Genomic DNA, 265658 nt, shown 5'->3' on the forward strand with positions numbered 1-265658 from the left:
ATCTCTCCCAGGGAAAAAAGTAGCTATTCTGAATCGAAATAAAGGGAGAATGAGACGATAAAATTTGGGAAAAATTCCCCTAAACAAATGGAAGGGAGTTAGTATAAACCAGTAAGGAAGGGCCAAAAGTCGGGCGGTGTCGACTGTATAATACACTACACCTACCCTATAAGTACAATGTGGTAGCTATATCCAATTCTGAACCACTTTTGATGGACCTCGGCGAGCAAAAATATGTTCATACTGTAATAACTACGGTTGACAAATGACAGCATTATTGCGAATTACCCAAAATCTGACGAATTATATAACTAATACTAGACCGATTTCCATGAAATTCACCAGTAATGTAATTCATCAGTAATTACAATAGGCTTTGTCTCTAGGCCGAAAAATACGCCCATACCAAATTTGAACACGATCGGATGAAAATTGCGACCTGTAGTTTGTACACACAAAAACATGGACAGGCGGGCAGACGGACAGACAGACAATTTTGTTAAGTTCTCCAGCGTAAATGTCATGTACCCACCATAGAAGGTTTGCATAAGTTTTTCAGATTTATTGACAATAAAAGGCGAAAATTCTAGAATTGATAAATGAATATACATTTGTAAGTTGTTGTGTTGTAGCAGTGTGTTGTAGACCGAGGCGACAGCCCTTGCCCATGAAGGACTTCATCGGGTCAATCCGGCTGCCACGGGATATACATAGGTATCAAAATATGTGACTCATATTTAAATATCCTTAGACCCATATGTGTATGTTGTAAAGTGATTGGAAAAAGAGGTCCCTTATTATTGAGCTTAAAGAAGCATCCGGCAGCACTTATTGATATGCAAGAAGTCTTCTGCCTGTTTATTACACTTTAGACCATCAGTTACTAAAGAATACTGCCACATTTGGCAACGTTCGCGCCACAGGGATATATTGGGTTTCCCAAAAAGTAATTGCGGATTTTTCATATAGTCGGCGTTGACAAATTTTTTCACAGCTTGTGACTCTGTAATTGCATTCTTTCTTCTGTCAGTTATCAGCTGTTACTTTTAGCTTGCTTTAGAAAAAAAGTGTAAAAGAAGTATATTTGATTAAAGTTCATTCTAAGTTTTATTAAAAATGCATTTACTTTCTTTTAAAAAATCCGCAATTACTTTTTGTGCAACCCAATAAATAAATCCATAGTCCAAGAGCCGACCGACGCCCGGAATGTCGATTATATATTCAAGTTCTAGCTGCATAAATGTAGGTCTTTAGATAAAACAGCGTATCAGGCAGATCACCACAACGTTTATGTCGAAGCAAACCTATATATTACTCACTTCAGTAGTTCTGCCCAAGAACGATCCGGTAGATTTAGCTACCTAAACTCCTTTTGGCAAGGGAATTCGCCAACATCCACCAGAACACTCTGGAAGCATCTCATTTTAGCCAACGATTGTTGGATGAGGACGATCAAGAATATATATACTTTATAGGGTCGGAAATGGATTTTTTCGATGTGCTGCAAACGGTGTGACAAAATGAATATACCCCCATCCTTCGGTAGTGGGTATAAAAAGTTAAACAAACATTTAGAGTTCTTTTTTCCAAAAAAATTATAGTAAAATTTTTAGCCAAAGTAAAACAGCTAAAGCAAAAAACCTGTTTTCGAAAATTCGAAATTACCTCCCAAATTTTTCCTCTACCCATTCAATCAGAATAATAGGATTTTATTCAAGGGAGAAATTAATTCCCTGGGAGTTTATTTTCGAATCAGCTATCCGAAATAGGTACTTCAAGACTCAACTCAAAGATTCAACGCAAAGATTCACCCAATCGGACACAGCCATCACTCTATATAAAAATTTATAATTTGTATCAAATACTGTTAACATGCAATTACTACCGCCGGTTGTTCGTACCGGATTGACCCGATGGATTCCTTCATCTGCAAAGGCTGCCGCCTCAGTGTACAACACTGCTACAACAACAACCATTAAAATCCACATTCTAAAATTATAAGATTAAAATTCAAACAAATCGAACCTAGACATCACATTTTTGAATAGACGCGCTTCGTGGGTGGCAATCCTGTCTTAATGAATCAACATCCATCCGCCTTTTTGCAGACAGAAAACTTTCGATACGAAATTTTATTCGATAAAGCTTGCGGCAATTGAGCCCCATTACAGAATATCTTTTGTCCAACTTCGGAGAAAACTACCGCTTAAAATGGTTTCGATGTTATCGCTAGGATTAGAATCCAAGCGTTCAGCGTCATAGGGGGACTTTCTAACCTTTGCGCTCCGGTTTCTTCTCGAAGATGGGCTACATCGAAATGTATCTATGTATATATTTCTCGTATACATACCGATTCCTATACGAGTTCTTGGAACTATTTCAACAGTACATTATATTCGTATTAGATATATGCTATGTATGCCGATTATATTTCCAGAAGGTCCAGATTATTTGCCTTGCTTAAAAATGTACCTGTAACAAGCAATGATAGCAAAAAACGGACAGTGTCGACAATATTATACCCTATGGCATATACATATCTATCTTCAAATTACTATACATCACATGCAAAATGTTAAAAGAATCGGAATACAATGGTGGCTAGTTCAACACTAGATGTGTATATTGCTTGTTTGAATATTGATTGCAAACCAAAACCTGAATCCGGAAAAAACGAATCCGTCCTACTCCTAGAACCGCCGAAGGCTTTTGGCGGAAGGGAATGGGTTCGAATCCAACACTTACATTTTTGTGGAAAATAGAAAGTGCAATGAAGCAGCAGGAATTGGGTTGTGGCAGCCAAACTTAAAATTCAATATGCCATTTCCATTTGGATTTAAATTTGACGCTGCAAATTATCAAGCTAGGCCCGACCCGGCCGGGGAGGTAAGAGGGCAACACTACGGTCGGGAGAAAGCACGTCATGCTAGCAACGTCTACCGAAGGCGTGTTGTCTGTGATCAAATCCATCTGTTGTCTGGCAATTTCTTTTCAGTAATCAATTAAAATCCTTCAATTTCTGGTGATGTTCATTCTCATGGTCATTAGCTCGACTCACTCCCTTTTGGGTGAAATAATGTAAAATGTGTTTCGATTTGTTAGTTTGTTTGTTCCGTATAAACTCAAAAACGGCTGAACCGATTTTAATGAAATTCCAGAGAATGTGAAATGATTATCTCCCTTACTATAATTTGCAAAAAAGCAGGATCTCCTAGATGGTTGCTGCGATTTAAGCGAAATTTTGTGTGCACCCTTACCCAAAAACAAGAAATGGGTATACAACTTAGAGGTCAAATAACTTGGAAAACGTCCCACCCCAAATCCACCCAAAAGGAAATTTTAAGCGATTGGGACAAAATGGGATCGCATGAAAATGTGGTTAAAGGTTTTTAGGAGTAGAGTACGAATTTGATTAATAATTTTTGCCCAAGGTCTCTGGGGACGTCCCATCCCCCAAAAACCTGGCATGTTTGTCCAAAGTTATAAAATGAGTTTCCAATGAAGTTCTTGAGGGGTATGAATCTGGTATAAATATTTTGGACCAAGTGTCTGGTAGCCGCACCACCCCCACAATCCCCGCAACATTGCATATTGGCCATTCGGGACAATATGGGATTTCCGTATATGGGGTTTGACACACACACCACAACCAAAACACCCTTCAACTCAACACGTTGACTCAAATTAAATGTTTTTGACAGTAGGGCACAATTGTGATATTATTATGAAGGACTAAATGTCTGGAGGACAAATTTTGGAACCAAGGTCTCTAGGGACGTCGCACACCCAAAAAAAATGGCATATACAAATTGATACAAATTGAGCCTCCAATGAAAAGTCTTAAGGGGTAGACTACGAATCTGGCATAAATATTTTGGACCAAGTGTCTGGTAGCCTCCCCACCCCCAAAAACCCCGCAACATTACATATTGGCCGTTTGGGACAATATGGGACTTCAGTGAATGGTGTTTAATAGTAGAGTACTAGTCTTATATTAATATTAGGGACGAAGCCTCTGGTTACCGCTCCACACTCAAAACATCCTTCAACTCGACAATTTGACTTAAATTAAATGTCTTTGACAATAAATGTCTAGAGGACAGACCCCTTCCCCAACCGGAAAAAAATACCAAACGGACATCTACGCCTTTCGGGACTTTATAGAACCACAATGAAAGGCCTATTACTGTGTCTTAAGCAATGGAAGTCTAGGTAATCTTATAAAATATAGGACATGTGGTAAAAATCAAAAACTCCCGACACGGTATGGATGTGAGTACCACACAGGCTGGAACGATATATGTGTGTGGTGTTCATCGCCGTCATAAGAAGCTTAGCTGCGGGCTACCGGGCGCGTTCACACGTTACCACAAAATTTAAGAAAATTCCTACCAAATGTTCTACAAATCAAAACTGCAGTATATGCATTTTGCCATTTTGCCGATCTCCCGATAAGAAATCTTAAGTTCATAAAGTCATCATTTTGCCCCGATTTCAATTAACAACCGTGCCGAGTTTGGACAAAGCGATAAGCCGATTAAAGTGTTTGAGCCTAGAAATGAGCTTTACTAACCATTTTCGCGGTTGCAGTGATCATTGATCCTTTGAGCTGTGAGTATAGAACAGATCTGACCAAAGGCAAAGAACGCACAAAAGCCGTATGAAATTTGTACTAACACTAAATTTCCCATGAACATTCCATTAAGGGACAGGGAATACTTCTCTCATATAAATGAGTGCAGTCCGATTAAAGTTTAAGCTCAATGATCCGAACGGCGTGACGCATAACGACACCTTTTGGTAGAGAAGTTTTAACATGGCAGGCTACCTTAAAAATGAAGCCAGCATTAAAAAGGGGATAACGACCGCTGAAATTTTTGTTGATGTTCACTCCGAGATTTGAACCCAGGCGTTCGGCGTCATAGGTGGACATGCTAACCTCGGTCCTCCGAAATTTGTAAGAGCTTCCTTAATACCTGCACCTGTTATAGTCAATATCGGAACTTACGCCCTTTTCACTAAAAATTGAAGCAATGAGACCCCTAGTAATAGTATTTGGACCCTTGACATCCATAGTTTTATTCTGCACTCTTGAAGAATACACAGAAACGACAAGAAGTGAATTAATTTTGAGTTATCCCCGGCGATTTTTTCAGTGATTACATTGGTATTTATAAAGGGTGATTTTTTTGAGGTTAGGATTTTCATGCATTAGTATTTGACAGATCACGTGGGATTTCAGACATGGTGTCAAAGAGAAAGATGCTCAGTATGCTTTGACATTCCATCATGAATAGACTTACTAACGAGCAACGCTTGCAAATCATTGAATTTTATTACCAAAATCAGTGTTCGGTTCGAAATGTGTTCAAATTTTGACAAATTTTGTTCAGCGATGAGGCTCATTTCTGGTTGAATGGCTACGTAAATAAGCAAAATTGTCGCATTTGGAGTGAAGAGCAACCAGAAGCCGTTCAAGAACTGCCCATGCATCCCGAAAAATGCACTGTTTGGTGTGGTTTGTACGCTGGTGGAATCATTGGACCGTATTTTTTCAAAGATGCTGTTGGACGCAACGTTACGGTGAATGAACACATTTCGAACCGAACACTGATTTTGGTAATAAAATTCAATGATTTGCAAGCGTTGCTCGTTAGTAAGTCTATTCATGATGAAATGTCAAAGCATACTGAGCATCTTTCTCTTTGACACCATGTCTGAAATCCCACGTGATCTGTCAAATAGTAATGCATGAAAATCCTAACCTCAAAAAAATCACCCTTTATGTTGGAAAAACCTACCAAAATCTGAGGTCAGCCTACCGGCCTACCAAGAGATTAAAAACCTTCCAAATTTGGTAGGAACCTACCAAAAACGGCAACACTGGTTGCGGATATTGAAATATTCCAAACGGAGTAGCTGTTGCAGCGGGTAAATTTTGTTCAGTGTGACAGTCGTGACAGACGCGGCTGCTGCACGGTTTGTAAACCGCTAACCAATGACCGTGTGAACAGGTTCAGGATTTAATAGACAAGGACAAGCTGGTGGCCACACATATTCCCATTCGGAATCGTGTTTGCCAGGCTAACACCTCTACGGCCAGATAGAATAATGCCAACGAGAATCGCTAGAAGAACTTGGTGTGTGGTGTGGTTTGGTGTGTCCTTATGCCATAGTTGTCTTCTCTTGCCTTTTGGGCTAATCAGCTGGAATAAATTTCACTGCACTCGCCAGAGCAGGCATCTTAAAGTTGACTATCATTCGTTAGGAAAAATCTTGGTGGGTTTATGATTGTTGCAAAATCTACCGTTAAAATGCATTTTTTAAACTTCGCGTTTATGTAGCTTTAGACAGTCATTTGGCCATCGCACACATTCAGCGGTATCGAGTGAAGAGTCTCAGTGAGAGATTCGGCGACACCGGCTCTTGCGTAAATACTGAGTGCCTAGATGCACGATATAACAAGGCGAGTTATTGGCGCCTTGAAATTACCAATGGCCATGTTCCCGCAACGATTTGCCCTTTGGACCGGAACGAGCTTGCTCACCTACAGGAGAACATCAAAGAAAACCCACAAAAAAGTGACAATTTTTAAATATTTTATGATTCGGTTTAGCGTACCAGTATTAAAAATAACCATAAATAAAGTTCAGTTTGTAAGGTAAGTATGGCAGCAAAGAGCAGTCCCAAACGTACAAAAAAAGGCAAAAAATTAAAAAAAAATTGGGAGCAGCAGGCATTCCGAGAAAGCAACCGACATTTGGGCAATGGACCTGTCCATGCACAATTGTCAATTCAAAATAAACTTAGCATTTTTGTTTGTTTCTCTTTCGAGACGAGTTCAATGATCGGGAATTTTCTGTGCAAATGGAAACGGAAAGCCAGAGATGGAAAGCGTTTCGTCTTTGGTTAGAAGGCTGAATGATCTTCGCTAACAGGTAAAAAACTTGAAAATAATATTAGCATTCTTTTTACATATTTAATATATTTTCAATTATTAGACAAAACTCCAGAAATAAATTTGAACAAACTAATCATTTTAATTTTTTATTTTTCCGAGGTTAAGGGCGGTATGCTCTTCAAACGAAATTTTTGTTCTAAGAAATGCATTGACATATCCTTAGCGAAATTTTCGTTTTGATTTGTGTTACAATGTGTCATTGAAAGCATTGGATATTGTTTTTGATTTCATTGCAAGAAAACTATTGCTTTGATAATTTTTTGCGCCACAATGGATTTATTTGTGTGGCAAATAGACAAACGAATAATTTTTTGTCACCATGTGTTTCCTACTGAAAATTTCGATTGAGGTGCATACTGGACCTTAAACTAAATTACATCGACTTCGGGCAAATTGTATGTCTCTGGCTCCCAAGTCTTCGACTCCCCAGCTGTGGTTTAGGTCAACTAAAAACTGGCAGCAAGATTGAAATATTTGAATAATGAATTATAAAACATTGCGTGTTTTTTTAATTTGAACACATTTTATAACAAAATATTTTACAAAACAAAATTACAATTCCATTGATCAATCAATAAAATATTTTTTTTTTTATTAAAATCATTAACTTTTGAGCATTCATGTTTTTATCTTTGTGACACGCATACATCTCTCTCGAGAAAAGTCCTAATTAAATTTAAAATACTTAATATTCGAAAATGTGTTGGTAATATTTGTTTTTTTTTTTTGTATTGATCTAATATGGCTATTTAGGTACATCAAATGTTGCATTCTATTTTATTTGCAATAAATGGAGGGCGGGTTTTATAATTTCGTAAAGATTTCGTTGCCAAATAATTTTTCGGTGAAAAAATATGTTCGTACGTAATATAACGTATGCTTGCTTTCTTGTTTTCTTCTTCTTTTTTATGTGAATAAATATGAAATACCTTTTGTTTTATTTTGCTATTTGTAAATAGTTTTAAATATACATAAATATATGTATGTATATATGCGGCATTATCCTTTTTTGTATATATATTTTCTAATTTGTTTTTTTTTTTAGCAAAAGTGTAATCATATGCCATAACAACATGCCTAGCTTATAGGCATGTTGTTATAGTACTTATTTCTGCTTTGAGTTATAGCTTGTGACTACATAAATGAAAAGATTTGGTTTACAGAAATTCAAATAGTTCCAATCTATTTCAATTCAAAATTTAACAAATTTTCTTTACTTTTCCTATTGAAATAAATTTTTACGGAATTTTTCAACAACACACAAACAGAGGGAATTTTTTAACATTAAAAAAAGTAAAAGTGTGCTAAGTTCGGCCGGGCCGAATCTTATATACCCTCCACCATGGATCGAATTTGTCGAGCTCTTGCCACGGTATCTCTTTCTAGGCCAACAAAGGATAAAAGAAAAGAATTGCTATGTTATTGGAACAATATCAAGTTATGGTTTATTTCGGACCATAATTGAACTGAATATTGGAGACCATGGTAGAAGTCATTGTGTAGAATTTCAGCCAAATCTAGGAAGAATTGCGAACTTTAGGGGCTGAAGAAGTAATATAGGGTTTATAGGCAAGCTGTATTAGGCTATAAACCGATTCATGAGATATTCGACACGTATGTTAAAGATCATGAGAGAAGCCGTTGTGCAAAATTTCAGCCAAATCGGATAATACTTGCGCCCTTTAGAAGCTTAAGAAGTCAAGATCCCATATGGCAGCTATATAAGTCCTGGACCGATTTGAACTATTCTTGGAACAGTTGTTGAAAGTTATAACAAACCACCTCATGCAAAATTTCAGCTACATCGGATAATAATTGCGCCCTCTAGTGGCTCAAGAAATCAAGACCCCAGATCGGTTTATATGGCGGCTATATCAGGTTATGGACCGATTTGAACCTCTCTTAATATAGTTGTTGGAAGTCATAACAAAACACGTCTTGCAATATCTTAGCCAAATCGGATAGGAATTGCTACCTGTAGAGGCTCAAGAAGTCTAGACCCCAGATAGGTTTATATGGCAGCTATATCAGGTTATGGACCAATTTGAACTATTGTTAGCACAGTTGTTGAAAGTCACAACAAAACACCTCATGCAAAATTTCATCCAAATTGGATAATAATTGCGTCCTCTAGTGGCTCAAGATGTCAAGACCCCAGATCGGTTTATATGGCAGCTATATCAGGTTATGGACCGATTTGAACTATTCTTAACACAGTTGTTGGAAGTCATAACAAAACATGTCGTGCAAAATTTCAGCCAAATCGGATAGGAATTGTGCACTCTACACGCTCAAGAAGTCAAGACCCCAGATAGGTTTATATGGCAGCTATATCAGGTTATGGACCGATGTCAACCATACTCAGCACAGTTGTTGTTGGCACCAAAACACCGCATGCAAATTTTCATCCAAATCGGATAAGAATTGTGCCCTCTAGCGGCTCAAGAAGTCAAGATCCCAGATCGGTTTATATGGCAGCTATATCAAAACGTGGACCGATATAGCCCATTTACAATCCCAACCGACCTACACTAATAAGAAGTATTTGAACAAAATTTTAAGCGTCTAGTTTTACTCCTTCGAACTTAGAGTGCAGACGACAGATGGACGGACATGGCTAGTTCGACTTAAAATGTGATGACGATCAAGAATATATATACTTTATGGGGTCTTAGACGAATATTTCGAGGAGTTATATGTTAATACGCTGACAAAGGCTCTTAAAGTAAAAATCAGGAGATACATATTTATGGGAACTATATCTAAGTCTGAACCGATTTCTTTGAAATTTAACAACATTTTACATTTCTAATCGTTGTTCGTGGTTGCCATTTTTTTGAGAGTGAGAGAGAATTAATCTATAGGAAATCTATTGTCTTTGTCTAATTCCTAGTTAACAGTAATCGTTTTTTGTTATGGTTGCCCATTATGGCTTGGTCATAGATTTCATATACATATGTTTATTCAGTAATCTCCCAAAGGGGAGATATAAGGACTGTTGACCATGAGAATTAATATCACAAGAAAGAAAGGATTTTTCTTGATAACCAAAAAAAAAGTTGCCAAGCTGACAGGTGAAACGGACACAGACAAACACACCATTGGCGGACGTTTCGGGTGCTTGGTTAGAGCCACATCTTCAGTGCCATCGTGTTCACTGCCGGCCCACAGTTCCCAGTCTGCTTATCTCTGGTCTGGTATGTGAGCTCTGTTCTGAGCTCACATACCAGACAATTTTTTTCTCGCGACGCACAGTATCTGTCAACGGGTTTTGGTTGTGTGTGTGTATTATAGTTAGGAACGAACACACACACCAACAACGAAAAATGGCGCGAAATAGTAACATACACAAAATCAGAATGGTACTTAACACTGATTTTGACAGATAGTGCACTCAGTATCTTGTTGTTGTTTTGTTTTGTTTGAGATTTCCTATGCAATCTAAGTATACCACAACAAACTGACAAGTACTGCCTGCTGTACAACATCTCCTCGTGTCAATTCCTTCATCTAGTGACCTTCAAGCTATTTTTGACTGAGCTAGTGTCTTGCTAGAATCAATTTGATTGGCTCATTTCCACCACAATGCTGGTGGACATCGAAACCAGTTTTTCTATTACATCGTTGTTGTTGTCTTTAACATTTACACCAGAGCCCACGTTTACACTAGACCCAAATCCACTTGATTTGAGAAATCTCCAAAGCCTATTTAAACCTCGTTTACACCGCCCTTTAAATCCGGATTTAATGGATCGATCATCTATTTTCCCTTTATAAAATCTGCTGACGAGAGCCTTAAATCCGGATTTAATGAGCAGTGTAAATGGGTTTTAACACTCCGATTCAAGTGATTTGTATTTGTGAGCAGGGATGTTTTTGACAGCATTTTTATTGTGATCAGTATTTTTAGATTGGTGAAGAGATGTTATTAAATTTGACTACAACATTTAATAATTTCAATAAAAAATTGTCAGATGTTGAGAAAAAATGCTGCCAAAAATAACCCTTTAAGTATGTTTATATTGACCACGAAATCCGGATTTAAAGTCATTTCGAGATTTAAGTGCTAAATCCTGTTTTTGATGGGTTTTACCACACAAAAATAAATCCTATTTTTGAAGGATTTATTTTTAAATGCCAAATAAACCCGATTTCATGGATGAATGATCGATAAAAGTACCAAAATATGCAACTGTTTTGAAGAATTGTGTATGGATGTGTGTGATATGCACATTCATGTATACACATGTACGCTTGTGTATGTCACTTAAATCCCCAAAAAACGCAGTGTTAACAGACAGGATTTTTTTTGGATTTAGTCATAAAAATTTTATTGCAAAAGTGCTATTAATGACCAGTATTCAATGCCAACGCAGTGTTGCATTTGAATTTCGAAGGAGATTTGCTGCAAATCTTCTCAAATAAGTAGATTTTCTTACACTGAAAATGTATGGGAAACCTCGTTGCAAAACACGAGATTTCCGAAATCTTGTCGCAAATCTAGATTTGCTCCAAGTGTTAACATATGGAGGATACTAACTTAAGCCTCAGTAGTTTGGTGCACTACAATGGAAAAAAAATGCAACGTTAGGACCATATAACAAGTTCAGAGAACATATTGTCTTGGCATAGGCAGAGCTATGACGACCACGTCCACTAGGCACTGGAAACTATTCTAGATATCCGACCTTTTGAAAAACAGATTAAATGTGAGGCAGCCACTGCGGCTATGAGACTTAAGGCGATGGGAGAATGGATTGAGAATGGGAGCAGCTCTTACCATCGCGGTATAATCGTGGCGACGATAGGAAACCCGGAAAGAAGGGAAGAGATTTCCGATCGGATACCTGAGACGACACTGGAGGTCGAGTACAGGGCACTGCTCCCAGCAGCACTGTCTTGGATAGACGGAACCCTAGTATTGCCGTCTGGAAGATCATGTTACACGGATGGATCAAAGCTAGGAGACAGAGTGGGATTGGGGGTCTACATTGAGAACCCAGGAACTGAGATCTGTTTTAGGTTGCCTGACCATAATATGGAATGCATGAGGAGGTGTGGTACTAACGCGAGGACCTGGAGTGTAAACAACTTTACGGACAGTAAAATGGCCATGAGGGCAATAACAACTAGGACGGTAAGGTCACGTACAATCTCGCAGTGGAAGAAGGAGATTAACGCCTTCTCTGGGAATGGAAAAATACCCATCGTTTGGATGCCGGGCCATAACGGAGTAAGGGGAATAAAAGGGCAGACGATTTGGCAGTGAAGGCCAGAGAACTGCTGTCGGTAAACTTTGTTAACCCAAAGCCTTAAGGGTCGACGCAGTCCGATTTAATGGGGTGGGCGACAAACGCCCATTAAAACGCGTAACAGTCGGTAGGACGGCGAAAATCCTATGGGGTGATCCGGATCGTGAGAGGACAAGGCTATTACTGAAAGGAAATAAGAAGGAGGTCAATACTGATTTTGGTATCATAACGGGACACATAGGACTACAAGCTAACTTATGCAAAATCGGTGCGGCAAATGATGGCATGTGAAGAAGATGGTGAGACGCTTGAGCATTTCCTATATCATGTTGTCGTTATTTATGTTTTGTTTCTATTAAGACAAAGATTAGAGTCCGTCGGATTTCGCAATAATTTAATGGGCATTTTTGATGCACTGAATTTAATGCTTCATCTTATGCCTCTGGACATTGTGGCTACCCAAAATGCGGCGACCACTGCCGTGAGGTCATATGGCGGCTACGGACACTGTGTTATCCTTGATACAATATCCGATGTTCCAGGCAGTGTTGATTACACCCTACCTGAGCCGCTTTTTGATAAAAATTACTGTACCACTGTTCCTGATAGAACCGATTGGACCTACGATATCCCTGGTAACGGAAGTTACATAGACTTGTATACGGATGGTTCCAAACTAAACGACCAGGTGAGCTTTGGTGTGTACTCTAAAGATCGAGAACTAGTCATATCGAAAAGGTTACCCGACCACTGCAGTGTGTATCAAGCAGAGATCTTGCAATTAGGGAAGTGTGAGATGGCTAAGATATAATATCATTACGACGATTGGTATAAATATCTTCTCAGACAGCCAGGCAGCCATTAAATCCTTGGAGAACGTATTTCTGAACACAAAAACCGCTGCAGATCTCTCAGCGAGATGGCTGATCAGTTCAAAATTCACCTGTTCTGAGTGCCGGGCCACAGAGATATCCCAGGGAATTGTAAAGCGGATGAGCTTGCGAGACAAGGAACTACCCTACTCATTCCAGGGATACTGGAATCTATGGGTATGCCTCTAGCGACATGTAAGCTAAAATTTCAGGATCAGGCCCGAACGATAGATGGTCACAAAGAGGGGTCTGTGAGCATTCCAAAACTAGGTGGCCTAATCTAGACTTGAAGAGGTCTACCGCTTTGCTATCATTGGCAGACGTCTCAGTCATTGTGTCCGTCATGGCAGGTCACTGTCTAATCGGAAAACATGCTGACAGACTGAAGGTTGCCAGCAACGACTTTTGCAGAAGCTGTAGGGACATCGAAGAAGAAGAGACTAGAGAACATCTTATGTGTGTGTGTCCCATACTAGCAGTAAAAAATGAGTTATTGGGGTTTTTAAAGCGATCTGGATGGTTCAACGGTAGGAACTAGAAGACATCTTCCTTCTTCTGTTCCTGTGGTATCACAATGGACGAAAACGTCTAAGTGAGTTGGATGGCAGACTGCCACTTAAACCTAACCTATTGGGCTTTTGTATTTGTATTTTATTATGATAAAATCCATACAAAAGACAATGTCAACAAGTTTTCATTTCAAGAGAACAATAATTGGAAAAAAAAAATTAACAATTTAAGCAAAGTTACTGATACAATATACAAAAAAAGGTTAAAAAAAATAAAAAAGAAGAAAAAGAAACCTTAAAGAAAAAAAAAATTAACAATTTAATCAAAGTTACTGATAAAATAAATAATAAACAGTTATAAAAAAACAAAACCAATAATTAATTAAAATGATTATAAATCAAAGATTTGAACTGTCGTTCATTACTTATAATTTGAATACTATTGGGAAGTTTATTCCAGAGACGTATAGCATTAACAAATTAACGTATTTGTATTACTTGTTTACCTCTTCATTCATTGGTATAAATTATCTTGTGGATCATTTGCAACAAGCGTATCTTAAGGAACGAGTTAAAAGAGACACCATATACTTGTCTGGCAAAGTCAGATACCCGGTCTCTTCTACGCAAACCAAAAATGTATCTAACGACATCGTTAAAGACCACGTGCAATTTATTCCTATGAGTTACATCACAACCGTAAAAAACCTCGCAAGAGTATAATAGTTTCGGCAGAATAAATGTCCTAGCCAAAAGCATTGTTATTGACAAAGGGGTATACTGTCGACTCATATATAAGTTTCGTAAAACGCCGTAGGTCCTGCCCACTGTCATACTGACATGATTCTTCCATGAAAGTCTATCATCAAACTCCAAACCAAGGTTTCTTGCAGATGAAACAATCTCAATTGGGGCTCCAGCAATTGCCACATCAAGATTGGGCGGCATTGTCACCCGATTCCTACCAATTACAAGGCACTTTGACTTTATTGGATTTAAAAGTAGTCCGTTGGCGTTTGCCCATGTGTTTATCCTATCCAAGTCATTATTTAGTCGAAGTACGCCATCGATCAACCTCCCCGGCGAGGAGCTCATATACAGCTGTACGTCGTCGGCATACATATGAATACCACAGTTGCGCCACTGTCCAGGAAGGTCATTGCTATATAAGGAAAAAAGGAGTGGGCCCAATACAGACCCCTGTGGAACACCTCTTGAGACTGGAAAATAACTAGAACAGCGGCTATTAACACATACCGATTGGCTTCTATTCGTAAGATAGGAATATATAAGATCCGTTGTTCTTTCAGGAAATTTAAATAAATGTTTCAGTTTTAGGCAAAGTATATTGGGATCAACGGAATCAAATGCCTTCGAATGATCTAAAAGAACAAGAAAGGTAACTCACTATCAATATCACTTCTTACATATTCAACTACTTTCAAAAGTGTAGTAGTGCAACTGTGCTTTGGTCGGAAATTTAAAATCTGTTCGCAGCGAATTATTCGCAATATATACTGATATTTTCCGTTCGACTAGAGTCTCAAATATCTTAGAGACGTATGGAAGTATTGTTATTGGCCTACATTCCTGGTCATACTTTGTTATTGGGACTATCCTTGCCCGTTTCCAAGACTGTGGATAGCAACTCCTTAAAATAATATTGTTAAAAAGATGGCACATATACGGAAGAATAAAGGATAGAATTACCCTAAAAAATCTCGGGTCAATACCATCAGCGCTAACGATATCGCTCTACAGCGCTAACAATATCGATTTGTTCAAAACGCTCAAGATCACAACGTAGGTCTGGTGAGGTGTTGTTACTACTATGGTTTACGTTACATATTTTCTCTGCGAATAAAGTCAGTACTAGGGTTAAGCAAATTAACGGGAAATACAAATAGACAGACAAATCTAGAATCAAAAAATGATTTTTAGTTGCTCCGTATGCTTATCAAAGGGTCTATCTCTCTTCCTTCTGGATGCTACAACAATTCCACTTAATTATAATACCCTATACCACAGTAATGGTGTAGAGTATAAAATATAGGATATTTATTGATTCACTGATGTTGCTGAACAAAAAATTCAAGTTTTTTCCAATAACAGCCCAGTGTTAAAAGTTTTGCTGGGTTTACAAGATAATTGGCAATGGTCAGGGATATTTTAAGGGTTACCACTTTTTAGTAGTATTCTTAAGGATTTGGTATCAAGATCGCTCAACAGCATCTGGATAATGATTTCACCCATCCAACGAACACCCATAGCATTAAACGAAGGGAACTTCTTACAAGAATCAGACAAGTTTTTGTAATAGGTTGTAATTTGTGCTGAAGGGCTTGCCTTTAATAGACTTTAAAAATGAAAGTGCGCATCAAGAGAAGTATCCTCGCTGAATTTTCTTCGTTAACTTGGCAGTTGAGCAAATTCATTTTACACTTTGTAGGGACGAAAAACTGTTTTCTATTCTGTAAACCAAACTTTTATCATTTTTTGCCCAAAAAATTCATTGTGTAAAAATTCAATGTAATGTTGTTTATAGTTTCGTTTCATTTTCATAAAAATATATATATTTATATATTATACAATACAATAGTAATACATCATCAATATATCATAGTAAGCATTTATAAATACACACATACATATATACCACTTTCATTGTAAGTAGGTTGTTGTACAATAAAATAGTAGTTGAATATATATTTTATTTTGGAAATTAGTTGCAGAGTTTTTTTATATGCTCTCTTTCGTTCTTTAGTTTTAAGTTTTCTTTTAAAATATATACCTATTATGTGTTCTGTTTTCAATTATTTTGTGTATATATTTGTGTGTGTGTGTGTGTGTGTTTCGGTGTTTATGTATATGCATGCGTTCATATACATATATTTATAATCTACTCAATTCTTAAAAAGTCTAATTACTAATTATGTATATATTTTGTAATAGATTAAAGCTGCACATATGTTTCATATTTTTCGTTATTTTTTTCCTTAATACATTCACAAAAATATATATGTATATAGTATATTTATTTTATTTGTAAGTTCTATTTAGTATATAACTATTCAGCAAATTCTTTTCCCAAAGAAAACATGTTAACGAACAAAACAAAAATTCTTAATAAAGCCATTCTAAACTTATATATCTTTTGGAAAAGAACAAAAAAGAAAAACGAAACAAAGACTACTGTTTTAGGGTCGTATTCACAAAACTTAATGAAACCTTCAAACAGGTTAATTTGTCAGTTCTGAGAAGGAAATCAGTCAAATAAACCTATTTTAAATCAACATGAGATTTTGTGAACACCGGTGTTAAAATATATATAATAAATGTATTATGCTTGTATGCATAATGTATATTGGCACTTTTTTCTAACAAATTAAATAAACAATATAACAATGTGACTTGAAGTTTTAACAAAATATAATGTATGTTTGTATTTATAATATGTACCTTTTCTGCTTGAAGCAAACGAATCAAAATTGTATTCTTTTTTTATTGAATAATATTTTATTTTTAATTATTTTTCAATGTCGAGGTAGAATTTATGTATCTTTGAGTCTGTTCGAAAAAGAAATTTCTAAATTGTATGACCTTTTCCTCTATAAAAATAACTTTTAAAATATTTAATAAAATTTTGAAAGATAACCAATGAGGTCAGGCTCATCCTTATTTTTGATATCCTTTATGGTCTATGACATTAGAGTTCGAATCTAATGTTGATAAAAGAAAATTCAAGTATCCGGGTCACGTCCTGCCTTTCAGCCGGACATGTAGATCGCCTTTTGGGTCTTAGCGTCGAGGACACCGATCCTTTCCTACTAATAACAACAACACCAAAGTGTCATGTAGGACGACGGAGAATATATTGTTTACAAATGGAAGGACGTGTCAGAGGTTCAATTGCCCTTCCATCCTACCCAGAAAAAAGGAATTGAAAACAAGTAAAAGCGTGCTATGTTCTGCCGGACCGAATCTTATATACCCTCCACCATGGATCGCATTTGTCGAGTTCTGATCCCGGCATCTCTTCTTAGGATAAAAGAAACGATTTGTTCTGCTATTAGAGCGATATCAAGTGATGATCCGATTCGGACCATAATAATGTTATATGTTGGAGACCTGTGTAAAATTTCAGCAAATTCGAATAAGAATTGCACCCTTTGGGGGCTCAAGAAGTAAAATAAAGACATCGGTTTATAGAGGAGCTGTATCAGGTTATAGACCGATTCAGACCATAATAAACACATATTTCAGACAAATCGGATTATAATTGCGATTTCTAGAGGCTCAAGAAGTCAAGATCCCAGATCAGTTTATATGGCAGCTATATCAGGTTATGGACCGATTTGAACCATACTTAGCATACTTGTTGAAAATCATGACAAAACACGTTATGCAAAATTTCAGCCAAATCGGATAAGAATTGCGCGCTCTAGTGGCTCAAGAACTCAATACTCAAGATCGGTTTATATGGCAGCTATATCAGGTTATGGACCGATTTAAACCTTACTTAGCACACTTGTTGGAAGTCATTGCAAAAAACACGACGTGCAAAATAATAAACACCTATGTTGATGGTCATGAGAGGATCCGTCGTACAAAATTTCAGCCAAATCGGATAGAAATTGCGCCCTCTAGGAGCTCAAGAAGACAAAACGCCAGATCGGTTCATATGACAGCTATATCAGGTTATGGACCGATTTAAACCATATTTAGCACAGTTGTTGAAAGTCATGACAAAACACGTTATGCAAAATTTCAGGCAAATCGGATAAGAATTGCGCCCTCTAGTGGCTCAAGAAGTCAAGATCCATGATCGGTTTATATGGCAGCTATATCAGGTTATGGACCGATTTGAATCTTACTTAGCACACTTATTGGAAGTCATTGCAAAACATGTCGTGCAAAATAATAAACACGTATGTTGATGGTCATGAGAGGACCCGTCTTACAAAATTTCAGCGATATCCGATAGAAATTGCGCCCTCCAGAAGCTCAAGAAGACAAGACCCCAGATCGGTTTATATGGGAGCTATATCAGGTTATGGACCGATTTAAACCATATTTAGCACAGTTGTTGGAATTCATAACAAAACACGTCGTGCAAAATAATAAACACGTATGTTGATGGTCATGAGAGGATCCGTCGCACAAAATTTCAGCGATATCGGATAGAAATTGCGCCCTCTAGAAGCTCATGAAGACAAGACCCCAGATCGGTTTATATGGGAGCTATATCAGGTTATGGACCGATTTAAACCATATTGAGCACAGTTGTTGGAATTCATAACAAAACACGTCATGCAAAATTTCAGGCAAATCGGATAAGAATTGCGCCCTCTAGTGGCTCAAGAAGTCAAGATCCAAGATCGGTTTATATGACAGCTATATCAAAACGTGGACCGATATGGCCCATTTAAAATCCCAACCGACCTACACTAACAAGAAGAATTTGTGCAAAATTTTAAGCGGCTAGCTTTACTCCTTCGACGGACGGACAGACAGACGGACGGACAGACAGACGGACGGACAGACATCCAATGGTAGAGGGTATAATAATAAATGAAGGCTGATCAGGATAGAATAGCACAGCAAAAAAAGGTCTTTGGTAGGAGGGTATACTTTTTACTCTCAAATTGGGATAGACATAAGAGGACCTTTAAAAACGTGGTATCCCAAGCGGTAGCTTTGAAATATGATTTTTATTTTGAATCAGGGTCTGCCCCTAAACTGCCTCCAAACAGGCCATGTTTGGCTACTATGACAATAAGGGGCTAAAATAATAGGCATTTAAAAGTAGAAAACGAATTTGATATCCAATTTTGAGACCATAAACTCCTCTAAACCAATTGCAAGTGCGGCTCAAACAATAGGAATTTAACAATAGAGCACGATGCTGATATATTTTCGGGGCTAAGTGCGTGGGTGGCCCCCAGTTCTTACATCCAAACTTTAATGGGTTGACCCTCTCCTTACCTTTTTTTGCAAAAACGCCAGATCTCGGAGATTGGTAGGGCGATTTACACGGCATTCAGTTTGTTTATAAGAACTCAAAAGCAGAAATTTGGTATACTTACTTAAGGTGGGATGTCTAGGGCGGCCGCCCCACCTTCAAAGCCAACCAAATGGAAATTGAAACATTATTATGCTCAAATGAAAGGTTTTTGACTACAGCAATATAAGGCTCAAATGAAAAAAATTTGGGAGTAGAGCACCAATATGATATCCGAATTGGGGCGAAATATCTGAAAGGCCGTACCAGCACCCCCAAACTGGATGGTGGAATCCATATGGATAAGCTCTGTGTGCGCCTGGTTGCTAAAAAATGGAGATGGCAAAAAACTAAAATAATCAGGGAATTAAAAAAGAGCCCCACAAGCCTTGGCGAAAGTAGAAAAACCTTATAAGACCATCATGCAGCATATGACTTTTGAAAAGCACTGCAGGATAATGCAAAGATAGCGTTGATGTTTTTTTTTTATGTGGCTTCTATGGTATGGCATATTACTTCATAAATTTCGCCAGCATTGGAAAACAATCGCTCAACAATTTTTTTTGATGTTCTCGCCAGGTCTCGAACCCAGGTGTTCAGAGTCTCAGGCGGACCTCCTTCAATAGGCTATGGAGTTTTAAAGAGAAAAAAGATGTCAAATTAACTTGACATATTAAAATTAAAAAAAAATGGTATACGAGCTAACATTCAAAAGATGAAGTCCTTCATCGGCTAAGGGGCGCAGTATACAACACACTGCTACCACAACAACCATGTAAATATTTATTATTCTATTTTATTATACACCTAGTATATCTATATATATTATTGTCCAAGTATGAACCGAATTCGATCATATTCAATTTAGGTACCGAAAAGTTCATATATGTCACAGTTTAACACTTCAAGGAAATCAGGTAAGAAATGAGGATTTTATGGCTTAAGATCCCAGGTCTACAGATCGGTCCATATGGCAGCTACATTCATATATGGCCTGATATGGATATCGGGTATGGTTCGGATATCGGGTGGCCTAGCGCAACGCCATGTTCCAAATTAATATCAAAGTGTGGTGCGATCTGGACCAAATTTGGTTCGGACAACGGCAAATTAAGTCCAACTCACTGCTTGAAATTTCAGCGAAATAGGAAAATACGGCTTTTTATGGGCTTAAGACCCGAAATCGGTAGATGGGTGTATATAACAGCTATATCCAAATTTGGTCCGATCTGGACTGTGTTCCGTTCGCACAATGAGAGGCCTAGTGCAACTAACTGTTTCAAATTTCAGCGAAATCGGATAACAAATGGGGCTTAAAACCCTAATTCGGCAGATAGTACTATAAGACAGCTATATCTAAATATGGTCCGATGTTCAGATCGGACAACGAGAGGCCTAGTGTTACTCTCTGTTCTGAATTTCAGCGAAATCGGCTTACAAATGGGACTTTTATGGGTTTAAAAACCTAAATTGGGAGATCGGTCTATATGGCAGCTTTACCCAGATATGATCCGATTTTGAACTTTCAAGAACTTAACCTGTGTATAGACAAAACACTAATCTGTGCCAAACGTAAGCTCAATATCTAAATTTTTGAAGAAGAATTTTTGAAAGATCCAGAATATAAATATATGTTGTAGGGTACGAAATGGTACTTCGATGTGTTGCAAACGGAATGACTAAATGAATATACCTTCTTTCCTATGTGGGTATAAAAATCCATGGAGTTTGTTGTTGGATCCCTTTAAGTTTCTTCCTATAAAAAAAACTTGACAAATGCGATCAATGGTGGATTGTATACAAATTCGGCTCTACCGCACGTAACTTGTTTTGACGAAACTTTTTTAAATAGGCACAAATCTTTTCTCTAACTAACGGTATAACAATATCTGCATATCCTTTATCTGAATCTCATATGATCTTTATTGGTCTATGAATTCAGGCTATTTAAGTTTGGATCTTAGACGTGCTCCATTCTTAAAAGACTTTATTTGAGTCTGATATTCTCATGGGGGTTCTGGGAGTGGGAAGGCCCCCATGGTGATGGTCCCATATTCGGGACCATATTCGGGTCCACAGTAAGGGACCACAGGGGGTCCGTGGTCCCGAATATGGGTATGAATTTCGTTCTCTACTCCCAAATACCTTTCAATTGATCCCCCTGAGGAGGAGGAGTCCCAAATACATGGTCCCACATTTGGATATCAGATGGGGAAGGGGTAGACTCCAGAAAATTGGTTCCGAAAATGGACATGAATTTCGTGTTCTATTCCCCAATACCTTTCATTTAAGTCCTACATTGTCATGGTCGGTAAATATGTCTGAGTTAGGGGTGTTTTGGGGAGTGTGGTGGACCTCCAAGCACTTAGATTGAAAATATGTCAGCATCGTGCTCTTCTCTCAAATATCATTTATTTATCAAATTCCTTTTCTAATCTCCCTTTAATTTAAACCCCTTATTGGAAAAGTCAGCAAATATGTCCGGTTTTGGGTATGGGCCTTAAAAACTATCAATATCGAGCTCCACTCTCTTTAAGACCCAAAGTGTCAAATACGTCCTATTTGGGGGTTGTTATGAGGATGGGACGAACCCAGACAGTTGGACCCAAATGTTGATATCAGATTCGTGTTCTACCCTAAAATACCTCTTATTTGAGCTCCATATTGCAATGGTCAGCAAATACGTCATATTTGGGTGGTTTTATGGGTGTGGGGTGATCCTATAGACGCTATTTCCCGAATATTGATATCAGATTCATGCTTTACTCCCAAAGACCTTTCATTTGAGCCCCATACTGCCATGGTCGGTAAATTTGTCCCCCTTTGGGGTGTTTTTGGGGAGGGACGACCCGCCAAACACTTGGTCCCACATTTTGATATCAGATTCGTATTATACTCGCAAATACCTTTCATTTGAGTCCCATATTGCCATGGTCGCCAAATATGTCCGATTTAGGAGTATTTGCGGTTTGGGGTGGTCCCCCAAACACTTCGTCCGACAATTGGATATCAGATACGTTTTCTAATCTTAAATACCTTTCATTTGAGTCCGATTGTTTTATATATTTATATTTGATAGGTTTTGGGGGTAGGGCGTCCCCCCTAGGTACCTCATCCGAAATTTGGTTACCAAATTTTTGTTTTTAGGTTACTGTAAGTGTACAAACAAAATTTCGTTTAAATCGCCCTACCCATCTCGGAGATCTGGCGTTTCTGAAAATGAGGGTAAGGTGGAGGGTGCCCTTTTTTTACTTTTCTCATTCGCTTTAAGGAAAAGCGAATTTTTATTGTAAAATTTTCAGTCAATTTACCTTTACGGGGGAACAATGCACTTACCCTCGATTTTATCAAGGTTTTCCCACATGTGACGACCTCTGAATTGGAGAAAGAGATTTCTTGTTACGAATGTGAATGCGCTGTATATAGGGTCATGGACGAATAGCCAATCCTCGAGCAGCTACAAAGATACATAATTTTTACCTTGCTAACTTTTCCTGGTTGATTCCTAATAACGTAATAACTAGCCAAACTTAAAAACACAACGCAACAAAACAAATTACTGCCCCTCGGTTACCACAATTTCTTGTTGTTTCGATTCCTGTTGTAATATTTGATCTAGTTGACCACCCATCACTGGCGTGAAGAGCTTATGTGGCGGTGGAGTTTGTGCTATATCCGAATCGTGATCTTGCGACCAATCATTGCCCATATTCATGGACAATGAATTACGAATTAGTTGAGAGCGTTCAAGTTTACTGCGGGAGAAATCAATTTCATAATTGTAATATCAAAGCTCATCGTTGGTGGGTGGATGTTCTTGCACGTATTCCTTGGGGAAATAGCCAACCTATAAGGACATTTAACAAACAGAACAATAGCATATAACATTACACCATTGTAAATCTTAACTTACCACATCACCTATTTTGCCACGCCACCAACCTTTATTATCACCATCTTTGCCCATGACAAGTACCTGACATCCAGTTTTCAGCATCAATTGGTTGTTGCCCTTAGGCTCAAAATCATATATGGCGGTGGCATAAACTTCACGATAGGGCCATTGCAAGGATTGATTTAAACTGAAATTCAATTTTATTTTGTATTCTAATGAATGGGCTTTAGTTTTTAAAATTTTCTTTTGTATTTACCCCGCAAAATTTTCACCCAAATCATTTCGTTCATAATAGGAGACCAATTCAACGATATTTTTAAAATGCCTCCTTGACGATAGGCAATATGCCACCGTGTCTCCAGAATGGTCTTGATTAATTTTCATATGTTTAATAACATTATCATCGGTTCTAGGTTTGAGACAAAATACACAAGTTTTAGTTGATTATAAATGACATACAAATGTTTGGTCTATAGAAAAACTTACTTTAAACTTAGGGCATACATTGTCTCTTTGGGATTCGAGGCACCTTGTGGCCTTACTCTCAAAAGGTAAGTGCCAACTCTTCGATGTTCTAAGCGAGCTTGAGCTGTTTCTCTGTCCATATTGCCAACAAACCTAAGGATATAAAAAAATGAATACATGAAAATTCGCAATCGCACAATCAAAGACACCAAATTATTGTACTGATCTGTTATGAATGGTCGGACACAAACAAGTGCTAAGTTTGGCCGGTCCGAATCTTTGGAACCCACTGCCAAAAAGTTTGTCAAATTAACTTAGTTGTAGTAAACACTTGTACTTGCAAATGCAAGGGAACAGCAGCAAACTTCTATCAATGAGTACAGTCCTATTCAATTTTTAGCTCAATGATACGGCGCCTCCTTTTTTACACCGAGTCCGAAAGGCGTGGCGTTTAGCGACACCACTTGGGATAAAAACTTGGGTACGCACCGGATTGACCTTGGGATAACAATTGGCAGCCGGTTGTACGCACCAGATTGACCCAATGGAATGGACCCGAATTGACCCGATGGATGATATAGGAAATGCCCCAACATCTCATCATCTTCTCCACATGCCGTACACATGGTATCACTTGTCACAACGATTTTGCATAAGTGAGCTCGTAGTCCTATGTGTCCCGTTATGATACCGAGAGCTATACTAACTTCCTTCTTACTTCCTTTCAGTAAAAGCTTCGCTTTCTCACGATCTGGATCTTTCCATAGAATTTTCGCCGTCCTACTGACCGTTTCGCTGTTCCACAGGGTTACATGCGCAATTGACCCGATGGATGGATCCTTCATCGGCAAGGGCTGCCGCCTCAGTGTACATGTTCGACCTTTTTTCGTCATGGAGAGGCACATCCCGGAGTGCCTTGATTCTGTTCGGTTTGCCAGAATCGCCTCCACCATCGGTCGGTGTCGGTGAGGTGTAACCGATCTTGCTATGGCCTTACACTACGGGAGTATAGTCATACTAAATATGTTGCAAGGTGCTGTACGAACATAGACAACAGCGGGTCACAAGCGTCGTCGTCGTCGCCTTCTGCGTCATCGTCATCGGACTGTGTGACCCCCCGACCTCTCCCGTGCGGCAATATACGCAACAGCAGCCCCAATATTGACAGGTTAGTGCCGGGAAGTGTATTATTTTTGCAATTGAATTGCAGCCGTCTTCGTGGCAAGATCGACGGGTTGTGGATTTTGTGAAGTGGAAGAACATATGGTCGCAGCGATCCAGGAGACAAAGCTGACCAACACCTGAAGCTTGCACAGTTGTCACGGATACAATGTGCTACGTAAGGATCACTAAAGGAATGGAGGTAGGGGATTGGCCTTCGTGACCACACCATTTCATGCAATCAGACCTATCTCGCCTGCGCCTGGCGCCAGCCAGTGACCCAACATGGAGTGCGTGGGGATAGCAGTCAGGTCCGGTACTGCCGAGATAGAGCTATACAACGTGTAAATACCGCCGGTTGGTATCTGTGTCCCAATTATAGGCCAAGCTTACTATCTAGCCATAATCGTCTGGTTCTAGGGGACTTTAATGCGCATCACATTTCATGGCATTATACCCTAGGTGACGACCAGCGTGGCATAGCTGTTTTAGAGCAGATTGAAGGCTCCACTATACTCCCACTATGATTACGGGGAGATGCAGCAGCTCGCCAGACATTTCCATTGCATTCCCAGTTCTCCTGACTGACATATCCCGGCAAGCCGTCATCTCTTTGGGATCAGACCACCTCCCCACAATTCTCACCATCGACCGACCACCCGACTTCATAATCTCTGAGCGCCGGACGTTTATCAGTCAGAAGAAGATTGGGCTGGCTTCAGAGAGTACACCCATCGCCGCTTCAGTGAACTGACACCTCCTCGGCTGTGCTGGTTGCCGAGAGGAAATTCCGAGACATCATTAACGCAGAAGCCGATCGCTTTTCGAATCCCCCCAGTGTGGCCCAATTTCCCGGCACAAGCAGTGGTACTCGCAAACGAGCGTCATGGGATTCGTTGTACGGACCCCACTAACCCCAGAGGCAGTAAGCTGAATCTGGAAATAAACAGGGTAGTTAACGAACAGAGGCGGAATTTGTGGCTGGAACACTTGGAGCAATGTAACTAAGGCACCGGTTTAGGCAAGCTGTGGTCTTCTGGGCAGAGTGATGTCGCTACTAAAGCCTGGAAATTACCCGAGTTTGGGGGAGTCGTACAGACCGATCTTCCTTCTCTCACCAGTAGCAAAGACGTTTGAGGCATTACTCCTCCCGAGCCTCGTAGAAGACTTTTCATTCGCCGAGCATCAACATGGCGACTTCATAGCACAAGAACTGCTTGGCATACCATCACCGCACACATTTGCCGTGGCTTCAATCAGCCCAGGCCATGTGATAGGACGGTCCTCGTGGCACTGGACCTATTGAAGGCATTCGACAGGTTCAGCCATGCCAAACTATTTGAGGACATCGCCAACAGTCCCTACAGCCAGGCCTGAAACGGTGGGTCGCGAATTATCTATGTGGTCGCCAGTCAATTGTAGAATTTAGGGATAAGAAGTCGAAGCACCGTAGAGTGAAACAGGGAGTTCCCCAAGCCGGGGTGATATCTCCGACACTGTTTAACCTCTACCTATACTCCATTTCACCCCCTCCAGACGGCACAGAGATCGTATCATATGCGGACGATTGTATGACCATGGCAACAGGCCCCCCACTCATTGTTGACATCTCCGATAGGTTGAACGTCTACCTCAATGAACTTGCCTCATATTTCGCTGCAAGAAATCTGAAGATATCTGCCACCAAATCTTTAGCCACATTGTTCACTTCAAATACGCGTGAGGTGAATATCGAGCTGACTGTGATGTTCGATAAAGAACTCTGACAAACTGCGACGGGCTGTCTCCACAGTTTCATGTGGACCACTTCCATCAGAAGACAAAGATCCTACCAGTGCGAAGACATAACTACATGCTGTCTAAGCAATTCCTTTTGGCCTGTTATCAAAAAGACTATCCAAATCATCATCGACATGCAATATGTATGTCCCGATTGTTACCAGGGACCATACTATACAATACACGTCACCTGTTTAAATGCACAGCCAGACCCACTCGACTCAGACCCAGGTCCCTCTGGACGTACCCCATCCTAGTCCCAGAGTTCCTGGATCTTGACAACAGAATCAAGCAGACGAAAGATAGATCACAATAAACTGCTACAACAACAACAACCGCTGAAGACGTTTTCCTGATGTTTACGCCGGGATTTAACCCAGTTCGGCGCTCCAGACGGACATGCTAACCTCTGCACCACAATGGCCTCCCATAAATGTACTCTATTATGCACCAAACTTCTGCAAAATCGGGCAAAATTTTTAGGTTCTAGAGGACGTAGTAAAGAAATCGGGAGATCAGTTTATCTGGCAGCTATATCATGTTATAGACCGATTGGGAACGTGATGGGACGGATTTCGACAGACGGACGGATATGGGTAGTTCGACTAAGAATGTTAAGACGATCAGGAATATTTATACCTTATAGGGTCCCAGATCGATATTTCGGGGTGTTACAAACGGAATGACTAGATTGGAATACCCCATAACCTGTGGTGATGGGTATAAAAAGTCGTAAAAGGAAAAGTGAGACTAAGAACACACTCGAAAGCTTGCCGTTTCTACGCGGTAGTTATGTATCTACTAGTTTTTGATTGCGATGACTGCTGGGAAAGCAGACCAGTTGTTGTTGTTGTTGGCGATTCTCGTCAAGCTCCTGTAGGTGAGCAAGCTTGTTCCGGTCCAAAGGACGAAGTATCTTTGCCTTATCGTAGAAATGCGAGGGTCTATATATGAAGTTGAGGCTCATTTTTTCTTTGATATAAGATATGTTTTTGATCTCAAAAGGCTGAGCCATAATCCCTAAGCCCTCTTTCATCAGTCCAGCGATGGGCACACTAACACGGTTGAAAATAATAAATTGTGTTTGTATGAAGGGCACTAAATCACGACCAATCAACAAAGTGCAAAATAACAACAATGCTATGTAAAGTAACAATAATGTGTAGGCCGAACAAGGCACACGAGTTGCTTACACTATCCGTATGCTGCTGTTCGTTTCACCTATGCACATTCACGTCCATGAATTTTTGGTGCACACATTGTAGATTATGTGGATACTGCGGAACATTTTGGATGTATGAAACATAGCAAAGCAGTTTTTTCCTTTTTGACTTGCAATGAAGTAGGGTGTATTTCTACCCTTAAATTGTGGTCAAGGATTGCGTCTAAATGCTTGACCAATTGGAACCGAGCTGCTAAACATATTACATTTAGGATTGATCTCTTCAAATTGCCTCCTTTTATACTTTTTGATAAAATAACTATTTGGGCCATCCGGAGGTTTATATGCGGAATGTAAGGGTCCTTCCATTAAAATATTTGTTCCTGGCGTATACATCAAGCTTTGATACCCAGGAGTCACAGTTATGCGTATGAAACTCTTACCGGTGGTACCACTCTGGCCATTATCTTCATAATCGATCTCTCTGCTAACAATGCATTGATAATCCTACTCTTTAGCATCGTATTTGTCCCATCAACTTTCAGAGAAACCTGCATATATGTCAGAGGTTTTTGATGTAACAATTTGGTTTGAAAATCTAATCAATGGTGTGCAGAAATGGAGTTACTTTCCGTTAGGTTGAAAATGGCACCTTCAGCACCAAATGCAATAAGCCGAAAACCAACTGGACAAAATTCGAAAGGCTACCCAGAGGATAACCAATGGATTCTGTTCAAGTTCCATCTCCCTTTACTATACTTTTAAGTGATTTCGTTCTAGTGCTAGTGTGTGCTAGTCTTGGTTTTAACATTGAAACTAAGGTTTCTATACGATTACGAAGTCTCAGTCGGTCAGTCAAGATCCATCTTTAGGCAGCTGCGTGCAAATATTGACCACATGCCTTAGGTATCGAGAGATTCTACGATGATAACATCCACGTTTTAAGGAAATATGAAAATGAGCAAATCACTAAGAAATGTATCCTATAGGTCGATACGCTTATTTCATAACTTTTCTGGACGATGTCAGGAAATTGTTGTAGAACGTGGTAACACATTTACCAATGTTTCAATGTTTCATTGACTTTTAAAATGTGGGGAAGGTGATGAGACGTTGGAGTATTTGCTATTTCATTGCCCGGCTTTCGCGGCTAACAGACGCCGGCACGTAGGTGGGGACACAATACCAGAAATGAACTTAGGGGCATGGTATGGAATATAATAAGGGATTTTGTTAGTAGCACAGAATTTCCGAGTTAAATTTTCTATTTCGAGGTTCCTTTTTTGTATTTATAGCGCATAAGCCGATTAATGTCTTAGGTTGTTTTTGTTGTAACCACACTTTCATGTGGAGTTGGCGATCCTCGTCAAGCTCCTGTAGGTGAGCAAGAACCATAGAACCGATCGCCGCGCCATTGGTTATTTAAAGTCGCCAATAAACCGCCTTGTCATATAGAGCATCGTAGGCACTCAGTATTTGTGCAAGAGCCGGTGCCACCCAGCCTCTCACTGAGACTCTTCTGGGTAGCCTTTCGAATTTTGTCCAGTTGGTCTCCAGCTTGTCGCACTTGGTGATGGCGGTGCTATTTTAAACCTAATGGAAAGAAGGGTGTCATGGAAACTTTTCATTCCTGCACACCATTAATACCGCTTATTGTCCGAGACTGCCGTTGCAGCTACTTCGTATGGAGCAATCATACTATCCGCAACCTGTGGACGCAGCTAAGCTTCTGGTGACAGCAATGAACACAACTCAGATCGGACCTCAATGTTCCAACCAGTGTGGTGCTCAGACCTATCCTGTGCGTGGGACTTTAGGTTTATTTCCATAGTGACATGGGACGGATTAATATCCGCACCCTATTACTAACCTAACCTACTTATACGATTTTGTTTAGAAAATTAAAAAGTGACAAGACGAACGATATGTTCTTTCATCTTCAGTCTCCAAATCCAAACTTACCAATTGAATTGTGCTAATTGTCTATCACAGACAGGAGGTGGTATAGCGACAACAGTTTGCTTACAACGGCCGGTTGATGAGATGCAGCCTTTGTGAACAGCTATTTCGCAGACTTTGCAACGGTAGCCCTGAAAAAAAAGAAAAAACATAAAAATATGAAAATTGAGCTTGACAACAGATTATTTTTCTAAATTTACCTGATGTATACGACCCTTTAAGAACTTCGAACAATGTCGGCAGGTTGTGGGTGCATCAAAGGTGAATATTTCCATTTTGTGGTCCGTGTTACGACAACCGGGTGGATCCAAGTTTTCCCTGTTATAATAATGAGGAATATTTATTTTGAATTTTATATAAAATAATCTTTTATATCCTAAACACATGCTAATTTTAAACCAAGATATAAGAGAAATCATTGTTTTTTATATAGTCAACTTATAACTGTTAAAATGCATACATTTTTTTATTATGGTTTATTTAATGTTATTTTCACTCACATTGCTTCGGTTAATGCTTTACGCCATTTATCCCTCTCTGGTTCTGATTTCAAGTACAATGTAAATGCTGTTTTGCCCGATTTACGTGCCAGCAGTAGTTGATATTTAAAACGTGAATCACGCCCAATGGTACGCCTCGAATGACTCTGTTCCACTTGATATTCATTGAGATTGTGTGAATCACGATACGTATATTGCATATCGCCAGTTTTCATATGCGATGGTTTAACCAAAATTAGAATTTTATCAAAGACAAAAGCGTAACGCAGTTTAGTCTTTTGATCCTCGTGCGCCTTAATGTGTAGCTCACCATCGAGCAATAGCCGACCGTATTGAAGGAGGTCATTACCATTTTGCAGTAGGTGTAAATCAATAATGCTATCCTATAAAGGTAAAGTTAAAATAGAAAATTATATATAGGAGGAGCTAATTACAGATTTATATGTCATGTGTTAAGACACCGCCTTATAGCTCTATTTTTAATTCTGACTGGACCACATTATCTGAATAATAAGGTGTCTTCAATTCTGCTCAGATCAAGAACTTTCTTCTAGATTATCAAGAGCACGTCTAGTAAATAGGCCACTAAATACGGCGGGTGCTTACTGTCACTTTGAACCAGTTTTATCTATCATTGCAGGCGAACAAACGTACCTTGACTTTTTGTATGATAACTAAATGATCCGAATCCCTTTTCACTTCATTAATATACTGTGAGACATCAATCATGGCCTCCTTAGCTCTTTCCAGAGAGCGATAATCTTCGTGGGCCTTAGACAAATACAATCATCATTAAATGATTTATTATAAATATTTCGTCTCAACTCACCGGTGATGTTTCTTTAACTAATTTATCCAAAAGTAAGTGGTATTTTAAAATACGTTGCATGGGTACAGATAAGATATCCCTTAATTGTAATTTGCCTACATTGTATTCACGTTCACATTGCTGAAAAAAGGAAAATTAACTACAACTATAGTACCTATTTATAGTGTTATTGAAAAAACTATGGCTTTGTACTTACTTGTACTAATTGTTCTATAATTTGATTCTTTTTGCAGACATCACCCAAAAAGTCAATGGCACCTAATAGACAAGAACAATATTCGCCATAGATAAGAAATGGTTCTCGGAATTCCAAAAACACTTGACTCATTTTCATTTTCGCATTGGGTTGTAGGGAATCTCGCAGTTTATCCAAAAACTTGGTATGTATATCAACAAGTTCCTGCCAATGTCAAAAAAGGAATGTTAGTGTTTGCCAATATAATATTTGCTTCCACTTCACCAATTTCGCTTACCTTAATACGCGGGAATATTTGCTTTATATCTTCGGGAGTTAAATATCTCTCCAGAGGTGCCATAAATTTCAATTTTAAGGCATTCAAAACATCCAAATAATTTGATTCTGTGTCAATAAGTTCACGTATAACATAATCACGTTGTTCAAAACTGGTGGCGGATGTTATCTACAGTTGGGAAAACGAATGCGAAATTTAAAATTCGGTTGGAAGTTGCATACGCTATAGACGAAAACATGCTATATTATGTGCACATTATCAAGAAGGCCAAAATCATGAGAAATAACTAAAAATTGAATGAAAATAATACCTGACTTCTACTCGATCTTTGTAAGGCACACAAATCTTGATAGACTTCTTCCTCTTTTGTATTAATGTGTTCATCAACATGACCATTGCATGCATTATTATCGTTGGTACTATATTTTGTGTTTTTTTTTATTGAATTGGCGTTCACGTTACATAGAACATAAATAATGTGGTTGTTGTTGGTGGTGGTAAAATAATTAAAAAAACAAAATAGACATCACATATAGTTCAAATCCGCAAAGAAATAAAGAAAAGAAAGAAATAAATAAATTAAATTATTTGAAAAAATGTCTTGTAATTAAATATGAAAAAATCTAAATTAAATACAAATTTGAAAATAACTGTAATTTAACTTGGTTGTTTTCTTTTCCTTATTCGATAACAATTTAAATCTAAATATATCGATAACAAAGAGAAGGAAAATCAGTAGTATACTACAGAGAGCATAAAAACAGCTGTTACGAGAGAGAGAGGCATAGAGAGTTTCTTTTTGCTACAATACAAAAACAACTAAATGTAAACAAACGAGCAGAGAGCAAATGACACTTGCCGCAGAGACATTGCACACAGGCATACACACACCTACTTATTAGACAGCCATGTTTTGAGAGCAACAAACAGAGTTGCCAAAATTTTAATCAATTTATACCCGCATTCGTCACAACACTTAATGCAGATTTAAAGTAGGTTAATTTAACAGTTCTATAAAGGAAATCTGTCAAATAAACCTTCTTGAAAGCCGCCTTAAATTTTGTGAATATGAGCATTAATGAATTAGAAATCAATTGCAGTTTTCAAAAATCATCATTTTGGAAAACAAATATTTTAAAACATTGATGGGCTCACTAATAAAGTTGAAAATACTGAAATGTATGCTGCTCTCATAAAAACCATCAATTAAGTAAAATGGCTATGGCTATGACTAAAATAACAACAATGCGACCGAACGGAGGCATACATAGTAGTTTAAACCACGATTACACTGATCAATGAAACCTGTATTAATGGCTCAATCATCGATTTTCCCTTTCTAAAATTAGCCTTGAATCCGGTTTTTGTTCTCGTAAATCGTAACGTTTAAAAAAGTTTGCAAAAGCTGATACTAGGTGCGCTTTTCCTTTTCGCGATATTTTTCGCCGATTAATTTTTTGTAAAACGAACATAGTATTAGCCTTAAAAAGGGAAGTCAGTTTGCTGATAAAAGAAAAAGGGACAAACGCTTATTTACGCTGATTTATTTAAACAGCGTACTTGCAAAACTCAAAACGAGTAGAGGTAATATAAAAAATATAATATACATATATGTATTTTAATATATAATATAAAAATTATGTTTCCATATTTGTGATCAAAACAGAATCTTTTAATAGTATTACATCGGTATACACAATACTTAAAGCACCATTAAAGTAAGTTTATTTGGCAATTCAGCAAATCTAGATTTGCGACGAGATTTCAGAAATCTCGGGTTTTGTAACGAGGTTTCCCATAAATGTTTAATGTGAGCAAATCTACTTATTTGAAGAGATTTGCAGCAAATCTCCTTCAAAATTCAAATGCAACCTTGCGTTTGCATAGAATACCGGTAATTATTGGGATTTTTGGGCAGTAATTTTTCTTAACATCTGAAAATTTCTTATTGAAATTATAAAGTTTAGTAGTAATTTGATAAAAACGTTTCACAAATTTAATTGCTGACCGCAATGTATATGCTGAACATAATAAAAATGCTAATCACAATAAAAACGTTGAAAAAAACGTCACTGTTGACAAATAAAAACGGCGTAAATCGTAATGGAAATGGGTTTGAGATTATCTCAAGGCAAGTGGAATTGGGCTCTAGTGGAAACATGGTTTAAGTTTTGTGAATACCAGTGTAAATTTAGACATTTAGGAATTTTTGGATGGTCTATATTCACTAGCCCGATTTCAAATTTTATGTTTATTTATATATTAAGGCAAGTTTTTTGATTTTTTTGTTATTCATTTGGGTACTAGCAAGTGTAGTTTTTTATTATTATTTGAATACTAAAATTTCCCTAACGACTTACAGCCTCACATGCCTAAATCATAAAAAAATGTGGTTGGCAATCCTATTTATACGATGTGCAAAGAAAAATAACCTCAAAATAAAACATGAGATTCTTCGACAGCGAGAACTAAATTCAACAAGCCTCTTCTACCGCATTTGCATCGAAATGACGGCAGTGAGGCAGTGAAAACTCGGTGATTTTTTAATTTTCAAAGTACAAATACAAAAAGAAAAAAAATAAAATCTATTAACAACAAAAACAAAAGAAAAACGATAATAATGTTTGCTCAGCAAAATTATCAACACACTAAAGGGAACTGAAGGAACAAAAAAAGAAAAAAAACAGGCAATCGGCTGACACCAATCAACAACGGCGGGGCGAGGAACAAAGAAACATGGAATTGCATTCATACGCTAAACGTAGAGCCTCCAAGAAATGTAAGCCATTCAAATAAGAAAGGATTCCCCTAGGTCTTTCGTAATATTCCCTTAGACTTATCCAATTATGTATGGTATTTTCCTCCCTGCTTTAGGGACCATTGAACAAAAACGCAAACTGGTGGAGGCTCGCATCAATTATGATTCGTGGTTTAATAGCAAGCCTAGCAATAGTGTGGTGCCTTGGAAGTAAGTATCAATTAACTAATCATACAGTCCCTCCACCCCCATATGATTTACTGATACCACTTCTTTCTTTTGTTGTTTGCAGGAAAGTTTTGAGTGTCGCTAAATTGGATGATTTCAATGTGTTTTTCGTACGAAAGCAGTGGTCTAATATGCTCACCCGATACAAACAATATAAGGTAAACGGGGGCAAACGTCACTATATGTATTGCCATTATCTAGTGGCCAACTGTTGATAAAGCTCATGAGATAAATATGATAGGGCATTTAGAAAGCAGTTAACTGTTTGGTAGTAATACAAAGCCAAAAGTAAGTTTATTTATGGCTTTAAAATGCATTCATCGCGCCGATGGAAAATAGTTGTATGCAGCATATTCAAAGCTGAATAGGCTTTGAACTAGTTTTACACGTGCTTGCTGAGAGAGAATATTGTGGTTCTTTGTTGTTGTTTAATTTAATCCAAGTGTGTTGCCAAGAACAAGTTGAATTGAACTAAGACTTTTTCTAGTTTGGACACCATGGCACAGAAGATAGCATGTCCGCGTATTATGGATTCGAATCCAGTAAAAATCAGCTGTTCTTACTTTTGTTTTATACGAACTCGACTACAAATAAAAAGCCCCTTTTGTTGAGGTAAAACATCAACTGGGCAGTATTATGCAATATTCCTTAATGGAATGTTTATGCAATATATAGCAAAGATTGCTTGCCACCAAATCTGGCTTCAAGAAGTGTTTTTTAAATTCCTTTAAATTATTGCATACCCCCTAAAGTCATCCAAGAAACAGGTTTTTTTTGAAAAATTGTTCAACTCATGCATTTTTTTTTTTGTGATTTTGGATAACTTCTTATATTTTTCTTTTACATGCTAACTCACCAAAACATGACGTGAATAAAATTTCTGAAGGGGATTAAGTTACGATAACCGCTCATCACAAGTGGTTATCCATGGGTAATGGCAAAGGTAGCAACAATTTTTTTATACCCACCACCATAATATGGGACTATACTATTCTAGTCATTTGTAACACGTCGAAATATTGATCTGCGAACTACAAAATAACGTAAAGGGCGATTTTTTAAGAGCTACAGGAAAGGATTTCAAAAAAAAGCCAAAGAAAAAAGGACGGAAAAAGACATGACATTTTATTTGAATCGATAATACGGTTCATATAATTTAATGTTTGAAGATTGTTTCATGCATTATTTCATGTTTACCGTGATTGCGCCTCAAATGGTCCATCCGCTTAGTCCAATTTTGGCATACTCTTTCCAACATTTGCTTCAATGTTGTCTTCCAATGCTTCAATTGAAACGGGCTTGCCTGTATAGACAAGAGCTTTAACATAGCCCCACAAAAAAAGTCTAAAGGCTTTAAATCGCACGATGTAGGCGGCCAATTGACCGTTCCCGAACGTGAAATAAAAGGTTCACCGAACTCGCCTCTTAATAAGTCCTTTGTTAGGTCCTGTGAGTTATGTGACACCGTCTTGTTGAAACATGCCATGCAAGTCAAGCTCTTGCATTTTGGTCAAAAAATTTGGATATCATCTCACGATAGCTCTCACCATACACAGTTACGTTACGATTCGCTTCATTTTTGAAGAATTACGGTCCAATGATGTCACCTGCCCATAAACCGCACCAAACTGTGACTGATCTTCACTCCAAAATCGTCAATTCTGCTTATTTACGTACCCATTAAGAAAAAAATGAGCTTCGTCTTAAAATGGAGGAAGCGCGCGATGAACTTTCTTAACAGAGCACGCATTTTTATAACAAAAATTCAATAATTTGCTCGCGTTGTTCGTTTGTAAGACGATTCATGGTTAAATTATAGTTCAAACTGAAGATGTGTGACAGTGAAACAAAACAGTATTGTCAAAACGATAATAGCTAAAAAATCACCCTTTATATTCTTGATTGTATTGACATTCTAAGTCGATCTAGCCATATCATTAAATCACGAAAGCGGTCGAACGAATAATGAGATTCAATTAGAATATTGCAAAATCTCTTGTTATTGATGTAGGCCGTAGGGATAGCAAATTTTACAAATCGGTTCAAATGTAGATAAAGCTCCCCTATATAAATTGGTCTTCAAATTTTTTGTCCGATTTGCCTGACATTTTTTATGTGAAGGACGTTTGTACCCTTCCATTTCCACACCAAATCCCATTCAAATAGTTCCACCAAAGAAACCGATCGTTACCCAATTAGACTTTTTAAGCACCTGGCGTAAACTTTGTTCCGAATTGACTGAGTGTGTGTATGTGAAATACGCTCATGCCTTCCAAAACCCTCTACAATTTGATGGTCATCTGAACCATTAACTGCTGAAGCGATTTGTAATTAGGTAATAAACTCAGCAGAAGGCATCTCGCTGATTTAAAATGGCAATAGAAACGCTAGAGGTTTCCCAAATAAAAACCCATTGAATCTAGATGGAAAACTGCTGCCGACATTTGAGAGGCATTCAGCCATGTAAAACTTCTCTACTATGTGATACCACTCTGTGGTACGCAGTTCGCAGAAGCAGCTTCCTTTACATATGAATCAAACAGCATAAATTAATATTAAAGATAAGTAACCCCGTTGTTCTTAAATGGAATCTTCAATGGCAATTTTTCACACCCCGCAATAAGGTGCCAGGGAGACAATTTCGATAATTTCGCAAACTAAAAACATATGTTATAGATGCTACGTATATGTATTTAGATTTTGATTAAGACCAAAATTGACATAGCTGTTGGTGTTTATAACTCCAATCCAACTCAATTAAAATTGTAGCTAATTCCGGGTGATTACACAGTCAAATCGGAAAATTGGATTATAATTGGCACGTCGGAATCGGAAAATTGGATTATACTTGAAAAAGAACGAGTAATGATTTAGATTTAGAGAGTTACTTTTCAGCAATTGGAGTACCCGCACAAAATACGTAAACACACATTTAGTCTTTGATTCAAATAATTTTTTAAATCCATTTGATAGATTTTCGATTTTGATCTCAGTGGATTCAAATAGACAACGCGGTATTGGTGTTATGCTCTTCTAACCTCATATTTCATATGAAAACAAAATTATGCCAAATTAATGCCAAAGCCACCTGAATACAACCGTCATTTTTCTTGTCCTTTGTTTGTCCTTCCCATTGGAAGAATAACTCTATTAATATCTTCTAAACATATTTATTTAAGAGCAACGAAGCGAGTGTTGCTAAGGCAAATGACAACAAATCGAAAGTTTAAAAGGGGGTGTTAAAGGCTACAACCCCTTTGTTGTTTGGCATTTCATTTGCCATGACAAAATCCGTTTCATGTATTCCAATGTGTTTCAACTTAACCCGACATGTGTTTGGGCTTATAACTAAACCCTTGTGGGCCAACATAGAGAAGACATCGAAGTTTTTTGTATTGTTGTCTCGTATAACTTCCAAGGATACCATCAGCCTTTTTAATAGAATTGATGTTATTATGAATTTTGTTTTTAATCTTTACAAGAAGCATTTGTATTTCTTTTTTTCATTAATGAAATACTCAAATTCCAAGAAAATGATTTACCATAACAATTTCATTGGCCGCATAAATATTTTACCCTCTCCTTGTCTCGGTATCGCGACCACTGCCAATCAACATATTTTAATAAATATTTTTTTCATTTCTTTTTGCCTCTTTCATATTTTACATCAGCAAACACGTCTGGATGGCATTGCCACAAACAAAGCAATTCATGCTGAAATGATTGAACGCATAAATCAGGAATGGGAATTCTTTGAAGCAATACATGCGTTTATGACACGCAAAACTACAAATCTACATTCGTACGCAGTGACACAGAAATTCTCCAGCACCAGCAGCAGCACCAGTGGGGGCAATGAGGTTGTGCTTTCCTTCGCAAACATCGGCCACGTGATGGAACCTCCGCATGGTGGCGAAGTGGTTGCCGGTGCGGTACAACAAACGCTATCAAGGACACACCACGAACAGCAAAAGGACATAAAACCAACGTCCACCATGTTGAAGGAGGGGTCTTCATCGTCGTCATCGGCGTCTCTGATGAAATTACAGCATGACTGTGTTGCTGTTAAGGAAAATATACCAAATAATACCACAATCCTATTACAAGTTGCTGGCAGCGATCCAAGGGCCATTGAAGCTAGTGGCGTTGGTGGTGCTATGCCCATATTTAGCAGTGACACCAATGAAGAATTCGAAATGGTCGGTTCGGCTGGCACGATAGTTGAGGCTTCAAGCAAAGACTACAAAGACATCATTAAAAATTGTGGTCGCAACACCGATCATGACTTCTATTCCAAACGCTCTGTGGTGGCAATTGGGAGCGCGGGAATTGTGCGTAAATTTCCCATAGAAGAAAGACAGTTGCATTATTTCTTGGATACCAGTGAAGAATCGTTGGGAACAGAATATGTGCAACACACTTCCTCCTTGGAGAGTAGTTCTTTGCCTTCGGTTATGGAAAATATTGAGTTGCATACCGAAAATGCTCGAACATTTGAGATAAAGGCGGACAATATTTCCCAATCCCACAATGCCTCTAACTTTGTAATTAAACAGGAAAACTATTCCATGACTGAATTGCCCTCCACCAGCACGGAGAGAATGAACAACATCACGAATAACACAACCACACAAAGACAAAATCCTACATCTACTTCATCAGGCAATAGTCGTAAAATAAGTGAACGCGAAAAATATTACCGCCATAAGCGTCGTTTCAATCGTCGCCTCGAGAAACGTTTCGATGCCTTGTTGCATGTTGTGGGTCAGGTAGTCAAAGCCGAATATCCCAGTGTGGATGTAAAGCCGCTTATGGATACTGTAGCCACCGTAGGCTGTGAGCTAAATCATATTTTGAGCAGTGATTCAGAGGAAGAGGAAAGTGATGATGATGATGATAAGGACCAAGCTGCTGAAACTCGTCGCCCACCAACGTCGTCGTCCAAATAATAAAATTGTAACAGACCAAAAAGCAAAAAACTCTCAGTAACTCATTCACTAAATACCTATTTTCTAAAGTATCTTTTTCATAAAAGATCAAAAAAGGCTTTATTTTACAAAAACAAAAAAGGGAGAAATCCTATTCCCTAATGTTGTTACAAAAACCTTTGCAGGCCAATTTTACTTTTAATTATAATTCATAATAAATTCGTCTTCAATTGTTAATGAAATCGTGATTTGATGGCTTAAATCAACAAATATTTGAGGGTCACGACAAGGGTAAGTGTAGTTAAGTTTCAGTCTTTATTCATTCATGTTCGTTTTCGCCCTTTACTGGGACTTTTCCTAGCAGACCAATAAATCCCATGATTTATACATTTCCCTGTGTAGTGGCGTGCAGTCGTCATTCATTCATATTGTTTTTCCACATTAAACATTAATGATGCTGAATGGCTTTGTTGCGAATATTCAAAGGCGGCGGCGCCTACATCAAACCATTTTGTACACTTAACACAGACGATTTAACCAGCAACAAACAACATTGCTGGGGTGGGATATTAAGAGAAAAACAACATTACATAGCTGCTCGAATGGAAGGAACCAGAAAGACGAAAAAATAACAAGAGCACAGACAGACAGACAAAACATCACGCAAAGCACCAAAAGTCCTGGATCTTGGGGGCAGCTTTGTAGGGAATCGTTGTTGGATAGAGAGAAAAAGGCAAATTACAGCCACACTTTGTGTTAATGTTTTATTTGATTAACCCCTTGCCCCACAATTATAGGGAAAAATGAAGGCAAGCGGTGCCAGTGGCGGCGGCGGCGGCGGCATCATTTCAATTTCTCTCTACGTGCCATAGAAATGTTAACAACATTTTCTAAATAAAATGGCCCTTTCCGTGGCAAAACACAAAAGGTATCCTAGGTCTTCGCTATTTGCTATTTTCGCATCAGGTTGGTTGACTGTGGGGTTGTTGTTAAGCAGTACGCCACGTTTGTCTAAAATGTTTGAGAAGGGGCAAGAATTCCTTTGCGTATATTTAGTTTAAATGTTTTACTCCGGAAGAAATGAACTTTTTTCACAATTGCCAGTCGTCAAGGGAGCTGATAACTTTTTACTAACCCTTTCAACGAGCTAGCAACAAAAAAGTTTCGGAATTGGAGGGATAAATGCGGTTGGTTCTTTGCTTGGTCAGATGGTATCGTTGATACAAGTTTCTTTCTACAAATAAGTATGTGTGTAGTAGCTGCAATTTTTTTTAGATTTTATTATTATTTCCAAAGGGAATGACATTTAATTGAGGCTAAAGGATTCCGCTAACAAATTATATGGGAAAGAAGAAAAATTCGTGGTTAGTAGGACCAGTACATAAAGTAAATCATGTTGGAACGGTTTGAAATAAGTGGTTGGAGGAAATGGTATTGATAATTGCTACTCAGTGCTAATTCATAGTCTTGTAATTTTTTACTTAGTTATTCATTATTTTTTATAATAAACCAATCGAATCTATTCAGTAAATTTGTTGATGAGATGGATTTTATGTTGATGAAAATCTTTTTCGCCAGACGGTAAGCAAATCCGATAAACTTCTCAACAAGTTGGGCGCCAAATTAAAGAAAAAGAAAACAACAACCCTCTCCGGGCCCTTTTCCAAAAAACCTTTCATTTGAGTCCCATATTATCAAAGTGTTCAACGTAATGAGGACAGTTCAGGTGGTGGGGCGTCAACACTTTTATTTGCCTCTTATATTGTCCCGGGGCCTCCGTAGCGCTGAGGTAAGCTTGCCCGCCTGAACTCCTGGGTTCGAATCCGAATGGAAATGAAAACTTCTCTCCAAAGAGGTGTCACATTGCGGCCGTTCGGTCTCGGCTATAAAAATATGTCCGCTTGGGGGATATATATGGGACCAGACAGCCACCCGACTCTTTCCCCATGCGAAAAATAAGATTAAACACATCGACAGGCATTATGCTGTTGTTGCAGCAGTGTGTTGTACACTGAGGCGGCAGCCCTTGCTAATGTAGGACTCCATCGTGTCAATCTGGTACGTACAACCGGCTGCCATGGGATTGGCTCTCATTATAACCGATCCTAGCCATTTCGACGAGTTCACTGTTCGATACAAGTTGTTGCATTTGCCTAAGAAGGTAGCGATCATCGTCAATCTCTGATAGGGGAGCAAGCTCGCTCCGATCCATAGGACCGATCGCCGCGGGAACGTGATGACCATTGGTTATTTAAAAGCGCTAAAAGCTCGCTATGTCATATCAGGCATCATAGGCACTCAGTATTTAACCAAGAGCCGGTGCCGACCGGCCGCTCACTAGAACTCTTCACTCAAAACCGCTGATTGTCCGCGACTCCAATTACAGCTACTCCGTATGTAGCATTCCACTATTCGCAACCTCGGGCGACTTCTCGGGATGAAGACGATGAAGGTTTGTGGTAAGTTATGCAGCGACAGCGTGGTCTCGTCAGCTTTGTGACACGCAGTAGAATAATATTCAGATCTGTTAGAATGCCGCCTCCGAACTGCGTTCTCCTCAGTTCTCATGTGGACCACCTCCATCAGGAGACAAAGATCCTACCAGTGCGAAGACATAACTACATGCTGTCTAAGCAATACCTTTTGGGCTATTATCGCAGAGACAATCCAAATCATCATCTAGTAGGTAGACACGTCACCTGTTTAACTGCCCAGCCAGACCCACTCGAGTCAGACCCAGATCCCTGTGGACGCGCAGAGTTCTTGGGTCTTGACACTCAACAGAATCAAGCAGACGAAAGACAGAACACAATAAACTGCTACAACAACAACGATGAAGATCACACAAGTCGGAGCTCAAGTTCAAGCCCGTGTGGTTTTTGTTGTTGTAGCAGTGTGTTGTGCACTGGGGCGATTCCCGAGTGGTGCTCATAGTAATGCCATGCCGGCGTTCGATTCAAGTCAAAGATCAATGTCGCCGCAGAGCGACACCATTTAGTAGATAAATTGTGCACTGTTGAATGTCCCACAAACGTCGCCAGCATTAGTGAGGGTATAACAACTGCTAACATTTTTTTGTTGTTCTCGCCAGGATTCGAACCCAGACGTATGCAGTTGAACTCCTGTAGCCTTTTAGTTCCCGATGTCTGGATAATGGTCTGAGTGATTCAGCTGCTGAAGAAAGAATCGAGTATGTGCTGAGCATCAGTGTGGATTTCGGAAACTGCGTAGCACAAAGATTACTTTGGACTCCATCACTGTACATATTAGCCGAGGTCAAGCCGCGTCAGAGGACGGTTCTCTTAATTTAAAGAAAGCTTTTGTGCAGTCAGCCATGCCGTTTTGATGACATTGCCAACACACCTCTCCGGTCGGGCTTGAAACGTTGGATCATGAATTGCTTGTGTGGTAGACTAATCATATGTGGAACTTGAAGATAAGAAGTCGAAGCCTCTTACAGCGAAAGAAGCAGTTCCCCAAGGAAGATGTTGAACCTCAGTCTTTGCCCTATTCTACGTCATCCAGATGGCATCGCGATCGTATCATAGTTGGACGATGTGTTAAACGTTAATTGTTATTATTATTCCGCGACAAGAGATTTGATGAGAGTCAATGGCCTAATGATTCGGACCACCTTCAAAATTTTATAATTTAAGGAAAAAGCGATTATTGCTTTAGCTCAATAATACGGGACTCCCTTTATGCCAAGTGCGAACGATATGCTGCATAGCGACACCACTTCGTAGAAAAGTTTTACATGGCTGGATACCTAACAAATGACGCCAGTATTAGTGAGGGCAAGAATGGAGACATTTATTTTTTGTCTCAATATCGGCTGGAGGCCACCGTAGCGCAGGGGTTAGCATGTCCGCCTATAACGCTGAACGTCTGGTTTGGAATCCTGGCGAGAACATCAGAAAAAATTTTCCGCGGTGGTTATGCCCTCCTAATGCTGGCGACATTTGTGATGTACTATGCCATGTTAAAACTTCTCCCCAAAGAGGTGTCGCACTGCGGAACGACGTTCGGACTCGGCTATATAAAGGAGACCCCTTATCATTGAGCTTAAAATTTGAATCGGACAGCACTCAGTGATATGTGAGATGTTTGTCCCAGTTCCTTAGTGAAATGTTCATGGGCAGATTTGCATTTGCATCGATTTATATTTTTCCTATCGATACTATCGGAAAAGTTACATTTTTTTTGTGCAAAATTGAACAAAAATAGGTGATTCGACACTGAATGTAACTTTTAAGATACATTGCGCCTATAGACGGCCCAATTTTCATTCGATTAGGCAAAAATTTTTTACAATTATTTCTCTCCTGACTTCCAACTTACTTCTAATTTTGGGTTTGTTCGGTCTGTGCATTTATATTGCTTCTATATAAATCGATGTCATGATTTTTACTTCTCATTTTTGTTTGAAATACAAAAAATTGCAAATTTTGCCAATGAACATTCCACTAAGGAACTATGAGTGCAGTCCGATTCACGTTTAAGCTAAATGATAAGGGGCCTCCTTTTTATAGCCGAGTCCGAACGGGGTGCCACAGTGCGACATGGCTGGAAATACAAGCGATGGGAAATTAACGATTGTATGGATACTATCGATATTAAGTATTAAAAATATCGAAAATATCGAATGTTGCGATTGTCGATAGTTTGCCAGCTCCAGGAAGAATACAGATAAACAATTTTCTGATGTTCTTGCCGGGATTTGAATCCATGTTAACCTATTCCGAAAAACCAGAGCAATTCTGGGTCCACTATGTCCGGAAGATGCAGCTACCTAAATTTCAACTGGGTTAGGATGCTGCAGAGTTAACAGAGCTCAGCAATACAACAAAAACTGTTGCAACACCAACACTGTAGCACTGAACTGGTGCAGGTTATAAACAGTGCTCTTGGTCATTTTCCATAGCTACGTAAAAAGTAATTGCGGATTTTTTATATAGTCGGAAAGTCGGACACTTATTTTAGACAGACTTCATATAAATGTTCCAATCAGTCCAACTCGTCTTTATCAACTACTTCAAATAAATTATTATACCACTAATTATGCAAATAACGACCCCTTGCGCCGCCTCTTCCTTGAATTCAACAAATTTTATAATCATATTGATCAATCAAAAAGTCGTGAACCAATAAAAAGGAAGTTAATTTTATACTTTAATCATATTTAGTATTAAAACCTGTATATTCTTAAAATATATATACATATATATTTAGTAGTTAATTTAGTCTGTAAGGATTTTGTAATCTATAGACGTAAGACAAATCTTATATATAAAAATCAATTTGTATGTAGGTTTGTTTGTTTGTTTGTGTGTTCCTTATAGACCCAGAAACGGCTGAACCGATTTTCTTGGAATTTTCACAGGTGGTGCATAATGATCCCGTGGTGAAAATAGGGTACTACTTTTTAATATCTGAAGGGGGACGGACCCTCCCCCTTTCAGAAACGCCAGATCTCGGAGACGGGTGGTGCGATTTAAGCGAAATTTTATGTGCTCTCATACCCTAAAAATAAAAATTTGTTATCCAAATTTCGGATGGGATACCGAGGGGGTCCGCCCACCCCAAAACGTACCAAACATATATTTAGACCAATTACGACAATATGGGACTCAAATGAAAGATATTTAGGATAAGAAAACGTATCAGGTATCCAATTGTCGGACCAAGTGTTAGGGTGACCACCCCAACCCCCAAAACACCCCTAAATCGGACATATATACCGACCATGGCAATATGGGACTCAAATGAAAGGTATTTGCGAGTGGAATAGGAATCTGATATCCAAAAGTGGGACCACGTTTCTGGGGGTCCACCCCTTCCCCAAAACACCCCCCAAACAGGAATTATGGGGCTAAAATAAAAGGTATTTGAGTGTAGAATACTAATCTGATATCCAAATATTAGACCAAGTGTTTGGGGGCCGCCTCTCCCCAAAAACATCCCCAATGGGGACAAATTTATGACCGTAGCAATATGGGGCTCAAATGAAAGGTCTTTGGGAGTAAAGCACGATTTTGATATCAATATTCGGGAAAAGTGTCTATGGGGCACCCCACCCCCACAACACCACCCAAATAGAAAGTATTTGCTGACTATTGCAACATGAGGTTCAAATAAGAGGGTTTTTAGAGTAGAACACGAATCCGATATATATTTTCAAGGCCAACTTACTGAATGGCCGCCTGGCTTAGTGATTGGGGGACTACCCGGATCCCCTAAATACCCCTAAATGGGACATATTTACCGACCATGTTAATGTGGAGCTTAAATGAAAGGTATTGGGGGGTAGAGCAAGAATTGATACCCACTTTCGAAACCTATTTTCTGCGGGTTTACCCCTTTCCCAAAATATCCCACAAACAGCAATTTTTTACTGACCATCGCAATATGGGGTTCAAATAAAGGTATTCGGGAGTAGAATACGAATTTGATATCCTTCCCCAAAACACCCCCCATAGGGTAAACATTTTTCAACCACGCCAATATGTGGCTCGAATGAAAGGTACGTAAGATTGGAAAACGAATTTGATAACCAATTTTGCGGCCATGTATTTGGGGGACGCCTCATCGTGTAAACTCCCTTAAAACAATGACAATATGGGATTTAAATAAATGGTATTTGAGAGAAAAGCAAGATGCTGATATTTTTCAGGGCTAAGTGTCTGGGGGACCACCTCACCCCCGAAAACACCCCTAAATCTGACATCATGAGAATATCGGGCTGAAATAAAGTATTTTAAGAATGAAGTAGATCTTACATTCAAAATTAAATTCGTAAACCAAAAAAGATCATATGGGATTCAGATAAAGGCACTTATATTGCTAAACTGTTTTTCAAGCGATATACTATTTTCGTAGCATGGTATTTCACGTAGCATGGTATTTCACTAAAAGCTTTTTAATTGTCGAAAATAAACATTACAAAGAACATTATGTTCCATATAAAGAAAAAGAAGGCGCAGCGGAGCGGGCCCTGTCCAGTTAGTAAATAAAAAAAAAGCTGTTTGGTGGTCACAAGCAATTGGTTGACCATAAAATCAAATTTTTTTAACTATGTTTTTGCAGATTTAAAGCCGCTTAGATTGATTGGACTATTTGTACGGAAAAGAATCTTTATTCATAACAATCTAGACACCCAGAAATTTTGGGTTGTATTTATGGAAAGAAAATTGAACAGAAACTTGAAAATTAGTAAGGCTTTTTGAAAGAAGGTGCAGTTAAGGACCTGAGTTGAAGATGAGCGTCTTTTTTAAACCCAGACGAAATATTCATTTATGATAGTCTTTACGGCATCTGTAATACCACTAAGATATGCAAACGATTCAACTTTTTATAAGACAACATACTTCTTTTCCAACGTTTATAAGAATCTCGTTAAACAGCATTTGCCATTTGTATACCTTCCACCATAGGAAGGGGGTATACTAGTTTCGTCATTTCGTTTGAAAAACCTCGAAATATTTGTCTAAGACCCCATAAAGTATACATGTTCTTGATCATCTTCAAATTGTCGATTCAGCCATGTCCGTCCGACGAAAGCACCCTAACTTTCGAAGGAATAAAGCTAGGCGCTTCAAGTTTTGCACAAATACTTGCTATTAGTGTAGGTCGGTTGGGATTGTAAATGGGCCATATCGGTCCATGTTTTGGTATAGCTGCCATATAAACCTATCTTGGATCTTGACTTCTTGAGCCTCTAGACGGCGCAATTCTTATCCGATTTGGCTGAAATATGGTATGAGGTGTTTTGTTATGCCATCCAACTACTATACCGTGTATGGTTTTTAAACTGATATAGCTGTCATATAAACCGATCTTGGATCTTGACTTTTTGAGCCTCTAGAGTACGCAATTATTATCCGATTTGGCGATTTATGTGCATATCGTTGTGGTATGACTTCCAACAACTTTGCCAAGTATGGTTTAAATCAGTCCATAACTTAATATAGCTGCCATATAAACCGATCTCATAAATTTTCTTTATGATCCTCTGGAGGGCGCAATTATTATTCTATTTCCTAACATTTTGGAGGTGGTTTTTGTCTATGTTGTTGTAGCAGTGTATTGTACACTGAGGCGGCAGACCTTGCCGATGAAGGACTCCATCGGGTCAATCTGGTACGTACAACCGGCTGCCATTGGATATATGTCTATGAGTTCTAAAAGCCATGACAAGTACAGTCCATATTGGTCAATAACTTGATATAGCTCGTTCAAAATGCTTGACAAATGCGATCCATAGTGGAGGCTATATAAGATTCGGCCCGGCCAAACTTAGCACACTTCTACTTATATTTTATAGCTTTCTCTGTAATTCTTAATTTCTTCATCGCAATTGTCTGAAACTTATTGTGACGAATATTACGCTGTCCACACACACATACATTTTCAGCAATTTCCTGTAACGGTACCCTTGCCATTCCAATTTTTGCAAACTTTAGCAATTCGCAGCTCATTAAATATAAATCGTTTAATGTTAACTGGTCTTTGCTTGTTAATCCATGTCAGCTGCAACAGATGAGGGTTCTAAACGAGATGACACCAAAAGAAGTGTTATTTCTACCGCCAACACCATATTCCTCCATCCCTTGGTATTTTTTATGTCTATAACGTCGTTATTCCATCACTGACCATCATCAACATCATCTTAATGCGGTAAAAAGAACATGAACAGAAAGTTTTTAACCAAAACAATGGGCTAAAGTGAATACGGCAAAACCAACAAAACATTTGTCGTTGTTTTTATGCACAGGTTTTTCTTTTTGTTGTTTTTCTTTGCCATGAATGCATTTTCCTGATTAGCATCGTAGACAGGAGGCAAGAGCAACCTGTCAACCAAAGAGACTCAAAGGGAAACTAGCGCTGCAAAACAAACTAAAGGAAAAATGAATTGTTTTCCCATTGTATTGTTCCATTGTTGTGCTGGTTGTGATGCTATAGAAAAGTTTCCACGGAAAACCATGGCTGAGCGCACATATATTTAAAGGACAAAAGCATTTTAAAGGAAGGAAGTACGAATGATAGTTTTGAAAAAAAAAAGAAAACATAAAAAATTAAAAAGGAATTTTATTTTTATGAACAAATTTGTTTTAGGAATTTATTTATAGATTATTTTTTCATAATTTGTCGTTGAAATTGTCCAACTTAAGCCAATGGTTTGCGCTTTTTTTATTTCGATTTAAAATACTTAAAAAATGTATAAAAACAAAATTTCGATTTGAATTAACAGAAATTTTCTCTAAACTTCTATTTAATTTTAGCAATTTTTTTTATTGAAAAAATTTCGATATTTCCTGAGTCCACATTTTTATAAGTCATTTTTGCAAATAACTGAATTGTGAGTTTCATATTGCCTTGGCCAGGATCAATGTATGTCTTTTTTGGGATTTTGAGGGAGAAAGGAGCAAAATTTTGATTATCCCAATTGAGGTGTCAGATTCGTACTCTGGCACGAAATTCATATTTTTGAGTCACATCTTTTCATAACCGTGCTACATTTTTTGTGGGTTTTGGTGGTTGGCCGGTTGCTTTAGACATATTGCTCCAAATTTAGTATCAGATATGCACTGGACAGCGAATAGTTTCATTTGAATTCCATATTGTCTAATCGGAAATTTTAGACGACGCGAATCTAGACATTGGGGCCCGTATTTGAATATTAGATTCGTACTGAGCTCAAAAGTACATTCCATACAGAACTTGTTCTAATCGGTATAAAAGTCGCCCCAGACTGACCACCTAATGAAAAGAGAAAAATGGTATCCGCTTACTCACCAGAATAAAAAAAAATAACCTCAAACTTAACACACTGAACCGGACATGGCACTTTTCACTAGCTACCCAAAAGGAGTACCGAATCAAGTACAACTGTAATTTTGGCTACATACACAAGGCAACGACGTAACAATAGGGAAAACAACATGAACTGCAAATTCACGGCCGCACCAGTACAGCATCATATGTCATGTCTATACCAAGTCGCGTCTTACTCCTAAAAACACTTCCCTTGAAAATGTGGCCAATCTTGTAACAGTCCTATTGTTCTCAAGAGCCCTTTTGAAATCCGCCCGCCATACATCCCCGTCGTGCCTAGATTTCTAACGTCATCATATTGCCTTCTGTCCACAGCACTTCGACAGTCCCTCGAATTAGTTCTGGACAAGTTTGCAGAAATCCATTCAAGGAGCCACGGAGTACTTGAATTTCTGCATTACAGAAAATCATTCAAGGAGCCACGAGCCGTCAACACAGACTTGGACTTAATTCGGTCTCATATGAAAGTCGAGTAATGAAATCAACCGTCTATTTTCACTGTCCGTCTAAGACGATCTAAAAGAAGTTCCTTAAACCGCCTACCATCCCTGTCTGCTTGCTCAGAATTAGTGAACTCACTAAACCTAACGCACTAATTGCATTTTTTCTTCAAACATCTTTAGCTTAGGTTAAGTTGAAAAGAGGGTGCAGATATTAATCCGCTCCATGCCACTATGGACATACACCTAAGACAATAATGGGCTTGTTGTGCGCTCTTAAAACTATAAAGTAACCTCTTAAAAGGAAATTTTAAGTTAGGAATTCCGTGCTTCTTACAAAATCCTTAATTGTTTTCAATACCACTCCCCTAAGTTGATTCATGTTTGATATTGTGTCTCCACCTAAATGCCAATATCTGTTAGACGCGAAAGCCGGACAATGTCAAAGGAAATGCTCCAACTTCTCAACATCGTCCCCGCATGCCCTACACATGCTATCACTTGCCGCACCGAATTTACATAAGTGAGCTCGAAGTCCTATGTGTCCCGTTATGATACCAATAGCTATACTGACCTCCTAGCCCCGTCTTCCCACGATCTTGATCCCCCCATAGGTTTTTCGCCGTCCTACCGACCATTTCGCTGTTCCACAATGTTGCATGCGCATTCGCTGGCCACTCCCTTCACTCGGACTGCGTCGACCCGAAAGGCTTCGGGTTAACCAAGTTTATTGACGGCAGTCCTCTGGTCTTCACCGCCAAATCATCTGCCCTTTCATTTCCCCTTACTCCGTTATGGCCCGGTTCCCAAACGATGCGGATTTTGCCATCCTCGGAGAAGGCGTTAATCTCCTTCTTACACTGCAAGACTGTTCGTGATCTTACCATCATGGTTGTTATTGCCCTTATGGCAATTTTACTGTCGGTAAAGATGTTCACTCGACGTCCTCGCGTAAGCGCCACACCACTTCATGCATTCCGTGATCGCACGGATCTCCGCCTGCAGTACCGTATTATGGTCAGGCAGACTAAACCAGATCTCAGTCCTTGGGTCTTCAATGTTGACCCCCAGGCCCACTGTGTCCTCTAGATTTGATCCATCCGTGTAACGTGATCTTCCAGATGGCAATACTAGGGTTCCGTCAATCCATGACTGTGCCGATGGTTCATCTCAGGTATCCGATCGGAAACCTCCTCCCTTGCTTCCAGGTTTCCTATCGTCGCCTCGATTATACCGCGTTGGTATGAGCTGCTTCTATCCTTAATCCATTCTTCCATCGCCTTAAGTCTCGTAGCCGCAATGGCTGCCTCACACTTAATCTGTATAGTAAATGGGGGAGATATCTAGAATAGTCTCCAGTGCCCTAGTGGGCGTGGTCCTTATCGCTCCGCCTATGCCAAGACAACATGTTCTCTGAACCTGTTGTATGGTCCTTATGTTGCACTTTTTCTCCATAGCAGTTCACCAAACTACTGAGGCGTAAGTAAGAATTGGATTCAGGCCCCATTTCGAGCCTACGGCCCGTCTACGTAGTGCCCAACATCTGTGGGCCTTCTCAGTATGCTCTTTCAAACTCTTTACAATACAGCTATGCAACGGAAAAGTATGTCAAGCTTAGATACGTCACTTAAACCCGCAGTGCATTTAAAGATTAGGTCCTACACACTGGTAAACACGCCAACATAGACACTCTTTGACTTTGGAGAAACTTCTTCTTACTCAAAACCGTTTTGACGATAGCTTACCACACACAAGTTTCAAAAGCTACAACATGCCACGAAAAGCTCGACGACTAAGTCCTCAATTACTCCTAACAATCAGCTTGACCATTCCGTCTACTCCATTCCTTCTCTTCTTCATCCGATCCATATTGACCCGGAATGGAAATATGAAGATTGGCCTATATTGGGGATATATCTAAAATTGGTCCGATTTCCACCATACTGTGTACGCTTGGGTAGAGGCCTAAAAAAATCACTATTAAAATTTCAGCAAAATGAGGAAAGAAATGCGCCTTTAGGGTATTTCTTTCGGCGGCATGGTTGGAGATACATAGGTATAAAAAAGTCATTGTTCCAAATATGAGGGATATTAGTTTTGAAATGAGCAATTTACGGATACGGGATATGAAGTCTTGAGATCGGTGAATGTGGGACTTTTATTGCCTTTTGGTTCTTAGCATTTTTATAATTATAAAAAATATATGTGCAAAGTTTCATCCACCTACGTCAACTGCCTCTATTTATTATGCATTGGCTGGCTTTAAAAAATTGGTGGCCTTAAGAAATATTTTCGAGAAATCTCAGGTATTGTGTCGGTATATTCAATGGGGGAACACTTGGTTTTTAGTGGAATATGAAATCTTTGAAATCGGTTTATGTGGAACCTATTCCAAACGAGGATCAATATCGCCTATTTTTGGTCCTTAGCCTTTTTATAATAATAAAAAATATAAATATGTCAAGATTCATCCATCTAAGTCAACTCCCTCTATTTGTGTGGTGGTGGCTTTAAAAAATATTTACTAGAAATCTCAGGTATTGTCGAGTAAATAGGTTAATAGAACACCAAGGAACAAAATCCCTGCCAAAGTTCAACATAACTCAACATAATGGCATATGGTCATTATGTTGAGTTTACACAGCGTTAAGAGAAAAATCAAAAATGCAAAAAATGATTTTACAAAATTAATAAAAAAAAATCAAAAACTTTTAAAATGGCTGAAACAGTGTTGGGATGTGTCATACAACAGCAAACTATTGACTAATTTATGCATATGTATGTATGTACGAGTATGTATTACGATTTCTAAATGCACAATACACAGAAACATTTAAGGCATATCCTTGAGAACAAATCTCAATATAAGGTCTTGAGTTCTATGAAAATGCACACCTCCGAAACTTTGGACGAGAAGGTGACATAGCACAAATCCTCATAGACTTTTTCATCCTCCTCCGTGTAGATGTCATTCAAATACTCATGGCCAATATCCGAAGTTATCACATGGTAGTTGTACACAGCAGCAGCGGCACTTTGTAGGTTTTGATGATTCCGATCCACCGCCACGGATGATATGGACTGGGAGGCTGACATAAACTTTTGACGTTGTTGTTGATTTAGACTGTGGGCCACACTCGTCGACCGTACAGCCGATGTGGAGGATGAACGTGCGGCTAGCGGAGGAGCTGATGTTGTGCTACTGGAACGTTGCATCAGGGGTGGTGGATTGGCAGGACTGTGAACCGAACGACCGGCCTCAGCACCGCCATTCTCGGAGAAAATCAAACCTGCGCCGCCTCCTCCACCACTGCAACCACTTTGGACGGATTGAGTTTCATCGGTTTCGATGGTTTCACTTAAAGCTGAAAAGTTATCATCCTCATAGTCTTCGGTATTCTCGGTACCCATTTCATTCTCAATGGTTATATCACTATTCTCATCTTCCACAGAGAGCGAACCACTTTGAGAGATGCGATCATAATATTCCAAGGGATTATCAAGACTGCCATTTTTGTGGGTATCACCACTTTTTAGAAAATTTTTTATGCATATATGTATTTTTTTTTTTTTTAAATTTAAAATGTGTTTGGAAATTTTTTAATAAATAATGGTTTTTTCAAGCACAGCAAGAAAGATTTATAGATTATCATAGAAAGGGAAAGGAGAAAGAAAGAGAGAGAGAGAGAAAGCAAGGAATAGTAAAATATTTAAACTTTCAAACCCCAACTTTAATTTCTAATTTTTTCAAAATTACTTTAAATTTGTAGTTTGAGAGACTAAAATATAGAGGGTGTCTTATACTTACGTTGAATGCAGATCTTTGTAGATGGCTTCATCGGAATGAGATCTTTCACTTGGTGACAGTTGTAAATTAAAGCCTCTGCAATTGTAAATATAAAAAAAAAACAAATTTTAAATAAAATAATTAAAATGAATAAAGATAAAAAGGTTAATTTAAGTTGTGTTGAGAAAATCTCAACACTTCATAGCTAACCCACATAAGTATGTGGGTGACTTCGAGGGAGAAGGACACTGCGAAAAGCAAGTCGTTACAAACACATATACCTGTGTATGAAAGCTTTTGCCAATATCATGGTTCTTTTTTTCAGTTTTAAGTTAATATGACAGCTATATCTTAATATGTTACCATCTGGCCCATACTCGTCAAGTATGTCGGGCGGCCTAATAGATTTCATATTTCATCATGTTAAACTCTGCGCTACTGTGGCCGCTATGTACAAGTCATAAATTTTGTCCCCATTACAGAGAAAAAATGTCTCTAATTCAAACTTTGCCGTTTCTTAATTGCCGAAATCTTAAAATTTTGCTTGCTCGTTGTGAGTAAAATGCAGTAATTTATATTGGCCGCATATTCTTAAGAATGTTTCTTCAGTCCTGTTCACTTAAAGAATGAAAATTTCACAGTGGAATATAAATTATTTATTGTGTAATTAAGCTAAACGAAGATAAGTGTATATTAATTAAAACCAAAAAATCAAAGGTGGGGGCTACAGATTCGATGTGGGTGGCTAAGCCCCTTAGCTACGCCAGTACTGCGTATGGAAAGATAAGCTACCAAAGACCTTTTCTTCTTAGTTAAATTAAAAAGATGGACTTCAAGGGTATTAGTGCAATTCCGTTATATTGGGCTGGAAAATCACAACGGTATATTGTTGGCGAACTCAAACACCTCAAAGTGAATAAAATACTTGTTTATCGCACTATAAATCAAAACAAAGTTAGACTCAAAGTGGCGCGGAATGATTGCTGAAATGAGATTAGTTACTAAAAGAATAGCAGTCAATTTACACCGCAATACAGTAGGTTTTTGTTAACACTATGCCAACCATAGCAGCATTAAGCGGAGTGGATCTACACAAACCGTAAACAAAAGTCCATATTTGACAACTAACAGCTAATGAAAACATAATTTGGAAACAAATATAATACGAATTGGATCTATCTGTTCCCAGACAACATATTTAACAAATATTGAAGCAATATGTTGAACTTTTATAGCAATATAAAGTTCAAAAACTTCCATAATCCAGCTCTATAAAAACACACGAAATTTTGATTGCTGACAAATAACAATTAAGGATTCTCGGTACCCTCGACAAGAGTGCTGCAACCAAAACTAGGGTCATGGATCCCTTATGGTATTTGGTGCACTTGGAACATACGTGTGTTTTCTTCAAACTAGAATATATGCAGAATTATGTAAAGACTTCTTAAAAAAACCTAATTGAATTTGTTGACGAATTGTGTGGACTTTCCCATAAAACAATGATGTCTCCATGTTGAACGGTCTAACGGTCATATTTTAGATTAAAAAACGTACTTTAATATAGCGGTCCGCCATGGATTCCGATTTAAATCATGTTGAAGATCTCTAGGGCATACTATCCGCAAAGGTTTTTGCAAAATACAAGCCTTACAGGACGATAGGAACTTGAAAAGGCAAATTGCGAAATAGTACAAAATTGGTGGGTTCTATGCCATGTATACTCCAAAATTTTCTTATATACGAGGACAAGCCAAAATCGTACTAAATATTTCATTTAAAACAAAGTTATGTACATATAAATATATTCTATTAAACAAATTTTCAAAAAAATTACCAATGCTTTGATATTTTATGTGATAATACTAAATATTTAAAAAATCAAAATCAAAATCAAGAACCAAAAAAATTAAAAAGAAAAAATTATTTTTGGCGTAATATTACACAATGCACATATAATTATTTGTCTGGGATATGCCTACTTTTTGCGGTGGAAGTTGAATTTTCAACATGTACAGATTTGTTTTAATTTTTCATGTATTTGATATAACCACCTCCATACAATAGGGGCATACTAATATATCCAACATATTTATATCCAACCCTATAAAAAATATACACTCTTGATTGTCTTGACATTCAAAGTCGTTCTTGCAATGCCCGTCCGTCCTTCTGTCTTACTGATCTCCGACAGGCCCCAATTATTATCCAATTTGGCTAAAATTCGGCACACTGACTTCCCTTATGGGGGCTAAGGTATGACCTTATATCAGGTTATGGATCGATTCAGACAATATTTTGCTTGGATATTGGAGGTAATAGCAGAAATCATGTTGGCAATTTTCGGCTAAATTGGATAAGAATGGAGCCATCTAGTGCCTCAAGAAGTATAATCGGGAAATCGGTTGAAAAAATTTACGTTTTGTCTCTGAAGCTGGTTTTTGGGTCAATCGTGGATTGTGTTGAATTTCTGAACATTGTGCTCTCCGACGAGCAAAAAATTTCCGATTGTGCAATTCGGAAACTGCCAAAATGATTTTCTTCCGAAGAATTTAGACTATGAACGGCCACCGGAAGTAGTTTTCCATCTCAAATGATCGTATGGGCAGCAGTGAGCTGCCAAATCATCGGTACGAGTATTCGCTCCATTCGATAGTTTCGATAATTTTACTCTTAACTATCGAACGTGTTTTTATTAATATTTGTTAAGTATATTACAATATAATAGATACATATTCTCAAAGAATACACGTAAAACCGCATAAATTCGATAGGGCCGAGACTTGAATACCCACTTCATACTTGGATACGTGTATCGTACAAGAAACCACATTTAAGCGGGCAACAATTGTGGATCCTTGATGCTTAAAAAGTCAAACGCACAAAGTTGCTTAATATTTCAGTACTCGACCTATCGAAAGCAAATATAGGACAAACTCGTAAAAGTTTTTAAAGTATTTAAGACATTTTAAGGCCAAAAATCAACACTTTGCTGTATGAAAATAGCAGAAAATATTTGCTGTTTTAGCAAAAAGTTACATTTGTCCCATTTTCAGAAGACATTTCTTGTTACAGCAAACTTTTTTTACAAACAAATTTTTCTGACGGCAAACGGCCTTCTTTTAAAAGTTTTGGGATTTTAATTAACACTGGAGATCCCAACGTAACTCAGGGCTGCGGAGTCGAGCAAGTTTTACTCGAATTCCGGGAAAGTTGCCCGACTCCAACTCCGGAGTTGACTCTGAACACTTTTTTTTTTAATTTTTATACCCATCACCATAGGATAGGGGATATATTCATTTAGTCATTCCGTTTGCAACTCATCGAAATATTAATTTCCAAACCTACAAAGTATATATATTTCTGTCCGTCCGTGTATCCGTCATTTGTAATGACGCTACAGTCTTCAAAAATTGAGATATCGAGTTGAAATTTTACACAGACTCGTATTTCTTCTATAAGCAGGTTAATGGATATAGCTGATATGACTGATCTAGCGATTAAGTGTCTTAAGCCTATAACAGGCGCATTTATTACCCGATTTCACTTAAATTTGGCATAGTAAGTTTTATTAAGTCCGCCTATATCCGAACCAAAAAATGGTCCAGACCGTAATATATTCGGATATAGCTGCCATATAGACCTATCTGCCGATTTTGGGTATTAGGCCTACAACAAACGCATTTATTACCCGCATTTATTTGGAACAATGAGTTGTATCAAGACACCCAACATCTGTCCCGAATATAACCCAGATCGGGATATATTTAGATATAGCTGCCATAGAGACCGATCATTAGCTTTATGGTCTAAAGGCGCATTTAGTCTCAAATTTGAAACAGCCTTTAGCACTAGGGGCCTCGACATCCGACCTGAATATGGTGTATATCGGACCACATTTACATATATCTTTAGCGTCTAAGGACCATAAAAGGCGCATTTATTCTCAGATTTTGCCGAAATTTAAAACAGGGCTTTGACATATGGTGTATATCGGACGGTATTTACATATAGCTGCCATATAGATCGATATGCCGATTTAGGGTATTAAGCCTGTAACAGGCATATTACCCGATTCTACTGAAACTCAGAAGAGTGAGTTTTATTAGCCCGTCGATATCCGAACCAAAAATGGTTCAGATCGGAACATATTTGGATATAGCTGTAATATAGACCGATCCGCATTTATTACCCAATTTCGCTAAAATTTGGAACTATTACTTCTGTTACTCGGCACCTTAACCAAATATAATTAAGATCGGCCTATATTTAGATATCAATATAGACATAGTAGTGTTTTAACAAATGTGGGTAATAGATATATTCATGGTGGCGGATATCAAAAGTTCGGCACGGCCGAACTTAATGCGTTTTTATATTTTTGGCACTTTTTAGTCAAAATTAAAAAAAAAAATTATTTTTAAAAAATAAAAAGAATTTAATTTTTTTTCGGAATTCCCATTTTTGATGGAACCCTCGTGTTCGTCTTTTTTCGTCATGGGAGAGGCACATCCCTGAGTGCTTTCTCCGCACGCTTCTGCGGAGATTAAAAAGAACCCCGGATCCTTGCTCTGTTCGGTTTGCCAGAACCGCCTTCATCATCGGTAGGTGTCGGTGAGGCGTAACCGGTGCATGAAGTGGGTACATTTCCGATCTTGCTCTGGCCTCACTTCACTACGGGAGTATAGTCATACTGGATACGTCATGGTGCTGCGCGAACATAGCCAGCAGTGGGTCACAATCGTCGTCGTCGTTGCCGCCTTCTGCGTCCTCGTCGTCGGACTATGTAACCCCACCGGGCTTTCCCGTACGGCAATATATGCAACGGCAGCATTCCCGCCTAAATATTGCCGGTCAGTGCCGGGAAATGTATCATTTTTGCAACTAAACAGCAACAGACTCCGTGGCAAGATCGATGAGATTGATGATGAGATTTCATGAATCGGAATAATATATAGGTCGCAGCGATCCAGGAGACAAAGCTGACCAACACCTGCAGCTTGCACAGTTGTCACGGATGCAATGCGCTACGTAAGGATCGCTCAAGGAATGGAGGTGGGGGATTGTCTATTCCGTGCAATATAGACCCATCTCGCCTGCGCCTGGCGCTAGTGACCCCTACATGAAGAGCATGAGGATAGCAGTTAGTAGCTGTGTCCTAATTAATGGCCAAGTTAACAACCCCATAAGTAGGTTACTATCTGGCCATAATCGCCTGGTTCTAGAGGACTTTAATGCGCATCACATTTCATGGCATTCTCCCCTAGGTAACGACCGGCATGGTATAGCTTTGGCATCCACATTTGAAGGCCACGTTTTGCACGGTGAATGAGGATGCCCCACTATGATTACGATGAGATGCAGCAGCTCGCCAGACATTTCTATTGCATCGCCTGATCTCCTGAGTGACATTTCCTGGCAAGCCGTCATCTCTTTGGGGTCAGACCACCTCTCCATAATTCTTACCATCGACCGACCACCCGACTTCAATGTGAGTGAAGATAAATTCCGAATTTAACTAGTGGAGACACAAACCACTGACTTAACAGTTCTCTGTTACTGCCATTAGCAGAACACTGTTAAGGAACTTTGTAGGCAATTAATTAATTTAAATAAAGTATTTGTTCATAAAAATTAAATTTCAAACACACAAAAAACCAAAAAAAGATCTAGAAAATAATAAGGTGATCCAACATTAAAATTTAGTTCCCTCAATAACCGCAAGGTGTACTAACAAAATAAAGAATATTGTAAAATTCATTGATCCACTGTGCACAAATGGAAAATAGTAAGGCGACGAGACCGGCATCAAACCACAGCTATCAAAGCCTAGTTTCTCATACATATGCTCACATTTTCCAAATAATCGTCCAACTATCGAATTTTAGGCAAAAACTTGAAAAAATTACCCAAATGACTCGATAAGCTAATTTTGCGTGAACCACTGTGCGAAAACGGAAAATAGTAAGGCGATGAGACCGGCATCAAACGACAGCTAGGGAAGCCTAGTTTCTCATACATATGCAAACATTTTCCAAATAATCGTCTAACTATCGAATTTTAGGCAAAAACTTGAAAAAATTACCCAAAAAACTGAAAAAGTAAATTTTGGGTGAACCACTGTGCGAAAACGGAAAATAGTAAGACGATGAGACCGGCATCAAACGACAGCTAGGGAAGCCTAGTTTCTCATACATATGCAAACATTTTCCAAATAATCGTCCAACTATCGAATTTTAGGCAAAAACTTGAAAAAATTACCCAAAAAACTGAAAAAGTAAATTTTGGGTGAACCACTGTGTAAAAACGGAAAATAGTAAGGCGATGAGACCGGCATCAAACGACAGCTAGGGAAGCCTAGTTTCTCATACTAATGCTCACATTTTCCAAATAATCGTCCAACTATCGAATTTTAGCCAAAAACTTGAAAAAATTACCCAAAAAACTGAAAAAGTAAATTTTGGGTGAACCACTGTGGGAAAACGGAAAATAGTAAGGCGATGAGACCGGCATCAAACGACAGCTAGGGAAGCCTAGTTTCCTATACATATGCAAACATTTTCCAAATAATCGTCTAACTATCGAATTTTAGGCAAAAACTTGAAAAAATTACCCAAAAAACTGAAAAAGTAAATTTTGCGTGAACCACTGTGCGAAAACGGAAAATAGTAAGGCGATGAGACCGGCATCAAACGACAGCTAGCAAAGCCTAGTTTCTCATACATATGCTCACATTTTCCAAATAATCGTCCAACTATCGAATTTTAGCCAAAAACTTGAAAAAATTACCCAAAAAACTGAAAAAGTAAATTTTGGGTGAACCACTGTGTAAAAACGGAAAATAGTAAGACGATGAGACCGGCATCAAACGACAGCTAGGGAAGCCTAGTTTCCTATACATATGCAAACATTTTCCAAATAATCGTCCAACTATCGAATTTTAGCCAAAAACTTGAAAAAATTACCCAAAAAACTGAAAAAGTAAATTTTGGGTGAACCACTGTGCGAAAACGGAAAATAGTAAGGCGATGAGACCGGCATCAAACGATAGCTAGGGAAGCCTAGTTTCTCATACATATGCCCACATTTTCCAAATAATCGTCCAACTATCGAATTTTAGGCAAAAACTTGAAAAAATTACCCAAAAAACTGAAAAAGTAAATTTTGGGTGAACCACTGTGTAAAAACGGAAAATAGTAAGGCGATGAGACCGGCATCAAACGACAGCTAGGGAAGCCTAGTTTCTCATACATATGCTCACATTTTCCAAATAATCGTCCAACTATCGAATTTTAGCCAAAAACTTGAAAAAATTACCCAAAAAACTGAAAAAGTAAATTTTGGGTGAACCACTGTGTAAAAACGGAAAATAGTAAGGCGATGAGACCGGCATCAAACGACAGCTAGGGAAGCCTAGTTTCTCATACATATGCTCACATTTTCCAAATAATCGTCCAACTATCGAATTTTAGGCAAAAACTTGAAAAAATTACCCAAAAAACTGAAAAAGTAAATTTTGGGTGAACCACTGTGTAAAAACGGAAAATAGTAAGGCGATGAGACCGGCATCAAACGACAGCTAGGGAAGCCTAGTTTCTCATACATATGCTCACATTTTCCAAATAATCGTCTAAATATCGAATTTTAGGCAAACACTTGAAAAAATTACCCAAAAAACTGAAAAAGTAAATTTTGGGTGAACCACTGTGTAAAAACGGAAAATAGTAAGGCGATGACACCGGCATCAAACGACAGCTAGCGAAGCCTAGTTTCCTATACATATGCTCACATTTTCCAAATAATCGTCCAACTATTGAATTTTAGGCAAAAACTTGAAAAAATTACCCAAAAAACTGAAAAAGTAAATTTTGGGTGAACCACTGTGGGAAAACGGAAAATAGTAAGGCGATGAGACCGGCATCAAACGACAGCTAGGGAAGCCTAGTTTCTCATACATATGCAAACATTTTCCAAATAATCGTCTAACTATCGAATTTTAGGCAAAAACTTGAAAAAATTACCCAAAAAACTGAAAAAGTAAATTTTGGGTGAACCACTGTGCGAAAACGGAAAATAGTAAGACGATGAGACCGGCATCAAGCTAGGGAAGCCTAGTTTCTCATACATATGCAAACATTTTCCAAATAATCGTCCAACTATCGAATTTTAGGCAAAAACTTGAAAAAATTACCCAAAAAACTGAAAAAGTAAATTTTGGGTGAACCACTGTGTAAAAACGGAAAATAGTAAGGCGATGAGACCGGCATCAAACGACAGCTAGGGAAGCCTAGTTTCTCATACATATGCTCACATTTTCCAAATAATCGTCCAACTATCGAATTTTAGCCAAAAACTTGAAAAAATTACCCAAAAAACTGAAAAAGTAAATTTTGCGTGAACCACTGTGCGAAAACGGAAAATAGTAAGGCGATGAGACCGGCATCAAACGACAGCTAGGGAAGCCTAGTTTCTCATACATATGCTCACATTTTCCAAATAATCGTCCAACTATCGAATTTTAGGCAAAAACTTGAAAAAATTACCCAAAAAACTGAAAAAGTAAATTTTGGGTGAACCACTGTGGGAAAACGGAAAATAGTAAGGCGATGAGACCGGCATCAAACGACAGCTAGGGAAGCCTAGTTTCTCATACATATGCTCACATTTTCCAAATAATCGTCCAACTATCGAATTTTAGGCAAAAACTTGAAAAAATTACCCAAAAAACTGAAAAAGTAAATTTTGCGTGAACCACTGTGCGAAAACGGAAAATAGTAAGGCGATGAGACCGGCATCAAACGACAGCTAGGGAAGCCTAGTTTCTCATACATATGCAAACATTTTCCAAATAATCGTCTAACTACCGAATTTTAGGCAAAAACTTGAAAAAAATACCCAAAAAACTGAAAAAGTAAATTTTGGGTGAACCACTGTGCGAAAACGGAAAATAGTAAGACGATGAGACCGGCATCAAACGACAGCTAGGGAAGCCTAGTTTCTCATACATATGCAAACATTTTCCAAATAATCGTCCAACTATCGAATTTTAGGCAAAAACTTGAAAAAATTACCCAAAAAACTGAAAAAGTAAATTTTGGGTGAACCACTGTGTAAAAACGGAAAATAGTAAGGCGATGAGACCGGCATCAAACGACAGCTAGGGAAGCCTAGTTTCTCATACATATGCTCACATTTTCCAAATAATCGTCCAACTATCGAATTTTAGGCAAAAACTTGAAAAAATTACCCAAAAAACTGAAAAAGTAAATTTTGGGTGAACCACTGTGGGAAAACGGAAAATAGTAAGGCGATGAGACCGGCATCAAACGACAGCTAGGGAAGCCTAGTTTCCTATACATATGCTCACATTTTCCAAATAATCGTCTAACTATCGAATTTTAGCCAAAAACTTGAAAAAATTACCCAAAAAACTGAAAAAGTAAATTTTGCGTGAACCACTGTGCGAAAACGGAAAATAGTAAGGCGATGAGACCGGCATCAAACGACAGCTAGCAAAGCCTAGTTTCTCATACATATGCTCACATTTTCCAAATAATCGTCCAACTATCGAATTTTAGGCAAAAACTTGAAAAAATTACCCAAAAAACTGAAAAAGTAAATTTTGCGTGAACCACTGTGCGAAAACGGAAAATAGTAAGGCGATGAGACCGGCATCAAACGACAGCTAGGGAAGCCTAGTTTCTCATACATATGCTCACATTTTCCAAATAATCGTCCAACTATCGAATTTTAGGCAAAAACTTGAAAAAATTACCCAAAAAACTGAAAAAGTAAATTTTGGGTGAACCACTGTGTAAAAACGGAAAATAGTAAGGCGATGAGACCGGCATCAAACGACAGCTAGCGAAGCCTAGTTTCCTATACATATGCTCACATTTTCCAAATAATCGTCTAAATATCGAATTTTAGGCAAACACTTGAAAAAATTACCCAAAAAACTGAAAAAGTAAATTTTGGGTGAACCACTGTGTAAAAACGGAAAATAGTAAGGCGATGAGACCGGCATCAAACGACAGCTAGCAAAGCCTAGTTTCTCATACATATGCTCACATTTTCCAAATAATCGTCTAAATATCGAATTTTAGGCAAACACTTGAAAAAATTACCCAAAAAACTGAAAAAGTAAATTTTGGGTGAACCACTGTGCACAAATGGAAAATAGTAAGGCGATGAGACCGGCATCAAACGACAGCTAGCAAAGCCTAGTTTCTCATACATATGCTCACATTTTCCAAATAATCGTCTAAATATCGAATTTTAGGCAAACACTTGAAAAAATTACCCAAAAAACTGAAAAAGTAAATTTTGGGTGAACCACTGTGTAAAAACGGAAAATAGTAAGGCGATGACACCGGCATCAAACGACAGCTAGCGAAGCCTAGTTTCCTATACATATGCAAACATTTTCCAAACAATCGTCCAATTTTTTTTCCGTTTTCGCACAGTGGTTCACGCAAAATTTACTTTTTCAGTTTTTTGGGTAATTTTTTCAAGTTTTTGCCTAAAATTCGATAGTTGGACGATTATTTGGAAAATGTGAGCATATGTATGAGAAACTAGGCTTCCCTAGCTGTCGTTTGATGCCGGTCTCATCGCCTTACTATTTTCCGTTTTCGCACAGTGGTTCACCCAAAATTTACTTTTTCAGTTTTTTGGGTAATTTTTTCAAGTTTTTGCCTAAAATTCGATAGGTGGACGATTATTTGGAAAATGTGAGCATATGTATGAGAAACTAGGCTTTGCTAGCTGTCGTTTGATGCCGGTCTCATCGCCTTACTATTTTCCGTTTTCGCATAGTGGTTCACGCAAAATTTACTTTTTCAGTTTTTTGGGTAATTTTTTCAAGTTTTTGCATAAAATTCGATAGTTGGACGATTATTTGGAAAATGTGAGCATATATATGAGAAACTAGGCTTCCCTAGCTGTCGTTTGATGCCGGTCTCATCGCCTTATTATTTTCCGTTTTCGCACAGTGGTTCACGCAAAATTTACTTTTTCAGTTTTTTGGCAAATTTTTTCAAGTTTTTGGCTAAAATTCGATAGTTAGACGATTATTTGGAAAATGTTTGCATATGTATAGGAAACTAGGCTTCCCTAGCTGTCGTTTGATGCCGGTCTCATCGCCTTACTATTTTCCGTTTTCGCACAGTGGTTCACGCAAAATTTAATTTTTCAGTTTTTTGGGTAATTTTTTCAAGTTTTTGCCTAAAATTCGATAGTTGGACGATTATTTGGAAAATGTGAGCATATGTATGAGAAACTAGGCTTCCCTAGCTGTCGTTTGATGCCGGTCTCATCGCCTTACTATTTTCCGTTTTTACACAGTGGTTCACCCAAAATTTACTTTTTCAGTGTTTTGGGTAATTTTTTCAAGTTTTTGCCTAAAATTCGATAGTTGGACGATTATTTGGAAAATGTGAGCATATGTATGAGAAACTAGGCTTCCCTAGCTGTCGTTTGATGCCGGTCTCATCGCCTTACTATTTTCCGTTTTTACACAGTGGTTCACCCAAAATTTACTTTTTCAGTTTTTTGGGTAATTTTTTCAAGTTTTTGCCTAAAATTCGATAGTTGGACGATTATTTGGAAAATGTGAGCATATGTATGAGAAACTAGGCTTCCCTAGCTGTCGTTTGATGCCGGTCTCATCGCCTTACTATTTTCCGTTTTTACACAGTGGTTCACCCAAAATTTACTTTTTCAGTTTTTTGGGTAATTTTTTCAAGTTTTTGCCTAAAATTCGATAGTTGGACGATTATTTTGAAAATGTGAGCATATGTATGAGAAACTAGGCTTCCCTAGCTGTCGTTTGATGCCGGTCTCATCGCCTTACTATTTTCCGTTTTTACACAGTGGTTCACCCAAAATTTACTTTTTCAGTTTTTTGGGTAATTTTTTCAAGTTTTTGCCTAAAATTCGATAGTTGGACGATTATTTGGAAAATGTGAGCATATGTATGAGAAACTAGGCTTCCCTAGCTGTCGTTTGATGCCGGTCTCATCGCCTTACTATTTTCCGTTTTCGCACAGTGGTTCACGCAAAATTTACTTTTTCAGTTTTTTGGGTAATTTTTTCAAGTTTTTGCATAAAATTCGATAGTTGGACGATTATTTGGAAAATGTGAGCATATATATGAGAAACTAGGCTTCCCTAGCTGTCGTTTGATGCCGGTCTCATCGCCTTATTATTTTCCGTTTTCGCACAGTGGTTCACGCAAAATTTACTTTTTCAGTTTTTTGGCAAATTTTTTCAAGTTTTTGGCTAAAATTCGATAGTTAGACGATTATTTGGAAAATGTTTGCATATGTATAGGAAACTAGGCTTCCCTAGCTGTCGTTTGATGCCGGTCTCATCGTCTTACTATTTTTCGTTTTCGCACAGTGGTTCACCCAAAATTTACTTTTTCAGTTTTTTGGGTAATTTTTTCAAGTGTTTGCCTAAAATTCGATATTTAGACGATTATTTGGAAAATGTGAGCATATGTATGAGAAACTAGGCTTCCCTAGCTGTCGTTTGATGCCGGTCTCATCGCCTTACTATTTTCCGTTTTCGCACAGTGGTTCACGCAAAATTTACTTTTTCAGTTTTTTGGGTAATTTTTTCAAGTTTTTGCCTAAAATTCGATAGTTGGACGATTATTTGGAAAATGTGAGCATATGTATGAGAAACTAGGCTTTGCTAGCTGTCGTTTGATGCGGGTCTCATCGCCTTACTATTTTCCGTTTTCGCACAGTGGTTCACGCAAAATTTACTTTTTCAGTTTTTTGGCAAATTTTTTCAAGTTTTTGGCTAAAATTCGATAGTTAGACGATTATTTGGAAAATGTGAGCATATGTATGAGAAACTAGGCTTTGCTAGCTGTCGTTTGATGCCGGTCTCATCGCCTTACAATTTTCCGTTTTCGCACAGTGGTTCACGCAAAATTTACTTTTTCAGTTTTTTGGCAAATTTTTTCAAGTTTTTGGCTAAAATTCGATAGTTAGACGATTATTTGGAAAATGTTTGCATATGTATAGGAAACTAGGCTTCCCTAGCTGTCGTTTGATGCCGGTCTCATCGTCTTACTATTTTCCGTTTTCGCACAGTGGTTCACCCAAAATTTACTTTTTCAGTTTTTTGGGTAATTTTTTCAAGTTTTTGGCTAAAATTCGATAGTTGGACGATTATTTGGAAAATGTGAGCATATGTATGAGAAACTAGGCTTCCCTAGCTGTCGTTTGATGCCGGTCTCATCGCCTTACTATTTTCCGTTTTCGCACAGTGGTTCACCCAAAATTTACTTTTTCAGTTTGTTGGGTAATTTTTTCAAGTTTTTGCCTAAAATTCGATAGGTGGACGATTATTTGGAAAATGTGAGCATATGTATGAGAAACTAGGCTTTGCTAGCTGTCGTTTGATGCCGGTCTCATCGCCTTACTATTTTCCGTTTTCGCACAGTGGTTCACGCAAAATTTACTTTTTCAGTTTTTTGGGTAATTTTTTCAAGTTTTTGCATAAAATTCGATTGTTGGACGATTATTTGGAAAATGTGAGCATATATATGAGAAACTAGGCTTCCCTAGCTGTCGTTTGATGCCGGTCTCATCGCCTTATTATTTTCCGTTTTCGCACAGTGGTTCACGCAAAATTTACTTTTTCAGTTTTTTGGCAAATTTTTTCAAGTTTTTGGCTAAAATTCGATAGTTAGACGATTATTTGGAAAATGTTTGCATATGTATAGGAAACTAGGCTTCCCTAGCTGTCGTTTGATGCCGGTCTCATCGTCTTACTATTTTCCGTTTTCGCACAGTGGTTCACCCAAAATTTACTTTTTCAGTTTTTTGGGTAATTTTTTCAAGTGTTTGCCTAAAATTCGATATTTAGACGATTATTTGGAAAATGTGAGCATATGTATGAGAAACTAGGCTTCCCTAGCTGTCGTTTGATGCCGGTCTCATCGCCTTACAATTTTCCGTTTTCGCACAGTGGTTCACGCAAAATTTACTTTTTCAGTTTTTTGGGTAATTTTTTCAAGTTTTTGCCTAAAATTCGATAGTTGGACGATTATTTGGAAAATGTGAGCATATGTATGAGAAACTAGGCTTTGCTAGCTGTCGTTTGATGCCGGTCTCATCGCCTTACTATTTTCCGTTTTCGCACAGTGGTTCACGCAAAATTTACTTTTTCAGTTTTTTGGCAAATTTTTTCAAGTTTTTGGCTAAAATTCGATAGTTAGACGATTATTTGGAAAATGTTTGCATATGTATAGGAAACTAGGCTTCCCTAGCTGTCGTTTGATGCCGGTCTCATCGTCTTACTATTTTCCGTTTTCGCACAGTGGTTCACGCAAAATTTACTTTTTCAGTTTTTTGGGTAATTTTTTCAAGTTTTTGCCTAAAATTCGATAGTTGGACGATTATTTGGAAAATGTGAGCATATGTATGAGAAACTAGGCTTCCCTAGCTGTCGTTTGATGCCGGTCTCATCACCTTACTATTTTCCGTTTTTACACAGTGGTTCACCCAAAATTTACTTTTTCAGTTTTTTGGGTAATTTTTTCAAGTTTTTGCATAAAATTCGATATTTAGACGATTATTTGGAAAATGTGAGCATATGTATGAGAAACTAGGCTTCCCTAGCTGTCGATTGATGCCGGTCTCATCGTCTTACTATTTTCCGTTTTCGCACAGTGGTTCACCCAAAATTTACTTTTTCAGTTTTTTGGGTAATTTTTTCAAGTTTTTGCCTAAAATTCGATAGTTGAACGATTATTTGGAAAATGTGGGCATATGTATGAGAAACTAGGCTTCCCTAGCTATCGTTTGATGCCGGTCTCATCGCCTTACTATTTTCAGTTTTCACACAGTGGTTCACCCAAAATTTACTTTTTCAGATTTTTGGGTAATTTTTTCAAGTTTTTGGCTAAAATTCGATAGTTGGACGATTATTTGGAAAATGTTTGCATATGTATAGGAAACTAGGCTTCCCTAGCTGTCGTTTGATGCCGGTCTCATCGTCTTACTATTTTCCGTTTTCGCACAGTGGTTCACCCAAAATTTACTTTTTCAGTTTTTTGGGTAATTTTTTCAAGTTTTTGCCTAAAATTCGATAGTTGAACGATTATTTGGAAAATGTGGGCATATGTATGAGAAACTAGGCTTCCCTAGCTATCGTTTGATGCCGGTCTCATCGCCTTACTATTTTCCGTTTTCACACAGTGGTTCACCCAAAATTTACTTTTTCAGTTTTTTGGGTAATTTTTTCAAGTTTTTGCCTAAAATTCGATAGGTGGACGATTATTTGGAAAATATGGGCATATGTATGAGAAACTAGGCTTCGCTAGCTGTCGTTTGATGCCGGTCTCATCGCCTTACTATTTTCCGTTTTCACACAGTGGTTCACCCAAAATTTCTTTTTTTAATTTTTGGGTAATTTTTTCAAGTTTTTGCCTAAAATTCGATAGTTGGACGATTATTTGGAAAATGTGAGCATATGTATGAGAAACTAGGCTTCCCTAGCTGTCGTTTGATGCCGGTCTCGTCGCCTTCCTATTTTCCATTTGTGCACAGTGGATCAATGAATTTTACAATTTTCTTTATCTTGTTAGTACACCTTGCCGTTATCGAGGGAACTAAATTTTAATGTTGGATCACCTTATTATTTTCTAGATCTTTTTTTGGTTTTTTGTGTGTTTGAAATTTAATTTTTATGAACAAATACTTTATTTAAATTAATTAATTGCCTACAAAGTTCCTTAACAGTGTTCTGCTAATGGCAGTAACAGAGAACTGTTAAGTCAGTGGTTTGTGTCTCCACTAGTTAAATTCGGAATTTATCTTCACACACATCCGACTTCATAACCTCTAGGCGCCGGTCGTATATCAATCAGAAGAAGGCCGATTGGGCTGGCTTCAGAGAGTATACTAATCGCCGCTTCAGTGAATTGCCACCCCCTCGGATGTGCAAGTGGCAGAGAGCAAATTCCGAGACATCATGACCACAGCACACGCTCGCTTTATACCAGCCGGTCGAATACTCCAAGTGCGGCCCAATTTCCCGGCGCAGGCAGTGGTACTCGCAAACGAGCGCGATGGGATTCGTTGTATGGACCCCACTAACCCCAGAATTAGCGAGCTGAATATGGTAATAAACAGCGTAGTTAACGAACATATGCGGTATTTGTGGCTGAAACACTTGGAGCAATGTAACTTAGGCACCGGTTTAGGCAAGCTGTATGTCTTCTGTTCGAACCCCGGTAGACAGGATGATAGGACCTCAGTCACTTTTGGCGAAATAACCGTGACTGATCCGAAGAGATGCGCCAGGTTGTTCAACCGTCAATTTTTTGTGCATCCCGAGAGTGACAGTGCATGGAGGAGAGCCATTCGCCGTATTCGTGATCTACGAGCCGATGAACAGCCATGACAATTTACCGTGGGCGAAGGTTCGAATGTCATCCGTGGTGCCAAATCATCCAAGGCGTTGGGTCCCGACGAAGTCTCTACACAGATGTTGAAGAATCTGGATTCACCTGGAGTTGAGTACCTCACTACTGTCCTCAACCTGACCTTGAACACTCTTATAGTTCTCGAGGTCTGAAAATGGGCAGAGCGACCCCGCTACTGAAGCCTGGGAAGGACCCGAGTTTGGGGGAGTCGTACAGATTGATCTCCCTTCTCTCACCAGTAGCAAAGATGCTTGAGGCATTACTCCTCCCGAGCTTCGTAGGAGAATTTCCATTCGTCGAGTATCAACATGGATTTCGAAGACTGCATAGCTTCAATATTCCCATGCCCATGAATCTATCGAAGGCATTGAACACGGTCACCCATACAAAACTATTTGAGGACATAAAAGTCAGATCTGTCAGAATGCCGCCCTTCTGGCTCAACTACGATCCGGCAGATGCAGCCGCCTTAATTCCTACAGAGCAAGGTCTGATGCCGACGTGCAGGAGGTATATTCCAGTTGTGACCAGGGACCACACGACACACATTACCTGTTTAACTGCCTAGCCAGACTTATTCGACTCAGACCCAGATCCCTCTGGACGCACCCCATCTCAATCGCTACAACAACAACAAAAACAACAACCAATGCGTTTTTGTTTTCGTTACATTTCGAATAGAAAGGTAAAACATTTTGGTTTTTGTTGATTTTCTTTTCTATTCGAAATGAAAAAAAAAAACAAAAACCCATTGATCTAAGCTGAACATAAATACAACAACAAAATGTCATAACTTTGTGTTTGGGTACCTAGCCTTATTATTGCGTTAAAAGCGAGCTATTCCATCATTTGGTCCGATTTGAACAAAATTTGATGACGTTTTCCCAAATAAGCTCAATATGTCAATTCGGAGAATCATTTTTATAACCTACACAGGTTATAAAAATGGTACAGGGTATTATAACTTAGTGAATTAGTTTGTAACACCCAAAAGGAAGAGAGATATACCCATTGATAAGTATACCCATCGACTCAGAATCACTTTCTGATTCGATTAAGTTACAGGGCGCAATTTTCATCCGATCGTCTTCAAATTTGGTATGGGCATGTATTTCGACCGACCTAGAGGCAAAGCTTATTGAAATTGGGAAAAAATCAGTTCAGATTTGGATAAAGCTTCCATATATATGTTCGTCCGATTTGCAGTAATACTGCAAAAAAAATGGTCATTTATTTACCGATTCTCTTGAAATTTGGTAGAAAGGATTTTCTCTTGACTCTCGGCATTTCTGATAATTTTCATGCAAATCGGTTAAGATTTGGATATACCTCTCATATATATATATATATATATATATATATATATATATATATATATATATATATATATATATATATATATATATAAATATATATATATATATACATCGGAAAGCGTTTGTACAACGCTTTCCTCGACGGCATCCACAATGTCTTTCAAGTTTTCTCGAAATCCGTTCAGATTTAGACATAGCTGCCATATATATGTTCGTCCGATTTGCAGTAATATTGCAATAAAATGGTCATTTGTTAGCTGATTCTCTTGAAATTTGTTAGGAAGGATATTCTCTTGACTCTCGGCATTACTGGTGATTTTCATGAAAAGCGGTTCAGATTTAGATATAGCTGTCATATATGTATATCGCCCGATTTTCACTTTTAGAGTCATAGCAAGCGCATTTATTGAGCAATCTTGCCAAAAAATTTGCACAACGGTTTCATCGAAGACTATTAGAATATATGAGAAGTTTGCTCGTAATCGGTTCAGATTTAGATAATTTGCATTAATGTTGTCATTTGTCAACCGTAGTTATAGCAGGTTGAACATATTTGCTCGAGATTTGATACGGATTGTTTAATAATCCATCTAAAAATATCCGCCGACGTCCATCAAAATTGGTTCAGAATTCGATATTGCTCCCACATTGTACTTATAGTGTTGGTGTAGGTTATTATGCAGTCGGCACCACCGAATTTTGCCCTTCCTTACTGGTTTGATATGAACCAATTTGACTTACTTATGTACAACTTTCATCGACTTACAAGATTATTGTTTCAGCATGTATGCACTTCTTTTCGAAATTAGTGGCCATTCAACAGCCAACAAAGAGTTCAATTGATTTCAAATGATACGATCAAGAATATGCACTTTTTGGGACAAATGTCAATTTTACGGTATTTATAACAATACAATACGGTTATTGTTGTTGCAGTTGTAGCACCGAGTTGTACACTGAGGTGGCAGCCCTTGCCGATGAAGGAATCCATCGGGTCATTCCGGAACATACAACCGGCTGCCATGGGATTGACAATACGGAAGTAATTTGAGTTATCCGATAACATCCAGAGGCAGAGTGATGACTCATGGTATGACGGAATTCAGTGTTATAAAAAATCTTTCAAAAGAAAACTTTCCAGGAATACTTCTCTACAATATCAATATGTCTTGTGCGATTAAATATCAGTTAGAAATAAATAAAAAAAAATATATAAAATATACTTTTTTTTTAATATTTTGTAATATTTAAAAAAAATATGTGGAAGCAAATACTTACTCAATATTAGGATGTAATTTTTGTACTTTTGCACATTGTGACAGCTTGGACAGTGTTATTAGGACTCTGTGAAAATGCGTCAGATCGTAGAGCATATTTGGCTCAAAGAGATCCGACTCTCGTAATTTGAAGTGTGTTCGGCAGACATCAAGAAAAAGTTTTATATTTTTGCAGCATAAAAACTGAAATTAAAGAAAAGGGATCAATAATATTAGTAAAAAAATCGATTAAAATAAATTTAGAGTAACATATTGATATACAAATATGATGTCCGTTCACCGGTTGCATCTTGAACTGTGACTTTGAAATCTTAAATAAAATGTCCAATGTGTACAATGTTTGAGAATGTATTAAAGATGTGATTCGGCTGTATAGGCTACTAGAAGGCCAGGGGCTTATGGAATGGTTTCCCTGTTGAGGCATTTTAATAAAGGCAAAATCATCGAAAAATAACAATCTGTCTTTTTATACCCTCCACCATAGGATGGGGGGTATACTAATTTCGTCATTCTGTTTGTAACTACTCGCAATATTCGTCTGAGATCCCATAAAGTATATATATTCTTGATCGTCGCGACATTTTATGTCGATCTAGCCATGTCCGTCCGTCTGTCTGTCTGTCGAAAGCACGCTAACTTCCGAAGGAGTAAAGCTAGCCGCTTGAAATTTTGCACAAATTCTTATTAGTGTAGGTCGGTTGGTATTGTAAATGGGCCATCTCGGTCCATGTTTTGATATAGCTCCCATATAAACCGATCTTGGGTCTTGACTTCTTGAGCCTCCAGAGTGCGCAATTCTTATCCGATTGGAATGCAATTTTGTACGACGTGTTTTGTTATGTTATCCAACAACTGTGCCAAGTATTCTTCAAATCGGTCCATAACCTGATATAGCTGTCATATAAACCTATCTTGGGTCTTGACTTCTTGAGCCTCCAGAGTGCGCAATTCTTATCCGATTGGAATGCAATTTTGTACGACATGTTTTGTTATGATATTCAACAACTGTGCCAAGTATTCTTCAAATCGGTTCATAACCTGATATAGCTGTCATATAAACAGATCTGGGGACTTGGCTTCTTGACCTTCTAGAGAGCGCAATTCCTATCCGATTTGGCTGAAATTTTGCACGGCGTATTTTATTCTTACTTTCAACAACTCTGCCAAGTATGGTTCAAATCGGTTCATAACCTGACCTATCTGGGATCTTGACTTCTTGACCCTCTAGAGGTCGCAATTATCCGATTTGTCCGAAACTTTGTGCTACGGATCCTCTCATGGCCATCAACATACAATCCGTGTTTATTATGGTCTGAAGCGGTCTATAGCCCGATACAGCTCCCATCGATCTCTCTATTTTACTTCTTGAGCCCCCAAGAGCGCAATTCTTATTCGAATTGGCTGACATTTTGCACAGGTCTCCAACATATAATTTAATTGTGGTCCAAACCGGACCATATCTTGATATCGCTCTAATAGCAGAGCAAATCTTTTCTTATATCCTTTTTTTGCCTAAGTCTTCTTAGCCGCAAAAAAAAAAAACTCGACAAATGCGATCCATGGTGGAGGGTATATAAGATTCGGCCCTGCCGAACTTTGCACGCTTTTACTTGTTTATAGTAATTTTGAAACTTTTTCGTGAACTCCCTCTCCTTCCTTATGAATATTTGCAACCAAAAGTCTAAATAACATTTATTAAACCATTCTTCGAAATAAATTAAGTTTTCATGGACATTGACGCTACTTTGTTTGACCTTATATTCGCTTATTTAAAACGGCCATTTCATTTATCATCTTCCAGAATAATAATTATAATTATTTGACTCTAAACTTTCAAAGATAGCATGAGTCCAATACAATTTGCAGTGGTATTAGCCATTACAAATTTATTTGAATTGCTTTTTATGCCCTCCACCATAGGATGGGGGTAAACTAACTTCGCCATTCCGTTTGCAACTCATCGAAATATTGGTCTAAGACCCCATAAAGTATATGTATTCTTGATCGCTATGACATTTTAAGTCGATCTAGCAATTTCCGTCCGTCTGACATTCTGTCTGTTTATGGAAAGCACGCTAACTTTCAAAAAAGTAAAGCGCTTGAAACTTTGCACACATTCTTTCTATCAGTGTAGGTCGGTTGAAATTGTAAATGACTTCCAATTACTTTGCCAAGCATGGTTTAAGTAGGTTCATAATCTGATATAGCTCCCATAACAAATGATTTCCCGATTATACTTCTCGAGCCTATAGAGGGCGAAATTCTTATCCGATTTGGCTGAACTTTTTTACAACAACTTCCTTAGGTCTATATCTAATATACCTTTCATATAAACCGATCTCCTGATAATACTTTTTGCGCTCCTATTGGGCGAAATTCTCAGCCGATTTGACTGAAATTTTACACAATGTCTTCTACTATGGTCTCCAATATCCAAACCGAGAATAGTTCGAATAGGTCCACAACCTGATATGGTTCCAATAACATGGCTATTTATACCCTGTATACTGGGCAAAGAACCTGACAAATGTGATCCATGGTGAAAGGTACATAAGATTCGGCCCCGCCGAACTTTGCACGCTTTGTATTCTGATTATAGCCATAACCTTCTGCTTAAAATGCGTCTTTTACTTTCAACCTATCTCTGCGTTTATTACTGCTTAAGTTTACTTTTTTTTTGCGGAGCAATTAAAAAGGATAAGTTTAAACACTCAAATAACGGCCACTCATTTAAGACAAGTAATTAAAACTTTTTTAGCTTGCAAGAATACCGAAAACGATATGGTAGGGCGGATTATTGGGTGTGGCTTTTCTAATCCCTTTTGTTTAAAGTTTTTATTTTGAAAGCCTGCAATTCGTTATTAAGATGTCACAATAAATTAAATGAGCTACAGCAAAAGTCACATGAAAAATTGAGTGACAGCACTGTTGAATGTTTGCCACGACTTCTCACAAAAAATATTCAGGTGATGACATTGATGAATTAGAGCACACTTTAAGATGGATACAATAAAATCGTACAAGTAAATTTAACTTCAAGAACTTCAAGAGAGAGAGAACGGAAAATAGACTAAGAGTCGTTTTCTCGTAGAAAAATAAAGTTCGGAAAAAGAGAGAGTGAGAACGGAAAATATAGTAAGCGTCGTTTTCTCGTAGAAAAAATAAAGTTCAAGCGGAATGCTGTCAAACTCCATATAAATGATGATTTTTTAGCTATTATTTGGCAATACGGTTTAAAAAGATCACGCACTTTTCGTGTTTTGTTTCACTGTCCAACTTCTTCAGTTTGGTCTATAATTTAACCATGAATCGTCATACAAACGAATGACGTTTGTGAATGCACTGTCAAGAAAGTTCATCGCGCGTGTTTAGCGACGAAGCTAATTTTTGGCTCAGTGGGTAAGTAAATAAGCAGAATTGTCGATTTTGGAGTGAAGATAAGCCAGAAACATTATTGCAAGAGCTACCAATGCATCCAGAAAAAGTCACAGTTTGGCTCTGTTTATGGGCTGGTGGCATCATTGGACCCTACTTCGTCAAAGATGATGCGAATCGTAACGTGATATCCCACTTGTTTTTGCCCAAGAGCTTGACTTGCATGACATGTGGTTTCAACAAGACGGTGGCACTTGCCACACAGCACGCGTAACAATGGACTTATTGAGTGGTGAGTTCGGAGCACATTTGATTTCACATTCGGGACCGGTCAATTGGCCGCCTAGATCGTGCGATTTAACGCCTTTAGACTATTTTTTGTGGGCCGACGTTAAAGCTCAAGACTATTCAGACAAGCCCGCTACAATTGACGCACTGGAAGACAACATTGAAGCATATATTCGTGAGATACCGGCCGAAATGTTTGAAAGAGTATGCCAAAATTTGACTAAGCGGATGAACCATTTGAGGCGCAGTTACGGTCAATATTTGCATGAAATAATCTCAAAACATTAAATAATATGGACCGTACTATCGATTAAAATAAAGATTTCATGTATTTTTTGAATGTTATGAGTTTTTTTTTTGAAAAACTTTTTTATAGCTCTAAAAAAATCACTCGTTGAAAAAAACATCACCGAAACGTTGGCTAAAAATAGACGGAAATGTAGTACTCAGCTTATAGTGAGTGAGCAATACTTGAAACTATTACCGGCATCTTTTTTGTTTGTTTTATTTTCTTTGTTTATTTGGGAAAAAATATATAAAATAAAGAAAACAATAAGTGCAGATCAAGAAACGTGTTTTGGTATGGAAACAAAAACATTTGAATGCTGTCAAATTTCGCTCACAGAATAGAATACTAACACTAACGGAAAATTAATTATCGTGGGGTTAACATTCTTTTAACAAATTTTGGTTTTCTCGTCGACTTTAAATGTAATTTAAAATATATGGCAACATTACGCAGCAATCAGCAATAGAATGTTCGCGTACACAAAGATTTTTTCTTAAGCAGACTTATTTTAGGCCACCGTAGCGCAGAGGTTAGCATGTCCGCCTATGACGCTGAACGCCTGGGTTCGAATCCTGGCGAGACCATCAGAAAAAAAATTTTCACCGGTGGTTTTCCCCTCCTAATGCTGGCGACATTAGGAGGGGAAAACCTTGAATCGGACAGCACTCATTGATATGTGAGAATTTTGCCTCCGTTCCTTAATGGAAAGTTCATGGGCAAAGTTGCATTACACACATAATGTTATGCAGAGACCCGGACTTCTGCCGGATAAGCTTTATCGTTACACAGAAAAAATATTGACTTACCAATCAAACATGGTATTGACTTGTAATGAAATTTTTAAAAAAGTGATTAATTTTTACATTGAACTTCTATTGTACATTGAATCATGTCATGTGATTAGTAAAAAAACTTACGTGTTAAAAATATTTAATTGCACGAATCAAAATTGTTATTTAATAGCATAAATGGTATGCATCTGTTTCTACAAAAAGCAAGATAATATAATATTGTTTTTCTCATAGATGTAATACGGACTGAAGTACAAATGAGCCAAATATACACACACATATACCAGTGAATGCACAAATAACCCACACATATCATATTTTAGTCCCTGATGTTATTCAAGAAAACACGTGGTTAAAGGAAACAAATTGGCTAAGAAAACATCTAAAGAGTGGAAAATGTGAAGAATTTTATAATTTTTATAGTATGAATTTGAAGAGTGCAAAACTGAAAAATCCCCATTATGTTAATATAAACGGAGGAACTGAATACAACAAAACACGTCATGAAATATTTCAGCCAAATCGGATAGGAATTGGGCACTCTATACACTCAAGAAATCAAGAACCAAGATAGGTTTATATAACATCTATATCAGGTTATAAATTGATTTCAACCATACTCAGCACAATTGTTGGAAGTCATAATAAAACACCTCATGCAAAATTTCAGCCAAATCGGATAAGAATTGTGCCCTCTAGCGGCTCAAGAAGTCAAGATCCCAGATCGGTTTATATGGCAGCTATATGAAAACGTGGACCGATATAGCTCATTTACAATACCAATCGACCTACGGCTAGCTTTACTCCTTCGAGAGTTAGAGTGCTTTCGACAGACGGACGGACATGGCTAGTTCGACTTATAATGACATGACTATCAAGAATATATACACTTTATGAGGTCTCAGACGCATATTTCGAGGTGTTACAAACAGAGTAACGAAATTAGTATACCCCATCCTATGGTGGAGGGTATAACAAGTAAAAGAGTGATAAGTTCGGCCGGGCCGAATCTTGGAAACTCACCACCATGAATTCTGCTAAAATAACAGAACGAATGGGCGACATTTTAACGAATTCGGACAAAAATTGCTGCTTTCAGGGGCTAAAGATGTCAAATAGGTTTATTTGGCAGCTATATCAGGTTTTAGACTGATTTGGGCCGTATTTGGCACTGTTGTTGAAAGTTGTAATAGAACACCGCAAGGAAAATTTCAGCCAAATCGGACACAAATTGCGGCTTGTAAGGGCTCAAGAAGTAAAATCGGGAGATCGGTTTATATGAGAGCTATATAGGGTTATAGACCGATTTGAGGCGTATTTGGCACAGTTGTTGGAAGTCATATCAGAACACTACATGCAAAATTTCAGCGAAATCTGACAAAAATTGTGGCTTTCAGGGGCTCAAGAATTCAAATCGGGAGATCGATTTATATGAGAGCTATATAAGGTTATAGACCGATTTGGACCGTGCTTGGCCGAGCCAAGTAGACCGTACTTGGCACAGTTGTTTGAAGTAGTAACAAAACACTACATGCAAAATTTCAGCCAAATCGGATAAAAATTGCTGCTTGTAAGGGTTTAAGAAGTCGAATCGGGAGATCAGTTTTTATGCGAGCTATGTCAGGTTATAAACCGATTTGGAGCGTACTTAGCACAGTTGTTGGAAGTCATAACACGTGCAAAATTTCAGCCAAATCGGACAAAAATTGTGGCTTCCAGGGCCTCAAGAAGTCAAATCGGGAGATCGGTTTATATGGGAGCTACATCTAAATCTGATATTGCCACCGTAGCGCAGAGGTTAGCATGTCCGCCTATGACGCTGAACGTCTGGTTTCGAATCCTGGCGAGACTATCAGAAAAAATCTCTAAAAGGGGTGTCGCACTGTGGCACGCCGTTCGGACTCGGCTAAAAAAAGGAGGCCCCTTGTCATTGTGCTTAAACTTGAATCGGACTTCACTCATTGATATGTGAGAAGATTGCCCCTGTTCCTTAGTAGAATGTTCATGGGCCCATTTGCAATCGCCAATGACCTACACCAATATTATGCATCTGTGCAAAATTTCAAGTGGCTAGCTTTACGCGTTCGATCGCTATCGTGTTTTCGACAGACGGACATGGCTAGTTCGATTCAGAATTTCGAGACGATCAAGAATATATATACTTTATGGAGTCCTAGATCAATATTTCGAAATGTTACAAGCGGAATGACTAGATTAGTATACCCCTATCCTATGGTGGTGGGTATAATGAGGTATTTAGGTATGTAATATTGTGTTGGAATATTTAATTATCCACACATGTGGATCAATACTTCGAGATATTATACGCGAATTTCTAAGTTTGAAATCCATTACGATTTTTATCCTCATTATACACATTAGAGAGACGGCGCCGACGATAATGTCCCTTTGCTGATATGCCTAAGTTTGAAATCCATTACGATTTTTATCCTCATTATACACATTAGAGAGACGGCGCCGACGATAATGTTCCTTTGCTGATATGCCAACTTCCTGTAAACGTTGGTTGAACTCATATACTTCGTTTAACAAAGACAGCAATAAAACAAAAGGCAATCACGGTTGGAAAAAATTGACTTGAATTATTTTATCATCTGCATAGTGCCCATGCAACAGTGTATAAACTTAAATATTTTGCTAACCAATCAGATCCGAACAGTTGTACCATTAAGAGCCTCTCTGCTTGTAATACTAAATAGTTTTTTCGTTTTTACTAAAAAACAAAATATTTTAACGCAATGCATTCCATTTTGTATCCGCAATTAATCGACTGAAGAAAAAAAATTATTAATTTATGGGAAAAAAAAAGAATTATTTATTTTTTCCAATAAATTGGTTTCCTTTTTAATTATTTCATATTTATCAACTCATATTTTTTCCTCATTATTCTTTTTATGGGTTATTGTCAAAGTGCCAGATCGCACGAAAAAAGGAAACAAATACATAATTACAACTTTGCTTGTTATAAACACTGTGACAACAAGGACATCAATTAGATTTGGGGTTCACTTAATACCTTTGATTATACATATAATAAATTAAACGAACAGCAAAGAAAATAAAGAAAAATAATTAAAAGCTGCCTTACGCACACATACATTGTTAGCACAGCAAAATGTTGTAAGAAAATTATTGCATACTTGTGCTATAAATAATTGTTAATGTAATGAAGCATACCTTTAGGCCACAGGTGTTTTTTGTCGAAAATAATTGCAATTCATAAACAGCATATACACAAAAAAGAGAATGATTTTCATTTCTTAAGAACCAGTAAATACTCACTAAGAGTATATATGAGGGTTACTTTTATATTTCGGGATTAAAAAACACAAAAACAAATATTAATCATGGAAAATCGCTTTATTGCTTTCCAAAATATTCCCCATTAAGATATAACACTTTCGCATGCGTTTAAACTCTGATTGAGGTATCTTTAAAACATGTATTCTGAACGCATCAACCGCATCTTAAGGTGTCGAAAAACATTGACTTCTAATTTTATTTTTTACGTATGGAAATAAAAAGAAGTCATTCGGTGCCATGTCAGGACAACAAGTATACGGTGGATGACTCATCAAATTGATGTTTTGAGTGCTTCAAAATGCATTTATTTCGTATTTTTGGAGCATTTCTTTCGACCAATCGCCACGAGCCCTTTTTGAGCGATTGACCAATATTGAGTGAATACTGGTCCCACTAAAGTCTTGGGTTGTCTCAATCTCACAATAGGTCACTGACGATCTTGCAATATCAGTAGTCGCACAGCATGGTTTTTGGAATCACAACTGATTTTGGACGACCTTCACGAAATTCGTCTTGGAGTGAATTACGACCTCGGTTGAATTCACCATACCATCGATAAACACTGGTCCTTGATGGAGCTTCATCGATGCACAGCTGTTGAGTTAATCCACGCCGAAAGTTGTAAAAAATAATCACACGAAAATGTTCACGACTTAATTTCATTTTTTGGGCGAGATGAATCTTTTAATTTACTGTAAACAACACAAATATCGCTCGCATGTCAAAACGTTCAGAGTACGTATAATCTCAAAAATGTCAAGGTTTACCATAGAACTGTCAGTTAGCAGATTGCAACACAAGGGTTGTCCAATCCCGAAATATAAAAGGCGACCCTCGTACAAGTTTTAGCTAGCCAAGCATCATTAAACGCCTTGTTGACACCAAATCTGGGGCTTCGTTTATATAAGGGTGAGCAATAAACCGGCTTTTTCCAAAAACAGTTTTTTGCACTTTTCGAAAAAAACTATTTTAAAAACCTTAAACGTGATTTTTAAAAACTTTTTTTTGGATATTTTTAAAAAACCGGTTTAACCGGGTAGTTTTTCTACAAAGTAAACTCTTTTTAGATGAAGGCTAAAAGCGACCAGTATATCCTTATTTCAGTTTCTGAGACATCGTTGATTTAGACCTGAGACCACATTCAAGGAAAAACATTTCGCTTAAATTTTCTGAGAACAAATTTTGAATGAAATTTTTCAAGGAATTTTCCCTAAAGATAGAATTTCAAAAACTTTAATTAAGACTTTTTCTGTACAGTTCAAACACCAAGGAAGTAATTCAAAAAAACCAAATTTCAATGAAATGAATGTGATTATTATCACAAAATATGGTTGGAAATGAACCATAAGTAAAATACCAGTACCGATTTACCAAAAACTGTCATTTTCAAAAAACCGGTTACTATATTGAGCTTTAAAAATCGGTTTTCAAAAACCAAACTGATAACCATAGTTTATATGACTGCAGAGTCAAAAGGCAAATTGTTGTGAATTGCAATCATCATGGATTTTGAAGGTTGAACTAAATAACAATGATCAGAGAAGCTGTGGTCATCCAACACTTCCAAGCCGCATATCCAATTCTCTTAAATCTTACAATTCTCTCTTAAATCGTCAACGTAATCTGACGAAAAAACACGTCATTTGTATTCTCCAAATGAGCCAATGCATCCAGAAAAAGTCACAGTTTGGTGCGGTTTATGGGCTGGTGGCATCATTGGACCATACTTCTTCACAGATGATGCGAATCGTAACGTAACTGTGAATGGTGAGCGCTATCCAACTTTTTTTCACGAATGCAAGAGCTTAACTTGCATGACAAGTGGTTTCAACAAGACGGTGCCACATGCCACATAGCACGCGTAACAATGGACTTTTTGAGAGGCAAGTTCGGTAAACATTTTATTTCACGTTCGTGACCGGTCAATTGGTCAATAGTCTGCCGTTTTGTTATGAAGAAACTTAAAAAGTTTCTAGTCAACCTCGATGGTACCTGAGCGCCTCAGTTAAGGTGGCTTAGGTAAATACTTGCCGCATTAGAAGGGGTTATATTGCAATAGATCATGTTTCCTCACATCACCCTGGTCTTCGAATTTTATGTTTAAACATTTTTAACATTGCATGACATTGCCAGTAAGCAGGCCTTACTAGTTTTCCCACTGAACTGCACATCTTAAACATGTCAATCTGAGGATCCAATCCTCACCCTGTCTGCACTGAATCACTACAGGCGGATTCAACTATCCACGAGGCTATCGAGACGCTGAACAAAATGAAAGCCGCGCAATATGATGAGCTAGAAAAGCATCTAAAGGGGATGGGCCACTATTAATGATGCATGGCACTAAATTAGAAGTGTCTCCTAATGGGCTGAAGAGGGTTGTTTCAACCTGCCCAGACGCGGATCTAGAGATCACTATGATCCAAGATCCTGGAATCTATAAATCTTACAAAGAGGGAATCCCCTCCATCTATGAAGATGCATGATATCGCCATGGCGAGTTGGACATCTCTATAGGGACGGAGGCCACCGTAGCGCAGAAGTTAGCATGTCCGCCTATGACGCTGAACGCCTGGGTTCGAATCCTGGCGAGATAATTTTTCGCCTCCTAATGCTGGCAACATTTGTGGGGTACTATGCCATGTAAAACTTCTCCCCAAAGAGGTGTCGCACTGCGGCACGCCGTTCGGACTCAGCTATAAAAAGGAGGCCCCTTATCATTGAACTTAAAACTTGAATCGGACTGCACTCATTGATATGTGGGAAGTTGCCCCTGTTCCTTGGTGGAATGTTCATGGGCAAAATTTGTTGTTGTTGTTTGTATAGGGACCGCTGGGGGCTCTGTTCACAACTATAACATGTGCGACTTAAAAAAAGCTCAAAACTTATTACACTCATAGAAAAAAACCTGCTGATAATAACAAACACTGTCTGTTAACTGGCATTAGTTAATTTTGCTACTACTGCAACATTAGTTCTGCTGTCTTAGCCAAATGTTTGACTGCTGAAAAGTCGGTTGTTTGCTGAAAATGTTGCTTAATTTGTGGAGGAAGGAATCATGAAGTTGGAAGGAGAGCAAACTAATATAAAATGGAAGAGAGGATTTTTTTTGGAAAGAAAATGAGAATAAATAGCTTGATCTAAAACAATCAAAACACTTGACCGGCAGCAACAGGCACAATATTCCGCAGACCACGCGTGGTTCAAGAGATGGTGGTGTCATTTTTCAATGAAAAATAGCAATAAACAAGGAATGTCAAATAATAAACAACAACATCGAACAGCAGGGGAAGAAAGCAAGGGACAACACGTTGTTGTTGGATTGCACACCAGTCATGAATGGAATAAATGTTGGCGCAGGCAGATTTAAGAAAACTTTATGAATGAAATATTTACTAATAAGCAAGCGGAGATATGTGTCCCAGTTGATGATGCACTTCATGCAGCATAGTCCATTAAAAAAATAAATGTGGGCACAGGTAGGTAGGTGGGCACAGGTAAGGAAGTTGAATGACTGAGATGTTGACCAGTTTGTTTGCAGATGCAAATTTTCCCATGAAAAGTTCATTAAGGAACAGTGGAAATTTACATTCCATATTTATTTAGATATAGAATATGTAGCATCAACAGTTAGGAGTACATTCACAGAGCAATAAAATTGACGAGCGTCTTTAGCCACCTTTCGAAATGTATACCAATGGATTTGATGTCTTGTGGGCAAGGGATCTGTTGAACAGGTAATCAAATCCCTTTGGAAAAAATGTATAATGTAATGTAATCAAAACACATGACCGACCACAAATGGTTACATAAATAGTAGCATAAAATGAAACAAAAAGCAAACTTTTTTGTCAGTTCAGCAGTAATACGTTTTCAATATTTCAGTAGATTTTTGTATTTAAAACAGCAGATTTTGTAAGTTGAAATAGCAGACGAAAATGTTTGCTAAAACAGCAGCCCTATGTTTGGTGAAACTGCTTCCCCATTTTCAGCTGACAAAACTGTTATTCTAGGAAACATTTTTGCTATTTTGAATAACAAATTTCGTTGAGTGTACAGTGGACCAACCTATTGTTAAAAGATAATTTTCTCTTTTGACCGCAATTGTGAAATTTCTCCTCCGATGTTCTTGAATTATTTGAACCTTTTTCTGTACAATACCACTGTGTGGTGAGCTACACAGCATTTTAAAGACTCTGATGTAATTAAAATGGATGTAAAAACTTTCACATGACCAGCTTTAATGAAAAATTCTTTAATTGCCTTTGCACTACAGTGTTGAGGAAAACTTTTTATCCAGCCTCATTTTCCTAATTATCATAATTTATTTGATATATTCACTGCATCAAAAGTATTTCCATTATTTGTTTTCATTAACTTTTCCATTTGTTCACTGTAAACAGAGATAAACATTTTACCGTTTTAATTTCCCAGCAGCCCACAAGGATGACATGTTCAAATAACACAAAATGACTGTGAAAAACAAACCGAGCCGATTTAATTCCATTTTATGTCACGACGGTATTAAACGTTAATGCCACAACACACAATTCACTCTGTATTGTCAGGGCAAATGAAATGAAAAGCAGTTATAAATACATTAAATTACTGCTCATCATCAGCAATGAAATGAAAACAAATAGAGAATAAAAAAATACATAAATATAATATTAATGACAATGTAAAGAATCACTTTGCATAATTTTCACATAAAAAAAAAGTTAAAGCCTACCCTCAGGACAATGGAATCAAATAAGAGCAGGGAAAATTGTAGTCTACCTTTAGGCTGCATGCAGAATTGTGTTTAAAAATTAATTCAAAGTTTTGCCAATTTCCACAATACTACCGCTGTTCCTCTAACCTGCTGAACTGAGTTTTTAAATTAAATTTTAAATGAGAATCGCCGTGAAATTTGTCACACGAACAAAATGATTTTATGGTGTGACTATCTGAAACCATGATATCCATTATTAAATTAAAAATTTATGAATTTATTTTACAACTCTCACGTTTCTGCGATGATAACGAAGTTTTGCTCAACGGTATTTACTTCGCTAATGTTTAGAGGACACTTGTAGCCGTGGCCTAAAATCCAGATGGTGGGCGGAAAAGTTGCCATTTGGATAAAAAACCAGACTATTACTTATTTACTGAATATAAAATATGATTGAATTTCCCATTCATCAGCATAACAAAGAGCTCAATGAAAAAACCCCAGAAAACTTTGACATTTTTTTAATATCCTGTTCGCAAGCTCACACTGAAATAATACACAAGTAAGTGAAAATCTTTGCCTAGGCCAGAATGGGAAAACAAATTTCATAAAATACGGAACAAAATTTTTGTTTGTTGTCTGGCCAGGATAATTGGTACGGATTTTATCAACGCACAGTGGGCCAAATGGCAAAAAAATTGGAAATAAGTCTACAACTTTTTATCTGTTGATTTTAGCCATACAAAATGTTCTAGACATTTGTAGAGGAGGACATAGGCTTTCAGAAAAGTGCTGTTGTTGGTCCATATCTTTAATACAGGGTGAGCTACAGGGTGTCAAAGTTGACCACTTTTGACTTCTCCAAGCTTCTGGGGGCCATAACTTTTGATCTACTCAACCGATTTACATGATTTAGGACTCTAGAGAAAGAGCTTGACAAGATCTAAAAAACTTATGCATAAAGTACCATGCCATCGTGTACTGTTAAGGAGTTATGAATTGTTTAATTTTAAAATATGAAAATTTGGCCTTGGTTTTTTTTCAGTGTTTTTTTAATAACTCCGTCAATTTTAAAGCTATAAACTTCATACTTCACACAAATTATGCCAGCATATGTGTGCATAAAATACAAAAGGAATCACGTGAATATCTTTGGCGGTTTAAAAATGGCATCGTTTTCAATATGAAAAATATTTTTTTTGTCAAAAAATTGCAAAATTTTTCAAAAAAGATACTCCCATTTCCTTTAAGTTTTCGCAAACTTTGGCCGTCAAAGCATTATCATTTCTTTCCATTTTCACAAAGTCGAGGTATTAAGAAAAGTTTTAAGTGCTAATTTGGCTAATTTCGATATCAAACAACACCGTTATCTTAAGACCAAAATGGCCAATTTTTTTACTAAACTTCAAAAGTTTCTCACTGGAAAAAAAGTTCCACGGGGATTTTTTCGCTTTTTTTGAACTTAAATGAAAGCTTAAAATGTTCCCAACATTTTAAGGTATGTCTCGCCATATCCTAGCCATAAATGAGATCGTAGCGATCAAAATACTGAAAAAAGTCAATTTTCAAGTAGTGCTATATTCATTGCTAAAAAACAAGTATTACGTCACATTTTATTGCAAAGATGTTAAATAAACTTTTATTTGGTAACACTTCTTCTACAAAACACAAAAAGAATCATGGAAATATCTCTATTCTATTCCATTTTATGGAACCGGCAATAAAAAAGTCAATTTTTCAAAAAAGTCGAATTTCCCAAATTTTGTTTTTGTTGTCCTAATTGCACATGACACACTATAGCCATATTTACGCAACATACCTTATCGTAAAGGAAATTTTCATACCTTTCCAACGATGTATAAAACATTTCTCAACTCGGATTCTATCTACTCTAAAATTCATTTACACTTCATTAAACTCTATATAAAAATGTCTATTTGTGAAATGGAACCTTATATGGGGCCTACACTAAAACATTGATAGATTTGCCCAGGGTTTACAATACAAATGTGTTAGAATAAAAAAAGGTCTCCTGCCAAAGTTTAAAAAAATTGGAATAAAAATATGTGTTTTAGAGCGAAAACACTTCGCATCGGCGTGCGTTTATATGTATATTAGCTACTCCCAAAATAAAAAAGCATTTTAGTTTTGTATTATTTGATTTTATTCTCTACCAAATAATCTAAGGTATCAAAATTTAAAAGCTCTTTAATTTGAATGGCATCGGGATCGTCCTTATCTATATCGTCACATATTTTTGGTAGCCATTTAGTTCTGATGCTGTATAGTACCGGATCAGACGATAACAATAAATATTGAAGTAAATCATAATTTTGGTTAAATTTGGTGCTCTTTCGGGTATTGAAAAGCCGGAACTGTTTAACATCTCTATTACGGGATTCCTGAGCTTCTTCTGTAAGTTCTCCTAACGGAAGTATGTTGTATTCCACAATTTCCTTGCCATGATGTAAGACTTTATGTACTGTCGGTGTTAAAGCTTTCCACGAATATAAATCAGATAAAATGTTTTTTGTGTCATTACTATAAGCTTCAAATTTGGTTGAATTTATCATCTTTTTGCTATTGATTACAGCCAAAATCACTTTGAATCGTCTTAGCAAGTGTTCATCAAGACCGGTTATTTTAGATGTCGATACGGGGTCCTCAAAAAACCGCCTTGCCGAGTTGCCATCATTTGTGCTTCCGTATCCGTAAAGAGGTTTATCTATTATAAGTCCCTTTTGTTTAAACTCCAACTGGATTCGATTCTTCTCTTCCTGCCTCATTTTGTGAAGATCTTGGTTGTTTCTAGCAGAGACATCGCGGTTTCCAGGGCTAGTCCGATATTTAAGGTCATACGATAAATGCAAACAATACTCCATGAATCGAATTCTACAGTGCAGGGGCGAAATACCGAAATTGAGCGCATTTTCGTTTACTAAATTTTCATCAGACTTGTCCTCGAATTGCCCATTCTTCTTGCCACAAATATTGCATCTCCAATTGGACATAACGCCAGTTAATGCGTTTGCCACCTTTCCATCGATCATAGTGAGTTGTAGTTGAAACGAAACTTTTATATTTCTTCCCAATTGGTTTATAACAATCATGGGTAATGCAGCAATTTCTTCCTTTATTTCGTTCACCAAAGATCGTGTTGTGTTCCGGTCTTCCTTTGTATACTCAAACCGAATTGGGCGACATAAATATTTTGACCCAGGTGTTCTATTTATCCATATATCTTGAAATGCATTTTCTTTCGATGATGAAGATTGGTCCTTGTACAATCTCATTCTCAATGGTACTAATGATGCCATGAAAATTGATGCGAAGTTGGTATCTATTTCTGTTTGTTGCTTATATTCGGAAAATCCAGATGATCCATCACAACCCCATTTGCTGATCAAAACCACTTCGGAATTATTACATGTGTTCAACTGTTCTTCAGTAAAATTAGAAATAATTCTAACAGCTGTATTTTCAACAAGATCAGCAAGTTTCACTCTTGCTTTTAATTCGTCCACGTATATATTTGATGGCACCATTTTCGTCCTGGTGTTGTACAATTTATGTTTTGAGGGTAAACAACCCCATCCTTTTTCACGAAGAGCCTTCCTCATTGTTGAGTATTTGTTTCTTGAGAGGCCTAGGTTCAAAATCAGGGCCAGTGCATCTTCCTCCGTGAATTCTGTAGTCGATTTTGGAGTTGGAATACTTTCTACCATTCTCTTTACCCTTTTCGGAGATGCTAATGGTAAAACATCGACAATTCGTCCAACATTTTTTGGTTGTGTTTTTAACAATGCTGTTTTGAACGTATCTTTTATTAAATTTGGCGGATGTGCCGCCAATAGTTCCTCTTGTTTTTTCTTTTTGGTTTTCTCCGTAACTTCGTCGTATGCTTTGCTAGGCCGGCCGGGAATCAGCGGTTTAATTTCAATAAGTAGATCCGATTTCAGCCACTTCTCATACATTTTGAAAAACTTGATTTTTGCGAATGAACATTCTGGCAACCTTCTCTCAAATGATTTGTAGAATTTTTCAAGTTTGTCTAAAGCGTCTTTATTTAGCCTTATTCCATATATGTGGTCCAAAGTGTAAACAAGTTCCTTAAATGACTCCGTGTATGATTTGGAATCATTTTTGATGTCCCATACAATTTTCGAAAGAGTGGAATACTTCAGTATGACTTCCATAACTTATAAATGTCCTTTACGCCTCTACAAAATATAATGAAGAAAATTTGGATTTTGTTCAAATATTTATGCAATATATTCACAATTAATGACCCATTTCAGGTATCAGACGCAATCGTAAAAAGGGGTCCAAAGTGCCTCTTTTTACTTACTCTTCTATAATTATTTACCTGGACTCGAATTTGGTTAAAAAAAATGACAATGAATTTTTTATGGGTAGGTTTTTTCACATTCATTGATACGGTGGATTTCCTGGGAATTCGACATAGCGAAACAGGTAACATTTGTCTGCATCAAATCTTAACACAAATATATATATATATGCAGGTATATTTCTAGGTTACTTTTTATTCAAAAATCATCAGCTTACATTAAAAATAGATGTAGGTACTATACAAACGCACGCCGATGCGAAGTGTTTTCGCTCTAAAACACATATTTTTATTCCAATTTTTTTAAACTTTGGCAGGAGACCTTTTTTTATTCTAACACATTTGTATTGTAAACCCTGGGCAAATCTATCAATGTTTTAGTGTAGGCCCCATATAAGGTTCCATTTCACAAATAGACATTTTTATATAGAGTTTAATGAAGTGTAAATGAATTTTAGAGTAGATAGAATCCGAGTTGAGAAATGTTTTATACATCGTTGGAAAGGTATGAAAATTTCCTTTACGATAAGGTATGTTGCGTAAATATGGCTATAGTGTGTCATGTGCAATTAGGACAACAAAAACAAAATTTGGGAAATTCGACTTTTTTGAAAAATTGACTTTTTTATTGCCGGTTCCATAAAATGGAATAGAATAGAGATATTTCCATGATTCTTTTTGTGTTTTGTAGAAGAAGTGTTACCAAATAAAAGTTTATTTAACATCTTTGCAATAAAATGTGACGTAATACTTGTTTTTTAGCAATGAATATAGCACTACTTGAAAATTGACTTTTTTCAGTATTTTGATCGCTACGATCTCATTTATGGCTAGGATATGGCGAGACATACCTTAAAATGTTGGGAACATTTTAAGCTTTCATTTAAGTTCAAAAAAAGCGAAAAAATCCCCGTGGAACTTTTTTTCCAGTGAGAAACTTTTGAAGTTTAGTAAAAAAATTGGCCATTTTGGTCTTAAGATAACGGTGTTGTTTGATATCGAAATTAGCCAAATTAGCACTTAAAACTTTTCTTAATACCTCGACTTTGTGAAAATGGAAAGAAATGATAATGCTTTGACGGCCAAAGTTTGCGAAAACTTAAAGGAAATGGGAGTATCTTTTTTGAAAAATTTTGCAATTTTTTGACAAAAAAAATATTTTTCATATTGAAAACGATGCCATTTTTAAACCGCCAAAGATATTCACGTGATTCCTTTTGTATTTTATGCACACATATGCTGGCATAATTTGTGTGAAGTATGAAGTTTATAGCTTTAAAATTGACGGAGTTATTAAAAAAACACTGAAAAAAACCAAGGCCAAATTTTCATATTTTAAAATTAAACAATTCATAACTCCTTAACAGTACACGATGGCATGGTACTTTATGCATAAGTTTTTTAGATCTTGTCAAGCTCTTTCTCTAGAGTCCTAAATCATGTAAATCGGTTGAGTAGATCAAAAGTTATGGCCCCCAGAAGCTTGGAGAAGTCAAAAGTGGTCAACTTTGACACCCTGTAGCTCACCCTGTATTAAAGATATGGACCAACAACAGCACTTTTCTGAAAGCCTATGTCCTCCTCTACAAATGTCTAGAACATTTTGTATGGCTAAAATCAACAGATAAAAAGTTGTAGACTTATTTCCAATTTTTTTGCCATTTGGCCCACTGTGCAACGTAACTTAGGCAATTTTTCCCGCTCATTCGGAGATATTACCATCGACGTTTTTGTATTCTTCGGACGGCCTATTCAAATAATTCAAAACAATTTACAAAGCATAAAATAGGCTTAGCATTACAAGAAAAAATTCCAAGTATAAGGAGAAAGAGATTTAAACATAATTGTTAAAAACGCAGTTTATTAAAATAATGGATTTGGAAGTTAAGTATGCAAGTCATTCGGAAGAGGCTTTTCTTAAATTTAAGAAGAAATTGTATATTAAAGTTTTTAAAGATTATTACAAAATTTACTTATGTTAAATCGGTCGGTCCACGCCGTTTACCAAAAAATTACCATTGCATATTCGCATTCGAATCTTCAATGGTTTTTATTTGACTCCCGTATAGAGACCTGTGAATTAGTGTCGCAAACGTGTGTATTGAAATATACGGTCGCTCAGAGCATTTTTGGGCATGGGGTGGGCCGCCAGACAAATCAAACCCTGATTTAGATTCCTGTTCATGGAGACTTACTTAAATTCGCCGTTACAAAAAATTTATTATTGCCGAACGTAGAATAGATGACCAAGCGCCTCGATCTTCTGCGTTTTTTATCCAATCTCTGACACCTAGTTTTAGATGTCGCTCTTCACTTGGTCGCTCCATCGAAATTTTGGTTTTTCCCGTTTGCGTCTTCTTTAATGGTAGCCTTCAAAAAACTTCTTTGCTGGAGCTTTATCATCCATTCTGACATCATAACCTAGCCAACGCAACCGTTGTATTTTGGTGCGTTTAACTATGCTATCGTCGTCGTAAAGCTCGTGGTTCATATGACACCTATATTCTCTATTAACGCATACTGCTGCATATATTTTACGAAGGATTTTTCTCTCAAACTCTCCAAGTACCAATGTCTGAAATATCCAACTTATCCAACTAAAAGCAGATGGGAAGAAGAAATTTCTCAAAAGAAGAAACACCAATGTGAGAGACGTTGGGACGCAAGCTTTTCATGTGACTTAAATAAGCGAAGAAAACAAATGTAACCGTTGCACAGTGGGATGGAAAACAATTTGTGGAAATTAATCTGCCATTTTTGAATGGATAAAGATGTCATCACGAAATTTGAAGATGGTTAGGTGATCCAGTTGATGTGTAAAATTTCAGAACCCTAGAAGTTCCGGGGGCTCATTGGGCTGCAAAAAGCGCATTTTGGTCCGATTTCCAAATTTTGATGTGCGGGATATTTTTAATAGAAATTTTCAACCGATTTTAAATTTTTCTACAGATTTGTAAAGCTGACATATTTGTTTACAATCTATGCTAAGGTCCGATCCTTCCGTTTCACGAAAAAAGCTTGCTGATAGTAGCAAACACTGTCTTCTGGCTAAAAGTAGTTATATTTGCTGCTATTACAGCTTTAGTTCTGCTGTTATAGCTAAATGTTTGCAATTTCAGAACAGTGGTATAACTGCTAGCGGTATAACCTTTACGTTCAAAGGTATTTCAAGCACCGCCGTAACCGAAACGAATGCCACCACTTTTGAGATAAACCGAAGAATAATATTGGCAAACAGATGCTACTTTGGACTAAGTAAGCAGTTTAGAAATAAGGCCACCTCTCGACAGACGAAGATTACACTTTACAAGACACTGATACTACCGGTGCTGTTATATGGTTCTGAATCATGTTTACTTGTGAAAACAGATGAGGCAGTGCTTGGAGTATTTGAGAGAAAGATTCTTCGTAAAAAATATGGACCAGTTTGCGTTAACGGAGAATATAGGCGACGTATGACGACGATAGCATAGTTACACGCATCAAAATACAACGGCCGCGTTGGCTAGGTCATGTTGTCAGAATGGATGAAGAAGCTCCAGCAAAGAAGTCTTTTGAAGGCAAACACGGTGGTACACGCAAACCGGGAAGACTAAAGGCCGATGGAAGATCAAGTCGTGGGAGACACCTCGAAACTTGATGTCTGAGATTTTAGAGTGAAAGAAAATTGAAAGAGTAGATTTCAATATTTAAAAAAAAAGAAATTGCCTGATCGCAACCAGAAAAAATTACTAAAATAATTAAAAAAATACGAGGGATGTCTATTATTTTTCAGGATTGGACAACCCTTGTATTGCAATCTGCCAACTGATAGCTTTATCGTAATGCTTGACATTTTTGATGTTATACGTACTCAGAACATTTTGAAATACGAGCGCTATTTTAGTAGTTTTAAAAAATTATGCAAATATATTGGAAATCCAATATATGAATGATGAAGACCAGGCCCACTATGGCACTGGAGGCTATTCTACATACCAGACTTATAGACATACAGATTAAGCGTGGGTCAGCCACTGCGGCTACGATGGGAGAATGAATAGAGGATGGGAGAAGGTCACATCATCAAGGCATAGTCGAGGAGACGATAGAAGCATGAAACGAATAGAAGAGGTTTCCGACGGGATACTTTTGACGGCATTCGAGGACAAGTGAAGAGCGACACATTCTCGGATTGACGGAGCTCTGGAATTGCCATCTGTAAGATCATGCTACACAGATGGCTTAAAGCTAGAGGACGGAGTGTGCCTGGGGGTCTACAAAGAGAACCCAGGTACTGAGGTCTGTTTTACGACTGCCTGGCCAAAATACGGTGCTGCAGCCGAATCCGAATGTGCCAGGTGGTGTGATGTATTCGCGAGGACGTCGAGTGTGAACATCTTTAGGGACGATAAGGGCGTAAGGTCACGAACAGTTCTGGAGTTTAAGAAGGAGATTAACGCCTTCTATGAGGATGGCATGATCCGCATTGCTTTGATGGCGGGCCATAGCAAATTAAGAGGGAATGAAAGGGCAGGCAATTTGGCAGTAAACTAAAGCTGGCAACTATTGATAATCGCAACATGCAATATTTTCGATATTTCTTATAACAAACATCGATAGTAACGATGCTATCGCTAATTTCCCATCACCTTTATGTTCAATATCAATGTACACACCGCATAAAAAAAATTTTATAAGTTGGAAGTCATGAGAGAAATCTTTGTACAAAATTTCAGCCTAGTCGGATTAAAATTGGCCCTCCATAGGCACAATGTCACCGTATTAAGGAGGTTAGCATGTCCGCATATAACGCTGAACGCCTGCGTTCGAATCCTGGCGAGAACATCAGAAAAAATGTTCAGCCCGTCCTAATGCTGGCGACATTTGTGAGGTACTATGCTATATAAAAACTTTTCCCCAAAGAGGTGTCACACTGTGGTACGCCGTTTGGACTCGGCTATTCAATCGAGGTTCCTTATCATTAAGCTTAAACTTAAATTGGACAGCACTCATTGATTTGTGAGAAGTTTGCCCCTGTTCCTTAATAGAATGTTCATAGGCAAATTTGTATGCGCACAATGTATCTTATAGGATAAAATCAGTGACGGATCACATATATTTGTTCAATTTTGGCAAAAAAAAATTTGTAACTATACCGATAGTACCGATAGGAAAATATCAATCGATATTCAAACAGAAATATCATCTATATTTTGCCAGCTCTATAGTGATTGCCAGAGGACTGCCGTCAATAAACTTGGGTCGAGTTAAGGGCGCGGGCGACGAACACTGTGGAACGACGAAAAGGTTAGTAAGACAACGAAAGAAAGAAAGAAGCAGGTCACTATAGGTTTCGGTATCATGATGGATCACATAGGACTACGAGTAAAATAAGTGTGACAAGTGATACCATCCATAGGGTATGTGAGGAAGACGATGATATGTTGAGCATTGTCTAAGTTATTACCCGACTTTCGCGACTAACAGACACCAGCAAACTATGTGGGGAAACAATACTAGACATGAACCAACTTAGGGGCGTAATATGGAAAACATTTAAGGATTTTGTAAGTATCACGGTGCCACCATAGTGGCACCCTCTTTTCAACCTTACCTAAACTAATCTAACGAGACGTTTGGCAACGCTACCACTATCATTACGTCATTTCTTGTTTGATAGAGATACTAGTCTGAACATGGCAATACTACGTGTCATTTGTTTTGGATGGAAGAATTTTGTTAACGATTTTGAGCGAATGAGACGAAACTTCTCTAGCTTTTAGGAAATAATATAGTCCATATTATTTTTAAATCGAGAGATCGGTCTATAAGGCGGCTATATCCGGCAATTAGGACCGGACCGATCTTGGCTAAACTAAGGAAGAATGTCAAGTGGCCGATCACAATTCACTGTCTCAAATTTCAGCAACATCGGATAATAAATGTGGCTTTTATGAGCCTAAGACATTAAATCGGCAGATCGGTCTGTATCCAAAGAGGACAAGGGAGTCTTCGAAATTAACCTGCCTATAGACAAAAAAAAAAGAATATGAAAAAAAAGAATGTGCAAAGTTGTAGCTCAATATCTCTATTTTTAAAGACTGTAGCGTGATTTCAACAGACAGACGGACGTACATGGCTATATCGGGCCATGTACGTCCGAGCCAAATTTTATGATTGTTGTGCCAAGTTCGGTCCAAATCGGTCTATAACCTGATATAGCTCCCATATAAACCAATCTGCCGATTTGACTTCTTGGGTACTCACAAGCCCCAATTTTTGTTCGATTTAGATTTACCCGTCTGCCGATTTAGGGTCTTAAGCCCATAAAATCTGCAATTATTGTCCGATTTTGCTCCGAATACCGAATTAGCTCCTTATGTGGATATCGATATAGCTGATAGTTGTTATTAAATAGGATCATAAATAAATCCATGGTGGTGGGTATCCAAAGTTCAGCCGGGCTGAGTTTAATGCATTTTTACTTGTTACCGACTTATTTAAGTTAATGTCTGCCGCCGATGATTGACCATATTTTAGTAGTAATATCGAGATGCAACCAAATTTACATGTAATTGAAAGTATATTTTTTATATGTTCTTCATAAAGCAATGAGTGTGTGTCACAAAAAAATTTAGTGCTTACTGCAATAAATATACAATGCCTTATCTCCCCATGAAAGTGTTCTATGGATATTCTCGTGAAAAAAAGTGTTCCAGAGTCCACCAATTGTGTGGTGGTGATATATGATATGGATATTCCAGCGAATCCGATGGGAAAAACTCAATCAAAATTTATGACTTTCAGTCCCATATTGCCTTTTTGTGTTGTTTCATTTCCAAAAGCCATCAAACTCAAAAATGAACGATTGGCAATTTCCCCTTCAAAAATAAGAACATTTTCGCCACAAAAAAAAAACTCTTTAAAAGTTCGGAAGTGAAAGAAGAATAAAAAAGACACTAACTAATAAGCACAGTTGAACACAATTAGTATAAAAACCTGAAACGGAATAACAACATTCATATTAGAATTTGTATTTCTACGAATGGCAAACCCGTATAATACTCCTACGATGTTTTTAAAAACAAGGGTAGTGAGACGACTTTGTAAATGTGATGTCATCTATCATCATTTAACCTTTAAGGATATCAAGACATTGCGCTCCGCTGTTGAATAGAGTGGACCATGTAATAGAAAGTAAGCATTCATTCATTTATTTGTGCCATTAAACTCCATTTATTATGGAAATATTCTCCAGCGAGCATGAAATGCATTTTAACTTTGACTGCAAGGATACCTAAGGATGAATGAAAGCCAACCCTCCCATGCACCACTCACTCTCTACCCAGTCGACTAAACCAACAACCAACTAAGCAACCCAGCATGAAGCTCTAGAGCTTGGGTATGGGATGCGCTTACTAAAACAAAAGGAATAATCAAAACATAAACAAATGCTTATAAACACAGAACAAGGACTCCTACTGGTGGCAGCATAAAGCCAAACATTGCATTATACACACACTTCTGGCATTATTTTTGCAAGTCATATTTCATGCACTCGTTTACGAGAGCCCCACTCGGGCGGTGGTATGTACTCGCTGAAGAGCATCTGGGAGATACGTTTTGCTTCTAGATTAACATTCGTCGCCCACTTGGAATTGCAGATGCACTTCCTTGTTAAAGGTCACACGGATTCGTTCTACATAACAATGCAATTTCAGGGTTGTATGTTTGTGCACCACTCACTGTTAACCCAAACGAAAACCCCATCTTTTGCTTTCGTAAATTTCATTTCGTTTACTCAATTTTCGGAAGCAAATGGAGTGAGGAGGGGGAAAAACAACCAAAAAAACCCCAACAACATGGAATATTCATGCGAATGTGTGGGTATCACTGATAAATGAATTAGCACTGCCAATGCTGTGTAAGGACACCAGGGCAAACATAGCGCTACGACACGTAAAATAGCAATTACTTTGCACTGCAGAAAAAGGACAGCTTTTGTCGACAATTTAAACGCAGAAAATTGGAGTATTTAAGCAAAAATTAAATTTTTCGAAATTGCACATAAGACACTATGAAACAAAATACAACGTTTTTTTTTTTGAAAATTACACAAAAACCTGCATTAATTACGAAAAATTAGGTAAAAGTAGAAAACAAGGATATTAGAAAACAAAAAGTATTTTTTTATAGCAATAGGCAAATTATGAAATATTATGGCGGTGGGTTAACGATAAACCGCACCGAAATGATGTCCAAGGTTGAATGTAATGCTTTCTAAGATATCAAGGTGAGTATTTTGGGTTCAAGAACAAAATTGGTATTTAAAATACAGACGAATATTACACTATACAAAATACTGATACCACCCGTGTTGTTATATGGTTCTGAAGCATGGGTACTTGTGAAAGCAGATGAGGCAGTGCTTGGAGTATTTGAGAGAAAGATTCTTCGTAAAATATATGGACCAGTTTGCGATAATGGAGAATATAGGCGACGTATGAACCACGAGCTGTATGAGGACGATTGCATAGTTACACGCATCAAAATACAACGGCTGCGTTGGCTAGGTCATGTTGTCAGAATGGATGAATAAGCTCCAGCAAAGAAGTCTTTTGTAGGCAAACACGGTGGTACACACAAGCCGGGAAGACCAAAAGCCCGATGGAAAGATCAAGTTGTGGGAGACACCTCGAAACTTGGTGTCTGAGATTTTAAAATGAGCGCAGAAGATCGAGGCGTTTGGGACGCTATTCTTTCTACGTTCGGCTAGTGGAGCAAACATTCTGTCATACCCAATTAAAATAAAGTAAAGTATGTAAAAAACGCATTCATAGGGCATTCAAAGTATACACTTAGCATTTGCCTTAATTTATAAACGACAAGTTTTGTAGGCCAATTTATGCGTTTTTTATGGAGTTTTTTCGTATTTCCACAGGTATGTAGGCAGGCGGACATAGCTAAGCCGAATTAGCACGAATTTCTGAGTCGAACTAAACATTTTAACACAGTCACAGTAGAAGTGCCGGGAACATTCTGTATTTTTGTAATAATTTCTATATAAATGTGTACTTAGATTAGCAATTTTATATTAGGACCTTAAATACTGGATTACTAAGCAAGCATTACGATCCGATTTTGGATGTCCAACAGTGGGATGGGAAAAAATGTAGGAAATAAGTATATAATATCTTCACGAAATACAAAAACAATAAAATTTTTTAAATAAACAAATTCTCACAAATCAATGAGTGCAGTCTGATTCAAGTTTAAGCTCAATGATAAGGGGGCTCCTTTTTATGACCGAATCCGAACGGCGCGCGGCAGTGCGACACCTCTTTGGAGAGAAGTTTTACATGGCATAGTACCTCACAAATGTTGCCAGAATGAGGAGGGGAAAACCACCGCTGATAATTTTTTTCTGATGGTCTCGTCAGGCGTTCAGCGTTATAGGCGGACATGCTAACCTCTGCGCTACGGTGGCCTCCACCTTCACGAAATAAATATGCTTATAGATGAGGTGCTATCCAGACTATGTGCAAAATTGCAGGGCCTTACAAGGCCCAGGTCTATTGATGAACCTTCAAGGTTGGTCATCTCGGCCATACTTAATTTTGTTCGGACTGCCAAAGATGAGATTTGTGTAGGACTTTCAATTTTAAATTTTTCAACTGATTTGGAAAGCTGACAAAATTTGGAATATTTTTGCCGCATAGTACTCCAGTGTTTGATTCTTCAGTCAAAAGTTATGCGAATTATATATAAAAACTTGTTAAAATAGGCAATTTTTGGCATTTGGTATTTTGCCATTGTTTCGTCTCTATAAAGAAAATTTGATCTAAAACCTTCACATTAGTTTATTATATTGTAAAGAAGACGTAACGTAGATACTTCTTCAATGAAATTTTTTTAATTTGTGGCGATATGTGGAGTACAATATTGGCTTTTTTTTCGAAAAAAAAACCGGAAAACCCTTTCGGGTTCTGAAAACGCAAAGCTCAAATCCCATTTTGATGAGGATTGAGGTCTTTAGGGTAAATTTACTGAAAAATGCCGATTTTACATACATACAGTACGAGCATTTTGGGATATTAATCCGCCCCATGCCACTACATCCAAGACTTTGCCTTTGGCAGCAGTGTCTCGTGCTTGAACTCAAATGTCATCTCAGGTATCCCATCGGATACCTCTTCTAGTTTATCCGGGTTTCCTATCGTTGCCTCGATTATACCGCGATGATATGAGCTGCTCCTACCCTCTAACTCTGTTCTTTGAACCTGTTGTATTATCCTTACGTTGCAGTTTTTCTTCATCGCAGTCCACCAAACCACTGAGGCGTAAGTAAGTATTTGTCTAATCTGTAGAGCCATTGAACTATCCTGGGATTCAAGCCTCATTTCGAGCCCATGGCTCGTGTGCATAGTGTCCAACATCTGTGAGCCTTCTCAGCACGCTCCTGAATGTGACACTTCCTTGTATCGATATCGAACCCTGGTTCTAGCCCAGTCATATGCCATATGGAAACCCTCTCGGTCCTACTGCATAGCTGATTCGAATCCTTACCTCTTAGAAGTATTATAACATCGTCTGCGTGGCAGACAGGTTCAAATTTCTCCTAATTCAGCATCCGTAATAGGTTATTTATGGTGGTCACCAGAGAACAGCAGCAAGCCACATTAGGAATGAGTGTACACGATAGACATGAAGCGAATGGCACGTTCACACCTTATACCAGCATTCACTGTTGACGCTTACGACTCTCAACGATCAAAACATAAAATGCTCCTTTAAATTCGTTGAATTATTGTGTTTTTTTTTGCCGATCGGATGCCTCTTCTAATCCATCCGGGTTTCCTATCGTTGCCTCGAGTATACCGCGAAGATATGAGCTGCTCCTGCCCTCTAACCATGTTCTCTGAACTTGTTGTATTATCCCTAAGTGGCACATTTTCTCCATCGCAGTCCACCAAACTACTGAGCCGTAAGTAAGTATTGGTATTATCACTCTCCTGTAGAGCCAGTGAACTATCCTTGTATTCAAGTCTCATTTCGAACATACGGCGAAATGGCAATCACTGTTGACGTTTACGACTCTCAGAGATCAAAACATAAAATGCTGCTTTAAATTCGTTGAGCTATTGTAAGTATTTTTGCCGATGAGCATAAAATGATTGCCAATCATATTTTGCATTTTAAGCAGTACGCATGATGGTTCACATTGAGCGTAACTGAATAGACGACACACACTCAGTTACCTTTCAAAGTTATGAGAGCTGAAATTAATTTGCGTGCTTTGTAATGGCTTGGGAAAAGAAAAAAATTTAAGTAAGTCTATCACTATTGAACAGACGAAGGCAGGCAACACGTACGTCACTGATAAAAGCAATTCTCCTCCAAAATTAAAAAAGAAAGTACAGAAAAACAACGGAGTATATCTATGCCACTCAACAAAGCTTGATGTCTCATTCCTTTGCTTGCTTTGGCTTAATGTAGCACCCGTCTGAGTGGTGTTGATTTGCAAACAACACACGATGTCCGTCGAACAAATTGAAAATCACAACCACTGAACGGTTACTTAAACATTCGCGCATCTCTCACTCTATTGTAAATGTGCGTGTGTTTCAAGCATACTTTGTTTTTATGTGCCATGCGATACAGACAATTGCTTTGGCCAAGGTGGCTATTCAGTTCCAAATTTGGGGTCTCTCATGTGGTCACCCATAGGAGTGGTGATAAAATGCTCCCTGTGGCGGGCCTTGTGTCTCTAAGGACCCGGTCCACCCGGTACTGGTCTAAGACTTAGATCAATGTGTGATGACAATGCAAACCTCCAATGTGCCATCGAATGATTCTTATATTTTATGCACAACCTCGTGCAGGGCAGTCTCCACCGACCTTCCCTTGACATAGGCATGCTGTTTGTATTTGAGCAGTGCGCTGGATGTCATACTCTTTATCATGGTGTCTTCAATAAAAATTAAGAATTAAATAATTTAAGAATTCCATAGTATTCTCTACAATTGCTACTTTTTTCACACAAATCAATCTGAGTTTTCCCCACTCTTTGACCAAATAAATATCAAACTCTTTAAACATGTTTAAAACAATTACGCGAAAATAAGTTATTTCGGTTTTATTTCATTAGCATGTCAATTGAATGTTTGCCATGTATTACAAAATTTCTCGCAAGCGTTATAAAATGAAATAGCTATGCAATGCATTTTCAGTGTACATTTGTAAATGCCCCAAAAATGCAGGATATGAACAAAAATTCTGCAATCCTAAAAATGTTATAATAACATTTAAATAAGCAATTAATATTAATTGGCATAAGCTAAGGCTTAATGATTCAATTGCAGGCAAATCAGCTTGCAAGTACTTTGCTATGGACAATCCCCAAAATCACTTAAAACCGAATTGTCGATATGGAATGCCTTTGTTTACAACATTTGGAGAATCGGCTTTCACATTGCCATGGAAATGTTTTAAGGGCTGGTGAATGAGTGCATTTATGGCAGTTCTAGGAAATCGCCAAAGGTGACAAAGTATGACAGTGAAGTATTTAATGATGTATTTGTGGACATAGTGGCTCATATGTGTGTGGGAACTAAAACACAAGTCTGATACAAAATCAATACTTCGTTTTAACTTTTGAAGGATGAGTTATTGTTTGTTTCTTATCCTTTGGAGAAGGATTACCTATAAATACAATAAACTACACATAAATCATAAATCAACTAATTATTATCGGGGAACAATAGATGAGCCACAACAAGACCTATTCAGGTGTAATCGAATAACGATATAATGGAATGTACATAATAAAGAGAGAGAAATCTTGTGATGATTGCTAAAGGATATTATCTATGTAATATTTGAAATTTAGTAAAGAGCTTTTATTTAAGATTTTTACTAAACAAACATATAGATAACCAAAGGAAGAAACGCACAAAATAAAGATTTAATGTAACGTTTGTGGCGGTTTGCACAATTAGGCTAGAAGAAAGCTCACCTTATGATAGACAAGATAGCGAACTATAGTAGAACAAGTCTTCATTAAATATAAACACAAAATTTAATGTAGATTTGAAATAGGTTTAATTGACATATTTCCTTTATAAATGCAAATGCAAATTTTGCCATGAACACTCCACTAAGAAACAGGGGCAAACTTCTCACATATCATGAGTGCAGTCAGATTCCAGTTTAAGCTCAATGACAAGGGGCCTCCTTTTTAAAGCCGAGTCCGAACGGCGTGCCGCAGTGCGACACCTCTTTGAAGAGATGTTTTACATGGCATAGTACCTCACAAATGTTGCCAGCATTAGGAGGGAAAACCACCGCTGAATTTTTTCTAAAGGTCTCGCCAGAATTCGAACCTAGGCCTTCAGCGTCATTGGCGGACATGCTCACCTCTGCGCTACGTTGGCAAATAAACCTATTTTCATAAAATTTTGTGAATAAGGCCGAAAGTATATATCAAGCGTGATATATTCTGTAAAAGCCCCAACATACTGTGTAGCTGACACGAAGTATTACTAAGTTCACAATTGTACATTTGTCAAACAACTACATGATATTTGTTTTATTGTTTACAAGCTACCAAAAATATTTGCTTTTGAGTTTATTTAAAAAGAAAGATATTTTTGATATTGAAAGGAGCAAGTTTCAAAAGCCACATGATAGAGCAAAGGAGTAGTTGGGCTTGCATGAAAGTGAAGAATTTCTGAACATCGTGTTCTTTGAACAGAAAACATTTGCCATTTTTTTTTACTAATTGCTGTAAACTCCCAAAATGGTCGAGTTTACTTAACTCGGCGCACGTAGGAGAATTTGAGCGTCTTATTATTGGAAAAATATTTTGGAAGCTTCTTTGGAATCGTGGGCATGCAAACGTTTCGCTCGTAGACCATATAGGGATCCCAAAGTCGACTTTCGACTAATCGATTAGTCGGCTTTTTGCGTAAAAAATTCGAAGTAGACTTTCAATGATTGAAAAGTCGAACAATTGATTTTGAAGTCGAATAGTCGAAAAATGCTGCACAGTGACAAGTTTGGCTTTGCTAATGTTGCTGCTTGGTAAGAACTGTTTCCAATTTTACGATACATTAATCTTTGATTTATTCTTCTTGCCATAAATAACTCGCGGCAAAGTTTGTGCATATCCACGCCAAATATTGGGATTACGTCATTATAAGTGTAAGATTCATTTTAATAGTTTTATGTTTATGGAAGCTAAATTTTGGCACAAATGTAATTTTTTATCCATTATATTCGAGGATGGGCTTTATAGGACTCTATCTTTTTAATGGCCCAGCATAGATTGGACTCCAGATTTGAAATCTTCAGCTCCTAAAAGACGTATTTAATGTCCGATTTTACTTAAGTTTGGAAAATTTTGTTACAATATACTAGGCGTCATATGGACCACGAGCTGTATGAAGACGATAGAATGGTTAAACCCAGCAAAATAAAACGTTTACGTTGGCTAGGTAATGTTGTCAGAATAGAAGCTCCAGCAAAGAAGTATTTCGAAGGCGACCATAAAAGAAAACGTAAAATCGGAAGAGTAAAACTCCGATGAAGTGACCAAGTGAAGAGCGACATCTCGAAACTGGGTGTCAGAAATTGGAGAAGAAGCGCAGAAAATCGTCGCGCTTGGGCATTTATTTTATGTTCAGCTAGAGAAATAATGGTCAATTAAAGTAAAGTAAAGTAATTTATTCCTCTCAATCGATATTTTGATGTACCTACCATATAGATCGATCTCCATATTAAACATCTTAAGCCTTATAGGCTGCGAATATATCGAATATGGTCCACATCGGTTCAACTTTTAGGTAGTTTTGTTATGACACCCACATTTTGTAAACAACATAGTCGAATCGACCAATATTTTACAGTAGCTCCTATATAAGGGTACATTTCACAGAGATTTGTGCACCGAATTTAGCGAAGTCTAGATGGAACTAAGACTCCGGAACTGGACTCCGATTTGGGGTAGGTGGTAGTTTTTCATGTTTAATGGTGACTAAAACAACACAATTTGGAAAATTCTATATTTTTCAAAAATGGTCTTTGATAATGCCGGATACAAAAAATCGAATAGAATAGCGATATTTTTTGTTTTTCTATTTAGATTTTATAGAGGAAGTGATAGAGGATAAAAGTTCGTTATTCATATTTGCAATAAAATGTGAGGTTCTACTTGGGTTTAACATTCAGAAAAATGCTAGTTGAAAGTCGGCTAGGATATATAGACCATTTCAAGCTTTAATTCTTGTACAGAAAAGGGAAAAAAGAAGCGGGAATGTGGAATCTTTTGAAATGTAGTAAAAAATTTTAGCCACTTTGGCGGGGGGCATTTTTGCATTTAAAAATTTTCCTTCTGAAAATATAAAGAAATTATCATATCTTGATGGCAAAAGTTTACAGGAATTAGAAGTATCTTATTTAGAAAATTTTTGACAAAAGGTCGAAACGTCTACTTTTGGATAAAGTCGATTTTTGCAAAGAAAAATCGAAATGTCCAAAAGACGACTTTTGCCATTTTGATAAAAGTCGAAAAGTGTAAAAGTCGACTTTTCGCCCCAACTTGGGATCCTTTATACCATAGACGTAGGGTTTCTTAGAGCTCAATTAATCAAATCGAAGGACCATTTATAGGAGCTATAACCAAATCTGATATGTAAGTGGATATTCTTATTATTATATTATACAATCTAAGAACGAAACTGACCTCTAAAAGCTGACTTAAATTACACTTTAATCATTGCTTTGAGAACTTGTCTGATTTAGAGGATGTGAACATTGGCAAGTTGTTGGACTTTTTAAACGATCTGGAAAGTTCAACAATAGGTACTAGAAGGCATCTTCCTTCGCCTGTGTCTGTGATATTACAATGGATGAAGCCGTCTAAGTCAGTCTGCTGTCAGACCTTACCTAACCTGCCTAATCTAAAGTATGGTGTCATAACTGAGAAAGAGACGCAGACCACCACAACTGCATATGACATTTACATATACATAGACAAGCGCCCAAGCATGGCATGACATGAAATAACAGAGACATATATGTGAACATCATCACTGGTAGATAAAATAAAACCAGCATGACGTGAATCATGATTTGTTGCCATGGGTATTGCATACGCGAGTGATCTCTGCAATGAAATGGATGAATGGATGTGAGAAATATGGAGTGCATATTCCAAATTAACAAACAAAATTAATGGTGGAGAGTATACAAGTTATGCATTTAACAGGATTTCTCAGAGAGAAACATAAGATTTGCAAGTCTCATTCAAAAAGAATAATTGATTAAAAAACTAGTTTCACTCGAATAATGAGCAGTTATACAAAGTAGGATTGATTTATTTGCCCATGAACACTCCATTATGTAACAGGGGCAAAATTCTCACATATCAATGAGTGCTGTCCGATTCAAGTTTAGCTCAATGATAAGGGGCCTCCTTTTTATAGCCGAGTCCAAACGGCGGGCATAGATACATGGCATAGAACCACACAAATGCCGCCAGCATTATGTTCTCGTCAGGATTTTAACTCGTTTAGTGCCATAGGCGGACATGCTAACCTCTGCGCTACGGTGGCCTCCCAAAACAAATATTTACGATCTTAAATATTCGATTGGATTAATTATTTCAAGACCAAATAAATGTAGCGTAAGACGTGTGAATGAACGAAACGGCACGCCGCAAACAGTATAGGCTGCAATATGCTAATATTGAAAACTTACTTTTTAGCAACCAATGGTTGTTGGGGTAGCGGTTGAGCAAGTGTGTTTTGTTGTAATAGTTGACATATCTTTTTCAAATTTCACTTGAACAAGCATTTACAATATGTTCTCTTTACAAACAAAAAAGAATAAGATATTTAAGCAAGTTTTTCAATAAAGATAATAAAAATAATTATCTTTATTCACCATATTTCTTTGCATTATAATAGATTGCTCATATGTAATTACAATTTATTAAAAAAAGAAAATGAGGCAGTAATAGACAATGTTAGAAACCATCTATGATGTAAATAAGTTTTCATCCTATTTTACTGAGTTGTACTCGTTTACTAGAAATTCTCTATGGTATAAACAAGTTTTTAAATATGAAATCAGCTGTCGCCAATTATCTGGTTCACGGCCATCTAAGATGTTGTTCATGTTTTCGTCAGATAGCACAGCAGATTGGAATATTGTAATTCTAAATCCTCTCAAGACATGGCACGTGCAGCACACGGTCAAACAAATCACCTATATCAGGTTATGGACCGATTTCAACCATGCTCAGAACAGTTGTTGGAAGTCATAATAAATCGCCGCATGCAAAATTTCAGCCAAATCGGATAAGAATTGTGCCCTTTAGTGGCTTAAGAAGTCAAGACCCGAAATCGGTATATATGGCAGCTATACCAAAACATGGACTGATATAGCCCATTTACAATCCCAACCGACCTACACAAATAAGACGTATTTGTGCAAAATTTCAAGCGCCTAGCTTTACTCCTTCGAAAGTTAGCGTCCTTTCGACAGACAGATGGACGGACGGGCAGACCGACGGACTTGGCTAAATTGACTTAAAATGTCACGACGAACAAGAATATATACTCTATGGGGTCTTGGTCTAATATTTCGAGGAGTTACAAATAGAATAACGAAATTAGTATACCCCCATCCTATGGTGGAGGGTATAAAAATATGCCGTTTAAGGAAGGAGTAGAGATATCTCTTAGAAATTTGGAATGGTTTGGGCGGAGGTGTTAACGAGATCGTTAACTGCCTTTTAGCAGACCACTGCAGGTGGCAACCTCGGAGGAAATATGCGAGTTTTCATTTTTAATTGTTGAAATGTATTGTATCGTATTTTGCAATTGATGACGGCATTTGTGGTTCGATTTTAATTTTTAAGTTATGTAATTTGGAAGACAAAAAATTTGAAAATAGTATATTTTTAGCCATTTGGTCAAAAAAAGTATTTTTATTATTTAGTCTTTATGGTGGATGAAAAGCCAGAAACTTTGCCCACAAAATAGACATGGAAGATGTAAAAGCAGAAATCATCGCTAAAAGTTTGGAAATAGACCAATTGAGATCTGAAGATAAGGATGAAAAGAGGGTGCAGATATAAATCCACCCCATGCCACTATGGACATACACCTAAGCCAGTAATCGGCTTGTTATGCGCTCTAAAAACTATAAAGTAACCTCTAAAAAGAAAATTTTAAGTTAGGAATTCCGCGCTACTTACAAAATCTTTAATTGTTTTCAATACCACTCCCCTAGGTTGGTTCATGTCTGGAATTGCGTCACCACTAAACAGTATCTGTTAGACGCGAAAGCCGGGCAATGACAAAGGAAATGTTCCAACGTCTCATCATTTTCCCCGCATGCCCTACACATGCTATCACCTGCCGCACCGATTTTACATAAGTGAGCTCGTAGTCCTATGTTTCCCGTTATGATACCAATAGCTATACTGACCTCTTTCTTACTTCCTTTCAGTAATAGCCTCGTCTTCTCACGATCTAGATCCCCCCATAGGATTTTCGGCGTCCTACCGACCGTTTCGCTGTTCCACAATGATGCATGCGCATTCGTCGCCCACTCCCTTAACTCGGACTGCGTCGCCCGAAAGGCTCCGGGTTAACTAAGTTTATTGACGGCAGTCCTCTGGCCTCACCGCCAAATCGTCTGCCCTTTGATTTCCCCTTACTCTCTTATGGCCCGGCACCCAAACGATGCGGATTTTGCCATCCTCAGAGAAGGCGTTAATCTCCTTTTTTAACTGCGATACTGTTCGTGACCTTACCATCCTGGTTGTTATTGCCCTTATGGCAATTTTACTGTCGGTAAAAATGTTTACACTCGACGTTCTCGCGTAAGCACCACACCATTCCACGCATTCCGTGATCGCCCGAATCTCCGCCTACAGGACCGTATTATGGTCAGGCAGTCTAAAACAGATCTCAGTCCCTGGGTTCTCAATATAAACCCCCATGCCTATTCTGTCCTCTAGCGTTGATTCGGGTAACATGATCTTCCAGATGGCAATACTAGGGTTCCGTCAATCCAAGACTGTGCCGATGGTAGCAGTGCCTCGCACGCGATCACAATCTGAAAATCCGCAATAAAAAAAGTGGATCTTATTGGGTTGCCCAAAAAGTAATTGCGGATTTTTTAAAAGAAAGTAAATGCATTTTTAATAAAACTTAGAATGAACTTTAATCAAATATACTTTTTTACACTTTTTTCTAAAGCAAGCTAAAAGTAACAGCTGATAACTGACAGAAGAAAGAATGCAATTACAGAGTCACAAGCTGTGAAAAAATTTGTCAACGCCGACTATATGAAAAATCCGCAATTACTTTTTGGGCAACCCAAAAGATAGGTGCGACAAGAATGCGAAGAAAATTACTGCGAAGAAGACCGGGCCGAATCTTGGGAACCCACTATCATGAATTCTGCTAAGGATTTATACAAAATAAATTAAGTTGTAGGGCATAATTTTATTCTATGTACCAAACAAACTGTCAAACCAGCAAAAATTAAAGTTTCTAGGAACCGAGCAAGGATACTCGAGATGCCAGTTTATTTGGGAGCTATATGAGGTTATAGACCGATTCGGGCCGTACTTAAGACAGTTATTAGAAGTCACAAACAAAACTTCAGCCAAATCGGTCAAAAATTGCGGCTTTTAAGGACTGAAGAAATCATATCTGGAGATCGGTTTATATGGAAGCTATATCAGGTTATAGACCGATTTAGACCGTACTTGGCACAGTTGTTGAAAGTCATAACAAAGCACTACATGCTCGATTTCAGCCAAATCGAGCATGTAGTGCGCCTTGTTAGGGCTTAAGAAGTCAAATCGTCAGATCGTTTGTATGGGAGCTTTATCAGGATATGTGCCGATTTGGACTGTTTTTGGCACATCTGTTGGAAGTCGAAACAGAACACCACGTGCAAAATTCTACCCAAATCGGACAACAATTTTAGCTTGTAAAGGTTCAAGAAGTCATACCGGGAGATCGGTTTATATGGGAGCTATATCAGATTATAGACCTTTTTGAATCGTACTTAGCACACATAAATCTTCTGCTATATGCAGACAGCATTGTTATTTTAGTAGTTGATATACATACACTGCAAACTATGATTCTAAACCTCAAAAACTACTGCAGAATGTGGAACCTAAAAGTCAATATGAGCAAGGCTGCAATCATCATATTCAGAAAGGGAGGAAGATGAAGCGTCTCACTTGCGCTACATGATGCTAATGGAAGTACAACGGAAACGAGACTAGAATTGTAAAGGAGTATAAATATCTAGGCATTACATTTACACCAAAGCTATCATTCTCAAAGCATGTAGAAAAACGGACAAGCCAGTCAAAGGTGGCATTAAGTACCACATGGGCTATCTTCCTAGGGAAAAAAGATGTCTATATTCCCATGAAATGGAAAGTCTACCAGGCCGTTTGCAGGGTAATACAAACATATGCTGCTCAAGTGTGGGGATTTTCCCACATTGACGAGGTTGATAAACTACAGGGCTATTTTTTGAAGAAAATGCTGTAAATCCTAGTTTTGCTCCTAACGGCGCACTTTTGTTCGAGTCAGCGGTTGAAAGTTGCCATTTATATACACTAAACCTACATATACAACACACCAATAATAACCAAATAATGCACAAATACCAAGAAAACCGTTTACCAAGAAGCTAACTGATTTATTACTTCAAGAAGATGGATATTTAAAGAACTGCACAACGTTTGAACGTACAATGAATGGCCAGATACCACAAATTAATATGAGTGGAATTTATTCAGCACATGCATAGTTAATGGTGAACGAAATTATATCTATATCTATCTAGAATATACAATTAATTAGATTATAGAATGGGAGAAATTTAGTTTGCTGATTATTACTCTAGCGATCTAATTTCCTGGGTCTTTAAGTCAAGATATGGAATGCAAACAGATTCAACGCAGAAAGTGGGGAAAGAATATGTACTATTTGCAACCTTAATCGAGATGAAACATTACACAGAAAAAAATAACTCTTAGTGTATGTATATCAACTACTAAAACAACAATGCTGTCTGCCTATAGCAGAAGACTTATGTGTGCTAAGTACGATTCAAAAAGGTCTATAATCTGATATAGCTCCCATATAAACCGATCTCCCGGTATGACTTCTTGAACCTTTACAAGCTAAAATTGTTGTCCGATTTGGGTAGAATTTTGCACGTGGTGTTCTGTTTCGACTTCCAACAGATGTGCCAAAAACAGTCCAAATCGGCACATATCCTGATAAAGCTCCCATACAAACGATCTGACGATTTGACTTCTTAAGCCCTAACAAGGCGCACTACATGCTCGATTTGGCTGAAATCGAGCATGTAGTGCTTTGTTATGACTTTCAACAACTGTGCCAAGTACGGTCTAAATCGGTCTATAACCTGATATAGCTTCCATATAAACCGATCTCCAGATATGATTTCTTCAGTCCTTAAAAGCCGCAATTTTTGACCGATTTGGCTGAAGTTTTGTTTGTGACTTCTAATAACTGTCTTAAGTACGGCCCGAATCGGTCTATAACCTCATATAGCTCCCAAATAAACTGGCATCTCGAGTATCCTTGCTCGGTTCCTAGAAACTTTAATTTTTGCTGGTTTGACAGTTTGTTTGGTACATAGAATAAAATTATGCCCTACAACTTAATTTATTTTGTATAAATCCTTAGCAGAATTCATGATAGTGGGTTCCCAAGATTCGGCCCGGTCTTCTTCGCAGTAATTTTCTTCGCATTCTTGTCGCACCTATCTTTTGGGTTGCCCAAAAAGTAATTGCGGATTTTTCATATAGTCGGCGTTGACAAATTTTTTCACAGCTTGTGACTCTGTAATTGCATTCTTTCTTCTGTCAGTTATCAGCTGTTACTTTTAGCTTGCTTTAGAAAAAAGTGTAAAAAAGTATATTTGATTAAAGTTCATTCTAAGTTTTATTAAAAATGCATTTACTTTCTTTTAAAAAATCCGCAATTACTTTTTGGGCAACCCAATAAGATCCACTTTTTTTATTGCGGATTTTCAGATTGTGATCGCGTGCGAGGCACTGCTACCATCGGCACAGTCTTGGATTGACGGAACCCTAGTATTGCCATCTGGAAGATCATGTTACCCGAATCAACGCTAGAGGACAGAATAGGCATGGGGGTTTATATTGAGAACCCAGGGACTGAGATCTGTTTTAGACTGCCTGACCATAATACGGTCCTGTAGGCGGAGATTCGGGCGATCACGGAATGCGTGGAATGGTGTGGTGCTTACGCGAGAACGTCGAGTGTAAACATTTTTACCGACAGTAAAATTGCCATAAGGGCAATAACAACCAGGATGGTAAGGTCACGAACAGTATCGCAGTTAAAAAAGGAGATTAACGCCTTCTCTGAGGATGGCAAAATCCGCATCGTTTGGGTGCCGGGCCATAAGAGAGTAAGGGGAAATCAAAGGGCAGACGATTTGGCGGTGAAGGCCAGAGGACTGCCGTCAATAAACTTAGTTAACCCGGAGCCTTTCGGGCGACGCAGTCCGAGTTAAGGGAGTGGGCGACGAATGCGCATGCATCATTGTGGAACAGCGAAACGGTCGGTAGGACGCCGAAAATCCTATGGGGGGATCTAGATCGTGAGAAGACGAGGCTATTACTGAAAGGAAGTAAGAAAGAGGTCAGTATAGCTATTGGTATCATAACGGGAAACATAGGACTACGAGCTCACTTATGTAAAATCGGTGCGGCAGGTGATAGCATGTGTAGGGCATGCGGGGAAAATGATGAGACGTTGGAACATTTCCTTTGTCATTGCCCGGCTTTCGCGTCTAACAGATACTGTTTAGTGGTGACGCAATTCCAGACATGAACCAACCTAGGGGAGTGGTATTGAAAACAATTAAAGATTTTGTAAGTAGCGCGGAATTCCTAACTTAAAATTTTCTTTTTAGAGGTTACTTTATAGTTTCTAGAACTCATAACAAGCCGATTACTGGCTTAGGTGTATGTCCATAGTGGCATGGAGTGGATTTATATCTGCACCCTCTTTTCATCCTTACCTTCAGATCTCAATTGGTCTATTTCCAAACTTTTAGCGATGATTTCTGCTTTTACATCTTCCATGTCTATTTTGTGGGCAAAGTTTCTGGCTTTTCATCCACCATAAAGACTAAATAATAAAAATATTTTTTTTGACCAAATGGCTAAAAATATACTATTTTCAAATTTTTTGTCTTCCAAATTACATAACTTAAAAATTAAAATCGAACCACAAATGCCGTCATCAATTGCAAAATACGATACAATACATTTCAACAATTAAAAATGAAAACTCGTATATTTCCTCCGAGGTTGCCAACTGCAGTGGCCTGCTAAAAGGCAGTTAACGATCTCGTTAACACCTCCGCCCAAACCATTCCAAATTTCTAAGAGATATCTCTACTCCTTCCTTAAACGGCATATTTTTATACCCTCCACCATAGGATGGGGGTATACTAATTTCGTTATTCTATTTGTAACTCCTCGAAATATTAAACCAAGACCCCATAGAGTATATATTCTTGTTCGTCGTGACATTTTAAGTCTATTTAGCCAAGTCCGTCGGTCTGCCCGTCTGTCCGTCTGTCTGTCGAAAGGACGCTAACTTTCGAAGGAGTAAAGCTAGGCGCTTGAAATTTTGCACAAAGACGTCTTATTTGTGTAGGTCGGTTGGGATTGTAAATAGGCTATATCAGTCCATGTTTTGGTATAGCTGCCATATATACCGATCTCGGGTGTTGCCTTCTTAAGCCACTAAAGGGCACAATTCTCATCCGATTTGGCTGAAATTTTGCACGAGGTGTTTTATTACGACTTCCAATAACTGTGCCAAATATGTTTCAAATCGGACCATAACCTGATATAGCTGCCATATAAACCGATCGGGAATCTTGACTTCCTGAGCCTCAAGAGGGCGTAATTATTATCCGATTTGGCTTTTACAACGGCTTCTTCCATGACCTCTAACATACGTTTCAAATATGGTCTGAATCGGTCTTAAGCCTGATACAGCTCCCATATAAACCGATCGCCCCATTTTACTTCTTGAGCCCCTAAAAGACAAAATTCTTATTCGATTTGGCTGAAATTTTACACGTAGACTTCTACTGTAGTCTCCAACATTCAATTCAATTAGCACAAATCTTTTATTTTATCCTTTGTTTTTCTAAAAAGAGATACCGGGAAAGAACTCGGCCCGGCCGAACTTAGCATGCTTTTACTTGTTTTCTACTTTTTTCGATTTTCTCCAATCATCAGACAGCTCATAAAACTCGTGGTTCATAAGATCCCGATAATATCCATTACCGCAGAATGATTCATATATTTTTCGAAAAATCTTTCACACAAACACTCCAAATACTACTACGCCTGCTTTCGTATTATACCCATACTTCGGAACAAAATAACAAAACTGGTAACAAAGGGTATCTTTAGCTTTTTCCCTTTTTCCATTTTCACCTTTTTTATTTTCCCATTACTTTACCTTTGGAATAATTTTCAAATATTTTTATGGCGAAGAAAATCTTTCTAGGCAATATAATCAAAAATAATGCAATTCTATAAAAAAAAGAAACAACACCAGGGAGAAGATGAATCAAATGGATGGACATGCTATTACATACAGGCGGGCTATAACAAATTGCGAAATTGTAGTCATACTTCATTATCTTTTTGTTGGCAAACAAATATCCCCGTGTATCCCCCATAGAGTGTACACTTGACATGATCGTTCATTGCCATGCCACAGTACGATGGCAGACACCATAAAAAAGATTAACGAATAAGCACTGAGACAAAGTGTGCTTTTGAGCATTTTGGGTTACTCTGCAGTCACATAGCGGCTCGTTTCCGTTGTCAATTTGGCCAAAATTTGCCACCAGAAGTGATTCAATACGGCTCAAATTTCCAAAGACAAATTCTATGTTATATAATTTGTGGCCCAGGAAAAAAACCAAAGAATGCCGTTAAATTGTGCTTAGCCTTGTATGGTGTACTTCATGTGCTCGAGTGTGTTTATACGTTTGATTCGTTATTTTGCCAGAGAATGGTGGCTAAAAGCCATCTAAATGGCCAGTCAGTCGATTGTGGACCCTGTTTATAAGTACATCAAAAACCAGCGACGATGTTGATGGTGGGTGGGTGGGTGGTGGTGTAGGGTTGGTATCTGTAGGTGGATGGGGTAAGTGCATGATTATATGAATTTGATGGTGGGGCGAGGGACGCGTATGGTTTAAGTATCTACTCATTTAGGCCGCCAACACAAAAAGATGATGACACTCATCGTAGGCAAGCAACATATGGTAGGTGGGCAATATTTATGGCATTAGAGTTTAACCTTGTATTCTGGGTCTTCTGTTTCCTTTCCCCACCTTGTATATCAAGAGGTGCTGCAATGTGGGAGTTGTTACGTGTCAACAGAGCTCTTACCAATGATTAAGAACAATGCGGGTATCGTGCAAAAACCCACATTTTGCTTTCATTCCCTGTTAGGGACAACCTTTAAGCAAGGTGTAATTAATTATCGCATAAAAAAATATGGAATGGAGAAAATTAAATATATTACAAAAATTTTGCTACCATATGAAAGGAAGATAAAAATTTATTAAAATAAGTGAAAACAAAACAAAGGAGCTGTCGACAAAATGTCTACAACATTTTCTATAAAACAATTATTGTTTCTTAAATTTCGACTAAATCTTTTATGGTGATAAAATGTTGAAGTAATTTTTTGAAAAATCATATATTAAACCAAATTTTCTCTAAAAAACAAAAATTATAGCGTAGCTGAAACGAAGTGTTAACAAGTTCACTCTGTTATATCTGATAGCTAATTACATTATTTGCAAGCCAGCAAAGGTATTTACTTCTAAGTTTGTTCCAAAAGAAAGCTATTCGGGAAAAAGCGTTATATTTGACTGGAAAATCACAAGCGGCTATATTTGGCGAACTCAAACACCTCGAATTAAACAAAATGTTTGTGTTTCACATCGCAAAGAATTATGGTGGAGGTGTTGCCAAAAACCATGGTCGTGGTGCGAAACAAAAACCGCAGCAATACCTGAAGGCTCGAATTCAACGAAATCCATTTCGCAGCAGCAACCAAATGGCTTAAAAAATTCCGTGGAAGCATTTATTGAAAAACGAGCTCAAGGTAAAGTTTTACAAGATCCAAGCAAAAACCAAAAAAGATATACTTGAAAGAGCATAGATAGTGCAGCGCTTGCACGAATGTTATATACATATTTGTGTTATCTCTCGAGAAAAATTTCCCAATTGAGCAACTTCTCGCAACTAATCTCCAAAAATTATCGAATATACAAGTACAAGAATTTGAGCCTACGAACGGCCACCCAAAGTCATTTTCCATCTCAAGTAATGGCATGCTAAGACCGCCGATGGCCGCTTTCCAATTGTTTTCATCGAGCCAGGCGTCAAAGTAAGTATGACTTATTATCGGGAAAAGCTGACAGCTGCTTTGGGCACCAATAAGACTTGGTACCGTCACAAAAAGCACGTGTAAGCCCAGAATGACTAAAAAATCATGTTCCGCACTTCATTTCGTGCACCCAGTGGATGTCCAATTCGCCAGATGCTAATTCGAAGAACTTTTCTTTTTGGGCTATTTAAGGGAGCAAGGTAAAGATAACACAAACAAAAGCTTACTAAGTTCGGCCAGGCCAAACCTTGGGAGCCCACCAACATGGATTCTGATACACAAAATTAACTTAGTTGAAGGGCACAGTTCTACTATTCTATTCCCGATTGGGAATAGAATAGTAGAATACTACCCACAAAAGATTTCAAATCGGGAGATCGGTTAATATGGTAGCTATATCAGGTTACATACGACTGGCACCATACTTGACGCTATAGTTAAATGTCGTAACGGAACACTATGTGCAAAATTTCACCCCAATTGGATAATAATTGCAAATCGGGAGATCAGTTTATATGGTTGCTATATCAGGTTATATATCAATTTGGACCATACTTGGCGCGATTGTTAAAGTCGTGCCGAAACAATATGTGCAAAATTTCAGTCCTATCGGATGCAGCTTCTAGGGGATCAAGAAGTCAAGTCGATCTACATCAAAGAGATGTCTTACGAGTTAGATGCCTTCGTGATTTCCGCAGATGGACGAATGAAAGGAAGAACAGACATGTCTTGATCGACAAAGAATGACAAGGCGATTAAGAACATACATTTTTTATGGGTTCGCAGATCAATATTTCGATGCACGAAGTTTTGCATTTCTTGTAACCGTGTAACGTTTCGCTTCAACATATCCAAAGCCATAAACGTAGTATTCTTGGACGTATCTAACTTTGTTTATTGTTCGTCAACGTTAAAAGGACCTTCTTTTTGTTGTAAAACAAAAACTCTTTAATTGCCAAAGTGCTTCGATAGCCACAGGCGATCATTCGTGTACCGGGCCAATAATTATTATCTTGTGTCTCTTCTATTAGAGATAAGGGTTGAGTATTTGGGTCTGCTTGGGATTATTTTCTTGCAATAAAAAATTTTTGCCAACCACTGGTCTAGGTTGGCAAAAATACTCACTCAATTACACATTACTTTGTACGTACACAAGAAAATAATCCCATGCAGACCCAAGCTTGCAAATAATTGCAATTGTGTGCTCGTAGCTGGTATAGACACATTCTCACACACAACATTTTCTCTTGAGCAAAGAGCAGTCAGTATATAAAGCAGCTCGGACGAGTGCAGATAGTAAACTCGGAAAGTGTAAATTTTTTAAGTTTCGATTCAAAAATGCAGTTATGTTAAATGACAAAATTCATTAGAGCAACACCCAAAGGCTGTCAGGTATAAGAATTTCCATGGCACATACATTGTTAGGTAAAACTTACGAGATAAAGAAATATCAATTACAAAGTCGGTATTTGAATGTGCGAAAACAACAACAAAAATTGTTTGCTTCATTATATCATAACGAATACAGTAGATCATGATACAAAATCATAATGGGTTGTGCGAAAATGGAAGGCTTTTAATGTAATTGTATATCATAATATCAAAAAATATAAAAAAAATTCAAATATTCTCTGAAAGAATTCGAATTACCAACTTATAATTTCTTAAAATTTGAGCTTGAATTATGTTAAAACATTAAGCTGAACTTAGCACAATTTTCATTATGCACAATCCATTTTAAACTTTTGATGTTAAATTTATATATAAATAAAGAAAACTAGTTAAAACTTCGAATAACATGTTTTATATATTAAGAATGTTAAGGTTTTTGTCAGGGTAAAAAAACTTTATATTTGTCACAAATTCTTGGAAAAATTTATCGCAAAAAACATGTACTTTTACTGTAAACAAAGTCCAACGTTTTTCAGAAAGGAAGTTTAATTGTCAAAAATTTCCTTTATGTCAAAGGATTTTTTTTTGCGTGTATTCATGAAGGCAATCATACATAGCAATGGGATGGAATACCAACGCTATATGCAACATTTTGTTTTTTTTGACCGACTCAGAGCATAGGTCACTGAAAAAGTGAATGAATTTCGAAATTTTGATTATTATGATAAAAAAAAAAATATTTTATACAAAAAATATGGTCGTTCGAATTGATGACACTTTGCGTCGTTGAAACATCATAAATATCATAAAAATTTCTAACTATAAAAATCTGAAAATTTGAAGGTTATGAGATGCCTTCGCTGATTTTTACCAACGTCCATCTGATGCAATAAAATAACAGGTTGATAAACATCGTTCGAGTTTTTCAGTCAACCAACTTTGACCAACTAAATCCAAAATCAACACTACTGACACATGAATGCAACAGATGTTTAGAGAGTGCGACATCAATGTTTGGCATGGCGATTTTGCTTTTCTTATGGTACACCGTTTTGTTTTAACGACATGGCATTGTAGAGCGTCGACGATGACATCACATAGCGAAGCAATGGCTTTTGATAGAAGGCTTCAGTAGAGAAAAATATGACATTTCAGAACTTTTATATGATTTATCTTCTATCAGTCGCATGATATAATATTAAGCAGTGTTTTATTTAATGTATTAATGAGTTTAAAGTTTCACAACTTTTTAAACTTTTTAAATACTTATGCAACTGATGTAGCGACCACAAAATTCCATTAAAGATTTAGAACATCCATAACAAATCAATGATGTATTATGAATGTAGCATATGGGAAACAATTCTACAATACGATACTGTAGGAGGCATAGCCTCAAGAGGATGTTGCTGCGGCATGTTTATCCAGTCTTAAAATATGGCGTGCGAAATAACGAGCACTTTGAATTAAACAGTTTCAGTTTAGCGAGAACACTTTTGTTTTTCCTTTGACTAAATTGGATTTTTCTTTTTTTTTTGTTCTACGCTCGCATTCCCTCACATTTGCCTCCTATTTAATATGCACAATGGCATTGTTGAGATGTGGAAGTGTTGTGTGTTAAAGAAAAAGTAACGAAAAAAAAAGGAAAAAGAAAACGATGAAGGCCAATGCAGATAAAATTATGTTGACGGCAGGGCAGCCAGCATGGTTCCACTGCCGTTGTAATAACAATTTCCAATGAGACTCCACATACTGCGATTCACAGCTACTACAAAACACAGAAAGACCACCAACAAGTGGCCTAAAGTTCAGAATTTCATAATCCTTAGCAAGTGTTTTTTTTCGAGATTATTCGTCCTTTCCTTTCTCTTTTGTTGGTATGTATATCTGCCACTTAAAGGAAAGACAGATGTTTCTCTCACATCAGGGGAATTTTTGCCTTCATCACAAAATTGCTTTAGTCAAAATGAAAATATTTGCGTTATGCTATGCCTACTGCTGTACAGCGTTAGGATACTTTTGCAAGATTTGTTCAAGTGTTAAGTTTTTTTTTATCCTTTTTTAGGATTGGTTTTACATTTAAAAAAAATAATTCCTTTCAATAAATAAATGGTCTTTACTTGTGCAAGGTGATACCATACCAAAGGAACAAATGGGATATACCTTCAAAAGTAAAACCACATAAATTCCACTTTTGGGTTATATAAAACCTAAATACAAAAAAAAAGGTCGCACACGCTCCATCATCACCAGCCAAGAAAATGGATCAATAACATATGAAGTATTGATATTCAAATAAGAATGATATTTAAATGAATATGAGCTCCAAAAAAGGGTAAAATATATTTAAAATAAGCATAGATATGTATGTTAAAATGTGGTTTGAAAGCAAGCCCAAACTTTCATGTTATAGAAAATGGCTTTATGGGATTTACTTGATATATATTGAAAATTCTATTTAAAAAATATGTTAAAGATTAAACTTCAATATTTTAATATCTCTTGATTTGTATTGGTTTGATTATTTATGTATGTGTTCCGTATAGACGACTCAAAAATGGCTTAATCGCAGATTTAATTTTCTGGCTTTTGAAGGGACCCTCCCATTCAAGCTAACTAAAAAAACACCAGATCTCGGAGATGTGTGAATTGATTTAAGTGAATTTTTGTTTTCATTCTTATAGTGACGTCAAACCAAAATTTGGGGTGGGGACACCCGAAGAGTAACAATCTTGCCGCGATGCGGAAACTTAAGGGTCGTACCTAGGGTCAATGCATTCACATGGGAAATCTTAATCCCTTAGGACGCCTTGATTTCTCAGGTTATTGTAATGAACTCGGGTTCGACATTTGCTAAAAGTTATCCCAAATACAAAAAACACGGAATGGAAAACTACAGAAAGTAACTCTGCAGGTGGTAAACGGTCCAGAACCGAGAATCTGCCCAAACCGGCAAATTCTGCAGGTCCCAACAACAAGTCAGAACATTTTTTTTATTTAACCAACAATCATATGCAAATGCATTGTGTTGGATGGAAAGTTAAGGGTGGAAGGGCTAAAAAGAGGGAGTAGTAATTATTTGACATTCGTCTTGAATTTCTGGATGTCGTAGTCGTTGGAAAAGATATTTGCCGGAAACCGATTCCATATAAAGGGCGAAAAAGGAATAGTCTTTGTAGTGCATTGTCCGGTCAGTTGGCCAATCAATCCCAAACGTGTGTGAATTCCTGGTGAGTCTCGTATTTCTGACGATCATCCTTACGTCAGGAATATGAAGGCAGCTACCAATGGAACACACACCATGAAAATAACAATAGAACAGTGCCATGCAACCCACGTTGCAACGGGGTTCAAGTGGAACAATAGAGATGGATACCGAAATGACCCCTATCAACCCTCCTCTGGACACGTCCGAGTAGCTCCAAGGATGTCTTCGGAGCTCCGAACCATACATGCGAGTTGTATTCCATCTTCGGCCAGATCAGATGAAGTAAAGTAGTTCTAGCATCGCTTAAGAAAGCCCAAGCACATGATTGTGTCTTTCGACGTCAGAAAGTATGAGTCAATGATAAATACCACTGTTGTGGAACGTGTGCTACCTTCTGACGATACCAGAATATACACCAACGCCAACATAGCAATGAGAAATGGTACAGACAGGCCCAGAAAAGGACCAAAGCCGAGGCTTTTTGTTGATCAAAAGAGTATCCTTCCTACAAGAGTATCGCATCCAACTGACAGGCCCAATCCAGGGAGTAAGCGGCAGGTTTCTGGCGATGCTTAGACACCTAACGGCGAACGGGCCAAGAAATCGAACTGTTTGTGAAGTATTGCTGAAGGCCGTCTATCTACGGAAGGATGGTTGAAGATCGATGAGAAAATTCTCCGACAGGTGATGAAGACTCCTTCGCGGCTTTCGATGGCGCCAGGTGTCAGAAGGGCGTCAAGGACATTGGATGCGGTAGTGAAAAAGCTTTAAACTTTCTATCGATCTGTATCGTCGTCAAGGTTAAGTACGTCTTAAACGCCACCCAGGAAGCTAGGTGGCAGGGGTTGGCTGAAGTGCAGATTAACATGCACCAATTAGAGGCAGCCACGGATGAGATGCTGACCCTCGTCCACGAATCGTGGTTACGGCGTAACAAGGTTGGTGGACACAGATCACCTTATCAGAATATCATTTAGACAACCTCACTACAGACTAGATCCGAGCACTCGCCAGCTGGTGCGAAACCAAGGGCATGCCCTTGTACTGTTGGGGCGACACCAACGCACGGATATCAACAATAGAGGTGAGTCACTTTTGGATTGGCCTTTATCTGCAAAAAACTGAACCAAGTGCGATTTTATAGCCACATCATTGCCGAAAGTTTTACCATTTAAGGAGTTCTGCAAAGATCGGAATAAATGGTAGTCTGATGGTGCAAGGTCAGGGCTGTATGGTGGATGCATCAAAAGTTCCCAGCCAAGCTCACTCAGTTTTTGGCGAGTGACCAAAGATGTGTGCGGTCTAGCGTTGTCCTGGTGGAATATGACACCTTTACGATTGACCAATTCTGGTCGCTTCTCCTTGATGGCTGTATTCAATTTGTCCAATTGTTGACAGTAAACATCCGAATTAATCGTTTGGTTTCTTCGTGCACTTTTTTTCCAAAGCAAGCTAAAAGTAACAGCTGATAACTGACAGAAGAAAGAATGCAATTACAGAGTCACAAGCCGTTGAAAAAATTTGTCAACGCCGACTATATAACTGCTATATTACCGACAATTACTTTTTGGGCAACCCAATAGTAAAGCATTTAGGTTGTGAAAATTGCTCTCGAAGGATCCTAGCACGCCCAGCTCCTTGACGATTGAGGACAGAACTTACACCGAGGATGGTCAAGGGACAGCGGAATTGTTGATGGAAACGCATTTTCCGGGCGGCCAGGAAGAGATCGACCTCCGGCAGAAGGAGTACACTATCGCGGCCTTCTTGGATATCGAAGTGTGACGGGAATCAGGAGGCGGAGGAACGCACCAGGATGGGGTTCGTCTGCGCCCGGCGAACCAGACGCCGATCGAGCCATTGGTCAAGCTACTAACTAAAGTAGAAATGGCTAGTGCGGGGTAGGTGGCGAGAGGGGATACCGGAATTCCGTGCAATGACTTCTGCAGGAGTTTCCTTGATAAGGATGAGGAGGAAACTGGAAACTCTGTCCATATTTGGGTCTGCAGGGCCACATGCTCTCCTTCCTTGGGAGACGGTTTTTGGTAATATTGAGAATCTACCTCTGAAGTCTCCTCAAATTCATGGACGGGACGAGATGCTTTAGACGGGAGTGGCGATAAGATCTTGCGATGGCTTATACGTGCTTACGAGAGGGATAGACGTTCACCCTCCGCACTAGTTCTCCACTCATTCTGTTACATTATTCGTGTTTAACTTCTGCATATGATCCCAGGTCTCTCATTTTCTTCTTATTCTCTTTTTTCTCTCTCTAAGATACCACAACGTGTAAAGCTGGCTTCCGAGTGAACTCACCTATGATGGGCTATCCATAAAACCTAACCTTACCTGCCTAAAGTGGACGCCCCTCCTCCGAAAACCTTCCAGAGAAAATATGGACCAATATGGGAGCTTGAATGAAATGTATTTGCCAGTAATAAATAACACCTGTATAACTATTCCTAGGGGATGAGGAGTCCACTTCATTACTCCTTTTTTTGCTTTTGCAACTCACATTTCCCTTGTATGATTGATCAAGTCTATTACGCTTATCACATCAATACCAATCTCGCTTGCATAAAAGTATGTCAACGTAAATCATAACGCTGTATAACAAACTCGTTTAGTTTACCTCATTACAATTGCCATTAAAATCATGTTAATGCACGACCATTACTCGGTTTCTAAAATTATAAATATATCCTATGAATTTGTATATGCTATAAACCCCAAAGTAATTTATGCATGTGGCGGAACCAATAAATTGTTTAAATGTCCATATATGTTAAAACGATGCGACAGTTCATGAATATTGTTCGCATGCCTGGTATAAGTTACTTAAGTTTCTGTTCCCGACATTTTTAGTTCAGCTTAGGCACATTCAAAGGCAAACTTTTACTACTTACCCTACCCTACTTAACAACAAAATTCTAATATTTGCGCACGTTAAAGATTTACAGTCTATTTCAAAGGAGAGGATGTTTCAAAATGTTGCTTTGGACGAAAACAAAAAGGTCATTTCCTTACAAAACCATCGAGAGAAATAGGTTCTCTGAAAAAGAAGAAATAAGAGCTCCTTCAATCTAATTACAGCATCTATATCTACCCTATGAGGACACGGACTTGCCGAATGGGATGGTGCAGAGGCATTTGCGCGAAAAAAAAGTCGAAGGACTCTGATCTTGGGTTCACTTTCAATGGGAAAATTCGGATGTCAACAAAAGAGTTGAGTGGATTTATGATTTTATCCCAGATTATGGCTTACTTTTCAAATTAAGGACAGATAATAGGTGATAGACATAACTCTGACGAGTCTCGATCATACAGTTTTGATGGGTTGGAGAGTGTCGGAGGAGGTCTCCTTCACGGACCATAGATATACATATAAACTTCAATTTGTTTTTTGTCTACGGAAGGACTGACTGGGACCGCTATGCCGAGCAAGTCGATATAAAGCTTGGAACTATTAGCAATGTGCTTGATGGTACAAGGGAGCTTTAGTTGGCGGCAAACGCGTGGGCCGTGGCCTTGGTGAACAGCTTTATGGAGAATTGTCTACTCATTTACCCAGTTAAGAGGTCGCAGCCGTTTGGTGGTATAGAGGGCTGAGGAAACTGAGGCGGACTACGAGTAGGCTGTACAAAAAAACCAGCCGTACCAGGCTAGGTACGGATTGGGACTTTTGTAAGGAGTCCCGGAGCCGATACAAGGGCGAGGTGAGATCGGCTAAGAGGGTCCCATGTAAACGAGTCCTATAGGTTTTGAAAAGTGTTATCTAAGGATCCGAAGACCGTCCGGAGTGTCTTGAAAGATGACAGATCTTTGGTGGAGTCTAGTTCCAAAACTATAGAATTCCTGGCAGCAACGCACTTTTGGGGTGCTCGGATGTGACCAGTGTACCGGTGACTTCTTACGTTACGATTGTCGCTCAGATACAAAGCAGAGCTGATGCGTTGTCGGTAGTTGAGGGGATAATGGAGTGGAGGATAATTTGGGCGGTTGATTTGTTTGAGCCCTACAAATCGATCGAATCGGATTGTATATCACCTGCCATGCTACAGAAGGCAGGGCCGTATGCCATGCGGCTTCTAGGGTTTGTGATTTGCTTGGATTTGTGCTGACTGCGTGACGGGAGGTTAGGGTCGAGCCAGTCCCTTCTCAAGGACTTTAGACCAATCAGTCTGCTGTGGTGTGGAACCGGGCGAAAAGGTGGGTCTACGCGGTATGATGAAGAAAGTCCAGGGTATTGCGGCGGTGCTGATAACGGACACGAAGAGGAGTGCTACGGAGCAGAACTGGATGCGGTACTTGATCTGAGACCTTTGCACTTGTACATGGTGTTCGGGGCATTGAGAACTATCCTCAAACATGGATATTTAGGGCTTGTGTTTTGCTTGGCTTTGTGCCGACTGCGTGACGGGAGGCTAGGGTCGTTTTCATTCCCAAGGCAGGAAAAGCGAGCCAGTCTCTTCTCAAGGAGTTTTGAGCAATTAGTCTTTCGTTTTGAAAAAGTTGGGTCTACGCGGTATGGTGAAGAACGTTCAGGGTAATGCGGCGGTGCTGATAGCGGAGACGAAGAGGAGTGCTACGGAGCAGAACTGGATGCGATACTTGATCTGAGACCTTTGCACTTGTACATGGTGTGCGATGCATTGAGGACTACCCTCAGACATGCCGATATTTGTATTCCGGACATTCGTTTGTTCTGAGAAAGGCCGCTGGCGTGGGACAATTACGTGGCATTGTGCATGCAACGGACAATGTGCTGGAAGGATATTTCTTCATTGATGATCTGGAGGGCAAACTGGATGGGGTACCGGCGAAGAGGTTTTTGTTGAATTCCTAGAAATTAGAAAGTCACATAGACTTCTGGACGGGAGCAGTGTTTTTGGAATTCTCAGGGTCTTGGATGTGATCCTGAGTCAGGAGTAGCGGCCTTCTCAGACTGTCACAACTTATGTGGACAGTCAGGCGGCGCTGAAAGCCCTGGGGCCATGTGAATTCGAGGCTTATCACGAGATGCAAGTTGCTTTTCGGACGTTTAGAAGCTGCTGTCAGATTTTTCTGGGTTCCAGACCATCAAGAAGTGGGCCCAGGTTCGGATCGCGGATGGACTCTGTGAGTGCAACGTCGATGGTGAACCCACCTCTGTGATGCATGTTTGGGATGGTAATACGGCAATTGTGTAGACTGGCGTTATGGACTGCATGGTTGCCAAGGTCGCCGCTAGAACTTTAAAGGCGCTAACAACTCGCCTTGTCATATCGAGTGTCATAAGCAATCAGTATTTAGGCAACAACCGGTTCCACCCGGCTTCTAACTGAGACTCTCCACTCGATACCGATCCGCCGCTTGTGCACACGTCCGGTAGCTTCAAGTTAAGATTTTCATGATAACAATGAATACCACACAGATCGGAGCTTAAAGCTTAAGCCCGTATGGTTCTTATAGTCGGCCCGTGTCCTTGAGCGGGGGAAGCGCAACCTTGATTTATAGGAGGGAGTCCTGACGGGTCACTGCGATATCAGATCGCTGACATGGCGATGGGCTGGGGACGATAAGAATTTCTGCAGAGACTATTGGGATGAAGAGGAATTGGAGATGGTCGATCACCTGATGTACAAATGCCCCGCGATGCCTCTGTCTCTCCCTTTTTTTTATTTTATTTCCTTCCAGGACGAACACAATGAACCAGAGATCTCCGAGTGAAGCATTTGCTAACGCTTCCGCAAAAATAAAATAAAAGGAGGGCTGTTACTCATATTATTTCATCACAAAATGGGAAGGGCGTTTCTCCAAGTTCAAATATCAAAAAATAAAGTACACATTTTCAAAACTCTTTTTTATAACTTCAGGACTTGCATCCTGTAGCAAAGTGGCCAATTTTTTAATTGTTTTCGCCTGAAAAAATCTAAACAATATCCTTTGCTGTAGGAAATATCGGCAAAGAACCCTTAATAAAATGTGGCTTCCACAACCTGCATGACCCTTGCGCTAGCATGGGGGAAATTTTTTTTCTACGTTGTTGAGCGGACGTAGTGCAGATAAACCACAACTTTAAAAGAGAGGATTTTTGAATTTTATTTTTAGCTCAAAAATATTTTTTGTTTACTTCATTTTTCAATATTAAACGATTATAACGATTATAAAGGGCAAGCAAACAAAATGGAAGTATATTTAAGAAACCAACACAATTCTGTAAGCTTCTAGGAGTCGTAGAAGACTAATCGGGATATGGAAGCTATATCAGTTTATAAACCAGGGGCTTAAGATGCCAAATCGGGAGATCAGTTTATATGGAAGCTATTTCTGGTTAATGACCGCGTTGGACTGCACTCGGCACGGTTATTAGAAGTCCGAAAATAACCTTCCATGCATAATTTCATGTAACAACGGCGGCTCCTAGAGGATCAAAGGTCAAATCGGGAGATCGGTTTATATTGGACCAATATCCAAATCTGAACCCATAGAGCCCATTTGCATTTCCCAACTATGTAGATCAGCAAGAAGTCTCTGTGCAAAATATCAAGCGCATATCTTTATTTGTTTCGACCGCTATCATGATATCCACCATCCTGTGGTGATGGGTATAAAAAACATAAATAAATAAAATTAAATTATTTACTTCAACGAATAAATGTTAATATCATTTATGTAAGCCTATTACAGGCCGGTCATGTATATATTAACTTTCTTGACTTGTTTTGTATTTTCAAATTAAGTCAACTTTGGTTTTAGCTTTAAAACATAATTAAGTGTTTTAAATCAGTTGACAGTACCAGAATGTTTATTGCGGTCCAGACCAATCTGCACTTCCTAGGGTTAATGCCATAATTTCATACGCACTGTAGTTTATGCTTGCTGCGGTTACCTTGACAGGGTATCAACTGCAACGTAGACGAAATTCTATGAATTTCATTGACACAAGTATACACAGCTAAGCAACAAGTGCCGTTTGATACTGCGAAGCTATGGTTCGACCTTTCGTCTCGTCCTGTTACCAGCATGGAGGATACCTTTGGTTGACTTTATGCTTATAATGGTTTTCGCTATTGATGTGTATAATTAGCTTTATTTTGTACTGCATACATTAGAGGAAGTTATTCCTAATAATCATCAATCCCTCATCGTATCTTGGGTACGGAACAAAAGTGAGTGGCATGTACGCATAACCATTAAGTGGCTTTGGCTTATATTCAGAGCTGTGATACTACTACTACTAAGTACTACGTTGGATCCGCCTTATCATCATGCATATAGAGGAGAAGTTAGCTGAAGCCTTGAATGGCGTAGAAATTAAATTGGTCCAGAAGGGTCATAAGTCATTTTAAATAAACGTTTATGAAATTTTTGTTATTTTGTTATTTTAAGGTCTGTACAAAGATAGTCACGACAATCAGAGCTATGGGTCCTTTCAAGATCCACAATAATTAAAGTCTATTGTGTATTTTTTATCTACATTCAAAATCGTATTGTAACGGTACCTGATAGAAAAATGATGGTACTTTGCCATTACCACCTGGCAAAGTACCATCGCGTCATTGACAAAGAGTTTTAATACCAATTGGTATCAATTCAATACCAGGCTACGGAGGCTTTTAAGAATTGACGGCGTCAAATTTGAATTCGTGAAATCACGCCAGAAGTCTTGTTGAGTTTTGTACTTAAAATATTGACGCCATTATAAAATATTTGTACAAATTTTTAAATTTAAATATTTTAATACAATTTGAGTGCGTAAAAACATTTTCAAATACTCGAAAGCGGTGACAATGAACAATTTCTAAGGAAATTCTGCATCGTAATAAAAAAAATCATGATAGTCTCTAGTGTGGAAAATGATGTTGTGTTGATGTATTTATATGAAAAATACTTCTCAATGCATATGAAATCAATTGCTGAATACAAAGAATTGAGGTTGGTTACGGTGTAACATTACTTTTTGTAATTAAATAATCGAAATAAAATTAGACTAAAATTATTTTTAATGGTTTCAATAAAATCAATAACGGTTTGGTACTAAAACCAATAACGGTCTGGTGCTAAAACTAATAACAGATTGGTATTAAATCCAATACCAGTTCGGTAATAAGGCTAGTACCAAACGGCACTAATTATTTTATGTTTCATCCATACCATCCGGTACTGTTTTTGTACCATACGGTACTGCTTTACTATCAATACCGTATGGTACTGAAATGAGCACGTTTGTTTGGTATCAAGTTTTCTCTGGGTGTAGGTCTTTCCTGTATTAACTTTAACCAAATTTTGAGTACAAATGACATCTTGGATCACATATTTGCATCAAATTTGTATGGTCATTCTGTTAAGGAATTTTGGGGCTAAATTTTTGCACAGTTTTTTACTCTACTCCCATATACTTTTCATTTAATCAATTGACATGTCCCAGCGAAGGGTCTAGTTGGCGGCCAGCTTCCTTTACTACGTCTATGGTGGCCGCTTTAGGTGCAACCTTATCTATTTTCGTATGGTAGTATGATTACCAGTTAGTTGTTGCCTAATGTTTTGTCCCAGCCGCCTTAGTCATTTGGATAGATGCATGGTTACCAGTTGCTGCCTGTCAGGCGGACTGTCTGCTTTTAATGCTAATTTGCTGGTTGTTTGTTGGTCGATTTTTCTCTCGCATTAAGACCATAGATAATTGTGGTCCCAGAGGCGGGGGGTATCTACTTTGCCTTTTAGTTTACTAACCCAATTATTACTAATTAGGCTGCCGTAGTTTTATTTCAATAAAAGGCCCAAAAACATTCCCTTAGGGAAAGAACAGCCCTTACACATAATGGAGAAGCCCGACAAATGTCCTTGCTGCTAATGAGTTGGAATTATTGCCAAAGTAAATATTTACTCTACACACACACCCATATAAGCGTAGCCATGATCTGGGTAAACGCCTCTTAAGATATTTTTCAAGCTCCACACTTTATTGCAACAGGATTATGTTGGGCATGAAGAAAAATATGAAAGCTTAAGTACAAATTCTCTTAAATGGTAACAGAACAAATGGAACTATTTCTGTTTGCTTTAAACACACCAAAAATTTATCAGGATACAGTTCTCCACTCCTATAGGGCTTAAAAAGACTGTAAAAGTTTCAAGTAAAGTGGATGCTGGGTAAATTTAAAGGTTCTCGGAATAATTTTAAAGGCATTAACAAAAGTAGAATTTTTAAGAAACGAAGGAATCATCGAAAATGACATTTAATGAAACAATCAAATATACCCCAAAAAATTCGTTATCTCGAAGATGATCGAACCGAGAAACAGGAACAAGAAGAACAAGAAACTGATATCCAAATTTGAGAACGTCTGGCTTCCAAAATCTGCCAAGCGGATATTTGACGGATCGGTACAAAATTAGAATCACATAAAATGTATTTGGAAATAGCGGGCGAATCTGATGCAGAGAGGCCGCAGCAACCCCAAAATCATTGGAAGTGACAATAGGGACAATACGGGATTCAAATCAAAGGTATTTATGAAAAGAGTACGATGCAGAGTCGAAGTTAGCAAGCCAAAGTTGAACTCAGAGTATAAAGCCGGAGTTCGTTTTGGAGTTAAAATAGCTTGCCCCGACTTCGTACCAGCCTCCAACTCAAGTTCGGATTCGAGGGTCATACTCCGCAGCCTTGCTTCATACACAGTTCAGTGATCGGGTAACCTTTTCGATACACCCAGTCAGAGTTGCCCTCCAAATGCCCTCCTGGTCGTGTCGTATAGAACAATTCGTTCAAAAAGGCACCTTAAGTGCCACGTATATTATAGCTTCAATGAGTTTTATTAGGTATACTGGTAGAATAATTTTCATCAAATAGCGACTCAGGACTTGTGAAGTCCACACTGCCTGGGATATCGGGCGTTGTATCAATGATTACACTGCGTTACATTAAATTCGACTCCCTAAATGTTATTCTCCATAACGCGGCTGTCATGCACAAACAAACTTTACTTTGAATAACGCTGAGCTGAGCCCAAAGCCGATAGACTGGCTCTATCAGCCATGTCATGTTGTTCGACTATTCGACTATGTTGTTCGACTATCAGCTCCGGGCGATTTAAAGTTATAAATCTGTTGATCACTTAATGAATACCTGATGAGAACATATTAGTGGAACCCTCTTACAGCGTCATGTGTTTCCCGGCAAGAGTTTGTCCACAAGTAGTTCTAGTATTTCCTCATTATACATGGTAGCTGACATGAAGTGCTTCCAAGTTCACTACATAATATTTGTTTTATTGACACCTCATTATATTGTTTACAATCCAACAAACGCAATTTCCTCTGAGTTTATTAAAAAAGAAAGTTATTCGTAATGGAGATCAAGCGGTTATTGTAGGCGAACTCAAACACCTCAAATTAAATGATACTGGCAGTGTTACCAAACGCCATGGTGGTAGTGGTCCAAATAATAAACTGCAACAATAAATGAAATGGTTCGGGCAGTAGAGGCTCGAATTCAACGAAATCCACCATGTAGTGGTAACCAAATTGCTAAAGATTTGAAAATATCTCGTTTAAGGATGCAACATGTACTCAACGAACTCAAGGTTAAGCCTTACAAGTTTCAAAAGAAACGCGATCTTACACTACAGTAAAAAAAAGTGATGAGATTTATAATTATTGCATAGCAAAAGAGGGTATTTTATAGAAGCTCGACTAGCGGACGAAGAATGAACCTTTCTCAAGATATTTTTTAAAGCTGTTTTGATGGATACTAAAAGCTTCAGTTGAAGCTTAAAAAGTCTCATGAATCGATTATGTAGATCACATTAAATTAGTGTTTAAGGTTCGATAATTTTTCGATATCAATTTAGAATTTCTCAACATCGATTTTGAGTTTTAGTAGTACATGTCCCCGCGAGGTTCCTGACAAACTATACACCATAATGTCGGCTGGGATCTAAAGATTAAAACAAGAAACATTTCAGCTGCAGAAACTTGCAGATGAATGTGTGGCATCATTTACACTAAGTCAAAATTCATGTTGAATATTTGGAGTAGTCATATGGGCTACATATAAAGTTAAAGTTCTATGGGTTAAACATAAAGTTCTTTGTATACCTGAGTTCCATAACAAACTATACATCAAAATAGCGGTAAAGGTCTCAAGAAAGCACCTAAATAGATGTAAGTCGCAGAAGTTTGCAGATGAGAGATGACATAATTTACACTAAGTCGACACAAATTTAGAGTTTTTCAATGAGTATGTAGAATTTTAGTACCGTGTCTCCGCGAGGTTCCTGGCAAACTCTATACCAAAATGTCGGCTAAAAATATTTCATCTGCCGAAACTTGCAGATGAATAAGTGGGGCTATTTATACTAAATCAAACTCGATATAAATTTAGAATTATTCAATATTCATTTTGGGTTCCCAGGTTAGAGGCGGCTGGAGGCGAGCGTCAGGTCTTGGAGCAAGCGCTGGGCCAGTAATAATAATAAGAATAGTTCGGATACTTTATAGAGAAGAAGCAGTGACAGAGAAAGAAACCTGGTAACTGATACAGATAGTGTGCAGAGGATATGGAATTAATTTGACCTGGTAAATTAGCTTTAGACAAGATATTCACATTGCACCAAATCCTGGAAAAGACCCGAGAAGGATAAATCAACACCTGTCATCTCTTTGCTGACTACAAAGCCGCTTTTGATAGCCCTATACGTTTAAAGGTATTTCAAGCCATGTCTGAGTTTGGTATCGCTGCAAAATTAATAAGACTCTGCAGGATGATACTTGATGCTTAATACACGTTCCTCAGTAAGTAAAGGAAATAATCTCTCCGAACCATTCAATACCAAATGAGGTTTTAGACAAGGAGACAGCCATTCGTATGATCTCTTTAATATCCTGCTGAAGAAGATTATACGAGATGCAGATGTGAATATATATGGTGCACTACTCACAAAAGAACACGTGCTACTCGCCTATGCCGGCGACATCGATATCATGGGTCGGTCACCGGAAGAAGTAAGTGTAGCCTTTGAAAGAATCGAAAGTGAATCACTGAAAAAGGGTCTGGCTGTAAATGTGTGAGGAAGCTGCAGAATCCAAAAAGTAACACGTAAAAACTTATAGAATAAACTACAATATACCAGAAAAATGTCGCATATTTTGACAAACCCAAATTTCCTAAACAGACAACTTCTAAGTTTTGACCCTTTGGTTACAGGACAAAGAAAACTACCTGCTGAAAGTAAAAAAAAATATAATTTTTTTAAATTTTTCCAAAAGTCACTTCGCATCACCCATTTTTACTGTATATTTACAAATGAAGATAGCATAAAATTGTGTTGTACATCCCAGACAGATAATTATATGTGCATTGTGTTAAACTGTCCTAAAAGATCAAATTTTTGTTTTAAAGTTTACTTATAAATTATTATCAATAAAAAAAATTCAAAGAATTTGGAATTTGGATTCCACCCCATCTTTCAGGGTTGCCATCTCAATTTTGTACTATTTCCTCATTATCGCCTGTTTCAAATTCCTAAGCGTCCTGTATGCCTTGCAGATGTGTACCCCAGAGATCTTCAACGTGATTTAAAGCGGGATCCATGGCGGGCCGCTGCGCAATGGTATGTTTCTTTATCTAAAATATTCATTTTTCAACCATTCAACATGTAGGCGTCATTTTTTATGGAAAAGTCCACACAATTCGTCAGCAAATTCAATTATGTTTTTGTTTTGAGGTATTTTTATAATTCTGCATTAATTTTATTTGGAACAAAGCTTATTTGTAACTTTCCAAGTGTTCCAAATGCACCAACTACCATCAGGGATTCTTGGACATGGTTTAGGTTTAGCACTCTGTCGAGTGTACCGAGAACCCCGTCAATATTTATGATGACCATCAGGTCCATCAATTTTCAAGTTTAATTCGTCATAAAATTATACAAATCAAATTTTTGTCCCCAAAATTTGTATTTTTCAGCAATCAAAATTCGTGTGTCTTTCTAGCGCTGAGTTATGGAAGTTTTTGAGCTTTACATTTCTATAAAATGCCAACATATTGCTTCAATATCTGTTGGATAGGTTGTCTGGAAACAGATAAATCCAATTCGTATTGTATTTCCTTCCAACTCATGTTTTCATTAGCTGCTAGTTGTCGAATATGCCCTTTTGCCTATGGTTTGCGTAAATCTACTCCGCTCAACGCTGCTGTAGTTGACAAAGTGTTAACAAAAAGCCACTGTATTGCGGTGTAAATTGGCTGCAGCTGTACTTTACACTATTCTTTTCTATATTTGAAATGCTGTCCCTTGCCCACCAATGTTTAGTATTTTTGTCATCTCTTGCCATACAACTGCCACCATTGTGGGACGTAGCCAGGGGCGGTCTCCTCCCCAATAAAATTATTTTTGGAATGTGAGCGCGTATACGTACACATTATTCCTTTGTATTTATAATATGCCCTCTCTCAAAGTAAAGTCCTAAACTCCCAACTTTTACTAATGGCTCCTTGCAGGTGTATAGGGCAAGAGATGCCTTTCTTGGCCTCTCCAAAATGTTGGATTTGAAGTTCAACTTCCTTTTCAGCAAAACACCCAGTAAATGGAACATTCTCTCCTACCAAGGAGACAGGTTCCAATGTAGGTAACTGGTATCTCCTGCTGAAAATGACTACTTCTGTCTTGCATGGATTTACGCCCAGACCACTTTCGGTAGCCCACTTAGCTGTTGCACGTAGAGCTTCCTGAAGTATATCTCTTAGAGTGCTGGGAAACTTCTCCTAAGCGCAATTGCGACGTCATAAGCCCTTTTTCTTCCAGAGACAATAATACCTTGTTAATGGCTATACTCTAAAGTAGAGGAGGCAGTACACCCCCTTGAGATGTTCCTCTGCTGACCTCTGCCGTAATGCATCTTTAAGTAAGTAAGTTATTAATAAACTTTCTTACGGTAGAGTTGATGCTTAGAAACTCCAACTTCTTCAAGATTGTCGTCGGTTTTACACTATTGAAAGTACCTTCAATGTCAAGACATTCTACCATTGTATATTGCTTGACAGCGAGAGGACCCTCTATGTAGCCTACTAGGTCGTGAAGGGCTGTTTCAGTGGACTAGCCCTTACTGTATGCATGCTGTTGCCGATGCAGGTGATCTCCAGGGAACTTTGCCCTAAGATTTGTTTCTATCAACCTCTAAAGAGGCTTCAGCATAAAGGATGACAGACTAATAGGGCGAAAATCGTTCGCTTTCGTATGGTACGGATGTTGATACAAGCGAGTCATTCAGGGCCTTCGTGATCCGCTTGACAACTATGTCTATGTCCTCCGCAGATTCCACTTTCTTTTCTGGTGTAGAAGGGATAGTCGTGCAGAATTTGTGCCGAAATCTATCCCTATCCGCCTTTCTTCTGTTTACCCAAGGACCACCTCTGCAGTATTTTCTCCAAGGCTGATATAACAATGGTCAGAGAAGTTGTGGTCACTTCCAAGCCGCATATCCCTCCGCTTAGATCTTCCGATACAAAGGTAACATCTAGTACCTTGTGCCTGTTCCTGGCAATAAAGGTCAAACTGCCCAATCCCATGGCAGCCGGTTGTACGTACCGGATTGACCCGATGGAGTTCTCCATGGGCAAGGACTGCCGCCTCAGTGTACCACAAACTGCCAGATTGCAACTTATAATGTATTCGATAAGCAGTTCACTCCTTTTGTTGACATCCGAACTTCCCCATATCTGGTGATGTGCATTAGCATCACTTGTAACAATGAGGCTCTTTTTCCCTGCAGAAGCGGCTTCAATCAGCAACTTCAGGCTTGAAGGCGGCATCTCTGAATCGTGTGTCATACATAGGGAAGCCAGCCAGTAAGAGATTTATTTATTTCAAGGCTAGATACTACTGAATCTTCAGTGCTTAGCGACAAAAGAAGAAAAACATTTACACTACTCTTTGCAAGAATACAGGTTCTGTGTCTCCCATTCCCATCCGGCTATAAAAAAGAGGCCCCTTATCATTGAGCTAAAAACTTGAATCGGACTGCACTCAATGATATGTGAGAAGTTTGCACCTGTTCCTTAGTGGAATGTTCATGGCAAAAATTTGCAATTTGCAAAAAAAAAATTATATCGCACAACCTAAAGTTAGATTTTTTGTAGCAAATAGGATTTCTTGCGAATTAATAGTGCATGTTTGACATTTTCATAGCGAGATTGTTTTTGGACTGTAAATGCAACAAAAAACTTCTATAAGCCCTCGATCTAGTTCTCATATGTATACAGGTACATCGTCAGCATACATTCCATTATTGCAGTGTTGGGGGCAGCGTTACCGTTGGAAATTTTCGAATAGTGGCACAAAAAGTGTCATTTCTAAAAAAAGTGGCATTTTGTTTTTTGAAAAGTGACACATTTTTTTCGTTTTTATTAAAAAAAAAAGGCTAGGAGAGAGCTAGTGATGATGGAATCGTCATCATCGGAGAGCTACGGTGAATCCAACACCGTTCCTTCAAATTTGTTAAGAAGGGAAGATGCTGCCATGGAATTGAGCGGGTCTAGCAGGGCAGTTAAACAAGTGACGCACAGTGGGATTAGAAAAAATGAAATTTATTGATCGTCAAAGATATATGTAATCTATAGTTTAACCTTTCATCTAACAAGAAGCCAAGATCCATGATTGATTCCACAGTTTCTAGGGGCGAACCGTTTATAGAGTAAATTGTTGTTAGATGATTTAATCTGTAAAACGATATATGTTTACATTTTTTTATGTTCAATTCCATTAGATTCAGTTGACACCAGTGTGACAGATCATTACCATGAATTGTATAGAGGATAAGCCTCAAAATAAATCCTTGCCTCATGTTTCCTATAGTGGTAAAGAAAACTCCTCATTATATGTCGCATATTGGGAACGATTTTGCAAACTTGATGACAATATTCTTAGATTGCTGATATGCTACAATTGAAAAACTTAAAATTTTAAATAGTAGATTTTCTTTGCCAAACTATACATTAAAAAATATCCTTAAACTGTCAGTGAAACACAAATCACGTCAAAATTTTCTTTGAGAATCCAGTTAAGACAAAACTAATTATTGATAAAAAGATTTGTATAGAAATTAAATTTTGGGTTTATATACTTCTTTTCTGATGCAAAGCGAAAAATCTTTCGAAAATAATGCTTTGCTATTTAGTGGATGTCTACACATCATCCGTTCACATTCGTTTTTACTTTACGAAATGGTTCCGAGTAAATCATTATTTTCGTTCTCCTATTTCTTTTGCTAATTTGTTTCTCTGGAGAAAGTAATGCCAACCTACACAAAAAACGATTAAAGGACTCTCTTGATGGAACATTTCATGATTATTTTTAATTAGTTTGTCAGCAACAGACCAGACAAGACGAATTAAGACGAGACGAAAAAGCGAGGCGTAGGACGAGTAACCTTCCTTTTATCCATGCCTCGTTTGATGGTTTCCGGAATTAATTACATTTTTCCAACCACTGAAGCGACAGTGTGATTGTGGTGTAAAATTGAATATTGGCTTCCTGGAAATTGGGGATTTGAAAAATGGAATATATTCGCATAACGAATATATATGCATTTAACTCCATGGTAGAGTAATGGAGCATCATATCATTCAAGACCAGTTACGTTCATAGAAAATCTCTTCCATGGCATGAGTTGGTGGAACCTCAAAAACAGCAGTTAAATATCCTTGTATGTTTTCTGTATGTAGTAGCAATACATGTGGACAAAGGACAAGTCATAAATTAGACAGTATTTTACTGCAAGCCATTAAATTACTGAGAAATGGCTAACTTTTTTGTTTCCAATATTACAAGCATTAAATCTTATTTGATGTAAAAATGAAAGCATTTTTCTTCTTTGTCTTTGTGAAGTTTTTGCTTTCACACAAGCGAAAGTCTTTGTTAGTGTTCCAAGAATTTTGTATGAGTCAACATAAAATTTTGCAAATCTTTGCTGTAGGAATTTCTTTTTTGTTAGCATTTAAACAGAATCGAGTTTAATTTCTACGATATATTTGTGAATATAAATCCCAAAAGAGCACAAAACACACACGCAATGAAGGTCCTTTGCATTGACAATGTGGCCAATTATTATGGGGGTCGGGAAATTCATGTTGAGTAAACAAATTCATGGAAATTTTGCGCAAACAATAAGAAAAAAAAGAGTGGTAACAAATTGTAATGCAAATAAAAATGAGTTAAAAGTTCACCCAGACTATGGATACCACGAATTGAAGGGAACAAATTTACAAATATTATCTATTTTTATGAAAATTGGGTCAATTATAAGAACTGGTTAAATATTTGATCTGACCATGGATAGAATGGTAGGGACTGACCGAGATCTCTGGTGGGAATCGAACCCACGACCCCAGCGTTGGCACACTACCAACTGGACTAACGGGGCTTCCTAAAAAAAAAAGTAAAAGCGTCCCGAATTCAGCCGGGCCGAATCTTATTTAACCTCCACCATACATCGCATTTGTTAAGTTCTTTGCATGACTTTTTCAAGTATATAGAGGCTCAGAAAATCAAATTAACCGAACGGTTTATATGGCAGCTATATCAGGTTATGAATTCATTTTGACCATACTTGGCGCAGCTATTGGAAGTCATACCAGAACGCAAAAATTTCAGCGAATTTGGATTAGGATGGTTCCCTCCATAAGCTCAAGAAGTCAAATCGGGAGATCGGTTCATATGGTAGCCATATCTCAATATAGACCGCTATGCCCCTTTACAATCCCAACTGACCTACACTTATAGGAAGCGGCGTGCCGCAGAGCGACATCTCGTTGGGGAGAATTTTTTACATAGCAAAGTTCCGAACCCAGGCGTTCAGAGTCATATATGGACATGGTAACCTCTGCGCTTCGGTGGCCTCCACAAACAAACATAGGTAACTTCCTATTATTATAGCCTCCACCATAAGATGGGGGTATACTAACTTCGTCATTCCGTCAATGTATACATAATCTTGATCATTGTATCATTTTAAGTCTATCTAGTCATGTCCTTCCGTCCGTCTGTCGAAATCACGTTGGCGATCGAACGTTTAAAGCTAGCCCTCCAAATTTTGCACAGATACTACGTATTATTTATGTAGGGGACCATACCGGTTCAGATTTGCATATAGCCGCCCTATAAACCGATCCTCGGTTTTGACTTCTTGAGCCCTTAAAAGCCTCAATTTTCATCCAATTTGGCCGAACTTTGGCACAAGGTCTTCTATTATGACTTCCAACATCTGTGCCTGGTATTATCCGAAACGGTGTATTTGGCATACAGACTTCCGTTATGATTTTCAACATCAGTGCCAAGTATGATTTAAATCGGTTTATAAACTGGTATAGTCCCCATATATTGGGTAGCCCAAAAAGTAATTGCGGATTTTTCGATCGGCCAAATGAAGTTGATGATGACCAATACAAAGCATTAATCGAATTGGATCGTCATGTAACTGAGCGTGAGATAGGAGAGAAGTTAAATATACCAAAATCAACCGTTCATTATCACATAAAAAGTCTTGGACTGGTGAAAAAGCTTGATATTTGGGTACCACATATATTGAAAGAAATTCATTTAACAAACCGAATCAACGCTTGAGATATGCACCTTAAACGCAATGAATTCGATCCGTTTTTAAAACGAATCATAACTGGAGACGAAAAATGGATTGTTTACAACAACGTTAGTCGAAAACGATCATGGTCCAAGCATGGTGAACCAGCTCAAACCACTTCAAAGGCTGATATCCACCAAAAGAAGGTTATGCTGTCTGTTTGGTGGGATTGGAAGGGTGTGGTATATTTTGAGCTGCTTCCAAGGAACCAAACGATTAATTCGGATGTTTACTGTCAACAATTGGACAAATTGAATACAGCCATCAAGGAGAAGCGACCAGAATTGGTCAATCATAAAGGTGCCATATTCCACCAGGACAACGCTAGACCGCACACATCTTTGGTCACTCGCCAAAAACTGAGTGAGCTTGGCTGGGAACTTTTGATGCATCCACCATATAGCCAATCCAAGCGTAGTATTTGGCTGGCAAATGCCAACCGGCTATTGTTGGCGAGCTCAAGCACCTCAAAGTGAACAAAATGCTTGTTTATCGCAAAATTAATCGTCATAGTACTACTGGTAGTGTTGCCATGGTGGTGGTCCCAAAAAAAAACGGCAACATAACTTAAAATGGTTCGACGAGTTTAGGCAACAACTCAACGACATCCACTTCGAAGTGGCATTCAAATGGCTAAAGATCAGAAAATATGCAACATATACTGAAAAACAAGCTCTAGATAAAACCTTAAACCTTTCCAAATTGCTGCGCTTGCAGGAACGTAGTGAATTTCCGAACATCATCTTCTTTGAGGAGCCAAATATCCCAATTGAGCAATTCGTAAACTGCCAAAACTGCCGAGAAAAATTTGAGCCTGCGAACGGCCAATCGATGTTATTTTCCATCTCAAGTGATGGTATAGCCAGCCTTGACCGCCGATGGCAGCTCTGCAATCATTTCCATCGAACTTAGCGTTAAAGTAAATGTGACTTATTATCGGGAAAATATTTTGGGAAGCTGATTTGGAGTCGTGGCCACCGAACAACAAGACTCGGCACCGTCAAACAGTGGCTGTCCAATTTGACAGATACCAATCCGATAGGCTTTTCTGTTTAGGCCATTTTAGGGAGCAAGGTAAGGACTAAAAAATGTTGAAGTATGGATGCGCTGAAGAAAGCCATTGTACAGGAATGAGTCTAAATACCGGCAAATTATATTCGTGCAGCTTGCATCTCGACTTTTGATCAATTCAGAGCAAAAGGTCATATCGAGCAAAAGTGAATGGAGTTTGAAATTCAGATTACTTCCAGATATTTTTGCCATTTGAATCAATAACAATAATATCTTCACAAAAGAAAAAAATGTGACTTTGTGTCAGCTTTAGTTGTAAAAAATTTTGTTGAAGAGGCAACAAAACATTCTACCCCTAAATTGGATATCAGATTCTTACTGTACTCCTAAATTCGCTTCAATTGAGCCCCATATTGCCAAGGATGGTAAACATGTGGATATCAGATTGCTTTTGTACTCTCAAATTTATTTTTTTAGCCCCATATTGTACTGATCGGTCTCTATATCCATTTAGAGAGATACCCTGCCATATTTTTTTTTGGCTAAAATATGGATCCAAACAAAAAAAATTTACTTAAATCGCACATCGAGATCTGGATTTGTGGAAGTTTATTTTATGTAAGGTGTTTCGACCGCTATCGTACGGACAGACAAGTTGAAAGTAAGCGTTAAGTTTGGAAGGAAAGGCATTGGTTTTTTGGACACAAGAATTATGGGAATGCGGCTGGCATCCTCAACCCTCCAAAGTAAGGCCTTAGAAAAGCAATGTTTACTACTGAAATTTACTGCTGGGATGACATATTTTTCATTGCTAAATTCAAAACTATGTACAATACTTCATCTGTCTCCAGGATTGCCATGATATATTTTTGACAACTATATGTGGCCTACTGGGGAAATACATCAAATGTAGGTTTGCTTAGGTTAGAGTGGCAGTCCTTTACAGACTAATAATTTTAAGTCTATTGTGATACCCCAGTAGCGACAGACTAATCGGAATTGAACCCACGAATCCGGGGAGCCTTCATTCAATGTAAATGGTATAGTAAACCTGTAAGGAAGGTTAAAAGTCGGGCGGTGCCGACAGTATAATATCCTACACCTACCCTATAGGTACAATGTGGGAGGTATATATTAAATTCTGAGCCAATTTTGATGGACCTCGCCTAGCAAATATGTTCAAACTGTAATAACTACGTTTGACAAATGACACCATTTTCGCAAATTTCTCAATATCTGACGATCATATATATATGAGCTATATCTAATTCTGAACCGATTTCGAGCAAACTTCTCAGATAATGTGGTAGTCATCGAGCAAGGCGTTGTACAAAGTTTTGGGAAGATTGGTTAATAAATGCGCTTGCAATGGTTCTAGGAGTGAAAATCGGGTGATATATATATGAAAGCTACATCTAAATCTGAACCGATTTCTATGAAATTCACCAGTAATGTCGAGAGTCATAAAAAAATCCTTCCTGTCAAATTTCAAGAGAATCAGTAAATAAATAACCATTTTATTCCATTATTTACGCAAATCGGACGAACATATTATATATGGGAGCTGTATTCAAATCTGAACTGATTTCAAGCAATCTACTCAGATATTGTGGTAGTCGCCGAGGAAGGTGTTGTACAAATTTTTGGGAAGATTGGTCAATAAATGCGACGGACAAATGGACGGACAGACAGACGGACATAGCTAAATCGAATCAGAAAGTGATTCTGAGTCGATTGATATACTTATCAATGGGTCTATCTCTCTTTCTTTTGTGTGTTACAAACAAATGCAAATATTGCAAATTTTGCCCATGAACATTCTACTAAGGAATAGGGGCAAACTTCTCACATATCAATGATTGCAGTCCGATTCAAGTTTAAGCTCAATGATAATGGACCTCCTTTTATAGCCGACAGTGCGACACCTCTTTTTTTCTGTTTGTCTCGCCAGGATTCGAACCCAGGCGTTCAGCCCTTTATTACACAGTAGTGGTGTAGGGTATAAAAAAATAAATAAATTATTTATGCAAAGATCGTGCACAAATCTTACCCAATTTCATTGTATTACAATGCCGCATATGTTTTGCTTTATAAACATACCTAGTTTCAATCTAGATTTGTATTTTCAGGCAAACAAAAGACGTTAATGTAGAATGTCAAATCAACAGACATTCACTGGTTACATATTGTGCGTTTTATTTTTGTCATTAACGGCATGTAAATCCAGTGCTAAAATGAAACATGATGTGCTGCAAGATACATTTCTCAATCTGGCCGTAACAAATTTTCGTAAATAAATTAATGACTAGAGTTTTCATTAATAGTTTTTTTCCAAAACAACATATAAAGCAATCGAACCCACGCCTAAATTAAATTTAAATTGAAATTTTTGTTTCCTAAACCCTAATCATGGATATGCTGAAACTACTTTAGATCATCACTGTACGTGTTTTATATGAAATAAGTTGAACATCAGATAAAATTGCACGATTGTGGCAATATAAGCAACCAACCAGCAGCAACCAGCCAAGTTGCCCATGACCATTTCCTTACGGTGTAATGGCAAAACCCTGACCTTGTTATAAATCTAAACCAACCAAGAAGGACCATAAAAGCAGTAATTTGTGGTGCTTTTTGTGTATTTGTGTTCTTGGTTTTGTGAAAAACTAAGACGCCCAAAGGGTGTCAAATGTTCACATTTTTTGCTGTGCAAACCCATGACGCTGGTGGGCCAGTTTGCCAGCCAAGTGGTCCCAACTTCGTTTTAATTTTGTTGTCTGCGACATCGACATGTTTGTAGCGTTTGTAAGACCACAATTGAGTGGCAGGTTACCTCTGTGCTTAAGGCTAGCCAATGTGGGTTATGGCCATGACCATAGCCATTTTGCTGGCCTAGTCAAGTATTTACCATGGAAGTTTGTAGCACAAAACTTTGCTTTTATAAATAAGTTTGTTATCAGTTGATATGAATTGATTACAGCAAAATGCAATTTACTCCTTTTTGGGCAGTGCGTGGTCAGGACACAGAAGGACGTGAAAAAGTTAAATTCATTTATTTTCATTGAAATAAATGGAATGTATATTTAATAAACAAATAGTCCATTTATTTATTAGAATAATAACCTACACTGCCAATAACACATATTCAATTAATACACTAATCTTAATTATGTTCTCAAAATTGTAATTAAAAATCTCCATCCTTGATACAAGTAAGGATATTATTGGGTTGCCCAAAAAAGTAATTGCGGATTTTTTAAAAGAAAGTAAATGCATTTTTAATAAAACTTAGAATGAACTTTAATCAAATATACTTTTTTACACTTTTTTCCTAAAGCAAGCTAAAAGTAACAGCTGATAACTGACAGAAGAAAGAATGCAATTACAGAGTCACAAGCTGTGAAAAAATTTGTCAACGCCGACTATATGAAAAATCCGCAATTACATTTTGGGCAACCCAATACAACAAAAACAAAACAAAGTAATGTATTCAAGTAGAGCTATATCCTTGGGTGTTAAAGAAAGAGGCAAATTATGGCTTATAACGAATTTGGACCTTCAACTCACTATAAAGCTAAAAAGAGCAAGCTGAAGGCGAAAAGCTTTTGCTGCAATTTTAGGAGACGTTGAAAATTCCAAAATTCTTGCCGAAAGTGCTTTTAAAAATGCTGACAACCGCACTATTCTTAGACACGCCCTGAATATCCTTTATTTAACTGGCGAAATCAAAGAAAATTTTGGCATAAATTTATGTGTTTGGACAGCAAACGCTGTTTTTCTGATGCCTAGCATTTAAAACGAACATACTAAATGTTAAAGCACCCTTAAATAATCATTCTTGTGATCGTTTTCGATTTGTTGTCTTGTCATAAGGATATGGCCAAAAAGGCTGTTACCTTTTGTTACATTTTCGGACATTTAAAACATAACATTAAGGACTTTAATTATTGCATCCGCAAATGTCTAGAGCAAAGGCGCTTTATAAATCGCTTTCATGGTCATTAAGGAATTGTCATGGTGAGGGAAGCAGTTACTTTTTTTCAGCAGTTGAGCTCTATTTCTGAGATTAAAATTAAACGCGGTAGCATACAAGGGGCTCTAGAGAAAGACTTTTGTCTGACTCAAAAACATTTTCAGAGACTTGGGGTGGTAAATTCAGCACGTAAATGCTTCTTTTCATATAGCTTTAGTAGTCATATCTTGGATTTAACACCAAAATGTTAAGGTCCTGAAGTGACCCTTATGTTCTCCGGATTTAAATATTATAGAAACAGTATAGGGACTATTGACAAGTACATGGTATAAGAGGAAAAAACAGTTTTCTTTAAAAAACAAATTATTCTTTGGGGGAAAAAACAATCCTGGTTCAGCATAAAAGCCGATCACCTGGGGGGGGGATTGGGAAAAGCTCATCATCTACGGGTACCGCAGAAACAAAATATGAGGGGCGAAACAACAAGTTAGCACAAGCAGGGGGTGTCCCGCTTGCACGGATACGAATACGATCACGATGGGTTCGTGCAATAGGGTTGGCAGCGGCTGAGCCAAAGGAAATGGCCAACGGTGGCGCTCGCAGATCTTCAGAAGATTCACCATCAAGAAATCCCGGCCTAGTGGGTCGCTGGCAGCACCAGATGTGACGGCCCAATCAGCCAACCATCTAAAGAAATCACGATTACAGAAATATAAACAAGAAATAATGAAACTGACAACCCCCTGATGACGACCTATGTATTTAGAACATGGTATATGATTGAAACATGGAACGTTACAACTCTCTCAGAGGCATCGAAACCTTACCAAGTCCAGAACGAGATGTCAAACTACAACCTAGACATCCTCGGTTAAAGTAAAGCACGATGGCCGCTTCATTTTTTCAGTCAAATCCACCGAATAAATGGGGTCGATCTTTCTCTGTCACCGAAAGCAAAGCGTGCTCTTTTATCATACAATTTTATATCTGAACACATCATGACGGCAAGATAAATAAAAAATTCCGCAAAATATCCATTGTACAATGTCACGCGCCAACCGAACCCGATGACGACAAAACAAAGGATCAATTCTACTCCCAACTCGACTCAGTGACACGTTCTCTACCAAAAGGAGACATTAAACTTGTTATGGGAGATTTTAATGCCAAGGTGGTCAATAACAACAATAATCTACAATCAATCATGGGAATGCAAGGACTTGGCGATACCAGGAATGAAAATGGCGACAGATTGGTTGATTTCTGTGCAAGAAACCGGCTCTTTATTGGAGACACAAAATTCTCCCATATAGACAAATACAAATATACTTGGGAATCACCAGATTACCGTAATCAAATCGACCACGTACTTATTAGCAAACTCTTTCGAGGAGCCGTCATCGATAGTGACCACATGCTCTTAGTGGCCACTCTACGTCTACGCTCAGCCATCGTGAAAAGGACTCAAACAAAAAGCACAAAGTTCAACCTCTTTAACCTAAAAACCCTGAAACAGCGCGCTAATACAAGGCAACTTAAACGGAGAATTTGCAAAATAACACCCATACATGGGCCGACATAACAGCAGCATGTACGGAGACGGCCACCTCTATCATAGGCATTTCTCGACGATCCCAAAAACCATGGATAAGCAACGAAACTATAGAGGAAATAAAACAACGCAACGCTGTGCTACGGGCAAAATCAAGTGTAACTAAAACCGGTCTGAGGTCTGAATATCGCTCCTCCGCCTCGCTGGTCAAGCACCTAGTTCGCAGAGATAAGCGAATATATTTTAATATGCTGGCAGAGCAAACCGAAAATGCAGCTAATATTGGAAACATGCGTGGTGTCCTGCGAGTCAATAAAACAAATTACCTTGTTGTCGCTCATTTATAAGGCTTGACAGCATTTTGAGGAAGGAACAGACACGTTTTCGGCCAGGACGTTCTAGACTGGAACCCGCAAAGACAGCGAGGCAGGGGACGACCGAAAAACACATGGATCCACTGTACGAAAACAGAGTTGGAATCAACCCATTTCGAGCCAACGCTTTGGCCAACGATAGAGCTCAAAGGAGAGAACTTGTTGATGCCCTATGTTCAAACTTAACAGTTTACTATTGGCCATATTTTATTGTAATAAATTTATGACTTTGTTTTGTTTTTGTTGTATTATCCTTGCTTATATAAACGGATGGAGACTTTAATATTTTATTTAAAAATTCGACAACTTTTAAAATATAACGATATACTTCTCTTCCACTTTCTACTATAATAAGATAGTGTATCAATTGAGTATGTGCTATTCAAGTGAGTGGCAGTGTATATGTGAAAACCCATTGTTTAAGATGAACATAAATAGATGGTATTACAGCACAAGCGTGCGTATGATGGCTATTTTACTACATATAATAGCCATAGAACGTAGGCGCTTTCGACATGACCATGTATTGTAAGTTATGGTCTTGGCCTTTGCAGTTGCAGTTTGTGGTACAACAGTGCGTATGATTGTTAATAAAATGAATGACGTATACGTCAACAGTAACATCCGATGGAAGAAATGAGGTTTAGCGGAATACACCTACTACCAAAACATGCACAAAATATTATTTAAAGAGACAGTTCACATTTGAAAAAAACTTATCATGGCAATCCAGACGATAGATGCTCTACATAAGTCTGCACTGGTAATATATGCAGAACTTCGTTGTTCCGATAAGATGCAATCTTAATACAAATTTCATTGCACTACACTATACAGTACTATAATAAAACACAAAAAACTAAATTGCACTTTACCTTGAGGTTCTTCATTTTATTAGAAAAGCAAAAAATGGAAAATTACCTGAAATTAAAAAGAAAAATTAAATATTAAAAACTTATTTATAATTATTCGTTGCAACTGTTGTTGCATTAAAGGCGATTATATAAGGATTATATTTTCTTTAATGTATTTGGCAAATATCGAAAATCATATAGAAAATTTAAACGAAAAAAAGTAAAAACGCATTAAGTTCGGCCTGGCCGCATCTTTTGAGATATCAGACTATACGACAGCTATGTATAAATATCATGCGATCTGAACCAAATTCGGCAGTAGTAGTGAAAACGTTCAAAATAACTTCCAGATCCAAACTTCATCGTAATAAGGCGAACAAGTAAAAAGGCGTTAAGTTCGGCCGGGCCGAATACCCACCACCTCGGATATATATGTAAACCACCTTTCATCAAAATCCGGTGAAAATTGCATACCCTATGTCCCATAGCAGTTATATCGAAATATGATCCGATTTGGACCAACTACTAATAAGTACAAGTCATTGTTCAATTGTGTATAGCAAAATACTGGTCTTCTAAGAAGCTATATCTAAAAATAAACCGAACCATATACAACATGGATGTCGAAAAGCCTAACATGAGTCAATGTGTCAAATTTCAGTTAAATCCGATTATTAATGTGCCTTTTTTGGGCCAAGACTTTAAATCGTGATATCGGTTTAGATGGCAGCTTTATGCAAATCTTGATCGGTCTAGACCAAATTGCAGAAATATCTAGAGGGGTTTAAATTAACTCTCTGTCCCAAATTTCGGCAACAACGGACAATAAATGCGCCTTTTATGGGCCCAAAACATTAAATCGAAAGATCGGTCTATATGGCAGCATTGTCCAAATCTGGACCAATCTGAGATTGAAGAAGGATGTCGAAGGGATTAACACAACCCACTGTCCCAAGGGGCTAACACAACTCACTGTCCCAAATTTCGGCGACATCGGATTATAAATGCGCCTTTTATGGACCTAAGACCCTAAATCGGTGGATCGATCTATATGGTAGCTATATCCAAATCTGGACCGATCTGAACCAAATTGACGAAGGATGACAAAGGGCCTTACACAACTCACTGTCCCAAATTTCAGCGAAATCGGATTATAAATGTGGCTTTTATGGGCCCATGACCCTAAATCGAAGGATCGGTCTATATGGCAGCTATATCCAAATCCTGACCGATCTGAACCAAATTAACGAAGGATGTCGAAGGGCCTAACACAACTCACTGTCCCAAAATTCAGCGAAATCGGATAATAAATGTGGCTTTTATGGGCCTAACACCCTAATTGGGAGGATCGGTCTATATGGTAGCTATATCCAAATCTGGACCGATCTGAGCCAAATTGACGAAGGATGTCGAAGGACCTAACACAACTCACTGTCCCAAATTTCTGCGAAATCGGAAATAAATGTGGCTTTTATGGGCCTAACACCCTAAATCGGAGGATCGGTCTATATGGTAGTTATATCCAAATCTGGACCGATTTGAGCCAAATTGACAAAGGATGTCGAAGGGGCTAACACAACCCACTGTCCCAAATTTCAGCGAAATCGGATAATAAATGTGGCTTTTATGGGCCTAAGACCATAAATCGGAAGATCGATCTATATGGTAGCTATATCCAAATCTGGACCGATTTGAGCCAAATTGACGTAGGATGTCGAAGGGGCTAACACAACTCACTGTCCCAAATTTCGGCGACATCGGACAATAAATGCGCCTTTATGGACCTAAGACCCTAAATCGGAGGATCGGTCTATATTGCAGCTAAACCCAAATTTGGATCGATCTAAGCCAAATTGACGAAGGATGTCGAAGGGCCTAACACAGCTCACTGTCCCAAATTTCAGCGGAATCGGATTATAAATGTGGCTTTTATGGGCCCAAGACCCTAAATCGGAGGATCGGTCTATATGGCAGCTATATCCAAATCTGGACCGATCTGAACCAAATTAACGAAGGATGTCGAAGGGGCTAATACAACCCACTGTCCCCAACTCGCCTCTCAATAAATCCATTGTTACCCGTGCTGTGTGGCATGTGCCACCGTCTTGTGGAAACCACATGTCATGCAAGTCAAGCTCTTGCATTTTGGGCAAAAAAAAGTTGGATATCATTTCACGGTAGCGCTCATCATTCACATTTACGCTACGATTCGCATCATCTTTGAAGAAGTACGGTCCAATGATGACACCAGCCCATAAACCGCACCAAACAATGACTTCTTCTGAATGCATTGGTAGCTCTTGCAATGCTTCTGGCTGATCTTCACTCCAAATTCGACAATTCTACTTATTAACGTACCTATTGAGCCAAAAACGAGCATCGTCCAAAAAATGGAAGAAGCGCGCGATGAGTTTGCTTAACCGATCACGCATTTTGATAATAAAATTCAATAATTGCAAGCGTTGTTCGTTTGTAAGCCGATTCATGGTTAAATAATAGGCCAAACTGAAAATGTTTGACAGTGAAACAAAACACGAAACGTGCGTGAGCTGTTAAAACCAGCGTTGCCAAAAAGATAATAGTTAAAAAATCACCCTTTAGAAGAAAGTTGATTTCTGGCTCTTAACATGTCCGTTTAGGTGGATTTTTGGGGCGTGACAGCCCACCTGAGGCCTTACCCCATATTTTGATACATATTTCGCGTTCTACTCCACAATACCTTCCATTTGAGTCCCATATTGTTCCCATTGGTACACTTTTAATTTGGAGTGGTATTCCCTGGATGGGAACAATGAAATAACATACATAATGAACCCGGCACGCGATAGCTGTAAGCACCACACAGGCTGGAACATTGAGGTCCAATCTGTGTGATGTTCATTGTTGTCACGAGAAGCTTAGCTGCGAACTACCGAACGCGTCCACAGATTGCGGATAGTGGAGAATCTCAGTGAGAGGCGGCACCGGTTCTTGCACACATACTGTGTGCGTATGATGCTCGATATGGCAAGGCGAAATATTGGCGCCTTTCAATAACCAATGGCCACACTGTTCTACAGTAGCTTGACGAGGATCGCCACCTACTCATGTAAATGTGGCTACGACAACAACAACAACAACATTACATAATGAAATATTGTGTGTAATTTTTTTCCTGGTTGGTAACTTCATCTTCAGAAAAATAATTCTATGAATGTTCTATAAAGATATTTGGAATCATGTTAGCAGATATGCAACTTTTATAGCATATAATATGCAACTACAATAGTATTTTCTTCAATTAAGCTTGGCAAAAATGGAAGCTAAAATATATACTTATATGACTTAATTTATATGCACAACCATATTTTGCTTCCATAATGCTAGTACGCTTGAAGTGCACTGAAAATAAATTGTTTGCATTCTGAACATAGAAGAATGTATTTGTAGCGTTTAAAAAGTTCTATTTGTAACTTGAAGAAAAATTAAAAAAATTCGTCAACCTAATATAGCTGCCATATTAACCGATCTTTTGACTAGACATCTTGGGCTTCTAGAGAGCGCAATTCTCTCTCCGATTTGACTGAAATTCGACCTCTAATTTTGACTTTCTAAGCCTGAGTGTGTGGCGCAATTATTACTCAATTTGCCGGAAATTTTGGAGATGATGTTTTTCTTTGTCTTCTAACGGCCATGACAAGTACGGTCCATATCGGTCAATAACCTGATATAGCTCATATATATTTGAAAAAGTCATTCAAAGAACTTGAAAAATGCGATACATGGTGGAGGGAATACAAGATTCGGCCCGGCCGAACGTAGCACGCTTTTATTTGTTTGCTCCATCACATTCAGCAACTCACAGTTACGCCTTTGACCACTGGTAAATTCGCAATTTTTTTCAGCAAATCCTCAGTTTACGACGTTGTGCTTGTTGTAACACTGAAACAGCTCTCCAAATACTTAGTTTGGGAATTTGTTTCATATTTGAGATTGTAAAATAACTACCCAAAAATTACTAGATATTAAATCGCCAAAAAACGAAATAGCTCCCCAAAAATAGATGTTTTCGCTTTCTACTATAGAGCATTTTCGAGACTTATTTCATTTTCGATTTCTGGGGGTTATTTTATGGGGTCTTATTTCATAGAGCCATTAGACACCGACCCATTATTAGCAACTACGATATCTTGAACGTCTACCTCAACGTTCTTGCTGGGCCAGGCCATGGTTTGAAACCACGACATAATGGCAACAATGAACGGTTGGCGCCGCCATAGCGTTCGAAGCCATCAAAACAACTTCCAAACGATGCACAAAACCATTTGTATACCCTGGCAACAATTGTAGGTATGTGGTAAAGAAGTCCACGCTACAATAAAACACACATGCAAAGGAAGAATGACACAGCTAGTAGGAAAATGTGTCAAGTGTTGTATGCATTTCATAGAGGTACTATCCCAATTTCTTCGAGATAAATACAACCTACCAATGTAGACTTTTGAAGCCCTCACACCGAAAGATTTCTGATGATGACGCAGATGCAGCCACCTTTCTTTCTACAGACCAAGGTTGATGTCAATGTGCAAAATGTGTGAGCCGATTGCGACCTCGGATCAAACGAAACACATCACCTGTTTAGCTGTCTAGCCAGATCTACTCGACTACCGCCTAGACCCCTTTGGACGCACCGCACCTTGGTCGCAGAGTTCTTAGATCTGGATATTCACAGAACTAAGCAGATGAAAAAAGAACACAACACGCTGCTACAACAACAACAACATGATGTTCATAGTATGCCACAACGGAGTATGGTACCAAATGGGCCTGTATGGTATGGTACCAAATGGACCAAATGGGTATTCACCATTTTCTATGTAGGTTCTTATAAATAAACTCCAAGGTTACAACGTCAATTGTTTTCGTAAAATTCTTTTGATATGTTGCAAGCTCATTAAATCAAATCAATTTCAGGTAGCCAAAATTTCAGTTCTGCATGAAATTCTTACATACGGTATGTCATAAACGATTTATTTTTTCATTTAAACGTTAAAAAGGGCATGGAAAATTTAATATATTTCCATTGTATGTAGAAGGTTTTATAAATATCGCAATAATATTTGGAGTCTACATTATGTACTTACAACACAGTAGGATTCATCAACATTAGTTGGAGGCAAATATTTCATACAACATAACAAAAACAAAAAGATTCTAAATGGCTTTGGCATTTTTTCGCATATGTACAAAAAGAAAAATTCATTTATTTAAGAAGAAAATTTACAAAAAGTTGACAATGCTAGACAAATGGGAAACCTTGAAAAAAGTTTGTTGTCTAACAAAAAAAAAATGAATGGCAAAGCCAAAAAAAAAGTATACAACATGTGCACTTTGTAAGTCACCTTGGTTATGGTATTTTCCACAACACCAAAAAAAAAATTCAATAAATTTCCACTTTTTATACAATTCCAATGTTGAGGAAAAAACGACCACATACAGGCATCTATCTTGAATCAACGAAAAAGGTATCAGCATGGTTTTAGGGACCTACACTTAAAAAAATGTTTAACGAATGTTAGATTGCAATCTGCACCAGGCTTAGACAATTATAGTCCCATTGTAATACCACATTAATATCCAAATCGGAACCGATTCATTCGGGTTAAAAAAGTAATATGTGGACAATTCTGTGATGATTGGGCAACAAATGCAAACTTCACATTGATTACAAAAAAATATAAAAAATAAGACAGATGGATAAACGGTACAGAACAGACGGTAAGAATTTCTGAGTCGAACCATACTCTGCACTACCTCTACTGCAATGGTGTAAGGTACAGTTAATGTTTCTACCGTAAATGCCAGGAAATTGAACTTCAATTCTAATATTTTGGAAAACTCAAGAAAGGCACTCTTGCCCTATACAATGGCAAGAGAGCCCTTGGCACTGTCTTTAGCTTTCTCTTTGGTCATGCGGCGGCTACGGGCACTGTATTATCCTTGATACAATGCCTGATGTTCCAAGCTGTGTGGATTACACATTGCCCGAGCCCCTTTTTAATAAAAAGTACTGTACTTCTATTCATGATAGAATCGACTGGAACTACAACATCGTTGGTAATAGATTATATTATATTTTAGACTTCTTATATTATACGTAGACTTCTAAACGGATAATTCCAGACTAGACGGTCAACTGGGCCTTGCGGTGAGCTTTTAAGAACTGGGAATGGTCATATCGATAGCTCAGGTTAGGTTAGGTTTAAGTGGCAGTCTACCATCAGACTCACTTAAACGTTTTCGTCCATTGTGATACCACAAGTACAGAAGAAGGAAGATGCTCTCGAGTTCCTACCGTTGAACCATCCAGATCGCCTTAAAAAGCCCAATAACTTGCGGATGTTCACATCCGCTAAATCAGACTGAAAAAAATTAAAACCTAAAGTGAAACTCCTTCTGACTGCTAGTGCGGGACACACACACAGAAGGTGTTCTACAGTCTCTTCTTCTTCGATGTCCTCACAGCTTCTGCAAAAGTCGTTGCAGAAGGCAACCTTCAGTCTATCAGCATATCGAAATCGGTTACCCAACCACTGTAGCGAGAAGAAAGCGAAGATCGTGTCAATTAAAGAAGTTGTGGAATGGCTAAGATATAATGTCATAACGTCGATTGGCATAAATATATTCTCAGATAGCGAAGCACCCTTGAAATCTCTGGGGACCGTATTTATGACCCTCAACTGTAGCAGATCGCTCAACCAGAGCCACAGAGATATCCCATAAACCATACGCGTTTCCCAGACTAGGAACTAACTCACACATTTCAGGAAAACTGAAATCTGTGGGTATGCCTATAGCGACATATAAGCAAAGTTTTCATGAGCATAGATCACAAATCATGTATCATTATTTGCCCTTCGGGTTGTTAATGCTCCAAAATAATGTTCCACAATCGTTATGGCAGGTCACCGTCTGATCGAAAAATATGCTGATAGACTGAATGTTGCAAGTAAAGACTTTTTTATTATTATTCTTAAGTCGATAGATACATATATCCTTACAGACTAATATAAATGTACCTGTATACAAACAACTTTGATATTCAAATAGTATTTAACTTAAGTATAATTTTCTCTTAAATGGATATATATCTTCAGTAAAATCAAAACGACGATATATATTATAAAACGATCAAGGGTATTATAAAGGCGACTTTGTAATTCACATTACGGCCAAACGGCTGAATGGATTTTAAAGACATAAAGGCATCAGTTGAAAGAGAAGCGACGAATATATATGAAAATAAATTTTTCTTTAAGAAAAATCATGAAAATGAGGAATTAATTTTCAATAAAAGAAGAAGCATAAACCCAGCTAATTGTTGTTGGGTTTTTCTAAAGCATTCGTTATGGGTGTGAATGTAAAGCCATAGTATAAGTGTTGAGAGTAAGAGAAACAAATGGTGCGAGAAAAGTCTATAACAACAGTCATATGCAGTAGGTGGGCTTTATAACAGCGAGTTTGTGGTACATACTACGGCCAAACGGCGGAATTAATTTTCATTAAAAGAAGAAGAAACAGAAAACCGGAAATTGTTGTTGGTTTTTACTTAAGCATCAGTTATTTGTGTGAATGCAAGGCATAGGTGGAAGTTTTAGTGGTGAGAGTGCGAGAGGTGACTGGTATTTGCGAGTGAAAGAGTATGCTAAAAGAGGACTTTATTGGGTTGCGGGTGTATGGTGGTGTGACGTGTGTGGCCCTACTTGGTTTTCTTTGGCAGCTAATTAAGCTGCGGCTATGGACAATGACGTTTGCGATTTAATATGTTGGCAACGGTTCAATACAACTTAGGCAACGCACTTATTTAAACATTGAAGTAAACATTAAAAGCAGTCAAAGTAACTAACTATGTGGCCACACTATGCACTAATTTAATGAAATAGTTGGTGAAGAGTGCAGTATTTTTGCTTACATTATGTGATGGGTCCCATATGTTTTAAGGTAAAAAATCAATATCTTTTTGTATGTCTCTTTATTCGTATAGACTTAGATTTACTTGCAATATTCAGATAGTTTAAAGTGATCATATGATGAAAATAGTGCACTTCATATTTCAATGCCAGAAGGGGATTGTGGAATTGCCACTGAATAACCCAAAGCGGCATGTAGCGCAATCTGGTAATTTGGGATCTCGAATGGAAGGCAGAACGAATCTGACATAAAAATATGACTTCAAGTGATTGGGGGTCAAAATTTTCCCTTTAACCACCTATCATGACAATGAAGTTTTTATAAGTAGAGTACTTTGAAATATGGATTCGACTTTCAGAGAGTTTTACCAATGAACATGTAGCCTTACTATGACAAAATGTGGCTCAAATTCAAGGTATTTAAGAAAAATTGCTCGAAAGGACATGTTGTCGATTTAAAAAAAAAACTGGGTCTAAATGAAAGTGTTCTAGGAGTAGAGTATGAACGTAACATTCAAATATTTAACAAGTGGCTGAGAGTCCGCCTTATACCTTAGTTGACATGTAGCCAAATGATGGCAATATGATATTTAAATGAAGGGTATATGGCAATAGGGTAAACATTTGTTCCGTGTAAAATGTAAAAACTCTAAACATTAAGTATGGTAAGCAAATGAAATGGCAATATAAAGATAAGTTTTTAGCGCTCGACCCTCCTTCAATTCGCACCAAACCGACATATAACCCGATAATGGCAATATGGGGCATAAATTAAAGAAGAGGGGTACAAAATATGAAAAAAAAAACATTTTGGGAAGTGTCTGTGCACAGTCTTAACTTTTTGAAATATGCGCTGCATTCAATTGAAAGGAATTGGTATATTTGAAGTTAAGATACACCCATCAGACCTAGAAGTTTGGATTATAAATATAAGTACATTTTTATTCTGTGTAGTACTAGAACAGCGATGTCCAGCCCCTTACGATAGCGTTGATGGCAAGTCACACGTATTGTTATGAATTTTCAGTCGTTGTTGAGACAGCAACAAATGAACATGCGCAGGGGCAAACGCATCGATGATTTTTATTGATTAAACGCTTGGAAGATATAAAAAAAGTATTTAACATTTTTTATTTTAAGTTTGTTTTTGAAAACACGAATGATTCAGTCAAAAATGATTTTGAGAGAACAAAAAAATACTAAAAGAGAATATTTCACACATACAGTCTCATTTTCATTTTGGACATTGCTGGTATGAAAGAACCTTAATATTAAGCCAGCTCAACAAAAATTCGGACATCAATTTCCCGTGTAAAATATTTGAAATCAAAATGACGTTCAACATTTTCCTGCGGCTACTAAGAGTAGGAAGCTTTATTTAATCTAATCTCGACGTATATGAAGGAAGTGTTCGATGGTTCCAACCACGATAACGTAAATAAAATAGCAGAAATTGTTTTTGTACAGACTCAATTTTGTTATTGTGAATAGTATAAACCGGATCTCAAATAACGGATCCGACTCAACTGTACTTCGGACATGAGAAATGTATAAGATGTAACTATTCGGCAAGTGTTGCGCTCTATAGAAAGACATTAATTTACATTTCAAGATATTAAGTTGCATTAAATTTACATTATACCACAAACAACAGTTGTCAAGATCGAGTTGTAACAAGTCCCTGCTCTGAAATTTTGACATCATACGCGAGCTTGCTATGTTCGTCCGGGTCGAATCTTATTTACCCTCCACCATGGATCGCATTTGTCGACTTCTTTGCGCGGTATCTCTTTTTAGGCCAACAAATAATGGAAAAGAATTGTTACGATATTGGAGATATATCAAGTCATAGTCCTATTCGGACCATAAGTGAATTGAATGTTGAAGACCATAGTAGGGCATAATCGGGAGATCGGTTTATATGGGAGCTGTATCAGGCTAAAGATCGATTAAGACCATATTGGACACGTATGTTGAAGGTCGTGGGAGAAGCCATTGTACAAAATTTCAGCAAAATTGGATAAGAATTGCGCTCTCTAGAGGCTTAAGAAGTCAAGATCCCAAATTGGTTTATATGTCAGCCATATCAGGTTATGTACCGATTTGAGCCATATTTATATTTTATATTTATGGCAGCTATATCAGGTTATGAACCGATCTGAACCATACTCAGCAAAGTTGTTGGAAGTGATACCAAAACACTACGTGCAAAAAGTCCCGAGTTGCCCCGAGGGGGTGAGGATCGGAAGGCAGGTCAAGCGAAAAAATAACACCGTGAGAGGTGTGGTATGTCACCAGGCTCTGCTGCATCAGAGCGGAGATTGGTTTGCAGAGTGGTAACATGAACGGAATCGAGTCGAATATCATACACACATAATACTATAAACACGGATCTCAGATTTTAGCCTAATGGTAAGGGACTTCCTTTTTATTTCCAAGTCCGAACGGTTTGTCTTGGTGGAGAAGTTTACACGGCTGATAACCTAAGAAAAATATTTCACAAGTGTCGCCAGCCCAAAGAAGAGATAAACACCGCTGATTTTTTCCGATGTTCTCGCCGGATTTTGAACCCAGGGATTAAGCGTCAAAGGCAGACATTCTAACCTCTGATCTACAATGGCCCCAATACAATTCAATTTTTTTTTGACTGCACCACATTTCTATCGTAGACAAACCAAAAACAAAAGAAAAAGGAATGCCAAAGAAAGGAAACTCATTGAATATGAAGGTTTCGACCCTAAATTACAATTTCCAATTCAAGTTTAGTGAGAAAGAAAGTTTCCGAACTTTTCTTTTATAAGGGACAGCCCAGCAGACACTCAGCCAGCCAGCCTTTGTAAGAATAATTTTCGAAATGCGAATGTGGCTGTATGATGTGTGTCTCTTTCCACGTGTGTCTTTTGAGTTTGTCTTTCAACAAACTTTGGGGATAATTGTAACTGCGTTTAACGAAAACCAAAGATTAGTGAATCCGTTCGCACTTCTGGGAGGAGGGTGGAAGAAAATTTTAAAAGTTAAACTGGAAAATAAACTTTTTGCACTTCTGCGGCTACCAATGAAGTGTTTGCACAACACGAACGCCAACACCAACATCTTCAGGTTACAATAGAGGCGTTTCCTTCCAAATTTAATTGAAAGAGATCGCCGAGTAATTTTCAATCCCATTACGGTGGAAATTTAACAATGGGTTTTCATGCCATTTTCGGTAATCTTTCATGGATGTTTTGGGCGAACAAATTGTCATATTCAACAAATTCGGTACGAGATGATGTCAAAGGCATTTAAGGTGATTGCGATAAGGGTTTTAATCCTTTACATGATGAAATGTCTCATTGTTATGGGAAAATGAAGGGAGAAAAATCATATTCTTGTTTAACGCATTTATGGGGAAACCAAATTTCACAAAACTATAAAAACTCGATACAAATAAACAAAAAAAAACTTTATTTTCAGCAACAACAATATTCTGCTATCAACATAAGCACAAGAAACTTAAGTTTGCTATGGTTTAGTGGTTCCGAACATCCCGTTTAGGAATAAAGTAGCCCCTCTAACCTTCGCAATATCATTTGAATGCTGACCGATTCAAATTTAAACTCAATGATAGGCGACTTCTTGTAAAATGGCGAGCACGAACGGCATGTCACTGAAAAGTGGCTGCTCTTTGTTGATATTGACATTTGGTGAGGGGATAATCACGGCTGGGAATCTAATCTAATCTAAGCCGGGAATTCCGTGCCAATGTCAGTTAGCCGCGAAAGCCGGGAAATGGCATAGGAAATGTTCCAACTTCTCATCATCTTCCCTTTATGCTATCACATGTCGCAAATATTGTCCCCCTTACTCCGCTATGACCCGAGACCCAAACAATGCGGATCGTGCCATTCCCAGAGAAGGCGGTAATCTCCTTCATACACCCAAAGACTGTTCGCCAGACTGATGGCCAGTTTACTGCCCGTAAAAATGTTCACACTCAAAATGTTCAATGTTCACACTCGTGTGAAAACCACACCAACTTACGCATTCCGCGATCCCCAGGATCTCTGCCTGCAGGATCGTATTATGGTCAAGCAGTCTAAAACAGAACTCAGTCCCTGGGTTCTCAATGTAGACCCCCAGGCCCACTCTGTCCTCCAACTTTGATTAATCCGTGTAACATGATCTTCCAAATGGCAATATTAGGGTTCCGTCAATCCAAGACTGAGCCAAATTTCGGCAAAGTCGGGTAATAAATGCGCCTGTTATAAGCCTAAGACCTAAAATCGGCAGATCGGTCTATATGACAACTACATCCAAATATTGTCCGCTCTGGATTAACTTTGGTTCGGATATTGATGGACTTAATAAAACGGGCTTCAGCGAAGTGGGGTAATAAATGCGCCTGTTAAAGGCCTAAGCCCCAAAACAGCTGATCGGTCTATATAATTTTTTGGTTCGGATATCGACGGGCCTAATAAAACTCACTGTTCTAAATTTCAGCGAAATCGGGAAATGAATGCAGATGTCATAGGCTTAAGACCCTAAATCGGCATATCAGTCTATATGGCATCAATATGTAAATATGGTCGGATATACACCATTTTCGAATGGGATGCCGAGGCCCCTAGTGCAAATCACTTTTATTCAAATTTCTGCAAAATCGGAAAATAAATGCGCCTTTTTTATCTAAATATATCCCGATCTGGACAATATTCGGGACAGATGTTAGCAGTCTTGATACAACTCATTGTTTCAACGAAGTCGGGGAATAAATGCGCCTGTTTTAGGCCTAAGACCCACTATCGGCAGTTCAGTCTATATGGCAGTTATATCCAATTATTTTCCGATGTGGACCATTTTTGGTTCGGATTTCGGCGGGCCTAATAAAACTCACTATGCCAAATTTCAGCGAAATCGGGTAATAAAGATGTAAGACCCTAAATCGCCAAATCGGTTATATGGCAGCTATATACCAATATAGCCATGTGGCCCATTCAAGAACTTAACCTTAACCATGTGGCCCATTCAAGAACTTAACCTTTGTAAAGAAGAAATACGAGCCTGTGCAAAATTACAACTCAATATCTCAATTTTTAAAGACTGAATTGTGATTACAACTGATGGACACACGGACGGACAGACGTACAGACACACGTCTGTATCCGAATCCGAAATATATATACTTTGTAGGTTCAGAAATGGATATTTCGATGTGTTACAAACGGAATGACTAAATTAATGTACCCCCTATCCTATGGTAGTGGGTATAAAAATATACCCTGAAGTGCATTGGTGTAATTTGCTCGCTTCGTTACCTTCAATGCATTTGTTGACTGTAAACATAAAATAACTGCTTCGTTTGCTTTATTATTTGCCTCAATTAAATGCCTAATGAGCAACTTGGCAACAGGACCATTATAAACTTGGTCATTATTGCACATTAAGGCAGATGAAAAACACAAAATGTTTTCAAAGGAATGCTCCAATAAAGCTGAGAGTAATTTATTACAGTACATTAAATTGAAAATAAGGGAAACTTAGTTATAAGTATCAAACCTGCACAATTGAAACTTTATGTTGAAATTTTTGTTAGAAATTATGAAAAAAAATGTATTTGATTTGATATAAATTTATAGGTTAAAATATTCAAACATTTGTTAAGAAACTTTTAAGAAATTATGAAGAAAATTTGGTATATAATGTATTTATTTTTATGTTAAAATATTGAAAGATTTATATGTCCTGCACTGAAAAACTTTTTGTCCTAGCTTTAGCTATATGATGAACTTGCTTTAAAGTTGTTCAATTCTCCCACTTGGCTAACATAAGTAAAAAAGTAAAGAAAAATGCTGAAATGCAAGAAACATAAGAAAAAATACAAGAAAGGCAGTGGGAATCGCTTAATCAAAACTCCGCGGAGTATCGGTCCACGCTCACTTTAGTATCTACTGGGTAAGTGGCAACCAGTGGTCCTGTCTGAAATGATAGTTTAATAGATTCTCAACTTTGCAACTTATTATTAAAGACAAACATTCCTTAACGAAGGTCAAAATATGTTTGGAGGTTAGAACATTTTCCTTGGGACAATGACAACTTTTAATTTATTTATTTCATCAGCTAGTGGCAGCTGGGCAAACCATACAAGTAATAATAATACATTACAATTTTAATATCCATTAAGAATAATCAGGAAGATGTTAATAAACGAAAAAACGGTAAGAACATCAACACAAGTAAGCTCACATTCACCCATAGAGATAGCCAAAAGTATACAAAATAAAGTACTCACCGAATCCACAGTAATGGATTCAGATAAAGCACTTCCGTAAACCGAAGACGAATAAAATAACGATGAACCCGCAGTAACGGTTTCTGCATTCACGCAGCTCAAGCGCACGAGCGCTCAGTAGACGCACGCGAATCTTTAGTTAAAGACACAAAAAAGACTTAGTAATAGGAGAGAATTTATTTTGTTTTTAATAGGTCTGATCGAGTTTGGTTTCCTTATTACACATTAGTGTTTGCTTTTGTTCTCTTTTCTTCTGGTTGTTCAAATCATGGGTAATTTTTAAATACATTCGGCCAATATACGAGGGTTGAGGGCGAATTTTTTGGCGGTGCATGCACATATTCTTTGTCTCTTTGTGAGACCCAGGTGCGTGAGGATTCAGTTCCACAGGATTTTCACATCCCTGGGTACCACAATCTGTCTCATTTTATTTCACACAGAGGCCTCGTGGTATATATACGTAATGATGTAGTGTTCCGAAGACGACAACACCTGGACTCACAGGATCCTTAAATTCAGGATTGGATCACATATACTGCACTTCGGATTTTTATATAGAAGTCCAAACTCAGAAAGGGAGACTTCCATGAACGGCTTTGACGCCCTTTCTGATTCCATTACAAATATTTTGGAGGATTTTCCGGACAGTGAAATCGTTGTCACTGGGGATTTCAATGTCCACAACTCCTCCTGGCTTTCCCATTCGAGTCATACGACTCCTGAGGGCCAATACGTTGAGCTTTTCGCTGCACACAATAGTTTGGCGCAACTAGTGAACGAAGCGACACATATCGCATGTGTCCAAGGGCACCAAAATAATGCGCTTTCGTTTTTTTTAACTTCACACCGTGAAAAGTATGATGTTAATACTCTTGCACCTCTTGGTAACTCCGATCACTGCATTGTTTCAGCATCTTTTTCGTATTCTCTACCTCCCCAGGCCCGAAGCGGTCAATATTTTTATACGAAAAAGCACGTTGGGCTGAGCTCAATGGATTCTTTCAACATTTTAATTGAAAACTATGTTTTCTAGATGACGATGTAAATGCTACTGCTGAAATGATTGAGAAGATAATTTTAAATGGAATGAGGACATTTATTCCAGTTAAGACTATAACGGCTAACTCAGTCGGCAAAAGTTGGTTTGACCAGACATGCAGAGATGCATTCAGGAACAGGCGCTTGGATAAAAATGCCAATACTGAAGCGCAAGCAGGCAAGATCTTCGTGTGCAAATGTGCTTAGGTGCGAGAAATTTCTCTCCGAACAGCGTCTGCGTAGTAAGGTTCTTGCTTCTACACGAGGAAGTAAAATCAAAAGTTCACTGACCCGGTTGATAAGGCTAACCTGTTGGCTGATATATTTGCAGGTAACTCTTCCCTGCCGGATAGTAATAAACCACTCCCCTCAATCGAAAATGTATCTGGTGTCATGCCCAAATATTTTTTTGAACTCGTGGAGTTAGAAGGGTTTTCAAGAATCCCTGGACCCGGATGGCATATCATCGCTTGTCTTACGCAAGTGTTCTTCGATGCTCGCTCATCCATTACGCAACCTTTTCAATCTTGCGTACCATGCGGGAGTCTTCCCGGTGCGTTGGAAGGTTGCGAACGTTCAGCCTCATACCCAAGAGGGGTGAGGCAAACTACCCTGCGAATTATCGGCCAATTACGATATGCTCCGCTTTCTCCAAGGTCATGGAGAGCATGGTTAATCACCATCTTGTGAGGTATTTACAGTCTAATGGCCTTCTTAGCGACCAACAGTATAGGTTCCGCAGAAATCGCTCTACGGGTGACCTCAAGTTTGGTGAGAGTAAGGTTGTGGCTCTGGATATCTTCAAGGCATTTAATAGGGTCTGGCACGGTGCGCTACTATCAAAGCTTGTCGCATTTGGTTTCGGTAATGACTTCGTTCGATTTATTTCGAGCTTTCCCCTCTATAATGACACTATTGGAGTCGTTATAGAGGGGTTCTCATCCAATGAGCATAAATTGACCGCAAGTGTACCCCAGGGCTCTGTTCTTTCTCCTTCTCTTTTTCTTATTTTCATCAACGATCTGTTGGGTCAGACTCATTTGCGGATGGCAGTAATCTCTGTAATTTGTACTCATTCGACCATAGGTCGAGTTTTTGTGAGATTGAGGACAAAAGGCTGGTTATGGACGATACACTCTGCCAGGATTTGCTGGCCTTTTCTGAGTGGGGTCGTATGAATCGAGTAGATTTTATTGTACGGAAGACTCAGTGCTGCTTGTTGTCACACAAACGATTTGCTGACCCATTACGGTCATCTTTGTCTATCAACGGTGTAGATGTTGAGCAATCAGAAGCTCTTGATGTTCTGGGCATGAAATACAAAGTGATGTCCGTTGGGCTAAACATGTATTTGAAGTGTCGTAAGAAGCATTCAAGTGTTTAGGCTTCCTTAAACGGTGTAAGAATTTCTTCACTCCGTCTGATATTCTTAGCATCTACACTACTTCCATAAGGCCTGGAGCTACTGGACCGTGTACAAAGGAGAGCGATGGCGTTGATTGGAACAGTGAGGTATCCAACTCTATTGCCCCCCTTCATCATCGTTGCAATGTGGGTTGTTTGGCGCTGTTCTATCGGTACTTTCAAGGTGTGTGTTCGTCAGATATTCGTCTTCTTATTCCTGATGTAAGAATGTATGTCAGGGATACTAGACATTCCAGGAACTCACACCCGTTTGCAATTGATTGGCCAGCGGACCGCACAATGCATTATAGAGAGAATTCTTTTTTCGCCCGAACCGTTCGTATGTGGAATCGACTTCCTGTTAATGTTTTTCCCACCTACTTTCACACCTAAAGATTTAAGACAAATGTCAATAAGCACTACACCCTACATTAAATGTTGTCTTCCAATGCCTTAATTGAAGCAGGCTTGCTTTAACATGCAAATACAAAATTTTGCCCATGAACATTCCACTAAGGAACAGGAGCAAGGATTCAAGTTTTAAGCTCAATGATAAGGGGCCTCCTTTTTACAGCCGAGTCCGAACGGCGAGCTGCAGTGCGACACCTCTTTGGAGAGAAGTTTTACATGACATAGTACCTCACAAATGTTGCCAGCACTAGGAGTGGAAAACCACTGTTTTTTTCTGATGGTCTCACCAGGCGTTCAGGGTCATAGGCGGACATGCTAACCTCTGCACTACGGTTGTCTCCATTTTTTAACATAGCCCCACAAAAAGTAGTCTAATGGCGTTAAATAGCACGATCTAGGCGGCCAATTGACCGGTCCTGAACGTGAAATAAAATGTTCACGAACTCGCCTCTCAATAAGTCCATTGTGTGGCATGTGGCACTGTCTTGTAGAAACCACATCTATGCAAGTCAAGCTCTTGCTTTTTGGGCAAAAAAAAAAGTTGGATATCATCTCACGTTAGCGCTCACCACTCACATTTACGTTAGGATTCGCATTATCTTTTAAGAAATACGGCCCAATGATGCCAGCAGCCCATAAACCGCACCAAACTGTGACTTTTTCTGGATGCATTGGTAGCTCTGGCAATGCTTGTGGTTAATCTATACTCCAAAACCGACAATTCTGCATATTTACGTACCCATTGAGCCAAAAATGAGCTTCGTCACTGAACACAAGAAGCGCGCCATGAACTTTCTTAACAGGGTACGAATTGTGATAATAAAATTCAATAATTTGCAAGCGTTGTTCGCTTGTAGGACGATTCATGGCTAAATTATGGACCAAACTGAAAATGTTTCGACAGTAAAACAAAACACGAAACGTGCGGGAGCTGTTTAAACCAGTGTTGCCAAGAAGATACTAGCTAAACATCCCCCTTTTTTTAAACGTTATTTTTTTATAAATATGCTTTAGCAGACATCCAATACCAAATTTTAAAGGCCAATAATGAATATATCAAAAGTTATTCAATAAAACCCGCCTCCTTTAAAATTTGGATTTTGTCGCTTACTTCATTTTGGCGGGAAGGTCTCGATATACATATATATGATGGGGTTGCCGAATAATATTTTGCTTTGAGGTCAAAATCAGAAATGGGTGTAGACATTCAATCAACTTTCAATTAGTGAAACAACGTTTTGACAAAAATTCCATTGGTGAACAAACCTTATACCCTTGTACTTGTAGTGAAATGTTCAAATGATATAGTTTCCACTAAATTTAATACATAAACTATATATTTCCTTTTTGAATAAATCGTATAAATGTGTTTATTTCAAGGACATCCAATGGTTAAAGCAAACTGTTTTTGAATCCTTTATGTCCAAATAATAAATTTGGAAAAAAAACGACCAAAAATATTCAGCAGAAAATTTCAGGGTGATTGGGGTTAACGTACTCCGTATAACCAAACTTTTGAGTAGAGTTTGGAGTCAATATTGAATTTGAAGCAAAGCTCTTAAAGTTTTACTTCCTTCTTAAGCCCAACAAGACAAATAAAACCAACTTTTTCAACATTCCAAGCCAAAAATATCCTTGTTGCTAAAACAACAAAGCACACAACATTGTCAAATTTCTAAAGTTTTATACCTTATAACATTGAAACGGCTTGAGTTTTCCAAACCATCCGGTTTGATAAAATACAAAGTTCCGTCCGGTCGAATCAAACAAAAACTTTGTTGCAGCACTAAAATGTACAAACATAAAGCCATTTTTCATTTAAATCGTAGCAAATAAAATTATCGAAGAGTGTACATCCTTTCTTCCAGCCGAGTCCATACAACTTTTCTCTCTTTTCGAAAGTATCACTCAATAGGAATTCCTAGAAATGTTGTTTCTTTCATCAATCTACTGCCAAGGCCATAAATAAATAAAACTGAAGGTATTTACACTGCTCCATGGCAAAAATTGTTTCTTCTTGTTTATTATTTCTTCTATGGTTTTCGCTTAAAATTCTCAGAATTATTTGTTTATGCCCATGGCACATACTTACACACAATTTAGAGATTAATTAAGTTAAAGCCACAACCAAGTGAATAGGCCATGGGGAAAGAATATTAGAATATGTGAGCATTTTTATTTTTCGGGGAAACATGAACTCTGTGAAGCAATTGGCTCCTATTTACATTAAATTATATACCTTTATCCCAGAAGCTGTTGGTAAATTTGATCAATTTAAGAAGCTAATTAGCATAGTAATGCGATACATTAATAACACCGTGGGGGGCACTTAACATTGTTCCTTTATGTAATTGTAGGTGGTTAGGAAAATATGAGCCTTAGGGATTTGAAAGAACTTTTGCTTAAGCTTGAAAGCTTAGCAGATCTATTTGTATGTATGACATTATAAAGTTACTATAACGGGAATCACTTGATACACTCAGACCTAAAAGAAAACAAGTAAAAGCGTGCTCAATTGGGCCGGGCCGAATCTTGGGAACCCACCACAATGGATTCTGCTAAAATATGGAAGCTATATCTGGTTATAGACCAATTTCGACCGTACTTGGCATAATTGTAAGGGCTTAAGATTATAGACCGATTTGGACTGTACTTGGCACAGTTGTTAAAAGTCATAACAAAACACTATGTTCAGCCAAATCGGACAAAAATTGTGGCTTCCATTGGCTCAAGAAGTCAAATCGGGAGATCGGTTTATATGGGAGCTATATCCTAATCTGAACCGATAAGGCCTATTTGCCATCCACAATGAGCTACATCATTATAAAGTATCTGTGCAAAATTTCTAGCGGCTAGCTCTTCGCGTTCGACCGCTATCGTGATTTCTAGATCGACTTAAAATGTCATGACGATCAAGAATATATATACTGTATTGGGTATCAGATCAATATTTCGAGGTGTTACAAACGGAATGACTAGATTAGTATACCATCATCTTATGGTGATGGGTATAAAAATAAAATATGATATTTTCTCTGAGAGTGGAATGAAACATGTGAAGCAGGATTTAGCAACAAATTTTATATTAGTTAGATAACAGCTCATTGAGGATCACCATAATGTAGAGCATTGGTGCCCAATAAATCTTCCTTTTTAGTTTTTTTTTTTTATTTCAGTTTGCCAAATATCATAATTTATTACAAATATTTTAAATTATTTAAAAATATTTTGCCAAAAATATTATAAATTATTGTTTCTTAAGTGTACATCCCATAGTTTTTTTTTTTAAATATACGTTCGTTTTCTTCATTTTTTATGAATAGTGGTAGATCATCATATAGATGATGTATGCACTCCTTGAATTCTGAAGTCTCCTCTATTTCTAAAGTTATGAGATTGCACTTCGCCAGGATATTGTAGATTTTCTCGTAAATAGTCTGGTGCTTCGCCTATTTTTATTTTTCTGATTAGTTTGATGATGTTGAGTGTAAAAGTCTTTGTTTAACCTATTTATTTTTCTGATTAGTTTGATGATGTTGAGTGTAAAAGTCTTTGTTTAACGTTGAACCATTTTTATTTTATTTTGAAAGTTTTGCAGTCTCTCCAATTAAGTGTTTGTGCAACATGTTTATAAAATAGTTGATCCTTGTACGAAGCGTGGTTCGATAATGGCATTGTAAGTGTTAATCGCTGCTAATGTAATAAGATTTTTTCCCAATTTTTTAAAAAATAAAAAATTTTCCAATTTTTCTGCATATGTAATCCACGTGTCCGTGAAAATTTAAACTAAGGGTTCGTAATTGACAATGCCTTAGAAAGAATGGCAGTCGATCACTCTCCGAGTGAGTATGGGTTTCACTAGCTGGTGTATAATTATTCGCATGGCCTTACGTTTTGCGGGTGGGAGAAAATGTGGCCGGATCTACAGTTTAAAAAATGCGTAAATTTGACGAAAAAATCGCTAAAACACGTAAAAAAGCAGAAAAGTAGTCATCACTAATCGGAGTAGCATGTGAAAAAATAGACAAATAAAAGCGAATGACTAAAAAGCGAAAAAATAAAGTTTATAAAAAATGTTCAATGAACGGTATTGATATTGACATAAGCTTTCATCAATATGTGTTTCAAATTTCATCAAAATATGTTAAGATTTTCTTATTGCTTCAGCTCACGAAAGCCAAAATGCAAGTAAACTTTTTTGACAATTATCTTATTATAATTAATGCCAATACTCCCACAGTGAAATCCAATTACAAACAAATTGCTTACGTCTTCTTTCGCATTGCCACTCACCCGAATAGTCGTTTTTCTGCTTCTTATTGGAACGCAAATCAGCTGTTTGTCTGATAGCGTATGAGTGAATGGAAGCAATTAACTTAGTGAAACAGGCTGTTAGTATTTAATTTTTCAATTTTTCTCCGTTTACTTCAAAATAGTTTTCACTATTTGTATTTAATTCCAACGCCTTAGTTTTTTCATACCCACCACCATAGGATGGGGGTGCCAAGTACGGTCTAAACCAGTCTATAACCAAATAGAGCTCCCATATAGAACGATCTCCCGATTTGACTTCTCGAGCTCGCGGAAGCTGCAAATTCCGAATTCGATGAAATTTTTCATGTGATGTTCCGTTACGACTTCCAACAACTGTGTCAAGTACGGGTCGAATTGGTCTATACCCTGATATAGCTCCCATATAAACCGATCTCCCGATTTCACTTCTTGAGTCCTTACAAGCCGCATTTTTTCTCCGATTTGAAATTTTGCATGTGGTGTTCTGTTACGACTTCCAAAGTCTGTACCAAGTACGGTCCAAATGAGTCTATAACCTGATATAACTCCCATATAAACCGGTCTCGGTCGATTATCCTTGTTCGGTTCCTAGAAGCTTTAATTTTTGCTCGTTTGACAGAAGTTTGGTATGTAAAATAAAATTATGCCCTTCAACTACATTTAGTTTGTATAAAATGTTAGCAAAATCCATGTTGGTGGGTTCCCAAGATTCGGCCCGGCCGAAGTGGGCACGCTTTTACTTGTTAAGGCTGTAGTAGTCACAATTTTGGTCCGATCAATACAAAATGGAGCATGAGATGTTTAATTCGGCGTCCCAATACGTGTACAAAATTTCGTAAAAATCGCATCTGGTCCGATATGGCCTTTAGGGCTATGGAAGCTACACTTTTGGTTCGATCTTTATAAAATTTGCGTGAGGTGTTTTATTTGGAGTCCTTGCAGGTGTGTTTCATTTCATCAAAGTCGGTTCAGATTTAGATATAGCACTCATATATATCTTTCATCCGATATGCACTTCTAAGGCTGTAGTAAACACAATTTCGGTTGTATCGTAAGGAAATCTTACAAGGTTCTAATAGGTATGCAAAATTAAAGTCTGACTAGATTTCAGCAAAGCTTCTATGTTTTAAAAGTAGTATGTGGACTCGGTGGTGTAGGCTATTATATATTCGGCTCCGCCCGACTTTTGCCTTTCCTGACTGGTTTCATTTTAGAACAGCATTGGCATATGTAAATGTTTATTATGAGTTTGATGAGTATTTTTCATAATTTCTGTTAGAATGGCTAATTAATGAGATATCAATTTGTTATTTTTTTTGTCTATTTAAATAGTTAATTTGCAATCAAACACTGTTTAAATTACAATGATTTTATACAATACGTTTGCTCACCAAATCCTAATCAAACTAATTTTTTGAACAAAATTTATGAAAGAGTATTTGGGAAGAAAAGCCACATATAAAAAACATTTTTTTTTTCAAAAATATTTTTTTCGAAGCAGTGCAATTCTATTTCGCGTGTGGTCGTACATCGTAAATTCTCTCGCATACATAACAAAAAATTTGACCACCGCTGGTATAGATTGTTTACAACAAAGTCCGAATGATGTCCACGTAGCAGTAACCTGGCTGAAACACAATAAGACAGCAGAATCCGATGGGTTAGCCGGTCGAACTGTTTAAGACTGGAGGCGACGCGCTGATAAGGCGTATGCATCCTGATAACTTAAAGTTCGGCATACTATGTCTCGAACATAAGAAAGAGGACAAAGGACACAGTACGCTCGTTAGTATCTACGGCCGTACTGTGTAAAAGATGAAAGTCTAAAGTCATCGAAATAATTTTGCCATATCGGAGTGGCTTTAGGCCTGGTAAATCCCCCATAGACGAGATATTTCCACTGCACCAAATCCTGGAAAAGATCCAAGAAGGACATGTCAACACCTACAATATTTCGTTGCCTAAAACGTTGCCTTCGACAGTCCTATATGTTCAAATTCATTCCAAACCATCTCGGAGTTTGATATTCCTGAAAAACGTATACGACTTTGCAGGATGACGCTTACTGATCCCCATCCAAAATCAGAAAAAACATTTCCGAACCCTTCAATACTAAATGAGGTTTCAGACAGGGACACATCCTACCGTGTGATCTCTTTAATATTCTGTTCTAGATTCTATTAATGGAATGTTCATGGGCAATACTTGGGAAATAAGAGACTAAGAGCCATTATTCTTGCAGGTGATCTCTTTAATATTCTGTTCTAGATTCTATCTCACTTTTCGTCGGATTAATGGAATGTTCATGGGCAATTCTTGGGAAATAAGAGACTAAGAGCCATTATTCTTGCAGGTTATTATGCTTTGTAATGGACGATGGATGGTTGAACCTGGAAGTCATTTTGTCGTCTTCCTTTGGATCTGTCGTATAACAATGGAATGAATTGTCTATGTCAGTCTGATGCAACCTGCCACTATAACCTAACCTTACTCTATAATTGTGTAATACCTGGCAGAAAATTTTAATGTAAAATTTCAAACAATTCATAGCAATTTGTTATAATTAAAGTCGCAAACATTCAAATCAAATGTAAACTTCTTTAGCTATAAAAAAAACTCATTTTTCTCAACACTTTCACTTCGATTTGTTTGTTGCTTTACAAAATCTTAAAAACTATAGCAACCTACCATTCACTGTCGGCTCCAGGGAAGAGAACATTTTAATCGAAATTCCATTTATTTGAAAAGCAAGAAAAACTATTGAAACAATAAAAATAACAAACAGCAAAATTTAATTGTTTTCAATTAATTAAAAGAGACACCCATACTCGCAGTTGGATGTAACAATATCGTCGTTGCAATGTTGGATCGGAAGTTACCACAAACAAGTATATAATGTCATGTAAATATGTTTTTGTCACATTTGAACAACAACAAACAACATGTAACCCCATGGCATATGAAAGTGTAATATATGGAAATGCAAGAAAAACCCATAAGATAACGCCTACACAGATAAAAAGATCTATTTAAGGTTATTCTTGATAAGGATGTGTGTGAGTGAAAGTAGGAGGAAAAATAATCAAATTTGAATTTCAAAGGACATGACAACCTTAAATGGCTCCGAAATGTGTAAGGAAGCATGCGAAAAAGTAATAATGTAAACGAAATTAACTACGGAAGACATATCTTTGAAGCTAAAAGAAAGTGTCAGTATCATTTCAGATAGAACGTCATTTGATAACGTGCGAAAAGTGGAGTATGACAAGTTATTTGAATGTAGCCCCAAGTGTTCCCTGAAAATTCCCACGATTGTTTCCAATGGAGTGGAGAGTAAATAATGTCATTTTTTAAGGTTCCCACGTACTAAAGTTAGATAAGTGGACCACGTGTCTGGAGATGGTTCATGTGAATAAAGAAAATTAATTTTTTTTTAAATTATCATGAAATAAACAACATGTGATGCATTTAAAAACCAAAAACGGACCGAAGAGTGTTTTAGTGAGAGCCCCATAAATCTTAGGTTTAACTCTCAAACGTTTAGAGAGTAGAGAGGAGAGCATAGTGTAGACTATGTAGCATTATGAAGATGAAACCATCTATTATATACCATCTATTATATGCCTCAGAACCATATAACAACACGGGTAGTATCAGTGTCTTGTATAGTGTTAACTTCGATTTTTTCAAAGGCAGCAGTTACTACTTCCTGTGACTGACCCATGATATCGATGTCGTTGACAAAGGCGTGTAGCATGTGTTCTCATGTGAGTACTGTGTCACATCTATTTACATCTCCATCTTGTATAATTTTCTCCAGCAGGATATTAAACATCGTTTGGTTTGAATCGTTCGGACAGATTCCTTCCTATTCTTACTGAGCCACGTGTATCAGCAAGTTTCATCCTGCAGAGTCTTATTAATTTTGCAGGGATAGCAAACTCAGACATGGCTTGAAATACCTTCGAACGTAAGCGGCTTGGTAGTCAACAAAGAGATAGTAGGTGTCGATTTATCCTTCTCGGCTTTTTTCCCGAATTTGGCGCAGTGCGAATATCTGGTCTATGACGTATTTACCATATCTAAAGTCGCATTGATAGGGCTCAATTATCTCCTTAGATGTGGGTATTAATCTTTCGCACATTTGGAGCTCATTCGGACTAGGAGGTAATTCTATATCATCAGGGATTGGTTCTGTGGTATCCTCCAAACCGCCATCGTCGGACACTAGCAGCTGGGTAAAATGTTCTTTCCATATCCTCAGCACACTACCTGCATCAGTTACCAGACTTCTTTTTTTTGTCTCTGCAGAAGGATGTGCCTGCGCCAAAGCCATCGGTTTGAATTTTCAGGCTTCATTCTGACTCCTGAACAATTCGCTCATACTCATGTCTTTCCATTTCATTTTTCTTTCAGCATAATATGCGTTTCTCCTCTCTCCTTCTCCCCCGTTACCTCTTCATCATCTGGAGCGTTGCTACTGATTGCAGGTCTGCTCTTTATGCCGCATTCTTGGCTTCAGTAGCATCTCGACACTTGGTCATACCATGGGTTTCTTGGGGAAAGCTTTCTGTACAAAAGTACGGATTTCGCGGCATTTTCCATGGAATGGGCTATGGGCAATGCTACTGCGCTGTTACATCTTTCATCCAGCAGTTAGGTCAGTCGAGTGGAGTATGCGGTTGCCATCTGTTGTGTTTGCAGCTTTTCAGTGTCCAACTTTCGTGCAGTGTCAGATCGTACTTTTCTCCCCATACTCAAACGGGTGCGAACCTTTGCTGCAACAAGGTAATGATTCGAATATATATTCGCTCCACGGATCGATTGTACATCTAACACGCTGGATGAATGCCTTCCATCTATCACAAAGTGATCAATTTGGTTCCTCGTGTTTTGGTCGCTTGACAGCCGTGTGGCTGTTAACTACTATGTTTTTTGATGCGGCGAAATCTCTTAGCCTCAACCCATTATGGGACGCTATCTCGTGGAGGCTAAATTTTCCAAAAGTTGGGCCAAGGACGTTTTCTTTTCCTATCTTGGCATTAAAATATTCCAGAACAATTTTAATATCATGGGCGGGGCAGCAATCATTCGCTCTCTCTAGGCGCTCGTAGAAAATTTCCTTGGTCTGCTTGTCCTTTTCTTCCATCGGGAATAAGGCTGATGTTGAAGAACTTGTCTTTTATGCGCATTTTGGCTAGCCTCTCATCCAACGGAGTAAAACTGGAGACATGGTGTTTGAGTCTCCGACTAACCACAAATCCACAGCAAAATGCATGCCTCGTGTTATGGCAAATATAGTACAGTTCGTCACCGTTTGGTGTTGTTGTGAGACCATTCCAGGTCCCGGTGTCTTGTACTTCTCCAATACTTCCTCCAGTGCGTATACTGCACCTTCTCTATAACGATTCCGGATATTTCAGGTGCAGATACGCAAATCATGGTCCTTTTTTTGTTTGCGTGGTTCGTCGACTTTAGGGAAGTCCGTTCTTTCTATTCTTTGTTTCTCAGAGTAATTCTTATAATGCAGTTAAAATCAGTTTATTCTTAGGAAGTTCATAAAGAGCTAATAAAGGTGGTACAGTTTTCGTGTCTACTGACTATCTTTTGAGTTCATGTGATGTTCCGATTAGTTGGTTGAAAAGCACTGGATCTACAACGATTGGAGGAACTACAATTTATATTCCCGCACTTCTTCCTTTTCTGACTCACTATTCGAGTCGTCATCATCAATTGTTTGTAAAATGTTCTCATTTCTTTTATATTTTTCTTTTTGGGCTCTCAGTCTGGATTTGCTAACAATTTGTTGTATTGTTGCTACAGTTATATGAATATTTTGTTTTTTGTTGGACACGATCACTTATGTGGAAGGGAATCCAACGCACAACAATAGAAATAGATGTCCTAATTGTCAGCCTGGGACTAAGAGAGAACTAAATCATGAAACCTGTGGCCGAAAGACTAAACTTTTCAGTACTTAAGACGAACGTGACCGTATTCGACACCGATCTGAATGACCTTAGAATTAAGGAACTGAAGGAAAAACAATTGAAACAAATCTCTCTGGGTAGAGGTATTTTTAGGTGTCAAATAACAGGCAATTCTATCAACAATCAGCTGACCCTCAAGCTGACCCTTAACCAAATGGTGTTTAAAGGCTAATATTTGTAGGTTATTTACTTCACCCCTTTATCATCAACATGTTCAACAAAGTTATTAAAATATATTTCTTTGGTGATTGGCATCCCACATTTTGTCTTGACATTTTATCTCCTTGGTCATTGTTACGCGTCATTTTATGGGAGAACATCTTGTTTTTGACACTATCAATAAATCCCTCTAAGGATTCAATATGAATTTCATTCATAAACCAAAAATGGCACGCACAACATTGTAATTGGAGTAAAAAGAAAATACGTACATAGATACGAAAACATTTTTTATAAGTCTACACACCCATGTGTACATACATACATCATTGTATGTAGGTTTGTACATATTTTCTTTAAAGCACGATATTTCAGCCACCTTTTTATTTCCCGCCGGCTGTTGAATGCTCTACAGATTCCCCGCTTTTTTCGCACTCTCTTCCCTCCTGTAGCCCCCCTGACAATTCTTTTGTGAGGATATGTGAACGGGAATACAACGAACGTTATTGTTAAACTGTACATGGGCACAGAAACGGGTAAAACTCCGTCGACGCACATGAAATGAAAATCGAGAAGTAAGCCAGAGGCGCAAAATATGTGCTTATCACACATTCTCTGGATTGTCATTTACCACACGTACATACAAACATTTAATATTGAATGATGATGCACAGTGGTCCAACCAGGACTGCGGAGCCCAGCAATTTTTACTCGACTCCGACTCCCAGAAGATTGCTCGACTTCCCGAAGATTGCTCGACGCCGACTAATTAATTGTTTAATAATTTCTTTAACAATATTTAAAAAAAAAATTTAAATGTAAAAAAAAATTAAAAAAAAAAAACATTATATTCATTTCATTCATTTCCTAAGCCAATATGCTTTTATAACAAAAAAAATAATTTTCTTAATATTCTATGATCATTTAGCGAAGATAAGTGGATTTTATTGACTTTAACATAAAACCGCACCTACTTTCAAAAGTAATAAGCTTACTGCCATTAATTTATATTTTAATACAGAAACTCTCAAATACAACAAGACTCTAAAACGGTTCCCAGAAATCTCACTTCCACGAATTTTAAGAAAATTTTTGGTTTAATTTTTAGAGCTATAACAAATTGCCGACTTTCGACAAGCTAATTTTTCCCCAAAACATGAGCTTATATGACGTGACAATTTTTTTAACTAGTTCCATTCGTCCACTTTACGCCAATCCAAATTTCATTAGCATACCTTTTTGAAAACTCGAGCTAGAATTTTTCTAACCCATTCGTCGTTAATGGGTAAAGTCAGTCTACGGGTTCGCCCATCCGTTCAACACATAGCCGAAATCACGATAGCGTTCGAACGAGTGAAGTCATCCGCATAAAATTTTCCATAGATACTTCTTATTGATGTGGGTCGTTGGCTGTTGCAAATGGGCCATTTGGTCCAGATTGGTTTTAGTTTGTAATAATCGAAAACTGAGCTTATTCAAAAACCGGTGCAAGTTTTTAATATTTGTATACCATACATCAATACTGTCGTACAAGGAAGAGAGATAGACCCCCTTACAAGCATACCGATCGACTCAGAATCACTTTTTGATTCAATTTAGATATGTCCGTCTGCCTGTCCGTCCCTTTGTGAAACTGTTTGTCTGTCTGTCCGTCTATGTTAATTTGTCCATACAAATTTATTACAGGCATCGTTTTTGACCCAGAGACGAAGTCTATTGAAACTGGAGGAAATCTGTTCAGAATTGGATGTAGCTCCTATATCTGTTCGTCCGATTTGGAATAATACTGCTATAATATCGTCATTTGTCAACCTATCATCGCGAAGTTATGTTTCTCCTAGGACTCTTTTGATTACTAGTGAATTTCATAAGAACCGGTTCAAATTTAGATGATAGATTTGTGTCGAAATACTGCATAGACACAAGATTTAAATAAAAATGTTTCCAAAAACAAAATTCCAATGCAATTCTTTAAAGACGAAATTTCAATTAAATTTTTTCTAAAGCTTAAAATTTTAGTGAATTATTTTCCAAAAAAAAAATTAATGACTTTAATTTCATACAATTTTTTCAAAACAAAATTTCAATGAATTTTTATTTAACAAAATATTAACACAATTTTTTCTAAAGAATTTTTCAATGAAAATCTTTTTAATAAAAAATGTTCTAAACAAAAAATTTCAAGAAATTTTTTTAAGATATTATTCCAAAGAAATTTTTAAATTTCTTATTTTTCACTTTTTTTTTGCCTGTTAGGTCGAAGGTCAGACGAAACGCGTCCCATAGTGGTTGGTGTGTGTTGCTATCTTTGGCTTTCCTTTTCCATTTGCATCTCCGATCATTGAGCTCGTCTCGAAAGAGAAACAAACAAACTATTTAAAATTTAATGATCTTCGCCCTAACAGGCAAAAACAAAAAACTTGAAAAATGAAAAATTCGGCAGAGCCCGGCCAGGATTCAAACCTGGGCACACGGAGCAACAGCGAGAGCCATTGCCGTTGTCTTAGCGTTCGAAGCTATCAATACAACTTCCAACAGATGCACAAAATCATGTGTAGTACGAAAGAAGTGTAATTTGTCACAGAAAGAATGTCTGTCATTACACAAAAATACATGCATTGGGAAAAGTACAGCTAATAAGCAGAGTTGTCGAGCTTGGTTAATGTGGTAATTGTATCATAGATGCGTTTTCGCAATTAATTCGATTCAAATACAACATACCAACGCACGACCCTTGAAGCCATCACACCTAATATGGTTGAAAAGTCTTCTAACCAAAGACGAAACGCGTCCCATAGTGGTTGGTGTGTGTTGCCATCTTTGGCTTTCCTTTTCCATTTGCATCTCCGATCATTGAGCTCGTCTCGAAAGAGAAACAAACAAACAAAAAGAAATTTCTAAAGACAAAATTTTATTGATATTTTTCTTAAATTTTTCTAAATACAAAATTTCAATCCAACTTTCTCTAAAGACAAAATGTATTAAAAGAGATTTTTGTCGAAAAACAAAATTTTAATGAAATTTTCTGGTAAACAAAAAATTCTAATGACATTTTTTAAGACGAAAATTTAAAAATATTTTACTTAGGACAAAATTTTAATGAAATCAATAACATTTTCTCTAAAAACAATATTTCAATAAATGTTACAATAAGACAAATTTTTAATTTTGCTGTTTGTCAATTCAAGCTCGGGGTCCTTCTGTTTTTTTAATCATTTTATTTATCAATATTTCCAATGCAATGCAATTTCATATCCAAATGATATATCCAAATTAAAAACAAAACACGATTTTATTTTACAAAATATCGATAAACAATTTAAAAGGAAAACAAATGCAAAATATGATCGGCAATCATTTACGCACATCGGCAGAAACATTTGAATTACCTCAACGAATTCAAGGGAGTGTTCTAAGTGTTGGCCGTTGAGAGTTGTAAGCATCAACAACGATTGCTGGTATAAGATGTGAGTGTGTCATTTGCTTCATATCTATTGGATGCACTTGTTTTTTTATGGTAGCTCGTGGTATTGAAAATATAAAATGCTAAAATTGGCATTTAGTACGATTGATTTTATATACGTACATATTTAAATTATTTCATGTGTCATACTCTTTACAGACGGTGTCGTCGACAACGAAGAGAGGGTCATAATGAAAACTAAAATTATTCTTCTTTTAAAAGCCCGGAACCGTTAAATAAAAAAAATATATTTTTGTTTTTACTTAAGTGAAAAGTAATATTTATCTAATTTTATTAAAACAATAAAAAAGTTATTTAAAAGAAAGAACAACTTTCAAACAAATTGGTTAATTTAGTTAATAACAACTTTAATTGGATTCTTGAGCTTACTATAAATCCAAATTGCAAAATTGTTAATCAATAACACAATTCTGTACACATTTCTTAATTGAACAAATTTTTTAATGAGATTCCATTGCAGGATATTGTCCTGCTTTAGACCAATATTTAATGCTTTATATTTAAAGAATAGTATAGCAAAAAACATTTAATAGGAAGAATAGAAAGCATTAAATAATGGTCTCCCGGCCGATACGGGATGACTATGAGCACCACACAGGCTGGAACTTTGAGCTCCGACTTGTATGGTGCCCATCGTTATCACGGGAAGCTTAGCTGAAAGCTACCGGGCGCGTCCACAGGTTGCGGATGGTGGAAAGATCCGTTTTTATGCGTAGCTGCAAATGCGGCCGCGGGCAGTCAGCGATTTTCGAGAGGAGAGTCTCAGTGAGGAGCCAGGTGGCACTGGCTCTTAACTAAATACTGAGTGCCAATGATACTCGAGATGACAAGGCGAGTTATTGGCGCCTTCAAATAACCAATGGCCAACATCAGCGTCTGTTCCCAGGTTAGGGGCGGCTGGCGGCGAGCGTCGGATCTTGGAGCAAGCGGCTCGCCACAACGAGGGATACATGCAATCCCACAAACCCATGCGGTTGGGGCGCTGGGCCAGTTACCCGCCCCCGGAAAACATAGAACTACTATGAAAAACAAAGGAATAGTAAAAACGGACCCCCCCCCCCCCAACGTTGACGACCCACGCAAACGAAAAAAGGACCATGATTTGCGGATCTGCATCTGGAATGTCCGCACTCTTTATAGAGAAGGTGCAGTATACGCGCTGGCGGATGTATTAGAGAAGTACAAGGCAGACAAACCCGCCTTACAGGAAGTGTGATGGACTGGGAATGGCGTCACTACAACACCAAACGGTGACGAACTATACTTTAGCTGCTATAACACGAGGCATGAATTTGGCTGCGGATTTGTGGTTAGTCGAAGACTGAAACACCTAGTCTCCAGCTTTACTCCGGTGGATGAGAGGCTAGCCACAATCCGCATACAAGCAAAATTCTTCAACATCAGTCTTATTTGTGCCCATGCCCCGACGGAAGACAAAGACGAGCAGACCAAGGATATTTCTACGAGCGCCTAGAGAGAGAATATGACCGCTGCCCCGCCCATGATATTAAAATCGTTCTGGAAGATTTTAATGCGAAAATAGGGAAGGAAGAAATTTTAGGTCCAACAGTCGGAAAGTTTAGCCTCCACGAGATAACGTCCAGTAATGGGTTGAGGCTGATAGATTTCGCCGCGGCAAAAAACATGGTAGTTAGTAGCACCAGATTTCAACATAAATAATATCCACAAAACCACATGGCTGTCACCCGATCAAAACACGAGAAACCAAATTGATCACGTTGTGATAGATGGAAGGCATTCATCCAGCGTGTTAGTTGTACAATCGATCCGTGGAGCAAATATAGATTCGGATCATTACCTTGTTGCAGCAAAGGTTCGCACCCGTTTGAACATGGCGAGGAAAGTACGATCTGACACTTAACGGAAGCTGGACATTGAAAAGCTGCAGACACAACAAATGGCAGCGGCATACTCCACTCGATTGACCCAACTGCTTGATGAAAGCACTCTTTGTTCCGATGATATAATGGCGCGGTGGCAAACTATTGCCCACTCCATGGAAAATGCCGCGAAATCCGTACTTGGGTACCGAAAGCCTCCTCCAAAAAACCCTTGGTACGACCAAGAGTGTCGAGATGCTACTGAAGCCAAGAATGCGGCATATAGAACAACCCTGCAATCAGTAGCAACGCGCCAGATGAAGGAGAGGTATCGGGAGAGAAGGAGAGAGGAGAAACGTCTATTCCGCAGAAAGAAAAAGGAAATGGAAAGACGTGAGTGTGAGCGAATTGAGATGTACAGGAGTCAGAATGAAGTCCGGAAATTCTACCAAAGAATTAAACACCAAACCGATGGCTTTGGTGCAGGCACATCTTCCTGCAGAGACAAAGAAGGAAATCTGGTAACTGACACAGACAACATGCTGAGGATATGGAAAGAACATTTTACCCAACTGCTGGTGTCCGATGTTGGCGGCGAAGAGGATACCGCAGAACCAATCCCTGATGATGGTATAGAATGTTTACCTCCTAGTCATAATGAGGTCCAAGTAGCAGTAACCCGACTAAAGAACAACAAGGCAGCGGGAGCCGACGGGTTACCCGCTGACCTATTTAAGACCGGAGGCGACACGCTGATAAGGCGTATGCATCAGCTTATCTGCGCAATCTGGCTAGAAGAGCGCATACCCGATGATTGGAACCTCAGCATACTACGTACACAAGAAAGGAGACAAGACGGAATGTGCCAACTACAGAGGAATAAGTCTCCTCCCCATCGCATACAAGATACTCTCGAGCGTACTGTGTGAAAGATTAAAACCTAAAGTCAATGAGATAATTGGGCCCTATCAATGCGACTTTAGACCTGGTAAATCCACCCTAGACCAGATATTCACACTGCGCCAAATCCTGGAAAAGACCCGAGAAGGACAAATCAACACCTACCACCTCTTTGTTGACTACAAAGCCGCCTTCGATACTCCTTTACGTTCAAAGGTATTTCAAGCCATGTCTGAGTTTGGTATCCCTGCAAAATTAATAAGACTCTGCAGGATGACACTTGCTGATACGCGTTCCTCAGTAAGAATAGGAAAGAATCTTTCCGAACCATTTAATACCAAACGAGGTTTCAGACGAGGAGACAGCCTATCGTGTGATCTCTTTAATATCCTGCTGAAGAAGATTATACGAGATGCAGAAGTGAATAGATATGGCACACTAATCACAAGAGAGCACATGCTACTTGCCTATGCCGACGATATCGATATCATAGGTCGGTCACCGGAAGTAGTAACTGCAGCCTTTGAAAGAATCGAAAGAGAGTCAGTGAAAATGAGACTGGCAGTAAATGGAGATAAGACGAAATGGATGGTCTCCACTCCCAAAAAGCCTTGTACAACCGAGCAGATAAAGAACATGGAGAAAGTTGGGAACCACAACTTTGAGATAGTCAGTAACTTTATCCACCTCGGCACCGCCGTAACCGAAACAAATGACACTAGTTTTGAGATAAACCAAGAATAATACTGGCAAACATATGCTACTTTGGACTAAGTAAGCAGTTTAGAAATAAGGCCACCTCTTGACAGACGAAGACTACACTTTACAAGACACTGATACTACCCGTGCTGTTATATGGTTCTGAAGCATGGGTACTTGTGAAAGCAGATGAGGCAGTGCTTGGAGTATGAGAGATAAAGATTCTTCGTAAAATATATGGACCAGTTTGCGTTAACGGAGAATATAGGCGACGTATGAACCATGAGCTGTATGACGACGATACCATAGTTACACGCATCAAAATACAACGGCTGCGTTGGCTAGGTCATGTTGTCAGAATGGATGAAGAAGCTCCAGCAAAGAAGTCTTTTGAAGGCAAACACGGTGGTACACGCAAACCGGGAAGACCAAAAGCTTGATGGAAAGATCAAGTTGTGGGAAACACCTCGAAACTTGGTGTCAGAGATTTTAGAATGAGCGCAGAAGATCGAGGCGCTTGGAACGCTATTCTACGTTCGGCTAGTGGAAGAAATATTCTGTCATAGCCAATTAAAGGAAAGGAATAATGGTCTAAAGCCGGACAATATCCTGCAATTGAATCTCAATAAGATTATAAGACCAAAAAACGAAAGCGCAAACAGACAAACCAAACGAAAGGCACGTCGCATGTGGTGTAGGTCACTGCCTGTACACAAAAACAGCACTGGCAGAATCAACCAATGGGCGATCGCCGTGCGAAGAACAAAAGAGTTTGGCAAAAGATGTTTATGTTTGTTGCAATAAGCTTCGTTGGATAAGTTGGATTTGAATAAGGGAAGTAAAATTTGATTTGTTTTCTATTGCGCTTATGAATCAAGTCGTCTTAAAGAGCCCTGTTCAAATTCACTTGTGTGCTTTACACCATACTCTAGTTGGAATGGTTTTAAAACACCATGATCCATTTGACAGCTCTTGCGGATGAGTTTTCTTGGTCGAAAATGAAATCGCGATACAGGAAACCAGTCAACACAACACACTTTTTGCTCACTTTTAAATGTTTTTTGCTATACTACTCTTTGAATAGAAAGCATTAAACAATAGTCTAAAGCCGGATAATATCCTGCAATGGAATCTCAATAAAATTTTAAGACCACAAAAAAAAGCGTAAACACAGACATAATTTTTAAATTTTTTTTTTGTGTACATGAAAAATCTGAATGTATGCTGATAATGTCCATTAACATTGCATTAAGAAACAGACGCAAACTTCTCACACATCAATGAGTGTTGTCCGATTCAAGTTCAAGCTCAATGATAGAAGGCCCACTTTTTTTGTGCGAACGGCGTGCCACTGTACGAGACACCTTTTTGGGGAGCAGTTTTTCTTAGAAAAAAGGTGCATTTAATAATTTCTGTTTCATAATCGAAAATTCCTTGTACGCCATAGTACTACGATCGCGCTTAATTAGATAGGCCCTCGATGCGCTGTTTATATTGAGTATTATCCCAATGAAAACAATTTAATATGTTAGCACCCATCTCACCCACTGTTATTCAACATCCTCACTACGAAGTCCGACTAATGGTAAGAGAGTGCCCGGCAGCATAATGCAAGAGTCAAGTTCAGAGACTTGATATCTGTAATTATCGTATCATTCGCATTTATATTTAATCACAAATTTGTACGTTGTTCTCATAGTTTTCGATAGCATAGTCGCAACCATCATCAAAATTGTGGTCGTCGTTATTCCATATGTATAGTCGTTGTGGCGTTTGTTGTTGCTCGTTATCATCTCTTATTTACTGTCGTTATTGTCCTATTTGTTGATGTCGATGTTGGTGTTGCTGTTGCAGTCATTGCTGTTGTTGCTGCATTAATAAGAATGTATGTAAACATTCATATATTCTCATTTATGCACTGCACTTACTCTCTTTTTCATTCATTCGCTGCTTGTGTACTTGTTGTTGTTTATCTAAACATTCTTCTTGTCTGCATCTTTCTATATTTATGTGAGCAAAAAAAGGAACAAAAGAAACACAACAAACAATCACAGTAACAACAAAAAGTCCACTTCCTTCCGTTTATCAGTCATTGTACAATGAACCGACCGAAAGACCGACAGACCAACAGACCTAAACAATGTAGCAATAAAAGAAGAGGCAGCAGCAACAACAACAACTACATGAATGAAATTCATGCAAGTTGCTTGTTCATTCTTTTCATAAAGAACTGAACGATAGACGACAATGAACACCAAGATGAATAATATTTGTGGATTTTCTATTCATGAAAACACAAGAGGGTTAATGCCAAAATGGGCTATCTCACATTTACATTAAACAGATAGATAACAACTTTGAACTTTATCCAATTTTTGACTTTGGAGTTCTAAGGTACATGGTAGGCAACATAGATGGGGCTTAATTTCGATTCAAGAGATAGGTACGAAATAAAAATTGATTCGCTTGCAAGAGATTTCGAAAACTGTGCTAACCTAATTTCAGTTAAGTTTTTGTTAACCCACTTTGGCATTTACTTCTTCACAAGTGCATTATTTGATGAGTGTGAGTCAAAAGATGTACATATGTCTCAGTTGATGAAATGTCCATTGATGGATGTGTTGTGAATTTTAATTTATTGTAACGACACTTTTTGATTTTGCAGACCAAGCATGTAGTTGGCTATTTTTTTAACATAAAATCCAAATGACAGAGTTATAAGTCCTCCAAGATACCTGGCTAAATTCGAAATTTAAGTTTTTATTTATTACAATACATATGCAAATGCAAATTTGCCCATGATCATTCCATTAAGGAACAGAGGCAAAATTCTCACATGTCAATGATTGCTGTCCTATTTTTTATAGCCGATTCCGAACGGCATGCCGCAGTGCGACACCTCTTTGGGGAGAAGTTTTTCATTAGAGAAATGTCGCCAGCATTAAAAGGGGATGACCAATGCTGAAAATTATTTTATAATGTTTTCGCCAGTATTCGAACGCAGACGTTCAGCGTTATAGGGGGACATGCTAACCTCTGCGCTATGGTGGCCTCAAAATTATTAAATATACTTTAATAGTTTCATGTTATATGATAAAAATCTTTAAGACAAACAAATCTCTTGAATTGGGCAAGTACCATTTTTATTGCAACTGCCTAATATTTCTCCTGACAGTTGAATGTAAGTCGTAAATTTTACACTCTTTGATGTAAAAGTCACTAGGATTATAGTAAACCCTTTAGGAACTTCAGCTGTGGTAAAGGATGGGTCTTTTAAGGGAAATTTCAAAAACAAAATTTTAAGCCGAAAATTATTCGTTGACAGCAATGTTACACAAAAATATGATTCTTTGACTTGTATCTTTTGTATCTCTTTCATTTTCCAGAGAGTGGCAGCTCGTGAAAATATAAAGGCTCACACTCACAGCTCTATTTTTGGAATTATTTTATTAAGTGGTGCTCAGTCAAGCAATATTCAGTGTTGGTAGGAATGCAGTTGTGTGCGGATGATAAACACGGAAAGAACTGCATTTCAAATTTTGCTATAGGTAGGCAAAAATATAGTTATAAACCGCTTGTATAATAATAGAGGAACATGAATTCTCTGAAATTCAAAGAATAAATTCTATGGAAAATAGATTCGTTGATAATTATACAGTGGAACAAAATTCAAATTTTTCGAAAATAACGAGAAAAATTGCACAATTTATAAAAGTAGAGGCAAAAAATAAGACACGTGTATCGTTGTTTTGAAAGTTTGCATTGAAAAGTAAACTAACAAGAGGGAGAAAGTTCCCCCTTCTTGTTATTTTTGTAAATATTGGGTTTACGATTACTCGTCATTCTTTCACTGCAAGAAATATTCCTGTGGAACATGTTAACCCTCAATCGACTCAATAAATTGGTCTTTTAGGTGGCGTTTTTTTTTAATAATAAAATAAATTCACAATAAAATATGAAAATAAGTCTCTGAATACACCTTAGCTCAAAAATTAACCGAAACATCAGTTAATACTAAAAATGTAAAGTACATTTTAGGGTTAAAGTATTACCTTTTCTAAGTTGAAGTCAAAACCGCATACAAATCTTTATTTTAAGAGTATGATGTCAAAGACATAAGCATTCCTCACCAAATTTTACTATAAGTCACTAAACAACAAATATCTGTATACTTGACACATATCGTGAAAACCTTCATATCAATTTGGACAACAACGCGAAATTATTAAACTTTTTTGTTTGAATTTGCCAATCGAATTTCACTAAGGGCTTCCCAAGAAAAGAAGTCTATAGGTATTACATTTACATGTATTACATATTGTCATTCATCGTTATTTTTAGATGAGTATTTGAAATTTTTATACTAGTGTGTTCTGTGATTCACTTTCACATTTCCCCTCAAATCATTTGTTATTATCACGCAAACAAAAAATTAAAATTAATTATTTGCTGTAAGATCCTGTTGTGGTTGCATTATAGAAATCTCATGATGAAAATTTAGAAAATGTTGATGCATTATTAACGGGATAATAAGCAGTTCATTTTAGGGGAAAAGTGAAACCCAGAACACACACCATAAACTCCGCTTAAAATTTGACGTATACAATCTTTGTCATACCATTTGTAACAAATCGAAATAATGTATTAAGTCCCTATCTTCTTCTTATATATAAAATTGAATTTGCGTTTGTTTGTTTGTCGGCTTGTTTGTTTGTTCCGTATAGACTCAAAAACGGCTGCACCGATTACCTTGAAATTTTCACAGATTGTGTAGGTTCGTCTGGAAGGAAACATGGGCTACATAATTTGTTGATATCGGGAGGGGGCGGACCCTCTCGCTTACCCCAAAAGTACAACCCAAAAATAAAAGTGGACCGATCGGGACAATATGGGATTGAATTGAAAGGAGTAGAGTAGAGTACGAATTTCATAATAAAAGTTGGGTCCAAGTACCTGGGGTATTTGACGATCATGACAATATGAGACTCAAATGTAAAGTATTCGGGAGTAGATTACGAATATGGTCGGGAAGTAGGAATATGCTTTGTTATTTATTGATAACGGAAGGGGCGGACCCTCCACCGTTACCCCAAAAACACCACCCAAAATCAAAAGTGTACCGATAAGGACAATATGGGTATCAAATGAAAACTATGCGGGAGTAAATAACGAATCTGGAATACAAATTCATGTCGAAATGGACCGATCGGGACAATATAGGTATCAAATGAAAGGTATTGGAGAGTAGAATACGAAATTGGCCTCTAAATACCCATCGTAATCTGCTCCCAAGAGTAGATTACGAATATGATATTAAAATTTGCGTTCAAATCTAGGTGGCACTTTTCCTCCTAAAGATACGTCAAATGGGTTATTTGACCCATTATGACAATATGGGACTCAAATGAAAGGTATATGAGAGTTGAAAACGAATTTGATATCCAATTTTGGAGCCAAGTGTTTTGGGGTACACCCTTAAGCACCCTCCAAACTGAACTTCATTTCTGTTGGGAACAAAGAACAAATTTGATATCTATTTTCAGTGCAAAGTGCCGGTGGCCGCCCCAGCCCCAAAACAACCTCCAAACGGTTCATATATACCGGCCATTTCAATATGTCGCTCAAATTAAAGGGATTTGGAAGTACAGCACGAATTTGATATCTATATTTGAGTCGAAATGTCTGAGGTGCAATCCCTCCCCTAAAAAGCACTTCTCATTACCCTAATTTTTAAAAACACCAGGAACCGGGCAGGAGCAAACTTCTCACACATCAATGAGTGCTTTCCGATTCATGTTTAAACTCAATGATAGTAGCCGAGTCCGAACGGCGTCCCGCAGTGCGACACCTCTTTGGAGAACATTTTTTAAATGACCATGCATGGCATTGTACCTCGCAAATGTCGCCAATATTAAGAGGGGATAACCATCGCTTTGTTCGATGTTCTCGCCAGGATTCGAACGCGTTCAGCGCCATAGGCTACAATGGCACGAATTTGATATCCGCATTCAGGACGAAGTGTCCCCTCCCTAAAAAGATATTGAGAGTTAAAGAAGGCGCAGCGGAGCGGAATAATAATTTAGACCTCTAAGTACTCAAGAAGGCAAATCGAGAGATCAGTTTATTTGGGAAAAACACTAAAATATGGCCCAATTTGTCTTCCTTACAATACAAAGTGACCTACATAAATAAAAGTCATTTGTGCAAAATTGTATTATACGTATATTCAATAGGGACTTAAGAGCATATTAAATTTGCAAAATACTCGAAAAAATATCAAAAAAATAAAAATAACGATGAATGTTTTATTACGACAAAACTCTCTCTGATATTTTTCTAATACATGTAATACCTATAGACTTCTTTTCTTGGGTGAATCCTAGTGAAATTCGATTTGGAACAGTACTTTCATTGATATTATACTCTTAGGGATCGATTATGGATGACAACTCAACTATACGATAGTGGCTGCAATCCCATGGCAGCCTGTTGTACGTAACGGATTGACCCGATGAAGTCCTTCATCGGCAAGGGCTGCCGCCCCAGTGTACAAACCTCTGCTACAACAATAATATAAAATCATGAAATAAAAATTAGTGTAAAGTTGAACATTTTGGTCAGTTTCGATATCAGTGTTTTAAACGTTCAGCTACTAAGTAAATTGTAAAACAGTATGCAATTCAATGCAGAAGTGGACATTCCTATAGCAAATTTAGCCGTTGGCAACTCAACTGAAGTTGGTTTGCAATCCATAATGCACCTATTAATGTGAAGATTTTGAGGACACTATGCAATGAATTCAGAACAATAAGAAATTTATCAATATTTAAGGTAATTGTTTTTTATGCAAATCTAAATTATATTGTATTGAGACTTCATTCAATGGCTTTTCATTAATTAAATAGCAATTCTACATTTAAACAAATTTTAGTTTAACCTCCATACCCAATGTGGTGTTGGGTATCAAAAGGTCGGCTTCGCCCGATTTTAGTACGTCCTTACATGTTTTTACTAGTTGTTTTCGATTCTATCCCACTGTGCGTCATGTGCTTCTAAAGGGTGATTTTTTTGAGGTTAGGATTTTCATGCATTAGTATTTGACAGATCACGTGGGATTTCAGACATGGTGTCAAAGAGAAAGATGCTCAGTATGCTTTGACATTTCATCATGAATAGACTTACTAACGAGCAACGCTTGCAAATCATTGAATTTTATTACCAAAATCAGTGTTCGGTTCGAAATGTGTTCAAATTTTGACAAATTTTGTTCAGCGATGAGGCTCATTTCTGGTTGAATGGCTACGTAAATAAGCAAAATTGCCGCATTTGGAGTGAAGAGCAACCAGAAGCCGTTCAAGAACTGCCCATGCATCCCGAAAAATGCACTGTTTGGTGTGGTTTGTACGCTGGTGGAATCATTGGACCGTATTTTTTCAAAGATGCTGTTGGACGCAACTTTACGGTGAATGAACACATTTCGAACCGAACACTGATTTTGGTAATAAAATTCAATGATTTGCAAGCGTTGCTCGTTAGTAAGTCTATTCATGATGAAATGTCAAAGCATACTGAGCATCTTTCTCTTTGACACCATGTCTGAAATCCCACGTGATCTGTCAAATACTAATGCATGAAAATCCTAACCTCAAAAAAATCACCCTTTACTACTGTCTTAATCAATATTTTTGGAAACTTGTTTTATATCAATAACTCGATATCATCAACAAAAAGATAAAAGTTTTTGTTCGATAGTATAATTGAACTTTCGTTCTGCCAGAATCAATGCACAAAGATAACACTCGCAATGAAAGAAATAATGTGACACAGACAATACAAACAAACCATCGATATGAAGAGCTTAGTCCATTTGCTGCATATCAGCTATGGACAATATTTTTATCTGGGTTACCATCTTATTTTTTGTAGTACATTTTATGTTACAAAACATCGCTGATACTACTTCGAATTTTACGAAGATCAAGAAAGTACAAATTGTAAGGTCGTAAATTGTTATTTTGAAATGTTACAATGCTATATTAAAACGCGGACCAAGATAAGTGGAATATCACAAAGTGTTAAGACTTCCCGCTACTAAATACATACGCACAAGCTATCTACGAAGGAAATGTGATATATATATATATTTTTTTAAGTCTGTAGATAATGAATATAAATAATAAATATTATATTTATAAATGTATTAACCTAAGTATTTAAAAATAATATAATTTTCCTTTCTAAACTTTCTCGATTCTCAGATAGATCTATTAAATCTTTCAGTTGATTAAATTGATAACATAGGTGCCGAGGATCATTATTGGTATAGTTGGTTTTATCATAAGAAAAATTCAAAAAATCAAATTATCTGGTAGGTCTGATAATAACGTTAAAGAAAATTCGGCTCAAAAGAAAAAAAGGAATCTATTTGACCATGAATTAATTTAGTCAAAAACGTAATGTTTAGCATGGTTCTACGACATTTTAATGTAGGAAGCTTTATAAGATTTAATCGGTACTCATACGAAGTTAATGAACTACTGTCCCACCCATTTCGACAGAGACAAAATAATAGAATTTGTGTTGAACCGATTCTATCAAATCAGAATGAATATTGTAGTACGGATCCCATACCACTGAACCGTACTCGAGATTACTTCTGACTAGCGACGTATATAAGTTTTTCGTCACAGAGAAATCATTAAGTTCTTTACTCCAGCGTTTCATGAAGCAAAGAGCACTACGTGCTTTGTTTACAACCATTGAGATGTGTTGACGGAAGTTTAAGCGTTGGTCTAGAAGAAATCTAAGGTCTTTAAAGCTATAGACTACTTCAAGTTGATTGGAACCCAAAAAGTAGCTAGTTTTAAGAGAGGTTATTCTTGAAAATGATATGTGTTTGCATTTGGAAATGTTAAGTTCCATAAAGTTTTGGTTGCACCATTCGTAAAGAGTATCAAGCTCATACTGAAGATAACACTGTTCATCAGAGTCTCTCTAAAGAGTTGATCTAAAGATCTTTACATCATCTGCATACATCAAAATATTCGAGTGCTTTAAAGTAAAAGGGAGAGAAAACAGCACAGGGCCAAGATGACTACCCTGTGGAACACCTGAAGAGACAACAATTGATTTGGAAACTGTAGTACCAAATTTAACTCTTTGAATACGTCCAGTCAGATATGATCTGATCCACTTTAGTAAAGATGGACTGAAACCAATAAGATCAATTCTTCTTAATAGAAGGTTGTGCTTTACTAAAATCGGTATATATAGTATCCGTTTGGTAGCGTTCCCTAAAGCCATCGTTGACCAAACGAGTAAACTCTAAAATATTTGTTATCGTCGATTTAGATTTCCGGAACCCATGTTGGTAGAGAGACAATATAGAAGAGACTTGATGTGAAATAGTGTCAGTCAGTAAGTCATAAATGATCAGTTTGCATTAAGCACTTAAAAGTAAAACTAAAATATTGGTCTACATGGGCATCATATTGAATTAATTTGTGGAATTATTTAATGCAATTGTATTCGCTTTAGTGAAAACTAATTTTAATCCTAAAACTTCAATTTTGTATTTAACTAAAATCGCATAATTAATAATTTGCAAAAAAATGTCTTGCGGCTCTGACATTGCACTAATCCGAATAACGTTTAACTGAAAATTATGGATAAGAGAAAAGAAATGCATAGACGGATTATCAATACGTCGAAGTATTGATAAGGAGGAATTCGCCAACTAAGCTGATTCTTCAATATCCCAAATGCAATCATTTTGCTGACTTCTAGGGAAAATGTTTGCTTGTGGCAACACAGAAATATGGGTATTCTTAGCCGCTTTTGGCTCTTGTTGACATTTGTCATAATCTATGCACATGGCACACGACAACGCAAACCACAACAAAAAGGTATGACATTTTGCTAATAAATATATCTTGGAATATTCACACACACACTCAAACATAAACACACACCACAGAAATAAAATAAAATATTTTATTTACTTGCACAACGATAGCAATAAAAATTATAATAAAACTCGCAAAACAAATCTTTTTATCAACTCTGGCAATGTCACGTCATCGTTGATGATGGTGAAGACCCCGATACAAGGTTATTGTGACTTTTGCCGGTGTTATTTTATGCCACTCAGCAGATTGCATGAATGAATGAATAATGGCTTGATGTTGGTTGGTTAGTTTGGTCGGTCGGTTGGTCTTTTATCGTGGTTTTAAGTATTGGGATATCCTACCGCAGTCCACCAAGTACAAAACACATGGAAATGTACTTGTTTTTGGTATGAATGAGCAAAGAAACCAAAAAATGTTTGCATATTATTCATTCATACGCATACGCATACATACACATAGATTTGAATCATGCCAGGACTTTTGGCCCATAAAATTTTTACCGCCCAAAAAAAGATATTTTTCACACAATAAAAGTAAATTGCTGGGATTAGTGCTTATGGTTGTGGAAATTAATGTTCGCACTAAAAACCTCTTAGCAAAAAGTATTTATTCTGGGTGTTTTTATTTCTTTTGAGGTAAATAGCTGTTAATGTTCAGAAAAAGCGAGAAACTTATGCTGACAATCAATAAAACTAACTGTTTTATTCAAAAACTTGTAGTTATACAATTTGCATAAATTGTGGCAGAAATCCAAGTGAGAAGTATAAGAGCTTAAATGCGAAATGTGGACACTAAAGGATTGGGTGTTGTAATTAAATCCTGGTTGCATAGAGTATTATTGTCCAACACAAACAGGTTGGGCGAACATCCCACTGAGCAACTGCAAGGAGACTTGCGTTATACCCAACGAGTCTTCCAACGAGAATGATAAAAAGAGACAAAAATCATGATACATTTTTTATTGAATTACTTTTACTCGCATTTATAAACTAAAATCATTTTCGCTCTCATTTCATATCGGCTCGGTGTACAGCTTCAATATTCGAAGAGTTTACGCAAGCAAGTATTCTTTAGACACTCACCATAAAGCAAAAATCGAAAAAATGTCGTTTATATCATTGGCGGCCAGTTATTAATATCGTCAAGACATGAGATTAACACAGTCACTTAATTTATTGCGCAAAAAACCCATTGTTCCAACGGCTGTGTGGCAAGTGATAAACACCTATTGTAACCACATATCGTCCAGTTCCATATCCTAAATTTCTGTTCGCGCCATAGCGAACATCATTTTCGGTAACTGTTTCACAGATGTCAAATTTCAAGGAATTGCGGCAAACATGTCCAGGTGTTCTTATATTTCCTATAGAAAATCTACGAAAATTCCCCCGGTTGTGGACACATTTCCGTCCAAATCTGTAACTATTTCTCCCATTTTACAGAGCTCAAATTTCAAATAAATTTGAGTAATCAAAATTTGATCTGTACCACAAACACTTTGACAGATAGACACGGACGGAAATAAAGGGGTTTCCCATAGGGTCTTGACAACTTTGTTAACATATTCTTACACTAATCATTAAACTTTCACTGCCAATATATTCAGTAAACACAACATTGTTATTGTGGTAAAGTACACGAAATCATAAAAATTTACCGAAATTCGGAGTCGGTGACCGCTACTTTAAGAGCGTTAACTCCAACCTTTGTTTTTTTTTTGCTTAATGGGTTCATCAATAAAAAAAATATGCGTTATTGGTTAAGTGGAACGCCAAATGTACTTCACGAATCAACACTTCATCCACAAAAAATAACTTTTTGGAGCTGTTTGCATGCCGGCGGCGTCATTGGGCCATACGACTTCGTCGAGGATACCAATCGACACGTTACCGTGAATGGATGACGGTACCGCACCATATTCACTTATTATTATACCCACCACCGAAGGATGGGGTATATTCATTTTGTCAATCCGTTTGCAACACATCGAAATATCCATTTCCGACCCTATAAAGTATATATATTCTTGATCCACGTAAAAATCTAAGAAGATTTAGACATGTCCGTTTGACTGTATTTCCGTCTGTCTGTTGAAATCACGCTACTATCTTTAAAAATAGAGATATAGAGCTGAAACTTTGCACAGATTCTTTTTTGTTCACAAGGAGGTTAAGTTCGAAGATGGGCTATAGACCGATCCGCCGATTTAAGGTCTTAGGCCCATAAGTCACATTTATTATCCGATTTTGCTGAAATTTAGTGAGTTATGTTAGGCCCTTCGACATTCCTATTTAATTTATCCCAGATCGGTCCAGATTTGGATATAGCTGTCATATAGACCGATCCACTGATTTAAGGTCTTGGCCCTATAAAAGGCGCATTTATTGTCCGAGTTTGCCAAAATTTGGAACAGTGAGTTGTGTTAGGCCCTTCAACATCCTTCTTCAATTTGGCCAAGATCGGTCCAAAATTAGATATAGCTACCATATAGACTGATCTCTCGATTTAAGGTTTTGGGGCCATAAAAGGCGCATTTATTGTCCGATTTCTTCGAAATTTGGGACAGAGAGCTGTGTTAGGCTCCTCGACATATTTTCGCAATTTGGTGCAGATCTGTTCAGATTTGGGTATAGCTGACATATACCGGTCTTTCGATTTAAGGTTTTGGGGCCATAAAAGGCGCTTTTATTGTCCGATTTCGCCGAAATTTGCGACAGTGAGTTTTGTTAGACTCTTCGCCACATTTCTGCAATTTGGTCCAGATCGGTCGAAATTGGAATATAGCTGCCATTTAGACCGAAATGGGACCAAAAGAAGACTTAGGATCAAAAATGGACCATATAGGTCCACGTTTCGGAATAGGTCCAATATAGGCCGATCCGGGTTTTTCTTCCCGAGCTTGTTGTGTAATTAAAATTTAAATTTATTCATATATTAATTAAAAAATATAAACAAAACAATTTCAAGTGTCTTGAAATTGCAGTACAGGCACAGTAATGCAAATTTGCCCATGAACATCCCGTTAAGGAACAGGGGCAAACTTCTAACTGAGTGCTGTCCGATTCACGACACGCCTCCGAAACTTCCCCTCTTTGTGGGGAAGTTTTTATATGGCTGCCATACCAAATGGTACAGTACCTTAAAAAATGTCGCCAGCATTAGGAGAGGTAACCACCGCTGAAAAAATGTTTATGATATTCTCGCCAGGATTGGAACCCAGGCTGACATACTAACCTCTGCGCCACGGTGGCCTCCATACAGGCACAGTATGCGTATGATAAATATTTTTATTAAAATAAAGTATGCGTACAATAATAGTTACCATTGCTCGACAAGATTCACAACTTTAGAATTTTTCATTTCACTACATTTTACATTTATCACCGAAGCATTAATCTGAAACGTCAAAAAATAAAATATGTGTAGTGATAATCATCTTCAAATGCCATATTGAACAAGTCATTTCCTTCCTTCCGTTACAATCACGAAATCTGTCAAAGGATTTTAAAATTTAAGTTGTAAGACGTTAAGGAACATCTCACTATGGTAGGTATTATAATCCAGCGACTAAAATTGTTTGGCCCGTAGTGAGGACTATAGACTTTTAACTTAAGTACATTGGAACAATTTCAATAAAGGTTTGCACTTAAATAATCAAATAAACTTGAACAAGTAAATAAATAAACTGCAACCGACGCTTGACGCTTAATAAATAAACCATCATTAACCTGTCAGGGAAAAGGACAATTCCAAAGGCATCTATTTTCAGATATAACAAAATAATTCTCGCTCTCTGTTAAAAACAATCAACCCCCAAACAAACTTCACAATGACAGTGGGATCTGCGACCAAAAAAAATGACCACACTTTGCAAAACAACTATAAAAGGCACCAAAACAATGCCATCAAACAATGCCATCAAGACATGTGACAATGCGAAAATGACAAAACTTTTTTTATTATCTACGAAAACATTTATGTACTATGTTCGTATGTGGTGTGTCAGTATATAATGACGAAATACATAGCTGAAAATCTTGTCTCTATTTTGATGTGTTTAAATACCCAGTAGGGCAGATTGTCTGGTATGTCATGTCAGCGAGGATCTGTGTAAGACATGTTTAACATTTGTAACTGCTGAAGGAAGTTCGTGAAATGGCAACAGGACAAGATGGTTTGTCCTCAATAAAATTTGTTTGTGAACAAGATAATCGGAGCATTGTAGTAGTCTGCATAACTGAAATGGTTTTGCAAAAATGTAGAAAAAAAATTAGGTTTAGGAATATGTGTTGCAAAACCATTGAGAGCTAGTGTTTGTAGCAAGGAGAAAACAGTACATACTTAATAAAAACCTAGCATTGCCTTTAGAAATATATGCTTTCAAACCAATTTTGGTTTATGTAGCAGCTTTCTCAAATTAAAAAAAAAATCCGCTCGGGATATCCACATCTAAAGTACTGTTCACGATTTTAATATGGCTACCCACAGACTTCAGAACGATGTTCGTGGGCAGCTAACACAGAAACTTAATATCCGTTACCTTCTTTTAAATGTAAAATGTGTATATCTACCTTTAATTTTCAACAAAAGCGAAGAAGAAATACTTAACAATATGGACCAAAGACCATTTGATGTCTGAACAATTTACATGTAAAAATTAAAAAAAAATTAATTGTGCTCTAAAAAATTTAAAAGTTTTCAGGTATTTAATGGGGACTTGGCTATCGAACAATTAATGATTAGAGACTATTACCTTTCCAGGTCCTTAATTCGAAATGGCCTGCTGGGTATTACTAAACTTCGCTTTTCTATACATACATCATACCTTGCCCGCTTGCACGTAGGCTAAATGTACGAAAACAAACTATATACTCTTACATATATAGAAAAATGGCAGAGGCGATTCATTTCCATCAGATAGCGTGGCTAAAGCAAACAAAAAAGTAAAAAGTAGGATAAACCGTACTGACTGACACTTTGATGTTAACAAAAGACACAAGGTAACAGTAGTGATCAATTAATTAGCTGAGATTTTTCGTATCACTGTATTGAAACCAGCGGGTGTCGCCAGAGGTAGCTATCTATAACATGACGCGAGTTCCTTATAAAAACTGTAACAACCTTCTACGAAGAAGGTACAGTGTACCCACTGGCAGATATACGAGATGAGCACAAGGCTGAAATTCTCGCCTTACAGTAAGTGCGATGGATTGGGGAAGATGCCACTACAACACCAAAAAGTGATTGTATGGTCTTATCATGTCATGATATGAGACATAAATTTGGCTGTGGGTTTGCGGTAAATCGGAGACAAAAACCATCTGCCTTCAGATTTACTCAGTTGAGAAAGAATCTGGCTACAATTCGCACAAAAGCGAAGACTGCTACATCAGCTTTACACGCAAAATAAATAGTTCATTAGCCATAAACGAACTTTTAGACAAGTAAACGCTGAAACGTTGTTTACCATAAAATTGTATTAAGTGTATTAAACAACAACGAGTGAATTGGCAAGATCAAATGGATGAAAAGATGCTCCAGCTAAAAAGTCTTTTAAATAGGCACTTGGTGATTTACGCAGTAGGGGAAGTTATCCCCGGCACGGGATAACTATGAGCATCACACAGGCTGGAACTTTGAACTTCAATTTGTGTGGTGTTCTTCGTTATCACGAGAAACTTAGCTTGGACCTACCGGCTTGGACAGATTTGACTGCATGTCAAGTAAACCGTTTACCAAAATCTGTATAGGTTCTCAATTTCCGACACCTAATTTCGAGATGTCTTTTTCCATTTAGTTGTTGCTGTTGTTGTAGCCACATATGCGTGTGGAGTTGGCGATCCTCGTCAAGATCTTATAGGTGAGCAAACTCGTTCCGGTTAACTATTTGGGGAAGAATATAAAGCCTGCGTTTGACTACCCCAAACTACTCACATAAGAATAAAATTTTAAGCTCGATGATAGTGATCTTCTTTTTTACCTGAAACTACCGAGCAAGTTACAAGTCAAATTTAAAAGAACCCACTAAAATCGCCGGTATTACTTATAACTAAAAATGTTCACAAATCCTTTGCTGGCTAAAAATCCTGAAGGTTAACAACGCCCCCATACGTGCTATAATTTGTCACATTGCTGTTGTTTATGCTTGGGAGGGCATAAGCCAAATATCTTCCAAAGAAATCAAAGAGAAAAGATAAAAGAAAAAATCTCTTAATACAACAGTTCTTTTTATTACTTCAATAACAGAATGTAAATGGTCAGAAAACTGATTCTATGAATTTCGTTTAGCGAAAGTGACTCAATATCCTATGGTAGCGCCCAATATCAACCCCCCAAAGAATTTTATTAAGTGCAGGAAGCAAAACCAAACCACCAAGGATAAAACTGTCATTGTCATGGGACATCTCTCTAAGCCTACATTATGAGTGGGATGAAAGTGATGAATATGTTTAACTAGCAGTGTAACAAGCAAACATCCTCCATCAAAAGATTAGTTCCTTTGAAATTTGTTACCAAAACTGAAAAATTGTTACATGTTGATAACTAACCACCCAACCAACCAAGGCCAATGAGTGAGTATACCCTGGGGTAATATACAATTCTGAATCATGCTTCATTTGTGTTCAGACTTATATGCAAATTACAAATCACACACACACACACAAAGTTTAACAAAACATAAGATATTTTACATTAAGTTGAGTTCAGGAGGACGAATACTAATTTTCCATTCACATTCAAAGACATCAGAAGGTCGTCGGTTGGTCTTTGCGTCTTACTAGAAAGTTACAAAGCGCTAATGAGATAACTATTCTCCTTCAAACAGTCTTCAGCGCAGCATGACAACTAACAGAAATTCTCTTCGAGTACAATGATAATGTTGACATTGTTCTAATTTTATTTATGTATGACAAAGGATAATATCATCTGGAGGATGGATTCTAGTTATCATGACACATTAACGGAACATCCCCTTATCCTAAAAGTAGAAGGAATTTAAAATTACACTGAAGAAATTTATTTCATAGAATAAATCTCTACTTGTCTACTCCATATTTCGTCATCTGTTATAGAATAATTTTAAATAGGTTCCGGACTTCTCTCCATTTCTATATATTGGAATGCCAAAAGAAAAATATTCAACAATGCATTTTTAATTCCATACAATATGATATGTACTGCTTTGCATACCTTGTAAATGTTTTCGTGATTGTATATTTTTTGGTTTGGTTGATTGTCGACACTTCCTTTTAATTCCGATTTAGACAGCCATTTAATTTGTTCCTTTCATAATAAGCGGATGTGCGAATTTCCTTTACATTTTCTAGCAAACAACACGTACAACAATACCATAATTGTTAGTATTTTCTAAATTTAATACCAATGATCGAAAAACATGAAATGGGAATGCCAAAAAAGTATCGGAAAACTTTTCACATTTCTGCTGGAAATTTTGATAACATTTCTTACATACAAAATAACCATAACGTGTGGGACATTTTTACGATAAACAAGTAAATTACGAAGTTTTTCTTTTATTTTACCTGTGGTTCGCTCCATAAACGTAACATTATTGAACATAGCTAACTTTGTCAAAAGTAAACCCTTTAGCCGCTTCGCATACGGTAAAAGTGCCTTTCTTTTGTTGTAAAACCAAAAAAGAGTTTCGATAGCCGCAAACGATTATTCTTTCCTACTAGAGGGAAAGGGCGAATATTTTAGCCTATATACCAGTGATGGGTAAAAATACTCACACTATTGCTCATTACGGTGTACGTACACAGGAAAATAATCCCAAGCAAGCCCGTGGACTTGGACATAATTGGAAATGTGTGCTCTTCCCTCTGACGCTAAACGCCTGTGTTTGAATCCTGGCGAGAACATCCGAAAAAAATGTCAGGGTTGTTTAACCCCTACTAACGATGGCGATATTTGTGAGGTACTATGCCATGTAAAAACTTCTCCCCAAAGAGATATCGAGCTGCGGCTCGCCGTTCCGACTCGGTTATAAAAAGGTCCCTTATCTTTGAGCTTAAACTTGAATCGGATAGCACTCATTGATGTGTAAGAAGTTTGCCCCTGTTCCTAAATGGAATGTTCATGGGCAAATGTTTGTGGTCGTACCTGATACAGGCACATTCTCACACACAATTTTTTTCCTTTTTTGACAGAACAAAGAGCAGTCAGTATGTTGAGCAGCTTTAATCGGTCGAGTGCAGATGGTAAACTCGGAAAGTGGCAATTTTTAAAGTTTCAACCTTGAGCACAAAAATACTGGTATGTTAATGACACAAATCATTAGAGCAACAGACAAATGGCTGCCGGATACAAGAAAAATCAACAAGAACCATTAAAGCTCATTCATTGTTTGGTAATAAACTCAGAAAGAGTTTGAATTACCGACTAAGATCTGCTTATAGTTGGTAAAAATTAGAGTTTCAATTATGCTTTAAATTCTTGTTTGAAGTGGAGCGTACGTATTTTTATTTTACTCCGCAAGAATTTTCTTTAACTCGCAATAGGTAGGTTAGTTTCGGAGAAAAATTTTTAAGTCATTCATGGATAGCTACGATAGTGTTATCTATTAGGCAGTTGATGATCTGCGTCTGTTTCCAGTGGAGCGGCAGATCTAGAGTCCATGAGTAGGTTTAGAATTGACTCCAAAGACCCAACAGCTGGTCGTAGCATGTTGTCTGCTACTGAGACCTCGACTAGTGGAGCGGCTGAACCAGACTCCACTAGGCGACAGATGTCTGGTCAGCAGGGGCTTTTAACGAAGACATCCGGTTCGAGTCTTAAGGACAAGGCCGACTTCTTCGACAAATCAATATGCTTTTTAAGAGGTTGGAATAATAAAAGGCGCATAGCTCTCAGGTTTATTGAGAGGCTTGGTTCGAATGATCCTAAAACTCTTATCAATAAGGAGAGAGGCTCCTTTAATTTGGCTCGGAGATTCGCTGCACAGGCTACACGTCTAGATTTGGAAAGGCACTGCAGTCAGCCAAAAGGCTGCGGTCGCCTAGAGGACATCCCATGCCCAAAAGAACTAAGGCGAACAATAGTAATTCGTGTCCAAGAACTTTTGCTAATGTTGTTAGGGACACCTTGGTAATGGTAGTTGTCGACAACGGAGAAGAATAGGGAACGGCATTGCAGTCAGCCTAAAAGCTGCGTTCAACTAGAGGACATTCCATGCCCAAAAGAACTGAGGCGAACAATAGTAATACGTGTCCAAAAACTTTTGCTAATGTTGTTAGGGACAGCTTGGTAATGGTAGTTGTCGTCAAGGGAGAAAAATTGGGCTGCATACCTAGGAACAATTGGAGTGGGATAGTCAATGGATTGTCATCTCTACTACATACTCTGATGTCCTTACGGAATTACTTGGGCCCATTACATTTTGTGACGATGCTGGTTGGTATCGAGGCCGATATGACCAATGGCACAGGCTTGGATACCAAGGATTCCCTCAGATCCTGAGTACATACTTGGCAGACTACGGTACTGTAATCCCAATCTTTCAAACACCGACTGGAAGATTGGTAGATAGGATGAGGCTGATGGCGACCGGAGACATGCAGTATTCATACTAAATTCCGGTTGTCTCGCAGATCTCAACAAGTCTGAAGGAGTTGTTTCCTACGGATTCAACAAGTTGAGACGACTTAGCAGTTGTTACTGAATACTTGTCTGAGGAACTATCGACCACACAGAAGAGGAAGACGTCGAGGCGGGACCCGACAAGCCCTGCGTGGGTTGGTCATCCGGTGGAATTAGGCTCACGGTGTGCGCCAGCGAAGAAGGACGGAATTCAAAAAGTCTTTCGACAGCAGAAGCTATTGATGCATCTATGGAAGAATCGTCCACATCGCAAGTGTCCAGTGTCTTTAGGAAAACTGTTTCCAATGATTTCTCAACTTCCTCTGCCAAGATCGAACGAATCTTGCGAGGATGAACTCCTGACGGGCTCAGAAGATGAGGCTTACGCAATAGTATGGGAAATTCTGAACCCTGACAATGCTCCGGTTTCTGCAGGTAATCACCACCATTGTAAGGCCGCTTCGGCGGCACTAAATAACCTTCTGATGACAGGAGGATTCTTGTCCAGGAACAATGGGCGTGCAGAGGAGTGGCTCGTGGACTAAGAATTCCGGGATTTAAACTATTCAAGGGTATGGGTAATGGGAGACACAGAGCCTTTATTCTTGCAAAGAGTAGTCTAAATATTTTTCGTCTACAGTCACTAAGTAATAGTAATTGTAGCCAGCCTTGAAATAAATAAGTCTCATTTATCTTTCTCTTGATACTTATCTTCTCTCTTGATACTTATGGACAAGCGCAGCGTGTAATCGATTCAAGGACAAAACTAAATGGAAAATCTATATATATACAAAAAGATTATACTGCCGTTGAACAGATGAATAGATACAATCTAAGAAAACTGTCTAAAGTACTATCCAGTAGCAAAAACAATATAAAAGTTCGTCTAGGTGAATTCTGTATTTTCGTTGACGACATAAGATACACTTGGGGAGATGGTAAAATACTTGCACCTTCTCAACGTGAGGCAGATTATCTCAACAATATTCTAGCAGATACAGATTGTTCTTTTGAAGTTCACTGTCAAAAACCAGTTAATTCAAGTAATGTAAGCTCAGGTTCTTTCACACAATAGCAGTTTGATTCGTGCCATATACTATCTTATAATGTTTCAAATCTACAAAGTTGTCTCAATTCTGGTAATTTTGTAACTTTTTTAAATAATTTTGATGTTTTCCTTTTATTTGAAACACATGTAACTGCAAATAAACGATCAAACTTTTCGTCATACCTCAAAAACTACTACCTACACTGGGTGGACGCAATTAAAATGAATAGATTTGGTAGAGCAAGTGGAGGAGGCCTCTATGGATTCAAAAAAGAGTTAAAAATCTCACTCAAAGCTAACTTTATAACGTCATACTCTTATCCATTTCTATCTTTAAATATTTGCGGTAACACAGTCTATTTAATTCCCATCTACATAAACTGTACTAGCTGGAAGCATGAGGCTGAAAAATTTGACTCCTTTTTATTGGATCTTGGCCCAACAAACTTTTGCCTAATGGGAGATATGAATGCCAGAATTGGCAACGTCCAGATTTTAGACAACAACATGATTCGTGGTATTTCTCATATTAATTCCGTTAGAAAGTCCAAAGATATAACTACAAACTCTCGTGGGAAACAACTATTGAACATTGTTGAGAACATTGGCGGTATTATATTAAATGGTAGGATAGATGGCGACGTTGAGGGAGAATACAGTTTCTGCGGTGTAATGGGTAACTCTGTTATTGATTACTGTATCTGTTCCACTACTTTCATTCATTATGTCGAGAAACTTGTGATTCCCCCTAAACCATATTCTGACCACATGCCTTTGTGCCTTCAAATCAGAATTCCTAGGCTAATGGGCAGTGGAGGCGATAACAACATTCAACGCCGTCTTTATTGGAAAGGAATATATAAAGCACAGTATGTACGAAAACTTAATTCCATGCTACTTGATCTAGGTCAAATAAATAGTTTACCTGTTGATGTTATGGTCGAGAGCATTTCCCGGGCAATTAGACAGGCTCATATCCACAGGAGGAATAGAAAATTTTTTGAACCTAGGCAAAGATGGTTTGATTGGTCTTGCTTCCGTGCACGGTCTGTTATGTACAGAAGGCTAAAATTGTACAAAAGAATGAATACGGAGAACAATAGGAGGCTCTATTACTCATCAAGGAAAAGTTTTCGAAGGCTGTGTAGTGAAAAGAAGTTGGAATATTTTAACAACAACTTGATGAGGTTAGACGAAGTAAAGTGTAGCAAGGAATGGTGGGAACTATCTAAATCATTAAGTACCAGTTCGAACAGCATGAAAGGAAACATTGATGCAAATGAGTTCAAACGATATTTCAGCTCGCTTTTGGATAAGTCTGGTCAATCCCAGGAAATTAGTTGGTGCATGCCGTTTTTCGTAGACCCGTTCTTAGATTCCCCTATTGAATATTATGAATTATATAATGTTATAAGGAAGTTGAAACCGAATAAGTCCCCAGGGCAGGATGGTATCCCTTATGAGTTCTACAGACATGCTCCCAGATGTTTCCTTCAAAAACTGTTATACGTTTTCAATCAAATCTTCCTTAAGGGAGACATACCAATCACATTCACTGAATCCATTCTGATTCCATTACACAAAAAAGGGGATGTAAACGTACCAAGCAACTACAGAGGCTTATCGCTTATTGACTCGGTTTGTAAAATTTTCAACTCTATTCTTTTGAATAGGATAACGAATTGGTTGTCAATGAATAGTATTTTGAATGAATTTCAGGCTGGCTTCAGAAAGGATTATTCTACGATTGACAACATTTTCAATTTAGTTAGCATTGTGAAGTTGAACCAGGCTAAAGGTAAGACCACTTATGCCTTTTTTGTTGATTTTTCCGCGGCTTTTGATCTTATCCCAAGAAACAGTCTGTTCTACAAACTCTCATCTTTAGGACTTTCAACGAAAATTGTATCGATAGTGACATTACTGTACAAGAATACTAAAAGCAGAGTATGGGATGGAAATACATACTCGGAATATTTTCCTGTAGAGTCGGGAGTGAAACAGGGATGTATTCTTAGCCCAGTTCTTTTTTCACTATATTTAAATGACTTACCCGATGCTCTAACTGGAGGAATAAATATCGCGAACACACACGTGAGGATACTACTCTATGCCGACGATATTGTGATCTTGTCTGATACACCTAAAGATTTACAGATTATGATTGACACTTTGCAGGAATATTGCAGTACATGGAGCTTAAAAGTAAACCTTACTAAGTCGAAAGTTATGGTTTTTAGAAAGAGTACTAGGATATCGTCCGGTCTTCGTTTCCGCTACAACGATGTAGATATAGAAATAGTTAACAGATATACTTATCTCGGTGTGGAAATCGCGTACAATTTGTCTTTCAAAGACCATTTAAAGAACAAATTATCGGCATCGAAAATTGCTATTAACTCCACGTGGTCGAAATATATAAATAACCCAAGAATCTCTCACGATAATAAATTAAAAATATTTGACTCTTGTTCAAAGTCTATCATGTGTTATGCTGCTCAAGTATGGGGTTACGAAAAATATGATGATGTTGAAAAGTTGTTTCGTTTTTTCATTAAAAAGATGTTTTACTTACCTAACAACACACCTAATTATATGTTGTATCTAGAATCCGGACTATACTCCTTATACTCCTCCACCCTTAAGACTCATTTTCTTTACATCAAGAGGGTACTTCAACTAGAAGTTAGTAGACTTCCTCGAATTCTAGCAGAGGAAATCCTTAAACTAAATATTTCCTGGGCAAAAGTGTGGTCGGAATTATGTCAGGATTTGAACTATCTGCCCGCCAACAATAGATTGCCCTTATGCGCCTATTGGAGGGAAATAATTGATGCCTTGAATGTAAAGGAACGATATAGTTTTGAGTCGGCAGCCAGAAATTCTCAGTTTCACGATCTCTACCCATATCTTGATTATAATATGATCCCAACACTGACAGAGAATCTTTCTGCTCGTGCTACCAGCTTGATCATTAAAGCCAGAGGTGGATTGCTTGATCTGAATTCCAGGGCATTTCGAAGTAACACTACTGGCATATGTTCTATCTGTAACACAGATGAACCTGAAAATACTTTACATTTTATTGGAAAATGTCCTATTTTGAAAGAATTTAGGAAACTTTATTTTAACAAAATAAGTCTCGAAGAAAATGAAACATTAAACATACTAAATGGCACGAATCTTACCTCTCTGTACTCTTATTTAGAAAGCTGTATCAAATATAGAAAATTAATAATAAACTGTTTTGATGTTTGAAAATTATATAAATGATTAAATATTTTAACATGGCAAGCAGCATATGTGCTAAGCCATATATAGATTGTATGCTTAAGAATCAATATTATATACATGCATGTATTATTTTGTATTTCTTAATCAATCTATTAATAAATAATAATAATAATAATAAGTCTCATTACTGTCTGGCTTCCCTTTATATGGCACACGATTCAGAGATCCCGCCTTTAAACCTTAAAATGCTGGTTGAAGCCGCTTCTGCAGGGAAGAAGAGCCCCATATCAACGAAATAGGTGAGCTGCTTATCGAATATATGATAAGTTGCAATCTGGCGATTTGTAATAAAGGAAATAACCCGATCTTTATTACCAAAACCATGCAGGATATATTATATGTCACCTTTGTATCGAAAGATATAAGCGAAATTATATGCGAATGGGAAGTGTTGGTGGATACTCACAGCTTCTCTGATCATGGTTATATTATTTTTAGCCTTGACAAAAATACTGCAGAAGTGATCCCTCGGCTGAACAGAGAAAAGAGGGATGGGATAAATTTCGGCACACATTCTGCACGGCTATCACTTCTACGCCTGTAAAGGAAGTGGAAACTGCAGAGGAAATAGATGTTTCAACAGTGGGAACTAGAAGGCAATTTCCTTCCTTCTCCTGTTCCTGTGGTATCACAACGGACGAAAACGTCTAAGTGAGTCTGATAGCAGACTGTCATTTAAATAAACCTAACCTAACCTAATCTTCCAATAAAAAGGAAATTTTGGCAAAATCTCTTACACTCATACAAAAATGTTTGCTGAAAATAGCAAACACTGCCTGCTGAATATTGGTAACTGGTTTTGCTGCTATTACAGCAGTAGTTCTGCTATTACAGCAGTAGTATTGCAATTTCAGAGTAGAAGGCTTATTGCTGAAAAGTTTGTTGTTTGCTCAAAATTATTGTGCCTAATTATGAATGAATTGGATGATAGACACATATGTAAATGTGTGTCTCAGTGGATGTTTATAATCACCACTGAATGTATACTTCCCATAACATTTTTTCTTTAAACTAAGATACAAAAGGCCATACCAGCCATGTGCACATTAGTAGAGTAATAACAAAAATGCGAGCTAACTTAGCCACATTTCGAAATGTATGCCAATGGATTTTTGCTGTTTTGAATAACAAATTTGGTTGATTGTATTACAAATGAAGTTTTGACAAAATTTCCTAACAAATAAAATTTTCACAAAAACTTTTATAAAAATTAAATTTTAACAAAATTTCCTATAGGAATGCAATTTTGACAAAATTTTCGGATAGGAATGAAATTTTGACAAAATTTCCGATAGAAACGGAATTTTGACAAAATTTCCTACAGAAACGAAATTTTAACAAAATTTTTTCTTTTAAAATAATTTCCCTTAGAAATGAGATTTTAGCAAAATTTCCTGTACAAAAGTAATTTTTATACAATTTTAATGTTGGAATATTTCCAAAATAAATAAAATGTTGACAAAAATTTCTATAGAAATAATTTTACGAATTTTTCTATTAAATTGAACCGTAAATAAATTAAATTTATGTTACTTTCCAAAAAGATTTATGCAAACGAGGCAACTTTTACTCCATAAAAAAGTTTACGTACAAATGCAAAATTGCCCCATGAACATTCCATTAAGGAACGGGGGCAAACTATAAAACAAAAATTTCAAAAAGGCATACGTACTTTCGTATTTAAGGCTTTTTATTAAGACCTACTATAAAAACACTCAAAGCCTGTGTTCTCTTCCTGTTGCAAAAAGTAAATAAATTCAGGACCAAAAACCAATTCCTACATATCAAAAATTTAATGTTACCCAACAATCCATAAGCCACCTGTATCTCCATGTGCAAACCATTACCGACACCCACAAACAACAACACATCAAACTCTGAAAAGTCAGACGTCACAAAAGGTTGCAAAAAAAAAAAAGAAAAATGAATAAACACCAGGGAAAGCTTCGACATGGTTGTGGGTAGGGAGCGGAGAAATGTAAAATGAGGGATGATTCTTTGATATTCATCATGAGAAAGCAACAGCATCATGTGCCGATACAAACATTTTGGCACATCAAATGTTGAAAGTCAACGCGTACACCTACCTCGCCTACCGCATCATCTGAAGTAAATGTAACAGGGAAAGGACATCACTGCGGGGTCGGAAGGTAATATTTTACAAATTGAAATTTTCATCGGCAGCCAACAATGATGTAATTAAAAAGATCGAAATTTATATGCAGTTGAGATGATAATGGCAGCATATCTATTTTTGGGACCCATAAGAAGGATGTGAATAATGATTTAATCAAATTTTTCAATGCTCGAGTGATAATTTATACCTCGGGGCGAGAATTTTAAGACAGTCTTTTATAAGGATGATTTTGTTGTGATTGCTCGTATCTACATACATAATGGTCACAGTAATATAACGTTGAGCCTGATTTACATTTTTTGCTTAAGCAGTTTAAAACAAATTGAGTCTCTTGGCGAAATTTTTTCGAGAAATTTGAGGGAGGATTTGCCACGAGTATAGATGAAATTGACAAAATGGTCTATAGAAATAAAACTTGAGAACTGAGGACCAATGGGTTTTAATTTTCACCTACTGAAGAAATCCCCAGTAAAAAATAAAAATACATATAGGCAAACCCACCATATCTTTAACAACCAGCATTTATTTTGGTTAATTGTGTGGGAAGTGGAAATCTCTTTGCAAACAATTGTTACTAATTTGAAAGACAACTTGCGTTCGTTGTCTTTCAAATTAGTAACAAATTTCTTTTGTTTTATGACGTCGGCCCAAACGTTTCGTGCACGTTTTTAATAAACCTCAATTTTCCACTCGGCGAAAAAATTAGTACGACAAATGAAAATGTTTTCACATATTTTTAAATTTTTTTTCATATGAAGTTTCACTGTGAATACTGAACTTAATACTCATCTTTAAGGCAAAAGGTGAAATGTTTCAAAATGCATTGGTCAAACTAAAGTGATCGCGATTTCGAACCGATCAGGGGTCTCATCAGATAATATGCATTCAATGAAAGGTTACCCTTTGGCAATCAAAGAATGTTTAGTTAACGGGGTTTAGCTATTGTGTGTGCTGCTGATGCTAGATATATTTTTTGTGTGTTTTGAGTAGAGCTGTTGTTGTTGTTGTTGTTGTAGCCACATGCCTATATGTGGAAGTAACGATCCTCATGTAGCTTCTACAGGTGAGCAAGTTTGTTCGGGTCTAAAGGGCCGATCGCCGCGGAAACATGATGGCCATTGGTGGTTTAAAGGCGCCAACAACTCACCTTTTCGAGCATCATAGGCACTCAGTATTTATGCAAAAGCCGGTGCAACCCAGCCTCTCACAGAGACTCTCCGTCCAATACCGATGATTTTCCGCGACTGCAATTGCAGCTACTCCGTATGGAGCATTTTGTAGACGCGACCGGAAGCTCGCAGCTAAGCTTTTCGGGATAACAAAGAACACCACACCAATAGGAACTCAAAGTTCCAGCCTGTGTGGTGCTCATAGTTATCCCGTGCCGGGTGACTAGAAATGTTGGCTGTTGGTGTTTACTTTTTTTCTTACTGCGTTTGAAGAAAAGTTTACACTCATAAGAACCAACGTTCGACTCAAAATGCATTTTTTACCATTAAACTGCTCACTAGTTAGTGAGTAGGTGCAAGTATGTAATCTGTTAGTGGCATTATAATCTGATGAGAACTCTGGTCGGTTCGAAATCCCCATCACTGTAGCCTGCCGAATGCATTTTGCAACACCACAATTTTTGCCTTAACCTTTTTTATGGATTTTTAAATTGCTTCTTTTGGATTTGTATTCCACGTTAGTTGGCTTTGATAGAGAGCATTTCTCTCATATACCAGGACTTGTTGTCGAAAATGTTATTCTCCCAAGTTCATCGCATTAGGTTGGACGTTGTATGTGGCGGATTGATTCACAGTTCTTTGCATTGTAAATTTTATTTTCATTTTCTCGTATGTGTATTATAACACAATTTTCGCTTCCTTAATGAAAGAAATTAATTCATTCATATTAGGTGAATTAAGTTGCCTGAGGATTGAGGATAAGTTTGAATATTTGTTGAAAATTATGTAGTTTTTACAAATATGTTGAAATCTTTTGAAGTTTAATATTAAATGCTTGCCATATTCCAGTGTTGCAAATATCGCAGAGGTTGAAGTTAGTTAGCCCCATGGTGTGTAAAAAATGTTTTGTTGGTGTATGTCCTTTATATCTGCAGTTGATAAACGAGATGTTTTGTTGTACCACAAACGTTTTGGAGGTTTGTCGAAAAACTGTTTGAAGTAAGTACCCTTCAGAATGCTGACTTGTTTACAATAGTCAACCCATTCATACCACAGAAAGTCTTTTATTTTGTTTTGGGCATCTATCGCCGATAAGAGCAATTCAATTCAATTAAAAATTTAAATTCAGTGAATCTAAATAGCCATTTTTTTGTTTTATAAAAGGTAGGTTAGGTCAGGTAAGAGTGGTAGTCCTTTACAGACTAAAAAACTATTAAAAAATAATAAAAAGTACTGTACCACTATTCCTGATAGAATCGATTGGAACTACAATATTCCTGGTAATAGAAGTTACATAGACTTCTATACGGATGGTTCCAAACCAGACCCCCAGGTGGGCTTTGGGCTGTACTCTAAAGATCTAGAACTGGTCATATCGAAAAGGTTACCCAACCACCGCAGTGTGTATCAAGCGGAGATCCTTGCAAGTAAGGAACTGGTGTAATGGCTAAGATATAATGTAATAACGACGACTGGCATAAATATCTTCTCAGGCAGCCATTAAATCGCTGGAGAACGTACTTCTGAACACAAAACCCGCCCTTGACTATCGCATATCTCTCAACGAGATGGTTGAACAGTTCAAAATTCACCCGTTCTGGGTGCCGGGCTACAGAGATATCCCAGGGAATTGTTCTTGTTGTATACCGAGGCGGCAACTCTTGCCGATGAAGGATTCCATCGGGTCAATCCGGTACGTACAACCGGCTGCCATGGGAGTGTACAATTCCCACGGAACCACCTTACACATTGCAGGGAAACTGGAATCTGTGGGTATGCCTCTAGCGACGTGTAAGCTAAGTTTTTAGGATCAGCCCTGTAACGAATGATAAATTGTCACAAAAAGGGGCCTGTGAGCATTACAAAACTATGTGGCCTAATCTAGACTTGAAGAGGTCTACCGCTTTGCTGAAACTGGCTAGAACAGACATCTCAGTCATTTTGTCCGTCATAATAGGTCATGTCTAATCCGAAAACATGCTGACAGAATGAAGGTTGCCGGTAACGACTTTTGCAGAAGCTGTAAGGACATCGAAGAAGAAGAGACCATAAAATACATTTGTCGTGTGTGTGTCGCGCTCTGGCAGTCAGAAGGAGTTCCACTTTAAGTTCTTTGAGAACCTGTCTGATTTAGCGGATGTGAACATCCGCAAGTTGTGTGGCTTTTTAAAGCACTCGAATGGTTCAACGATAGGAACTAGAAGACATCTTCGAACACGTCTAACTGAGTCTGATGGCAGACTGCCACTTAAACCTAACCTAATTACCAAAAGAAATTCAGGCAACATGTATTTTAAAAATCAAAGTCTGTAAGGAAATTGTATTCCACAGACCCAAGTAAATTAGGCAGCTGACTGTCGCAGCATGTTTGGCAAAGTAGTCTGCCGTTTCATTGGCATTTCCAACGGGGGAAGGAGTCCATTTAAACATCAGGTGAGAGATTCCCGAGTCATTGATTTCGTTAGTGATAGTGCCTACCCGATGGAGTCCTTCATCGGCAAGGGCTGCTGCCTCAGTGTACAACGCACTGTTACAACAACAACAACATATGGCTTCTCTGAATAAAAACAAAATAAAATCTATTAGGATCAGCTGAACAAAAAAAATCTACAAAACTAAATAAGAAGAAACACAAAAAAATATGTAAATAAAATTTTGACAAAACTTTCTATAGCAGCTATTTTGAGAAAATTGTCTAATGAATTAAAATTTTCTATAGAAACATTTATGGGTAGCTAGGAGAACGCCTAACTATTTCAGCACAAGCTATAAGCACCGAAGAATAGCGCTGAACCTCACGCTCTAGATCATGTTGATCTACCTTAAGGCTTCTGGGCGTTGGATATCTATCCACAAGATGATGATTTGGATGGTTTCTGCGATAACAGCCCAAAAGGTATAAGAGAGAACCTCTAGATCAAGCGGGTCTAAACAATATTCATGCAGACACAGTAACAGATGCGGTAATTGGCTACCGGGTGAATGTAGTCCTTGGAGAACGATCGCCACCCATTTCACCCGAAGAAATCGACCTCCCCCGGCAAACCAGAGTAGTTCTGGCTCAATTACGTTCCGGCAGATGCAGCCGCCTCAATTTCCACAGAGCTAGGATTGATGCCGACGTGCAAGATGTATGTCCCGATTGTAACCAGGGACCGCACGATACACGTCACCTGTTTAACTGCCCGGTCAGACCCACTCGACTCAGACCCAGATCCCTGTGGTCGCACCCCATCTTAGTCGCAGAGTTTCTGGGTCTTGACACTCAACAGAATCAAGCAGACGAAAGATAGAACACAATAAACTGCTACAACAACAACAACCGAAGAATAGGAATCTATAGACTAACTGATATGAGTTTTCCGCACAAGCAAGAAGGAGTTCCACTTAGGTTTTCATTTCTTTAAAAACTTCGCAGATTTAGACAATGTAGTCATACTCAAGTTATTAGGGTTCTATCCACGGTCATAACTAGAAGACATCTAACTTCTCTTGGTTTTGTGGAAAACTACTTTAAATAACTTCTCAAAGATAACCTTGTCTATGCTTTGCATAGGAAGTTATTCCAAAATTGGTTTGTGTAAGGAAATTTTCTCCAAAATGAAATCTCCTGTACGATGTCGTTGAATTAGTATGAAAATACTACATTCACACAATATCTAATCAGAAAAAGATTTCCTACAAAATGTCCTTATGACTTTGAAATGCCAGTGATTTGGGTTTGATGATAAACATTTATCTCATGTTGTTTTTTAAAATTTACCTTAATTTTCTTATTATTTTTATTTTTTTACTCACCTGTGCCATTTGTGGTCTTTTCGTCATTTCGCTGGGGTCCAAACACTTTGGATCCAAATATATCACCAAATTACAAAGCAAAACACCATCGCGCAAAGTCAATGCGAGCACTCGAATCTCTTCGGTGGCCATATGATCAGGCGGAATTACCTTGCAACGTTTTAACCAATTTACACATTCGCGCCATAAATCACTGTTGGTGGAATTCAGTGCAGCAGCAGCCGCGCCAATTCCACCTCCACTATTGGTACAGTTCGTGGCAGCCATCTGCAAGGGAATATACAACAGATTAAATGTAACTCTTACAGTTAGAGATAATAGCGCAAGGGACAAGTAATCACATAAAGCAAAGTCCCTATAAATTTCAAAGAGAAGGCACAAATACGCCATGAATACGCCATGTAAATTTGCTTATTTTTTATTTAAAATTCGATAATAATGAAAAAAAGAATGTGTCAAGGAACTTAAAATCTGGATACATTAAAATATCCTTTTGCCAAATCTACAAGTAAAGAAGGCAGTTAGTAGTTAGCTGCCGTCGCCGGCAGTCGAAATATTTAATTTAAGTCACCCGGACCTGATGGAATATTTCCGGCGTTACTGCAGAAAGAGGCAGACTATCTGGCGCTTCGTCTGGCCAAAATTTTCACAGCGTACCTAGGACTTTCATATACTCCGAAAGCCTGGCAGGAGACAAGGGTGGTATTTACACCCAAGCCCGGTAAGGCAAGTTATGCGACACCAAAGGCCTACAGACCCATGAGCCTTACGTCCTTTCTACTTAAAACCATGGAAGGACATCCAGCGAACTGCTCAAATACAAACAGCATACCTATTTCAAGGGAAGGTCGTTGGAGACTGCCCTCCACGAGGTTGGACATAAAATAAAAGAATCCTTCGATGTCAAAACGTACACACTGGCGGTATGCATTTACATCGAGGGGGTTTTTAACAATGTGCGGACCGACACACTGATCCAATCCTAAGACCAGTACCGGGTGGTCCGGTCCTTAGAGACTGGATAAACCATATGCTAAGGAACAGGTGGATAAATTGTGTGTCTCATGGCATAAATATAAGGGAGAACAGAGGCACAAGACACGCCACAGGGATTATTTTATCGCCACTTCTATAGGTGACCACCGTAAATGACCTATTACGTATGCTGACTGAGGAGGGAATTGAACCGGTCTGCTACGCAGACGACGTTATAATTCTTCTAAGGGATAAGGGCCGAAAGGGTCTTGCATATGACATATGACTGGACTAGACCCGGAGATCTCAATGTTAACCCAGAGAAGACTGAAATAAGCCTGTCCACGCGAAAGTAGAAGGTTGGCCAATTTAACGCATCACGTTTCCTTAATAAGACGATTTGGATATCTGACAAGGTCAAAAACTTAGGTGTGATCTTTGACAGGAAACTGAATTGGAAGTGTCACATTCAGGAGCGTACAGAGAAGGCTCACAGATATTGGACACTATGTAGATGGGCCGTAGGCCCGAAATGGGGCCTGAATCCGAGGATAGTCCACTGGCTCTACAGGAGCGTGATTAGACCAATACTTACTTACGCCTCAGTAGTTTGGTGGACTGCTATGGAGAAAAAGTGCAACATAAGGACCATACAACAGGTTCAGAGAACATGTTGTCTTGGCATGAGCGGAGCGATGAGGACCACGTCCACTAAGGCACTGGAACTTTCTAGATATCCGACCCATTGACATACAGATTAAGTGTAAGGCATCCACTGCGGCTATGAGACTTAAGGCGATGGGAGAATAGATTGAGGATGGGAGCAGCATCGAGGCGACGATAGGAAACCTGGAAGGAAGGGAGGAGGTTTCCGATGGGATACTTGAGATGAACCTTGAAGTCGAGTGCGAGGCACTGCTGCCATCGGCAAAGTCTCGGATTAACGGAACCCTACTATTGTCATCTAGAAGATCATGTTACACGGATGGATCAAATCTAGAGGACATACTGTTTAAGACTGCCTGACCACAATACCGTCCTGCAGCCGAAGATGCATGCGATCACGAAATGCGTGAAGAGGTGTGGTGCTTACGCGAGGACGTCGAGTGTGAACATCTTTACCGAGAATAAAATTGCCATAAGGGCAATAACAACAAGGACGGTAAGGTCACGAACAGTCTTGCAGTGCAAGAAGGAGAATAACACCTACTCTGAGGATGGCAAAATCCGCATCCTTTGGGTGCCGGGCCCTAACGGAGTAAGGGGAATTGAAAGGGCAGACGATTTGCCGGAGATGGCCAGAGGACTGCCGTCAATAAACTTGGTTAACCCGAGTGATCGACGAATGCGCATGCAACTTTGTGGAACAGCGAAACAGTCGGTAGGACGTCGAAAATCCTATGGGGGATCCAAATCATGAGAAGATGAGGCTATTACTGAAAGGAAGCTAGAGGGAGGTCAGTACAGCTATTGGTATCATAACGGGACACATAGGACTACGAGCTCACTTATGTAAAATCTGTGCGACAGGTGATAGCATGTGTAGGGCATGCGAGGAAGATGATTAAGACGTTGGAGCATTTCCTTTGCCATTGCCCGATTTTCGCGGCTAACAGATATCGGAGCTTAGGTGAAGACACAATACTAGACATGAGCCAACTTAGGGAAGTGGTATTGAAAACATTTAAGGATTTTGTAAGTACCGCGGAATTCCTAAATTAAAATTTTCTTTTTAGAGGTTACTTTATAGTTCTTAGCGAGCACAACAAGCCGATTAATGACTTAGGTGAATGTCCATAGTGGCATGGGGCGGATTAATTTCTACACCCTCTTTTCAATCTATTCACCATTTCGAGGCGGTCGTTTCTTCAAAAATGTCTGTGCGAGGCCTTAAAAAAGTACGGCCATCAGACATTCAAGGAAAATATGTCTATGAAGCCAAGTTCACTCCATTTATTGTCCAAAATACAAATCCCATGGGCAGTGTATTTCATGTCACTATGTGGCGGCCACAAGCAAAATATACAGGCAATTTTAAACGCTCTGGTTTTGCCTGGTTTTGTGTCGGATGCTATTCTCTATACCTGTCAATACATTTTAGCAACATTTGCCTACATGCTAAACTCTTATCAGATATTTGTGAATTTGTTTACAATATTCTAAATATGTATGTATGTATGCGTGTAACTCACCTCTTCGACACCTGAGCCAGAATTGTTACTAGCCATGATCAGCAACAACAACAGTTGTTGTGGTGATTATTGTCGTTAAGTTGTTCACTTATGGGGAGTAAAGAAATAGGGAAAAAGCACAATTTTCTTACACACTTTTCACTTGTGATGGGAGTGGCGACTATGGCCGACGACCATCTGTAGAACGGGATGGATGGGGGGAGACAATAGATTTGTTTTATTATACACTTCTGGAACGAAGGCTGCGAGGGGTGGGTGGTGTAGAAATGGGGACTAGAACACAACAAATGTTTGCTATCAACCAATGGGCCAATGGGCCAGTACAAAACGTTAGCATACGGAAAATTGAAAATCACAAGATATGATAAAACAACAATGAAAATAGGCAGCGTATGTACAATTATTATTTATTCGCACACATAGAAAGTACACTTCGCGCAATTTGTTTTAATTTTTTTTTTCTCATTTAAGCAACTCATTAATTTAGATGTGATGATGTGCTTATTGTTGCTTTTGTTTTTATTATTATTGTCTTTGTTATTGTTGTTACAGATGTATGCTGGAATTTTCATTTATTTCTATTTATTAAAACAATAACAAACATGAAAAAAAACAACAAATACACAAACGGCGACTGAACACACTTTAGCACATCATCATCAATCGCATCATCATCGCTATCGCCAGTGGTACTGTGTAATTTTTTAGCACTATAATTTGGTAGACACTACACTCTTTTTTAGGCAGTCGCCTTTATTTCATCCAACCTGCATTGGTTGGCTTATTTCTAGGTAAGCGGGGGAAGAAGCGACTTGCTATTTCCCAGGGAAAATAGCAAATAGTAATATTTATTGTTGATTTATTTTTTATTCTCACAAGCCCGACGCACTTAACAATGAACAAATAAGCGAGGAATTTTGCAATAATTGGTATTGAATGCCAAAACAATTTCAATGTTTTTTTTTCCAATGTCCCTTCTTTATACTGCGCTTGCTATCGAAAAGCTGGTTGGAAAGTTCTTGCGGCGGTCTCACATTCGCGTCCTGCTGTCTCGTCGTATGAATTTGTTCTGAGAGGACTTGTATCCGTTTGAAGAAGCGGAGAAGCCAAGCAAAGCAAAAGAATCCTTGCGTTTCATTTATACACCCCGTTTTACGAACTCTCTAAACCACGACAGACAATAGCAATTCTGTGTAGGAATTTCGATATATTGTTGTTGTTTTCTTGTTGATTATCATGTTTCACACAAGTGTCATTTGATATCGAAAATCGATAATAAGTGCGCCTAAATAGGAGTAAATCGATGTGTTTGCCACAATAATCGATAAACACGAACAATGGGAAAAACACAATTTTTGTTGATTGTGGAAACTGATTGCACCAGCATATTGAAACCGAAGAGAATACCTATGTATATATTTTGTACAATCGGATTCTATATTGCGATTCTAGAGCAAAGTTTTAATTTAGGATATTTCCATAAGCAGACACATTTCCTTACCCATTAACGACGAATGGGTAGAAAAGTACCCAAGAATAGAGCTGTCTTAGAAAAATTGTAGCTCGAGCTAGGAAAGAGGTATCCTAATGAAATTTGGATTAGCATAAAATAGACAAATGAAACTGGTAAAAATTTTTCCCGTAATATATTGTAGGTTCATGTTTTGAGGGAATATGGTCTTGTCGAAAATTGCCAATTATTTTATATTAAAAATAAGATCAAACAAGAGATTTTCTCAAAATTCTTAGGGGTGAGATTTCTGGAACCGTTAAGCGATGAGCCCACCACTTTTGAAAACAGGTGCAATTTTTTATCATAGTTATATATGTAAATCCATTTGTCTTTGCTAAATGGTCGTAAAATATAGAGAATTATGTTAGGCGTTGATGGGTTAAACCAGACTATAAGACTATCAGAGCGGCAAAACGTGTCTTCTAGAAACCTTTCTGTGAAGATAGAGTTAATGACGCCGCCAATATGAAAACGTTTCGCAAAAACCCATATCCTAACTAAAACGTTAGTAGACGACATGGGAGTGAGAGCAGAGAAAACGGAGGACATGTTGAGGCAAAACTCGCGGAGACTCCGGAATCTAGGAATAATGAGGTTGATCAAAGGCTTATCATAACCGAATTTATAGTGAAGGAAGCCTTGAGGAGGTCTACAATCTTGCGCTCCATCTGGCCTATATTAACCCAGAGAAGGCTGAAATCTGTCTGTTCACGAAGGGCCAATTTGACACACCACGTTTCCTCAACTGAACGATTTCGATATCAAGGTCAAATACTTAGAAGTGATCTTTCATTCAGAAGCGTACTGAGAAGACTCACAGATATTGGGCAGTATGCAGACGGGCAGTAGGCTCGTCGCCCGAACCCGAGGATAGTCTACCGGCTCTACTGGAGCGTGATTAGACCAATACTTACTTACGTCTCAGTAGTTTGGTGGACAGCTATGAAGAAAAGGACCATACAACAGGTTCAGAGAACATGTTGTCTTGGTATAGGCGGTGCGATGAGGACCACGGCCACTAGGCCGACACATAGACATACTGATTAAGTGTGAGGCGGCGGCTTTAACACTTAAGAAGATGGGACAATGGGTTGAGGAAGAGAGCAGAGGTATAATCGAGGCGACAATAGGAAACCTGGAAGTAAGGTAAGAGGTTTCCGATCGAATACCTGAGACGACAATTGATTGAGTGCGAGGCACTGCTGTCAGCGACACAGTCTCTATATTCCACGAATGGATCAAAGCTAGAGGACAGAGTGGGTCTGGGGTCTACATTGAGAACCCAGGGACTGAGATCTGTTTTAGGCTGCCTGACCACAATAAGGTACGGTACGGTGTGATGCTAACGCGAGGACGTCGAGCCTGAACATTTTTAAGACAGTAAAATGGTCATAAGGGCAATAACAACCAGGACAGTAAGGCTACGAACATTCTTGCAGTGTAAGAAGTAGCCTTTCTGGTGGACGCAGTCCGAGTTAAAGGCGTGGGCGACGAACGTTGGGGAACATCGAAATAATCGGTAGGACGGCGAAAATTCTATGGAGTGATCTGGATCGTGAGAGGACGAGGCTATTACTGAAAGGAAACAAGAAGGAGGTCAGTATAGCTTTTAGTATCATAACGGGACACATGAAACTACGAGCTCACTTATGCAAGATCGGCGCGGCAAGTGATAGCATGTGTAGGGTATGCGGGGAAGATGATGTAACGTTGGAGCATTTCCGATGTCATTGCACGGCTTTCGCGACTATAAGACACCGGCACTTAGGTGAGGACACAATACCAGACATTAACTAAATAAAGGGAGTGGTATGGAAAACAATTAAGGATTTTGTAAGTACCACGGAATTCCTAACTAAAAATTTTATTTTTCGAGTTACTTTTTAGTTTTAAGAGCTCACAATAAGCCGATTACTGATTTAGGTGTATGTCCATAGTGGCATGGGCGGATTAATATCCACACCCTTCTTTCAACCTTACCTAACCAACTAATATATTGAATCTAAGAAAACCAATTTATTTAATTTGCATGTGTGAAAAACGAACATAATCCCAGCCATTAGATGAAACAAAAATTTTTTTTAACGAGAAATGAAATATTGCTGTTTTTTATTTTAATACTGGATAGACAAGCCGTGGAGGGCAAAAATAAAACGCAAAAAAAGATTTTCTAGTGCAAATCTGTTAGTTTGCCATAAGGTGGTAACGCCATTTGCCAAAACAATACGAGAAAAAAAGTGAAAATAATTGTAAAATTTATAAATAAAATTGGGAAAACATGTGTGGCCATAGAAGTCAAATAAAATTTATTAAGATTTGTGCACGCAATTTTATAGGTTTTAAATTTATTTTGCCATTCACAATAGAGGATTTTTGCGGGTGGCCACTCTTATTTGTGAAAAACATATAAAGGCAATCCTGACCACAGATGTTCTACACTGCACTGCAAAGCGGATTTAAAAAGGTGGTGGCACTCGAACAGCTGTTATCAGCCGGTCAGGTTTGACGGTATTAAGATGATAAATTTTTGTTTGCATTCTCTTTGTTGTTATCTTCTTTCTCGCATATTCTCTGCTCATGTACGCACGTGTATACACACACTTTGTGTGTGTTGGCAATTGCATCGTATGATTTGTGGTTGTTGTACAAAAGAGACCACCTTTAACTTTTTCGCCATGCCTGCATTGGTAATTCATCCCGAACTATGTTGCCCTGGATAGATGTAATAATAATTGTAAAATTTGTGAATAAAATTTGTAAAACATGTGCGGGAATAGAAGTCAAGTAGAAATAAGATTTGAGCATGCAATTTTACAAATAAGTGGTTTCAATTTCATGTTGACATTCACAATAGAGGATTTCTAGGGGTGACCACACGTATTTGTGGAAAAGCTATCATGGCAATCCTGACGACACTGGCAATTTATCCAGAACTTCGTTGTCCTGGATAGCTGTCATTTTCCTCCAAATTTCATTGCACTGCACTATGTAGTACTGATATAAAACACAGATTATGTTGCGTTTTTTATATTAAAAATTCTGTTAAAATTTTTTGTTGTGTCTAAAATTTTACGGATTTTATTAATTTTCCTGTAAAGAAACAAAAATTAGGCTGTTTTTATATTAAACCATCAATATGTAATAGTTTGGTCTGCATAAACCTTTTTTTTTGAAAAAAAAATAATATGTGTAAGCTTTTAGCGAAAATTTGTATTATTCATTTAATTAAAAATTCTTGTACATTTTTCTTTTCAGGGAAAAATTCTAAAATTCTTTAATTTGAAATTGTTTCATCTCCTCATTTCCTTTTGGGGATTGTTGATCCTTGAACCTGGTAACGGGCGAGGTCTTTTCGGAGATCAGGGTCTTTAAAGTTGAGGGTGAAATTAAAATTAATTGCAGGAGTGTAAACAGGAAATAGTCCACTAGTAATTGTTACATTGGTAATGTTGTACACATTATTCTGTGAAAACAAAAAAGAAATTCGAAACTTTTTGAAAGGTTTTATTTAGTTGTTTCAATTTAATTCAAAGTTTATTAAGAAAATAAAAAATGATTTTTGCGTCAGCAGTTGACTCAAAATGGACTCCAAAGACCCAACAGCTGCGGTGGTGACATCAGACCGTAGCAAGTTGTCCTCCCCTTCAATAGGTGTAGGTACCTTGGCAGCTGTAGTCGAGAGTAATGCTTCAAGCGCACACCTAGTCGTCAGACTAACGAATGAGGAAGAGACGTATAAACCCCAGCCTTTAAATTACGGTGGTATTTCAGATTCAGACGGCGAGAGTGTCAACGAAACTGTCATCGAAGCCGAATCGAGACATTAGGATAGCACATGCTGGACGGGATAGAACTGACATTCCAGACATTTCTACGGAAGCTGGAAAGACAATCAGATGTCCTGAAGAGCATAACACTGCTAAAATGCTGAAGAAGAAAAAGAGCTCCCCGCTTTCAAGTACTCTTGAAAGACCAAGCCAGCCATCCCGCAATGGAGACTCTAGACAGTGTCTTGCGGAGGTAGACAAAGTCGGAACAGGAACGAAGGAAGCGCGCACGACCCCTGAGACTTCATGAAAGACTGTGACTTCCAAAAGGATGCCACAGCCATCACGGAAGGGGAAGATGGTCACTGAGAATGGTAAGGAGCAAGGCAAGGCAAGGGAGCACAACAAAGATGAGATGACTTATGCAGTAATCGATATCGTCAGTGCATCCGACAGGATTCCACCAGATCATCGATCCCAAGTGAAGCATCGGGTAAACGAAGGGGTTTCGTTCATGTGTTGAACTCTGAACGGGGAATACCCATACGTATTATGAGCTGCGAGTATAGTGAGGACATCTTAACGCTGTGCTTTGCGCCCGCGGAATGTATTGATACCCTCAAAAAGCTCGTTGGAAGTATCCACACTCCCTGGAACGCATATCTCGACCTTGTGAGAAAGATGGGCATCCCACAGCTCACAAAGGCGACGGTCTTCATCAAGGATGTGGGCGGCGAAATTGCGACAGAACACATAATGGAAATCTTAAACAAGCAAAACCAAGATTTGGGCGTAGAGAAATAGGAAGTTTTCCACAGGAAGGAGAAGAAGGAGGGAACTCTCCTTGTGGTGGCATTGATCAAGTCTCCGTGACAAGTTTGGCTAAGACAAAAGGCATGACGTACTACAGGGCCATGACAATCTTTTTCAAGATTGGGAAGAATAGGATAGGTAAATATCGTCATATTGAGCAATCAGGCGATGCAGTGGCGGGACCTTCAACACCGTCTAGCGGACACGTAGGCCGACGACGAGACAATCCCGACTCTCTTAATATTAGGAAGACTAGGATCAGAAAAGATCCTAATACTAAAACATTAGGAAGTGCAGGGGCGAGAGACTTAACACAGCCTAACGAACAGAGACCCGACGACGGACCCATCAATGTCTTTTTCAAGATTAGGAAGACTAGGGTGGATAAAGATCCTAATACTGTAACATGCACAGGGAGACAACGATGGGACCATAACCTCCTCCAAGGAAGCCCATTTACTCAAGATTTGGAAGACTAGTAAAGGCAAAGATCCTAATATTGGAACATCAGGCAGTGCAGTGACGGTAGGCTCAATACAGCCTAATAAACAGGGACCCGATGATGAAACCAATATCGACTTTCTCAAGATTCGGAAGACTAGGAAAGTCAAAGATCTTAATATTAAAAACTTCAGGCAGTGCCGTGACGGGAAACTCAATGCAGCCTAAAGAACAGGCAGCAGACGATGAGACCATCACTTACTACGGTGGAGACTGTGGAGCATGCCTGGCAACACTTTATCCGCCTTTCAACTCTCCGACACCGCTACCCACATCGGAGCTGCAACGGTTGGTGGGGAGGAACAACAGACAGGAAATGTGGTATAAATAGGGTCAAACCATTAATAAGCGGGGTCAAGCCCTGGCAGAATGCTTGTATAATAACAACCTAATAACACTTAATATTGGTAACACCGCTACCTTTGTGAATAGGATTAGGGAGAAGGTTTTAGATGTGACAATATGTTCGGAAAATTTTATCGATGAGGTTCAGGATTGGAGGATCTCCATGGAGCATTATTTCTCAGCCCATCGCTACATTAAGTTTGGAATAGCACGGCCATCGCAGGATTCGATAAGCTTCCAACTGGCCAAAATTCAGAAGCATAGAATTCCAAGCATAGAAGACAATGTCAACAGGATTCGGAGTCTTTGTGCTCTTCGAGAAAGGAGTTCAACTCAAGAAAAGCCTTGGCGGGGGTGATTCGTAACATTGCGAAAGAGGTCCGAAGACTTTACAACAGAGCACGTCGTAAAAAAGCGGAATTAATATATTGGGATGTGTATTACCCACGGCTCAAGGAATACAATAAAATTACCAGAGCGCAAAACTTGCCTCCTGGCAGTATATGACTTCTGAATATACCCCACCGTAATAGGTCTCGAGGACAGAATCTTCCTTAGCCTAGAGGCCTCAGATGTATCCTCCACGGAGCTGCAGAAATCTACCCAGGATTTGTTCTGAGCCTTTCTGGGCTCGCCCTTATATTTTCTTAGCTCAGCCTTATAGATGTCCCAATCGTGGAGTACTCTTGTGGCTTACGGTCTGTTGAAGAGTTTTCTTCAGTCCTTCCTTAAACCTAACAGCTCTAGGCTCCACCGGCGGTCGCTGTTTGCCCCTTGTCTTAGCACTAGGACATGCTGACACAAGCGAGTTATTCAGGGCCTTCGTGATCCGCTTGACCATTATGTCTAAATCCTGCGCGCCTTTCTTCTGTTTATCCGAGAGTATGCAGTATTGTCTTCAAGGCTGAAACTAATACAACGATGATCAGGAAGGCTGTGGTCATTCAACACTTCCAAGTCACATATTCTTGCGCTTATATCTTCCGATACAAAGGTCTTCTTCTCACGATCTGGATCCCCCATAGGATTTTCGCCGTCCTACCGACCGTTTCGCTGTTCCACAATGTTTCATGCGCATTCGTCGCCCACTCCCTTAACTCGGACTGCGTCGACCCGAAACGCTTCTGGTTAACCAAGTTTATTGACGGCAGTCCTTTGGCCTTCACCAAATCGTCTGTCCTTTCATTCCCCCTTACTCCGTTATGGCACGGCACCCAAACGATGACGATTCTTACACTGCAAAACTGTTCGTGACCTTACCGTCCTGATTGTTATTGCCCTTTTGGCAATTTTACTGTCGGTAAAGATGTTCACAGTCGACGTCCTCGCGTTAGTACCACACCACTTCACGCATTACATGATCTCCGCCCGCAGGACCGTATTATGATCAGGCAGTCTAAATCAGATCTCAGTCCCTGGGTTCTCAATATAGACTCCCAGGCCCACTCTATCCTCTAGCTTTGATCCATCCGTGTAACATAATCTTCCAAATGCCAATACTATGGTTCCGTCAATCCAAGAATGTGCCGATGGCAGCAGTGCCTCGCACTCGACTTCAAGGTTCATCTCAGGTAACCGATCGGAAACCTCTTCCCTCCCTTCCAGGTTTCCTATCTTCGCCTCGTTTATACCGCGATGGTATAAGCTACTTCCATCCTCAATCCCTTCTCCTATCGCCCTAAGTCTCATAGCCGCAGTGTCTGCCTCACACTTAATATGTATGTCAATGGGTCGGATATCTTCCTGTCTGGATAGTTTCCAGTGCCCTATTGGGCGTGGTCCCCATCTACATAGTGCCCACCATCTGTGAGCCTTCTCAGTACGCTCCTGAATGTGACACTTCCAATTCAGTTTCCTGTCCAAGATCACACCTAAGTATTTGACCTTGTCAGATGTCGACATCGTCTTATTGAGGAAACATGGTGCGTTAAATTGGCCCACCATCGTTTTCCTCGTGAATATGCACATTTCAGTCTTCTCTGGGTTAACATTGAGACCTCTGGGTCTAGTCCAGTCATATGCCATATGCAAGACCCTTTCAATCCTTCTGCAAAGCTCGTTCAGATCCATACCCTTAGAAGTATTATAATATCAAATTCAATTCAAATCCCTCCTCAATCAGCATCCGTAATAGGTATGGTTTATCCACCTGTGCCATAGCATATGGTTTATCCAGTCTCTAAGGACCGGGTCCACCGAGTACTGGTTTAAGGATTGGATCAGTGTGTCGGTCCGCATATTGTTAAAAGCCCCCTCGATGTCAATGCATACCGCCATGGTGTACGTTTTGGCATCAAAGGGTGTCCGTTCTGGCAGCCCTTGACTTGAGCAGTTCGCTGGATGTCCTATTCGGTATCATGGTGTGCACAATACATTCCATGGTTTTGAGAAGAAAGGACGTAAGGCCTATGGGTCTGTAGGTCTTTGATGTCGCATAACTTGCCTTGCCGGGCATGGGTTTAAACACCACCCTTGCCTCCTGCCAAGCTTTCGAAATATATGCGAGTCCTAGGCACACTGTGAAAATATTGGCCAGATCAGGCGCCAGACAGTCTGCCTCTTTCTGTAGGAACGCCGGATATATTCCATGAGGTCCGGGATTCCTTCACCATAAATTCCGTTATTATAAACCTTCGATCAACGTCATTATTCCAAGATTCCGGTGTCTCCGTGAGCCTCGTCGTATCCTGTGGAAAATAGGTTTTCATCAAAAGCCTCAATATGTCCTCCGTTGTCTCTGCTCTCACTCCCATTTCGACTACTAAAGTTTCAGTTTGGACATGGGTTTTTGAGAGAAACTTTTTTATCTTGGCGGCATTATTAACGCTATCGACCTGTTCGCAGAAAAGCTTCCAGGAGGCACGTTATCATTGAGTTCAGCGGGTAACCAGTCGGATCCTGCTGTGGATTTGTGGTTAGTCGGAGACTGAAACACCTTGTCTCCAGCTTTACTCCGGTGGATGAGAGGCTAGCCACAATCCGCATACAAGCAAAATTCTTCAACACCAGTCTTATTTGTGCCCATGCCCCGACGGAAGACAAAGACGAGCAGACCAAGGATATTTTTTACGAGCGCCTAGAGAGAAAATATGACCGCTGCCCCGCCCATGATATTAAAATCGTTCTGGGAGATTTTAATGCAAAACTAGGGAAGGAAGACGTTTTTGGCCCAACAGTCGGAAAGTTTCGCCTCCACGAGATAACGCCCAGTAATGGATTGAGGTTGACAGATTTCGCCGCGGCAAAAAACATGGTAGTTAGAAGCACCAGATTTCAACATAAAAATATTCACAAAGCCACATGGCTGTCACCCGATCAAAACACGAGAAACCAAATTGGTCACGTTGTGATAGATGGAAGGCATTCATCCAGTGTGTTAGATGTACGATCGATCCGTGGAGCGAATATAGATTCGGATCATTACGTCGTTGCAGCAAAGGTTTGCACCCGCTTGAACATGGCGAGGAAAGAACGATCTGACACTTAACGGAAGCTGGACATTGAAAAGCAGCAAACACAACAAATGGCAGCGGAATACTCCACTCGACTGACCCGACTGCTTGATGAAAGCACTCCTTGTTCCGATGATATAATGGCGCAGTGGCAAACTATTGCCCACTCCATGGAAAATGCCGCGAAATCCGTATTTGGGTACCGGAAAACTCCTCCGAGAAACCCATGGTACGACCAGAGTGTCGAGATGCTACTGAAGCCAAGAATGCGGCATATAGAGCAACCCCGAAATCAGTAGCAACGCGCCAGATGAAGGAGAGGTATCGGGAGAAAAGGAGAGAGGAGAAACGTCTACTCCGCAGAAAGAAAAAGGAAATGGAAAGACGTGAGTGTGAGCGAATTGAGATGTACAGGAGTCAGAATGAAGTCCGAAAAATCCTCCAAATAATTAAGCATCAAACCGATGGCTTTGGTGCAGGCACATCCTCCTGCAGAGACAAAGAAGGAAATCTGGTAACTGACACAGATAACATGCTGAGGATATGGAAAGAACATTTTACCCAACTGCTAGTGTCCGATATTGGCGGCGAAGAGGATACCGCAGAACCAATCCCTGATGATGGTATAGAATGTTTACCTCCTAGTCACAATGAGGTCCAAGTAGCAGTGACCCGACTAAAGAACAACAAGGCAGCAGGAGTCGACGGGTTAACCGCTGAGCTTTTTAAGACCGGAGGCGACACGCTGATAAGAAGTATGCATCAGCTTATCTGCGCAATCTGGCTAGAAGAACGCATACCTGATGATTGGAACCTCAGCATACTATGACCCGTACACAAGAAAGGAGACAAGACGGAATGTGCCAACTACAGAGGAATAAGTCTCCCCCCATCGCATTCAAGATACTCTCGAGCGTACTGTGTGAAAGATTAAAACCTAAAGTCAATGAGATAATTGGGCCCTATCAATGCGACTTTAGATCGGTAAATCCACTCTAGACCAGATATTCACACTGCGCCAAATCCTGGAAAAGACCCGAGAAGGACAAATCAACACCTACCATCCCTTTGTTGACTACAAAGCCGTCTTCGATACTCCTTTACGTTCAAAGGTATTTCAAGCCATGTCTGAGTTTGGTATCCCTGCAAAATTAATAAGACTCAGCAGGATGACACTTGCTGATACGCGTTGCCCAGTAAGAATAGGAAAGAATCTCTCCGAACCATTTAATACCAAACCAGGTTTCAGACAAGGAGATAGCTTATCGTGTGATCTCTTTAATATCCTGCTGGAGAAGATTATACGAAATGCAGATGTGAATAGACATGGCACACTAATTACAAGAGAACACATGCTACTCGCCTTTGGCGACGACATCGATATCATAGGTCGGTCACCGGAAGTAGTAACTGCAGCCTTTGAAAGAATCGAAAGAGAGTTAATGAAAATGGATCTGGCAGTAAATGGAGATCAGACGAAATGGATGGTTTCAACTCCCAAAAAGCCTTGCACAAACGAGCAGAAAAAGAAAATGGAGAAAGTTGGGAACCACAACTTTGAGATAGACAGTAACTTTATCCACCTCGGCACCGCCGTAACCGAAACGAATGACACTAGTTTTGAGATAAAGCGAAGAATAATACTGGCAAACATATGCTACTTTGAACTAAGTAAGCAGTTTAGAAACAAGGCCACCTCTCGACAAACGAAGATTACACTATACAAGACACTGATACTATCCGTGCTGTTATATGGTTCTGAAGCATGGGTACTTGTGAAAGCAGATGAGGCAGTGCTTGGAGTATTTGAGAGAAAGATTCTTCGTAAAATATATGGACCAGTTTGCGTTAGCGGAGAATATAGGCGACGTATGAACCACGAGCTATATGACATGACATATGATAGTTACACCAATCAAAAATACAACGGCTGCGTTGGCTAGTTCATGTTGTCGGAATGGATGAAGAAGCTCCAGCAAAGAAGTCTTTTGAAGGCAAACAATGTGGTACACACAAACCGGGAAGACCAAAAGCCCGATGGAAAGATCAAGTTGTGGGAGACACCTCGAAACTTGGCGTCAGAGATTTTAAATTGAGCGCAGAAGATCGAGGCGCTTGGAACGCTATTCTACGTTCGGCTAGAGGAACAAATATTCTGTCATAGCCAATTAAAGTAAGTAAAGTAATATAAGCGATTGCTAACCACTTGTCTCTCCCGCCAGGTAACTATTATTGGGTTGCCCAAAAAGTAATTGCGGATTTTTCATATAGTCGGCGTTGACAAATTTTTTCACAGCTTGTGACTCTGTAATTGCATTCTTTCTTCCGTCAGTTATCAGCTGTTACTTTTAGCTTGCTTTAGAAAAAAAGTGTAAAAAGTATATTTGATTAAAATTCATTCTAAGTTTTATGCATTTACTTTCTTTTAAAAAATCCGCAATTACTTTTTGGGCAACCCAATATAATGCACACACACAACCAAAACTCGTACACTACATGGCTAAATATGTCTTTAGTGTTACTGAGTTTTAAGAGCCAAAAAGCAGCTACATGTCACTGCATCGTTATAGATTTCGACAATTCCAACAACAAACCATGGAACGATTTTGAAACCGAAATAAAGTAAAGCTAAAAACGAAAATTCATAACTCACCGCGATGATGGGACACGAAACTGGCACATTGCTATTCCTTGTCACTTCATTAAGGATTTCTTTGACCAACGGCACCGTCTTTATATGGGTTAGAACATCGCAAACCTTTAGATTTAGATCCAGAAATTTAATAACATCGGGTTTGCTTAAGTGTTTCACGTCAATCAATATGTTAATGTCCAAGTTGGGGGGCATTTGGCGGCTCAATTCAAACATGATGTTAAAGGCGTAGCGACTGGTAGCCAATTTCAATATATCACAGCTCTTACGCTTGAGAATGTCATCAAAGCCCAGGCAGGAGACATTATGAAATACAACATCAAAGCGTCGTTTCGCTGCCTAAATGGAGGAAAAATGTATCCCAAGTTATAATAGCAGCGCGTGTACAATACCTGTTGAGACTTACCAGTGTTATGGTTAAACCATTTAAAAAAAGTAAAAAAAATATTAGTTTAGAATCCATTTTCTGATCACTATGAATATATGGAATTCAAAACGCATATATTTGATCGCATAACAACCTTTTCAGTAAGAAGTTCAGCTGATTCATGTATATTAAATGATATGCAATTGCTACAAAAATTAACGCACCATTAATATTTCTGGCCAAATATTATCTGCTAAATCACTACTCCAAAAACCCGGCTTAAGTGTTGCTTTCATATTTTTGCATGCCAACATTTTTATTTTATATGAGCCGCTGTTATAAGTAAGCACAGTGGCACAATTTTAACAATTGCTACTACTGCGACCTCTATATTCATTTTGCCATTCCGTTTAAAGTATATTTATATTCCGGGTCATCGTAAAAATCTTAGACAATCTCGCTATGCCCTTCCGACTGTCTATTGAAATCACGCAACAGTCTTTACAAATGAAGATAGTGAGCTGACACTTTGCACAGATTCTTTTTTGTCCATAGGCAGGTTAAGTTTAAGACAGGCTATGTCGGACAACATTTTGATAAAGCCCCCATATAGAGCGATCTCCCGTTTAAGATCTTAGGTCGGGTTTCTCGTAGAAAAAATTAAGTTCGTCTTACTGTTTAAGTGGCAGTCTGCCATCACACTCACTTAGACGTTTTCGTCCATTGTGATACCACTGAAACAAAAGAAGGAATATGCCTTCTAGTTCCTACCGTTGAACCATCCAGATCGCATTAAAAAGTCCAGTAACTTACGAATGTTCACATCCGCTAAATCAAACAGGTTCTCAAAGAAATGAGAACCTTCTGACTGCCAGTGCGCGACACACACAGACACAGAAGATGTTGTATAGTCTTTTCTTCTTTAATGGCCTCACAGCTTCTGCACAAGTCATTGCAGGCAACCTTCAGTCAAGAAAGTGACCTGTCTTGACGGATACAATAACTGAGACGTCTGTTCCAGCCAATGACAGCAAAGCATTAGACCTCTTCAAGTCTAGATTAGGCCACATAGTTTTCCAATGCTCACAGCCCCATCTTTGTGACCACCTATCATTCGTTGTCCTTCGGGCCTGGGATATCTCTGTGGCGCGGCACCCAGAACAGGTGAATTTAGAACTGTTCAGCCATCTCGTTGAGAGATCTGCGACAGTCGAGGGCACTTTTAGTGTTCAGAAATACGTTCTCCAGGGGATTTAATGGCTGCCTGGCTGTCTGAGAAGATATTTATGCCAATCGTCGTTATTACATTATATCTTAGCCATTCCACCACTTCCTTAATCGCAAGGATCTCCGCTTGATACACACTGTAGTGGTTGGCCTTTGCAATATGACCAGTTCTAGATCTGTAGAGAACACCCCAAAGCGCACTTGGTCGTTTAGTTTGGAACCATCCGTATAAAAGTCTATGTAACTTCTATGACCAGGGATATCGTAGTTCCAGTCGGTTCCATCCGAAATAGTAATATGGTACTTTTTATCAAAAAGCGGCTCAGGTAGGCCTGGAACATCGGATAACACAGTGTCTGTAGCCACCATATGACCAAAGAGAAATCACCCTTAGCTTCACGGCAGTGGACGCTGCAATTTGTCTAGCCACAATGTCCAGAGGCATTAGATGTAGCATTAAATTCATTGCTTCAGATGATGTCGTCCTCAGTGCGGCTGTGATGCACAAGCAAGCCATTCTTTGGATCCGGTTGACTATTGAACAGTAGGTGGATTTTGTAAGCGCCATCCATCAGACCACACCACCATATAGCATTACAGGTCTGACAATTGCAATATATATCCAATGCATGACGCGCGGTCTAAACCCCCAACTTTTGCCAAGGGCTCTCCTGCCATTTCCAAAATATTGGATTTGAAGTTCAATTCCCTATCCAATAAAACACCCAGGTTTTTTGCGCTTTCTGTAAATGGAACATTCTCTCCTCCCAAGGAGGCAGGTTCCACTGTAGGCAACTTGTATATCCTGCTGAAAAGAACTACTTCTGACTTACACGGATTTATACCAAGACCACTTTCGATAGCCCACTTAGCTGTTGCACGTAGAGCTTCCTGAAGTATATCTCTGGGAAACCCCCTTTCCCCTTACCGCAATTGCGATGTCATCAGCATCATCACGCGATCACTTTTACGCCTTTTTCTTCCAGAGACAATAATATATAGTTAATGGCTATATTCCAAAGTAGAGGAGACAGTACACCTCCTTGAGGCGTTTCTCTGCTGACCCATCTTTTTAGATCCACTAATCCAAAGCCTGTCGTAATGCATCTTTCAGTAAGTAAGTTATTAATAGACTTTCTTAAGGTAGGTCGGTTTTACATTATTGAAAGCAACTTCAATGTCAAGAAATGCAACCATTGTATATTCCTTAACGGCGAGAGAACCCTCTATGAAGCCGACTAGGTCGTTCAGGGATGTTTCTGTGGATTTGTCTTTACTATATGCATGCTGCTGCCGCGGCAGGCGATCTCCAGGGTTTTTTGCCCTATGATATGTTTCTATCACCCTCTCAAGAGCCTTCAGCATAAACGATGACAGACTAATAGGACGAAAATCTTTCGCCTTCGTGTGGTAAGGTTTTTTTGCTTTCGGAATGAAAATTACCTTAGTGTTCTCCATCCCTCAGGTATATATGACATGCTGATACAAGCAGAATATATCTCCCTAAACCAGGGAACCAGTCTATCAGACACAGCTTGTAATTCAATCGGTGATACATCATCAGGGCCTGAACACTTAAAGGAGTCGAAACTTCTTATCGCACAAAGGAGTTTTGGCTTAGACATAATTTCCCTAACAGCCTCCGACGAATGCATACCAGTCACAACCTCTTCTGGCGCCACGTTGTCCGTTGGAGAATTTCCCGGGAAATGTGTATCAACGAGTAGTTCTAGTGTTTCCTCACTAGACATTGTCCATACATTCTCTGACTTTTGAATATACCCCACCGTAATATGTCTCAAGGTCAGAGTCTTCCTTAGCATAGAGGTCTGAGATGTATCGTCCACAGAGCTGCATAATTCTACCCAGGATTTGTTCTAAGCCTTTCTCTTGCTCTTGTGGCTTTTGATCTGTTGAAGAGTTTTCTGCAGTCCTTCCTTAGACCAACCAGCTCTGGGGTCCACCATGGCGGTCGCTGTTTGCCCCTTAGCTTGGCACTAGGACATGCTGACACAAGCGAGTTATTCGTGAAATTGCTTGACCACTACATCTGTATCCTCCCACTCCCTTTTCTTGTCTAGAAGGGATAGACGTGCAGAATTTGTGCCGAAATTTATCCCAATCCGCCTTTCTTCTGCTCAGTCGAGGGACCACTTCTGCAAGGCTGAAACTAATATAACGATGATCAGCGAAGCTGTGATCATCCAACACTTCCCAGTCGTATATTTTTGCGTTTATAACTTCCGATACAAAGGTAATATCTAGTACCTGTTCCTGGTAATAAAGGTAGGTTAATCCCCTTTATTACAAATCCCCAGATTACAACTTATAATTTTTTCGATAAGCAGCACACCCCTTTCATTGGCATCCGAACTTCCCCATATCTGGTGATGTGCACTAGCATCACTTCCTACAATGAGGCTCTTCTTCCCTGCAGAAGCGGCTTCAACCAGCAACTTAAGCTTTGAAGACGGCATCTCTGAATCGTGTGCCAAATATTGGGAAGCCAGCCAATAACGAGATTTATTATTTCACGAGGTCACTTATGTAATCGCTGCGGCAAGTGAAGGCATGTGTAGGGCATGCGAGGAGGATGACGAGACGTTGGAGCATTTCCTATGTCATTGCCGAGCTTTCGCGGCTAACAGACACCGGCACTTAGCTGAGGACACAGAAAAAGGAAAGCAATTAAGGATTTTGTAAGTAGCTAGGAATTCCTAACTTAGATTTTCTTCTTCGTGGTTACTTTTAAGTATTTAGAACGCACATCAAGCCCATTACTGGCTTAGGTGTATATACATAGTAGCATGGGGTGGATTAATATCCGCACCCTCTTTTCAACCTAACCTAACCTGGTAGTCGTAGAAAAATACCATCTCCAAATTTTCAGGCAAATCGAGAGGCAAAGTATGGTCCAAATCGGTTCATAACCTGATATAGGTCCCGATTTTTCTTATTGAGTCTCTGAGAGCGCAAATTCGACATACGTGCCAAATATGTTCTGAATAGGTCCTGATGCATCTCCGCTATAAACCGACCTTCCAATTTTATAATCCTTTTGGGCCCAATTCTTATCCGATTTAGCTGAAATCAGGGTGAGACTGGAAGTTTAACATATTCTTCTTGGTAAGAAAAACAGAAAAAGTCTGTCAAGCGGCAGGTGTCTTTATTGACCTCTACAATTTGAAGAAAAATGTGCTCTAAAAATATAAAAATGTGCAATTCTAAAACACCTATTAAAGCTGACGTTAACTTGATAACTCATTAATTTACTCTAGATAATCGGGTAACTGCTCTTGTACTACTGTTTCTTCTTCAGATTTATTTTGAGTTAACGGGCGGCGAGACTCCAAACGTCCAGGCTTAAATTCTGTGCCCAGTGTAATGCTGGGAGGTATTTTGCGCCCCCTAAAGGTCGCCGCTTCATACTGAGGTGGTGGTGTAAGTTTGTGCTTCTTTTCCTCTTGGCTATGCCATATTCCTTGTGAGGACTTGGTCTCTTCTACAGGCTTCACTTGCCTAATGTTTGAATTCTTAGCCTTCCTTTTGTTGAAACAGACTTCAATGACCAGAGAAATCATAGCCAGTCCAAGGCCACAAAGGGTGGCTATGAAGACACCACCTAAACTTTCCAAGGTAATGCCTTGCTCTTCTTCCGATAGCGGACAGTTGGAGTGAGAACGATTCCAATATTTCGCTTTTAATTCTTCAAAATAACGATCTTTCTGCAATTCCAATATTGCATAACCAATTGGATCCTTGAAAGAAAAAAATAATTACCCTTTAACCAAAAACCAAAGAATACATTCATGTTGAGCCATTACCCCCAAATGGGAGCCTTGTTGTACGGCCACAGCATAGGGTTGTTCCGCAAATACCTCACCAACTTCGGTGAGATTACAATTCCTGGTAATTTCATATTTAATCTCTGAAGAGTCATGTATAAAAGCATAGTCGGCACTCTCCCGCTCATTGACTTTGCGAAAACCCTCCTCCACATCCTTGACGGGCATAGAACTATTGATTGCCATTAATATTCTGCCATATTGCTCTTTTATGGGATAATCCCAGACCCTAGCCAAAATGGGAATATTAAAGGCTTCATTTCTGGATGATGTTGCAAAATTCTTACCGAAATTTATGAAAATCCCTTGAAGCATTCAACGATAATTCCTTCCACATTCTGTATAGGGTTTTCTCTGCAAAATCCATATTGATGAAATATTGATGGGTATCTGATTCATGGACCACCGTGTAATTGATGCGAGACTGTCGAGCCAATTGCTCCAAGGACTGTACTGGTGTTTGCATTCTTTCCACCGTTAAAAATGCAGCCAAATTTGCCGTGAATGTGGCCAACATAAGTACCACAAATAACCAATAGGCAGCCACTAGAATGCGAGCTGATATGGCTTTGGGTGCCTCGCCACCACCCTGTGGCGTGAAGGAGGTTAGTGCAAACCAAAAACTTTCGCGTATTGTGAACTCTCTGAAATTGGTAAACAGGAAAAGATAAACAAATTAAATTCTCATTTCTGAAGAAAATAAAGGCGAGCTGGAAATTTCAAAATGAAAATAACAACTATTCTAAATGTCCACAAACCAAAAGCTCGTAGCTACACATCTTGGCCAGTTTGAAAAATTTTACTCGTATGCTCCTATTGATAAAAATTCCATTCACATCAAGTAAGGGCAATAGTCATATTCCAGTGCACTTTTCGTCTTGTGTAGCCTAGATGAACGGGCTCTTGGTTTTGATGGTATGACTATCTCAGAACCGAATTCAGACAGGGGAATCTTATTCGCCCTTAATCCGATGCCCCTTTCCCGCACTGGGAGGATATTGGCACAACAACGCTCAAACGATTCAATGCCTTCCTCATTCTAGCAAAACCTTCGGAAGTCCGCATCTCAGTTCGTTCAGGGAGATGTCAGTGATCTAACAAAGTCTGATCAGCGGCCGGAGGTCATATTTTCTCAGCCTCAGGAAAATGGATCTCGAACTACGAGTATGTTGATGCATATTTCCATATCCGTAGACATTTTTAACAATATTCCGATTTGAGATCTTCAAGAGCTAGTTTAGGGTAGGTTAGGTTGAAGAGAATACGAATAGCAGCTTCTATTTCGAGGCATTTCACTCTGAAACCTTAGGACTATTGTCTAAATACTAGACTCTAGAAGAAGGTAGAAGAGAACAAAAGATGAAGATACACTACAGCACGGTACAAGACATCAAAAAGACAGAAAAATTTAACCAACGCACAAGATAAAAAAGTAGGTCCAACACGGGATAACCATGAGCCCACACAGATTGGAACTTGGAAATCCGAATTATGTGATGTTCATCGTCATTATGAGGAGCTCAGTTGGTAGCTACCGGTCGCGTCCACAGGTTGCGGATAGTGAAATGCTTCATAGCTGTAACTGCAGTCGCGCACAATCAGCGGTATCGAGTGGGGAGTCTCAGTGAGCGGCCTGGTGGAACCGGATCTTGCTTAAACACACTCATAGAAAAAAGTATGCTGATAAGAGCAGACACTGTTTGCTGACTGTTAGTAGTTTGTTTTGCTGCTTTCACAGCAGTAATTCTGCTTTCATAACAAAGTGTTTGCAAGTTAATGCTAGCAGGCTGCCTGCTAAAAAGTCTGTTATTTGCCGAAAATATCTGCTGCTCAATTTATAAAGAAGCTCTGAGTTAAGTTTAAGGGAGCTTTCTAAATATTTATTTATGCGGCGGCTAAGGACACTGATTTATCCTTGATACAATGCCCGATCTTCCAATCAGGGTAAATTACACACTGCCTGGGCTGCTTTTGATCAAGACACTATTGCTGAATTACGATATTCCTGGTAACAGAAGATATATAGACTACCCGACCACTGCAGTGATCATCAAGCGGATATCCTTGCAATTAAGGAAATGGTGGAACGGCTAAGATATAATGGCATAACGACGATTGGCATAAATATATTCTCAGGAAGCCAGGCAGTCATTAAATCCCTGGAGAACGTATTTCTGAATCCAAAAACCTCTCTCGACTGTCGCAGATCTCTCAACGAGATGTTTTGGGTGCCGCGCCACAGAAATATCCCAGAGAATTGTAAAGCGGACGAGCTTGTGAGACAAGGAACTACCCTACCCATTCCAGGGATATTGGAATCTGTGGGTATGCCTCTAGCGACATGTAAGCTAAGTTTTCAGGACCAGGCCCAAAGGACAACGAATTATAAATGGTCACAAAGAGGAGGCTGTAGGCATCCCAAAACTACGTAGCCTTATCTAGACTTGAAGAGGTCTACCGCTTTACTGTCATTGGCTGTGCCCGTCATGACAAGTCACTGTCTAATCGGAAAATATGCTGACAGACTGAAGATTGCCAGCAACGACTTTTGCAGAAGCTGTGAAGACATCGAAGAAGAAGACACTATAGAACACTTTCTGCGTGTGTGTCCCCCACTAGCAGTCAGAAGGAATTCCACTTTAGGTTCTCATTTCTTTGAGAACCTGTCTGATTTAGCGGATGTGAACATTCGCGAGATACTGGGCTTTTTAAAGCGATCTGGATGGTTCAACGTTAGGAACTAGAAGGCATCTTCCTTCTTCTGTTCCTGTGGTATCACAATGGATGAAAACGTCTAAGTGAGTCTGATGGCAGACTGCCACTAAAACCTAACCTAACCTAATCGTGGGGTTCAAATCCCGGCTTGAACATCTAATGCTGACTACACTTGAAAGGTTTCCCTCCATGTTAAAACTTATCTACCAAGTGGTGTCGTTATGCGGCACCCCTTTCGGACTCGGCATAAAAAACGAGGCCCCTTATCATTGATCTTAATCTTTAATCGGACTGCACTCATTGATATGAGAGAAGTTTCCCCTGTTCCTTAATGGAATGTTCATGGGATATTTAGTTATTTTGATAGACCTATCTGCAACTGTGCCGAATATGGTCCAGATCGGTTCAACTTTAAGTGTAGGGTGTCATACAAAGGCACCCCCGATTTTCGGTATTTTGGCTCTGAAACCCACATTTTTACTCCAAATTTTCCAATTGGCAAGTGACATTTTCTCAGCTTGAAAAAGTATATTTTAATCCATGGACAAATCGATCAGTATTTTGATGAAGCTGACATAAAGGCTGGTACTATATTGGTTTTTCCCGAGTTTTTCGCCGATTACTTTTTCTAGATAATAGATTTTAAAGCATAAAAGCTTGCTGATGTCATTCAGTAGGACATTCCCCCAATACTTATGGTAAAATTTTAATAAAATTGTTATTTTGTCATGGTTATTTCCCAAATGTTTCAAAAAAGCAATCGTGGAAAAAAGGGTTTTCAACGGTGAAAAGGAACATTGTACCAGCCTTTTCCCTTTCAAAAAAGAGATTTTTACACCGAGTTTAGTAAAGTCTAAATGGAATTTAGAGTAGATAGAATCTAAGTTTTGGAACGTTTTATACATCGTTGGAAAGTTATGGAAATTTCCCTTATATTGCGGTCGGTTTTCATGTGTAATGGCGACAGCAACAAACAAATTTGGAAATTTTAACTTTTTCAAAAAAATTACTTTAATGGTGCCGGTTACTTAAATCGGGCGGAAAAGAAATATTTTCATGATTCCTTCTGTGTTTCATAGAAAAAGTGATACAGAATGAAATTTTTTGCACATGTAATGTGATGTAGTATTTGGTATTTAACAATGAAAAAACACTACTTGAAAATTTCAATTTTTCAGTATTTTAGCCGTCACGACCTCATTTGGATTTGGATATGGATTTGGCGAGATGTACCTTATATTGTTGGAAATATTTTTAGCTTTAACTGAAAGTAAAAAAATTTAAATTTCAATGTGGAACTTTTTTGCCAGTGTGAAATTTAGTAAAAAAAATTGGCCATATTGGTCTTAAGATAACGAGGTCGTTCGATATCGAATTTAGTCAAATTAGCTTTTAAAACTTTTCATAATACCTCCGCTTGGGACTATATCAAGTTATAGTCCGATTCGGACCATAAATGAATTGAATGCTAAACATTGTAGAAGTAATTGTGGAATATTTCAGTCCATTCCGATAAGAATTGAGCCTTGTAGGGGCTGAAGAAGCAAAATCGAGAGATCGGTTTTTATGGGAGCTGTATCAAGCTATTGATCGAATCTGACCATATTAGACACGTATGTTGAAGGTCATGAGAGAAGCCGTTGTACAAAATTTCTGCCAAATTGGATGAGAGGCTCAAGAAGTCAAGATCCCAGATCCGTTTATATGGCAGCTATATGAAAACATAATCCGATTTAAACCATACTTAGCACGGTTGTTGGAAGTGATACCAAAACACCACGTGCAAAATTTCAGTCAAATCGGAATTGCGCTCTCTAGAGGCTCAAGAAGTCAAGATCTAAGATCGGTTTATATGGCAGCTATATCAAAACATAGACCGATTTGAACCATACTTTAAACAGTTGTTTAAAGTGATACCAAACACCACGTGCAATTTTTCAGTCAAAACGGACAAGAAATGGGCCGTCTACTTGACCCAAGATCGGTTTATATGGCAGCTATATAAAAACATGAACCGAATTGGCCCATTTACAATCCCAAACGACCTGCACTAATAAATAGTATTTGTGCAAAATTTCAAGCGCCTAGCTTTACTCCTTCGAAAGTTGGCGTGCTTTTGACGGACAGACGGACGGACATGGCTAGATCGACTTAAAATGACATGACTATCAAGAATATATATACTTTATGGGTTCCCAGACGCATATTTCGAGGTGTTACAAATAGAATGACGAAATTAGTATACCCTCATCCTATGGTGGAGGGTATAAACATTGAAGGGGTTGTGAAGAATATACTGAAAAAAACCAAGGCAAAATGTTGATTTTTTAAAACTAAACTATCCATACCTCCTTTACGGTATACGATGGCATGGTACATTATGCATGTTTTTCTCCAGAGTCACCCTTTCTCCAGAGTCCTAAACGCAAGTCGGTTCAGTAGATCAAACGTTATAGCCTTTTGAAAGTTGGAAAAGTGAAAAATGGTCAACTTTGACACTCACTCTCACCCATCTCGCCCTATATTGAAGATATAGACAAACAAAAACAAATTTTCCTGTAATCCTATGTTCTCCTCTACAAATGCCTAGAAAATTTTTTATCGCTCAGATCAACAGCTTAAAAGTTGCGAACTTATTTCTAATTTTTTCGCCGTTTGGCTCACTGTGCGACGTCATCCACGAAGGCAACCTTCAAGTTCTCGAAAGAGGAGATAAAACCACTTCATGCTGAGTTCTTGTGGTCGCAATCTTCGTAATCGACCCCTTCGCCAGTGATCCTTTAAAAATTCGGCCCTTCAGCATCGTATAAACCTAATTCAGAGGGGACTCAATTCCACCAAATCGCCATGTATGAACTTCAAATTCACGTTATTGAAGATCCATCGTTATTGAAGATCAAAATAATAAGCTTCCATTGGACCATTGACATTTGAGATTCTATGCCTTTACTTACCTTGGACGTATCTATAGTTACTTCTTTAAAATACTTTATTTTTTGCTCAAATTTTAAATCTTGGTCTTGTTGACACTTTTCACTAAACATAATTTGTTGCTCACCTGCATGGATACGGATACGCCTTCTTATTGTTCCTTGCACTATAAGGAGAATATGTGTCCAATAGCCATATGACAATAGCCGTCGACACAATTGCCCCGAGCACACTCATCCATACTTCCACACGCAACACGGTCATAAATTTAAACAACGAAGTCTGCTTCACGGGCTTGCGCATAACAATTGTTATGCCAGTTTGTTCAAAATATGGAGCCAAAAAATCGATATACTCTTCACGTTCCGAATACATTTTCAGGGCAGCCACTGCAAAATCGGTCTCACCTCTTATCAAATCGCCCACAAGGCCATCCCATTCATTGGTAGTGGTATTACGGCGACCAAATTTTCCTGAGGTCGGTGGAACAATCTCATAATCGAAATTCAATTTCTCCGACAAGGTTTGAATCATATCGATGCAAAAGCCCTCCCATATAGGTTGGCCTTTAGAGTCTAGGAGAAGATCACCGGTTTGGGGGTTCTTTCGATAATAACTCCAGGGAATGGCCTATGCATAGTACAAAGAAATACTTAATTTTATTACCACTCTCTAAGAAGAATTTTTACCTCTGCAGTTCCTATGCGATAGAAACGTTTTGCTGGACTAAGGGTCTGGTTAATTCTTTTTAATTCTCCATTTTGCCAAACTGCCAAATCGGTAATGGCCTCGTGTTCATTTGAATACATATTAATGCTTACATTGACCACAAAAGTCAGAGGAGTTGCCAATTGCACCTCATCCTCAAGATGATTGGGGTTGTTAGCAGTGGAAAAGATCATAAAATCCGTTACTTTCAAGTGATCGATTATATCAAACTCCTGATATTGGTTGTCTTCGACTAGTTCTTTAGAACTGTAACTACCATTACAGTCCCTCTGCATGGGTTCCAACCAACCAAAATTTTTTTGGGTAATGTCAATTAAGGCACGAAATATTTCCAGAAGCAAGGCTCGTTGAAACTATTGAAAACAGAGATCGATCATCATTGTAATTTTTTTTAATTTCCATCATTTCCTTTTTCGTTTACCGTAAAACCGCTCTGACAATAGGCATCCTTCATACGCAATGATCGACAGACAGACCTTGGATTAACCGTAAATTTGTTGGCAAACTCCACTTGTTTTCGAAACTTAAATACTCGATCTCTGGTATCCAAAAATACGAAATGCCACTCTGCTGGTCTTTCAAAAACATTTCCTTTAAAGAGCTGTAAACAAATGTGAAAACAGGTAAAAAGGCATTAATTTCGGCCGGGCCGATCTTTGGATACCCATCACCTCGGGTATATACGTATGTAAACTTCCTTTCGCCAAAAATGTTCAGTATAGCAGCTATATCGAAATATGGTCCGATTAGGACCAAATTTGCCAGGGACATTGAGTGGTCTAATAAATACAAGTCACTGTTCAATTTCGTAGAACAATATATTGCTCTTTTTGGCAGCCAAGACCTTAAATCGGCAAACCGGTATGTATCACAGCTATATCTAAGTCTGGGCCGATCTAAACCAAATTGAAACAACTCACTGTCCCACATTTAGGCGGAATCGGACAATAAATGCACCTTATATGGACCCAAGACCTTAAATCGAGAGATTCGCTCTATATGGCAGCTATATCCAAATCTGGACCGATCTGGGCCAAATTGAAGCAGGATGTCGAGTGGCCTAACACAACGCTTGTTTGAATCGTTGAGTGGAGCGGACATATTGCTATTTCACTCCGCAAGAATTTTCCTGTAACTCGTAATATGTCATTATTTTTGGAAGAAAAATTTAAGTCACTCAAGGATAGCTGCGATAGAGGTATCCATTGGGCGGTTGATGATCTGCGTCTGTTACCAATGAAGCGGCAGATCTAGAGCTCGGGAGTAGGCTTAGAAGACCCAACAGCTGCGGTGGTGGTATCGGACCGTAGCATGTTGCCTGCAACTGAAACCTCGACTGGTGGAGCGGCTGCTCCAGGCTCCACTAACCGACTGACGAGTGGTCAGCAGGGGCTTTTGACGAAGACACCTGGTTCGAGTCTCAAAGACAAGGCAGAACCTATTCTTTCTTCGCATGCCTATAATTTGCCTAGGCCATCGACCTTCCCTGGCAATCCAATACGCTCTTTAGGAGGTTGAAGACGCATCACTCTCAAGTTTATTGAGAGGCTTGGTGGGAATGATCCTAGAACTCTCATTAATAGAGAGAGAGAGACTTCCTAAATTGGGCTCGGGAATTCGCTGCACAGGCTACCCCAAAGACTACACGCCTAGATTCGGAAACTGCATCCCATGCCTAAAAGAACTAGGACGAACAACAGTAATATGGGTCCAAGTACCTTTGCTAATGTCGCTAGGGATGGCAGTTGTCGACAAGGGGGATGTTGGGAGACCACATCTTCTCTGATCATAGTTGTATTAATTTCAGTCATGGAGAAAATACTGAAGTAGTGGTCCCTTGGCTAAACAGAAAAAATGAAGATTGGGATAAATTTCGACACAAATTCTGCACGTCTATCACTTCTAAACCAGAAAAGGAAGAAAAAACTACGGAGGATATAGACATAGTGGTCAAGCGGATCACGAAAGCCCTGAATGACTCGCTTGTGTCAGCATGCCCTAGTGTCACGCCAAGGGGCAAACAGCGATCGCCATGGTGGACCCCAGAGCTGGTTGGTCTAAGGAAGGACTGCACAAAACTTTTCAACAGATCAAAAGCCGCAAGAGCACCACACGATTGGGATATCTATAAGACTAAGCTAAGAAAATATAAGGGCGAGCAGAGAAAGGCTCAGAACAAATTCTTGGTAGAATTCTGCAGCTCTGTGGAGGATACATCTGAGGCCTCTAGGCTAAGGAAGATTTTGTCCTCGAAACCTATTTCGGTGGGGTATATTCAGAAGTCAGAGAATGTATTGACAGTGTCAAGTGAGGAAACACTAGAACTTCTCGTTGATACACATTTCCCGGGAAATTCTCCAACGGACAACGTGGCGCCAGAAGAGGTTGTCACTGGTATCAACCGTCGGAGGCTATTGGGAAAATTTTGTCTGAGCCGAAAATCCTTTGGACGTTAAGAAGTTTCGACTCCTTTAAGTCGCCAGGTCCTGATGATGTATCACCGGTTGAATTAAAAGATGTGTCTGGTAGACTGGTAGACAGGAAAACCCTACCACACGGAGGCGAAAGATTTTCGTCCTATTAGTCTGTAATCGTTTATGCTGAAGACTCTTGAGAGGTTGATGGAAACATATCTTAGGGCAAAGATCCTTGGAGATCGCCTGTCGCGGCAGCAGCATGCATGTAGTAAAGGCAAATCCACTGAAACAGCCCTTCACGACCTAGTCGGATACATAGAGGGTTCTCTGGCTGTCAAGGAATATACAATGGTAGCATTTCTTGACATTGAAGTTGCTTTCAATAATGTAAAACCACGTCAATCATGAAGGAGATGGAGTTTCTAGGCATCAACTCTACCGTAAGAAAGCTTATTAATAACATACTTACTAAAAGATGCATTACGACAGGCTTTGGATCTGTGGATCTAAAAAGATGGGTCGGCAGAGGAACACCTCAAGGAAATGTACTGTCTCCTCTACTTTGGAATTTAGCCATTAACAATATATTATTGTCTCCGAAAGAAAAAGGCGTAAAAGTGGTCGCGTATGCTGATGACCTGGTAATTGGGATTAGGGGAAAGCCAAGAGATATATTTCAGGAAGCTCTACGTGCAACAGCAAAATGGGCTACCGTGGTCTGGGCGTGAATCCATGCAAGACAGAAGTAGTTGTTTTCAGCAGGAGATACAAGTTGCCTACAGTGGAACATGTCTCCTTGGGTGGAGAGAATGTTCCATTTACAGAAAGCTCAAAATACCTGGGTGTTTTGCTGGACAGGAAATTGAACTTCAAATCCAACATTTTGGAAAAGGCAAGAAAGGCCACTCTTGCCCTATACACCTGCAAGAGAGCCATTGGCAAAAGTTGGGGGCTTAGACCGTTAATTACGGCAAAAAATGGCAAAAGAGATAGGTTAAAATAACTTCTATATCTAACTAAAATCGCATCTGAACCATATTCGCCAAGGAAGAAGAGTGGTGTGTACAATTTAATCCTACAATTTTGGCGTAATCGGTTTAAAAAAATATACAATTTATGAGCTGAACACCCATACTAGGAAGACCGGACCATATGGCAGCTATATCCAAACATGGATATCAAAAAAGGATTTTCTATAGATTTCAACAAAGTTCCAAATAATTTGAATATGTCTCTCGAGCAGAATGGTGATGGCTTTTCGTAAAAATTTTAAAATTTTTATTTTTTTAATACCTGTATTTGAATTATATTTGGTTAAGGCTATTAGACGGTATGTAGGTATCTTATGACATGTAAAATTTAACACATGTAGAGTTGTACTTGTCGTGTGATACAAATGGAACTAATATACGAAAATCACTTTTAAAAATCAGCTGTTTTTGTTGTCAGTCGAATGAAGCATAAAAAAATTAGATTTGCTCACATTTTTATGCTGCGTCATACGAAAACACTAAATTTTAGCAAAATCGAATAATAAATGTGGCTTTTATGGGCCTAAGACCCTAAATCTGAGGATCGGTCTATATGGCAGCTATATCCAAATCTGGACCGATCTGGGCCAAAATGACGAAAGATGTCGAAGGGCTCAACACAACTCACTGTCCTAAATTTCAGCAAAATCGAATAATAAATGTGGCTATTATGGGCCTAAGGCCCTAAATCTGAGGATCGGTCTATATGGCAGCTATATCCAAATCTGGACCGATCTGGGCCAAAATGAGGAAAGATGTCGAAGGGCTCAACACAACTCACTGTCCCAAATTTCAGCAAAATCGAATAATAAATGTGGCTTTTATGGGCCTAAGACCCTAAATCGGAGGAACAGTCTATATGGCAGCTATATCCAAATTTGGACCGATCTGGGCCAAATTGAAGAAGGATGCCGAAAGGCCCAATGCAACTCACTGTCCCAAATTTCAGGAAAATCGGATAATAAATGAGGCTATTATGGGCCTAAGATCCCAAATCGGCGGATCGGTCTATATGGGGGCTATATCAAGATATAGTCCGATATAGCCCATCTTCGAACTTAATCTGCTTATGAACAAAAAAAGAGTCTGTGCAAAATTTCAGCTCAATATCTCTATTTTTAAAGACTGTAGCGTGATTTCAACAGACAGACGGACGGACATGTCTAGATCGTCTTAGATTTTTACGCTGATCAAGAATATATATACTTTATAGGGTCGAAAATGGATATTTCGATGTGTTGCAAACGGAATGACAAAATGAATATACCCCCATCCTTCGGTGGTGGGTATAATAACATGCAGGTGTGATAGCAAAATTATGAATCCCATGTAAATTGACAATTTCGACAAACATTTCAAATTACATGTGAGTATAACAAGTGACATGTCATAAGACAACTACATGCCGTGTAATAGCGGCTTTAATGTTTTCAGTTTGTTTGCTTAAATTTTTATGGACATAAGGGGCATTTAAAACCGGTTGTCCAAATCTGGACAATGGTCCAGATCCTGAAACTAAAAGCGACCACAATTTCCAAAAAGAAATTGAGTATTTTTCGATTTTTAACCACAGTGATTTTGAACCATAAAAGTCGCATTTATTACCCGATTTCGCTGAAATTTTCAACAGTCAGTTGCTTTGACCTAAGCCAGTAATCGGCTTGTTCTGCGCTCTAAAAACTAAAAAGTAATCTCGAAAAAGAAAAATCTAAATTTGGTATACCGTGCTACTTGGAAAATTCTTAATTGTTGTTCATGACACACCCCTAATTTGGTTAGACACAAAAGCCGGGCAATGACATAGGAAATGATCCAACGTCTCATCATCTTCCCCGCATGCCCTACACATGCTATTACTTGCCACACCGATTTTGGATATGCTTTGCCTCCTTTTAGTAATAGCCTCGTCTACCCACAATCTGGATCTACCCATAGGATTTTTCGAGTGTTGCATGCGCATACGTAGCCCACTCTCTTAAATCGGCCTGCGTCAACCCGAAAGGCTTCGAGTTAACCAAGTTTATCGACGGCTGTTCTCTGTCAAATCGCCTGCCCTTTTATTCTCCCTTACTCCGTTATGGCCTGCCACCCAAACGATGCGGATTGTACCATCCTCAGAGAAGGCGTTAATCTCCTTCTTCCACTCCAAGACTGTTCGTGACTTTATCGTCCTGGTTGTTATTGCCCTTATGGCAATCTACATATAGTTGCAATAGAGTGGAGTTAGAATAAAATAGGATGATGAATATATCCATGGCGATGGGTATCCAAAGTTCGGCACGGCCTAACTTAATACGTTTTCACTGGTTTTGGTAAATATGTGACTTCTTAAGAAATGTATTCAAATATTTTCGTCGAATTTTTAATTGGTCAAAATTAAATTTTTATAAAAAATTTCCATACTTCTGAATTTAGATTTTCAAAAAAAACCTACTCAAAGGTTTTCCTTACTTACCTTGTCGAATATAGTGTTCATATTGGATCCTTTTGCAAATATGGCATAATATCCAGGACTTGGCCTCAAATCTTTTATGGCTTTTACAAAATCCGTCTGATTAGATTCACCAGCATTCAAAACCAATGTTCTTAGCCTAAACCCATCGATCATCTCCTGTATCACTTCCCGTTTGTCCTGTTCATTTTGTGTCATAATAACCACTTCAACACCATTTTTTTGATGCAAAAAATTAGCAAACATTTGTAGAAAAGGTTTTAGAATGTTATCCACTTTCAAGTACGGAATGCCATAGGTTTGCACAAAATCCAGACCCTCATGCCACGGTTCATAGGTGAAGTCCAATACAACAGATACGCCAGAGTAGGAAAGTACATCGCAAACTGTGATCACAAAATATAAAATTACATTAAAGCGTCCATGGATCAAATAAGGAGTTCGGTTTATATACGTGCTCTATCAAGTTAAAGTTAAGATTTTATAGAGCGAGTATTTAGTGGAAACAGATGGAAGCATAGTACACTCCTTTAGACATCCTTTGGAGTTTAATTGGCAGAGATCGCCAAAAGTGTGTCAACACTCGTGGCTTTGGAAAGATAATTCCAAGAATGTACATAGGACAAACTAAATGTCAATGGGTGTTGACTCACTTTTGATGCTGATAGGATTCACAAAATGTCTAATAGCAAAATCGGACTTTATTAGCCCATATAGCATAGAAATCGGCTACACATATATTTATTGAAATGCATTTTTCGATTCATGGTGGTTAACTGCGTGAAAAATTCTCCATAATATTTCACACGGTTTTGGTAAAATTAACCACCAGGAATCGAAAATGAATTTCAATTAATGGTCGATATGGAGGCTATATCTAAATATCTTCCGACTTGGTATGCATGTATACACCCACACTCAACGATTTTTCTTATTCAAAATAGCAAAATGTTTGCTAAAACAAGAGCCTTTGTCTCCTGAAAATGGAGCAGCCATTTCCAGCAAACAACAAACTACTTAGAAGTCCTGTAATTGCAAACATTTTGCTATAGCAGTAGTCTTTTTTTCTCTAAGTGTAAAGAAATAAGTTTATTGACATCAGCAAACACGGTCTGCTGATTTTAAAATTTTTTTAACTTTTGAAGGAAATCATTCCAAATTTTGAATCATTTGCTGTATAATTATATAAATTGTTAGTAATTTTAGGGTTGGTTTGTTTTGTTAAAAGCATTAATATGATTGACGTAGTTTTTTTGTCTGCTTTTATTCAAAGGTTAGGTTTAAGGGGCAGTCTGCCATCAGACTCACTTAGACGTTTTCGTCCATTGTGATACCACAGGAACAGAAGAAGGAAGATGCCTTCTAGTTCCTACCGTTGAACCATCCAGATCGTTTTAAAAAGCCCAGTATCTCGCGAATGTTCACATCCGCTAAATCAGACAGGTTCTCAAAGAAATGAGAACCTAAAGTGGAACTCCTTCTAATTGCTAGTGCCGGACACACACACAGAAGGTGTTCTATTGTTTCTTCTTATTCGATGTCTCTACAGCTTCTGCAAAAGTCGTTGCTAACAACCTTCATTCTGTCAGCATTTTTCCCGATTAGACAGTGACCTATCATGACGGACACAATGATTGAGACGTCTGTTCTAGCCAATGAAAGAAAAGCAGTAGACCTCTTCAAGTCTAGATGAGGCCACATAGTTTTGGAATGCTCACAGCCCCCTTTTTGTGACCATCCAACATTCGTTGCCCTTCGGGCCTGGTCCTGAAAACTTAACTTACATGTCGCTAGAGGCATACCCACAGATTACAGTGTCCCTGGAGTGTGTAAGGTAGTTCCTAGTCTCGCAAGCTCGTCTGCTTTAGAATTCTCTGGGATATCTCTGCGGCCCGGCATCCAGAACAGGTGAATTTTGAAATATTCAGCCATCTTATTGAGAGATCTGCGACAGTCGAGAGCGATTTTTGTGTTCAGAAATACGTTCTCCAGGGATTTAATGGCTGCCTGACTGTCTGAGAAGATATTTATGCCAGTCGTAGTAATGACATTATATCTTTGCCATTCCACCACTTCCCTAATTGCAAGGATATCCGCTTGATACACACTGCAGTGGTCGGGTAACCTCTTCGATATGACCAGTTCTACATCTTTAGAGTACACCCCAAAGCCCAGCCGGTCGTTTAGCTTGGAACCATCCGTATAGAAGTTAGCAGGGATATCGTAGTTCCAATCGGTTCTATCAGGAATAGTGGTACAGTAATTTTTATCAAAAAGCGGCTCAGGTAGGGTGTAATCGACACAGCCTGGAACATCGGCTATTGTATCAAGTATAACACTGTGTCCGTAGCCGCCACATGACCAATGAGAAAGCTCCCTTAACCTGGCGGCAGTGGTCGCTGCAATTTGGGTAGCCACAATTTCCATAGGCATAAGATGTTAATGCTCCATCTTATGCCTCTGGACATTGTGGCTTCCCAAAATTCAGTGCATCAGATGATGTCGTCCTCAGTGCGGCTGTGATGCACAAACAAGCCATCCTTTGGATCCGGTTAAGTATTGAGCAGTAGATGGATTTTTGAAGCGCCGTCCACCAGACCACAACACCATATAGCATAATAGTTCTGGCAACTGCAGTATATACCCAATGCATGACATGAGGTCTAAATCCCCATCTTTTGCCAATGGTTCTCTAGCAGGTGTATAGGGCAAGTGCTACACCAAAAATATGCAGGGGTTCTAATTTACCAATCCGGTTTTGTTGGAGTCCATGGAAAACGAAAATACCCATGGCAAAACAATTAAAGGTGGTCTCATTTGTACAACAACAACAAATCATATGGAGCAATCCGCCATCTGATCGACCCACGAAGAATTTTGTGAGCTTTTGTGTATACGTGTGCGAAAATGAGCAGAGAATATTCGAAAGAGAAGATAACAACAAAGAGAATGCAAACAAAAATCTGACATCTTTATACCGTCAAACCTGGCCAGCTGTTAACAGCTGTTCGCGGGAGACCACCTTTTTAAATCCGCCTTGGAAAATACCTTTCATTTTTCTGGGCTACTTCGTTAAGAGATTTTATGACGCTTAATGTAGTGAAAAACTCGTTTTCGTAGATTTTCGGTTTAAAACGGGCATAGCTTGTTTGATTCATAACGGATTTCTTTGCTTCATACCTTCTTTTGAAGGTCACAACAGTACCTTACAAAAAAGGTGTATATATAAGGTATTTAAATTGGCCAACAAAGCGCTAAGAGACAGTGGTTGAAATATGAAAAAACCCACTAAAAACACAAAACAAAATTTTCCTCCGTCTCTATTCTGCTTAAAAGGTACCAAACAGTATATATATTTACTACTGTGAAAAAGGATAACAGGAAATAACAATAAAATCGGTTAAAAAATAGATGACTTATGCAATTTTTTGTGTTTTAACTTTTTGATTTTTTATTTAAAAATATAACGTTGTTCAGTTTCAGATATTTTCCTTGTTCTTGGGTATATGTTTTACCTTTTTTTAATTTACCGCTCGTAATTCGTGAAATACCCTGTCCAAGGTATTTGAATGTTGCTCCATTTTTATCAAATGCTTTCACGAATTGCTTTTGGATTGACTAACGGGATATTTATGCTATTTTTTTAACCAATTATATCAGTTGAACGCAGTTTCCAGTCTCTTTGTATGTAGTGTTTAGAAGAGTCTCGGCTATCCCAATCACAAAAATAGCAAGAATACTTTGTGTTACCACATTGCACGCCATTCAAAATTGTTATTACTTATCTCGAAATACTCGAAATCGGTTCAAATTTAAATATATGAGAGCTATATCTAAATCTGAACCGATTTCGAGCAAACTCCTCAGATACTGTGGCAGTCGTTGAGGAAAGCGTTTTGCAAAATTTTGGCAAGATGGATCAATAAATGCGATTACTATGACTCTAGAAGTTAAAATCGGGCGATATATTTATATGAGAGCTATATCTAAATCTGAACCGATTTCCATGAAATTCTCCAATAATATTGAGAGTCAAGAGAAAATCCCTCCTACCGAATTTAGAGAAAATCGGTTAACAAAAGACCATTTTATTGCAATATTACTGGAAATCGGACGAACTTATATATGTGAGCTATATCTAAATCTGAACCGATTTTGACCAAAGTCTATGTATATAGTGGTAGTCATCGAGGAAAGCGTTGTGCAGTATTTTGACAAGATTGGTCAATGAATGTGCTTGCAGTGGAGTGTGGAGTGAAAATCGGGTGATATATACATATGAGAGCTATATCTAAATCCGAACCGATATCCATTAAATTCACCAGTAATATCGACAGTCGTAAAAAAATCGTTCCTGTCAAATTTCGAGAGAATCGGATAACAAATGACCATTTTATTGCATTATTACCGAAAATCGGACGAACATATTTATGGAAGCTATATCCAGATCAGAACCGATTTTTTTCAATTTCAATAGGCTTCGTCTCTAGGCCGAAAAACATGCCTGTACCAAATTTGGAGACAATCGGATACCCTGTACCACAGTAGTGGTGTAGGGTATAAAAATTGCATATGTCAAAAATTTTTTAACCGATTTCATTGTTACTGCCCATTTTTGAAAGCTTACTTAAATTCCTTTTTAACAGTAGTAAATATATATATTGTTTGGAACCTTTTAAGCAGAATAGAGACCGAGGAAAATCTTGTTTTGTATTGTAACGTAACGATTTGTTGGCCGGTTTAAAAGAAATATACCTTATTTGAAAGATACTGTTGTGAGGATAAAAGTATTCCGCTGTGAATCAAAAAAGTTATGCCCATTTTAAGCCGAAAATCTACGAAAACGCGTTTTTCTCTACATTTAGCGACATAAAATTACTTAAAAATGTAAGTTATTTCGTTTTCCATGGATTCCAACAAAACAGAATTGGTACATTAGAACCCCTGCATATTTTTCATGTTTTGTATCACAGTGTAATTTAAGGCCTGTATGCACCTCTGGCAAAATTTCGTTACCATAAGAAATGCATTGACATATTCCAATGAAAATTTTCGTTACCGATACCTTTACCGAAGATTTAGCTTCCAGATACGTAGCTCAAATAATGCAGGGTCACATTATACGCATTGCAGAATTTTTTTTTTTCGAAATTTCAAATGGCAACATGGGAGCAAACAACAGACTATTCAGAAGTTCTGAAATTGCATACATTTTGCTATAGCAGTAGATTTTTTTCTATAGGTTAGGTTAGGTTGAAAAGAGGGGGCAGATATTAATCCGCACCATGCCACTATGGACATACACCTAAGCCAGTAATGGGCTTGTTGTGCGCTCTAAAAACTATAAATTAACCTCTTAAAAGAAAATTTTAAGTTAGGAATTCCGTGCTTCTTACAAAATCCTTAATTGTTTTCAATACCATTCCCCTAAGTTGGTTCATGTCTGATATTGTGTCCCCACCTAAGTGCCGGTATCAGTTAGACGCGAAAGCCGGGCAATGACAAAGGAAATGCTTCAACGTCTCATCATCTTCCCCGCATGACCTACACATGCTATCACTTGCCGCACCGATTTTACATAAGTGGGCTCGTAGTCCTACATGTCCCGTTATGATACCAATAGCTATACTGACCTCCTTCTTACTTCCTTTCAGTATTAGCCTCGTCTTCCCACGATCTGGATCCCCCCATAGGATTTTCGCCGCCCAACCGATCGCTTCGCTGTTCCACAATGTTGCATGCGCATTCGTCACTCCCTTAATTCGGACTGCGTAGACCCGAAAAGCTTCAGGTTAACCAAGTTTATTGACGGCAACCCTCTGGCCTTCATCACCAAATCGTCTACCCTTTCATTTCTCCTTACTCCGTTATGGCCCAGGACCCAAACGATGCGGATTTTGCCATCCTTAGAGAAGGTGTTAATCTCCTTTTTTAACTGCAAGACTGTTCGTGACCTAACCGTCCTGGTTGTTATTGCCCTTATAGCAATTTTACTGTCGGTAAAGATCTTCACACTCGACGTCCTCGTGTTAGCACCACACCACTTCACGCATTACGTGATCTCCCGGATCTCCGCCTGCAGGACCGTATTATGGTCAGGCAGTCTAAAACAGATCTCAATCCCTGGGTTCTCAATGCAGACCTCCATGCCTACTCTGCCATAAAGCTTTGATCCATCTGTGTAACATGATCTTCCAAATGGCAATACTGTGCCTCTAGCAGTGCAGTGCCTCGCATTCGACTTCAATTTTCATCTCAAGTATCCGATCGGAAACCTCTTCCCTTCCTTCCAGGTTTCCTATCGTTGCCTCGATTTTACCGCGATGGTATGAGCTGCTCTCATCCTCAATCCATTCTCCCATCGCATTAAGTCTCATAGCCGCAGATGTTTTGACAAGGGATTTATATTTACTAAAAGCTACCAATCCCATGGCAGACGATTTTACGTACCGGATTAATACCATGCAATCTTTCAGGCCAGAGATGACAGATGAGACAGAATACGGCCAATGTACCGTTATAGACACTATGGATGAGTTGGACAGACTGAGGAGCGTTTGAGACTACTATGACATTCGGGATTCGAATGATACCTCGGTATTTAAAGATGACTCTGACATTGAGACAGGAACTGGATTGGGGCTATACTACAACACACAACATTTCAGGCAGTGTTCTGTGCCATAATGATAGACGCAAAAGAAATTCTGGGAGGGGATTTACAGTTTCGGAAATCAGTGTATATGGCGGCCCTCAAAGCCGTGGATACTAGAACAGTCAGGTCGAAGTGTGTGGCGAAGTATGTTGAATACCTGAATAGACTCCAGTTTCACGACATAGTGCTAGCGCATACACCGGCGCCGTATTGACGTTTACCCAATACTCTCTTCTTGTAATTTCTTCTTATCACATATTTCTCACTATTTTCATTCCATTCCACCACAGGTCAGACTGGCCACTATCTTCTTCTTATATACAAAATCCAATTTGTGTTTGTTTGTTCGTTTGTCGGTTTGTTCCGTATAGACTCAAAAACGGCTGAACCGAAATTTTCACAGATTGTGAAGGTTGGTCTGGAAGGAAACATAGGCTATATAATTTTTTTTGATATCGGGAGGGGGCGGACCCTCCCCTTACCCCAAAAGTACTACCCAAAAATAAAAGTGGACCGATCGAAACAATATGGAACTCAAATGAAAGGTATTCAAGAGTAGAGGACGAATTTCATAAAAAAAAGTTGAGTCCAAGTACCTGGGGAGCTGCCCCAGCCCCAAAACCCCTTAAAATAGGTTTATTTGACGATCATGACAATATGGGACTCAATTGAAAGGTATTCGGGAGTAGATTACGAATATAGTCAGGAAGTAGGAATGGGCTTTAAAATTTGTTGATATCGGCAGGTGGCGGACCCTCCCCCGTTATCCCAAAAACACCACCCAAAATCAAAAGTGGACCGATAAGGACAATATGGGCATCAAATGAAAAGTATGCGAGAGTAGATAACGAATCTGGCATACAAATTCATGTCGAAGTCTAGGGGGTCACTCCACCCCTACAAAAACCCCCAAAATGGGCACATTAGCCAATCACGGATATATGGGACTCGGTTTGTTTGTTCCGTATAGACTGAAAAACGGCAGAACCGATTTTCTCGAAATTTTCGCACATTGTGTAGGTTGGTCTGGAAGGAAACATAGGCTTTATAATTTTTCGGTATCGGAAGAGGGACCCCCTTATGCCAAAAACACAACCCAAAATCAAAAGTGGACCGATCGGGACAATATAGGTATCAAATGAAACCTATTGGAGAGTAGAATACGAATATGGTATTAACATTCGAGTCTAACTACCCATCGGGCCGCCCCAACCCCAAAAATCCCCAAACAGACAGGTATGCGGGAGTAGATTTCGAATCTGGCATACATAGTCAGTTCAAATATAGAGGGTCATTCCACCACTTAAAAACGCTTTTAGACCCATTAAGGCTATATAATACTTGGTTGAACCGATTTTGTTAAAATGTTCATCTAAAAATTGTAGGCTATATAATTTTTAGATGGCGGGTGGAGGCGGACCTTTCCCCTTACCCCAAAGACACCACCCATATCCGAAAGTGGCCCGATGGACACAATAAGGTTATCAAATGAAAGGTATTGGAGACCAGAAAACAAATATGGTATTAAAATTTGGGTCCAAGTACCCAGCGAGCCCTCCCCCAACCCAAAAACTCCTCTTAACAGATATATTCAAAGTTTATGTCAATATGGGACTCAAATGAAAAATATTAGGCAGTAGATTACAAATATGGAATAAAACATAAGGTCCAAGTAATGAGAGGTCGCCACCCCCAAATACCCCCAAATGGGCATATTAGCCAACCATGGCTATATGGAACTCGAATGAAAGGTATTAAGGAGTAGATTACGAATATGATATTAAAATTTGCGTTTAAGTCAAGGTGGCGCTTTTCCTCCTAAAGATACGTCAAATGGATTATTTGACCCATTATGACAACATGGGACTCAAATGAAAGGTATTTGAGAGTAGAAAACACATTTTATATCCAATTTTGGAGCCAAGTGTTTTGGGGTACGCCTTAAAGCACCCCCTAAACTGAACTTCATTTCCGTTGGTAATAAAGAACGAATTTGATATCTATTTTCAGTGCAAAGTGCCGATGGCCACCCCAGCCCCAAAACACCCTCCAAACGGTTCATATTTACTGGCCATGGCAATATGGGGCTCAAAGGGATTTGGAAGTGCAGTACGAATTTGATATCCATATTTAGGTCGAAATGTCTGAGGTGCCATCCCTCCCCCAATGAGAACATTACGCTAAAGAAGAACATTACCACCAGGAATCGAGAAGGGGCAAATTCTCACACATCAATGAGTGCTTTCCGATTCAAGTTTAAACTCAATGATAAGGGACCTTTTTTTTATAGCCGAGTCCGAACGGCGTCCCGCAGTGCGACACATCTTTGGTCAAAATTTTTTAAATGACCATGCATGACATTGAACCTCGGAAATGTCGCCAACATTAAGAGGGGATAAACACCGCTTTGTCCGATGTTTTCGCCAGGATTCGAACGCGTTCAGCGTCATGGGCTACAATGGCACGAATTAGATATCCGCATTCAGGGCGAAGTGCCCCCACCCTTAAAGAAGGCTCAGCGGAGCGGGCCCTGTTCAGCTGAACAGGGCCCGCTTAACAATAAATTGTAATGAATTCCACAAAGAAATCATAGAACAGAAGAATATAAGTTTTCTAAATATACATGTTTGGTTTTGAAATTTGTTCAAACTTCAAATTTTATCAGCTGGCACGAAAACGGAACGTAAAGCATGGTTTTTACTGAACTTTACATTCCGGTTACGGTAGACAGACGTTCAGTATGTGTTTCAAAAGCCAAAACGAAACAGCTGACACGTTTTCTTACATTTACTGTATGTTACGAGAGGATAACAAGGCCTTTATTATGAAAATGAATAGTGTATCTAAAATTAATATAATATTAGGTTAAACTAAACGGAATAGAAGTAGAGATTTTGCAATAAATTTGTACAGATGTATTAACACCCTGGAAAATTTTAAACATTTTATTCCATCAATCATTTTGAGCTTAGTTAAAAATGTCTTATACAATTGTTCATCATACGTACTGAATAAAAAACAGTTTATTTCTATTTAGTTAACGTTGAACTACCATGAAGTTCATATGAAATAATTATTTTCCTATCTGCATTAACTGAAAACCAATAAAAATGTCTTTAGCGCCATATGAAGTTCAACATTATTCGAAAGTAGTTTATTTTATTTTTTTGGTTGATGGCCAAAACCAAACAGCTGACACGTTTTCTTACATTTACTGTATGTTACGAGAGGATAACAAGGCCTTTATTATGAAAATGAATAGTGTATCTAAAATTAATATAATATTAGGTTAAACTAAACGGAATAGAAGTAGAGATTTTGCAATAAATTTGTACAGATGTATTAACACCCTGGAAAATTTTAAACATTTTATTCCATCAATCATTTTGAGCTTAGTTAAAAATGTCTTATACAATTGTTCATCATACGTACTGAATAAAAAATAGTTTATTTCTATTTAGTTAACGTTGAACTACCATGAAGTTCATATGAAATAATTATTTTCCTATCTGCATTAACTGAAAACCAATAAAAATGTCTTTAGCGCCATATGAAGTTCAACATTATTCGAAAGTAGTTTATTTTATTTTTTTGGTTGATGGTAAACAATTTTAATAGCAATAGACACTTGGCGAAATATAAATTTTTCCTCCAAAAAGTTCGTTTTGTAAAACGTGTATTTTGAATGTCATATGTAGACTTCTGTGCCACTGTATATGGGACGTATACCTAAATTAAGATAAATCTGGGGCGTATCGACATGGACGAAGACAAATATTAATTATTTTATATTTCTAAGGAAACGGGTAAAAGTGACGTATTTTACGAGCTCACTCTTCTGCTTTTGTGGTAGTAGTAGTGGTAGTGGTTTAGTGTAAAAAAATATTTCACAAAACTTACATGTTTTCATATGTCCATCATCGCCGTTTTCTATTTCATAGTCATTATCCCTTTCGATTACAATAATGAAATCATTTATTTTTCCTTCGAGATGTAACTTTTCGACTTCTTTCAAAACCAAACTTATATCCCCATAAATGTCCTTTTGAACGGGATCAATCCAGAAAGCTTTGAATATCAAACGTTATGTAACACTTTTATTTACCATTATATACCAATAAAACGTTTACCAATATTTATATCGTTGGCCTGTGCCCAGTGAACAAGAGCCAAAAGCCAAAAAGCTATTCTTCGACAACACATTGCGTTCACTACTTCTTTCAAGTCATCAATTGGAAAAACAACTGAAATCACAAATAATAATTTCAATGTGTTTGATTTGCAGGGAATTGTGATTATGCATAATAATATTGTCATGAAAATTTTATAAGATGTCCAATGCATATGGACGGCAATCCACAAATCGATGTCCTTATAAAGGAAAAAGACGTCATCCACCAAATACTCTGGCCAAAATGTCAATGATACCAAATAAGAAGTAATCAAGTGCACGATTGGAAAAAGTGTATACCGTTCATAATGCCCAAACATTTTGGGCCTTAGGTCTTCTATTACATTTTTTCTTCTTTCTCCTCAATAACTAACAAAACGCTGACACAAAGCCTATAAACATTTGGTGTTATGAACTCTTTTATAATTATTTCTTTATTTACACAATATGGGCCTTTATGGGCGTTTTTTCTCATAGATTTTCTGAAAACCCCAAATTTTTTTAATGAAAGCCGATTTTGAAATTATCTTCAGTAAAACTTAAAGTTCGACGGAATCTGAACCGATTTTCATGAAGTTTTCATTGATGGTACACAATGATACCGTGGTGAAAATAGGGTACTACATTTTTTGATATCTGAAGGGAGGCGGGCCCTCTTACCTTACCTTAATTTTCAGAAACGCCAGATCTCGGTAATCGGTGGTGCGATTTAAGCGAAATTTTGTGTGCTCTCTCATTGTAACCTAAAAATAAAAATTTCGTATCCAAATTTCGGATGGGATACCTAGGGTAGCCACCTCACCCTAAAACCGACCAAATATATATTTAAAACAATCACGACCATATGGGACTCAAATGAAAGGTATTTACGATAAGAAAACGTATCTAATATCCAATTGTCGGACCGAGTGTTAGGGGGACCACCCAACGCCCAAAACACCCCTAAATCGGACATATTTACCGACCATTGCAATATGGGACCCAAATGAAAGGTATTTACGAGTAGAATACGAATCTGATATTCAAATGTGGGGCTAAGTGTTTTAGAGGCCGCCCCTGCCAAAAACACCCCCCAAAGACGAAAATTTACGACCATAGCATTATGGACCTCAAATGGGAGTAAAGACAGAATTTGATATCAATATTCGAGAAAGTGTCTATGGGGCCACCCCACCCCTATAACACCACCCATATAGGTCGTACTTGCTGACCATTCCAATGAGGGCTGTAATTAGAGGTATTTTAGAGTAGAACCCGAATCTGATATATATTTTCAAGGCCAAGTCACTGAGTGGCCACCCCATCCCCGAAAACACCCCGCAACCGGGTCATCTTTGTCGACTATGGGAAATATGGGGCTCAAGTGAAAGGTATTTGGGAGTAGACCACGAATCTGATATCAATATTCGGGACGAACTGTCTTAGGGGCGTCCAACCACCATAACAACCCTCAAATAGGACGTATTTCCTCACCTAGACAATTTGGGTCTTCAAGACAGTGGAGCTCGAAATTGATAGTTTGTAGGACCCATACCCCAAACCGGACATATTTGCTGAATTTTGGAATAAGGGGTTTGAGATTAGAAAACGAATTTGATATTCAATTTCGAGGCCACTGGCAATATGGGGTTCAAAAAAATGATATATAGATATATGAGAATAGAGCACGTTGCTGATATATTTTCCGGGCTTAATGTTTTGGGGGCCACCCCAATCCCCAAAACACCCCTAAATCGGGCATATTTACCGACCATGTCAATGTGGAGCTTAAATGTAAGGTATTGGGGGATAGAGCAAGAATTTATACCCGTTTTCGGGACCAATTTTCTGGGGATCTACCCCTTTCCCAAAATACCCCACAAACAGCAATTTTTTTGTGACCATCGCAATATGGGGCTCAAATAAAGGTATTTGGGAGTAGAATATGAATATCCAAATGTGAGGCCATGTGGGCACCGCCCCTTCGCCAAAATACCCCCCAAAGGGAAAAAAATGTACCGACCATGCCAATAGGTTGCTCAAATGAAAGGTATTTGAGATTAGAAAACAAATTTGATAACCAATTTTGGGGCCAAGTGTTTGGGGGACGCCTCATCCTATAAACTGTCCTTAAACCATTGACAATATGGGATTTAAACAAATGGTATTTGAGAGAAGAGCACGATGCTGATATTTTCTTCAGGGCCAAGTGTCTGGTGGACCACCTCACCCCCGAAAACACCCCTAAATCGGACATCGTGAGAATATCGGGCTGAAATAAAGTTTTTTAAGAATGGAGTACATCTAACATCCAAACTTAAATGACATTAAACCCACCGAGCGAAGTCGTAGTCCAATAAAGATCATATGTGATTCAGATAAAGACACTTATATTGTTATACTGTTAGTTAAGCGATATGCATATACTATTTTAGCAGCGTGGTATTTCACTTAAAGCTCTTTAATCGTCGAAAATACATATTCAAAGGATAATTTTGTCCCATATAAAGTAAAAGAAGGCGCAGCGGAGCGGGCCCGGTTCAGCTAGTTTTTTATAAAAACGTATGAAACCTCAACCATGGATTGCAATTGTCAAGTTCTTTACACGGCTTCTCTTTATAGGCAGAAAACAAAAAGTAAAGTGGAAGGACAAGTAATAAATCCCTTGAATTTCCAATATATTCAACCAAAAATTATTTGCTGTAGTTGCTCAAGAAGTTCAACAAGGTTATGAACCGATTCGGGCCATTTTTGGTTTAGATGGTTTATATAAGAACTATATCAGATTTTAGAAAAATGTTGGAGGTCGAAAAAGGAATCATTTCAGCCAAATCGGATGAGAATTTCGCCCTCTATCTAAATATGGGCCTATTCAGCCCACAGTCCCCAACGATCTGCATCGATAGGAAGTATTTGTGCACATTTATAAGAGAACTGCCTTATTTGTTTAGAGACTTTCGTTATTTCCACAGACGGGCGGACGGACCCACAAGGCCACACTCAACTAAATTTGTTATTCAAAACAGAAAAAATGTTTGCTTACACAGCAGTTTTTGCAGGAGTGCTTTATTAGCAAACATTTCGGCCATCAGTACAAAAATCTGCTGAAAAAGATTGTTATGCTATTTTTATGTTTGCCTGTTACTTGTTTTGATTACCTAGACTTTTTTTAAAAATTTTGTTGGAAGAAAGTGTTTGAATTTGTGGAATATTACTGTAAAGAAGCTACCTGATCCATTCATTGGCTCAGCCACATTTCGATATGTATACCAGCTTCTTTACAGTAATATTCCACATGACTGGTATGGTGTTTTGTTTCTAAATTTAAAGAAAAAAGATTATGGAAAGTTTACATTCAGCAGTGATCATAAACATCCACAGAGACACACATTTACATCTGTATTTTAGGTTTTCTTCTAACATCCCTTTCATAATTAATTGCAGTTGTTTGGGATTTCAATAATTTTGAATGGAATTATTGAAAAGTTTAAGATTGTTTATTAAGTATCAGCAGAAAATGTTTGCTGATATCAGCAGAATAATTTTTCTGGGTGTAGGGGTTTGCAGATCAATATTTCGAGGGTTTTAAAACGGAATGACCAGAGCCGTATAACCTATACCCCTATCCTATGATGGAGATAATAACTAAACACCATAATATGAATCTCAAGCAAACGAGGTTAGACATTACATGCATTTCATTGCTAAGCATTCACTGGGTTTTTTCAATTGAGATGGAAATAAGTTGTTTCTCTTCTCAAGGTTACCGGAAGATTAACTTAGAATCACGTGTTTAATCGAAAATTGTACTGGACTCCACCCAAGCATAGCAAATGGTAAGGGTATGTGTATATGTATGACAATTCTGGATTGCTTGCGAACTACCTATACACTCAACTAAATTGTTTATTCAAAACAGCAAAAATGTTTGCTAAAACAACAACAGTTTTTGTCTGCTGAAAATGAGAAAGCAGATATTACTGCTGTTTCAGCATACATAGGGCTGCTGTATTAGCAAACATATCGGTCAACTAAATCAGCAAACAAAATCTGCTGTTCTAAGTACAAAAATTTGCTGAAAAAAAAGTAATGCTATTTTTTATGTTTGCCTGTTACTTGTTTTGATTACTTTAGTCATTTGTTTTAGAATTTTTTTTTTGGGAAGAGATGATATTAATTTGTGGAATGTAACATTTCGAAATGTGGCTGAGCTCGATCTCATTTTTTATTATTGCTCTACTAATGTGTTTATGACTGGCATGGCCTTTTGTTTTTAAATTTAAAGAAAAAAGATTATGGAAAGTAAACATTCAGTGGTGATTATAAACATCCACTGAGACACACATTTACATTTGTATTTTATTTTTTCATCTAACATTCCCTTCATAATTAGACAGCAGTCATCTTCAGCAAACAACAGGCTTTTCAGCAGTCAGCCTACTGCTCTGAAATTCCAGAACTACTGCTAAAATAGCAGCAAAATAAAAAATAAAATAAAAAAATAAATAAAAAATAACTAGCAGACAGTGTTTGCTATTTTCAGCAAACTTTTTGCTCTTTTGAATAACAACGTTGGTTGAGTGTATGCTAATTGTAAACAGGCAGGATGCACTTATTGGGTGAGGTCATGTAAACAGCTGAGTAAATTTTTTTATAATCTTTGTTTTAATTTTACAATAACGCTAAATATCAAATACTTGTTGACACAGATGTAGTTTTTTCCAATATCTTAAAATAACGTTTTAGTTTATCCGATATTCCACACATAAGTAAGAAAAAAGTGTTGTAATGCTGAAAATACAAATATAAAGCCTATCTGAAAAAGTTAAGTTGTAAAACAAAGTTTATTTCTAAAACCACTTTGACATTTGAAGTTATGTCTTGTTGTACTATGGTAAACAAGTAAGAATGTGCACCATCGTGCACTCAAAAAAAGTGACCCCATAATAACGAAAATTTAAGTAAATGGTAATAAAATTGTTGGAAAATCTAAACTTGAAGGAAATTAAAATATACTCAATTATGGCATGTTTTTGAGAATCTTCTTATACACAAAAATCATTTTGTGTTTGTTTATTTGTTTGTCGGTTTGTTTGTTTTCCGTATAGACTCAAACGGCTGAACCGATTACCTTGAAATTTTCAAAGATTGTGTATGTTGGTTTGGAGGGAACCATAGGCTATATAATTTTTTGATATCGAAAGTGGGTGGCGACCCTCCCCCTTATCCCAAAAATAAAAGTTGGTCGATCGAAACAATATGAGACTCAAGTGAAAGGTATTCAGGAGTAGACTACGAATTTCATATTTAAAATTGGGTCCAAGTAACTACGATGGGGAGGAGGCTTATTCCTCTGTAGTTGGCACATTCCGTCTTTGTCATTCCGTTTGCAACAAATCGAAATATCCATTTCCGACCTTATAAAGTATATATATTCTTGATCAGCATAAAAATCTAAGACGATCTACACATGTCCGTCCGTCTGATCGGTTCAGATTTGGATACAGCTGCCATATAGACCGATCTCTCGATTTAAGGCTTTGGGCCCATAAAAGGCGCATTTATGGTCCGATGTCGCCGAAATTTGGGACAGTGAGTTAAGTTAAGCCCCTTGACATACTTCTGCAATATGGCACAGATCGGTAAAGATTTGAATATAGCTGCCGTGTAGACCGATTTCTAGGTTCTAGGTTTTGGGCCATAAAAGGCGCTTTTATTGTCCGATGTCGCTGAAATTTGTGGCGCATTTATTGTCCGATTTCGCCGAAATTTGGGACAGTGAGTAATGTTAGGCTCTTCGATGTTTTTCTGCAACTTGGCCCAAATCGGTGCAGATTTGGATATAGCTGCCATGTAGACCGATATCTCGATTTAAAGTCTTGGCCCCATAAAAGGCGCAATTATAATCTGATTTCACTGAAATTTAACACAGTGACTTATATTAGGCTTTTCGACATACGTGTCGTATATGGTTCAGATCGGTTTATTTTTAGATATAGCTACTAAAAAGACCAATATTTTGTTATACACTATTGAACAATGACTTCTACTTATTAGTATTTGGTCCAAATCGGAACATATTTCGGGGCATAAGGTATGCAATTTTCACCGGATTTTGATGAAAGGTGGTTTACATATATACCCGAGGTGGTGGGTATCAAAAGTTCGGCCCGGCCTAACTTAAAGCCTTTTTACTTGTTCTTTCTCCTCTTCTCCCGATACGCCGCATTCTTGGCTTCAGTAACATCTCTATACTCTTGGTCGTACCATTGGTTTCTTGGGATAGGCTTCCGGTACACAGGTACGGATTTCGCAGCATTTTCCATGGAGTGGGCAATGGTTTGCCACTGCGCCATTATATCGTCGGAACAAGGAGTGCTTTCATCAAGCAGTTGGGTTAGTCAAGTGGAGTATACCGTTGCCATCTGTTGTGTTTGTAGGTCTGCAAAGTCCAACTTCCGTGCAGTGTCAGATCGTACATTTCTCGCCATGTTCAAACGGGTGCGAACCTTTGTTGCAAAAAGGTAATGATCCGAATTTATAATCGCTCCACGGATCAATCGTACATCTAACACGCCGGATGAATGCCTTCCATCTATTACAAAGTGATCAATTTGGTTCCTCGTGTTTTGATCGGGTGACAGACATGTGGCTTTGTGAATATTTTTATGTTGAAATTTGGTGGTACTAACTACCATGTGTTTTGCCGTGACGAAATCTATCAGTCTCAAGCCATTACTGGACGTTATCTCGTGGAGGCTAAACGTTCCAGTTGTTGGACCAAAGATGTCTTCGTTCCCGATCTGTTATTAACATAAATTATCGAAATGAAATTAGATTAAAATTATTTTCAATGTTTTTTGTTTGGTTCATTAGGAGGTGGAATAATCAATAACGGTTTGGTATTATAACCAATAACGGTCTGGTACTAAGACCAATAACAGATTGATATTAAAACCAATACCAGTTCGGTAATAAAGCTAGTACCAAACTGTACTAATCATTTTATGTTTTCTCTGGGTGCAACTGTTAAATTCAAATAAATGGCCAAAAGGAGTAAAGGTTGCGCTTACTCTCCTGCAAATATTTACTGGAAAAGTGAATTATTAACTTTTTTTCTCGTATCTAATTCTCAGGGAATGTTCCCTATGTTGGCGAAGGTAAAGGATTGGAGGGGGAAAAGGGAGTAGTGTTTATTGATATTCCTTATAAATTTCTGAACATCAATGTTGGTGGGAAAGACATTAGCCGGAAGTCGATTTCACATACGAATGGTTCGGGCGAAAAATTAATTTTCTCGGTAATGCATGCTTCGGTCAACTGGTCAATCAATTACAAACGGGTGTGAATTCCGCGCAAGAAAGTATAACGCTACCTACATTCCGACGATGTTCAAGAGAAGCAATAGAGTTGGATACCCTACAGTCCCCAATTAACACCATCTTCGACCTGATGTAGGTACATATTAAGAAGATAGATATTAAGAAGATCAGAAGAGAAGGTGAAATACTTCTTGCACCGCTTAAGAAAGCCCAAACACTTTAATGCTTCTTTCGACACTTCGAATACGTGTTTGGCCAACGGACATCACACTATATCTTCATGCACAGAACATCAATGTATATAGAGTAGACTGTATTCGAAGACTGACCCACTAGGTCGACAATGAAAATAAGGTAAAGGGAAGAGGAAAGAACAGAGCCTTGTGGAACACCTGCGGTCAATGTATACTCATCGGACGAGAACAAATCTACAACCACTCGTATTGTACGATATCTGAGAAAGTTCGATATAGGGTTGCCCAAAAAGTAATTGCGGATTTTTTAAAAGAAAGTAAATGCATTTTTAATAAAACTTAGAATGAACTTTAATCAAATATACTTTTTTACACTTTTTTTCTAAAGCAAGCTAAAAGTAACAGCTGATAACTGACAGAAGAAAGAATACAATTACAAAGTCACAAGCTGTGAAAAAATTTATCAACGCCGACTATATGAAAAATCCGCAATTACTTTTTGGGCAACCCAAAAATCGAACAATGTTATTACCGACTCCAAAAGCGAATAGCA

The 265658-nt window shown here is 38.3% G+C and overlaps 3 protein-coding genes and 2 long non-coding RNA genes across 6 annotated transcripts; 3 read left to right on the forward strand and 2 right to left on the reverse strand.

Annotated features, from left to right (window-relative positions):
• Positions 1 to 5980: 5980 nt before the first annotated feature.
• On the reverse strand, positions 5981 to 217236 carry LOC106086289 (protein vav). Of its 2 annotated transcripts, none has more exons than XM_059366779.1 (16): positions 216027 to 217236; positions 212860 to 213126; positions 72835 to 73016; positions 53815 to 53889; positions 32129 to 32237; positions 31819 to 31986; positions 31542 to 31745; positions 31346 to 31465; positions 31171 to 31287; positions 30517 to 30899; positions 30217 to 30334; positions 30020 to 30147; positions 23977 to 24108; positions 23747 to 23899; positions 23509 to 23677; positions 5981 to 23442 (listed from the first exon to the last, which is right to left on the reverse strand). In XM_059366779.1, the coding sequence occupies exons 1-16, from the start codon at positions 216060 to 216062 to the stop codon at positions 23383 to 23385; spliced, it is 2421 nt and encodes an 806-aa protein (XP_059222762.1). In that variant the 5' UTR covers positions 216063 to 217236; the 3' UTR covers positions 5981 to 23382. The 2 variants fall into 2 exon arrangements, with proteins under 2 accessions (XP_059222762.1, XP_059222761.1); XM_059366778.1 differs by lacking the exon at positions 32129 to 32237 and adding an exon at positions 52902 to 53535.
• LOC106086290 (uncharacterized) lies at positions 34236 to 39974 on the forward strand. The gene is made up of 4 exons (XM_013250902.2): positions 34236 to 34597; positions 34693 to 34786; positions 34869 to 34962; positions 38476 to 39974. Exons 1-4 carry the CDS (start codon positions 34555 to 34557, stop codon positions 39751 to 39753), a joined length of 1509 nt encoding a protein of 502 aa, XP_013106356.2. The 5' UTR covers positions 34236 to 34554; the 3' UTR covers positions 39754 to 39974.
• LOC106086284 (uncharacterized) lies at positions 115672 to 123841 on the forward strand. Its single transcript, XR_001221112.2, has 3 exons — positions 115672 to 115755; positions 115831 to 116487; positions 123365 to 123841. It is a non-coding gene; the product is annotated as an uncharacterized LOC106086284 (long non-coding RNA).
• On the forward strand, positions 171575 to 172314 carry LOC106094908 (uncharacterized). Its single transcript, XR_001222657.2, has 2 exons — positions 171575 to 171992; positions 172047 to 172314. It is a non-coding gene; the product is annotated as an uncharacterized LOC106094908 (long non-coding RNA).
• Positions 217237 to 233843: 16607 nt separating the features above from the next.
• On the reverse strand, positions 233844 to 257642 carry LOC106088025 (ionotropic receptor 25a). Its single transcript, XM_013253308.2, has 9 exons — positions 257570 to 257642; positions 257340 to 257507; positions 246788 to 247170; positions 241306 to 241485; positions 240845 to 241237; positions 240283 to 240785; positions 234797 to 235153; positions 234489 to 234738; positions 233844 to 234422 (listed from the first exon to the last, which is right to left on the reverse strand). Exons 1-9 carry the CDS (start codon positions 257640 to 257642, stop codon positions 233934 to 233936), a joined length of 2796 nt encoding a protein of 931 aa, XP_013108762.2. The 3' UTR covers positions 233844 to 233933.
• Positions 257643 to 265658: the final 8016 nt, after the last annotated feature.

This window comes from Stomoxys calcitrans, chromosome 4, assembly GCF_963082655.1.
Source record: "Stomoxys calcitrans chromosome 4, idStoCalc2.1, whole genome shotgun sequence".
Taxonomy (NCBI): domain Eukaryota; kingdom Metazoa; phylum Arthropoda; class Insecta; order Diptera; family Muscidae; genus Stomoxys; species Stomoxys calcitrans.

Bases quoted from the DNA above. Each gene is read 5' to 3' on its own strand.
- LOC106086290 (XM_013250902.2), top strand. From the start codon at position 34,555: ATGGAATTGCATTCATACGCTAAACGTAGAGCCTCCAAGAAAT. The intron at 34,787-34,868 runs GTAAGTATCAAT...TGTTGTTTGCAG, and splicing joins AATAGTGTGGTGCCTTGGAA to GAAAGTTTTGAGTGTCGCTA. The intron at 34,963-38,475 runs GTAAACGGGGGC...ATTTTACATCAG, and splicing joins CCCGATACAAACAATATAAG to CAAACACGTCTGGATGGCAT.
- LOC106086289 (XM_059366778.1), bottom strand. From the start codon at position 216,062: ATGGCTAGTAACAATTCTGGCTCAGGTGTCGAAGAG. The intron at 24,109-30,019 runs GTAAGTTTGGAT...TTATATCCTTAG, and splicing joins CAATTAGCACAATTCAATTG to GTTTGTTGGCAATATGGACA. The intron at 23,443-23,508 runs GTAAGTTAAGAT...ATGTCCTTATAG, and splicing joins GTGGCAAAATAGGTGATGTG to GTTGGCTATTTCCCCAAGGA.
- LOC106088025 (XM_013253308.2), bottom strand. From the start codon at position 257,642: ATGTGTTGTCGAAGAATAGCTTTTTGGCTTTTGGCTCTTGTTCACTGG. The intron at 240,786-240,844 runs GTAAAAATTCTT...TACTATGCATAG, and splicing joins ATCGCATAGGAACTGCAGAG to GCCATTCCCTGGAGTTATTA. The intron at 235,154-240,282 runs GTGAGCAACAAA...TACCAATTTCAG, and splicing joins GCGTATCCGTATCCATGCAG to AGAGTTCACAATACGCGAAA.